At 46.0% G+C, this 288358-nt stretch overlaps 2 protein-coding genes across 3 annotated transcripts in view; both read left to right on the top strand.

Moving 5' to 3' along the window:
- The window catches only part of PSMG3 (proteasome assembly chaperone 3), an 85564-nt gene extending 63368 nt beyond the window's left edge, over positions 1-22196 (top strand). Inside the window, exons 3-4 of the mRNA XM_078664965.1 lie at positions 10585-10824; positions 20937-22196. Coding sequence (XP_078521091.1) covers positions 10609-10824; positions 20937-21089 — 369 coding nt within the window. The 5' untranslated portion in view covers positions 10585-10608 and the 3' untranslated portion in view covers positions 21090-22196. The remainder of the gene's footprint in view (positions 1-10584; positions 10825-20936) is intronic.
- A 74996-nt stretch (positions 22197-97192) lies between these two features.
- Positions 97193-269759, top strand: TMEM184A (transmembrane protein 184A). Of its 2 annotated transcripts, XM_078664956.1 has the most exons (10): positions 97256-97721; positions 173608-173711; positions 185274-185540; positions 186169-186334; positions 215515-215605; positions 221523-221598; positions 256412-256503; positions 257223-257392; positions 265089-265286; positions 267256-269759. In XM_078664956.1, the coding sequence occupies exons 3-10, from the start codon at positions 185274-185276 to the stop codon at positions 267507-267509; spliced, it is 1314 nt and encodes a 437-aa protein (XP_078521082.1). In that variant the 5' UTR covers positions 97256-97721; positions 173608-173711; the 3' UTR covers positions 267510-269759. The 2 variants fall into 2 exon arrangements, with proteins under 2 accessions (XP_078521081.1, XP_078521082.1); XM_078664955.1 differs by lacking the exon at positions 173608-173711 and having other exon boundaries at positions 97193-97721.
- The last annotated feature ends 18599 nt before the right edge of the window (positions 269760-288358 follow it).

Genomic DNA, 288358 nt, shown 5'->3' with positions numbered 1-288358 from the left:
AGGCCAACATACAGGGCACCACCCCGTATGCAGACATCAAAAGGTGCGTGTTGGAACGACTTGGGATCGACGACGATACCTATAGATTGAAGCTACGCCAGGCCAAAGAGAGGCCCCAAGAGAACCCACGGGCCCTCTCTTTTCGAATCAAAGATCTTGCAAACCGTTGGCTCCGGCCAGAAAACTCAACCAAAGACGAGATACTTGAGAAAGTATATTTGGAACAGTTCCTGAACTCATTGCATCCTGCCACACAGCGGTGGGTGAGACAGCATTCCCGACTCACCCTGGAAACCGCCATTGAGATTGCTTCTGCCTTCAGCCGGGCACAGGAACTCCAGCGGGGCAAGGACGAACATCCGCACCGGTCCTTGAACGCCGGTACCTCACGGCCTCTCCGGCCCCTTCTACAGCGACGACCAGACCCAGCACCTCTGTTGCCCCCCCCGGTTCTGTTCCGTCCCCCTAATCCAGGACCCCAGTGCTTTGCCTGTGGTGGGTACGGTCACATCGCCCGGATGTGCCCGCAAAAGGAAGAGCCTATGGAGGTCGGGCTCGTAAGGAACTATCTATGCAACCCTCCGGGCACCACACCCCCGGCTTTCCATTATCCTGTCTCTATCAATGGCCAAAGAGTTATGGCCCTTGCCGATAGTGGCTGCCGGCAGAGCGTCCTGAGGCCTCAAGATCTGGCTCACCCAGTCATTCCTACGGGGACGGTTGCCATTCAGTGCGTCCACGGGGACACCAAACAATACCCCACGACCCGGGTGCATGTCCAGCACCGGCATGACCCCGGGACCTCCCTCACCATTGGTATGGTTCCCGCTCTCCCCGAACCGGCCATTCTGGGGAGCGACTATCCGGGACTGCCTACGCTTCTCCAGGACACCTCAGCCTCCTTATCCCAGTGGTGGAAGGACGCCCCATATCCAGACCAGAACCACCCCACAACGATTCCGAAAACCCCCAAAACCAGAAGCCAGAAGAGAAAAGAGAAGAAGGAATATGTCAGCGCGTTCCCCGCTTTCTCTGACGACCATCCGTGGCAAACGGATAGGGAATTCCGAGCGGCCCAGCAGGAGGATTCCCTTCTTCAAGAGGCGTGGGGAAGGGCCCTCGATCAAGAAGACCCTTTGCAAGTAGGTCCCTACTTCTTTAAGAAAAACGGGTTACTATATAGAAAAGGAGGGCCCCAACAGAACGCCCAGTTGCTTATCCCAGGTCCCTTCCAGGACAAAGTCCTCTTTCTTGCCCACAGCCACCTTCTGGGAGGTCATTTCGGCGACGAAAAGACCAGTCAGACCATTTTAGAGAAATTCTTTTGGCCCGGGGTGTACCAGAGGATCAAGAACTATTGTCAGGAATGCATTATATGCCAGAAAAACAGCCGATATAGACCACCCAGAGTGCCATTGCAACCCCTCCCTCTCATAGATGTCCCCTTTAGCCGAATAGGGATGGATATCATAGGTCCTCTCTTGCCCTCCCGTAGCGGGTGTCGCTATGCCCTGGTCATAGTGGACTACGCCACCCGCTTTCCTGAAGCCATACCCCTGAGACAACCCACTACCCAAACGATAGCCAAAGCCCTGATCTCCCTGTTTTCCCGGGTAGGGTTTCCCCGGGAAATCCTGACCGATCAGGGCACACCTTTCGTTTCGGCCTTGATGAAGCAAGTGTGCGCCGAATTGGGGATAAAACAAATTCGTACTTCGGCGTATCATCCGCAGACGGACGGATTGGTGGAGCGATACAACGCCACCCTCAAACAGACCCTCAAGAAACTCCTGGGCCTGGAAGCTAAAAGGTGGGAGGACCTACTGCCCTTAGCCCTCTTCGCCATCCGCTGCAAACCACAGAGCAGCACAGGCTACTCACCGTATGAGCTACTGTATGGGCGTCCTCCACGTACCCTGCTAGACATGGCACAAGAGGCCTGGGAGGCCGAACCGGATCGCACTCGTCCGCTCCCGGAATACCTTGAGAACCTGAAGACTCACCTCTCCATGATGCGGGATATAGTGAGACAGAATCTCGAGAAAGCTCAAGATAACCAAAAGAAGCAGTATGATAAAGGTACCAAGCCCCGTGAATTCGCCGTCAACGACTTGGTGCTCCTCATGATGCCCTCATCGGACCAGAAGCTCCTGGGACAGTGGCAAGGGCCTTACACCATCCTCAGAAGGGTGACCCCTGTTACCTATGAGGTTGAGATAGACTCCACCCGTGGAACCTCCCAGATATATCATGTAAACCTGCTAAAAAAGTGGGAAGGACCCCGTCCCGTCCTGCACGGAAACCCCGCTCACCAATGTCTCTCTTTTGACTCATGTATTGATCCGGACCTGACGTCGATACAAACCCAGGAATTACGGGAATGTCTGGCATCCCTGAAGACGGTCTTTTCCTCCTCTCCTGGTCGAACCAACATCACAGAGCATGCCATAGAAACAACGCCAGGAAAAATAGTCCGCTTAAGGCCCTATAGACTTCCCGAGGCACGCCGAGAGGTCATACGACAAGAGATAGCCGACATGCAGAAAATGGGAATCATAGAACCCTCAGTGAGCGACTGGAATTCCCCAATAGTCCTTGTCCCCAAACCAGATGGATCGGTCCGTTTTTGTATAGACTTTCGGGAGGTCAACAAGGTCTCTACCTTTGACAGCTACCCCTTACCCCGGGTCGATGAAATGATCGAACGGATAGGCAAAGCAAAGTACATATCGACCCTGGATCTATGCAAAGGGTATTGGCAAATACCCCTCAGGGAACAAGATAAAAAGAAGACCGCCTTTTCCACCCCTGAGGGGTTATACCAGTTTTTGGTTATGCCCTTTGGTCTACACGGTGCCCCCGCCACCTTTCAGCGCGCTATGAACTGCGTTTTGAGACCCCACGCACAATACGCTGGCGCGTATTTGGATGACATCATCATCTTCAGTGACAGCTGGCCCCAACACTTGACACATCTGTTTGACGTCGTCACCTCCCTGGGGGCCTTTGGGTTTGCCATTAACCCCGCCAAAACAACCCTGGCGGCGAAAACGGTTAAGTACCTGGGGTACCTTCTGGGAGATGGCTTGATCCGACCCCAAGAAAGCAAAACAGCAGCTATCCGATCCCTTCCCTTCCCTCACACCAAAAAGGATCTTCGAGCCTTCCTAGGTCTCCTGGGTTATTATCGACGGTTTGTGCCAAACTTTTCCCAGAGAGCAGCAGCCCTGACGGATCTGCTGACGAAATCAAACCGATCCGAGGAGAAACTACGGAACCCCTCTCCCGAAGCCTGGCAAGCCTTTGCTGATTTGAAAGAAGCCCTGACATCCAGCCCTATCTTAACACCCCCCGACTACTCCCGGCCTTTTATCCTACAAACGGATGCCTCCGATCATGGGTTAGGGGCTGTGTTATCCCAGAAGGATTCCCAAGGTAACGAAAGGCCTATTCTGTATGTCAGCCGCAAGTTGTTTCCCCGTGAAAAGCATTACGCAGTGGTGGAGAAGGAAGCCCTGGCCATCAAGTGGGCGGTTGACCATCTCCGCTATTATCTGGAGGGCAGAGACTTCGTCCTCTACACGGACCACGCCCCTCTGGAGTGGATGGCCCGGAACAAAGGTCAGAACGACAGAGTCCTCAGATGGTTTCTCTCCCTGCAGCCCTTCCGCTTCACTACCAAACATCGGAAGGGATCCGAACAGGGAAATGCTGATTTCCTTTCGCGATACCCTGCGTCTTCCCCCCCTACAGGAAGGACAGCTAGGGAAAGGGGATGTGAGACGGCATCCCGACAAACCCAACCAGTACTCCGCCCTTTTCCGAACTTACCTCCTTCACCGCCCCCGGGCCTGTCTCCCCGGTCTCATTCTACCACCATACGGACTCGACCTGAGACGCCAGCAACCCGCCAGAGAGTCACTCGCTTCTTTTCCCCACAGGGACCAACCAGAACAACGGGCCAGAGCGCCTCAAATATCGCGGACTCCGGAAACCCCGCCCCTTTGGCAGCGACAGCACCAGATAAAAAGGAGAACCCGGAAATGCAAGCCGTCGGAGATTTGTGGCAGAAACCTCGGACTGGTGGACGCGAAGGAGAAGACGAAGGTGACGGAGAGCAGTCGGCTGAAGCAGACGTGTGGACCGAAGAGTGGTGGAGTCCACAGGAGGTGGCTGTAGAGCGGCCGTAACTCACCTGGAGAGTTACGGCGGACCGCGTGAGTGCCCTTAACCTCAGTTATTCTACTCACTAGGAGTCCCCTGTATAGTTCTTGTAAATTCCCCTTCTCTTTAGAAATTCACGTCCCCTGCACTGTAATATAATTGTGTAGCACTGCACTGTATTGAAATCCCCTTTTTTTTCACCTCCCGACCAAGCACCCTTTTCTTCCTCCAGCCCCGTATCCCTTCCTCCCGGGCCCTTCCTTTCCTCACTGACTCCGTTTTCCGATCCTTCCTCACACACCCGGGTGACGGTGGAGATAGCTGTGATCCTACAACTAGGATAGGACTAACGGTCCCTTTTGTTTCTCTTTTGCTCCCTGCCCTCCGTGGATCCTCCCCATCGCCGGACCCTCCGTTGGACCCGCCGAAGACCAAAAGCAGCAACATCGACCCGGAGTGGATCCAGCCCCGGACTTCCTCTTGTTTTCCTTGTGTTCTACCTCTGTGACATTGCCAATAAAACCCCTACTATAGCACACTACATACGGCCTCCTCGCTTGCTTTTCCGGCCCGCTGTACACCCACCCTCACAGGCACCTTTGATAATGGTATACATAAAAGTCGAATAGATTATATCCTTATCAAGATTGAGTATTGGTCAAGACTAGTGGATATGATGATCCTGGATCGCCCAGAGAGCGATCATAATCCACTCCTACTGAGTCTTCAACTCACTGGAGGTCCCAAATGCAACAACCAAACTGAGATAGTCACGGCTGATGCCCTGCTCACTAATGACCTACGCAGAGTTCGCTGAGCTAGGATCATTGATGATCATGGGGCTCTGAAAAAGATAAGGCTGGGGGTAATACGTTCTCTGGGCATTTTGCGCTCACTCCCAACTCAGGAAGATATAAATGGGAAAATAATTTCACTTCATGAAGAATTATTTAAGGGATTAAAATCCCACTTTTCCAAAATGAGTAAACCCCTAAAACACACATGCCAATCCTCTAGCAAATCATGGTATAATAAATTATGCTGTGCATCTTATAGCCTATTGGCGGAAGCTATAAGGTCGAAAAACATGCCAGATATTAGGAAGGCCAGGCTTGATTATCGTAATGTCTTAAATTGTGCTAAAAAAGATTGGGATGAGCAACATTGGCAAGAGCTACTTGATGCTAGTAAGATGAAAAATCTGACAAAGTTCTGGCACAAAGTTAAATGGGGAAATACACCCCAATCCCAAGTTCCTGCCAACCATGTCTCTACCGAGGACTAGGTTGAGTATTTTGAGACCCAGTTTTCAGGATTGGATTTGGAAATTGATTGCTCTTCATATGACTTACGACTCCTGCCCACCCCTCAAGTTTTAACGTTCGACAGTAAAGAAGTCGAGGATGCTCTAAAAAAGGTTCCCTGTGAAAAAGCCCCGGGACTGGACTGTATCCCAGCAGATCTCTTTAAATATGACCCAACTAACTGGGTGCCCTATATTGTATTTCTTGGAAATGCTATTGCAAATGGGGCATGTATCCCGGATTCATGGCGAGGAACTGAGATCCTGCCAATATACAAGAAGGGGGATCGCGCCATTCCGGGGAACTATCGACCAATCAGCTTGATTGACTCCATCCAGAAAATTGTTGCCAGGATGGTTCTGGCAAGAATTCAGAGCTGGATTGAGCTTGAAGACGTACTGTCTCCTCTACAGGCAGCGTTTAGATCATGCATAAGTACCATCGAGCAGGTCTTTAAGTTTTTATTGATTTATTGGAGAGTAGTAAGTTTGGGAGGTGGCACTATCTATGCCGCCTTCGTTGACCTTAAGTCAGCATTTGACTTAGTACCCAGGGCTAAGTTGTGGAGGGCTCTAAGTAATATGGGGATGCCCCAGGAGCTCCTGGATATAGTGATCAAGCTACATGAAGCGAACTTCGCACAAGTTCGCTGGGGAAAGCAAGGGCTGGTCACCAATCGATTTGCAGTGTCCCGGGGTGTAAGACAAGGGTGTGTACTGGCGCCAACCTTGTTTTTGTTGTTCATTAACAGGGTTGTGCAGTACTTTACAGCTTTTCCAACAGATGCCCCTTCTTTGGGTGGCATTAAGATTCCGCTACTTATGTTCACGGACGACACCCTAATACTATCAAAGACCCAGAAAGGGCTGCAAGCGGCCTTGAATCAATTTGAGGAATTTTGCCACGATAATGACTTCCAGGTTAATGTAGCAAAAACCAAATGTATGATTCTTTCAAAAACCAGACCAGTGGTTGGCCATGTTACAATGAATAATATACAGCTAGAGCAGACCAATGTCATGACCTACCTGGGGCTTGTTTTGGAGAGTAAATTAAGCTGGAAGCCCCAGATTGACACTCTATCCCTTAAGTTTGCCCAGTTATCAGGGTGCTTAGTCAAAGAACAGAGATCCTCGCTGACAAAAAGGATAGGTCCCGCTTTAAAGATCTACAATTCCAGGATAAGTTCAGCGATTTTGTACAGCGTGGACCTCTGGGGTTTTGCCGACCTTTCGATAGTTAAGGTTCAGAATAAATTCTTACGAAATTTAACAGGTCTTCCTCGCTCTAGCCCACTGATGCCACTTTTAATGGACTTAGGATGTCACTCAATAGAGGATGTGGCACGCTATAAGCCTGTGGCTTTATGGAAAAGGACCTGGAATACCCCCGAACTGGCACTCTTTGGAAAGGCAATCTTGGATGTTAGATCTGTTGGGGGTTTGGGTAACATCTTATGGTTTATAAAAGTAAGAATGCTCCTAGAGAATATGGGATTGTGCAATTTGTGGATAGATCTTTCCAACAACCCTTTTCCCCCCAAAAAAGCCTTTAAAGATCTATATTGGCTATCAGTCCGTCAAAAATATATTCCACAGTCCAGTGCCTCCTCCTTGTCCGGAATGTTTCTTGAGCATAAACTTGATCCATTAATAGAAGACTATTGGGACATTATCACTAGGTCTAGTGAAAGGAAGTTATACCACCAGTTTAGGGTCGGTTCCCTTCCAATAAAAACGTTTACCAAAAACTGGAATGGTCAGCAGGATGAATTATGCCATTGGTGTACCGACCAAAAGGAAACAATAGCCCCATATTTTTTGTATGTCCCGCCTACACAGCCCCTCGGAAAAAATGGCTCAAACCTATTTGCCAAAATATTGGTACACGGGTAGGGTTAGAGGCATTGAGGATCCTTAGGACTGACACAAAGGAACTACTGGTAATTGCGGTAGCAACATTCTTAGGATGGATGTGGATCATTAGGGCTAAACACTAAGCCATGGGTTGGTCCAGTACAGTCCTGAAATGTTCTTATCTTTTTATGGTACCACATTTCACATATAACTATATGTTGCAATATCTTATGCTGTAGCACCTTTTTTTGGCATAAATTGTTTTTAAGTGCATGTATAGTCTTAACCCAATGCTTTTAAACTTGATGTGTGTTTTATGATGTTCTTACTTCTATGTTTGTGTCTTTTATGATGAAATATTCGAAATAAAGACCTATGAACTGAACTGACTTTCCTCTAGCTGCCATTGCAGGCACGACACGCTCTCCTGCTTACACCCTGCACACAGCCTAATTTTAAGCAGCAAGGTACGCCTTCATCTTTAACAATAGCGGCTGTGCCTTTCTTTTCTTCGGCGCCGCTCAGCAAACTCTGTTTTCAATATGAATTGCTTTCAGTAAACAGCGCGGCATGCTGATGTCTCTTGTCAGCCGCTTAAAGAGCAAGGCGGCGTGCTGTGCTGCTTACGAAAAACAATATTAAAAACATTTGGCGAGCTGCGCCTTTCTTTTCTCCAGCGCCACTCGCCAAACTCTATTTTTTCAGTATTGTAATTTTTATGCAAGCAGCGCAACATGCAGCCTTTAGCAATCGTGGCCACACCTTTCTTTTCTGTGGCCCACCTCGCCCAACATCCTTCTCTCCCTTTCTCGTGAAAGGCAGCGAAGGTAACAAGCACTTGCAATGCGATAAGTCTTGCATTACTGTACTGTAAGTTTGAGCTATTGGTGTTGCAAATAATGGAACACCAATTGCTCAAACTTTCAGTAATGCGAGACCTATTGCATTGCAAATGCTTGTATTGGAATATAGACAGGAATTTCACCAGTTTAATGTTCAAGGCTGTTAGCTGGATTCAGCGCCTCCAAAATGGCCTGCCTGCATGTCCGCACTTTTAGATTAATAAAAAGCTCACACAATAACTGCCTATGTGCTTCAAAAAGAATGGGGCACAATGTGTACAAGGGTTTCTTTTCCCATTTTGCAGAGTCTGCAGGTGAAGTCCATGGGCTGCTTGTGCCACTTCGACAGAAAGTTCAATGTTGGCAGACCCCAAACCAATACATCTTACATTTATGTTTGATGTATTTTGAATCATTTGTGTCCAAATCCGTCTGCTTTCCTTTCAACGTTGTGTGTATTTATCACTATCCAGGCATGGCTACGGTGCGTCATTTAAATTTTGTCCTGCAGTCTGCTCCGATTTTGAACACTGGTGGTGATAGATTTTAAACATGCATGGGTGACCTGCAGGTTCCGTAACTCCCTTACCTAGTAGCGTTTCTAGGGCTTTTTCCAAAAAGAGATGATGTGGCAGGCTACGGAGTCTGCTTGCTAGTTCTTACCAGTTGTTTATCTAGAGTATCTGACTCTTTCTAGTATCTCAATTTATACCACAGTATAAGAAATGCCCACCGTCTGGCTATGAGTTGATTGTGAAAGTCAGATTCTATGGGGACCTGAGCTGGGGATGCTGTCTCTGGAAAGCGAAAAATAGATTTATATATTTTAACCACCTGGGCCTTCTAAGCCTTGAATCTCCCCTCTCCCCCAGCATGATCTCCCTGTCATGGGTCACTGCTCATATTAACTTCGCCTTCATGACCTGAAGGAGGTCTAGGCTGAAACCCCATAAATGCTTCGAAGTGATTAAAAATGTATTGGTTTGATTTTTGCTGAGCTGGATATGTGGAGCTCCTGAAGGATACCAAAATTCTTATGTTACATTTAATTTTTTATATCCAGTGAGATGGTGTTTTTCCTAGTTGTTCTGTCTCTCATCTCCTAGCCAGTATATGCTACTCACGGCCTGTTCTGTCCTTCCTGATCTAAACATATATCTGCTTATACAACAAAGTGCCCCCCGAGCACCAATCCTACCTCCTCTCTCTCGCAGCGCTGCACTCTCTGCCCCCTTTGTTCAGATCCTACTTACCGTAGTGTGCTACTGGTTGACCAATTCTATTGCCACATCCATTTGGAAGGAAATTGAAAACCTTTTCCCAGAGCATTTGTACTTGATGAATAACATCCTGACATACTAAATGCCCAGGATTTTGGTAGGGAAGTTTTATTGTATTGTGTCTTTCCTTTTGCTTAGGTGATTCTCTACAGTTGACGTGCAGTAGTACATTTGTGCTGCTGCTTTCATTTTGACTAAATATTTAAATAAATACTCCCAGTAAATAACAGGACCCAATCTACAGACACTAGCCCAATTCAGGAAAGCTGTCCCTTTCTAACTTGTTAATGTTCCATTTTTCTAAATCATACTGACCTATCTTTGTTTTGGTTTCTCAGGCCTCATTTAATAAAGATCTCCTACAAATTGATCAGAGCCGAAGATGTGGCCAATAATGCAACAACAGCCTCATCCATAAATGTTCCTACTGTGTTTTTAAGTGGTGTTCCCTCATTTGCTCCAAATTAAAAATCCGCTGTGAATGCTGCATGCAATCTCAGTTTTCTACTTTTTTGCCCACCCTTCTGCCTAGTCTTGATTTCAGCGGTGCACCAATCTTGCCTTAAAGAATTGATTCAAATAGAACCCACCTCATGATCTTTTGATTCAGCCCTGTGATTTTTGGTTCCCTAGCACCATTTATATTGTTGCATTTCAAATGCTGTACTATGACGCCATCCATCCCTTTCACGGTGTATGTGTTTAGTTGATCCAGTCTGCTATAGAAAGGTGTGAAGGAAATTATTCCTATTTGAGAACCCTCCTGATTTTTTACTTTTTTTTATTGACCATGTTCCTTCAAAAGATGTAGCCTGGGGACATGAATAAAATGCTGTAAATAGTGTCTTTAGAAGAAGGACTCTGGACTAGATCACACCAACGGTTTATACTGCAGTACCACACATTTCTTTTGCTTCTAGTTACATTTCTTCCTGTTCACGCTAGTTTAGTGTCCCTCATACTGAGGTTGCTGTCATAGTTGATGCACGGACATCTTGAAGTGCTGCAATATGACCATCCAGTTTGGTCAGTACAAGCAAGTGTACACCTTTTGTGTACTTGGCCTTTTTGTGACTTTAATTGGAGAGTTTTAGAAATCATATTTGGTTACTGGTCTGTTTGCATATTATTTTTAAAGGTTGCACAAGGAAAACTATCTGACATGGCTGCCAATCAAATTATAAAGTCGAAGCAAGCAGAGGAAGAGATCGGCGGCATTCGAACGGAGGTGGTGTGCACAGCCTTTGAAGACCGTATCCTGGTGGTGGCGACACAGTTTGGGAAGATGGGGACCCTCGTATCTGTGACCCCCAGTGTCTTAGCTAATGATATAGGAAGGCCCTCGCTAAGCACAAAAGTGCTTCTTGGCAAGGATGAAGTAAGTATTTGATAAATGGAAAGTAAAACTTGTTACTTCTGCCTCCAGAATCATCTTCTGAATCAAAAGCATGAACTGAAGTCTGTCAAGTTTGAAGTATAGTCTCTGGTTACCTAAACATTTAGGGTGAGATTTACCCACAGTATGGATTTTTCTTTTGTAGGTTTTTGATGTCTACTCATGCACTTTTATACTTCCTGCTGTGACTAGTTAACAGATCTGCAGGAATAAATACTGTTGTGGAGATGTGTATTTTCACATATATTCCAAACTTCTACAGAACTAAAATTAAGTGTGAACATAGATTGAGCAAGATAACTGAGAATGTTTTGAATACAAACTGTATTGCGACTTTTCAAACCCTGCCAACTGCCACTTACCTTGGAACAATTATTTTCCTACCTCTTGACTAAACTTCCTGCCAAAAAATCGGGAATCTTGAGAGACTCTTTGCAGCAGTAAGCGTGATTTGTGGTCTGAACTACAAATCCATTCCCGTGAACAGAATCTAAGAGTTCCAAGAACTTTCAACTTTTTTTCTCATTCATAAGTTCCATAATTGACCGCAATAAGTTGTGTGTGTGTGTGTTTGTTGAAAAGGACAAATGTATTACTATCAAAGAATATCAATCATGTTGCCTCTTTTTTGGGTGTCTAGTAGTATTTCCCAGCCCACTTTCACATTCTGGTAGCGTTAAGCACTGGAAACAAAAACTGTTTTAGTCACTCAAAACCGACTGCTGCACTATATTTATTAGTACAAAAGGGGGTGGTGATGGACGGAGCATGTGAACCAATCAAACACTCACACCCAGTCAAAGGATCTGGGTTTGATCCATCACCGTTCTTTAGCCCACTTTGCCACCCCAGTTCGGACATGGCTATATGCAACTCAGTCTGACCCTGTGCCTCATGGGAACAGTCCAGCCCGAACTGCCAAGCCATGCCTTCCCTGGACCGGAAACAAGCTTCCGAGGACCGGTTTCTGGCATTCCAGCCGTCTTCAGCCCGGCTTGCTTGAATCCAGTGGCAAAGTGAGCAAGGGACTCACGTCTGAGCATACCCTGCCACACTTATGGCGGCCAAAAGCGCCAGAAACCGGTCCTGATTGGTTCAGATGCTCTGTCCATCACCACCCCCTTTTGTACCGCACTATATTTATTAACCGCATGCGCGCTAAGCGTTTTCCCGCTGTGCGCGACACTTTTAAAAAACCCGCGATTCATGACGAGCTCAGCTCGTCATGAGCGTACGAGAGGCGTAACTCATGACGAGCTAAGCTCGTCATGAGCGTCGAAAGGGTTAAATACATACCTGTTGTTGGTCCACAAGTTCTTCCTTCCAGAGGACCGTGAGGTATTTACTTAGCATATTTGTCCTCCAGCCACAGAGGTGATATAGGTATTCCATGTTACCTATTGGGAAAAGTTATGAGAAAGTCAACAGCCGTATTTGCCAATGGATTGCTTCAGTACAGTAACTGGTAGACGCCCCTTTGTGCAATGAGTCTTAAGTACACAAAATTAAAAGTATGAGTATCCCCAGGGGAACTTCTCTCCTATGGCAGCCATTGTGTTATGCTTTGCAGTTGGTTATCGCTAAATAAAGTTCAAACGTTGGCTTGCTGCTCAAACAATAACTAGCTGCTCAAAACGTTGACTTGCTTTTGCTGCTCAAACGACTTGCTGTTCCAACGTTGGCTTGTGTTTTCTCCTTTGGCTGAGGAGCTCAGCTGTACAGCTGCCTCATAGTTTTGTAGGCAGAAGTCCACATGGGTCTTCTAGGGCATGAAGAGCTCTCCTGTTTTTCATTTATAACTGTATCGTTCCTTCTGAACTTGAAAAGAAGCATTGACATAATGGCTGTTCAATACGTAAGTCTCTTATGGGGTAACCCAGTATCCCTCAGAACCTGGGCAGTATATTTTAAACATAAACAATGGTTCTGTCGGGTGTGTACATAGTTGCCTTAAATCATATATATATATATCTCTGATCCCTTAGTATCAGTGCATCATCATATTCCACATCAGATAAAATTATTCACATAGATTAATACATATAGAACCAAAACCAAACCAAAGGAAGAGGGTCAAAGAGGTTTTTTAATCACCAAGTCAACTTAATCGTTACTTCTTTCTTATTTTGACCCAATCATGAATGCATAGAAATATCAATCTTCACATATTATTTTACAATAAACGGCGCAGCAAAAACAAGTGAGTGAATTGTGACAATTCGTGCACAAGTGACAACAAGGTGCAATATATACAAGTGATTAAACAATGGGGATGAGGGTAGAAATCAATTCAATAGGCCAGCTATTTTGTAAATTCAAAAAACATGTAGTCCAGTGTGCTAAATTATTTGGCGTTTTTATCCTGGATTCAATTAACTGGCCCTATGGTCTAGTGTCGTCTAGAAATTGGCAGCAAGGAGAAATGTAGCAGTAAATCCGTTCTGCTTCATTGATTGCAAATATGCATTTTAAAATATATTTTGGGGTTAAGGCACCTGTTGCAGAGATCTTAGTCTGCTCAGTAAATTTCAGGGAATAATAATGGTAAGATAACTGTGTAGGTTGACACACTTGCTGGTGTGATCTGTGTTTTGCCTCCCCCAGTTTTGAATCAAAGTATCATAGATGGTTAATATGCAAATGACACATTTTTATTTTATGTAGCTAGGTACGTGGGTTACTGCTTGTAACACAAAGATCCTTTTGTTACTTGCAGTTCAAAAATTGTAGTCAATCTAATATAGCTAAGTGAGCTATGGAGTGCATGTGACTCTTGTACCTTGTAACCCTCGCTGTCTTCTGTGATTTAAACGCATAGGATTTATTGTCAATGTGTAATGTTTACTTATGATGTAATGCGCTCTGACACCCTGCATTGGGATGAGTTTCGCTATAAAAGGAATAAAACAAAATAGTGGTACTTAAATTGTTATTTGCATAAATACTGTGACAGACCAACACATCAGACATTCTTACAGTGCATGCTTATCTCTCATGTACATGGACTGCACAAAGATAAAAGCATGTCTCCTAAGTAACAGTAAAGTGAAAAGCTGTGTGCCTTCATTTCCCTTCCATTGCATCTAGGTGTGAGGGCCGGATAGCTTGCACCCAGGATACTCAAACAAAAGGAGGCCCTGATGACCCCTTAACTTCATCCTTCGCATTGGTCCAGCAGGAATTTAATATAAGAAAGCCCCCTCCCCACCTTCACATTGCTGTTTGGAACTAAAGCAGACAAAGTACAGGTGCTGTTGAAACTGTCTTGGTGTCTGAAACCTACACCGTGGTGAATTCAGTATATTTTAGTAAAGCTCAACTTCTTGGCATGTTGGGCAGCGTTCACCCTGTGAAAATAGTGGGTGGATGCACTCTACCCGCGGGTACCCCCAACTTATGCCCTGGCTGTTGGCTAGTTATTGTAAACTCTTAAGATGTTCAGCTTGGAACATCAGAGCTCTTAAGTTTCTCTGCTGTCATTCGAGATGATCTGCGTCATCCTTTTTGCTCTCTTTTCTTCTTAGGTTGGAGACCAGTAGAAAACGAGTTATTCACCATATGGAGTTGTTCAGATGTCACAGCTTTACAAAATAAAAAAAATTAATGTTCCAGTTCCCTAGTATTGCTTCATTATTTTTACCCTTTAACACTACCTTGGAAAAGGTAACATGTTGTTAGCACCATTTTAACACCGGAATACAGCAATTGGCAGCTGAATGAAGGCCCATTAACATTTGTGAAGGGCCTTCTACAACGCAGCGATACATGACGCTGCATTTTTAGTAACTTTTGTCCTTCTGAGTGAGAAACAGCAGCAGCAGCTGATGGATTATGTGACCAATGTGGCAAATCCATAATTATGCAGAATACATTGCTGCTGCGGAATTGCAGAATTCTGGTGATGCTGTTAATGGCACTACATTGAGCAAAAACAAAAACCTTATAATGGCAAAATGTTTCACTCTTCGTAAGTGAAAAGACTTGTCAAGTTTTACTAATACAACACAGATACACAATGGCAAGGAGCAGTGCAAGTGCCTATTCTGTAAAGAAAAGAAATGGCAACAATTCCGTGGCAGCACTGGCAACATGTGCTGCCGTTGACCTGCCTACTCAATCTCATTTGCTCGCAGATGGCAGAGCTCGCTAATATCGCTAATATAATTAAAAGCACTTAAAACTGACACCTCACTTTGAGGCACCCGTGACTGCACATTTATTCTCTCCCATCAAATTCTTTCTATTTGACATATGAATAGAAAGAAATGGATTACAGTCAAAGCCACTGAAATTATGTGATTCTGACCAGAATTGTATGCTTAGTTATGGAGTTGTCACATCTGCCACATAAATTTGCTGATTTTAACAAAAAGCCATCTTAAACAGATCAAAAGTTACTAAAAACGCAATGACGTGTTGCTGCACAGTGGCAGCACCTTCACAAAGGTTTACTAGTCACCTTTCAGTTGGTTATGCTGTAGTGTAGTTCCTATATCCCTGATAGGCTCTGCGCATTTGAATAATATACACTATAGTTTTGGCATAGGACTGAAGTCAGTATGGCTCTATCGAGTACATTAAAGTTAATTACTTGTGTGTGCCAGCTAACTCAGGGGTCTCTAGAAACTTTCTCGAGTGAACAAGAAGGGCTTAGTTTCTGACAACCGCATAAACATGACAACTTTGTTTCCCTTGGAGTCAGAACAATATCTTCAGAGTCATGGAAACAGCAGATTACAGTTTCATTCAGTCAATCGTCTAGCACGCATTCTTCACTGCAAAGCAGGCAGCGTAGAACAGGTAAGATGCAATCTTGCCAGATTGGTCTGAATGACAGAAACCATGTGGTATTTAATTCTCGTGGACTAGGTAAACCTAGAAATTGGACAATGCGCTCACGACACTTCATCTCCGATAGAGCTCTCTCTATGGTGCTTGGAGTGGCGCTGATGATTTGGCTTGCCATATCGTAGCAGTAGGAGCATAAATAGGATCCTTGCAACAAGTCCAAAAAGTAGTGGCAGTCCGCCAAACAAAGAGTGCACGAAGTTTGGAAGTATTCCGAGGACTGCTTGAAAAGGTGCTAACAATCCTGAATATACGCTCTTAAATAGATGTACAATACGGCTCATATCAGACATGTTTAAGATCCATTCCAACATTTCTGAGAAATGTATAGGGCAGATTGTATTCAAAAGGGCATGTATTGCGGCAGTAGTCCTTGCAACTTGTAGATCATAGGTCTCTTTGGCCGAGGTCAGTGGCACAGTTTTTTTTGCAAAAGACTGGCTTTCATTCTGCTTAAAGTATCAATTCGTATAGAAGAGATGTTCATTGAAGGCCATAAAGGCGACTCCCTGGCTGCCTTGGTTTGTGGAAACAATACTTGCATACAGCAAGTAACCCTGGATGAAACCGTCACTAGATATGGAATACCTGGCACCATGCCACAGCAGCTGTGATCATTCAACATTAGGTAACTCCCATTAGAAAGTAGTCCAAAAATTGGATTAGTCACTGCAGCTGGTAAGCCTTGCAGGTTACAGGATAAGGTGGTAGTGGAACCATCGCAGACCCCGTGTAAATTAATACCTTGATAAAGGAGAGAACCACTTAGTGCGTTTTCACAGTTGGAACCGCTAAGAAACACTTCACGTCGCCCACTCCAACATCTGTGTGTGTATGGTAAATCCCAGTATGTCTTGATGTATTCTTTACCCAACCTTTCATATTTCCCTGCTGGTATGTGTTTTAGGCAATGCTGAAAATGGAAAATTGTAACAGGCAGAGTAATTTTACCATGTATGATCCACTCAATAGCTGGTTTTTCTGCCACTGTGAATGGTACTTTTTCCAGTTTTTCAATGCTCAGCGCTGTATAGTCTGCTTCCCTTTGTGCCAGTTTGATCTGTTTATCAGTGAAATTGAATTCTGAAAACAGTGACGTAGTGTTGATTAAACGTCAAGGCACATAGCCTGCACACAAGTTTGTTAGCATCCAGCCTAATAGCATGATAGAATATACTTGAGACTGACCATGTTGCAACATGACCAAGTCCTGTTCCATGATGTCTATGGCAGAAGACACAATTTTGTCCAATGAATATATCCTGTACGACAGTCGTTAACCCATTGTGTACTACAGAGAGAGATTTCTCTAAATTAATACGATCAATTTCTCGTATTTGTTCTGCAGTCTCTGCTTGGGTAATCTTCCATATTTCATTATAAGCAGCGTATATACTGGCATATATGAAACATTTTTGACGCGGTTTTCTTGGTCCTAGCAAGAATTCCCTAAGGTCTGCGCCATCTTTAAGTAAAGCTAAGTGTTGTTTTACATCCTCAAGTGTAGATTTCTGTAGCCAATCAAGGCATAGTTTCCCTACACTGTGTTGTTACTACCCCAGGATGCTGTCTTTGAACATATCTTGGGTCTGACCTATTGATAGTGAAACCCTGTGTTTTGTTCAGGAATCAATCTTGACAGTTGTTTGTGTCTGTGGGCCAAAGCAACCATATTTCCATTTTTGATCTGATCTGTTGTGATGCAAAGTATTATGTACGTCGACCTCTCACCATGTAGTGCTATTACTTCTAGGTACAGGTATGGTCGGTGTGTTCATGTCTTTGATCTTGGCTAACCCAAGGCAAGCGTTTGTTGGACAGTTTCATTCAAAAACATAATTTGCTCAGGGATGATCCATGCTCTAAACAAAGCTTCTACCCCCTGCACTTGCCAATCTTTTGTACCCCAGACAGTTTTTGTCTCAATGTTGTCTTTCCAAAAGTCGAAACCCTGTCTAGACAGTTGGGCAATAAAGGCTGCAGAATAAATCTGTTTTGTATTGGTCAACATATTTTTCGTTTCTGTCTTATTCACATTTTGAAAGTAAAATTATTCAGCATTTAATAAATTGAACTCTGAAAAATATGGAAATTTCATTGCAAACGTTTTCGAGCTGCCCTTAGGAGGAGTAGGACAATGTTCCCATTGGTTATACATATATACATTTCTAGGCATTGCAGATTTGTGCAAGAAATGATGACCATAATGGTTATAACAATACATTTGTTCACAGTCTGATGAACCCTCTAAATATTCATGATTTGTGAATACTGCAGGCATTTCTAGATCAGACATCATCTTATTAACAGTCTTGAAGTCCCAATCATCAGAAAATGTAACAGAGGTAATAAAGTCACTTAATGAAATCTTGAATAAGTGTGGAATCTTCAACAGCTCCGACGGGCCAAAAATGTCATACTCAGTTCTGTCCCAAACTATACCATCTGGTATAGGAACGGCTGTGATGTTCACTGCTGATAAGTCTCTTTGTTCACGAAGGGATGATTTGTGTGGCTGGAGAAGTAAGTTCACTTTTTTACTTGCTGTCTCCATTTGAATATATCTTCCATTTATCAGCATACCCAGAGTTATTACCAGAGCTAACCAAAGTCGAAAGAAGAATATTCCCAAAACAAGCCATAGTTCAATCTATGGTGAAACCAGATAAGCCTTTTTCAGGAGATGAAAAAAGTCTGTTGCTTGTTCTTTGAAAGTTCTTTGTTCTGGCGTTGTTTCAGGTTTGCTGGGATCCTCAGAAAGCGTATCCGAGTTAAATGAAATAGCCAGAGGCAGTTCTGTCAATGGTTGGAATTGCATCAGGATTCGTTGAAATCGTTGGAACCACTTGATCACTTGTTACTTCGTTGTAGACACTCAAATCAGGACGAACTGTTATTTGGGTCTCGAGAGGAACGAGTTCCATAGCATTGTTGCATAGTCCTTCTTTTCTCACTGTAGAATCTTCAAAGGTGATGAGTCTTTCAGTTTGAACCTCTTGGATTGTAGTTAGCGGAGTGTCTGCTACATTGTCAGAGTCCACTTGGCCTACTGCTTAGCATCTTCCACATAGTGTGGTTTGATCAGGTCGATGGATACAAATCGTTTCTCCTTTTTTACCAGCAAGGGGCGGCAGTATTACTGTTCTTGATCCGTGAATTGCTAGTACAGGTACTGGTTGTTTGTAAGAAGGCCCAAATTTCTTCTTGTCCACGATCTTTTCTCTGACTAGATCACCAAGCTTTAGGATACAGACAGGCCTTGCTGGGACGATTGGTTTTTCCCCAGTGGTGGTTGGCTACAGGAACACGTTGCTTTGTTTCGATCTTAGTTCATTTAAGTCCTGTAAAACAGCCAAACGATCTTTGATATCAAATTTCTTATTTTCCACCACTGTTCCATGACAATCAAGGTCCGGAACCAACATTCTTGTCCCAAATAGGACCTCATATGGAGTGACACCCCCTAGAGAACTTCTTGGCAAATTGTTAAGACTACGTTGGACCCCATATAGCTGTTTGACCCACCCATCACCCGAACCTAATACCCTAGCTGTTATAGACTGCTTTATGTCCCGTTTTTTTCTTTCCACAACAGAATTTTCTTCAGGATGGAATGGAGAAGAGTACCGCAATTCAAAGCCCAAACTGGCCATGGCTTCTTTGTAAGCTCGAGAGCTAAATGCAGGGCCCTGGTCAGAGTATAGTGTGCCTATTACGAATGCAAAGTATAATACGTACAGCGTTAGCAGTACTATAAAATAATACTGCAATAGCATGGTCTGTAGCTATGACACATATATAACAATACATATATAAATAACAAAGGCTAAAATACTCAACTGGTGCTTCTAAAATAATCCTACCCCAGTGTACTAACCTAAGTGTAGTACAAGGGAAGAAGTAGGTGCTGTTTTAGCTATAGTTTAGTCTAGTTGTGCCAAGAGTTGCCAAAAGTTTCTCTAGGTTCTAGTCTGCTCCATACCTTAGAATGAGAGAGGTTGGTATCTCTTTCCTGGGACTCGATCTCTAACACCCCGCAAGGGGAGTCAGAAACACTGGAGCTGGATTCTCGGCGAGGAGGATGACAGCGTCTGGTCAGTGCGTCAGTTGGGGACTTGACTTCCTTCGGGACTTGCTGTGGCAGGCCACGTCGTGCAAGTAGGTGGCCGAACCGCATCGTGCCTTGCCAAAGCAAGTGAAAGTATTTATACATTGAAGGTGTATAGGAATGCCAGTATTGACGTACAAATCAGGCATAAGAACATCATGAATGAACCCCTAAGGAATATCATGCATAATAAAAGAGTTCTTGGAGAAATCAATATCCATGCAAGGGGAAGTCCTAAAGACTTAAGAGTCTGGTCTTCCAAGAACTCGATGTGACGAAGAGGATCGGATGTAGTTGACCATGCCTGTATTTGGTTAGCATGAGTAATGCCTAAATAAGGGCTGGATTTCTATGCCTAAATAAGGGCAATGTGAATTGTACCTATATAAGGGCATGAATCGGGAAATCTATATACGGTATCTAAATCAACACACAACACTGCTGTAGTTGGGTTTTAAACTGGTACTACTGAGATTCAGCTTTTTTCAGACAGTGTTAACGTGCAAAAAATTACAAAATAATAAAGTATTACAATCCAGCACTGTGCTGCTTAATTTAGTCAACCCTGCTGAATAATTGTTCCTACCCTGTTGCATAATTCAAATGCCCTGTTTATAGTGCTACTGTTACTCCTTGGCACATAAACTGAGGAGATAAGGTACTAATACTGGGCTAATGCACTTGCTGCAGAGATATTACTACAATCAATGGCTTCACAGGTTCAAAGCTTGTTACCCAGCCTTCCATTTCTGAAAAAGAGTGAGCCAGTGTAGGAAATATACCTTTTCTGCATGGTCACCCCAGATTTTTATGCCTTTTTCTAGAAAGTATTTTGCTGGTTTTGAATACTATACTCATACTAAGCATGAGTAAAGCGCCTGTACTCCCCCTTTAAACATGGTTAAATTGGCTTATTCCTAATTGGCACATTTTACTTACCTTTTTAGAACTTGTGCCCTGACAGTGGCCATATAAAAAGTACACATTGATGTTCCCCTCCGCTAGCATTACATACTGCGGACTGGAGTGATAAAAGACTTCTTTTTGATCCTAATTTGTATGCAAACAATACAGAATTGTGATGTATATTGTTGCCCTGTTGTTTCTAATTGAGCCTTATTGTGTTTTGTTTTGATAGCCTCTCACACACGTCTGCGCCAAGAATCTGGTGACGTTTGTTTCGCAGGAGTCTGGGAATAAACCCGTTTTACTAGCCTTATCCTTGAAGGAGCAGAGCGCGGACGTGGTGATGGCCGTGAAGGCGGTCATAGAGCGGTGCAGGGTCTGGTGAGGACGTCTCTGGCGCACCGGGAGCTTCAGAACTGGACCAGCGAGTTCATGCTTTGAGAAGGCTGCCTAGTCCTGAATTACCATTAACAAGTGCAGTGGGAGGCTAGCGTGCCACCTAGTGGCAGCCCTGGACACTGCACTGGGGCTGCAGAAGTCATCTCTAGATTACTGACAGTTTTTGCACTGAAATTACAATTTAACATAGCTTTGCTATATTGATTACCACTGTAATCAATATATCATTTACCACTGTAGGCAGGGATGGCATACTGTACTATTCTAATTAACTCCTCTTTCGATTTCTGATGGTCATGGGCATTCAAGTATGGTTCGAGTCTTGAAGGGTAACAATTGGGGGGGGGGGGATGGTTCCGGTGAATGACTATAATTCCATTTTGGTACCACCCCTTGCAGCCGTCATTTTGCTGCTGGTTAAAAAAGATATTAGGAATAAAGCCATCACTAGTTATTTGCCTTAAACATCTTCATCCAGAAGGCAGAGTGTGGCCATCCACTTTACGTCATCACGTTGAAAGAGACTTTTAAAGTGTGTTAGTATATTATGGGTTTGTCGGAGCGGCAGCGTCCTTGTGATGGTAAGCACTTAGCCATGAGCTCCGGCCCTCCGTTCCACAAGGACTCGCCTGTGTTCCTGGGCAAGCCTGCTTCCCTGTGTGTAGGGAATGCAACCATCTTAAAAGACAAAATTCTAAAATGGAAATACAATGACGCAGAGAAAGTAATGCAACCACTTGATTCACTACCAAAATGCATTGTTTACATGTGTGCTTGGCTGGCTTTTTATTTAGTTTCTGTAGCCAGTGCCAGTTTGGGCTGCTGACATTTAGTTGCTCTGTTTGTTGACATTTGTATACGTCCTGCCTAGCACCTTCACGTCTTCAGGAGTGTCTTTGCCCGCTCCACAACAGATTAGAGAGGTCGCCAGAGAGACTTAACCTACGGAAAAGAATTGAAAAGCTGCAGCAAAATATTTGACTATCGCATTTAACCTGATGAACTGACACTTTTATCAACTATTTTTATATAATACATACAAAATCATCCATTGAGTTTGGGATTAACAGAATAAAATATTGATTTTCCAGTTTCTTCGTATCACATGAGATTTTAGGTAAAAATTGTATGCAAATTCTAAGGTGCTATGATGCATCAATGTATGGAGGTCAAAAGGGTGGTGTGAGAAGGAAGAGGAGTGGCCTTGGAAGGATCGGGGCCTTTAGAGGGACTAATACAGCATGGTTAAAGGAGCATGGGAGTGTATTGAGGATTCACATGCTGCAATGTGGCAGATTGAGTGGATTTAACGCCCTTCTACAGATAACATGCCTTCGGCACAAAAGTCTAAATACTGGCAACACATTGTGTGATTGGAAAACACCATGAACAGCATTGCCAGTTACTGCAAAGCTATCGTTATGTTTGAGTTTAAGAAAACATCAAAAATATAAGCTGAAACAACATGTTCAGAATTTAACATATTACAATCCTTTTGTTTTAGTTGACATAGAGCCAGTGGCTCCTTGTAATTACACCTTGATCTGTTCCTGTTCTTTTTAGCCAATATCAAGTTGCATTGACTTGTACTTTCAGGTTTACCATTTCAATGGACTTAGATACTTCACCAGGCAGGGGTGGTGGCTAAAAATGGGGTCACAGTGCAGCTATCCGTCTGTTTCATCAGAGGATTACGTTTTTTGGTTGAAAAAAATTACTAGTTTTATCATGCAGAACATATTCCGTCTTACACCACGTTGTTTTCAAACACGTCTATTCTTCTCACCTGTAATAATTGTATTGTATTGTAATTGCATTTATATAGCGCTTACTACCCCTGACTAGGTGTCAAAGCTCTTTTTTTGGCGAGTAGCACGCTACTCCTGAACCCAAGAAGGATTAGTGTTGAATTACTATAGTGAAATATGAAAGTAATTTCAGTGGTGGATAGGTTAGTCAGTTATTTGGATACAGACGGATAGCGGAGGGATATAAGAGGGGAAAGGTTTACATTTCTGTAGCGCTGGTTACTCGTGATGGGGTGTTGAATCCAGTGGTAGAAGTGGGCGGGAACGGAAGGGCACGGCGTGCCCCTACTTCTAAAAATTATTTCAGTCCGTTCCCCTACTTCTTACTTTCCACAAAGCATCCCGGGACGGCAAGAACAGTCCTACTTAAAAACGAGAACTTTTTTTTTCATTCCGATTCCAGGGGCTGCTCGCACTTCTCTGTTAAACTCCAGAGGCTGCAGCAGCCCCTCCCTGAGCTCACACAGACAGAGGGCAGGCCCATTGTCATTCAGATTGAGGCCGATTATCCCCTTTCGAATGACAATGCGCCCCCCCCTCTGCCTTTACAGGGGTTCCCAATCTGTGCAACGCGCCGCACCCTGGTGCGCCTTTGAAACTAAACAGGGGCGCCGCGAACAGATGCTATAATTATTAATGATGTACGTCCTCTAAGTCAAAGTCTCGAGTAAACCTTTAGCTCAAATTTCAGTTCTCATCAGCCCGGGCGTGCTGAGATGCCAACGAATGCATCAGTGTGAAAGGCTGTTTGAACTCTGAGGCAAAAGCTGCAACACATTCGTTCTCTTCTGAGAGTGCCAAGTTTTGCCACTTTTGCTTTTGTGCACTTCACACAGACCACCGAGTAAAAAGTAAAGTAAAGTCCACATTTGTAAAGCGCACAATCACCCGTAAGGGTCTCTAGGCGCTGGGGGGCCGTCGGGAAGATTAAGCGAGCTATTGCCCAGAGTCACATGGTGCTGGGCTGACCTGCCGCCGTAGCCGGGGATCGAACCGTGGTCCCCAGATTCCAGCGTCAGTCGCCCTGGCCACGGCGCCACACCTCTTCCACAAACTGTACCACATCTGACTGATTTAGATGACTAGTGACCTGTGTCCAAATTATGGAGTGTGATCTTTTTCTTACAACATAACATTTCATCATTACTAACATAATGCTATTTTGGGATCTTTAGTGCCCTTAAAGGCATTGCACAAAGGTGTCATGTTGTGTCTTGGCTCTGCCCAGTGGAGTGTTCATCCATTGGCTTTTTGGGTAGATTTGTTCATGTTCACATGAGTGCTTGCATTGAACTGGATGACAAATAATTTGCTAACTATACTACTCTACATTCACCCTACTGCTGCTGGCATGCATTGGCACATTAAAGCAATCTTGTAAAGGTGGGAATGAGAAATTTTTAAGTCGTCCCCCATCCATCACCTGTTCCACTTGGCTCCCTGGAATGAGCTCCTCTAAAGGCAATTATTTAAAACAAAAGATAGTTAAAAAAAATTCCATATGCAGACCTCAGATTATTGTTTCTGGCTTACTTACGGGGCAGGAGAGGTGACGGGGTAGAAGCAGTGATTAGGCAGGAGCAGTGACTGGGCAGGAGCGGGGAACGGACAGGAGCGGGGAACGGACAGGAGCAGTGAACAGGGCAGGAGCAGTGAACCGGGCAGGAGAAGTGAACCGGGCAGGAGAAGTGAACCGGGCAGGAGAAGTGAACCGGGCAGGAGCAGTGAACAGGGCAGGAGCAGTGAACAGGGCAGGAGCAGTGAACAGGGCAGGAGCAGTGAACATGGCAGGAGAAGTGAGGGGGCAGGGGAATTGACGATGCCGCAGTGTTGATCAAGCAGGAGTACTGACTGGACAGGAGCAGGCGTTTCCTAGGGCGACTGGAAGGGTAGGGGGCCAGTTTAGTTTGGAGGGACCGGTTTTGTACAAGTGCAGTTTTTTTTAAAACACTGAATTTTTTTGTATATTCAGCAGGTTTTGGTCAACAATACAAGTGCCAAGATAACTTTGGTGATCAATGTACCTGCTGGAGAGAGATGGGAGCATGTTTGTCTAGTGGCTGTTTTACTCATCTAAGGTAGCACAGAGGGGTAATATGCCTGCTGCAAAGAACATGTACCATGCATATCAAAGAGCAATATGTTATGTGCATAGTTCAGTGGGTACTGCTTTGTGTTCACTTCCCGAATGAAAGGACACTTGAATACATATGGCCTGGCAGTTCGGGCTGGACTGTTCACATTGGGCGCAGGATCAAGACTGATTTGCATATGGCTGGGTCCAAACTGGAATCGCATGGTGAGCAAAAAATGATGGATTTAAGCCCAGATCTCTTAACTGGGGTGAATGTATGATATTGTTCTGCATTCTGTCCATCAATTGTTCTTTTTGCATTTGTCACCCCGAGTGGGACAGGTATGGTCAGACATGAGTCCCGTGCTCTCCCTGCCACTGGAATCAAGCTATCCTGGCTGATGAGGGCTGAAAGCCCGAAACCGGTCCTTGGATGCTTGTTTCCAGTCCAGGAAGGACCTGGCCTGGCAGTTCGGGCTGGACTGTTCCCATTGGGTGCAGGATCAAGACTGATTTGCATATGGCTGGGTCCAAACTGGAATGGCATGGTGAGCAAAGAAAGAATGGATTTATTCCCAGATCTCTGTACTGGGGTGAATGTATGATATTGTTCTGCATTCTCTCCACCAATTGTTCTTTTTGCTATATTATGATTGAGCAGCTAGCTGGCTGCCATGAATATGAAGGAGCCTTTGTGGGTTTCCGTGAGTCTAGATTCTCCTGAAGAGTCCCTTTCTCTTCTGAGCCCTGCTTAACACAGGTGTACAATGTTTGAGACCAAAAATAATCATGGATTTCTGAACAATGAGAGTAAAAGCATTAAGGTAACATGTTGTTCCGGCTTATATTTCACACGCTTTACATAAACTTGTATTCCTTATGAGTGTTTGCTTTTTCCTGAATTAAACGTCAAAGAAACATGTTTATCCATTGTTTTAATTAAATAACATTATAAGCTGTAACTGGTCAGTGAAATGCTAAACGTACTAAAAATGTGTATGTTTTGCTATTTCTAGCCACACCCCTGACTCCGCCCACTGATTCAATCTTCGGTTATTCCCGCCCCCTGATTCTCCACCCACAGTACCCCTACTTTTTTTTTCCCACTTCGACCACTGGTTGAATCGCTTTTTTGGCGAGTTCATAAAGAAGAATTTCTTCTGGTAGTCTACTAAATGAGTAAGTTACTAATATGTGAATAAAAATTATATTGACAGTATTAATGATAGAGGTGGGAGGTGTGATCTTAAATAAGTACGGATATACACAGTTCATATTTAAAAAAAAAAAGGTCTCTTTTAAATGAGGCTGTGAACTGTAATTATGTTAGAAAGTAATTCCTGCCTCTCAAGGTAAGTTTACACGTGCTTTGTATATCCCTGTTTGAGTGTTTTATACAAATACAGCTGGTATGTAAAACATGTACTTGTGAGAGTCAACAAATAGGCCTTCGGGGAAGTGTACAGAAGAACCCGCCTGCCTAGACTGAGGTTTGCAGCCAAACACATTGCTGCTGTTTTCAAAACACATTTAATGGCATATTTTATAAGTGCGAGATTTTTATACCTTACATCAAGATAAATGTATTGGTAATCTCTTATTGAGTTGCAAACCCTTCTACAGGAAGTGCCTAATATAGATCCATAGTGATACAAGAGAAGATAAGAGAGGTGAGACTTAGACATTTAGAACATATTTACACGCACTCCTGGATCCGAACAGAAAAGTAACTCTAAAGGGAGACCTTGCTCGTTGGTGCACTAATACCAAATCATACATTGATATGTTAATTTACCGTCTGCAAAAATCTGATCTGGTGCCCATTCACATTACTTGCACTGCTGCCGTACAGTTTTGCACCTGTGATAGGCAATTTTACTGTGACATTCAAAGTGAAACTGGTGCGAATGACGCACACAGTGGTCAATGCAAAATCACTGTATTATTCAGTGTAAATGTTGATTCAAGTTGGTACACACTTATCCCACACCAGTGTACATGTCCTGCTACCGCGAAGTTATCTTGTGGTAGCACTTTAACCACACACCAACATGATGTGCCAATACAGTGGGTGTCTCATACATTGCTTCACCAGTTGTGTGCATCATTGGACTACGTGGGAAAATTGATTTTTTTCCCATGTAGTTCCACATTTATCAGTGCTGTAACCCTGTCTTAACTTACCAGGACTGCATAAAATTGGTGAAACCTTTCTATTGTTAACGAAGACTCCTAGACACTTGATTGAAGTAAGTCAAATTGTTTGTGTTGTGATCTACATTAAGGCAGGGGGATCTTGTGCCACACCCGTGCTTCTTAGGCAGCTCTCTGCTTTCCTGAATTGTAATGAAGCTTGCTCCATGCTAGACTTAAAATTGAAACTGGTGTAAGATTTATGCATTCTCAGTGAGGTCCACATCGTTCAGATTAAGTATTTACAACCGTTAATTCTAGGATTTTTTCATAGTCGCGAACTCCTTCCATTGCTTCCTTAGCTTGCGCTTTTGCTGAATGTCCGTGGTTTCAAACAATTTAGGTCCAGGTGAGCAAATCTTGTTGAGAGGACCTGCACTTGCTATGTTTCGGGAGCTGGTGTGATCACGCCAATAAATACAAATTGTTTTCTATGAGTATGTTAACAGTGGCGTACTCTGTTCACTCATGCACAGGAACACAGAAGTGGACTCCATCCATGATTTTTTTCCCCACAACAGATGTTTCAGAGCTCAAATCTGGTGGTCTGCGCGGAAGCGGAGTCACAACTCTATAAGTGTGGTTCAATGCTAACTGGACATCGAGAATACTTGGGAACTATATTCAGAGATTAAATATTGCCAGAACAGTTTTGATGCCACTTCAGGGATCTTCTGAAAGTTATTTCATATTAGAATTACTCCAACCAGGGAAGGGTTATCAAAAACGCTTTCAATTCTGACCTCAATGCAATATTAAGTTGCCACTCTCTGATTGCCATTGGATCAAATTATGCCTTTCTCAAGATGATGAATCAAACTGATCGGCGTGCCAGCAGTGTGAGTGCAAAAACACAGTCCTTCATGATTATAAGTGGGCTCCCTACGCCAACATGGACATGAAAATGCCCAAGGAATGAGGTGACTGAAATCAGTGCTGAGCCAAGCTACTAACATAGCTCTAAAGGGACATTTGACCCAGAGGAGGAGGATCGAGCCCAGTCAAATTTACAATATTAGACATCCCGACATAGAGTACATTGAAGACCTCATTCAAAACAGCAGGGGTACCGAGGCTCTGTCTCCAACTACATATACGGACTGCTCCTCGGAAGAGGAAACCAAGACATGAAGGGTGAGAACTAAAGGAGGACCGGCTACAAAAGGAGCATCAGCTGCATGGCACTAAGCAACTTCCCAAGGGTCTACACCACGTGCAGGAAAGGTTCATAATCAAACCTTTAGGTATGCAAGTGAGTGGTAGTGAAAACAATCATTGATGCTCTAAGAGCATCTAGTTCAAAGCCAGGCTCGAACGTGTCAAAATAGCCCTTGAGTCAATCAGTGCTCGAACTCCAAATGAAGGCCTGGTGTCTTTTCAGACTCTAAAAAACCACTATGACTCCAGCAAGCCCCCAAAAGTCAAGGAGAAACAGGAGAACGTTGAGGGAGAAAAAAGACAGGATTTTAAACCAGTGTGAATCTATATTGAAGCAGACGTATGTCCCACCTAACCAATAGGAAGATTAACAGTCATAACAGCATAGATAGAACATCAGAGGCTACCAAAAGGTGAATCTCTTTTGAGGCTGCAATTATTATTCTATTGTAATTGCATTTATATAGTGCTTACTACCCCTGACGAGGCGTCAAAGCGTTTTTCGGCGAGTATTCCGCTACACCGGGACCCATAGAGGATTAGTGTTGAATTAGTATAGTGAAACATGCAAGCAAATTTTAAGTGGTGGATAGGTTAGTCAGTTATTTGGATTCGGAAGGATAGAAGAGGAAAAAAAGGTTTGTATTTATATAGCGCTTGTTACCCCTGATGGGGTGTTGAAGCACGCTACTCTGGAAGCCCATAAAGGATTAGTGCTGAATTAGTATGGTGAAATATGAAGGTAATTTGAGTGGTGGATATTAGTCAGTTATTTGGAGTGAGAAGGATAGCGAAGGGATAAAAGGGAAGAAAGGTTTGCATTCAAGTAGCACCTGTTACCCCTGATGGGTGTTGAAGCGCTTTTCTGGTGAGTAGGACACTACTCCTAAACCCATAGTGTTGAAAATTAGTATAGTGTAGTATGAAGTAATTTGAATGGTGGATATGTTATTCATTTATTTGGATAGAGAAGGGTAGGTTGCGGGATAGAAGAGGGAAAGAGGTTTGTATTTATATAGCGCTTGCTACCCCTTGATGGGGTTTTGAAGCGCTTTATTGGTGAGTAGCACGCTACTCTGGAACCCATAATGATTACTGATGAATTAGTATGGCAAACATGAAAGTAATTTGAGTGGTGGATAAGTTAGTCAGTTATTTGGATTGAGAAGGGTTGGGGAGGGGTAGAAAAGGGAAAAAGGTTTGCATTTATATAGCGCTGGTAACCCTGATGGGATGTTGAAATGCTTTATTGGCGAGTAGCACGCTACTCTGGAACCCATAAAGGGTTAGTGGTGAATTAGTATAGGGGAATATGGAATTTGAGAAGTGAACATTTTAGTTTGTTACTTTGATTAAAAAGGATAGTGGCGGGACAGAAAAGTGAGATTTTTTTTTGAGGTCATAGTAGTAGGAGTAGGTTTTTGTATGAGTAACAAGCATTGGCATAGCCAAGAGGTCTCGCCTTTGGGACCTTATAAGTGTTTAGTTATCCAGCACAATATCCTTGGTGCAACAACATCAAGTGTTGCATGGCTAAAGATTTATAAGGTCCCAAAGGCGTGACCTATTGCCTATTCCATTGCTTGTTTTGAGTTAGTGGCTCGTGCAGGTATGCCACTGTGAGGTAGAGATGCTTTTACAGGAGCCCCTGTGGCTCTTCAAAATGTATCTTGGGTCTGGTGTCATACTTCTAGCCCCTATTCCCGTCTTCTCGCACCCAATGCATCCTTAAATGTCCCATGTACAGCCGGAATTGATACTCCCATTACCCCTGACCTCCAGTGACACTTTACCTGTCACGGTGGTGGTGGATGTGGTGGTGGTGGTGGTAGATGTGGTGGTGGTGGTGGTAGATGTGGTGTTGGTGGTGGTGTTGGTGGTGGATGTGGTGCTGGTGGTGGTGGTGGTGGTGGATGTGGTGCTGGTGGTGGATGTGGTGCTGGTGGTGGATGTGGTGCTGGTGGTGGATGTGGTGCTGGTGGTGGATGTGGCGCTGGTGGATGTGGCGCTGGTGGATGTGGCGCTGGTGGATGTGGCGCTGATGGACGTGGCGCTGATGGACTTGGTGGTGATGGACATGGTGGTGGAGTACATGGTGGTGGTGGTGGAGGACATGGTGGTGGAGGATGTGGTGGTGGTAGACGTGGTGGTGGTGGGCATGGTGGTGGACGTGGTGGTGGTGGAAGCCATACGTGCTGCAGATTTTTAAAAAAGCAGTCTGCATGGTAAAAGGGACCAGACCCACACACCGTTTCCCTTGCGGGTGCGAGCAGGAGCACCATCTGTTTGCAAGATAATTACAAACAGATGTCGCCAAAGCTCGCTCCTGCAAGGGAAACTCCATAGGTGCACGCGTTGATATAGAAAGCAATGCAAAACGTGCACATTTTTGGCCAAAATGCTGATCGATTCCAAAAGGTCCCCTCCTAAGCAGCGCATGCACGCTGCGTTGGCAAGACCTAAAAAGGGGTTTTTGAGGGGAAGAGTCAGAGGGAAGAGTTTAGAAAGGTTTGTTTTGGTCGGTATAGTAAAAGAGGTGTCAGATGATGCAAGGGGGGTAGAGTAGTATAGGAGAGAGTCTAGAAAGGGGTATTTTGGGGATCATAGTAGTGGTATGGGGTTTGGGATAAAATAGCGTGGATGGAGAGGATATATTGATAGATGTCTAGGGTGAGAGATAGGGTAGTGTATTGGAAAGAGTAGTAGAAAGAAGTTTGAGATGAGTCGGAAGGTTGGGCAGAGGATATATTGAGAGAAGTATAGGCCGACAAATAGGGTAGTGCATTTGAAATGCTAAATAAGAAGAACGTGATACATTTATAAAGGCATAAGTACATTGAAAGTATATAGGTGCATAAAGGAGGTAAGTATATATAGATTAAAGATTGATAGAGGTACAGGATGAGAAATAGGGTAGTGCATTGGATATGCTTTTTCAGGAGAAAAGTATCAGACACACAGATCCAAATACATGGATGGTACATAGATGCACAATGGAAGTTCGTACATATAGACCAAAGATGATTTTTATTTATTTATTTATTTTCAACAAAATTATTATTCTACATGTTTATACAAAGCAATACACAGATCGGTACATATCTATAGTGAAAATAAATGCTTATATACAGAGGAATATGCTGTAAATTTCTGTTTGCATATGGTGCTTATGTGGGGAAGAGCCAATTCTTGAGTAGTTTTCTGAAGATAAGGTTGTTGTCGGTGAATCTTATGTTGGCGTTAAAGAGTTCCATAGTTTGGCTGCTTGAACAGAGAAGGATGTGCCACCCATGGTTTTTACTTGTATCGTGGGATTTTGAGGCGAGATGCCCCTTTAGAGCGTAGGTTCCTTTGTTGAATGTGTTTGGTGATTTTATTCCTTAAGAAGTGCGGTCCCATTCCATGTATTGCTTTGTGGGTGATACAAAGTAGCTTGAATGTGGATCTTCTGGCAACCGGTAACCAACGCAGGGCTTTCAAGGCAGGTGAGATGTGGTCTCCCGGTTTGATATGCAAGAGTAGTCTGGCAGCCGAGTTCTGAATCTGTTGTAGTCTTTTCATGGTCGTTAAAGGTGATCCGTGGCAGAGGCTATTGGCATAATCGAGTTTGGACAGAACAAGGGAGATGGTAGCTTGGACCGTGTGTGGAAATCCCAAATGACGGAAAATTAGTTGCAGCGTTTTTAAAGTGACAAAGCTTGATCTTGCTATTTTGTCCACTTGGGCATTCATCGACAGCTTGGAGTCCATGGTCATTCTGAGGTTTCTTACTTCCTTCGATACTTTAGGTGGTGATCCCAGTTCATCAGGCCTGGCCCTAAGCGGGTCCTAATGTTTCCAATCGCCACATGTGATTATTTCCGTTTTTGAAGCAGTCAATTTGAGATGTCGCCAAGTCATTCACTGATCCACGGCTCTGAGACACCTGAAATTTGGGGATTTTCCAATGTCTTTGGGGCATTCCAGTTGGAGTATTTGCGTGTCATCGGCATAGTTATAGAGTACGTGAGGTGAAATTGATTGATCAGTACTGATAATGACTTCATGTAGATGTTGAAAAGCATGCTCCCCTCAAGGCACAAACACATTTCTAACTATTTACACCACCAAGTCTCACAGGGGAACTGCACACTGCACCATCTTCACCAGATCTAATACAACATCTAGATTCAGAAGAGGCTTCTCCCACACAAGATGAGCAATGGAGGGTTAAATACAAGGCTGATGCTGGGGATTCTGATCTAATGGAAAAAAGATGAAGAGGAACCTTTAAAACAAGGCCTCTCATTGACAAAATGTCTGCCTACGATTCGGTCATGGAAAGAGTGGGCCTATCAAACTGAAGTAATATTTGTAGTAGAGCAAGATGAGAATTACTTTTTCAATGTGATTCTGCCATATAGAAATAATATAATTCGGTATTTACGAATGCCAAAGATGGTGTTAAAGACTGCAGTAGAAAGATTTTTCAACAACTTTACAAACCCGCTCAATGCTCCCTTGGTGGAGAACACAAATTGTCCCAGTATGACTCACTTTACATTAAAAGCATTAGGGCGCTTGGGCGTTGCCTCACTAATTAATTTGAGGCATGAGTGGAAGAGTTGACTGAGAAACGAGCGTGCGTGCCATTACTGTCACTCTCTCTCACATTTGCACATTCAGTCTGCCGCAGCCAGTTGGCACAGAAGGGGGTGGGGCAGCAGGAGTTCAGTGAAAGTGTATGTGGGCATCGAGCCATCCACAATAATATCGTTCAGGTGGTCGGCGGTGCACACAGCAAGAGTGCGCATGTTCTGTTTAGGGCTTAAACATTTTGCGACCAGCCCCTGAACATGCGCCCACTAGGCTGCTCATTAGAAGAGTGAGGGTTGTTCCATGCCGCTCTTTAAATGAGCAGCCTAGTGCGCATGTTCGGGCTGGTTGCAACATTTATTAAGCCCTAAACAGAACATGCGCACTACTGGTCAAACCAATCCTGGCGCTGCTGCTGGAGCAGTGTCTGGATTGGCTGAGACGTAGGCGACACAGTAGCGAGCGTGATGTCAGAGCCTTCTCGTCGAGGCAGACAGACACATCTCGTGTTCACCACTACTACCACGTTTGAGGGGAACCAGCTGAGCCTGCAGCAGCGGCCGGGTGGGCACCAGCGGACCACGGTCTGATTGGTAACATTTATTTGTTTAATGTTATTCCCCCCCCCCCGCCTCCCACGCATGCCGCTGGCCGCGGCTGCTTGTGATATATATCCAAATTAGTGACATGTGGAAATAATTATGTACCTTGAGGAGCTGCTCTACTATTGCTTCTAACATCGCCTGCTGTCCCATCGTAAGGCTTTAATATATCCTGCTTGAATAGAAGAAAAAAGCTTTTTAGGTAATCCGCACCGTCACACAAATAAATATACGCAACCCTGCTCAGATGCCCCTGTGCTTAGATTGCGCCAGTGGTTGCAGGTGGCATCAGTTGAGGATCGGCACATACCCGTTCCTCTTCAGACTTTTAACACAAAAGAGAGAGAGACAAACAGAAAAGTTGGAGAAAGAGAAATAGTGACAAGGTGCAATTCTTTTGCAGGAATGAAAAATTAACATCAGGGTGAAATAAGGTGGCAGAAGGCATGAGGTGGAATCAATAATAGTAGCCTTGGCATCGGCAATCCTGACACTCAACGGCACCGACTGCAGGCTTTTGAGATAAACTTTGGGCCCAGGACACTTTTTATTTTACAAATTAAGCAGTGGGTGCCTCCAGTGCTGGACACAGACAAACCTTTCTGGATTTTTAAGGTGTCTGCTTTCGAAATGGGGCACGGAAAATAGTTTTCTTTTTTGTAAGACTTTTTTTTTTTTTTTTATACGCGTCATGATAGTTTCCAAACTGCGCATTTTGTTGTGGGTACATTTCTATAGGTGGCAACCCGCGCCAGGGAAGTCGAGGAACAAGCCCCATTCGTTCAGAGTTAGTAACGGAACACTGCTTGAGGTGTTGCAGTGGTGGCGCATGGAAGGCCATGCCTTGTACCCAGTGTCACTGAAGACCCACCTGCAGGCCGGGCACGGAAAGGCGCTTTTGAGCTCCATTACTTCCAAGTTCGTCACCCCGTGCTGCTCCTAACTTGGTGAGATTCCCTCATCGAGTACAGAATTCAGGGAAAAAGACTGACTTTGGCGGGGAATGCCTGAACCTGGACCCCGTTGTCTCTCTTGATCCAGTTGTGTAATGCTTTGCTGTTTGATCCTTCCCCAAGTTCTTTTGGAAGATAAGGGAACAGAGAGCAATTGGGCTGGATGTGCAGTTGAGTGGCATGGGCAGGGACTTCTAGTTGGTGGGCTTGAGGCGGGTCAGAGCAGAGCTGCTTGCCAGTGAGGCACAGACAGCGCCAATGTGCCCAGAGGTGAAACCGTGCTTTGTCCCCAACAGGGACGGTGGTGCTGTTAGGTGTTTGCTTTGTGGTAGAGTGTGTTTTACTTACGGTGCTGGTGGTGGGCTGCTCCGGGTGGCACGCTCCTGCGCCTTACTGGAGCAGGATTGAGCGCTAGTGCGGTTGACCCTGCTTCTCGTAAGCAAGGACTATACGTACAAAGTGCGTGTTTATGCACCGCTCCAGTTCCCAGCATTGCAGGTGGGTGAGGAACTACAACCACATTATGCAGCTGCTGCTACTCACTAAAGACATCTCACACAAGTCTGTGGCTATTTTAGCTCCCTTCACGTAAACCCACAAAATAAACTAGTAGACATGAACACTGCCAAGAATGCCATTCACCTCAAAATAAAAAAAATTCCACATTAAGCAAGTCACACAGCTAAATCATCGTGTAATATACAAATGGCATTTAAATGTGTACGCATGAGACATACAATCATTTTGGTTACTTTGGCTGAGAGACAACTAGATATATTGTGCAAGAGCATCACCAAAAACAAAGACACAAACATGTTTAGTGGGATGCGCGACACGTTCATTGGAGCACCCCATCACAGTGATCAGAAGTACATGTACTTGACGTCTTTCCATACCAATGTAGAAGAGTTATACAAAAGCAGGGTTTTTTTTAAATATATGTACGGTTCAGTTTCCAGGGCTTTAACACCTTGACTGCTACAGCAATTCCCGCTGGGTGCTGACAAGTCAGATTTACCATTGTTCATGACAAGGTCAGCTCGTCATCAGCACAGGAGCAGTGTACTGCATGACGAGCTGAGCTCGTCATGAGCATGGAAGGTGTTAAACATGTGCCACTCACTGACAAGTCCCAACACCATTATGAAAATACAAGGATACAAAAATTAACTTCGACTAGAAAAATAGTGTGCAAGAACATCACCCAAAAAAATGAAAACATATTTCACAGTAGGGACGCCACATGAGAACCTCAAGCGCTCAATACCAAGCGGTTAAGGTGCTTTGAGTGTACTGGAACCGGACATCTGTATTGTGACTCAAATCTGCCTGTGCTTAAGAACAGAAGCCCTAACATGTTATGAGCCTTTAAGGTTTAGCAAAGGGAAGAAGATGTCTGTTTTATGTTTTGACATGACACAATCACAGTCTACAAATGTACAATGTGTCCTATATTTGTATATAAGTGCATCTTCATGATGTGGCTGCAATGATTCTTTCAGGACATAAAACACAGTTTTGGACACCTCCCCGCCAGCCATCGTGCAACGCTGGCCAAGTCGCCTTTCAAAAACCTTTGTAAAAAGGGAGAACTCAGTAAAATTATGCAAGAGGTTTTGAATGTAAGGTTTCTGTGTGCTGTTTAATTGTTTGTGTCTCTGTTTACAGAATATGCGATGGTGCGTGACAGAATCCAGAGCAGGCGGTCAGGCTTTACCACTGATTTACACAACCCAATGTAATAAATACAGAGCATTAAAAACAATGCAGGGAGAGAGACGGTTGACGGGGGGGACAAAATGAGAGGGGAAGGAGACAGAGAAGGAGAGGAGGACATGCAGACATTGGCGTATAGAGAAAGAGGCAATGAAAGAATGGAAGGCAAGGAAGAAGAAAGGCTAGACAGCCAGAGTAAAAGGGTAGCAAGAGAGAGAGAAACGGGGTACGAGAGAGGGGAAGTGGCAGGAGGAAAGCGACAGAAGAGAGAGGGTGCAAAGCAGAAGTAAGTGAAAGGAATAAGAGAGCGAATGAAAGAAAATAATTGAAAAGGAGAGAGAAAAGAGGGTAGGAGAAGGATAGAAGCGGGGAAAAGACAGAAAATAGCGGATGCAAATGGAAATTATTAAACAGATAATGAGAGGGAGGGACACTGAAAGGAGGGAAAAGTGAGAGGCTAGGGGCAGCATGAGCCGCAGGGCACACAACCTACGGCCGGGAAGCTGAGAGGCAGCATTGAGGAAGCAAGTATGGACGACGAGACCATGGAGGACCCGAACCACAACTGGGAGCGGCAGGGGCAGCCTTGCGAAGCAGACAGCACCGACCAAGGGGGCAACGTTGGTTTCTATAGACTCATAAACCCATCAACAAGTCTTCGCGGCTCGATGCTGTTTGGGAGGTGGGAGGGGAAGTAGGAGAGGGGGGAGTGATAGGGATGAAAGCGCTAGCGGGCAAATGGTGACCTGCAGAGCGCGTGAATGGGAAGAGCGGCCGTGGGAGGTGGGGGGGAAGTAGGAGAGTGATGGTGTGCGGGTTGCACGCAGGAGGCGGGGGAGCGGCAGCCTTTGAAGTGTGATGGGGGGAGCGGCAGCCTTTGCAGTCTGATGCGAGGCACAGACAAATGGTGGTGTGACGTGGCTGGCCTCGTGCATGCGCCTGTCTCACATGAACTGTGTCTAATCCGCCGTTTTGGTAGACTGTTCTTTTGCCCGCTCTATAATCTCGCCAGCAATGCGCAAGTGCATTGGCTAGGCGAGACCTAAAAAAGAGAGGTAAGAGGGGAGTAAAATACTAATTGGGGGAAGGATAGGGGAGCAAGAATTAATCATGAAGGGAAGCAGAAAGAGTACCAGAGAGGAAGAGGACAGTACAAAGAGACGTGTTAGAGGGACGTGGGAGAAAGAGAAGGAAAAGGAACAGTGGAAGAGAAGAGAAGAGTAGATCACAGAGAGACGAGTGTGTGTGAGAAAGAGAGATGAGGGACGGAGGAGAAAGGAGGGGGCTGGACTGGCTGACATCCTTGCTTTGAGTTTCTTTTGGGGGTGGAGGTTGATGCACATTTTCTTATTCACAGCCAGCACGGAACAATGGAAAACAATAGCATACATTTTAAAGGGATAAAGTTATCATGCAGAACAGTTAACATATTACAGTAACTGTTGAACAAATTAATGCAAGAAGATACGGGGCGGTTTTTAATGCGTTTAATATTTCAAGACTATATGTTCCCACTGCTTAATAAGCCTTGCTTTATTGCTGCATTCATTTGCTTTAAAATGTACCATTTGAAAATCTTTTTTACTTTTCCTTCTCAGGAGAGGGACTCTCCCTAGACCCCAGGTTTGTCCATTGAACTTGTTCACATCACTAACTAGTGTTCTCTATTGGAAAGGTTAGAGCCAAAGCAGTCTTGCTTAGTACCCTAGCCCTCTACAGAAGTCAGACTTGCTTGGCAACCCAGAAATTCTCTGAAATAATGTATGAGTTTTCTTTTATAAATGTCTAGAAGAACTGAATTTTTTGTCCATTTATCACAGAAATAGTGCTGAAATTCGCACAAAAAATGTCAATTTTTTGTAAATATCTTCACGGGGGAGAACCTCCCTAATTGCCGTCGGGCTCGCTCTCTGCGCTCGCTCGCATGCGTTGATCCGTTCTCCATACGCCACACCAGTTTCAAATTCCACTAGCCGCCCCACACACCACCGACTCTATGGTGGTTCAGTCTGCGCAGGGGAAAACGTCTATCCACATAACACTGAAGAAGCCCCCCCCTACTCCCCACTCCGATAAAGAACATCCTGTCATTTAGGACATTCTCCTGGATCAAATAAAGGCTGCGATAGAAGGACCCAAGGCAGAGTGTCCGATGCGCCCAAACAATGGTCCTGTCATTATTCCCTGATTGGAAAAACACCACTCTAGAGAGAGGGCAGTGGAAGGTTTGGGGCATGGCTGATGGACTTCCCTCAGTTATGGAACATTACTACTGGCGCCTGAATAATGTCAACAGGGACGATGGATATTGCATAGAATTTGAACACCTTCTGCTACACATTCCTCCTCACAAATGCAAATCCAACAAAGACTCTTTGCCTCTGCAGCTAAAACGCATTACAGCACCCCAATCTAAAGTGGCAATGAAAAGTGGCTTTGCGATCAACAGAACATGGAAGTCTATTAATCTATTTACTAATCCCGAACACCTCACCCTGAGGTCCTTTCTGAACATGAAAGAACTCATTACCTATGTGAAGGGCATTCACCTTCGCATGAGGTCATTCCATTGCTGATGTCAGGTGATTTCATAACTACACTTAACCTCACAAATATATACTCTTCCCCCTATCAATGCACCCGAAACATCAGCAGTATCTTCTGTTTGTGGTTGGTGGAAAACATTACAAATTTAAAGTGTTACCACTTGGGATACAATCCACTTCTCAAATATTAACTGTGTCTTCAGTACATAAATGTTCATCCTTATCTAGATGACTGGCTGTTAAAGGGGTAGGCAGACCACGAACGCCCAGCACACACACAACAAACTAGTTTTTCTGTCCAGTCTGGCTTTTACCTTCATTATGAAGAAATTACATCTCCAACTAAAGCAATTTCAGAGTTTTCTAAGCTCACTACTCAATACCAGCGAAGTGCACCCTTTCTAGGAAGGAGAGAGTGCGGGCATTTGAAAGGATGATTCTTCTCTTCGACAATACAGTCTCTGACAATTAGGACACTTTTGAAAGTACTGAAAATTATGGCATAATGCACACACATTTGTTATGCACCCCAGCAGATGTGAATATCTATTACACCAATGGGCTGAGGCAACTGGGTACTCGCAAGATCTCTGTTTTCGCCCAAGGTAAAAAAGAAATAGCTCTGGTGGTACTGGGGACATCTCTAAGTGGGCAGAGCCTCTGCAGCATCTAAGATTCACCATGCATGTCTCACCCAGGTTGGAGGGAACATCTGTCTAGACTTCCATTTCAGGGCAAATGGAACCTCCTGGCGAAGTAGCAGACCATCAATGTCTTGAGTTAACTGCAGTGTTTCTGCCTCTGAAAACATTTGAACCACTTCTCTAGCATACGTAAGTCCTCATCCCCACAGTAGACTCTAGCAGAGGGCCTATTTAAAAAAATGTATTTAACCCCTCCACACTGGGCACCACTGTATATTTTGCGAAAGTGTGGGGGGTGTGCGGCTGCTGGCAGACAGACACTGGTGCTTAGGGCCCAGGAGGTGAGAAACTGCAGGGGAATTAGGGCGAGACAAAATGTACCAGATTTTGGGTTGTGTTCCAATCTAAGCAGTCATAGCTCTTCTCTGTGTCTCCCCTCTACATCTAGATCTGTCCATAGAAGCTGCAGGAAGCAAGCAGCAACAGAGTAGGTCCAGGCAGGGAGGTGGTTCCAGGATAATGTGTAGGGAGCCATAAACAAACCCCTCCCTCGCTTGCTGTTTTTCCTTTTATCCAGTTCAACAGTCAGTGCTGGCCCAATAAAGGGAGGGGGTCGCATGCTTTGAATTTTGCAGACACTTTTGCAAAACTGCCAGTTTAGCAATTATTTTGCAAATCACAAAATCAGGAAGGGCCTGGTAAATAAACCATACATTCAAATACATAGGGTATATGGGGGTCCCATGTATACATCCATGCTTCTTGCTCTAATTTATTTTTTCCTTTTTATGTCAAACCATCAGATGTACCCAAATTCTTCCTAAATCTGCATGATAAACTGAAAGGGCCCTACACTCACTAGATGTTAAAAGAGCACTGATTTGTTACGTTGGCAGAACACACATTCTTAGAAAGATGAAACATTAGTTTCTATCCCTTACTTTCCCACAACCACTTCAAAGAGTGTGATTGTATTCTCGATTTTGTGTTGTATACAAATATTTGGTGCACAGACCATAATTAAGAAGACATCTCGGGCACCTCCCATACACACAAAAAAGAACCATTATGACTTGAATCTGGAAACTTTCCTTAGCAGACATTTGCGAAGCTGCTACTTGGTCATTGGTACCCACATTCACAAAACATTATAGTATTGAGACCTATGAAAGGTAGGTAGCGCAGATGGTTCGGATTGTATTATAGTCTTTGTTAGTGATGTAATATGTGAGAGAGTGCATCTTATTGACTTAGAAAAGGGATAGTGCATGGTGATTTGGTGTTAAGTGCTGGCGCTGTACCTGATGTACATGCTGGGAAGGTGAAAGCATTGAGGAACCATCCGGTGTATGGTTTTATCAGTCGTACTATCTAACGGTGTAGTAGAGGTTGTTGATGTCAAGGGCACGCATGGTGTTGAATTATTATATTATAATTACATTTATTGAGCGCGCAGCTACCCGGAGGTTTCCCGGCGCTAGAGCAAACGGAAGATGAGCCAGTGTAAAAACCAAGGGCATGGCAGTTACATGTTAAAAAGCCAGGTCTTGATGCCTTTACGGAATGTCATATAGCAGACTTCCGAGCGCAAAAATTGGGGCATAGAGTTCCATAAGGAAGGAGCCTGTAAGGCGAACGAGCGTCCACCCATTTTGGCTCGCTTGACCCGTGGAATTTGAAACTTGTTTTGAGTAGAAGATCTTAAGGTGCGAGAGGGAACATACTGCTGGACCAAGGAAGATAGATATTTCGGGGCTTTATCCATTTTAATACGGTGCATCATGCAAAGGGCTTTGAATTTGATACGGCTCTCAATTCGTAGCCAATGCAGTTTGCGCAGATGGGTAGAGGCCGAAGACCTAGCAGGTAAGTTACATATCAGGCGCACAGCCATGTTCTGGACCACCTGAAATTTCTTTAATACCTCCTTACAGGCGCCCAGAAGTAGTATGTTCCCGTAGTCCATCCGTGAGATGACAAGGGCTTGGACCACGGTTCTCAGGGTATCCACTCGAAGCATCCATGTGATTTTTCTAAGCCACCTGATGATGGTGGTACAGGTGGCAGAGACCTTTACAACATGTTGCTTCAGTGACAACTGGTTGTCAAGCAGAACCCCTAGATTACGGGCTGAATCTGAAGGGGTAGGTAACGGGCCCATCTGTGGTGGCCAATGTTGTGGGCCCCACAAAGATGTATTAAGACCGAATAGGAGCAGCTCCGTTTTGTCCCCATTGAGTTTTAGTTTATGTCTCTGCATCCAGTTGGAGATCTGTTCCAAGCCAGACTGCAAGGAAGATGTAGGCGATTGATTTTTGGTAGAAAGTGAGTAGACGATTTGAGTGTCGTCAGCATAGGAATATATTGTGAGACCCGCTTGCTCTGCCAAGAAAGCAAGCGGTCTCACATAAAGATTGAAGAAGAGGGGACTAAGAATCGACCCTTGGGGAACACCGTGAGGGGAAGAATAGATAGAAGAAACAGAAGTAGAGGAAAAGACTTGAAAAGTGCGATTAGAGAGAAAACTAGCAATCCAGGCCAGAGCTGTGCCATCAATTCCCACGGATTGCAAGGTAGACAATAGGATGGAGTGGGAGACGGTGTCAAATGCGGCACTCAAATCAAGTAAGATGAGTGCCACAGTCTCCCCATTGTCCACCTGTTTCCTGATGGTCTCAGACACACCAAGAAGCGTAGTCTCCGTGGAGAAGCCAGCCCTGAACCCAGACTGAGAGCAGTGAAGGAGGTGAGAAGATTCTACATAAGAGGTGATAAGAGAGTTCACATGTTTTTCAAGAATTTTAGAATAACAGGGAAGGAGAGAAATAGGACGAAAATTAGAAGGGTTATTAGAATCTGCATTGGCCTTCTTTAGCAATGGAACCACCATCGCGTGTTTCCATTCATTGGGGACTGTAGCCTCCTCCAGTGAGGCATTCAGCATGTCTAAAATGATCTGAAGCAGGTCTGGGTCCAAGGTGCCCATTATTTGAGGGGGCAGAGGGTCAAGAGGTGAGCCCGATTTTATTTCATGTAAATATTTACGGAGGAGCGGGAGAGATATCGACTCCCAAGAATGAATTGGGGAGGTAGTATGAATACCATCATCAGCAACAGTGCAGCAGAGGGTAGGAAGTATGGGCTCAGGGATAGTAGGGACATTGGGAGTGGCGTCCAGGATAGCATAGATTTTGTCGATTTTATCCAAAAAGAATTCAGCCAGAACATTGCATTGGGAAGTATCCAAAGAAGGGCCTTTTGGAGCAGAGGACATGCCAGAAAGATCTTTTACTAATTTAAACAGAGCCTTAGGTCTATTTTGGGCCTTAAGTATGGTGCTGTTAGCATGATTAGCTCTGGCAATGTCACAGGCCGAGTGGTAAGCCTGGAGGGCAGCCTTATAGTTTGATTTCTTAAGTGTGCAATAGTCAGAACGCCATATGCGCTCCAATTTCTTGCAACGGGATTTTTCCTGACGCAAAGAGTCATTAAACCATGGAGCTGTGACTTATTCCTCTGGGTGGGAAGACACGAATCTAAGGCTGTATTTAGCCAGGAATTGACCACAGATAACTCCTTGGTAGAGATAGTAGGAAACGTTGGTTTGGAGTTGTCGAGGCAAAAATTTAGTTTGTTTATATCCAAACGTTTCCAGTTCCTACTAGCTTTATGAGGGTGAGAGCTAGAGGAATTATTGTGAGCTGGTAACCTAATAGAAAAGTTGACAATAAAGTGGTCAGACCAAATGACAGGAGAAGAGGATTGGTGAGTGATGCAGTCAAGGTTTGAGATTATGGGATCCAATAAATTACCGGCTTTATGGGTGGGGCCGGAGTTGTGTAGGTGAAGGTCCAGGGCAGCTAAGTCCTGGAGTAAACGCATACTAATGGGACAGGATGTGAGATTAAAATGAATATTTAGGTCACCTACTACTAAAAAGTTAGTGGCTTGTAGAATAAGAGGGGCAATGAGCTCGGGAAAGGACGAAGCCCATGTATTGGCCGACCCCGGGGGGCGGTAAATCAGGGTTCCAGTCAAAGTATAATGCGGGGTGAGAGAAAGTTTAAAAAGGCCAGCCTCGCAATTTGGGAAATCTAAGTCCTCCCATTTACAAGAAAACTCTCTTTTAAAAATTATCGCTATACCGCCACCCTCCTTGAGCACACGATTTCTTCCCAGATAGGTGTAGTTATTAGGAAGAGCCATAGCAATGTCAGGACCAGAGCTATTGCTAAGACATGTTTCTGTCACAAACATGGCGGCAGGATTTGCCGAATCGAGAAGATCAAAAATATCTCTTTTATGTTTTGCCAGAGATCGGCAATTTATGCTGATAAAATCCATAGAAGAAATTGATGTAGGAATCAAAAACACAACAAAATGCCCAGGTCTGAAAAGCTGAAGGAATTGTATGAAACCTAAGATGTACAGGTATAGTACTTGATTATGACAAAAACCCTTACCGGCAATGGTGGCATGCTTCATCATAGGGTTCTCCTTACGCTGCAACAATAAGTCGCAGTGTAGGCTACTACTCCCAAACAAATTATGAGGAGCAGTTCGGATGTTTTACTACAATATTATTTGAGTCAGTAGTCTGGGTGGGTGATGTAGAGTGAAAAAGTGCTAAGGTGTAATGGAGTGAACAAAAATGTGAATTAAAACTAAATCCACAACAGGAGTTAGTTTTTATCAATGTCTGTCCGGGATAGGATTAAAACTATGCAAAAAGCAAATGTTCAGGGAGGGGTTTGTCCGATGCTCTCTTTAGTCAACATGTTTTTGCCCTCAAATTACCATTATCTAAGGTGTGGGGGCATTCATCAGGATCTATATTCTTTCACTTCTGCTTATCATTGTTGTGAATGAAGGTGCTCAAGAATAATAACAAAAATATAAAGCGGTCATCAAACCTCATGGGGAATCCACTTCTGCAAGGCCTGCAATAGTAGGGTCTAACGTCTGCTCGAAGCGTCCCTGGCGAGGGGCTCAGGATGCACGCCATATTGTGGCCCAGAGTAGTCCGTGGCACGCTAGGAGTGAGGACAATGCATGATGTCAGCCACTGGAGTCATGTAGATTTTGAAGTGTGTGGGTCTAAGCGAGGAGCCTTGTGATACTCAACAAATGAGTGGCTGGTTATCAGATGAGTAAGGCGACAAGTTGTCCATTTGGGTTCATCATGTTGAGAATGTGCAGAGCCATTAAAGGTCAGGTCCCTGAATGCTACCCCATGCAAGGTGTCATATCAGTATAGGATGGGAGACTGTTTTGAATTCTTGTGAGAGGTCCAGTAGGATGAGGGCCACAGTCTCACCTCTGTCAAAGATCATCAGGATGTCATCTTTTGCTGCAATGAGCGCTGTCTCTGTGCTATGGTTGGGTGTGGTGTAGTGGAGCTGATGGTTGATTATGTGTTGAGTCAGGGCGCTGTTTATTACGTTCCCCAGGACTTTTGCTGTGTAGGGAAGGAGTGAGAGTATTCGGTAGTTGGTGGGCTTTGATGGGTCTGCAGCATTGGATAGCTCCATCCTTCCTGTTTTCCGGAAATATGTCTTTGTGAATTGAGGTGTTGAGAATGCTGCTGAGAGCTTTGCTGATGGAGGGGAGTACTTTGATGCAGGGGTAGTGGGGAAAAGTGTCGGATGGGGCTCTGGAGTAGATAGACTTCATGATTGTGGTGGCTTTGTCTAGGGGGATAGGTGTTCCTTGCGTTCATGGTGTGTTCTTTGTCTGTGATTGGCAGACTGACAAGCCAAGCCTTTAGTCGTAGGTATTCTGTGTTGTGGGATGCTGATTTTGAAGCTGATATGGGTGAGATCGGTCCAGCGGATGGGCCTTAAATCCTAGGTATTCTGTGGTACGGGTTGTTGATTCTGAAGCTAACAAGGGCATGGTTGCTCCAGTGATGGGTTTTGTTAGTTCATTGGGATGTTAGTGAATGAGAATAAAATAGGGTTCAGGATGGGTCCGGCAGCGTGGGTGGGGTTGGAAGCAGGCTGAGTCAGTCTGAGATTTCCAAGGCTTTTGGGGAGGGTGACTGAATGGGGGTAGGTGAGGTCCTCTAAGTGAACGTTTTAGGATTCTGTTGGTGATGTTTCCACAGGAACCTAGGGGTTGGTAAGCCAGGGTGCCGCGTATGGAGAAATGATTGGCAATTTGGTGCTTCATGTAGTTGGTTTTGGTGTCCATTGAATCAGTGCAGCTGATAGTGTCCTTGAAGGTGATGGTGAGTCCTCACCGCGGCCTGTGATGGTGGTCTTGTCTGATGATTTTATATCCAGTGGGTTTGGCCATGGCAATGTCTGGTGTTGATGGTGGGGTTAGCCATGTTTTCGTGCGGTAAAGGAGGTCTGGGGAGGAGTCGTCCAGCCGGTCCTAGAACTGCGTGGCATGTTTGCTGAGCAAGTGGGTGTAGAGCATGCATGAGAGTGGTGTGCATATGGAGGCTGGTTTGAGTGTTTTGGCGAGCGGGATGCCGGTTGCTGTTGGTGCAGTCACGGTGGTTGTCAGAGTGCTGGGTGTGGGGTAGAGCTGTGGGGGCAGAAGGAGCAGGTGGAGGCTCCTTCCGTATTATGTGGTGTAGCGCAGTAGTAGCGCCGCGGGGGTACTTGGGGTTGCAAATGTAGAGAAGGTGCACAAACTAGCAACGAGTCAGGCAAGGACCAGGGTTCCTGGTGCTGGGCACGGTCAAGGAGTGGTCGGGAGCAGACAAACTTACATTCTTCACGGCTTTCGCACACCAGCAGCACAGCCGTTCCACAAGTCCGTTCTGCAGCTGCCATTAGGTAGGTCCTGGGAGGGTCGAAGAACACAGAGGGCAGTGCATGGGCCTAAGAGTGGGAAAGAGGGAGTGGCAGGCATGTAAAACAGGTAAGGAGTAGCAAGGAGGGGGATCAGAAAAGGGCAGGAAAAAGTGAATAGAGCATACAGTAACAAAGACAAAGGCCACAAGAAAGAGCTAAACAGTGGCAAAACCAGGGAAACTAAAAGGGGAAGATAGGGGCACAGAAAAGAAAGAAACTGGCAAAACAGCAGTCACAAAAGAGAGAAGCAGTGCAAAAACAAGGGCACAAAAGAGAAAGGCAGTGGCAGAACAACAAGAACAAGGTGAAAATATTGGCCAAACAGTAGGAACGAAAGATGGAAAAAGTGGCAGAAACAAATGCTCGAAAGATACTGGCAATGCAGAGCAACGAGCACAAAAGAGAGAAACAGTTGCAAGAAATAAAGGGCACATGAGAAAGCAGAGTGACAATGGGAGAGCAAGTAAAAAGGAGCAAAGGGGGTGGCTGAACACTACGGAAGAGGGTCCTGAGTGTCCTAGTCTAGTGGAAGGACTAGACCCAGGTTATCTGCTAAGGAGCTAGGGCCATACATCTGCTCTCGATGTGTGGACCATATGTACTTTTAGACGCAATTATGGCACACCACCAAGTGTGCTATGGCAGGAGCCACATTTGGCCGGATAGTGTGTGCCAGGTTGTGGTATTGCGGAAGAGCCCGTTTGCATGTTTTGCTTTGTAGCTGATGAGGTATGGTTTGCAGCAATATGTTTAATGTCAGTGGTTCAGTTGAAGATGTGTGTCCCGTGTTTGGTTCAGAAGAATTATTATTTCCTCATATCCAGTGGTATGTGCGGGATACCGCTACAAATAAAACATACATGGTGTGGGTCTGGTCCGTAGCAGTGCTGCTAAATGATGAAACACCCCAAATTATTCTGGGTGGTGATCATGTCTAAACCACTGCTTTGCAGCATTCCATACATATTGATTTATCCAAGTACTGTTCAATGCATTATACCATTTAAACCAAGCATTAGCAAAGCCCGTAGGTATAGCCTTGGAAGGAGGTGCCAAGAAATACCACAAACAGAAAGAAACGAATGCTGCCTAAACATGGCAGCAAATGCTTGTGATAAAATTAACCATTGCGTATCATCTTAATAGAACAGTAGGCTGCTTTCTGGCTATTGGATGAGCTTAGAAGAGGTGTTAACCCTCTTTTTTAGTTTTAAACAGGGTCACTGGAATTATGTGGGTTTGAAACTGGCATTTGCTTCATAATTGAATATTTGCAGCGTTTGCCACATAATTCATCACCTGCTACATAATTTCCACATTTTAACAAAAAAAACCTGAAACTAACCAAAAGTTACTAAAAACACAGCGATCCTAGTTACCATGGAGTAGAATGTCCATAACAATGGTTGGCTGGTCACCTTTCAGTTGTGAATAGCTATGTTTGGGAGTTAAACAAGTACTAACAGTGTAGAACCTTTGTAGAGACAGTGTAAACCTATAAAAAGTACAACATATATAGAAATATAGGTTGGTACATGAATGTTTTTCACAGATGGGTTCTTAATTACATCAAATAGACAAAGAGTGTGAAGCTCAAATTGTCTAAGATGTCACCCAGGACCCCTAGATGGAAAAACATCCCCTAATTCACTTTTTACCCCTCTATAATGTTATTTCTTATATGGCCCCCATAATCATCTGCCCCTGCTTTCACTGCTATTCAGTGGCAGAGGGGTAATGGGGAGCCATGCATACGTGCTCACCAGATACATGCCACAATCACGCATTCAGTTTTGTCGCTGATCCTGCTTCAATTAAGGTTTTTTTTTGTTTGCCCCTTCATTGTTGCTGCATCCCACCCTCTCCCGTCGTTGCTTGCCCATCTGCCCATCCCCTCCTGTTCCCCTGCGTTTTTTTGTGTGTACAATCCAATGGTATTGTACCGCTTTAACCTCCGTCTTGCCAGCCTCCCTTGTACACATACACACATATCACTAAAATGCATCCACGTGTAAATAAACGAATGCATTTTTTAAAAAGTTGTTAAAACATGAACAACACTTGTTTGTTTATTTTTTTCCACCATCCAATGGTATTGGAGTGCTCGCTCCATCTCGCACGCAACCTGGGCTTCATCCTGGACTCCTCCCTCTCCATGACCAGACAAGTCAACGCGTCTCCTCGTCTTGCTTCAACATCCTGCGCATGCTACGCAAGATTTTCCGGTGGATCCCCACCGAGACCAGGAAGACGGTCACCCAGGCCCTCGTCACCAGCCGTCTGGACTACGGCAACGCCCTCTATGCCGGAACAACCGCCAAGCTCCAGAAGAGACTCCAGCGAATCCAGAACGCCTCAGCGAGACTCATCCTCGACATCCCCTGACACAGCCGCATCTCCGGACACCTGAGAGACCTGCACTGGCTCCAGGTCAACAAGAGAATCACCTTCCGGCTCCTCACCCACGCACACAAAGCCCTACACAACCAAGGCCCGAGCTACCTCAACAGCCGCCTCAACTTCTACGCTCCCACACGCCAGCTCCGTTCGACCAGCCACGCCCTCGCCGCCGTCCCCCGCATCCGAAGAGCCACTTCAGGAGGAAGATCCTTCTCCTGCCTGGCCGCCAAGACCTGGAACTCCCTCCCGACTCACCTCCGCCTGACCCAGGACCACTTTGCCTTCAGCAAGCAGCTCAAGACCTGGCTGTTCGAGCAGTAGCGGACCCCCCCCTCCCAAAGCGCCTTGAGACCCTCCGGGTGAGTAGTGCGCTATATAAATGCGATGATTGATTGATTGATTGATCATGCTTAAATGAAGGTCATTTTTCCCCCCTCATCGTTGCTTCTTCTCACCCTCTCTTATCCTTGCTTGCTCATTTCCCTATCACTTCCTGTTTCCCTTCGTGAGCCTTTCCCCCACTACCTTCCTTGTCGCTGCTGCTTTTATTTTTTTTTGCACGATGCAAAGGTATTGGAGTGCTTGTTCTGTTCTGCATCTTGCCATAGTGCTAACACCAGCTGATGGTTTTGGAGCACTCCAAGTTACACTACACAATGACACATTCATTGTTGTAGGCAGCGGGATGCATAAGTGATGTGCCCAGATACACAAACTGTTCAACCGACCCTGAGATTCGAACCTGGTTCCCCAGTTACCCTGTCAGCAGCTCTTGCCATTATGCTACATCCTCACTTCACTTCAAAGCTCCTCAACTGTTTCTCACTAACACTTCCACATTTGTTCAGCAAAACCCCATCAACACCGAACAAGCATTGGCAAAGCCCATAGACCGAGGCAATGTCAGAGCTATTGGCCATGTCAATCAGAATGTGTTTTAGCAGCACAGCTGCTGTTCAGCATTGCCGAAAGTCACTGAAAAAAGTGATATGATGCGGCCAGCGCAGGCTACATCATAGTGCTTTTTTGTGTTAGGAGGGGCAGGACAATAAACTTAACATGAGGGCGAAGAGACATCCTGTGGTTCTAGGCTTTCATTGACTTGCAGTCATGCTGAACAGCAGATGAGCTGCTAGAACATCAGGGCTAAAAGACATTCACTTTATAAAATAGACGGGGTAGTGGTGGCACAGACAGTCATACAGAAGAACAAAGAAGTGTAAAGGTGGGCAGCGTGTTGGCAAATTCCAAGTATGAAAAATAATTAGGTTAGGTACCAATCAGGGTAACCGAAACACCCCACTACCTTGGGTGTTGATGCAAGGTTCTCCCAAAAGATTGCTGTGCTAAACTTTAGACAGACAGATGTACCCCAGCACTCAACAATATTACTACAACATTGATGTTTTTAAATTGAAAAATAGATTTTTTAAAAACACCTCATGTTTATACAGTAATTTTTTCATGTTCCAGTTCTTGTTGCTGAAAGAAAAGAATAGCGCCATTGGTGGGTTCTCTATGAACATTTGAGAATCTGCCCCCTTACGTAGCTAAGCCTTGAAGAAGTTATGAATGTAACGAAACACGGGTCGGCTGTCATGTCTCTATTTCACTGTGCTATTCTGTTCTTCCAGCAACAAGAACTGGACCTTGAAAAAATAACTGTATAAACAGGAAATGTTTTTGAAAAAATCTTTTTCTTATATGAATGTATGTACAGTATGTATTGACTAAATGTCACACTGATTATTACATTTGAGAGAACCCCAGTACAAATCCAAATATTGTCATATCCTGTGATTTGAGCGACCAATAGAATACATAGATCTTTAAAAACATCAATGTTGTAGTAATATTGTTGAGAGCTTGGGTGCATCTGTCTTTCTAAAAGACATTCACATTGACAAGGCCAATAGCTTGGGCATTACTGAGACCTGTTAGCTTTGCCAATGCTTGTGTTATCAACTGCTGCTATCCCATAGCAGTAGGTTATGAGACTCGGAAACTAAAATAATGATAGAGTCTTATCCAACAAGAGAAAACGGGGTTTCCAAAAGCAGATGTGTGACTCTCGTAACTGGTCTATTCTCTGGTCACCCCGAATCTACAATCTGCATGGACAAACAGGGGGCTGCTGACCAGCATTTAGGGGGCCAACAGGAGCTAACTTCACCAGCCCACATTTTAAAACTCATTAAGCAGATGAAATACGACAGGGCGCCAGGCCCTAATTATCTTCCAGTGGACATCTTCAAATGTGTGCCGGAGGGCTGGGCAACTGTCTTATCCCTGCTATTTAACTCTGCCTTTAGTTCGGGTCAAATTCCAGAGACCTGGAGAGGTTCCACTCTATGCCCAATATTCAAGAAAGGTGAATCAACAAAGTCGCCCAACTACCGCGTAATAGCTTTGCTCGACCTGGAGGCTAAAGCAAATGCCCAAGTGCTGCTAAAGACACTGGAGTCCTGTGTAACAGACAATGGGCTGCTTCCATTCTTTCAAACAAGTTTCTACAGAGGAGCAGCCACCACCGACAACATCATTGCACTGGCCCTCCTAAGTCATCAAGCGGCTCGATGCAAACAGTTCCCACTCTTCTGCTGCTTTACAGATTATAAAACAAACAAGAGGAGATGATGGACGGAGCACTGAAACTTTTCAGACATTCACCCCCCAGTCACAGATCTGGGTTGAATACATCATCGTTCTTTAGCTCACTTCGCCACCCCAGTTCAGATCCAGCTATATGCAAATTAATCTTGGCCCTGTGCCTCATGGGAACAGTCCGGCTCAAACTACCAAGCCAGGTCTCCCCTGGACTGGAAACAAGCATCCTGGGACCGGTTCTGGGGTAACACTCCTCATCAGACAGGCTAGTTTGAATGCAGTGGCAAAGTGAGCAAGGGACCTATGTCTGAGCATACCCTGCCAACTTAGGGCGAACAAAGCAAACACAAGGAGATGATGGATGGAGTGCTGAAACTTTTCAGACTCTTTACCCCAGTAACAGATCTGGGTTGAATCCTTCATCGTTCTTTAGCTCACTTCGCTACCTCAGTTGTGTTTGCTTTCTAGATTATAGGGCGGCTTTTGATAAAGTTGAAAAACCGACGCTATGGAGGAGGTTATCACACTGGGGTATCCCACTCAACCTCCTATGGGCGATAATGTCCCCTTACTTCACAACATGGATCCATGTTAGAACCGGTCCACATACATTCACCCCCAAAATCCCTCTTGCAGGGGGTCTGAAGCAAGGCTGCGGGTTTACTTTTCAACTTATACACAGAAAACCTGGGGAAAGCTCTAGCAAACAGTAGCCTCGCTCTCCCCTGACTAGGCCACAGGCCGCTTCATATGCTACAGTACGTGGACGACATAGTTATGGACCACACAAAAGCATTGACCAGCCTCCATGTATATATTGAGAAGAACTTACTCACTATTAACCCAGCAAAGACCAAAATCATAATTTTGGGCTGCTACAAGAATAAGAACTCCCTCTTATGTACCATAGGGCCCAAGAATTTAACTTTGGCAGCAAAATATAACTATCTGGAGGGGTGGTTATCTGAACCTGCTCAACCCTTCACCCAAATCAACTACTATCATTTACAGACTAGTCAGCATCAACAAGAAACTAAACAACCCTTCTGCTGCAGCAATAATTAAAGTTATTCAGGCCTACCTTCTCCCAGCACTACAATATGTCCACTAGGCTTTCTCCGGTGCTTATTTGGGACGCCTTGAACATGATCAGTGTGCCTGGTACAAGAAGATGTTCCAACTGCCTAAATATATCTGTAGATCAAGACTTAGACTGGAGCTTGGCCTGGTAAAACAAACTTTAACCAGTGAGGGAGACTTTCTGGAATTCTAAAAAACTTACACTGAAAGCGCCAGAGAACTCCCTCAATGTCTGCCTCAGACTCATCTTTGAGAAACCAGGAACTCCATGGAATAGACAACTACAGAGAGCAGTTGCATCCTCTTGAATAGATCCAGCAGCACTTGCTCTTGATTGAATTACCTTCATGACATTTAAAAAGACAATCAACAGGCAGGTACAAGTAGTTTCATTTCAGGAAGACCTAGTCTCTCTAATGTCCTCGGAGATCTTACGCTCCTTAAACTCCTCATACTTGGAGTGAAGATTCCAGCCTTACTTATCAGTCGCCATCTACTGCGGAGTGCGGAGAGAGATTACGTACATGCGCCTCCTTGCCGACCAATAGCAGATTTTGACCCAGTATGGGCCAACCAAGACAACGGAGGAGCCTGCAGGTTATGTAAGTTCAAACGAGAATCATGGCTGCAACTTCTGTGCTGTTGCCCCGTGATTGATGATGCAAGGAGGGCCCTACTCAAACCAATATTAGTGAATGAGGGGGTCCGCACTTGTGCAGAGGCGTCTTCCGTATGTTTTTCCCAAGCCGACACTACCACTGTTTCTTGGTGCGGGAAATTAGTTAAAATACTCATAGATATTTTACAACCTCATCCTAGATCGTCTCAACACATGCACAAAGTTCAAAAATGGATAACTGATTATTACCCTAAGAAACTTGGAATCACTCAGCCCTGCGCTCTAGGCCCTTTCCCCTAGTAAATTTATCAAGCATGTTTGTTGCATTTTAAGTGAATTACTGTAAGTCATACCAATTCTAAGATCCTAAAAGTGCTTTAAATCGATTCATGACATTATGCACCGGCACCTTATAATGTGAACAAACAATAATCAGGCATCTCTGAGAAGCAATCTTAGGCACTCAACGCATATCTTTACATCTAAATGGAATCAACGGTTGCGTAGATTAGTATATGTTTTAAATATGTAGAACAGGTATATTTATTGCATTGTATCAATTTTATAAATGCTTTCATTTCTTTTTAACCAAATACATACTTGTCGTTTTACATTATGCAATGGTTTTACTTAACTGAATCATGATTAATAAACATTTGAAAGAGGCTCTTATAAAAGCCATACATACCAATGAATTAATGTCTGTTGCCATGCCGCAAAGTTGTTATTGCAACGAGATGCACTTTACAGTGCTTACAGATGGATGGATAATTTTCCACTACGTGATGCTTCTTGTACTATGCTGAGCACACCGATGTTATTTGTAATGACTTGTAACACAATGCCTATATATATCCGCTTCTACCGCATTGCTATATGGAAATGTTTCCATATTTGTATGTCATGATTAGGACTGTCATTGAAACAGCCCGGTGAAGAAGCCACATTTTGGACTCAGACTTTGAATCTCGTCTGGAACTTGGGTGTATACATTTGGATGGATATAGGCTTTTTGAAGCTTGAAGCTCGAGCTGCCCTGAAGAAGTCCAATTATTAAGTGGATGAAACGCGTTGGCTGACAATCCTTTTAAGAATTGAAAATAATATAATAAAGGAAGAAAAGACTAACCTATGGATTGTACAGATATTGCTATTTTTAAAGAATTGTCGCATGAGATTGTCTACTGTTGACATCATTGTAGTTGCAAAAACATTTCTTTGATCTACATGTGATGCTGCTCCAATCATGTATTGTTTACATATCAATGAAGTAATGCTCTTGCAAAATGTTCTGCATTACTCCATGTACAGTGAGTGTCTTTTCATCCGCCATAACTGGGCTTCCATTCGCGCCCCATGTGCATAAATCTTAATGCACTGCAACCCTGCAGGTGTGCCAATCTGATATGTGCAAGATCAGCAGTGAAAGGAAGTTGAACATAAGCGCCGTGCAGGCCTCATCAGTCACAATCAGATTGAGCGTGCATTCTTCCATCAGGAAAACTATTTAAATGAAGCTATCGCTCTGCAACCTGAACGACCCTGCTGGCTGCCGCCGGTTTATTAGAAGAAGAAGAACTCCAGAGCTAAATGGAAATGACAAGGCAGAGGGGGCGCCAAATAAATCACGGACACTTGGAGCGAACGAGTGGGCTATCAATACGGTCTGAGCTAAAATGGGGCACGCAAGGACGTGCAGAGATGGGATCTGACATTGAAAGCGAGGAAGGGCAATTGCTGGTTTGAAGGATGACGTCTGCGAAGAGGCAGATGCACGGATTTAATGTCCTTGCACCGAGAAGAAGCCTAGCTGCCAAATAGTCCCTCGTCGTGTGTGACACAGTCAACCAATCCTTGCTTGCTAATCAATTGCACTTCATTTGTATGTTTTGTAATGCTTTCATTTGTAGATGTAAAAAAAAACGTACATTTTTTGCGAAAAGTCTGTGAAATAATGGGTAATTGTGCGAAGTACAAAACCAGCATCTGCCGCTAAATTTAAGTGCAAATTAGGATATATTTAGCAAAAAAATTATAATAATTCAATGACACAAAGAACAGTCAAATGCAGTAACTTGATGAGTTAGCATTTGCGCTGGAAATGGCATGTTTCTCTGCAGGTGACTCCTAACCTTTACCAGGGTGCTAAAAAATACCAGCAACTGCAGACTGTAACCGACAACCCTTTGTTTAGACCAGTGATACTCAAAGTCCTGACCTTTATATGCGGCCCCCTGAGCAGCAGCAGCACTTGGCTCAGCAATAACATTAAAAACATATATATAAAAAAAAATATATATATATATATACAGCAAGCACTTAAAGGTCGATTGCAGTTAAACAAAAGGCAGTAACTAGGCCCTTAACTTTAGGAACACCTTCATTTTTAAAGACAGCAAACATGTAAAATTACGATAGTCTTTTCAAAATTCAAAAAGTGTATTTCATTGACCTGTAGAACCATTTCACCTTAGTAAATCAAATTATAGCAGTGCATTCAAAAGTATTTTTTTTAAGTGATGGTTTTCAAAAATGAAGTTAGAAACGTTCCTGCTTCCCACCCTGACAACAATGCCATTAGTGATTACATCCAAGCACAAGAGATGACTTTGTACAGCACACATCCTGAAGTCATGTATTTCGAGGTCCTTTTATATGTAATGATAAAGAAAAAGGAAAGAAATTGAAATAAAACAATTGCCCAGAGTCACACATTTGGTCAAGTGGAGAAGCCGGAATACATCCCAGGTTTGCTGGTTTCAGCTATCCCTACACCCACTTTACACGCACACCTCCCCGTTGGCATCAGTGCGGCCCTCAGTCACAGCACAGACCAAACTTTGTGGCCCCTGGGAAGAGGTTTGTGAGTACACATGGTTTAGACAATTCCTGTAATATGCCCCATGTGCCCTCATTAAGCATTAAATATCAAAAATGCACTCTTAAAGAGATGTGTCCTGTCTTAACCATAAATTTTACGTCAGTAGCACTGCTACTTTGTCTAATTTAATACTAATTAAAGTAAGGGTAAGAAAATTAACATGCTGATTTTTGTGGTTATTTTGCAGCATTTCTGAAAATCTATCGGGCATTTGAAAATGACAACTCTTGCAATTCTTTTCATAGTCGTAAAATCACTATTTGCATGTGGATTTGATTAAAGGACTTGAAAGCACTGCTAGTAAAAAGAAAGCCCGAGACTGGACAGCTGGGCTAGTGGTAACATAGCCAATATATGTCTGGCATTGGGTGCCAACCTTTTGATTTCTAACACCTTTTTTACAACCTTGCGGTTGGGGGAGCTGCCGGGCCATCACCAATATAAAATAAATAGCTAAAAGCAAAGATATTTTTTTGTACTCAAAAAGCACACATTGCATAATAGTCCCTGGAACTAAAGGGAACTACTATGTGTGTGAATGTGCTCCTTCTGAAAAAGCAGAACACTGTAACTCACAGTGACATTAGCCACTGGCTGCAGTGGGCTGGCCCATGGCCCCACGCTGTATCGCTGCAGTGGGCAGAAGAAAAATGTCAATGACACCATCGATGAAAAGGGCTGGCTGAAAACTCCTGTAAGCAAGTGTATTGTGTATATGATTTTAGAAAAATTAAAAGGTTTTGACTAATGTAAGGCCTAAAAAATGAGAGCTAAGTTTGTGATTTGGGATCAATTGGGTGGATAATGTTGGGCTGCTTTGATTAGGGATGATTGTTGCTTTTAATATTATGGTTGTATTCATGAAGAGATGAAGTGTGATTTCACTCAGACTCAGAAATGTAGATCAAAAAGGTACAAACATATCATCATTACTATTTGTCCCTTGTAGGTGCACATCTAGTGGTGAATACAGCATCACAGCATTAAGAGGGAATGCATTGTTGAATACAGTATTTCTTTATTTTGAATCCCTTCTATCAGATGCATTATTGACGGTGGCAGATAGTTGCAGAAGATATGGAGACTCCTGATTGGAATTGAATGTATAGGAAGCCAGAGTTGGGAGGGAGAAGTAGGAGAGGTGGTCATAGTGTGACATCTAACTCCAGATCATTACAGACTCCATCTTCAGTCCTGAACTTTTCACTTACAAATCATTGTTTTCAGATCTGTTAATCTAGCATATTTAATCAAAGCAAAACAAGAATAGAAGACACAGAATTTATTAAGCTGTCACACAAAAGTCTAAGACTGGAAACTGTGTCATGTAGGGAGGTGATTACCATCGGAGGTCAGCTAACTGAGTTGTGAAAACCTGAGGGGGACATTTTGAGGATGTGTTTGCACTCTGGATGGAGTAGGGTGGCTTGGATATTAAGGACAGTCCATGAATATAGTTTGGTCAATTCAAAGGTCAACAAGCTAGAAGTTGCTCAAAGTTGCCAGTGTGCAATGGATTGTGGTTGCAGACAGCACCATACGAGACTGGTGCTGGTGTCACCGGTGGGTGGGATAGTGTAGCGGGCAATCCACCATATAAAGTTTTGAAGATTAATGTGAGAAGTTTTCCTTAGTCCTATGCTTGTGGAAAAGTAACTCAGGAGGACCCGTCACCCCCACACATCTCTATGGAAATGTACCCTGTTCTTTGTTTGGAAAAACGAAAGAAGAGAGAATAGTTCACTCTTAACGTACAACTATTCCATATGATGCTTGTTCTGAGCACCAGCAAAGATTGGGGAGAGAAGTTGGCCTCATGTAATGCAACTGGTGCTATGTAAAGTGCTCTGATACCCAAAACCTTTGGATCAAGTTAGCGCTATATAAAACTCTGTAAAAAAAAAATACGATTTGTGATGGTGGTTTTAGAGCTTAGATTGCTTACCTGATGAAGCTTGCATTGAAGCCGCGAGGACCCGCAGCTTAGTGCTGGAACAGGGAGCTGATTTCAGATACATCTAATTGAGATCAGGTCAGATCAAAGGGACAGTGATGGAACGAGCTGTCTTTAGTTTTAAGTGATTTCTTTGATACAACTTGACACAGATATCACAAAGAAAATTAAGCAAGTGAGTCTGGGAGTCATTCTGAGAAAGAACTATCACAAGTAAACATCTTAGCTGCATGTGCTCTCTTTAGTATATTCACTCATGCACAACTAGTCTGCAGCCTCAGAGAGCTTTGGGGATACAGGACGCGAGACTGTAGAAGGAAGGATGAATCGTCTTTGTGATGATCACTTGTCTTTGAGACGGCCCTCAGATTCAAAGTAGACAAGCGTGAGGTTCTGCATTCGGGGCATGGAGAAGTGAGGAAATGTGCAGCTTTTGACGCTGATAGTCAAATAAGTCAAGTCAAATAACTTTATTCGGTTATTTAAATAACAACCATGAAAGCATTACACACAAAAACGTACATTGACTCATATTTACATAAAGAAGTTAAAAACGACTTGATTAAATTGGCTATAAATGATTACAAAAAAGTTACAGGCAAGATGTGCACTCAAATATTTAAAAAAAGGATTACTCTACAGACATAAGAGAATTAATATTTTTCTAAAAATATGTCTGTTACAAGCACAGTTAGCCTTCCATACTTTTCCTAAATTTGAGTGCTAATTTTAAAAAACTACACACAAATAAGGTACGATCCCATCCTAACATCTGAAGATAACAAAGTGCTGGTCTAAATTGAGAGAAATTCAGTTTTTTAAGACAGGGTTTTAAATATAACCTCCGTGGTATAATATAAAATGGACAAAAGAATAAAAAGTGTGCCAGGTCTTGCGGAGACTTTTCGTCGCAGCCGCAAGCCGGCAACACTTGTCCACGGTGGGCTCCCTTTGGCACGGCCAGCAATAAATGAAATAAATCCAGCCTAAACCTTGTCAGCAGGAAGCGGTCATAACTTGTCATTGGCCATGACAGGTACGGTTCCATGAGCAAGGTTGTTTTTAATAGCACATGTTTGCGTACACTTCCTTTCATTATTTCACCGGACTCCCTGTCTAAGTACCTGGAAGATATAAAAGCCTTCTTCACAAAAATAACATCCAATTTCGTAATGGAATTTGGGTTTGAGAAGAGTTCGGGGCGCCCAATTTCCCTGAAACAGTTGCTTAGATACTTTATCTAAGGAACCTTAAGCCTGTTTTCCCATGTTAACGCTTCCCTCAGTATTAGCTGGGTAAGAGGGATATCAGTATTTATCCAACAGTTTAGCCAGCATACTAGGGGTTTTACTGCTATTTTGTCACATAGAAATGGTACACCTAACTCTTCATGTACGGAGAAGTTTGCTGTTCCGCCAGGGACCCTTAGTATCTGTTTGAGAAAGTTATTTTCTACTATCTCCAGGGCTCCTACTGGGACATATCCCCATATCTCACTGCCACATGCTATAGCAACACTCTTGGCCTGGTAAAGTTGGAGTAATGCAGCCACTGGGCTATTGCCCATTTTTCTTGCAAAGTTGAGTATTGCGGCATTTGCCCTAATTACCTCTCCCTTTTTTTTCTGTACTACGGGTCCCCAGTTTAGTTGGTGATCGAACAGGACTCCTAGATAGGAGAATGTTTTTGTTGTAGGGATTGTAACCCCATTAACGTTTAGGCAATTTGGCTTTTTGTTACCTTGGCCAACCTTCATTACGAAAGATTTGGAGTTGTTTATACTCAAGTCTCGAGATTTCAAGAATGTAAAAAAGGAGTTTAATAATGTTTGAAGACCGTTGGCAGTTCTGGACAAAAGGACTGCGTCATCCGCATAAAGCAGAACTGGCAGTCCTTTACGTCCAATGTAAGGGTAATCAGCTCCTGTACTTAAAAGATGCTCTTCCAGATCATTTATGTATAAGTTAAAAAGGAACGGGGCTAAAATGCACCCTTGTCGAACGCCCCGGTGCACACCAAAATCTTTTGTCACGTTTAAATCCTGTGTGTACCGGACGTTTGCCCTTGTGTCAGAATGCATATCTGCTAGTAGATTAATTAAATTCTGCTCTACGCCCATTTTCATCATGGCGTTCCAGAGCTCTCTACGGCTCACACAGTCGAAAGCCGAAGATAGATCCATGAACGCCATGTGAATTGTACCTTGTCGGGCCTTAGTGTACTTCCCTATAATAAGGTACAAGTTCAAACACTGGGTAATTGTAGAGTGACCGGGCCTGAATCCGTATTGGATTGGGGATATTACTTTATTTTCATCTGCCCATGCGACCAGTCTGTTTAAAATTACACCCCCCACTACTTTGACTTTGTTTCTCAGTATTTCGGGATCTAAAAGAGACTCCCATACATTTTTCTTTACTTCTCTCTTACGATTAGCAAGGGACTTTTTATACTTAACACGCATAACCTTAATATGCGCCGGATCTCTAGGTTTGGTTTTCAGTGCTAACTTGAGCTCGCGGCTGGCCTTAGAGCAAGCATTATCAAACCATTTTGGGTTACTACTTACATTCCCTTTAACTGTCACCGTTAACATCGATCCTACTATTTGTGCGACACCCTCAAAGGATGCCAAGATTGGTTGCGATGTTGATTCGGGTGATATACATAGTAAAAGTTCAGAACTGCATGAGTTATTAATGAAGTTATACAGATTTTCATGGTTCACCATTGACCATTTTAAGCTACGCTTCCCGTTTATACACTTTGTGGACCCACGATCCACTCGTGGCTTTCGCTGTTCAACAATTCCCCCACCATTTTAATACATATAGGATTGTGATCACTATAAATACTCATTTGGATGTAGAAGTCCAGAACAGAATTGGCAAGGTCAGCAGACAATAAAATATGGTCTATGTATGATCCGGTAATGTGGCCTTTAAACGTGGGAATGGGAAAAAGAGTTTGATCCGCCACCGTAGACATTGCTGTAATTAAATTATTTTCATTCATTAGTGTATTTAAGTCTGTTCCACGCCGCGAGTGATCAAAGTGGAAACCTTCCAGGCTGTTACATCCTAGTTGGTTAATGACAGTCACTCCGGGGTTTCCGCATGGATGTGTGTTAAAATCACCTGCGAGCAGCAATTGACGGGGCAATCTCTCAACGTTTTCTCTCAGAAAGTCACATAAAGGCTGTATATTACAGTCACCTGTCTGATTAATTGCATTATAAAAGTTGATCAGGGTGAAAGTAGTTTTACCCCTCTTTAGCTCTAAAACCTGAATATTTCGATTACCGGAATGGTGCTCGGCTTTAGAGCACGTAAGAGCCAGGTTAACATAAATTACCAGGCCCCCTTTTGCTCTACCGCTAAGTGAGGGTTCTGCTGGAATGATAAAGCTCTGAAAACAATCGATGTGTACATTTTTTCCCACCAGCCATGTTTCCTGGAGACATATTACCGCATATTGTTTAACTAGAGACAGCCAACCAATATCATTAACTTTATCACAAATCCCTGCTATGTTCCATGATATTAAGCTTTCATTACAGGGTGATGGTAAGCACAGAGTTTTGATATCTGTGTCTGTGTCGGCCTTTTCAGCTAAGGTAACATGCGTTTGGCTTATTCGTCTGTCTGCCTGTTCTGCCACAGAATTATGTATTGTGTCTACATGTATAGAGGCTGGATTGTACATGTCTGATAATTTGGTAAGTTGATTTATCTGGGCTGGTAAAGCAGTCAACTCAGAAGTAGGTCCATGCGTCACAGTTATATTATCCTCACACCCTAATTCTACACCTTGTTGTGTACAATTAGTATGAGCGGGAGAATGGAATGTATCAGATAGTCATTCAACCCCTTCCATCCCGCCTTGTCCATAAAGGGCGTCAAACCTGTTTAAAATAGGGATGTTATACTGGTTGCTAAAATGGGTAGGGTATTGAAGTTCATGTTGGTATGTCTGTTGTGGCCCTTCCCACCTGTCTAAACTGCGCCCCCAGTTATTAGCAGGTGCACCTATGCCCCATCCATTTGATGTTTCATTCCAGGCTGACCTTATGGAAGCATGGGTTATCTTAGGATAAGTCATGCTGCGCTGTTTCTTGCCAAAGAATTCTAGAGTAAGTGGGACGATAGTGCCTCTGCTGCGTTGGGGGGGAAGAATGTTTGATAGGATGTTAGGTAGTGTTGATAAGTTTGTAAAGTTTAAAACTATACAGTCGCCAGTAAACTTTTTTGGGTTTTGTCCTAGCCAAGGTACCCTTCTGGCTGACCTAACCTCTCCTGCTAACTGATGTTTACCTCGGGGGGCCATCTGCATATTACCAGACAGCCAATAGAGGGCCTTACTTGTCAATGATGTAGGGGATTCTGTTTGGCCGGTAACCAAAGGTGGGACATTTGCAAGTACCAATACTAGGGGTGAGGCGTCTTCTATAAAGTGTAATGAATCGTTTTCTGAGTTTAGAGGGGTCAGTTCAGATGGTTTTGGAGGTGGGTCTTCTATTAACGGTAAAAGGTTATTGTGTGTTACTGGTATGTGTCCAGATAAATTGGTCTGTGCTACATTTGCACCTCCCTCTATCCCACTCGTGTTAAGCTCTTTGGTTGTGTTGGCTAGATTAGTGACTATAGTCGATAGGTTTATCACCTCATCCGTTATCGTTTTCTGAGCCGTGCCTAGTTTCTTTACTTCGGCAAAGAGCTTATCTAGTTTAGCCACCACCGGTTTAATAAAAGCCTTAAGCTTACTATCAAACATATCCGCTATCCTGCTTAATAATTCATCATCCATGTTTTGTTCATCGCTATCGACCCCTTGCCCCTTACTTTTGTCCCTAATTTTTGGTGGTGTTGCAACCCTTTTTCTCCCTCCACGATTTGTCTGTGCCTTTCTACATTTTCTAATCGCCCGTGTAGCAGGCACAAGAACTGGGGGATCTTCAACTACATTATCCGCCTGTGTGTCCACGCGTATAGGGGAATCCTGTAAAGTATCGTCAGGCTGGGACTCAATATCGGTAACACGATCTAAATCTTGATCGGGCTCTAGAAGTACACTGTGATTATGAGTCTCGCTATCATGTATCTCAGTGTCTGGGATTTTGTTTCCTACATCCTGAGATGATATATCTACCCACGGGGAGTTTGGTGGTGGGCTCATAGGGTGAAGAATGGGGGATTGACTTAGTCCCAGCGACTGTCTTCTTTCACTATTGATCTTAGTTACTACATGTACCATGTAATTATCCATAGTGTTTGCCACAACAGCAGGAATCCTTTTTGGCATCCTTAATAGAATTAGTTGGAACACAAGTTTTTAAACCGAACAATTACAAATGGGTTGTGCGCTGGAAGAAGAGGGGGAGCAGTGGTGGGATACTATATAGTTATAACAAGGCGCAGGTATTCTTACTTTAGCCAGGTATCTTATTGCCAGTACGGGCAGTATGGCGTGCCCAGTCCAGTCTCTGCCTGTCTCGGACTGTCTTAGACTGTCCGCCCTTTGTCCGGGCTTCGTCCGGGTGTCGTCCCGCGCGCGTCCCGCTGCGCGTGGAGCTCAGACTGCTCTTATGACCCTTAGCAGATAAGGGGGCGTGGCCGCTGCGGGAAGAGGCTTCAGCTGGTTCCTAAGCCTCGCAGTCCCGCAGTGGTAAGTCAAGAGTCAGCGGCACCCTGGGAGAGCGAGTGCAGCGCTTGTGTAGTCCCTTCAATGCCCCAGATACAACAAAGCCAGCAGGGCTCCTGGTCCTTCGTATATCCTCGCAGCAGGCTCCAAAGGTCAGAAGTGTTGGTGAGTGGCACCCGCAAAGCGGGTGCCGCGAAAAGTTATTTGCTCGGCAATTAAGGGGGCGTGGCCGCTGCGGGAAGAGGCTTCAGCTGGTTCCTAAGCCTCGCAGTCCCGCAGCGGTAAGTCAAGAGTCAGCGGCACCCTGGGAGAGCGAGTGCAGCGCTTGTGTAGTCCCTTCAATGCCCCAGATACAACAAAGCCAGCAGGGCTCCTGGCCCTTTGTATATCCTAGCAGCAGGCTCCAAAGGTCAGAAGTGTTGGTGAGTGGCACCCGCAAAGCGGGTGCCGCGAAAAGTTATTTGCTCGGCAATTAATTTAATTAATTAATTAATTAATTAATTTAATTAATTAATTAATTAAGGGGGCGTGGCCGCTGCGGGAAGAGGCTTCAGCTGGTTCCTAAGCCTCGCAGTCCCGCAGCGGTAAGTCAAGAGTCAGCGGCACCCTGGGAGAGCGAGTGCAGCGCTTGTGTAGTCCCTTCACTGCCCCAGATACAACAAAGCCAGCAGGGCTCCTGGTCCTTCGTATATCCTCGCAGCAGGCTCCAAAGGTCAGAAGTGTTGGTGAGTGGCACCCGCAAAGCGGGTGCCGCGAAAAGTTATTTGCTCGGCAATTAAGGGGGCGTGGCCGCTGCGGGAAGAGGCTTCAGCTGGTTCCTAAGCCTCGCAGTCCCGCAGCGGTAAGTCAAGAGTCAGCGGCACCCTGGGAGAGCGAGTGCAGCGCTTGTGTAGTCCCTTCAATGCCCCAGATACAACAAAGCCAGCAGGGCTCCTGGTCCTTCGTATATCCTCGCAGCAGGCTCCAAAGGTCAGAAGTGTTGGTGAGTGGCACCCACGAAGCGGGTGCCGCGAAAAGTTATTTGCTCGGCAATTAAGGGGGCGTGGCCGCTGCGGGAAGAGGCTTCAGCTGGTTCCTAAGCCTCGCAGTCCCGCAGCAGTAAGTCAAGAGTCAGCGGCACCCTGGGAGAGCGAGTGCAGCGCTTGTGTAGTCCCTTCAATGCCCCAGATACAACAAAGCCAGCAGGGCTCCTGGTCCTTCGTATATCCTCGCAGCAGGCTCCAAAGGTCAGAAGTGTTGGTGAGTGACGCTGATAGGGTTTAGGTTCTTACCGTACCCATTGACGATGACTTGCTATGCTAAATGTGTAGACATTTTCTAGAGTATTCTCAGTCGGGAAATGCCACCTGTTGCTCAGATCTCCCCTGCTCTCCACAAAGCCTTGGGCCATGCACGTTCCACTAATTACATGTATACAGATTCACTGGCCTCAGTTTGTCTTTCACAGCCCTAAAATGTTGGTAGCCACATGGAACGTACAACGTTTACTAATCAGTTACTTCTTTTCACTCATTTACATTTTTGCCATCTGTAGAGGAAATGTGGATCTCTTTGCTGCCATTGCTAATTGGTTCTCGTCCTATAATCTGTAGGTCTAGCATGAAAACTCTGCTATCTGCAAGACCTATTGATGCAAAGTCTTTTAAAAATACATAAAGTTGGCTTAGGCTTCACCCACAGGGGCCTGTCTCACCTCATGCTATTACCTTTTTGGTGTTTCATTCTGCCTGCCAGGAAGCACTTCCATTGCAATGAATGAGAAAATATTTCACATCTGAACAGTACATTCAATCATCATACTTTTTGTCACATTCCATTCTTTATCTCTTATGTGCATTCTATAAAGAAAAAATGTTTTGGCTACTTTTTCCCAGCAAAGACAAAGCCAGTGTGACTGGCCATAATGGAATATATAGTATTTGTTAATGCAATGCATGGAAGGATCATTTGTAAATGCATGTGTTTACTTTTGTTGAGACATTAAAACCAGACCTATTGACTTTGCTAGTGCTTGTTCTATTGATTTTCAATGGCACAAACTTTCACCAACTATAAAGTGTGATTTGTACTAGAAAGAAACAAAGCCCCAGTGTGATTATATGGGTCAGGACTAAACTAAAAACAACACTGCAACATTTTAACCTATCAGCCTCTCTACTGCATCAAAGAAGTACACCCGGAGTGTTTTGAGGGTAGTGATATATCCACAAGAAGCTTTAAAAGAATAGACCAATACAATGCATTTTTACTTGGGGGTGTATCTGCGTATCCGCCCGCAACAGCAAAGCCATATTCATGTAAGATCCTGAGAGAAGTCTCCTCTCTTCCTATTCCATGCTTGTGCCCTGGGGAAGTGGAGTGGCCCAGCTCAAGTGTGTATACAATTTATAGGCAATGTGGTGCTGTACAAGAGTAGGGTTCACATACGTGAATTCGGGTCCACCAATGGTGGTAGATGGGAGGAGGGGATGGTTAGTTTGGTGGGGCAGCAAGGTGAACCTATAATAGCTGAGAGGAGTGGAGTGCATGTGTGGGGGTTTTTAGAAGTGGGGTTTCTGGTTGGCTAGGGTATGCACCTAAACCAGGCAAAACCCACCACTCTAGTCAGGGCAAGTAAGTTAAACACCAAAGATAACCTATGTTCACCCCCTTGTTAGCTTGGCAATACAGCAGTTAGGCTTATCCCCAGAGGCAATGTGTAAAACGTTTGCGTAACACACGCACACACCAGCAACACAAAGAAACTCCACACAGGATTGTATCAAAATATCTCATATATTGTACAGAAAACATAGACCAAAATGAAATAAACCAATAATTACTTATTATCAAACATCACAACAAGTGGAAATAAGTGAAATGCTTCTATGTTGCACATGTAATAAAAACACCTTTATTATGCATATTACGCAAATCATGTAGAGGTACTTGTTATCTTGACAAAGCAAGGATCTATACAGCATACATTAGACATCAGGGCATGAAATGCAACAGTTTAGGCTAGGGAAACTACATAAATCACATAGCCCTTATGCCAAGAAGGCAGTAGGAGTAAACATCCATATGTATAGCAGTAATTTCCCCTACACAGTTATCGGTATTACAGTAATCATACATAACTTGCAGTGAGGACCTAGGGCATGGAGCATCTGCGCTTCTAATACAGTGTATACAGTAGAATAAATGTGGACACAGCACTTACACATTTGTTAGGGGCTTCACGGTATCCCTGTACTTATACTCAAAATGTCTTTATTCTAGAGGTGACTTCAAAAGAACTCTTAGGAGTGCACAACACCCACTTTCAACTCCGTCCCAGCTCCAGATGTACAGTAGGGGATAAACCAGCCCTTTGTGTGAAGGCAGGGCACAGCGTATACAAATGTAAGTGTGCCCTGCCTCCCTCTCTCCCAGCCCAGGAAGACCATCAGTAGGCAGATATACCATAGTCACACCCAACCTTTTCTGTGTAATGGCAGTCTGGAAAGTATGCATAAAGTGTAGCTGTCAAGCAGATCCCGATGTGGATTGGAGTCATGCTGCAAAGCACATAGAGTTATAAGCACAGAGAAATGCTCACTTTCTAACAGCAGACATTCAAAAGTTTCTAGCTGGCTATTTCGAGCGCTGCCACCTATTTAAGCAGACTCAGACCAAACTATTTAATAAGATGGTCATCACTATTTATTCATGATTATTCAAAAAAATCATTTTTTTCATAAATATTTGAAAGATAGAAAGCAAAACACTTCAAATAATAATGTGATATCAAACCAAATCATAAGGCAATAATCAATTTGCAATCAGTTATACATATTATACCAGTCAATAGCAACAAACAACAATAGAAAAGGTAATCCGTTCCTACAGTTTCTCAAAGACATCTGCAGATTACTGCCCACAGGGAATAAACCTTCAATATAACATAGGATATACATTTTTTGAGTACATTATTTTCCTGTTGTGAGCACTTTTTGCAAAGCTATAGTTTAGCCCCTTATGGTGCTATGAGCCATTCTAACAGTGGCATTTCTAAAATAGTAGTAAAACATACACCTACAACAGGAAGCATGATTTATCACTACCATTATAAACAAAGCAAATATGGTGGCACCACTCCTTTCAGATCAGGAATTACCACTTAAACATATATAACGGAATTCCCAATGCTAGACTATGAGAGGAGTAGGCCTCACAGTAGTGAGAAACAAAATAGTTTGTATGTCATTACCAGGACATGCCACACAATAAAGGCACATGTCCTACCTTTTACCTACAACAGCACCTTTCAAGTGATGTGATACAGTTTGTCTCAGAGGCTGCAACGGGCAGTTGCCTTTGTCAAGATGGAACAGGACAAATGCAAGGAGAGGATTTCTTAAATTAAAATTGTAGCAGAAAGAGCTTTTCTTTTTTTATCAAAGATAGTTTCAGGTGAACTTTGTCTTGACTGTCATTTGAGTGCTGAATCTGAAGTTGATTTCTCAGGTAGAAACCCATGAATTTAGCGTGGTTGTGGAATCCAGGGCTTAATTTGTAAAAGAATGTGTGCCGGGCCCAAGTTTTTCTCAAACTTGCAGGTGCAGCTGTTGAACGTTGGAATTGCCTAATACCAAGTAAATATTTCACCTCTTGTCTCTTTCTTCTACCAACATACTATCCCTGTCCCTTTATGGCACTCTTGCAGGTTCTTTTTCATCCCTGCTTTCTCCCTTCACCACAGTTTTTCTCTCTTTCCATTCATCATCCCCTTTTACCCTTTTTTGGTCTTTCTCTTTCTTGTTCCGTTTTAAAGTGTTAAGCTTAAAAAAAAAGTCCCGGTCCCAAAAAAGAGTGCTGATTAACCCCTCCTGCAGCCACAGGCTCAAAGTAAGCACTGGTTGAATCTGACAACAAAGTTGTCAACATTAATCACTAATAAATATTTTTGCACTGCTTACTGCTCCCTGTCACTGTCAATAAAAATAAATTCTGTCTTTCTAGGGTTTGTAAGATTCGTCAGTGAACTGGAACAATACCAAGAGTGTGTATCACTCCATTACCAGGCTATTCCTTAGCTTTACTTCCATACATAAAACAAAACAAAACAAAAGTTTCTACGCCATAGATTTTTAAACATTGTATTAAATTGTTTGGGAAACATTCGATTGCCAAAATGTTTTCATTGCTATTGTTGTAGGTTAGGTGGCTACCCAAGAGGAGTTGCCTTATGTTATAAACCTTTGTCCAAAACAGGGTGAGGAGTATCAACAACTTCTCCCAGAGATTTAGCTTGAGAAGAATTTGATCAACAGTGAAATACATTGCGTACAGTTTTCAAAAAGAAATTTGTAACAATTTCCGACATTTTTATATAAGGCAACATTATTTTTGGATAAAATCCAAATAATTTTGTAAAACGTATATGTTGAGCAGACCAAATTTTATATTTGTCTATGTTGACGGACAAGTCCTTTAGGTTTTCATTGGTTTTTATGTTCATTTTATTGTAAGCATTGTTACTGATTGAACAACAGAAATGATTTCACCTTACTGAACATTCTAGTTCATCTTGTTCCACAGGTAAGACCTGCCACAGTGCTACTGTTTCCACTCCACCAGGAAATGTTTTATGCTGAATAAGTAAGTGTTTGTTTTCATTATAATAACTTATCTTGCTTTATAAACAGCCACAGGTGCTCACGCTCCACCCACCAGGCAGGCCCAATAAGACAGAATCGTGCCTGCTGTCATGAAAAGCTTTTTTATTAAAGGGCACCCCGGTCAGAGGCACACTTCCTGCCCAAATCAACAGGCATATGAGTGCAGATCTAGCGAGAGGAAAGATTAATGGTGTGTCTGTATTTCTCAAGCAACAGCATTTAGCAGACCCCCCAGGATATAGTGGCATGGATTAGCAAATTTAGCGGCACAAATATTAAAATTTAGCGGCACAAATATGGAAATTTAGCGGCAATTTAGCTGCATTTTATTTGGCAGTTTTTGCTACGACAAACACAGATATCTTCGTTTTTGAGTTATTTAACAACATGAAGCTATGTATATTTGGTTTATTTACAATGTACAAGGACCCCTCCTTCTATTGGCTCCATGTCGAGAGCCACCGGGCCAATAGAAGGGGGCGGATTCCTCAGATTTCGCGGGCACTTTTGTAAAAATCGCGGCATTTTTACAAAAGTGCCGATTTCGCGGCAAACCGCGAAATTGCGAAATCCTGGAGGGTCTGACTTAGGTGTTGTCATCATAGAGTGGCATCTCCGCCCTAGGACAGGTTCAGTACAGTTTGGACGTCCAAGCACTCCCCGTTCCACAAAAGCAATGTATCCAACCAGCAACCAGATGCTCAAGGCAGCTGCAAAGATAGCAGGCTAGACCTACAAAGGGTTCTGGTATCTAGGACCAGCCCACTTACCTCGGATGGAGGTGGGAATGATGAGATGTGTCGGACACAGCATTACATGAGTGGGTGGTACACACAATGTAAGTGCTGGTCTATCGCCAAAGTGTTGCAGGACCTCCCCAGCTGCTGTTAAAATATAGTGGGTCCCTTGGTCCCTCAAGATCCCGTTTGGAATTCTGAACCGGGGACTAAAACCCCTAAGTAGGCGCTTTACAACTGTGAGGGCATCTGCTCTGGTACACGGATAAGCTTCCGACAACCCCAAAAACATACAAACTATAAATAGGAATAAATTGCACTCCTTGGCATCTGGTTACAATACAATTGAAGGTGTATGAAGATGCCCCATGGGGTACTGTGAGCAGCAGGGGTGGTCTTGATCCTTTTCCCAGAATTATGGGACCAACAAGTGGCACAGGAGTGGCATTGATTTTGTGGTACAGAAGAAAATGAGGGAGCATACTAGTGGGTTGCTGCATCACTTATCATGCCATCACCACTGACATGGGCGGCAGCATGATACAACCGTGTAAAGTTGTGGAGCAGAATTTTCAGGGCAACCACACATCCAATGCTGTCTTCTCACACCCTGTCAAGGTCCCATTTACCCCATTTTCGATCCAATACTGCGTTTCACTTTCTGAAGCATAATTCTTCAAAATTCTCTAATGGGTGTACAATAATTTTTCTAATATTTGTTTGCCTGCCTTCCATTCAATAATAATGCATATCTAACTGTTGCACAATGCATTAACAATATAGGGCTTATTATAACTTCCATATTCTGGGAGGTAATTTTGCCCATGCAGTATTTACCGGCTGTGGTATTACCCCACTGTTTTGAGATTCTGCTGTTCCTATGGTTACTTCATGATGGTCCGAAAAGCCAGCCGACATGAGCCAGATCCCCTCATGCAGAAGGATCAGGGGCCATATCATGAACATCTTCAGTACCCATGCACAGGTGCAAAGCGGGTTCATATGCCTGTTTTGCTGAAACAATGCTGCTTTTGGCACATACATTTTCTATTCTACTTATAGGTTTTATATAGCACTAGTTAGACCCTGAAGGTATCAGACCGCTTTACATAATCGTAAACAAGAACAAGAGCAATGATCAAGTCTCTGAGCAAATGACGCGAGACATAATAGATTCAAATCCACACAAAATATATACAAGGAGAACATTAACTCAGGAGCTGCGCCAAGAATTTGGAATGCGTTGCCTCCGAATATCAGCGAAATTGCCTTGGTCTTGAGATTCAAAAAAGAGGCTGAGTCCTTTCTCATGAGTAAATTCCTCCCATAACTAACTAGGGTCCTCTCTCGGCTCCTTTGAAACCTTTAGACCCAGGGTCTCCAACCAGTCGATCGCGAGCTACTGGTAGCTCGCCGAGACCCTGCAAGTAGCTCGCACTGCATTGTGCTGAATGTGCCTTATAGGCCAGCCAAAGCCATTGTAAATGCCCACAGAAATGTATTGTACTATTGTTCATGAGCGGATATGAAGCCGACATTCCCACGTCTGAATGTGTACTGTAGGGGATTTTAATAATTGTACTTATTATAATTATATTTGCGGCGCTCTGCTATATTTACGGAGGTCTGAGCAATGCAAACCCCCCCACCCCCTCGAACAGTCTCTGCAGACAACAGCACCCGCCCTCACCCAAACCAGCAGCTATCATTGGCCAAGAAGAGCTTAGCTGGGGCGGGGTGAAGAGGATCACATTCGTCTCCTCCATGATCTGGGTCTCGTGACCCTGTGTAAGTGCCCCCTGCCTCTCCCTTACACGAGTTGAAAGTGCGGAGCTGCAGCGGGCGTGGCAGGGCAAAGGAATATATGACGTTACAACGAATTCCGTTGCAACGCATGCCTTTACCACGCATGCGTTACAACGGAATTCGTTTACCACGCATTACATTTACCACAATTACTAGAGTTGTTGAGTATTTTAAAGGGTTTTATTTTCTAGTCAAAAGTTAATTTTTCTCTGACCCTTTATTCATTAGTAAAATATCAATCAGGTTACATAATTTGGAAAACAGGAAAAATATAAATAATACAGAACACATTACAGTCTGCATATAAGCATTACATGTAGTTATGAAAATGTGGCGCACAATTCTTAAAGAGTTTGTAAGAAAAATAGTCTTGCAAAGCTAATCAATGATTAAATAGTTGGCAAAAATCTCCCATTAAGAGAAATAAATGCATAAGTCAAATAAATCTTTTCAGACCTAATTAATTAGTCAAAGCATAAACTTAAAGTTTAGCATCTAATTCTATCCTGATCCACTGCACTCTCTGTCTGTCTGTGTCTAAAGAGGAAAGCAGCCCCTCCTTCACAGGCCTCAAAGGAATGTGGCCTGAAGTGCCAAGATATGACGTGGAAGCAAAAAACCTCCCCCTGAACCTCCTCGGACGCACCTCCCCTTCAGCAATCTCCCGGGACGTTTCTCGTACCTAACCCATAGAAGCCAGCTGAGCTGAGAAAAAGCCAGCCCCCATCCAGAGAGGACATTATTTTATACCCCAATTATTGGCAGACTACACAAAGATGTAGCATCTTTCAGGAAAACCTGTACGTGATTGGTCAGTCATGATGGCATGGGTTGTCACTCCCCTGACTCATTCTAAAAACCTGACTTCACCAGTTTTAACAAAAGAAGCATACATCACACCAGGAGCTTTGCAAAACTTACCGCGACGCCATCGGGCAGTGCCGTGAGGGCAACGGCGGCTTCAGCCAGGCACACAGAGACGCCGGGAGGCAATACCGGACTACACCCCCCAACAGCCTTTGGGGCAGCGCGCCCGTGACGCGCCTGGAGCGCCCGGAGGCGCTTGAAAAAGGCTGACCCCCGTGAGCCCAGGGGGAACACCAGGAGCTTTGCAAAACTTACCGCGACGCCATCGGGCAGTGCCGTGAGGGCAACGGCGGCTTCAGCCAGGCACACAGAGACGCCGGGAGGCAATACCGGACTACACCCCCCAGCAGCCTTTGGGGCAGCGCGCCCGTGACGCGCCTGGAGCGCCCGGAGGCGCTTGAAAAAGGCTGACCCCCGTGAGCCCAGGGGGAACACCAGGAGCTTTGCAAAACTTACCGCAACGCCATCGGGCAGTGCCGTGAGGGCAACGGCGGCTTCAGCCAGGCACACAGAGACGCCGGGAGGCAATACCGGACTACACCCCCCAGCAGCCTTTGGGGCAGCGCGCCCGTGACACGCCTGGAGCGCCCGGAGGCGCTTGAAAAAGGCTGACCCCCGTGAGCCCAGGGGGAACACCAGGAGCTTTGCAAAACTTACCGCAACGCCATCGGGCAGTGCCGTGAGGGCAACGGCGGCTTCAGCCAGGCACACAGAGACGCCGGGAGGCAATACCGGACTACACCCCCCAGCAGCCTTTGGGGCAGCGCGCCCGTGACACGCCTGGAGCGCCCGGAGGCGCTTGAAAAAGGCTGACCCCCGTGAGCCCAGGGGGAACACCAGGAGCTTTGCAAAACTTACCGCGACGCCATCGGGCAGTGCCGTGAGGGCAACGGCGGCTTCAGCCAGGCACACAGAGACGCCGGAAGGCAATACCGGACTACACCCCCCAGCAGCCTTTGGGGCAGCGCGCCCGTGACGCGCCTGGAGCGCCCGGAGGCGCTTGAAAAAGGCTGAACCCCCTCTCGCCCCGCGAGTCGCGCGCGGGAGAAGCCCGGGACAAGGGCGCCAGGGGCCAGAAGAGGCCGGGCTGGGCCACGGACTTTGGTCTCCAGTCATTGTCATTGGATCTGGACTAACTGTAAGACTTATTATTTTATGGTCCATACTTGTTTTTACATGGCCTTACATATTTAGATTGATTAAGCATCATTTCCGTTAATAGAGTTACTGTCATTAATCCGTACCAGTGCCCCAAACCTCTGATTAGAGTATCACAGCATGTCTAAGCCCAAGATAGCGAAGTCGGTTGCCGATAATGACACTAGGACCCTAGATAATTACCTGGTCAAAGTTGTCAGTAAAATAAATAAAGATAGGCGGTTATCACTAAATAAGACCAATCTGGAAGAGTTAGGGCTGCCCGCACATATTTGCTCTTTACCTGAACCAGATATTAGTGTTAGTGGAGATAATTCTAACGTGAGAGCCATTTGTGATGTTTCCACCATAACGATAACAGAAGATCAGGAGACTCTAACTATCCCCACCCTCATACAGAGCCCAACATCATCCTTAGCACAATCTCCAGCACCTTCGCCGACCCACTCGCCGGTTCGGAGAATGGTGCGGGCATGCAGGAAGGTTACTGTTAAAAAGACGGTGGGGCGGAAACCCAACAAGACAGGTATTCCTCCTAGCACTCCACATAATGGATCAAGTAGTTTAAAACCTACTAATGGCGATGTGGCCAATATTTTACATCCTGACCATTTAGAGCTATTGGCTTCTAATCTTGAGACAAAATTAGAAGTCTTGGTTAGACCATTAGTGGCTAAACTGGAGCTTGTCTCAAAAGAGGTAGCCAGGCTAGGGGGACTTCTGGAATCTCACATGGCAAGCTCTATTCCTGGCCCATTTATTTTTACTGGAAACACGGCAGCTGGGGCAACTGCGACTGGACTAGAGGCTAGGCCTGGGGATTCCACCGACACCAGGGTCTTGGGGTCAGTAGACACAGCACAGAATCCCACTGTGAATCTTCTGGGGAGCCCTCCAGCCACTTGTTTAAATAAAACCATACCCAGCTCTACAATCTCGGGGAGAACCCCAATAGTCCAACCACTGGTTCAAGTGCCACTACAGCCTGCTAGATCACAAACCACTAGTCGGAAGTATGTAGACAGAGGAGAAAAGGGTGGAGTTAGTAGGCCAAGAAGGAACTATACAGTAAATTTACCACCAGAGTGTGTTCCTTACACAGTGGTACTAACAAATGTCCCAGAGGTAGACTCCTGTTTGTCTGATCCTAGGCTTGAAACACACACAGCCCTAAAAAATAAATCACTTGCTTGGCTAAATAGGAATTGTGGGTTCCCTCTCGCTTTTTCTAACGACATAATATCTACTCGTAGAGCGAGCTGGATTGGTAACAGAAGAAAGGGCTCAAAGGGAGACTGTATTATTATAAATTTTAAGTATCCACAACATGTGGCCACAGTTCTCCTTAGAGCAGCCTCATTACCAACGGAGGAAAATTCTGTCTGTGCTAGACCCCTGGGCTTCTTTTATAACCATCTGGACAGCGCGAAAGGCCCAATACCGCCCCAACTTAGACATCCTGTAAATGGTTATAGAGGGGAAGGGGCAGGTTGTTGCCCAAATGTCCCAAATGTGTCATATACTTTTGACTTCCCTAATGCCCAACATAGTCATAACAAACATCTGTACCGCCTTTAAGAATTGCCACATGGAATGTCGCCGGGATCAAAAATAAAATGGGGAATGCTGACTGGATAAAAATCATGAAATCTTTTGACATTATTGCCCTACAAGAAACATGGGACCAACAAAATAGTTTCTCCCTTGATGGTTACAGACATTTTTGTACCCCTGCAACTGCCAGTACTGCAGGAAGAGCAAAGGGAGGATTGTTAACTCTTTTTAAACTGGATGTTAAAGGCAAATTAACGGAATGTCCTTCGGGTAATGAAAATTGCCTAATTGTTGAACTTACAACCCAGGATAAGGCCAAGATTCTTTTTGTGAACTTTTATAACGCTAACCCAAATGAATGTACTAGTTACAATTTGGATGTATTAGATAAATCTTTGTCAGTCTATAGTGCAAATGGAAATACTTTTGAACTGATGTTATTAGGGGACTTCAATATTCACCCTTGTGCCGAGCCATGTATGATTCAGGAGGATGAAGGTCCGTCCCTCTCCATACCAACACATATGGAACACACTAGGCGTGGAGAGCTCCTTGAAATCTTCCTTGCTAGATGGAACCTTTATGAGTCAAGCTGTGGGAAGGGTACAAAAAGGTCCCCTACTTTTAAGAGTAATGATGATGGCACTATCATAGATTTTATTTTTGTGTCTTCTTTTTTGTTGTATAGTGTGCTAATGTATTGTACAGAGGTATCAGTATTTAGTGATCATAATCCTGTTTTACTTGCAGTGAAGCATACTAACCTTATTTCCCTGAAAACGGTGACACATAGGGGGGAACAAATATCGCTACCAGAGATCAAAAGCGCAGGTTGAAATGGACTAGAATAATCCCTGAGACATTTCTTCCAGATGTCTTGTCTAGAGTGGAAGATGAAGTAGCCATCTGTTTAGCTAATCGAAACCAGAACAAAGAGCTTATTGTGGCATTTGATAATATCTGCTCAGAAATAAACCATAGTCTAGAGAGCAAATCTGGGCAGAGGTTATCCAAGGGTAAAAGATGGTTTAATAATAGCTGTACAAAGGCGCATGGGAATTTGCTAAAAGCGTTGAAGGCTATACCCAAAAATCGTGTCAACATAATTAACGCTAGGACCTTATATAAAAAGGCTATCCACGAAAGAAAAAGGGACTTGAAAAATACAGCCTGGGACCAACTCCTCGATCCTGGTACACTTAAAAATAGTGGCATGTTTTGGGAAATTATAAACCAGCCACTATTTTCGGAGGACGAGAATACTCCCCTTGAGGCTAATATCTCGGATGAGGGCTGGATTAATCACTTTGAACAGATCTACGCTGAAAGTAGTAGTTCTGTTGCCCCCATGGGTATCCCGGAAATAGACGATAGGGAACTACAAACCGAAGAGGCTCTTGTTATTAATTTTGATGCGGCCGAGGTGGAGAGGGCAATAGAAATGACCATAAAAAACAAGGCTCCGGGCCCCGATGGGGTTCCTGGAGATGTCTTTAAATACGCCCCGAAATTCTGGTCTAGAGTCTTGTGTAATGTTTTTAATGCTCTGAAACAGGATAGCTGCCCGGCCACATGGAAGAGGTCTAATATTATACCGGTCTTTAAAAAAGGTAACAGGCAAGACCCCTCCTGTTACAGACTGATTTCCCTGATCGATTCCTCAGTGAAGATATTGGGCCGGGTGATCCTATCCAAACTGAATGACTGGTTAGACGAAAAGGGGGTTTTATCTAACGTTCAGTATGGTTTTAGACCAAAAAGAAGTACGATAGATCAAGGACTGAATTTACACCTATTGATAGACAAGTATACTAGGGCTAAGGAGGGTTCCATGTACCTGGGGTTCATGGACCTCTCGTCTGCCTTTGATTTGGTAAACCACAGTAAATTGTGGCAAATCCTAATCAAGATGGGTCTAGATAGAGCAGTTGTTAATCTTCTAGCGGATCTGCATACTGACCTCATAGCATCAGTTAGAGTCACCTCAGAGGGACGATGCACGAGTCACTTTAAGTCAGAAAGGGGGGTGAGGCAGGGGTGCATTTTGGCACCCCTCCTTTTTACCATCTACATAAATGGACTAGAACCAGCCCTATTGGAGGCAACACTTGACGTCCCTCGTGTGGGAGGACTGGGAATCCCAGTCCTTCTGTACGCGGATGACGCCGTGTTGCTTTCACGGACTGGTGTGGGACTTCAACGCCTCCTGGACTCCTTTGAAGATTTTATGGGACTATTAGACTTAAAAATAAATGTAAGGAAGTCCCAAGTTATGATAATGGGAAAGGCAAGCAAACACAAGATTTCAAAAAAATTCACCTGTGGTGAGCAAGAACTATGTAGGGTAGCCACCTTTCCGTATCTAGGGATAACATTTGACGAAAGAGGAACCTGGGGCCCCCAATTAAAAAACAGAAACATATCTCTCGCTAGATCAGCCTCTGCTCTACATGGTTTTGCGAGAAAATTGGGAGCTAGGCCAATAGCAGCTTTGATAAAAATTTGCAAAGCTAAATGTCTTGCTGTGGCCACCTATGGGAGCGCAATCTGGGGATATTGTTCCCCTGACAACATCCAGATTACGGAGAACAATTTTTTAAGAGCTGTTCTCTCAGTTCCCCAGTCCACTCCGACATATACAGTCCATAATGAATTAGGAGTGGGATATATTACGGATCAGATTAAAGTGGCACCCGTCCTGATTTGGCTAAAAACCTGGCTGAATCAAGAAATTACTCTAAACCACAGTATTCTAACAGATTGCCTGCAGCTAGACAGAGTTAACAAAATTCCCTGGTTAACCTATATAAAAGACAGTTTCGCAAAGTTAGGGCGTCCAGAGCTCTTTTCTTCCCCGGCCTCTATAACAACTAGGGATATTTGGCCGTTTAAGGATATGATGGGTGACCAGCTAAGACTGGAGAGGGAACAAATGGAACTTGTGAAACCTATGGTGAGGGCAAGCATTATTTTGAGTATACAGGCCGGCCCAGAGTTGTATCTAACAACGGTAAATAAACCCTATCACCGTTTCCTTTTAACGCGTTTTCACCTTAATTTAATCCATTTGACCCTTGGTCACTTTCCAACCTGGAGTACCCCAGATAATGCAGCGCCGTGTAGTTGTGATAACTTCTCGACCCAAATCACATTACACTTCTTAATGTTTTGTGAACATTACACGGCCGCAAGAGCAAAATATTTGATCCCCATTTTAAAGGAGGCAGGGTTTATTCAGGTTAAACCAGCACTTATGTTCCTACAGCTATTGCAGACCCCAAGGACTATGTTCCATGTTGCTAATTTTTTAGTGGGCGCTGTAAGGATAAAGAAGAGGATCCTGATAAATAACTCTACTGTCATAGCATTGCAATGAATGATCAATGGTACCAATCATTTTATAGAAAAACTCCACTTAATGACTCGTCTGATGCTTTTTTGTAATCATGATGAGATTGTGATGACTGATTTAAATAACCTCTTTTATGATATTTTATCTTAACTTTTTAACCATTTTTAACATAGAAAATATTTTTGTACTTATTGTGTAAATATATTGGACTGTCAATGATATATGATTTTATCTTGTATATAATAACCATGTTAGTAAGCACACTTTTCTTTTTGTATGTGATGTTTTTTGTGGTGAACTATGTATCGTGCAATTGTCTTTACATGATATTAATTTATCGAAATAAAGTATTTTGACTGACTGGCATACATGAATAACTACATTTATAAACATTTGCAACATTTACTAGGAAAAATGTTTTAATCTAATTCATCCTTCCTTCCTTCCACAGCGTAGTCAGATGGACACTTTTAACTAACACTGGTACATTGGCAGAATCACAAGAATGTACAGTTTAAGATGTCCTTCACTTCTTGTCATGAGGAAGTCTGCCACAGTCTGCGCATGCTCCCTTCTCATTAAATTGCAAGCCATAGCCTTGATGGATTCACAGGCAGCCATGTTTTGTGTAGGCCCCAAAAATAAAACAAACACAAAGATAATATTAATTTCATGTAAATCAGACCATTATGTTACCCTCCCTCATACTAATACCCCTTATAAATGTTTACCTAGCCAAGCTATTAGTGAAAAGCAGCTTTTCTATTATTTATGACAACATGCAAAATAAATGTGTAACATAGCATTTTCATGCATTTAGTGTAAAATTTAAAAGCACACACAATTAATATAGTGCACACAGCAACATGCATTAGTGTTTTAGATAGCTTTTCATGCAAAAAGCATTTAGTCCCCTGTGTAGTGTTTGCCGCATTTGTTAATTCACACACATTATAAAAAGAGGTGTTATTTAACTGAAAATATTTATCAAAATATGCAACAAGTCAAAGTCTTTTAAGACAGAAATATTGAATTTTAGATTGCATGGGATGGGCTGGGAAGAGAAAAACACATTCTATTAATCTTCAAAGCTAAAAAGGCCACTTTTTTCTACACTGTAAAAACACATGTTAATGCAGCACAAGCATTTCAGACTGAATAGGTCTCACTTTCATTGTTTTTCATGTGCCATGTTTTTAACTAGCACCAAAATGTGTGTGGCAATTTAAATGTAGTCTGATGCACAAAAAATAAAACAATGCCTGACTGCAGATGAAATCTGCTCCATCAATACGTCGCTAAGAGAAAGCGGAAGTTTATTTTCCGTTTTCTCTTAAACGACGCTGATACCCGACGTGACTTCAGGTGAGTTTCTTTTTTGGGGGGGAGACCCCCCAAACCCCCCTTTTTTTCTTTTTACCTTTACCACATATACCTTTACTACAAACCTTGTAGTAAAGGTATGCGTGGTAAAGGCTTTCGTGTTAACCACGCATGCGTTGTACTGCATGCGTGGTTAACGATTTCGTTGTAAAGGTTTCGTTGTAATGGCCGTTTCCCCACGGCAAAGCAGCAGGTCGCGCAAGCAGTAGAATTGAACTGGGCCATCTGCCTTGAGTACAGCCTGCTGCCTTCTATCAACCGAGCAGCTCAGCAGCAGGTAAGGCAGGCAAACCGTGTGAGAGGCCTCTCGGCGGTGTTAACAGGGATGTGTTAACAATCCTTGGTAGCGGGTCCGCCGCCCTTGTCTTCTGACTTAGTAGTTTTTCCCTGGCCTGGAAGCTTATGTTGAATCCGTTAACTTTAAAAAGAACCTGGTTGCCCTGAAAATGTTCTGCATTGCAAGGAGGATAAAGGGGCTGTGACATTACTGTACCTCGAAAAGAGGTGATAGCAGCGTAAATGGAGAGCACTGAAAGTAATATGAAAGTACTTTACATATTTAACTTACTACGACGTACATTTGAAAAAAAATAACTTTGGCATGGAGCCCTACCCCACTTGCAAAAGACGGGAAAGGTCACTTCTGCTTCGTGATAGGTCAGGCCCAGTCCATCATTTGGTTCCCTAGCCGTTGGTTTTCCTATTGTCGATCATCGAGTCCTTGTGACCATGCCTCGGAGCAAACCTTGCTTCATTTTATTTTCTTTCCTAAATTGCATTTGTTTTTTGCTGCGCATATCTTGTAACCGTTTCTTTGAATCGCTGTTTTGCTCAGTGTAGTGTTGCCCTTTTAGAGATAAATTCAAACGTTATTATGTGTACTGTACAGACTTAGGAGGCTGTTTTGTTGTATTTTGTGCTGCTTATGCATATTTCCGGTATGCAAATAAAATAGTATTTCTGCACTGAACTCTCAGGCCTGCTCTGTCCCTCATAGAACCACAGTCAGCACTTCGAGGCCCTACGCCAGCCACAAGAGATACTAAGAACGTTGACAACGTTAAATACAGATCCTCATAAGGCCCACTGACGACCCCCACACAGGCACAGACAATCAACCAACCCACATCCTTTGTAGGCGGCCCACACATGCTCCTCCTCTACCTCGGTATCACTAACCACGAGTCTGTCTGTGGGACTCTCTGCACAGGGCCTCCTCACATATACACTGGTGTGCACAAGTGACTGGTACCTGTTATAAAGCTTGAAGTTGTACTGATGCTGCTGCCTGAGCGTTATGTGCTGTACACGCCTTTTGAGCAGGGCTTTAAGTGGGATGAAAAAACTGGGGGATCTCTCAGGGGCGGCCTATGTAATTAAGAAGGGCGAGCGTTAAAAACACCTAATAAAAGCTCAACACCTGTGCTTAGCATAGTGTGCCAACCGACTGGTATTTACCTGCTTCCGTCATTGCATCCAGAGTAGTAACATTACATATCCCTGCTTTATAGCACAGGAGAGTTGCTGGCCCCACTCCTTTGCCACAGATGTCGACCTGGGACTCGTAGTCCCCATCAATGCAGAGTCCTTGTGCCATAGTCATTTCCCCATTCTGCACTTCCCTCACCCCGAGGGGATTGTGGGTGAACTTTACTATCCCAATATTGTTCATTAATCAATATCGTTCAGATTAGCATAGACATAAATCACTTCAGTTTGCAGAAAAGAGGCTGGCGTTCACAGAGGTCTAACCCAGGCATACCTGCCAAAAGTACTGTCTTTTTTCAGCAACACAACCAACTACCGTTTTGTGAGTCATTCAGCTTGATTTGCAGTATTTGTATGTCGTTGTGGATTTGGTGATCTCAATGTCAAAATATGCCTTGCATTGTGCATCACACGTATTATTTTATTATTGCTTCATGTGTGCTGCTCAAACGCTGAACCCACCTGCTGTTTTGACAACCTCAATTACACACAGTCGGTGTATTGGAGAGAGGGCGTCAGGTGAATAAGAGTAAGGCAGTTAAGAATTCTGCTTTAAAATGCTGCTTTAGTAAATGTCTGGAACTACAACGCAGGAGCACCCGTCCTGTCGTCTTCTCTCCCGTGATTCGGGACACCCGCTGTCGAGCTAGAACATACTCTACAGCCGCGTGATTTTCTGTCTCATTTACCTAGTAAACTTTACTAAAGAAATCAACCGAAATATCTACTTCCATCTGATTGGCATATCAGACGTGAATAAGACTTTATTGAACTATACAACAGTACGATTGAAGATTTCTTCACCTGGTCTCGAGCGGGGCCGGGTTGGAATTATCACCGGCTAAGCGACCTGTGGCATTTCACCTCTCTACTACAGCCCTGAGGAGTCGTTAAAGTATTGTACCACTTTACGACGAAACACGTGTCGGCTGGCGATCCACAACAATAAAGAGGAATCATACTACTCTTCGTTTTCTTTCTTCTACAGAAAGGGATTACTGAACTTTTACATGCCCGTTGAGGCATCTGATTGTACTGTACTCATTGGTGTGCTTCATTTACGGTGTGAACTGTACAGGCAAATGGCCAAAGGCATCCTGCAGGTTATAAAGTTTCTTTACAAAACTCAGTAGCTTCTTCATACAGCCACACAATTCGCTATCCCCAAAGTCCCTAACAGTATGACCTTTAATCCTTTAGCAGGCTTCTCCCCTATGACCAGGGAAAGCAGAAATAGGGCAAGACCAGACGGTAATAATGCTTTTATTACTGCAGTTTTTTCTTGGTATCTCAAGAAACAGAACAGGGCTATGAGATACTAATCTGAAATAACAGCACACCAAGCACCAACACAACTTATTTCTTATGCTGTGAGTAGAAAATAATAATGCAGCTGATTTTTACCTATTTTTTAAAGAACGGAGCAACAGGAAATTATTAAATGCCCACCAGTAATCTTTGATCTACTTCAAGCAAATCTTAATGAGGTGCCAACATATCCGAATCCCTGCACATGCTTGACATGGGGTAGGACTGGGTTACTTGAAAAGAGGCAGGAGTCTGAGAAATCAGACAGGCAGTGCGGTAAAAAAAGGAAAAATTACTTGGAAGAGCAAATTCAAGGAAAGGGTGCAAAGAAGGAATGGTAACAGCAATAAAAAAGGGAGAGCTAATTGGCAATATGAATGATGATGGGAGGATGGAAATAAAAAGAAATTTCTTTATAAGCATTGGAAAAACACCATGTCTGTGATTTTGTATGGAGCAAAAGAGAGTAAAGACCTATAATCACTGATTTTTACACCTATCGAAAACATTGAAAAAACCCCACCAGATTTCACAAGTAATAGAAACTGAAAACAGGAAAGCCTAGACATAGTATGTGGAATCAGTGTTTTATGCATAACCTTCTACACTTTACCTCTGTACAGACAGCTTTTCCCTTTCATATTTCACTAAGTACCTCCTGACGGAATGTGAATGGAGAAAAGGACTGGCTGTGCAGTTTGTGCCACACAACCTGTAATCACCGTTTGGCTGCAAACTGACATTTGCACTCTAATCAGTATTACACTAGGACTCCAAATGAGTCAGTAAGCTCTTAAGTGCAATCTCTCACCAGGTCTCTTTCTGTCCTCCTTTCTCTCGCTCTCTCTCTATATCAACCTCTCTCCATCTCACTCTCTGTTGTCGTCACCTTTCTTTTTAGCTCTCTTTCTGCTTAACCTTCTGTTACTCTAATCCGGTGCTTAATTTGTTAAAAAAAAAAAATGTGTTGGGTCCTCGTCAGGAGGCTACCGCAGTTTGCATCACATATTCCCACGGTACTTACACACCTACTAACCATCACACTGCTACAAGTGCGACAATTCAATTTGTTTGAGGCCACCAAAGCTTTAAGAACAGATTGGGTGGCAGGTATTCGTTGTTTTCAATGTATATTGAATTATCAATCAACTGTTTTTCTGCACATCTTTAAATTGCACAAACAGCGCCACCATGAGGCAGCTGTCATAAGTGCTGGTGCAGGCAATTAAGTTCCGGTGCCAAACACCGAAAACCACTGGCTCAAATTAAGCACTGCTCTAATCCCAGAACTATCCTGTAAAATGGATCTAGGACATTTCAACATGCAACTTTAACCTTCGCACTCTGTGTGCAAGTGACCGCTCTTCAGTGAAATCTCCTATAGACAAGGGTTCCCTTCCCCTTTGTTCTTCGACTGCTCTCTCTCCAACTCACCATATATTGTACTGCAGCTGCTGTCCCTTTCTATTTGGTCAATCAAAAGTTGTCAGAAGAGCAGAATCCTGGCAATCTGTGTAGGAGTGACCATGACCCAAGTCTGACCTCTTTTTGGGCGTGCCTCTACTCATTTGTTTTTTGTTTTTTTTTATTACTGGGTGCAACCGCAACCCTGCTATTTCAATTTACGGTGGTGCTCAAGTACTAATGCCTTTTAAAATTATTTTTCTGCCTGCACCTATTCTCTGTCTGTGCAATGCCAGCAGTTGAGCCTGTAAAACTCGTCTATTTATGCAGCTGGAAGTCCCTACTGGATGCGCCCCTGCTTTTGAGGAGGCCAAAGTCTGATCTTTACTATGCAAAGGGTAACTTTGTCATGGCTTCCCCAACACTCCCCAGTACTGGCCATTACATTTCATGCCCTTAAAGGCTAACTTGCACCCTTGTGCTGGAGTCACCCTTGGTAGTCCAAACCCATAGAATTATCCTTGGATTTACATATGGTTGAGGTCTTTATAAGTCAGGATGAGCGCACCCACGCCTGCATGACTTATTATTACTATAAAATTCTTAAAATATACAAAGAGTGGGCATTGGCTCCAACGAGACGAGTATCACTCTCTCACTCCATGCTATTGGCTGTTTAGTGTATTATTTTATCATCCAAGGAGTGCTTCATTGGGAATGTAGGTGGTACTATTTTACATTGTTTAAGTACACTCAGTCACAGTCACATTCAGTTCTTTATCTCCCATACAGTGCTTAAATTGAGCCGGTGGTTGCAGGGTGGCCCATCGGCACTCATTTTTGGGACCAGTGCTTATTTTTCCTCAGACTTTGCCCCAAACAAGGCAGACATAATTATTTTACAAACTAATCACTCATAGGCGTTATATACAGAATGGATCCTTTTTTTGCTGCTGCTGTCTTAATAAGACAGCCTTTAATGTAATAAACAGTATTTTGTTCAGGTAAACGCCACTTGGGGAACACCTGTGTTTACATGGGTTCAGACATTAAAGCCAGACCTGTTCGTTTTGACCATGCTTGTTCTCGTTGTATTGACAGGCTTAAACTGATGGAATGGAATGCTTCCCAGGGGAATCCCCATTGGACAAGATTGATATAAGCCTTTGCGGTGCATTTATCCCGTTTTCCTTTAGAAGCAACTGCCATCTGGCTCGGGGCTCAGCTGAAATTATAACATACACTTCGTCTGAACCAGGTTATTTCCTTTTCATTTTACAATGAGTCGAAAACAGCATTTATTGCTCTGTCAGTCCAAGAAAACAATCGATTTGCTTCGGATGGTGATGACAAAGTAATAACTATACACAAAGTGCGTCTCTTTCACAAACAGGAGCGACGGGTGTGCGGCCGCACCTGTCAGGATGTGAGCGAGGCTACTTTAAGTCGTATATTTGAATAAATGCTGCCCGTGACTGCCGACGTGGGAGATACCTTGTTACCAGTCGCGTGGGGGGAAGGGAGGTGGGCTGTTCTGTGTGACTGTTCCCAAACAACCCATTTTCTCTGAAACTTGAAATGCGACCCCTACAGGAGGCTTCTAAAAAGTGCCACATTCGTTTTAATTTGGTTGAAATTAGTGGCCCAAATTAGGCAGCACTGTTGATTAAATTATGCGGAGGCAAAGTATTTAGCATTATGCAACACATTGCGTGGCAAAATTATCGTCCTGTTTTGACACTTTAACACATTGATATAGAAGAAATCAAAACCTAACAGAAAATGCAAAGGTTTAGTAAAAGAGCACATCCAGCACCCGCCATTCAAAATGCTGCTCACCAACAAATAATGCCTTGGTCTTTGAGAGGAGAACAGACATACGGTTTATTGACACACTATCCTGACCTCGGTCTTCCCTGCATTCCATTTCAGGCAGTTGGAGGCCATCCAGCCAGCAATGTCTTTCAGACAGTCATGGCACCTCGCGGCCATACCCACTTGGGACCCTCGCTGTATGGATAACACAATGTGTGTGTCAGCTGTGTAGGATGTGAGTTGCAGACTAAAAGATCTTATCAAGGCCGCCAATGGGCTGACATAAATATTAAAAAGTTTAGGGCTCTTGGGAGGACCCCTGCGGCACCCCGCAAGGGAGGGCAAAAGGTTTTGATTTGTCCAGGCCCAAGTCGACTGTTTGGATTCTGTCGGCCAAAAAGGTTTCAGGAAGCTCCACGCCGTGCCTTCCACCCTCGCCTTCGACAACCGTTCCATCAGCACCCTGTGGTGGACTGTGTCGAAGGCTGCAGACAGATCCAGCAAAATCAGGACAGCCACCCCTCCCTGATTGACCGCAACTCTAAACTCCTCCGTGGCCTTGATCAGGGCCAGCTCCGTGCTATGTCCTGTACGAAACACAAACTGCGTGGGGTCGAGTGCCTTAATCCTCTCAAAGAAAGAGCTAAGTTGCCTATTTATGGCCTTCTCCAGCAACTTAGCCGGCAGCGGGAGTCGGGATATGGGTCTGTAGCTGTTAGGATTGTTTTTATCCAAATTGTTTTTTTTTTATTATGGGAAGTATCGAGGCAGATTTCCACCTCCTAGGATAATCGCCCGAGTCTATGATGGTGTTAAACACGGGGGTAAATTTGGTTGCAATGACCTCGGGACAGTTTTTAAGTACCACAACCAGGCAGGGATCATTAGAGGATCCCGACCAAAGTTTGTCTCTGACCGCCATCTCGGTGGTCGGAGAAAAGTTGTGGGAGTCGGCAGTCTTTCAGTGGTTGGTCAGAGTACGCAATGCATGCATTGTAATCTGCCGATTGGACCGGCTGCGTCTGAAGAGGCCTTTGACACAGTCATGACCGGCATTACTCGCGGGTGGGCGCCCGGGGGTCGCACAGGGAGGGGGTCATGCAAGGGGTAGGAGATTTAGGGCCATATGTAGGTAATTGCCAAATACCGAATTCTTAATACCGAATTTTACCGATTCGGTATTAAGAATTATGTATTTGTGATGTAGGTAAATATTCAGTAAAAAATACTGAATCGTTAATATTCCTTATTACCGATTCGGTAATACCGATTCTGTAATAAGGAATACCTACCCATTCATTCCTATGGGCTTGGAGGCCCATAGGAATGAATGCGAAGACATTCGGTATTACCGATAAGGTATTGCCGAATTGGTAATACCGGGAGGTATTTCAATGGTGCCAGGGTGTCCAAAGGGCATGGATGTGTGCCACTTGGCACTTTTAAAAAAGCAAACATTTGCTTTTTTCAAGGAATTCGGTAATTACCACCAACTTGAAGTTGGTGGTAATTAACAAATTCCTCAGGACCAATGTCACTCTTAAAAGTGCTTCCTACATTGCATTTAAGGAATCGGTATTACCAATTCCTTAAATGCAAGGCCAATGAGGAATCGGTATTAAGGAATCGGTATTTACCGATTCCTTAATACCAAATCCTTCCCTACATCAGGAATGCCTAAATACCAGTCGGTAACAGTGAAACTTACCAAATTTCACCCTTACCGACCGGTATTTGGGCCACCTACATCGGGCCCCAGATTTTAATTATAAAAAAAGAAATAACTTACCTTAGCTGGCCCAATCAGGTCCCGCGTCATCTCTGCTCCTTGCAGGCATCCTCCCTCCTCTCCCCTAAGCCAATCACAACGCTGCAATGGCAGCGCCCAGCCAGGCATCTGTGGGGAGGCCATTTTCTCCATGTGGGCTGCATGCAGCCTACTTGAAGAATATGGCAGAGTGCGCAAGACAGTTTTGATTGGGCCCAGAGGGCCTACCAAACAGTCAGGGCCCCCAACATTGGGCTAGGCACGCCTCCCCTGCCCTGTTGCAGGACCGCCCATCAGCTCGCCCCCAACCAAACACTTCTGCTTTCTCGCTGTGCGAGAAGCAGTAACTTAAAATGGTATGTATACCATTTTATGTTACTGCTTCTTGCATTACGAGAAAGCAGTGGGCCGATGCTCCTCCGCCCACATGGAGGAGCCACCCCTGCTTTGACGGTCTGTCCGCTTCCGAAAGGACTGTGGAAGACAGTCCGAGCAACAACGTAACCAGGCCCTTTGTGACGTTTTTTCCATCTTTTTCTTTCTCCTGCTTTCCCCTTTGTTTTTCCATTTCTTGCTGTCGGAAAATGTCTGATGAGGAAAATTAAGTGCGATCCTCAAACAGTTTGTGCTGTGGTCCCCACCAACAACCACCTGCTCAAATTAAGTACTGCATTTATTCAGAAAAATCCACAGTCTGACCAAGTGTTTTCAAGTAACCACATTATGTTTTAACCAGGGCCTGACAACAGGAGGGCAATATAGAAGAAATCAAAACCTAACAGAAAATGCAAAGGTTTAGTAAAAGAGCACATCCAGCACCCGCCATTCAAAATGTTGCTCACCAACAAATAATGCCTTGGTCTTTGAGAGGAGAACAGACATACGGTTTATTGACACACTATCCACTCTAACTCCCAGGGTAAACAGTATGTCCAAAACACAATGCTCTATTCAGCACAGAACAAACCCACATGTTCACACTTCGTGTAATAAACGGTGTGTTTCTTCGCACGTGATTAGTTCCAGCATGCTGATTGTTGTTAGCTGAAAACCAAACTTAATGAAAGATTTCACCCTCTTGACATGGGGCCAGTGGGGAGCTTTACCACCTGTTTGTTGATAGTTGTACTTGCCTTATACAAGTGGCTGGACTTTGGCATGGTTTTAAAAGCAAGTTTAATTGTGAGCGCCAGGGCTCAATTTTCATATTTTAAAAACTATTTACATATTTAGTCGAATGTGGCAGTCGCAGATCACACACATGACAGGCCACAACAGAGTCCTAGTTGTTCTACAGGCAGGTCGATGCTTTCATGTCCTTTGCTTCAGAGGCTACAAATAAGCAGCAAGGGTCTGGATTGAGTGTGTTGCCCCAGAGAAGGAGGTGGCTTGATGGCTACCACTGTGTTCTAGTGCTTACTTTAGGCCGGTGCTCGGCACCGGCACTTGTCAGCACCGGCCCTTATGACAGTCCACCACATGGTGGCGCTGTCTGTCTAATTTAGAAATGAGCTCAAGTCATTTATTATTTTAATATACATTAAACCTGACTAATACCTGACACCCAAGCCATTCTTATAGTGTTGGGCCCCTGGAAAAATCTGAATCATTACACAGGTAGAAGTGTGATGGTTAGTAGTTGTGTTGGTGCTGTCATTGGCAGCGCTAGCAGTGCAATGGGTGGTGAAAGTGGCAGTGGCCTCTTGGCTAAGGCTCTGGCACTTATTATTTTACAAAGTAAGCACTGATTATTACCATCTCCTCCCATCTTTGGTCAAGGACCCATGCTTAAATCCATATACCTTGGTGCTTTAAATTCAGACCTTGATTTGTAAAAGAATGTCAGTGCCCAAAGCTCTGCTCAGAAGCCCACAGCAAGTGCTATTAAATGTTGGTGTACTGCACACCAAGGCTGAGTCCTACTCATGCTGCTTTAAGCCACTACCAGATACTTCTTGCCCCTTTCTCTCCCTCTTGCATGTTTATGCTTTCTCTCTTTGGGCTTCAATACGATGCCAGTCAGACCGACCCGCCGATCGCCGTCTTCATGAGCCCTTTCCACCCGCCGAGGCCCGGAAGATTCCCCGCTATATTACGATGCTACTTTGGCAGTCACAGCTATGTTGTCCCAAATATGTCCAAAACTCACAAACAACATTGCTATGTACACACATGCCTGACATATGTGGAGAATGCCTTGTATACCATATACCCACTGCTGGAGTGTGGCAGAATGTGTACAGTCCAGTCAATGGGGATATATACTGCAGAAGGACTTACCTGGATTCCAGCACCCACAGGACTGCTGTCATCGGGGTTCAGATGCTGATGTGTAAGGGGCCCTAGAGGAAAGGATCCAAGGCGGAGACTGCAGGAAAGAAGCAAATTGGGGCGAGTATGCATCCCAAAACCCTCATTTCCAATGACTCGAGGTAGCCTGTCGGACCGCTACGGTCGGGTCGTTGCAAAAACCACATTGTAATCCGGACAGCGGTCGGAGATCCCTTTATTATTATTATTATTATTATTAGGAGCTTATAAAGCGCACTTATACCCAAAGGCGGCCTGGCGCTACACACTGACTCCCAAGAGAACACACGGGGGCCTAATCCCTAAATAACCAGGTCTTCAGCCCCTTTCTAAAAGAGAGGAGCTCCAAGGTGTTCCTGAGATGCGCCGGCAGGCTATTCCAGGTTTTTGCTGCACAGTAGGAAAAGCTGTTTCCTCCCCAACTGGCCTTTTTTATTCGGGGCACCGAAACTAGTCTGCCTTCAGATGAGCGCAATGCTCTCCCCGGCCCGTACCATTCGAAACACCTACTCAAAAACTATGGGCCACTGCCCTTCAATGCTTTGAAGACAGTGCACAGAGCTTTAAATTGTGCTTGTCTTATTACTGGCAGCCAGTGCAGCTGCTGGAGTCCCTCACGTACGGAGGCAAACCTTGAGATCCCTGTCAGCAGTCTCGCCGCTGCGTTTTGTACCAACTGTAATCTGTAGATATGTTTTTTTCCAGATTCAGGTACAAACTATTACAGTAGTCCAAGCGCGACAGAATGAGGGCTGAGACTGCTGTCCTGAAACCATCAGCTGGAAGAAAGAATTTAATTTTTCTCAATATCCTAAGGATATAGAAGCAGGTCGAAACCACTCCACTAACCTGATCCCCGAAATCAAGTTTCTGGTCCATGATCACACCCAAGTTTTTTGCCTTACCGGTGGGGCCTGGTAGCTTTCCCATGGCTTCAGGTCACATATCAGGTGTCCAGATGTTAGGGTTGTTCCCAAATATAATGACCTCGGTCTTCCCTGCATTCCATTTCAGGCAGTTGGAGGCCATCCAGCCAGCAATGTCTTTCAGACAGTCATGGCACCTCGCGGCAAAATCCACTTGGGACCCTCGCTGTATGGATAACACAATGTGTGTGTCAGCTGCGTAGGATGTGAGTTGCAGACTAAAAGATCTTATCAAGGCCGTCAATGGGCTGACATAAATATTAAAAAGTTTAGGGCTCTTGGGAGGACCCCTGCGGCACCCCGCAAGGGAGGGCAAAAGGTTTTGATTTGTCCAGGCCCAAGTCGACTGTTTGGATTCTGTCGGCCAAAAAGGTTTCAGGAAGCTCCACGCCGTGCCTTCCACCCTCGCCTTCGACAACCGTTCCATCAGCACCCTGTGGTGGACTGTGTCGAAGGCTGCAGACAGATCCAGCAAAATCAGGACAGCCACCCCTCCCTGATTGACCGCAACTCTAAACTCCTCCGTGGCCTTGATCAGGGCCAGCTCCGTGCTATGTCCTGTACGAAACACAAACTGTGTGGGGTCGAGTGCCTTAATCCTATCAAAGAAAGAGCTAAGTTGCCTATACATGGCCTTCTCCAGCAATTTAGCCGGCAGCGGGAGTCGGGATATGGGTCTGTAGCTGTTAGGATTGTTTTTATCCAAATTGTTTTTTTTTATTATGGGAAGTATCGAGGCAGATTTCCACCTCTTAGGATAATCGCCGAGTCTATGATGGTGTTAAACACGGGGGTAAATTTGGTTGCAATGACCTCGGGACAGTTTTTAAGTACCACAACCAGGCAGGGATCATTAGAGGATCCCGACCAAAGTTTGTCTCTGACCGCCATCTCGGTGGTCGGAGAAAAGTTGTGGGAGTCGGCAGTCTTTCAGTGGTTGGTCAGAGTACGCAATGCATGCATTGTAATCTGCCGATTGGACCGGCTGCGTCTGAAGAGGCCTTTGACACAGTCATGGCCGGCATTACTCGCGGGTGGGCGCCCGGGGGTCGCACAGGGAGGGGGTCATGCAGGGGGTAGGAGATTTAGGGCCATATGTAGGTAATTGCCAAATACCGAATTCTTAATACCGAATTTTACCGATTCGGTATTAAGAATTATGTATTTGTGATGTAGGTAAATATTCAGTAAAATACTGAATCGTTAATATTCCTTATTACCGATTCGGTAATACCGATTCTGTAATAAGGAATACCTACCCATTCATTCCTATGGGCTTGGAGGCCCATAGGAATGAATGTGAAGACATTCGGTATTACCGATTCGGTATTGCCGAATTGGTAATACCGGGAGGTATTTCAAGGGTGCCAGGGTGTCCAAAGGGCATGGATGTGTGCCACTTGGCACTTTTAAAAAAGCAAACATTTGCTTTTTTTCAAGGAATTCGGTAATTACCACCAACTTGAAGTTGGTGGTAATTAACAAATTCCTCAGGACCAATGGCACTCTTAAAAGTGCTTCCTACATTGCATTTAAGGAATCGGTATTACCAATTCCTTAAATGCAAGGCCAATGAGGAATCGGTATTAAGGAATCGGTATTTACCGATTCCTTAATACCAAATCCTTCCCTACATCAGGAATGCCTAAATACCAGTCGGTAACAGTGAAACTTACCAAATTTCACCCTTACCGACCGGTATTTGGGCCACCTACATCGGGCCCCAGATTTTAATTATAAAAAAAGAAATAACTTACCTTAGCTGGCCCAATCAGGTCCCGCGTCATCTCTGCTCCTTGCAGGCAGCCTCCCTCCTCTCCCCTAAGCCAATCACAACGCTGCAATGGCAGCGCCCAGCCAGGCATCTGTGGGGAGGCCATTTTCTCCATGTGGGCTGCATGCAGCCTACTTGAAGAATATGGCAGAGTGCGCAAGACAGTTTTGATTGGGCCCAGAGGGCCTACCAAACAGTCAGGGCCCCCAACATTGGGCTAGCCACGCCTCCCCTGCCCTGTTGCAGGACCGCCCACCAGCTCGCCCCCAACCAAACACTTCTGCTTTCTCGCTGTGCGAGAAGCAGTAACTTAAAATGGTATGTATACCATTTTATGTTACTGCTTCTCGCATTACGAGAAAGCAGTGGGCCGATGCTCCTCCGCCCACATGGAGTAGCCACCCCTGCTTTGACGGTCTGTCCGCTTCCGAAAGGACTGTGGAAGACAGTCCGAGCAACAACGTAACCAGGCCCTTTGTGACGTTTTTTCCATCTTTTTCTTTCTCCTGCTTTCCCCTTTGTTTTTCCATTTCTTGCTGTCTCGAAAATGTCTGATGAGGAAAATTAAGTGCGATCCTCAAACAGTTTGTGCTGTGGTCCCCACCAACAACCACCTGCTCAAATTAAGTACTGCATTTATCCTGACAATACCCAGTCTGACCAAGTGTTTTCAAGTAACCACATTATGTTTTAACCAGGGCCTGACAACAGGAGGGCAATCAGGGTTCATTGGAGCAGGAACCAGTCTTTTGGGGCCTTGCCTTCCAGCTACAACGCGCATTTAAGTAAAAGATAGCAGACCTCACCTGTTCCTTTGTGATACAGAATCCGTAGAAGGCAACAAATAGCATGTTTTGTCTTTACTCCATTGTACACCTTGCCTTAAATGCAAGTTGCTCCTTGGATCAGAAAACAAATAGGGGCCCGCAAAGGTTTTTCACAAGTTTCTGGTAGACCTGGTTGCAGCTGAAATATCTAACAAGCATTTGCAATGCAATAGGTCTCGCATTAGCAAGAGTTTAAGCTATTGCCATTGTAAATCACAATGCCTTTTATTTATGTTTTTAAAACCAAAACATAAATAAAAGGCATTGTCATTTACAATGCCGATAGCTCAAACTTGCATTAATGCAAGACCTATTGCATTGCAGATGCTTGTTATTTCGTGTGATAGAGTCACTCAAAGAGCCGCAGTCAAAGCACTAAAAAGTCGTCACTTTTAAATGCACTTAAAATGCTGAAATGTCACACATAAGCAAACTAAAAACATGGATATATGATGGGGTGACAGCACAGGTGCGACGCTGTTGGGTGCCCCAAATGCCAAGCACCAAAAGGTGGTCTCCCTGCTATCTGTGAAGCTGCAGGTTTGGTGTGCAACACTCGGTCAAAAAGACATCTCCACCTCCCTGAGCAGGTTGGGTGTTTGCTTGTAAGTAGAGATGAGCAGCGATCCTGGGGCTAAAACAAAGCCCCTTAGTTAGTTATGCATGATGATGCTGAGTGTAGAAATCATGGCCCCCTCAACCATTTTAAGCATGGGCGGTTGCAGGGATTAAGGTGATGGCTCCTTTTGTAATGCGAAATAAATGCGGCGCCTTCAAGTAGGCGCGAAGATGGCGTTTTTTTAATGCATTCAGACATTGGCAGTTTCTGAAAAGTTTCGTAAGCAGGCGTTTTAGCGCCTAATTTAACCTTCTGTATATCTTCCCTGTTCCACTGACGGCCATTATCACACTGTCCCACAATGGTCATGTCCCTGCAGCTATGGGTGGGGGGGTGGTTCGGGGACGGGGATTGAAGGAGGGGTTTGGTCTTGTACATACTTAACTAGGATTTGCACGCTTAAAACTGGGCAGATATTCAGAAATTAGACCTGCAACAATAGCCCTCAGCTGTTTGGTGTGCTACTGTAACACGACAGATATACTTACGGAAATGCATTGGCAAAGGAAATCGGTCTCGTGAGCAGCTATTGGCTTTGCCAATCAGATGGGGTAGGTGGAATGAAGAAGGGAGAGGAGTGGTTGGAGGGCGGCTGTTAGACAACCGGATAGGTAAAAATAGTACATGGCGCCAAAAAAATGAACGAGAACAGAAACGCATGCACGAACATTCAGTTTGCTACATATGTAAGCGTTTATATTTATTTTGTGGAAGCTGGGAGGTAACCATAGAAGGGGGTAGCTCTGGGTTTCGGGGGAGTTACACAGTGGCGGGAGCAGTAAAAACAAGGAAGAGGGAAAGAAAGGATGGAGGCTGACGGGCCAAAAGAAGGAAAGGAAAGAACGAAGAAAGGGAGCAGGGTGAACAGGGCACGCTGAAGGGCGAGGGAGGCGAGGGAGGGAGGAGAAATGCGAGAAACGTGTGAAGCAGGGGGCGGGGGTAGCGGATACCTTTGAAGTGAAGCTAAGCTTCACTTCAAAGGCTTGTTGGCACAGCGCACGCTGGGGGATGACTGTGGGAGGGAGGCTGGTGTCTGTGCACGCGCTTTTTATGGCAATGCACATGCGCATTGAGCAAGCTTTTCACGGGCACTGCATGGATCGCCCGATCTCGGTAGGCTCTGTTTAAGCCCCTTTATATCTCGCTCCGCTCAATGCGCATGCGCATTGATAGGTCGCGAGACCTAAAAAGGATGATAGACTTTATTTCTCACCACCACTGGTGAACCATCACATTGAGTGCTGAAATTGGGTTTACAGGAATGGCCAAACGCAGGATACCTCAAGAAGGAAGGAGCCCAACTTGGTCCGTGGCTTAGCAAATTGAATCGTGCCTCAGGAACTGGAAGGCATATAAGGCCCTTGTAAATACTAACATTTGGCTTAGCAGCTTCTATTTCTTTTCCAGATGTCTCCTCTATGGTTGCGCCCTAAGGCGCCTTTAAAATATTTTTGCTTCTCGCCCTAGATAATTGCTCTGGTTAGCAAGTCATACTTTTCTCAGTCACCCCCCCCCATTTCCCCCCTTCCCCTTCGACTCACTTCCACGGGGGTCTGTTGGCTGACAGATTGGAGGCGTGATTCCTGATTTGGAATCTCAAATATTTTCTTTTCCAGCTCCGAGGGGTCCTGTCGAACGCTATTGCCTTGAAACATATATAAATGTGCACTCTAAATAATCATAGTTGATGTGTCCAGCCCTGGATTTTTATTCACCACAGTTGTGCATTCTGGTACTTGTAGTATTGGTTTTGTTCAATTGGACTACTGCAGTTGCCAACAATCGTTTGTAAACAGGAAGTTCAGAACTGCTGGAGTTGGTTCTTCCTGACATGGAGTTGTAGGTCTAGTTATCTTACTGGGTATTTGTGTAGTGTGCAGACAGAGAGGTCTGAGTTTGTGACACCCCCGAGGAGCGTCCACGCTGGGAATTTTCCCCAGTGGGTGATTTAAATGGACACCTCTCACTGAAATGAGAAGTCGCTAGTGAATATTCAAATGTAATGTTGAGAGGTTTCAGTTTTGGTTAGTAAACAAAACAGGACCTGTTTTGCAGCCTGGAATCGGTGTAATGACAGGTGTATGACAATAGATGGATAGACATGTCAGATGTTTGTGACTGTGTGAAAGTTTGTATTTTTTTTATTGTAGTGTGCTGTGCTCCCAGCTGAGGTGTGACTTTCTCCTTAACTCAGGGAAGTACATCACGCTCACAGTAAAAAAAAAAAAACGTTGTGAATTGGTGGTGATTTCCTGCTCTGGCCGTGCGGTGAAGGTGGTGCCGGAGAGAGGGGAAGGTGCAGCTCAGGGCGGAGTGACAAGGTGCAGGGGAGGGAGACGAGCCCTTCAGTGGGAGGGGAATATTGTAGGGTGAGAAAGGTGGACGAGACAGTAGGTGTGGGAGATTAAACCCCCACGGAGAAGAGTGGGCGGCGTCAGGAAAGGTGCAGGAGAGACCTGACATGGGAGTGAGAAGGACCCCGTAGACAGCGGGACTGGGAAGCGAACCCTCCACAGGGAGGAGAGCGTAGGAGTGAAGAAGGTGCAGGACTCAGGAGAGGGAGAAGTGAGGAAGGTGTAGGAGAGGGATTAGTGGGAAAGGTGCAAGGGAGGGAGCGCTTTGAGTTGGGACGGGAATATTCCACGCGAGAAGGACGCAGGACACAGCGGGAGTGGGAGATGAATCCTCCACAGGGGAGGAGAGTGCAAGAGAGAAGAAGGTGCAGGAGGCTTGGGAGAAGTGAGGAAGGTACAGGAGAAGGGAGGAGTGTGAAAGGTGCAGGGGAGGGAGGAGTAAGGGACATGAAGGAGAGGGACAGGTGCAGGGGAGGGAGCGCATGGAGCTGGGACGGGAATATTCCACGGTGAGAAGGACGCAGGAGACAGTAGGAGATTAATCCTCTACAGGGGAGGAGGGCGCAGGAGTTGACGGAGTGAGAAAGGTGCAGGAGAGGGAGACGTGAGGAAGGTGAGGAGAAGTGAGGGAGGGGTGGGAAAGATGCAGGGGAGGGAGGAGTGGGAAAGGTGCAAGGGAGTGTAAACAGAGAGGGAGGGAGCGCTCGGAGCTGGGACGGGAATATTCCACGTGTGAAGGGCGCAGGCGGCAGTGGGAGGTGAATCCTCCACCGGGGCGGGGAGCGCAGGAGTGGACGGTCAGGGGGAGGAGCCAGCGCCTGGGTGGCAGGGCAGGTACCGGCGCAGCCCGTAGTACAGGTGGAGCAGGCAGCTGCAGCAGGAAGGTTTCGAGGACAGTAGTATCCAGGGTGTCAGGTGCGGGGGTGGAGCCGGGCAGAAGAGCCGCAGCTGACCGAGAACCTCTGAACTCAAACCCTGCTCAGCCAGGGCTCTGCAGGGGTGCCAGCCAGGACTGGGGTCCGAACACGTCACCCTGCGCACGAGCCGCGGGCGGAAACGCACGGATTTGCCTGCTAAGCAGAGGATCAAGGTCTGTTTACAGCACCTGCGCGCACGGAGCGCGCCTGGGTGTAGTAGCCGCGCGCTGCCTCCCTGTCTGGGTGAAGCTGTCTGGACTCGTCCTGCGCACGTGTGCCGCCGGCGCATGGATCTCCCCGCGGCTCTGGCTCTGGCTCGTGCCGGGGAGCCGCAGCGCCAGGTCTGAACAGAGGTAAGTCACTGTCTCCCCAACGCACTTCTTTTTAGGACTGCGACTGCCTCTTCGTCCTGTCTGCTTCCGCCTTGCTCCTGTCCGCGCGCCTTAGAGTTCTGACAGGATTCCACTTTCGAATGCGTGTCACCCTGCACAAACTTTGGACTGAGCCATGTCATGGAAAACCATCGAAAAAAAGGTTTAAACGCCAAGTTGGCGACCCAGCTACCTGCGGAAACTGCGAGCAAACGTCTGTTTGATATGGGACAGTTCTGCGGGTTAATGTTTATGGTGTAGAAAAATCCTGTGTAATTTTCAAGTCTCAAATTATAATCCTGGTAAAGTAGTTTATTTATGTATGCACATGCAGCAGCAGGCACGTCATCCGTATGGCGTACATTTTGAATGCCTGCTGGGTTTAGGTCCACCTTTCAGTAGTTTAAAATGGAAAACAAGTGCATAGTTAGGTATTAATGAAAACTGTTAAGTGCTAAAACAGTCAGTTTGTACTGCACGAGGTGTACATAGTTATCAGTTTAATTACCCACAAAGAAAAACAAACATGCCATTTCTACAGAGCACCCTTGTGCGACTTACCTTACACAGACCCTTCACCTGAGAAAGTCAAAATACTTTAAAGGTATCATATCCTTTCGCAGATTGTGAAATGACACTGTTGTGCTGCTTAGTCAGGTTGACACGGTGTCGCACGAATGCCTGTTAAACATCCTCCAGAGCAAAGGAGTACAAGACACAGCATTAAAATGGATTGAATCCTTCCTGAGCAATCGCTCTCAAGCAGTACACATGGGTCAATTCCACTCCAAACCCCGTCACATTGGCTGCGGAGTCCCACAAGGGGCCTCTCTAAGCCCCACTCTCTTTAATGTCTACGTTTCATCTCTGGCTGACATTGGAAGAAAGTGGGGCATCGGCGTATGCTCATACGCCGACGACACACAGCTAATGGTGACCATGGATGAAAGATTGGAAAGATCGGAAACAACTAAAGAAAAACTACATAGTTGCCTCTCCGAAATGGCAGAGTGGATGCGCAACCACTGCCTTAAACTCAATGCCGGAAAATCTGAAATATTACTGTTCGGAGGAGCAAAACTATCATGGAATGATACGTGGTGGCCACCGACACTGGGAACAGCCCCCACCCCGAAACAGTATGCCAGAAACCTTGGCATCATGATGGACGACGCACTTTCCATGAAAGACCACGTACGCATACTCTGGGGTAAAGGATTTGCAATCTTGAAACTCCTAGCCAAAATTTTTCCCTGGATCCCACTGGACTGTCGGCGTACAGTTACCCAGGCCCTCCTGGTCAGCCGCCTGGATTATGGCAATGCCCTGTTCGAGGGGATGAACGAACAACTGTTCTCCCGCTTACAGGTCCTTCAAAATCAGGCAGCTAAACTGGTATGTAAAAAGGGCAAACGAGATTCAGCATCAGCATGCCTGAAACAACTCCACTGGCTGCCAATGCGCCAGCGAGCCACCTTTAAACTACTCTGTCACGCGCACAAAGCCCTCCACAAAATAGGCCCTACAATCCTGCAAGGAAAAATCGAGTTTTACATTCCAAACAGGAACCTAAGATCCAATAACTCAGCCCTTGCAAAACCCAAGCGCATTTACAAGACAAGAACGGGTGGACGAGCCTTCTCACACCTGGCGGCCAAACGCTGGAATGAATTACCCATGGATCTTAGACACACTACCAACCTTCTTCAATTCCGGCAAAAACTCAAAACTCACCTTTTCCCTAAAAACTAACTCCCCCTGCGCAACTCAGCAGTCCCCTTTTTCTTTTTAGCGCCGTGATATCCCTTGGGATGAGTGTTGCGCTCTACAAATACCAGAAATGAAATGAAAGCTGCGAGATTCCGCGTGTTCTCTGTTCTTCTACCTGCTACCAGCCACTACCCGGCCTGGAAAGGAATTCACTGGGACTGGCCTTGACCCGGCTCTGTCTCAAGAACAGCTCACAGGACAAGATTCTGACTGGTTACACCAAATGCTAGAACTGCCCAGAAAAATGAAAATAGTTATTGTCTTAATGGAGTGCTTCTTACTCCAGATTTTTAGTTGTTTATGGCTGGAAAGTGCTAAAATAAAATAAAAGAACACCGATGCAAGTATATGGCGTACCGGCCAGAGCTGCCGACTTTGGAACTGGGGAACCAGGATTGAATGTCGGCGTCAGCTCAACATCCTGTAATTATGGGCACATCACTTAACCTCCCGCGCCTATAAAAATGAATGCGTCCTTGTGTGATGTAACTGGTGCTCATGTAAAGCGCTCCAATGTACCTACGGTCGAGTTCGCACTATATAAAACTGCAAAAAAATAAAACTGTGATCCCCAAATCAATTTGACAGCAGAGTGATAAAAGTATGTGTCCCTTGACAGGTTTCAAACTTGTGACCTGCAGGTTACACACTGAGCTCAGCACCTTAGGCTTAGCCCATTGTTCAACTCTTTATTCTGTCAAGTTGTAATTGCAGTGTTTCTGTCATGGAAACGCTCAACCAAATTAAACTTTCCTCTGAAATAGATTACTAGAATTATTAAGAGTAGCATAGCAGAAAATTGGCACCTCCCATTACAAATTAAGTTAAAAATGGATGAGTCGCACAATGGAAATGAGTGTCTTGAGAGTTGTGGGTGTGTATCCCTGCTTTGAACTCCTTCATGACCGCAGAAAGATTGTTAAAGCCTTCATCTCACCTTTAATTGCAGTAACAAAGCAGGTCTCAGAATCTTTTGATGTTTACATAAAATTGTTACTTCTGTATGAACTTCTCATCATAGAGTGGTGAGAAAGACAAAAGTTTTGTGCATCCAGAGAGCCCCTTCACCTGTAAATATAAGTTGGGGCCAGTGGTGCAGCAAGGCCTCTGTATTCAGCTTCCTTTCAGGGCAACCACAGATGGCCACAAGAGGGTGGGTGTCAGATTGCAACAAATGGCTTTGATGTTCAGTGAAAGGGAACATCCATATGCTAAAACCTCTTTTTCCCCAGGGGCTTTGAAAAATACTTGCAGTTATCTAAGCGTTAGGTACATGTTCGAATGATTCTCTTAGGTATATGTTTGAATGATTCTCTCCCAGCAATCTTCATTAACAAAGGTAATATCAGGAGCTGGGACGAGAAGGGTGGTGGCCGAGTGGAGTCATTAATCCTTTTAGCAACCTCACCTGCTTCCAATTCTGACTTTTGTTGCTATGGAAAGTATGTGCACACCATCTGCCCTTTGCAAACAACACATGCTCATTGGGAGGTGTGATCAGAAGAACGGAGTGGGAGAAAAAGCCACTGTTTCACTTATTACAGCACCCATTTCACAATCATAGAAGGTCTGAGAGAAGCTTTAGAGGCACACAGCGGAAGGAAAGAAATGCATAATCGTAAGTTTACAAATTTGAGGAAGACCACAAATACACACACAAAAGTTGATTATAAAGCACAAAGACGAACGAGTGTCCATGGAGGCCAGTGTGAGACCAATCTCAACGAGCCGGAAGAGAAAGCGAGAGCTGCGAGCCAAGAAATCAGAAGTTTGAGACAGGGTTCAATGAATAAGGTAGAAGAAATACAGATATAAGACTTTACATTGATAGAGTTGGGCAGATTCATTGGTGGAGCGGTGGCAGGGGTCAATCAATCAATCAATCATAGACATTTATAGAGCGCTCTACTTACCCGGAGGGTCTCAAGGCGCTAGGGGGAGGGGGGTGCTGCTACTGCCCGAACAGCCAGGTCTTGAGCTTCTTCCTGAAGGCGAGGTGGTCTTGGGTCAGGCGCAGGTCGGTCGGGAGGGAGTTCCAGGTCTTGGCGGCCAGGTAGGAGAAGGACCTTCCTCCTGTTGTCGCTCTTCGGATGCGGGGGACGGCGGCGAGGGCGTGACTGGCTGATCGGAGGTGTCGTTTGGGATCGTAGAAGTTGATGCGGGTGTTGAGGTAGCTCGGGCCTTGATCCTGGAGGGCTTTGTGTGCGTGGGTGAGGAGACGGAAGGTGATTCTCTTGTTGACCGGGAGCCAGTGCAGGTCTCTTAGGTGTCCGGAGATGTGGCTGTGTCGTGGGACGTCGAGGATGAGTCTGGCTGAGGCGTTCTGGATCCGTTGGAGTCTCTTCTGGAGCTTGGCGGTGGTTCCGGCGTAGAGGGTCGGGCGAAAATAGTTAGAGTGGGCGAACCCATCAAAAGATGTGTACATACACTGAATTACTTCAAGGTGCTCACAGATAAGGCACAGTGTAGAAGAGTAACTTGTGCCATGGATCATTCAATTTGGTTTCATGGGGAAGCTGGGATTAGAGCCCATGTTTCCTGGTGAAACATTGTACAATGCCGCCATTTGCATGGCTACCTCCCTCCTCTCCCCTCCCATCTAGCAACAAATTCAAGAACTAAATTAGTACTGTGTGCTCAATAAACACGTCACATTCAGACTGACACTTTGTACATTTGTATAAATTATGTGTTTCTAGAAAAAAGTGGAAGGAAAGGCAGGAGGCTCTGGCAACATTCCCCTGACATCCCAATCATCAGCTCTGCGGTAGCAAGAGAAATCAAACATCCCACAGAGGTAGGTCTCGCGGTACAGACCTTCAATAACATGTGAAGTTCATACACACACTTATAAGCAGGAAAAATGTAAGGGATAGCAAAGGTAGGCAGTGGAGGCACAGAGGTGAGGAAGGCAAATCTTATAGATGTCGAGAATTTGAGTGAAAAATTAGATACAGATTGAGAGAGATCAGACAGTGAGAGGGGTAATCCTCATAACACGTGGTGGAGAAATTTCTCACTTGCACTGAGGGAAGAAAGCGGCATTGGAGATGTAGGTGGGAAAGCGGGATCTTGGGTACCTATGTTAAAGAGAGCAGAACACTAGGAAGACGTTTGAGACATGCTGGAGGGAGAGCTAGATTTCAGGCAAGGATGGAAGGGAAAAAAATAAAAAGATCATAAGAAGAGAGAACTGAGATCCGGGGGTTAGAGGTGATCGCAAAGAATGTACACACTGAAAAATGAAGATACTGGAGGGAAAGACAGAAATTTGATAGGCCGAGAGAGCATAGGAAGACTTTTAGTGCATAAAAGGTAGAAAGAAATCAGTGGGAATGGGAAAGTTTCAAAATAGAGTGAGACAGATTAGAGAGGCGGAGACATCATTCACAAGTGGAAGAGGAAGACCTCATTGACAAGGAAGGTAAAGAGTAGGAGGCCACGGGGACACAGGAGAGAGGGGAATCTTATAGATGCAGAAGAGAGAGTAAAACCTTAAAGACGGAGACAAGCAGCCTGGAGACTCAGGAGAGAAACTGAGACCTCATGCACAGCGGTGGGGGGGGATAACTCATTGACCTAGAAGTTGCAAGACAGGAATCAATGGATGCACCGTTGAGAGAGGGTGGTCTGAGACACAGCGGTTAGAGAGGACCCTCATATGGGAGTGATCAGATACACCAGAGAGAGACATCAGTGACCCATGGATTGGAGGGAGAAATATACGGTAGACACGAGTGGAAGTGGGTGGAGCTTCCTACGGTGTGAGGAACATCAAAGGAACAGAGGAGAGAGGTTCAGATAGCAAAAAGAGAGCATGTGAGACACGAGTCACAGGTGAGGACGTTTTCAGTCACTATGTTGAGGGAGGGAGGTTTACAGGCATGAAGTTAGCAGAGTGTAAGGTTTGTTTAGGCTTTTATTGAACTGGAAACTTAGTCTCGGTTCTATGCTAAGTCAGGGTTCCCATAAAATAGGACGTTGCAGTATTGTACAAAGGTGGACAAATGGCTATAACAGATATCTTCCACCTCTGGTAGGCAGTAGGCCTTTATGTATTGATGTAGTAGTGGTATTTGTATATCACAAACCTAGCTTAGAAGCAAAGAGCACTGAACAGCGAGGAATGTCCTTGAGATACAACTCAGGATCGTTTCCAAGAAGCAAGTAACAGAAACTTCATATGTAAAAAGATTGTGGTGGTCTTAGAAGAGATGTCTTCACCATCTTGACACATAAGTGTCGGAGCATTTCTCATGACTTTGGGGATGTTGTTCCAGATCTTGGAAGTGTAACGGAGAGGGCATTTCTTCCTCTCCAGTATGCAATTACCTACTCTTGGTGTGGCACCATCTACCTGAGGTGGCTGGGTTTCTTATCTCAGTATTCAGAGGGTGTCATTCCTCATCACTTTGTAGGTGTTACCACTAATTTTGAAGAGTGATATTGGCATAAGGAAGAGTCTGTTTAGTTGCCTCAATGTTGCGGGTGATGTGATCAAGTTCCCCAAGCCCTTGGTGTAATGTGCCAGTGCATGTCAAAAGCCTTTTGGGAGTGCGAGTGCGCTGTTGAAGAGGCCTTTAAGGTGGCTTTGCCTGTGTCAAGGTGCAGGAGGGCCAAAGTTTGATTTGTCCTTCTGAAATTGTAGTTGGGCAGGAAGAGTTTCACATTTTCAGGAGAAAGAGTAGGTGCTGTGCTGTCTTGCTTTTCGTTGTGATGTTCTTTGAAGGACAAGTCAATGTCAAGCGAGAAATCAATACAAAAATTCCCTACTGAAGGTTTATTGGAGACTCTATTAAAACGAGGACAGTTGATCAATGCAACTAGGCAAAAGGAAAGGACTAGACATTCTGTTAAAAAAGAAAAAAAGATGTAAATAATGTCTAGAATCCGATAGTTGAGTCAAATTATACATTCTTTCAGATATGTACCAAAATACACTGCTTGTTACAGTTGCTCACAACTGATCCCATGAAAAGTTGTGCTTCAGGACTTCAGCGCTCTGGAGTAGCTGAAGGGAGACCTGCACAGCTCCATAAAACCCTCAAATCACATAAAACAACATAACATGCAATGCTTAAACTACACATGTGCCCTATGCACAATGTTCTGCGGAAAAACTCAGAAAAGAGTTTAGGTCTTAACATTGTGGATGTGACTTGAAACAACCTTGAGACTTTTCTTGGTATTTGTATAATGTAGAAACTCACATACAGTGTTATCGGTAGAGAAGTTTGTCTACATGGTCTTATTCTTTTATTTGGGTTTCCACCAGGGACCATGGCTGTCTGTGTCAGTGGTGATGGGGCGGTTATTGTATGCACCAGTCACAAGGTGATGTGCTTACAAGGTGGTCCAGAAGTGTCATTGTGTGGTACCTCAATATAGAGTGGCAGGGAGGGAGTGGGCTTTGCTTCCAGCTACTCTGACCTCTTCTCCTCTGGTCCAGGGAGGAGATCTGCCAGCAGTAGCCAGGATCATCTATAGACAGCTAGCATGGCCAGTATGACCCTAGCTCACAAAATGTTCCTAGCCTTACTCAGCAAGTGCATGGAAGTTGCAAGGGTGAGGGCCCCAAGGCATGGACACAGCAACTGCACTTTGAGAGTTTTGGGGTATGCCAATTCAAATCAATCAGACCTAGAAGAAACCTAGAGCCTCATGTTGGCCATGTCCCAAAAATGTGGTCATTAATAAATGGAGCACTTGGAGAGAATGTCTACAAGAGCTGGGTCGGACTGGTCATTAGGGCAATCTGGCAGTGCATGAAGAACAGGGGGGAATCCAGCCATTTCACTGCACTTTGGAAAAACTTATGTGGAGAACAAAGCTTCCTGCAGACAGGGACCAGATCAAAGGAGGAATGGCATGGATTCACCCTCCTTGTGGTTTTCGTACCACAAGCTTCTTGAAAATACAAGAAATCCTTCAAATCAGGTTGATAAATTCACTGTGGCATCGATCTGTAACCGTGTAGTGTGACCAACTCGCATACTCATTACCACTGTTCTGTGGACTCGTCCTTCCCACACCCCATGGAACTTCAAGTTAACAATTCTGGCCTGGCACGCTGATTTGACACACACTGATCGTTCCTGGATTCCCATCAGGCAGCAATCATTTTCTCATGTGTATTAATTGTCCTGATGATGACTTTAAATTAATGAAAGTTGAAACGCTGTCGAAAAATGTCTGTGGATTTATGGATCTTGATTTATGATATGATTTTGTTGAAACAATATTGGATCGATTGATAGTCATGCTTAACATCCAACAACGAACTTCCATCTGCTGCCTTTTCGTTTATATCCACGTGTTTAACTTAATATAATAATCCACATTTGTAAAGCGCACCATCACTCGTAAGGGTCTTTAGGCGCTGGGGACCGTCGGGAAGATTAAGCAAGCTATTGCCCAGAGTCACATGGTGCTGGGCTAATCTGCCGTCGGTGCTGGGGATCGAACCGTGATCCCCAGATTCCGGAATCAGTCGCCCTAGCCGCGGCGCCACACCTCTTCCTTGCGCCGTCACTGTTCCATCACGAGCACTGTGTTCACTTTGCACATAATTAACAGTATTTAAGAAACATTGATGCTGCTTCCAAGTTCATGAGGAGCAATTTTTTAAAATATATTCGCATAAAACAATCTATAGAGCCATTTGTTCTCCTTTTTTTTCATAATTAAGTTATCCTATATGAACTCATTGTGTTATTGTTACCTGGTGAGCCATTGTTGTTTTGATATCATATATCATCCAGGTCTTAGCTGGGTATACAGGTTTCTCCTGTCGTTTGTCACTTCAGAGAGCTGTGGTTTTGACAAAGTACTTTTGGAGGCGTGTACTTGGAACCCATTTGGCTCCATGCAATACATTTCAGGCTGATATTTTCACTCATAACCCTTTCTTTGAGGTGAGTTCAGCTAAAGGCTAATATGAACATTTCACTTTCAGGCAGTTCTTGATGCACATGTAGTTAGACTCTAACCATTAAAATTGGCTCTAGCTGGACTATACATTCCCTTATATGGACTCAACTTTCGTCTGGTCAAAAATGGTTTAGTGCTACAGACTTTGTGATGTGCATGTAGATGAAACTTCAGTAGTTTGTTTTTTCTGTAAGGCAGGAAGTAGCCCAGTCCCATTCACCCTACTCAATGATATCACACGGAGCATGGCAGAATTCTAACTGGTCATCTTAAGTCACGCCTAGGATGACTGATGGCTATATTTCCCTTGCCTCCATATTGATTACTTATATTTAGTGCTGGGACACCTTGTGGATGTCACTGTTTTACTCTATAGCAAGTAATCTTTAATTCATTCATTCTAGAACAATCAACTGGATCATTCCCATTCTGATATCCCTCAATTGGCTTGTACTTGAAGCGCGATCTGACGCGACAGCTCGCCTCACGTAAAAGGAGTTGCACATAAATTCTACCAAATACTTCGCACAGAAATAAAAACTTTTGTAAAAACAACAACTTTGTGAAGTAAACTTAATCAGCAACTTGCTTAAAAAATCTCCATTGGTAGGCTTGTTCTTTCAATTTAAATTATTAAGTACAAACAGATAGAGAGTCTAGTAAAGTTGACCCTCTTCCACAATTTATCTACACATCTGCCTATGCACACCTGTAGCGCTTCAGTCATTGTATAGTGCTACATTTCTTCTGGATCCTAGCAGAAGCATATCAAACAAGTACTGGCAAAGCTAATAGGTCTAGTTTTCATCTTTATACTTGACTAAAATAGGTTTTTAAAGCCTGGTAACAAAGCAGAAAAGATTGCTTTCTTTAGACAGACCAGGTAAGAGAGAGAGAAATGTATGTGTCATGGTTCAGCGTGCTTTGAGTTATAAAATAGTCTCTGTTGTTTTGAAAAGCAAACTTTTCATAGGAGGTGAAATAATACAGAGGTTTTTGTTCCTTGAGTTTTTGTCTTAGTATTATGGCAGCGCTTTGTCAATCCATGTATTGTGATTGCAACAGTTTTATATACTTGTACTGTTATGAGTTGTGATTTGTATCCATCATGATTTTAAGTATTCTTAATGTTTTTGCACTGTGTACTTTTATGGCTCATTGAACCGAAATAAAGTTGAGTGAATGAATGAAATAATACAATAAATAGCCAATCGTAGGAGGTGAGAGAAACATACTCCTCTGAGCAGAGCTAAAGCCCACCCTATTTGTTTTTTTAAAAGCATAGTGTTGGGATCTATCTTCCGATCTATGGAATGCTCCTGTAGTATGGGTCCCTGCGTGGAACAGAGAATGTTCTGACTACGGCAGTTGCTGCTGGGGAGCTGCCATGACTGGACTGATCAGATCAGAATACGCTTTATTCGATTTAAAAAGATATTAAACCATAAAAGCACAGTACATAATAAAAAAATAAGAAAACGTACATCTCATATAAATATACATATTTAAACAAAAATTCAAACAATATTTTAAGAAAGAGGGGCACCATCCATTGTCATCCGTTGTCTAACTACCCCTTTCAAATATTTGGCAATATGTTCAATCACAGGTCTGTCAGTCTGTGGTAAATAAATAAATAATACCCTATTTTTGGATGAATGAATGAATAACAGATAGCTCAATAAATAAGAGTCAAGATTCGAGGTAGTAGGAGTTTCTGCAGGTTTATTACAGCATAAGGACAGGATCAGGACAACCTGCATAGGATGACCCAGCAGCTGCTGGGGCCGGGTCTGGGATGAGCGCGCTAACATTCAATAACAAAACATTGACATTTATACATAGCGCAAACACATAGCATTACATTGCAGTAGGCGTAACAGTGGGTGGAGCAGAAGGCGTGACGTGTAACAGTCGCGAAAGATAAGGGTGAAAGTAGGTGTAACTGGGAGTTTACTTAGACATGTGATGCAAAACGTAACAGAATATGTCATGGATGGGCGGAAACATAGGAGGGGGCTACCTAAGGAGCCGGGACCTCTAACCTAATGGTGCGCGGAAACTAGCAATGACGTGTTACTAGGAGAAGCTGGGGCTACGAACTCTGTGCTAGGAGCAGAGACTAGAGTCTGGAGGGTCGGAGCGACATGTACCTAAACCCTATCTGGTATCTAATGTTTAGGGAACATGTTGATGTAAACTAGAAGTCATGAGGGGTGAGGCTAACCTGATTCTAAGACTGGACCATGCATTATTCTACATGTAGTGCGTGAAGAATATTAAATGACCATTAAATACAATATTTCTCTAACGTGGAGACGAGAAGGCTAGACAATGACGGAAACTATTGATGCAGTTCAGTAGCTTAGGAATGCAGAAGAGGAGGACTGAACTGATAGCAGGAACTATAACATACTTTTGGCAGACTCAGAGGCAGAGCCGGGGTGCACCGGGCACTGCGAGGCAGGAAGTAAGTGAAGGGTCGAGGATACAGGTGGGGGCTATATCGCTCCTCAGCGAGGCTTTCAGGAGACAGGAGCTGAATCTGTGGTCCGGGCCCTTTTGAGGCCTAGAAACGGGGACTTTATAATTGAATAACGTGCACACTGAGAAACGTGGCAACATTACTTACATGGGCCTGATATTCGTAGTATTCACGAGGACTGGAAACTAACATACTAGAGGTGGACACAACTGTAATTGCGTCTTTAATCAGAAATGGGGAATAACATATGCATATTGATCATGCACACATAACATATGATGGATGAGGCGTAGGGACACAGAACATGGCAAAATTTACTTTTCCACATTCCCTCCTTGTCACTACGTTTCCATCAGGAAACATCAATATTCATGATACCATCTATCATTTCATACAGTACCATTTGCTCGTCTCGAATTGTCTTGGAACGGGATTTAAAACGGGGCTTGGGACTGGGAATACAAGAGGTAGCACACATGCTGCAAATCGCAGGGCCACATTGTATACAGAGGCAGCAGCTAAATATGATCGCTACTGCAATACCTAGAAAGGACAGGACTTTCCATCCCCATGCGGAAATTACATTCCAGAACCAACCGGACCATGTCCAGGTGCCTGGATCTTGGTGTAACAGATGGGCAATTTTATGGAGTCTGGTTATAGCTGAATAAACAGACGGCGCGTTATTTGGAATGAAAATGCAACAACTGGATCCGAGAATTCTACAGGCCCCGCCCCTATCGGCCAGTATGACGTCAAGGACGAGACGATTCTGTAAAACGACAATTCTCATAAAGGATTGCTCTTCAGTTAAGTTACCTAGAGCGGAGGCAGTCTCATCTACTACTGCTTCAAGGGTTCTGGTTAACCTACGAATTAGCTTACTATTTATAACTGTACCTAAATAAGGGAAAACACCTTTATCTATATCAATGAATTGCTCTGCGGCGGTTTCAGTATAATCGACAATCGGGAGATTTCTCTTGTGTCTAGTGTGTACTAAGAAAGAATTCCTATGATAGTCAGGTGGAGCTAGAAAAACAGGTGGCAGTAGGAAAGCAATGTAACAGGTTCCCTCCCAATCGAGGGGCAGACGGACATATGCAGTTTGGCCACAAACAAAATAAGAATGACGTGAAGCTATAAAAATAAATTTCCTACTGTCACTATACTGGATAACAGTAGTACATTCACTATGACCTATATGTACAGAACCATAACTACGGACACATAATTCGCCTTTGACTGGTAGTACTGAAATAGCGGGTGAGTCTGGAGTAGTATCAGACTGAACATTCAGTACCATGAAATTCGACGAATAATTTCCTATATTATATACTTCGTTTTCTAGATCTAAACCTGTTCTGTGGGGGAAACCTTGCTTGTCTGGGAAACATATACTGTTAAGAAAAGACATATCTGTTGAGGATGACGTTAACGTGGACCATGCTCCACACGAACCATTGTGTGAGAATGGATAAGGAAACAGTGGCAGAACTCCCTTCGGTGTCTGGAAAGGGGGGAGTCGACCACACACCCAACAATTTGTGGCATTGCTGGTCTGGTGTGAATAATGTAACATACGGATGAATGTGTTATTACGCATGGCGAGGCGGTATGAATATTCGTGAGGAGGCAGATCACTAAACGTGTGCTCTACTGTAGCATGAGCAGACATATTTACATGAGGAACTGGAAAACACAGATAGAAAGCATAGCTGGTGCAGGAAATCATTATGCTGAGAAATAATATGAAACTCAGAAAAACGATACATTGTAGTGAACTTCGACTGACTCTCTCACTATGGGGGTCTATTTTATACATGTCAGAAACAATTTAACCGTTTCACCTAGGGGAGGACTTATACAATCAAACTGGCTGACTTATTAGACCTGAGCTTTAACTTATACTCCTGTTGCGGAGTTTTCTCTAACAAGGGAGGGGTTGTAATAAAGTCTGGTGCGGGACAGTCCTTTAAAACAATGTTCTGGCAATCCTTGGAATCCTGGGAAATGTTCTTGGCAATGTCTTTGAAGACTGGCTTTGGTCCTTTGAAAAGTTTTACGTGAGAAAGGTGGACCCACCCCTTCCTGCCTTCTAACTTGACGGCAGTTCGGGTGGTCAAGAGGACCTGACGTGGCTCCTTCCAACGTGGTTCCAGCGGACTTGATCTGTCAAAATTTCGGATCATCACCAAGGATCCTGGAACGATCTCGTGCGGTGCCACCTCGGTATTGTCTGGAAATGCGGCGGCAACCTGTGAACGACATGAGTTGAGGGCAGACATCAAGGAAGCTAGGTAATCTGTCAGCATATTACATGAAACATCGGTAATACTTCGGGGTCTAGGAGTACCCCACATATTAGGGGGGCGGCCGAATACGACCTCATACGGGGACAGACCTGATCTGGAATGTGCGACCATACGCATGTAAAACAGAGCGACTGGCAAAGCTACTAACCAGTCCACACCCTTGTCTTTACAGATTTTTGCAATACGGATTTTCAGAGTCTGATTATGTCTCTCGACTAATCCAGCTGCTTCTGGATGGCGTACACAATGGAACTTCCACTGGTACCCTAACAACAGGGAAACATGTTTCATGAGTTCGGATGAGAATGGCTGGCCGTTATCAGAATATACGACTCTAGGGAGTCCATATCTAGGGAAGAATTCACGAACCAACTGTTTGGCAGTGGTCGCGGCTGTGTAATCTGGGACTGGATATGCTTCTGTCCATCTGGACAAAGCGCATACTACTACAAGGACATACTTGAAACCTCGACATCGCTCCATTTGAATATAATCCATCTGGAGGACCTCAAAAGGGTGGTCAGGGGGCTGGAAACCACCTTGTTCCACCGGGACACTTTTACCTGGATTAAACTGACAACATATCATACAGGTACGGACTTTCTGCTTGGCTGCAGCTCGTAAATGCTTGTTGAACCAAATGTTCTGGATACTGTCTAACATAGCTTTTTCTCCTAAATGTGCTGGACTATGTGCGGTATTGATAATAACTTGAACCATAGAATCGGGGAGAAACCATGTGGCTCTACCCTTCGTTAACCATCCTTGATCTGTCTGGACCCCTCCTTGTACAGACCATTTCTTGATTTCATCAGGAGTAGCATGTGACTGAATATCTATGACATCTTGAGTAGGGTCCTTAACTGTCATGCATGTAATCAGATCTGGAATATGTGTCATGTTTACTGGAATGTCTGGAGTCTGTGCTGTAAGCTTGGCTGTGCGGTCTGCTAAATCATTACCTTGGGAAATAATGTCAGTAACTTTCGTATGTGCTTTGCACTTCATGATAGCAATAGATGTCGGTAAATGTATGGCATCTAACAGGGCTTGAATAAGGAGACCATGCTGAATCTTGGTTCCATGAGAAGTCATAAAACCTCTCTCCTGCCAGAGCACTCCGAAGTCGTGTACAACTCCGAATGCGTAACGTGAATCTGTGTAAACATTAACTTTCAGGTTCTTGGCGTGTATACAGGCTTGTGTCAGAGCAACTAGCTCTGCTGCTTGAGCGGACAGGGTATCAATACGGTGTGTTTCAATAACTTCAGTGTCAGTAGTCACTGCATACGCGGCGACTAGTTCTCCTGTACTAGTTCTCATACATGAACCATCCACATAAAGTGTCAGGTCAGGATCTGGTAACGGAATATCTGTCAGGTCTTGTCTTGGCTTTGTCGTAATGTTAACTACTTCCACACAATCATGTGGGTCTGGATTTGAACTAACTGATGGTAACAGTGTAGCAGGATTCAGGACGTTGCAGCGTCTAATTTCTATGTGTGGCTGGAACAGTGTCAATTCATAACCTGTTAAACGTGCAATTGTCAAGTGCTGAGTTTGTGTTCGGTTTAAAAGAACTTCTACTGAATGGGGTACTTGTACTGTCAGGGAATGTCCTAAAACTATGGAATCACTTTGTCTGATAGCTAGTGCTGTGGCTGCAACTGACTTGAGGCACGCAGGCAACGCCTGGGCGACTGGATCTAATGTGCTCGAAAAATAAGCACAGGGCTTGTATTGACCTGCTTGATCTTGTGTGAGGACAGATAATGCTGTACCTTCGCGTTCTGTAACGAAAAGTGTAAAAGGCTTACTGTAGTTCGGTGTAGCTAGAACTGGAGCTTGACATAGGGCTTTCTTTAACTCGTTGAAACTAAGTGTATGGTCAGATGTCCAAGGGAGGACAGTCGATACGGCTGCCTCCTGTGTCGTTAACTGTATCAGTGACTTGGCTAGGAATGCATACTGGGGAATCCATTGTCTACAATAAGAAGTAAGGCCGATAAAAGCACGTACCTCCTTCTGGGTTCTGGGCTGGGGAAGATTCGCTATTAACTGGATACGGTCGGGTGTCAACTGCCTACCCCTCTTGGACAGCAAGTGTCCTAAGTATACCACTTGCTGGACACAGAATTGAAGCTTCGAAGGTGACACTTTGTGCCCCATCTCGGCTAGAAAATACAGAACTGTAAGTGATGCTCGCTCGCAGTCACGTTCAGAACGGGCTGTGATCAGTAGATCATCGACATACTGGAGCAGGGCAGTGTCAGTTGGCATGTGAATGTTGTCTAGTTGTCTCTTGAGTGCTTGACTGTAAATACTAGGGCTTTCTGTGAAACCTTGAGGAGCGCGTGTAAACATATAGCTCCTTCCATTTAAACAAAATCCGAAAAGAAACTGGCTGTCTGGATGAATTGGAACACTAAAAAATGCATTCTTGAGGTCAATAACAGTGAAAAACATGGCTTCGGAATCAATGGCTGTTAACAGGGAAGAAATATCTGGGACAACTGGATACTGAGGAATAATACATTTATTAAGCTCTCGTAAATCAATCACTAATCGATATACTGGGGGTGCATTTGGATCAGTACGTTTCATGACTGGAATGATCGGAGAATTACATACATTGGAGTCAGTTTCTACAACTACTCCTTGAGCCATGAGCTCGTCAATAATTTTGGATAAGGCTGCTACAGCCTCAGGTGGCAATCTGTACTGTCTGATTCGGGGTAACACTACACCTGGCTTGAGAGTCACACGATAGGGTGTGATTTGCATGTAACCTACATCAGTTGGACCTTGCGCCCATAGATGCTGCGGAACATTAGACAATCTTGAATCAAAATCTCGTAATACATAGTGACCCTTAAAGTCACGTAGGAACAGACGTATTCCCTCTGGGGAACAGCAAATAACTGCACCTAATTCTTTCAGTGTCTTAATGCCTAATAGATTTTCTGGACATGACTTAGTAAGTAACAGATCAGTAGTACGGGACAATGGACCTACTTCTAGAGTAACTGGCTGAGATATTTCATTAACTATGGGTTTTCCTGAAAATCCAAGGGAAACATTTCTTGAGCCTGAGAGCGGAGCCCCTGGAACTTCGGCGTGACTAATTGTGGTCCTACTTGCCCCTGTATCGATCAGAAACTTTCTGTCTTTCCCTAATACTTGACTGTGTACATAGGGACCTTCTTGGTCTACAGGTATCTCGATGAGAGGCAAGCCTACCTCCCTCTCTAGGCTGTTTCATGAATATGACTGATACTCTGGATACTCAGACTGTGCATACTGGTACATCTGCGATGTAACGTGCTGTGTTGCAGCAATAGGCTGCGGTACTGTAACTGTCTGTTGTGCATTCTGTGACTGAGGAATCTGTGAAACTTGTTCTTGTCTCGGCGGACGTGGTCTTTCTTTAGTCTTACCAGTAGCTATGTTGTGTTTCAGAACTGCACACTCGTTTATAAAATGACCTGGCTGTTTACAATAATTGCAGTTCCCTCTAACGGGAGCCGCAGGATGACTGGCTTGAATCGGACCCCTCTTCTGACTGTCTTGAGGAATAGATTGTGCAACTAGCACTTTCATTTTCGTGTCTTTCATACGTTTTCTTTCGTGTTCTTGCTCTTCTCTAATTCTATTCTGGTGATACTGGAGCATCTGGAGCATCTGGGACGGAGTATTTGCTTGCCAGGTGCTTTCGACTTTCAAAACTCGGTTTTTAATTTGTGGACTTGAATTCTCGACTAATTTGGTAACGAAAAGATGAGGGTATGACTCACTACTTGTCTTGAGACCGCTGTTAATACTGAAACATTTCTCGAATCTAGAATAAAAATCACTAATGTCTTCATCTTGTTTCTGTTTACAGGCTGAGATTGCATCCCAGTCTTCTTTCCTAGTTGTCAATAATCTGGGTAAAACTTGAATCAATAATTCTGGTAATTCTTTACATTTATCTCCAAGACCGGTACCTGGTACTCGTGCCTTGTCTTCAGCTTCTAGAGCTGTCCAATCGATCTTTTTCTCTCCCACCTCCCATTCTTTCTCTTTTAACTTTTCGTACACCCCTGCGGGTAACAGGACCTTTAACATTTTAATGACATCTGGGTAAGTGTATTCTCCCATACGGAGCATGTCTTTTAATTCTCTATGGAACCCTGCTGGATCTTTGTCATGACAGGGAATTAACTTTTTCATCTCGAGGAGTTCCATCTTTGAAATCGGAGTGTATACAAACACTCGTTGCATTACGCCACCCGCCCCTTGGACTGGGTGGACTTCTCGTAACTGATTCTGTCTGTCTATATAGAATGGTTTACTTTCTGGGGGTGAGACATGAACAAAATGCGGGTTCAAAAACGTTCTATACTTGTGGCGCTGTTCTAGAATGACACTAATTAAATCGGTACCTAGACCCCTCCATCTGTACTGGAGTAACTCGTTCAGGATATCATGCAACGGACCTGGATCAGAATGTTGACCCTCATACAAAGTAATGAGGTGCTGGATCATATACATACCCACCAGTCGTTGCTCGGCTGGGGGCAGTTTCAGAAACATTTGTGCCACTATTTCGTCTGGAAAAGTGGTAGAATCAGTAATCCATCGGACTGCTGATCGGGCTAGTTCTTGTTCATGCATGGTACTTAATTCACTATAACCGACTCGTGATTTCAGAATGCGATCGGTAGCTTGAAATGCTTGTTCTAGAGAACAAGGCTCTCGTTCTGGTGCTGGATGATGAAAAATAGACTTGGGTTCTAGACGTAAATGGCGATCTGGAAATCTGGATTTTCCTACAAACGCTATTCTGGCGGGATTCTCGTCTTCCTCTTCAGGATCAGAGATACTTTCTTTCTCACTTACTTGTGCTGCTTTACGCTGTTCGTGTAACCTTACTATTTCTTTACGAATTTTCTTGTACATACTTTCCATGGCACTAATGGTCTTGTGCTTACCCTCGGCTATATTATCACTCCACCTTGTCAGGATTCTCATTTCGGCGGGGTCTTTAGACGGGTAATCTTGTTCTCTTATCAGACAATTGATCAGGAACTTTAATATCATGAGCTGAATCTCGGCTTTCCTTTGAGACATAATCTCGCCAATACTTTCTGGATCATCCCCTGTACGGATGAAACGATATATTCTGTCTAGATCTTCTTTCATATTCGGTAAGGTGACTAGATACTCGGTCACCCTTCTTACGCGTACGGAATATAAAACCATATTGTATTCGCCTGGAACTGGATCATAAACACATTCGGCAAGGGCTTGCCTGATTTCTGTAACAGACTTATTACTTTTAGGAGTACGCTGTGATGCTTGAGCATGTAATTCGAGTGCTGATAAACGCTTGTGTGGCGGCGGGGTTTGAGGAGGACCTCCTCCTGCGGCCCCTAGACTAGAATCGTCGACTGACCTTCTTCGTGCTTGCAGGGTCGGTAATTGTAACGTGGGCTGAACTTGTATGACAGGCTGACCCGGGGGTACCGTAACAGGTACTCCGGTGTCTGGAGAAACGGGAAGTGCCTGATTTACAGGGACTGGTGGAGCGCGAACTGGATTTGCATATTCTGGAACTGTGTCATCCAAATAGGATGAAATAAAAATATCAGCTGCGGTCGGTTTGTGACGTAGCTTGGTCGGAACTAATGGTGGCGGGAAATTACTGGATGCCTCTGGGGTCGCTTTTGGCAAACCCTCGGCAAGGAGAGGATACATACCCTTCATAAGGGCATGCCTCTGTCTGTCTGACTGTTCGGTTTTGACTTGTTCACCTATCTCGATTAATTCTCTTTCTTGGGCTCGTTCTTGGGATTCTCTACTTAACTCTGACTTTCTGACTTCCTTTTCCGTTCTTCTATGCGCCTCCTTACGCCATAACTCGATGGCATCTTTCTGTGACTGTCTGGCTTTCTTTTTCCATAATGCTTCTTCTACTCGCATGATACATTCGGCATCCCACGTACCCGATACGGGCCATCTATACTTTTCTTCTAACTGTTTGGTATACTCTACCCATAAATCTAGATACAATATGGCGCTTATGCCATGTTTCTGATACATAAAGTGACCTGGACTGTCCCTAGGCGGAACAGGAACTGCTGCTTCCAGCAGACCCTTTCTAGTTTTTAACTGACGTAACTTGGAAAAGAGCGGCATTCTAAACTTGAATCGGAACACAATACAATACACGAAAAACAATAACAATTGGGAAAACAATTCAGGCATACCACGACATTAGAAATACATTGAACAACATTATAAATAACAGTTCGAACAGAATACTACCTGAAAATACTGAAAACAGAAACAGAACAGAATTCTCGAGAACGGAACAGACTAGAGTTACTGGATGCACTGCTGTAACAGTACGGAACATACCGGTCCCATAAAGGAACACATCAAGACCCGTATCCACCTAGGTGAACACTTCGTTTGTGAGCTTGGGTACCACCAACCCACGGACCAGGAGTCAATTTAGACTGACCCTGTCTAGACACTACCCCAGCAATGGTACTCACCGGGCAGCACGGAACGGAAGGCCTCGGACGGGACTGGACTACGACGACGAACTTCGGACTTCGGACTTCAATTACGGGTGGACCTCCGGATACCTCGGACCTTGGACTCTCGGCTTGGGCTCTGGTCGGGACTCGCCGCGTTCCTCCACCGTCTCGTTCGGATGCTGGACCGCCTCCTCCGTCTCCTCCGTGGGCCTGAGGGATACTTGAGCAGAAATATCTGCCACTGCGCAGAAGAGTTCCGTCACGACTGCAGAGGGTCAGGGGGTCGGCGTGGCTTCACCGACGCGTGGGGAAAGGGCAAGTCCCTATTCGGGCGCCATTATGTGGTAAATAAATAAATAATACCCTATTTTTGGATGAATGAATGAATAACAGATAGCTCAATAAATAAGAGTCAAGATTCGAGGTAGTAGGAGTTTCTGCAGGTTTATTACAGCATAAGGACAGGATCAGGACAACCTGCATAGGATGACCCAGCAGCTGCTGGGGCCGGGTCTGGGATGAGCGCGCTAACATTCAATAACAAAACATTGACATTTATACATAGCGCAAACACATAGCATTACATTGCAGTAGGCGTAACAGTGGGTGGAGCAGAAGGCGTGACGTGTAACAGTCGCGAAAGATAAGGGTGAAAGTAGGTGTAACTGGGAGTTTACTTAGACATGTGATGCAAAACGTAACAGAATATGTCATGGATGGGCGGAAACATAGGAGGGGGCTACCTAAGGAGCCGGGACCTCTAACCTAATGGTGCGCGGAAACTAGCAATGACGTGTTACTAGGAGAAGCTGGGGCTACGAACTCTGTGCTAGGAGCAGAGACTAGAGTCTGGAGGGTCGGAGCGACATGTACCTAAACCCTATCTGGTATCTAATGTTTAGGGAACATGTTGATGTAAACTAGAAGTCATGAGGGGTGAGGCTAACCTGATTCTAAGACTGGACCATGCATTATTCTACATGTAGTGCGTGAAGAATATTAAATGACCATTAAATACAATATTTCTCTAACGTGGAGACGAGAAGGCTAGACAATGACGGAAACTATTGATGCAGTTCAGTAGCTTAGGAATGCAGAAGAGGAGGACTGAACTGATAGCAGGAACTATAACATACTTTTGGCAGACTCAGAGGCAGAGCCGGGGTGCACCGGGCACTGCGAGGCAGGAAGTAAGTGAAGGGTCGAGGATACAGGTGGGGGCTATATCGCTCCTCAGCGAGGCTTTCAGGAGACAGGAGCTGAATCTGTGGTCCGGGCCCTTTTGAGGCCTAGAAACGGGGACTTTATAATTGAATAACGTGCACACTGAGAAACGTGGCAACATTACTTACATGGGCCTGATATTCGTAGTATTCACGAGGACTGGAAACTAACATACTAGAGGTGGACACAACTGTAATTGCGTCTTTAATCAGAAATGGGGAATAACATATGCATATTGATCATGCACACATAACATATGATGGATGAGGCGTAGGGACACAGAACATGGCAAAATTTACTTTTCCACAAGTCAAATATTGCAGCTTTAGAAGGGCGGGACAACATTGTCTTAAACCATATCTCATTAAAATTGGTAAAATCAATTTTTTCCTGGGCATAGAATAAAATTTACAAAACAAATGACATGAATTGTCGACTGTACAGAGATGTTGTCACTCAGACATAAACATAAAGTACGGGACCAGTTGTTGAGATTTGGAAAGGTGTCCCTAATGTGAAAAATGCCAAGGCGTAAACGGGTCAATAACAATCTGTCATAAGCTCCTACAGTATTTAATAAGTATGGTTGTATTCCTGGTTGAGTCAAGAGTAGTGTATGAGCTCTCACTGACAGTTTTACAATATTACTGGCTAAATTGATGGACTCCAAGTAGTCTAAACATAATGATTTTAAATTATTTCTGGTAACATTATTCATGCTGTTAGGGTTAGAGAAGTATTCGGGGTGTCCTAAACTCTCTAACAAAATTTAACGTAAGTCAACCAGGGGATGCGATCAGCCCCATCAAGGGACAAGCAATCGTTGATCAGGCTCCTATTCAAACCAGTAGAAGTGCCAGTCCAGCCCTTATGCCACAGCAGGATAATATAATAATAATATAACAATATCCACATTTGTAAAGCGCACAATCACCCGTTAGGGTCTCTAGGCTCTGGGGGCAGTTGGGAAGATTAAGCAAGCTATTGCCCAGAGTCACATGGTGCTGGGCTAATCTGCCGCCGGTGCCGGGGATCGAACCGTGATCCCCAGATTCCGGAGTCAGTCGCCCTGGCCGCGGCGCCACACCTCTTCCCTAAGGATAGGCTGTAATTTAATCAAATCTGTAAGGTAAGGCAACCCTAGATCAGCATGGCATTTAAATACGGATGTGCTACTCGGTACAGCTAAAAGATATCTTAAGAACCTGTTTTCAACTAACTGCAGGCACTCGATGTTAGTATGACCCCAGATGCCTGCTCCGTACATGGCAACAGGAATGCATTTAGCTTTATAAATTGTTATTAGATCTACAACTGGGCGCCTCCCCAACTTCCTGGCAAAGTTAATTATAGCGCCAGTAGCTTTACAAAATAATTATTTCCTAGATTCAATAGCTTTAGCCCATAGACCCCTTTTTTCAAATACAATGCCCAGGTAAGAAAAGTGAGCTGTAAATTCGAGTTTCCTGTTTTCAATAGCGAATTCTCGGCACTTAGTACTGGGCTTGCAGCATTTCATTGTAAATGTTTTGTTTATATTTACACGGAGGTCGAGATCTAACATATAGGCAGAACAGCTAGAGATAACATTTTGTAGGCCAATGGGAGTGCGGGCCATTAGGACAGCATTGTCCGAATATAGTAATGCTCCTATTGGTCGTCGGTTTATGCATGGCAAATCTTGACAGTCATTACTTAATTTTGTTCCCAGGCTATTAATATAAAGAGAGAACACGAGGAGACTGGACTGAATAAATGAACCTACTCACATGACAACCTTTTTGACTTCTTTTCATTGGCGACGAGTGGTTCAGTCTTCGGCTTCCCATCCTTTGGTGATCCAGTTTTCAACTGACCAGCCCAGCGCTACCCTGCCCTTGCTGTCTCCTCGCTTTTACTGCCCGCCTGGACTTAATAAATGAACCCACTCGCATGACAACCTTTTTTACTTCTTTTCACATAGGTATCGGTACGTCTTGTAGACAGCAGTGATGTCAAGCCACAATTATAAATAAGGAGTATAATACATAATTGAATGTAGAATTTTTGTATAGTACATCATTTTATGTATATTGCACGCGCCTAACTATGAAGGAATGGAGGACTAGACACAGATTGGCGTGAAGAAGCGCAAAGGAAGGGGTTGAGGGGCAACATGCTCGCTGGATAAGCGGGTTACCAGCTGAAGTCCATCATACAAAAGGTTACATGCCGACAAGGTGTGGCATGAAAAGGAAGGGCTTCAGTACCTTACCTGAAGAACAATAGGGTTGGAGCTTGTCGGCCATGGGTGGAAAGGTATGTTAGATCCTTTGTAAATGTTCTGCTTAGCCCTGTGCCATGCCTTCTGTTCCATATCCTTTGGTATTGGTGGCGCGGATGGTGAGTATTTCTTTTTCTAGGGACTCTGCCAGTGAGAATCTCCACTAACGTGTACCAGGGGTACTTTGTGAATGTGTACGAGACGATACAAGTGGTAGGCGTTCACTATACAAAACCTGATCACATGCAGTAATTGTGACATTTTTACCTTGAGTAGGTGCTATTCATGACTACATGCTCCTTTATGTCAGAAATCAAAAGATAGAAATGTGTAATAGTTAGATAATCACACATTAATACCTTTTCCACTTATTTTCAATATTACTGCATGGCATCACTGACATTGCCGAGAGTAAAATGGGGCTAATCAAGGGCAAAAAAGTTCAAATAAATTGACTCTGCCAGAGTATATGCAACTGCTGTAGCCCACATATAGAGACTTTTGTTTAGTGCTTGGACTTTAAATTCTGGAGTAATATTGCACTTTTTCGTTTTGTGAACATAGTACCCCATTCTGGTGATAAACCAGGATTTAGCACCTCGTTTTTAATAAGCACTATCAATAATGTCTATAAAGCAAAGGATGCTGATCGGGGTCCTCAAGTCTTCTGACATTTGGTTATTTGGATACCGAATCCCTGTTGAGTAATTTGATTATCTGGAACCTGCCTCAGTACCGCTTGCAGAGAACCATCAATATTGGCTATACAATTACTGAATAATAAAAAAAGTCAATTTTATGGATCGTAAAGTGACCTCTAGTTACATCTCACTTCCTAACGGTATGCCTGCATTACTGTTGTATCGCATATGTATGAGAATTGCTGTCATGTACTGCCACCATATATAATAATTTATCTTCTTGGTGGCTGAATACATATTACATCTGCGGTTCACTCTGAAAACATGATTCCCTTAATGAAAGCTGTAAACACAGTCAATGCCTCACTACCACACAGCGCCCCCCACCGACACTCCCCAATACCCACTCAGCTGCGGTCCCCTCACACCCACCCTTACCTTCACCATCCCCTTTCCACAGATACTTGGTACGTAGTAGACAGAGTTCCCTTAATTTTGGTGCTAAATAGTGGTTGAACTCTTGTTACAATTCACTACTAGGTCAATCCTCCTAATATTCCAACTGCTCCCCAAAGTTTTTGTGCCTTCATGGCCAATCACCATAGACGCCCCATTCTTGCTTACTGATCAACAGGCACCCACACAGTCCTCTGCCTTTCTCCCCACATTTCACAGGCTAAGCAAATCCTTCAGCACTCATCTCTTGTACTTACATTGAACACTAAGCAGATATGCACATATAAAAACACAACCCAGCGTCCTGCCATAGTTTTCAATCTGTCACAGGAACGCCCTGCAACAAAACTACCCACATTGCTGACCACTCCGATCCTCATTCCCCACGCACTACACTTTATACCCATCACAGAGACTTGGATCAATCCAACAGACGCCAGAAAACCAAGAGCCCTTTATACAGAACTTTCCACCTTTTTGCACATGCCACACAATAATATTAGAGGTGGTGGAGTCTGACTCCTCCTTAGCAGGAGCAGTGGATGAAACTGCTGCACATCCCGGTTCATACAGTAGGCTGATTATGACCACATCACTAACTCATAGTGGAGGTATCGGAGTCCACGTATGGTGCTCCAACAATAGCTTGTACCCCGCTGCCAACAGGTGTGGTTGTCTCAACCAACCATGGATTTTGCTACCAAACACAAATCTAAGAATATATCAAAGCATACAAATTCAATTGTATAAATTAGCTAAAAGATTCAACACGGGATTCCGCAGTGGCGTGTATTCTTTGGTTATGTACTTATTCCAGGTGCAGGATAACAGCCAACACGTTTCATCCATGGGACTTTATCAATGCTTTGGAGACACTTGTGGTTGGACCATGAAAGCAACACTTTCATGTGGTAAGATAAGAGGTAGCATGATCACTTGTTAATGTTCATCCGTGGGTATTGAGGAGTTAGTGATCCGCATCACTTATAAAGTAGGATATAAAGAAACGGTATTAAGAGTGGACATGCATGCTGTTGTGCCCTGTAGTAAGTAATATAAACTGTGATAGGCCAAAAAAGTGTCCGCCAATCGGCTGCTGAGCATTGTTCAGTCCATTGCGCAACTTATTGCAGGCCCAATCTTCAGTTTCCAAGCTAAAGTTACATTATACAGAAAGTCTGCGGGAAATAGCGTTTACATCGCATGCTTTAGATCGCATGCCATTACAACGCGGTCGTTACAACGACTGCGTTGTTACGCCAGCCATTACATCGCAAGTCGTTACAACGACTTGCTGTAGGGGGCAGAAGATGTTGGATGTACAGTCCAACACCTTCCCTGCTGTTGCACAAACTGGAGTAGAAATAGTAAATTATACTGTTCCTAAGTCCAGCGTGCCCCCTACAGCGAGTCGTTGTAACAACTTGTGATGTCATGGTGTGCATTGTAACAATACAGTCGTTGTAATGACCGCATTGTAATGGCATGCAATCTAAAGCATGCGTTGTAAAGAGATGTATTCAAAGTCTGCACCTGCAGCGCGTAGGACCCTGTTACAAATGACTTCCACAAACCCGGTACTTGAGGTGGTCCTAAGTGGGATTGTAACGCAGGGCAGCATGTGGGTCAGGAGAGGCACCCAACATTAGGCTGCCTGACAGACTTTACTTCAAGGAGTCACGATACAGATGTATGCCACTCCAGGCAAGCTCCACGACCTTTCTTGATCACACTCCAGGACTTATCTCTTGATGTAGGGCTTCAAGAGCTAAAAGAAGCAAAATACTTCACGGTGTGACATCACATACAATAGAGCATTGACCTTTGCTACACCTTTTGCCATGACTCACAATAGTCATAAAGACATACAGGAGAGTTACATTTTATTGGAATTCCCTTCTGGTTCACATATGTCTGACCCTTGACCATCGCAAATTCCGGAATTTACTTAAAACGGAATTAATTGTTTTAGGGAATATTCTGTGACTGCTTCCTGTTGCCGTTAGGCTCCTGCGCTGAGATACCCCTTCCGGGGTGAGTTGTGCAAAATATAAATAACATTTGAATACTCTTGTTTTTTGTAGTTTCCATTTTAACGCGTTGATCTCCTCCTCGCGCCCTCCGGCCCTAAACAGCAAATGTGAGATTGTTGAGTAGCACAAAGAGGGACAAGTGGTCTGGCTTGTGATGTCATCGCAGCCAATGCATGCATGATGTCACTACCGCCACTTGTGACCTTCCGGTGGTCTGGTGTCCATTTATTGTGGCCAGGGGCGTAACACAGGCCCCCGCAATCCCCGCGGTCCGGGGGGGGCTGAGCTGCAGGGGGCCCCCTCAGCACAGTACTCAGGCTTGAGAGCTCCGGATTAAAACCGAAGTGGGGGCCCCTCCATGTACCTTGCAGGGGGGCCCCCCTCAACTTTTCTTACGCCACTGATTGTGGACTAGGCTGCCTAGCTATTTTCTTGGTAGCATTATTTAGTGGAGATTTGGAATTGACAATGTCTGTGTACTGAAATTGCATCGTGAAGGTGGCGTTGACACCTGGAGGTGTTGCCCCGTTCCTAAATTCCTTCGGGGGGTGCGGATTAGTAGTTCCCGTGGTTGGCTATGTTTTCTAACCAGCGTGGCACGTCAGTTGTGATTAGTACAAAACTGCGGTGGAAAAGAAGAAATTCTACACTGCTTAAGTTCTGAAAATGATCTTAAAGTCCTTTTTTTGTTCATCAATTTATGCCAGGCGTCTCTTCCCCAAATCCTCTGGGTTTTGTTACTCTTAATACAGAATAGTACACTGAGGCATAGCTATCAATGGGGCAACAGTTGCAGTGGTACCCGACCTAGGGTAGTGAGGGGCTCTCTGAACTACAATTAAGATTGTGTTTTTTTCTACTTCTGTCTCCTCATGTAAGTCCATGCCAGATGGGGATAAATTATATTGTGAAACTGAAAACGGTAATCTTGAACATATTTTATATATAATCAAAGACATTAAATTTAACATAAGCCGGTCATTTACAGTATCGATACGAAAAATTAGTCTATTCGAACTTGTTCACAACTTTGGTTTTAAAGGTGATCACCCTGTCTAAAAATGTTCGCCTATGACCAACATTGTTTCTTTCAAAATAGCTGCTAAAAAACGAATACATCTTACAAAAGGCACGCGAATCCTCCAGCACATTTTTTCCTTTTGGGTTTGTTTTTACTATTATGGTGTTAATGATTTAGAAATGAAGTGATCACACATTTTAAGGAGTTACTCAGGCCTCGAAATTGAATCTGCCTGCCATTCAGATCCCTTATAAAATGAACTGTAATGAGCAGCAAAGGTCTTTGTCATCAATGACGTAAGAGAGTCAGAAAAGCAGTGTTGGTCCTACCACCCCGTAAACATGCCATTCATTTGTCAGCTTCCGTCTTTAATTACATGTTGATAAATGGCAGTCTCGCGAGCACAGCTCGCTTTCTTATTGCTTCCTAGTTTAGGGAATTCTAACTCCGCAGAGCCTTGAGGCTTTGTTTTTAATTGCTGCTAATTTGATTTTAGTAGAGTGACAATTCCCTCTGAGTCATCTGTTATGGTTGTTACAGGCCATGGGGTTGATGAGTCACTCTCTGCTTCACCCTTGGGAAATTAGGCTCATAAAACGGAGAAGGAAAATTGTTCCTGCCTTTCACTGACCTGATGTGTTGCGGGTTCAATGAGGCATAGTGCAATAAACAAAGTGACACCCAGGCCGCGAAAAGATAGTAATAGACAGCCATAAGCAGGGTGCACTGCGTCCTTCATATCCCTGCGACCCAGTGCCATTTCCACCTGTTGCACCATTAATAGCTGCGACCCTGTTGTCTTTCTCATGTGCCTGACTTTATGGCGACCAAGAGGATCTGCCAAAAAAGTAAACGGACCATTGAAGCCAACCTGAATCTGGGGAAAACATGCTGAGTCAGGGAAACAAGTGCAAGGGACACAAGTGCGCCACATGATTTAGTTTAAGTTACCATCCGTAGAAACATTTGCCTCTATTGACCTTGCTTGTTTCACCAGTGTCTGCTTTTTTGTTGTCAACATCTACTAACACCCTTACTCACCTCGGTGAATGTTAGCAGGTAAGGGCAGTACTAGGGAGGAAGGCTTCAGGGTACTGCTGAGGAGGTGAGTTGATGAAATAGAAAGTGTAAACCCACAAGTAGCGCAGTACATTCTTTATCGATTTTCAATCGCTTTCAAAGCTAGTGTTGCTTGTGTTGGTTCAGGTATGGTGTAGAGGCGAGAGTAAGACCAGTAGGCCATGAAGGTCAGTTGTGGTAGCTTGAGCTGGAGTACTGTGCATTTGTTTGGAGGGGTGAGTGGGTGAAACTTGATTTTAGAAGTTGTTCTTTAGGACACTTCCTAAAGGTCACTATGTATTGTGTAGCTTGAAGGGTGGGGAATGGAAGCACTTTCTGCTAGTGAAGGTTGGAAACTCTAAAAGATCTTCCACAGGATACTTTTGATTTGGGAATCACTAGTAGCACTGCTGTAGCTTTCCTTGCATTGTTCGCCAGATAAGCAGTGGACACTTGTGTCTCTTCTTTAGTGCTATGGAGAAGTTGGCAGCTTGATTGGCAGCTGAACTGGAGGTTGATTGGCAGCCAATATTGTTGAATTTGCAGGCTTACTTCATTTCTCATGTCTTGGCAAAGAAGGTTGGCTTGCTACTGGGTGAGCATTGCTGAAAAGTAGTAGGACAGGTACATGTTTTTATCCAGAGGTTATTGAGGCGTGTTTAAGGGATGAGGAGGGTACCTCGAGGATGTATTTATGATTTATCACATTTGTGGGGTGGGGGCTTAAGGCACTTACAGGACATTTTCCTACTGATATTTGACATGTCTACGTGAAGTAGGGATCTAAGTGACAGGAAAATTGTAATTACAGCTTGGATTTTGTTGCGTTGCATGACGCAGGTGTTGGGTGGTAATGGAGATCTTCCACATAAACTCAGGAAACCAATTCTCCCTAACATTAGCTTATTCCTCATGGAAACCATGTTCTGTTTCTCAGCAATCTTCTGAAGGGCTTACTGACATTGACAATGGAGGTAAATAGCTGCTACTCACTGCAATTCCTTTGTTTCGCTGTGCTACTACTGACAGAGTTAGCTGTATGACAGGTCTTTGTGTCATCAATTGTTCTAAAGGAAAGTACAACAAAAAGAAGTACAGAGAGAGTGAGTGTTGGGTTGTCTCTCTTCAGCTATTGGTTTTTATGTGTTTTTGATGGTTTGCCTTTGTTCAACTTGGCTGTCCAACAAGGTGATGGCAATTCTTGGATCATTAGTCTGTCCTGTTTATGTTCCCATTAGGTTTTGGTGACAGGGCATCAAGAAGTCCTTTTGTTAGACTGCAGATGCAACACGAGAGCCGTTGTGTGTTCCTTGGTGCATATACTGTGCTGATAAGATGAAGCTTTAATAGCTAATTTTTCACTTTTTTGTTTAGGTAGTGTTGCTTCTTGGGTGCCTTAGACTGTTATAAATGCTCAGTGATATTCATATATGTCTGTTCTTGTTTGCCATCTATATATTATGTGGTTGCTTTTACAACTATTTTTGGTTACAAAGTGAAAGTGCAAATATTGACTTCCTTATTATGCAACAAAAGTATGGTCCCTTTATCGAAAGTATTTGCTATGCAATAGTTTGCTTTGTATGAATTTTAAGTTCTCCAGTTACTGCTCAAACCCCATTTCCTAAACTCTTTTTATAGCACTCTTCTTTGAGGGCACAGCTTACCTCTGGTAATGCAGCCTGTTCAGCAAAGAAGGTCTATTCACAGCTTCCATATATTGTAGCCCAATATGTTGCTTTATTATAAGATTTTTCATTCTAGTACACAGTCGCATAACTATTACCAAACACTTCCCATAACGAAGAACCAGGCTTTTTGGCCATGCCACACCTCAAAATTGTGAATTGTTAAGGCTTCTTCTAAATTCGATCTGCCCTCTGGGAAAATCAGCAACTCTGAAAACATTATTGTATACGCATGATTTCCAAATTCTTTTTAAAGGGCATGTGAAATATAGTTTACAGATACAAAGTCTGTGATACATGTACACTAGGTAGAGTTTATTCCATGCAACCAGAGCTGAATCCAGCTCCTATTCATTCATCTGCTTCTTGTGTGATTAGGTTGGGGAGTTGCACAAAAGGCTAGGTACTCAGTCATCTCGCTCAACTCTGCTTCTCACTGCCCTCCTACCTACTCCCTCGATACCCAGCCTAGAGGAAGTCTCTATGATCCTTTTCTTGTGGTTGAAGGTGACCTCACTGAAGATGCCAAAGACCCATGTGCTTATGTGGTTTGCTCTCCCCCTCGGGCTTCTTCCAATGGTGTGATGCGTTCCCCATTGCTTCTCTGTTACTTCCCAACACAAACATCCAAAGTCCTTTTTTGTTTTTAATTGGCACTTTGACACTTTTTTTTTTAATTAATGTATTGGTCCAAGTAGCACCTGCCATCTTGGATCAGTAAATAAAAAATGTAAGCAAATGGTGCCAGTGCCAATCTACTGTTATTAGCATGTGAACCCTTTCCATTTGACTGTTGCGCTGACACCGGAGTGCTGAGGAATCACCGCCCTAAAGGTTACCCAGCGGCTACTAAGACCAATCTCGCCGGACCCGCTTCGCGGGTCCCGCAGCGCCTCGTGTCCCTGAGGAGGCTGTCTGTGTGGGAGCTTGGAAGAGGAGGCGCGGGCAGGTGAGAGTGCCGGCGGGGCTGCGAGCACGCAGGCAGGGACTCCATTGTCCAGGAGCCCCTGCGCGCCCATCCAAAAACCCTGGGCTGCTCTCCCCGCTGGCCACGCCCCCCGCCTGACCGCCACAAAAGCCGTTACTTTCCACATACCTTTGGGAACCCTTTCCATTTGACTGTTGCGCTGACACCGGAAGTGCTGAGGAATCACCGCCCTAAAGGTTACCCAGCGGCTACTAAGACCAATCTCGCCGGACCCGCTTCGCGGGTCCCGCAGCGCCTCGTGTCCCTGAGGAGGCTGTCTGTGTGGGAGCTTGGAAGAGGAGGCGCGGGCAGGTGAGAGTGCCGGCGGGGCTGCGAGCACGCAGGCAGGGACTCCATTGTCCAGGAGCCCCTGCGCGCCCATCCAAAACACCTGGGCTGCTCTCCCCGCTGGCCACACCCCCCTGTCCACTAACCAATTAGCTACCGGGAACAGAGTTCATAGCTGCCCACTACCCCCGCCTCGCGGGAGCGAGCGGGAGCGCGCCGGGAGAAGCCCGGGAGAAGCCAGGGATAAGGGCGGGACCGTCTGTGGCCGTCCGGGGCCGAAGGAGGCCGGGCTGGGCCAGCCCCTTAACATCTGCTGTCCAGTGGCCCGAGTCCTGCCATACGTTGGATATGGCGACAGAAGAGGAAACCCCGGGGAAAAAAGGTAGATTACGTAATGGGTCTTTGGAGAATTATTTTCCCAAGAAGAGTGAGGGTGAGAAGGATTCTATCCTAGCAGAGCGTAGGGCAGAGCGGCGTCGCTCAGTTGAGAGCATGAAACTTAGACCCCTCACTGATAGTTCCCTGCTTGAATTGACCCGGGAGGGAGGTTCTGTAGACTTGAGTGAGGACAACGCTAGTCAAGAAGATGTTCCCCTATTGTTCCGTGATTTTGTTTCCACTCCTTGTTTGCCTTTGGATAACATTATAATCGTCTCTCCTACCCTTAGTCCAAGTCGCGTCATTGTCACATCGAAACCCAGGAAACAGAAACCTAAGCTTTTACTTGCGGCCCAGATCCACCGCCCACCACCTAGTAAAAAAAGGAGGAAACATAGGGTGGCACCAGGGAAAGCCAAAACCCCGCATACTGAGTTCGGTAAAGGGGCAAAAAAACCCATTTTAACTGAGATTACCCCAGCAGGGGAACATGATTTTACACTAGCTGCAGTACCACTATTGGTTCAGAGTCCCTTTGAAGTAGCCATACAGGCAGTGGTTCCTGACAGCAACACTAGAGCTACAGCAGCTGTTACTTCACCTCCCCCCACATTGATAGGGAACTTGGAGTTTTTGTTGAGATCTCTCCTTTTACCTATCAATGAGTCCATTAAAAAGGTGGAAATCAGACTGACCATATTGGAAGCCGCTATAACTAGCATGACCACTCTGACTAAAACCAAGGGGAGCGGGGTGGCGCATCTTACACCCTCGATAAGGCCCCCTCCTACTACAGTTCAAAAAAACACACCCGCCCCAGCCCAGCCGGCCAAGCAAACCTTACAGCCCCAGGGTAGAGCTGACCTTTCCTCTCAAAACCGACCGCTTCCAAAACAATTAAAGACACCAGAAATTGCCCTGGGTGAAGCCCCAAATAAACCAATTTTAAAGGCCCCGACAAGTAACAATCAGAATGTCCATGGGGAAGGTAGAAAAAACAGAATACCACACAAAAAGGTCCCACAAGTGGAGATTCCCCCAGAAGCAGTACCCTTTGTGGTGGTCTTGACTGGGGTCCCTCAGTTAGCAGAAAATAAGAAGGAGGGATATGTTGACCTCAAGAATAAAATCATTCATTGGTTGAGAACGTACAGGTCGATAGCGCCCAATATTGATGGGGATATAGTCCATGTTAGACGGATCAATTGGCTGGGGAGTAGAACTAAAAATATAGAGGGGGATCTAGTGGTGATCAATTTTAGAGATCCTCGGGCTGTTGATTATATTTTAAACTGGCCACCAGGAAACGGGGAAACTTGCATTGTCCCTCGGGCTTTAACACATTTTTATCCCAGGCCAGAGGCTACCCCTTTTAAATATCCAAATAAATTTCAATCTTATAGGCCTGCTCTTACCTTGCCCTACAATAATAATTATACCCAGTATGGGCATCATTTTGCCTTGGTGCCTGACCAGCATCTTGCCTGGTCTAAGGTCCCTTATAGACATATGACGAACCATGACACCAGGATGAATCATCTGAGACCTTTCACCCCGCTGGACACTTACAATCGGTATTCTCAGCTCACTGGGCTGGAAGACTGCGATTGAAGTTCAGTGCCCGGGGGGGGGGAGATAAGTGAACTCACCGGGGAGGAGGCCTCACGACGACTCTGTGATAGTATAGATACAGGGGAAGTTAGTCCACTTTTAGCTCAAACTGTAATTACCAACAACACTACTGAGGCTCCTATGACAGTCAGGCCTTTGACTAGTGTGGTTGGTTGTCCTGCAACCCCTATTCCCTTGGCACAGGAGGGGGGGAGCTGCATGACCATGGTGGATAATGAGGGTGTGAATGGGGAGGGATACACCATAGTGTCCAATGGACGTCGGGTAATAAACCTCCTTTCTTGGAACATCGTGGGGTTAAAAAGGAAGCTAGAAATTCCAGAGTGGCATACGTTCATTGCGAGGTTTGATGTTTGCCTGTTTCAGGAAACTTGGAGCCTATCACCGCTACACAAATCGGGGTATACCACCCACTTTTTGCCAGCAGTAAGCAAGGGAAAGGGTAGACCAGCGGGGGGCCTCATGGTCTGGTTTAAAATAGAACTGGATTGGGTGGTCACACGCCACATCTTGGAGTGTAATGATATTCTCCACCTCTCCTGTAGAGGGAAGGAGGAGGGTAGTAGGCTTGACCTTTTCAATGTTTACGCTAGAGGGGCCCCTGGGGACTCTGCCTCTCTGACTTTAACAACGCTGGACTCCGCCTTAGCTAATTGCCCGTCATCAGCAAAAATCATCGTGGGGGGCGATTTTAATTGTACGTTTGAACCCCTCCTCGGAGATGACCCCTTGGGTATTGAAGGGGAGGATTCAAAATAGTCCATCCCAACCTTATCCCTGCCCCCCCATTAGGAAATGGTCAGCTAGGGCAATCCAAATCAATGCACTGACTAGGGACCACAAGTTAAGAGCCCTCAACGGCAGGACCATATCCGATCAGGCAGGGGCTCTGACCTTCAATAGACTCACTGGGCCGTCCCGAATTGACTACATCCTAATGGATGTCAGTTTTTGGGCAGACCTTATTGACATGGAGGTCCTCCCAAGTCAGGATAGCGACCACAATCCCCTGTGTTGCAAGTTTAATTGGGGTACCCATAAAGACAAGAGGGTGAATGTCTCCCTAAAAACATCTAAAGAGGTTATCCCATATAATAACAATCGCAGACTTAAATGGGATAAGGCTAAACTTAAGGAGGATGATCTAGGGGCTATTAAATCTCTGGTAGAGGGCTTGTCTTTTGATTTGGAGGTCTGGGTCGGTGGAAACCAGATTAGCAGGCTTCCATACCCCTCCCTCGACTTAGCTTATAAAGCCACAATAGAACATGTTGGTCAATTTTTTACCTCGAAAGGGAAAAGCAATAGGGTTACTGCTACACCCCCCACTTTTAATAAACCTTGGTATACAGATCAGTGTAAGGGCAAAAGGAAAAACCTGACAAAAGCCCTGATTTCTGGGGATCCTTTGCTGGTTAGAGCGGCCAGGAAGGATTACCTAAAAGCATTATCACTGGCCAAACGCAAATGGAAGGAACAGCATTGGCGGGACCTATCCAATGCTGTGAGTAGTAGGAACCCGAACCTTTTTTGGGATCTGATCAATAGAACCAGGCAGAGGAAATCGCAACCATTGGCTGCACACATAACTAGTCAGCAATGGTTTGATCATTTCTCATCCCTATACGGAGGCATTGAGGAAACAGCCAGCCCTGGGGTAGATAGTTTGGGGGACGGGGATTCCCTAGGGGTGGACGACCCTCCATTTACGACCACAGAGGTAGTGATGGCGATCAGACATCTTACCCCCAAGAAAGCAGCCGGGCAGGATGGGATTCCTGGAGACCTGTTGGTAGTGGAGCCACAGGCTTGGGCCAAATTAATAGCCACAATAATGAATTTGATTACCAGGGGTCACCAGGTGCCAGATTCTTGGAAGGGGGCAGAGGTAGTAACCGTGTTCAAGAAGGGGGCTAGAGATGACCCTGCGAACTACAGACCTATCAGTCTGATAGATATAATTCAGAAAGCGGTTGGCAGGGTCATCATTTCAAGAGTAGGAGATTGGATGGAGGAGGCCAGCATTCTTTCCCACCTACAAGCGGGTTTTAGAAGAAAGGTAGGCACAATGGACCAGGTCTTTCGCTTTTTTGTTATCTATTGGAAGGCAGTTACCATCAAGAAAGGCAGTTTATATATGGCCTTCATAGATCTCAAAACGGCTTTCGACCTGGTCCCCCGTGCCAAATTATGGGAAATCCTAGGAGAGATGGGCTTTCCCAGTGGTCTCCTGAACCTAATCGTAAAGCTCCATGAGGGGAATTATGCGAGGGTCAGATGGGGATCCCAGGGACAGTTAACAGACAGAATCCCTGTGAGGAGAGGAGTACGCCAGGGCTGTGTTATGGCTCCGACCCTTTTCTCCCTATTCGTGAATGGAGTGGTGGACCATCTGAAGGGGGAGGAGGCGGATGCCCCAGCCCTGGCGGGGGAAAGAATCCCCACTTTACTCTTCGCCGACGACACCATATTAATCTCCAAATCCCCAGTGGGTCTGCAAAAACTCTTGAACCGGTTTAGCTCCTTCTGTACCATCCGAGGCTTAACTATCAATACCTCGAAAACTAAACTGATGGCACTCTCCCCCTCTAAAAGATTCAAAAATAACTTCTTGCTCAATGGTGTTCCCTTGGAGTTGGTCGAGTCTTTTGACTATCTTGGTGTCCGGATAAACAGCCGCATGACCTGGAAGGACCATTTGGCCAAAATGTTACTCAGTCACCAAAGAGTATCTGGGGTGACTTTGAGGGAGCTCCGTGAATCATGTAGTAAACCTGTCTCCCCGGTCATGGCCCTCTATGAGGGTCAGATTCTTCCTGCGGCATTATATGGCTCCAAACTTTGGGGGTTTGAAAATGTTACAGAGCTATCGACAGCGGAAAACAATTTTCTAAGGAAGGTGGTGGCTCTTCCTACTTCCACCCCACTGATCCCCCTGAGACTAGATCTGGGCAGAAGAGCTCTAAAGGACTTGGTAAGGCTACGCCCGTTGCTCTTTTGGACGCGTTTAAGAAGAACGGAGGAGCTTGCAAAATATGCTGAAGGGTTGGACGATCTTCTTCTACTGGATACGGGTAAAAAAATAGGATGGTTGAACAAATTGAAAGACTTGGCTCTTAACTTGGGGCTAAGGGATGCATGGGAGTCACAACTGCCGCCACCCAAGGAAGTGATCAAAAAGCTATATTGGGACTGGGTACAGAGTAATGCGCTGAGGGTTACGGATGGGGGCTCACTCACGGACCAATTCTTGTTATTTAAATGTGTGAGAAAATTGGAGCCCTTCCTCGACTTGATAACCAAACCTTTAGATCGCGCACTATATCTAAAACTGCGATACGGGACGCTTCCGGTGCATGATTTCACGGCGAGGTGGTCAAACTCTGGTGCCCCCCTGCGTTCTTGCCCTGGCTGTGTAGCACCAAAGGAGTCGGTGGCCCATCTATTTTTCGCTTGCCCAGCTTACAAAGGGGCGCGGAAATTTTGGTTGAAACCTGTTTGCAGGGAACTGGGGCTGAGGTGCCATAGCCAGGCACTACGTGTACTTTCTACGGACTCTTCATCCTCCTTCATGATTTGCGGGGTGGCAAAATTCTTGGGTAGTGCGTGGATGACGCGCTCCCGTTTACTCAAATTGCAGTCGGGGGGGATCTTCGGTCTGATGCTGTATCCGCTGGTAGCAAACAAGTGACTGTGGTGAACTTCATCTTTTATTTGTATTTTAATAATTTTTCTGGAGAAATTGGAAATGTATATTGCATATGTATTCTTTTATGGTGATTAATTTGCCGAATAAAGATATTGAACTGAACTGTTATTAGCATGTGTTATAATGTGCCTTTTAAAAAAAATATATATATATATTTTCATTATGCTGCACAAAGCCAATAGGTCAGAAAGGCAAGACCTCCTAGCTTTCCCAATGCTTGTTGTCCTGTGTCACCACCAGCCACGTAGCAACAGTCAACATCTGTGGAGGTGGTTCCCAAGAGAAATGGAGCTGGGACATGTATCCCATCTGACCCTCCTCTAAAGACACCAATGCTTTTAGACCTGATCATAACCACACACCCAGCCCTTAAATCTCCGTTGGAGGTGCGATGTATAAATGACCGATTGATTGATTGATTGATTAAAGCAGTCCACTAATGATACGCCAGCGCGCCTAGAAGGTCATTCCATAACTGCCAATGGATCAACCAACTTTTGCCATCAATGAAAATCACACTTAAGACAATTTAACAAACATAGAAAAAAAAATCCTGTATATTTGGTAAATAGTCTCTGCCTCGTCATATTTAATCCAATGCATTTTTTTTTTTAACAAGAATGTGTTTTTATGACACGTTTCTCCTTAATTCATGCGCGTCATTGACCGTAAGTCAGTTGGCGAAGGAAACAGAAGTCGGGGGCACATTGATTTGGAAATTGAAAAAGAAAAGGGAGAGCATTGTAAAACCTTTCCATTGTTTTGTGTGCCACCTTCTCCTCTTCATTTCCAAATTAATATGAGGGGTTTACTTTATTACCAGCCCTGAAACAAATAAAATATGGCAAATGTATATAGTCTCTTTTCGCCCACAGAAAAATTGTTTGTGCAAATGCCAATTGAAGCTTTCATTTCCCTCCCCACTAAACAGAGTTCACATAGTTGAGTTGAGAGATGGTTAAGGAGTCAAGAGCAATACCAGAGATTATGTTTGACCTCATAAATAATTAACCTCAAAAGAGAGGTAACGCCGTCCCTCCATGATTCTTTGAGGGGATTCCATTGCCTTTGGGTGACTGCGCAGAGAAGATGGAGCGATGACCCCTGTGATGAATCCACCACCTTATGCCCCTTCACTATGTCTATTAGCCTGTGTTCATAATCATAATATGCTGTCAAACATATGAGGGCATCTGGGATTGTTTCCCCATGCCCATACTTTTTAGGGTCCATCTACCAATGCAAAATATATTTATGCATATATGGTTATGAGGCTTGATAACTGCCGGGTTTCGGTGGCGCCTCGATATGTACATTGTTTCTATTATATACCTTGGGTTCACGCTGCCAGGAAAATCAGAGAAGGGTCCTGCTGGACGTTTGTGACCAAGGCTCCAGGAAAGCTTCGGAAAGTCCTGCAGGCTCAACCATATATGCAACCTTGACTTTGTACCACAGTAGGGCCTAGGCGGTGGATTCTGCAAGGCCTGCGCTCAACCACACTTGCAACCATGACTTTGTACCTCAGTAGGGCCTATGCGGTGGATTCTGCCAAGCCTGCGCTCAACCACACTTTCAACCTTGACTTTGTACCACAGGAGGGCCTAGGCGGTGGATTCTGTAAGGCCTGCGCTCAACCACACTTGCAACCTTGACTTTGTACCACAGGAGGGCCTAGGCGGTGGATTCTGTAAGGCCTGCGCTCAACCACACTTGCAACCTTGACTTTGTACCACAGGAGGGCCTAGGCGGTGGATTCTGTAAGGCCTGCGCTCAACCACACTTGCAACCTTGACTTTGTACCACAGGAGGGCCTAGGCGGTGGATTCTGTAAGGCCTGAGCTCAACCACACTTGCAACCTTGACTTTGTACCACAGGAGGGCCTAGGCGGTGGATTCTGTAAGGCCTGCGCTCAACCACACTTGCAACCTTGACTTTGTACCACAGGAGGGCCTAGGCGGTGGATTCTGTAAGGCCTGCGCTCAATCACACTTGCAACCTTGACTTTGTACCACAGGAGGGCCTATGCGGTGGATTCTGTAAGGCCTGCGCTCAACCACAATTGCAACCTTGACTTTGTACCACAGGAGGACCTATGTGTTGGATTCTGCAAGTCTTGCGCTCAACCACACTTGCAACCTTGACTTTGTACCACAGGACTGCCTAGGCGGTGGATTCTACAAGGCCTGCGCTCAACCACACTTGCAACCTTGACTTTGTACCACAGGAGGGTCTAGGCGGTGGATTCTGCAAAGCCTGCGCTCAACCACACTTGCAACCTTGACTTTGTTCCACAAGAGGGCCTAGGCGGTGGATTCTGTAAGGTCTGCGCTCAACCACACTTGCAACCTTGACTTTGTACTACTGGAGGGCCTAGGCGGTGGATTCTGCAAGGCCTGCGCTCAACCACACTTGCAACCCTGACTTTGTACCACAGGAGGGCCTAGGTGGTGGAATCTGCAAGTCTTGCGCTCAACCACACTTGCAACCTTGACTTTGTACCACAGGAGGGCCTAGGCGGTGGATTCTGCAAGGCCTGCGCTCAACCACACTTACAACCTTGACTTTGTACCACAGGAGGGCCTAGGCGGTGGATTCTGCAAGGCCTGCGCTCAACCACACTTGCAACCTTGACTTTGTACCACAGGAGGGCCTAGGTGGTGGATTCTGCAAGTCTTGCGCTCAACCACACTTGCAACCTTGACTTTGTACCACAGGAGGGCCTAGGCGGTGGATTCTGCAAGGCCTGCACTCAACTACACTTGCAACCTTGACTTTGTACCACAGGAGGGCCTAGGCGGTGGATTCTGTAAGGTCTGCGCTCAACCACACTTGCAACCTTGACTTTGTACCACAGGAGGGCCTAGGCGGTGGATTCTGCAAGACCTGCACTCAACTACACTTGCAACCTTGACTTTGTACCACAGGAGATCCTAGGCGGTGGATGCTCTGATTTCTTTGAAGAGTGAACCGCCACCCACAATTTACCCTGTGCGGTTGTATTCAAGCCTCAAACCGGTATCAGACTGGGTGACGGATGTGCACGTGATCTTTACTGAGCCCCGTGTCTGCAGGAGAAAACGCATTCCATGTGCATGCCATAGCGAATAACTGTGTTCTTAGACACTGCATCTATTAATAATCGTGTGTACCGTTTTCAATGCATTAATTCTTGCACAATCTAACCAGGTTGTCATTTGATACATATTCAACTAAGCTTTATCCAAGCATGCATTGTTTTCAGTGCTGAAAAGTGAACATGTAAATGGTATGTACGAAAACAAGGAATTCTATGTAATATTATATTTTTATTATACCGAAGGCTGCACAGAAGTTGTACTTCAAAATAGATCCACCTCTTTTCCACATTTTGATAGGGCGGTGATTCCACTTTCAGTGATGTCACTTCCTGGGGAACCAGGGCACAATGAGAGTGCAAATTAGTATCCACCCCTTCAAAATTTAGTTTTTTAGGAAATTTGCCCTTTTGTAAATGCACAGTGGCAAATAATGGACAGATATTGTCATGGTCTGAGTACCTGTGCTTACAGTGCTTGGTGTAGAGAGTACTGGCATGTCTGGTGGGGATGTATTACTACCAAGGCGAGAGTACCAGCACTGTTCAGTACAAGGAGATGCTGTGTGATAGTGAGTACCGACACGAGGGAAGTGAAAATAAATCTGCTTCTTGAGAAAAACACAAAGGAATAAGCTTTTGGGCCTTAAAGGTTTTCAGCATCAATGTAATTCAGACAATAGAGAGCAACTGCAATACCGCCAAGTGGTTGCCAAGCAGTCGTCACAGGAGATGAAGAGGAAATGTAAGACACGATGCAATGGGGACACAGCAGGTGGAAGGAAACGGCGGCAGGGGGTGGTTTTCAAGCATCCAACCTGAAGAGCAGCAGGGGGTAGGTGTTTAATTACCCTTGAAGGTGTCTTGCGTCAAAAGTTGCCATAGAACCATTTGTTATTGTTGTTATCCGCATACAACTGGGGTTCTCATGCTTGGTCTAACCTTGCTTGGCACAGTTTGCTCATTAACCCTTTCAAGCCAGTGAGACTGCTACACTAGCTAAGGAGCCCAGAGCAGCATAGCCTGCGTAAACCTTATGTCTGTGTCGTCCTTCCATAACCGTTGGTTTTGCCTTTCTGTGGTATAAAAAAGCATTGGTAAAGCCAACCGGTCCAGCCTTGGTATGGTGGTGGGATATTTTTTTTTATTTTTTATTTTTATTGAATGCATAGACCACAAAGTAAAAAAAAAAAAAAAAAAATCTGCCACCTGAACACAACAGCCATATGCTTGCAATATTAAAAAAACGAAATTAAAAGAAATAACGAATGCACAGAACTTTAATCGAACAGTAGAAGTGTTTTCTAGCTGGCAAGTGCGTTTATACTATTTCTAGTAAATCTTTGTAGTTAACATGCATATGGAACGAAAGTATGATTCTTATGGGTGCAAAAAGTTACTATGTACATGGAAGTAAGGTAATATGAAGATATAGTATAGATAAGTGTTCCCTAAACTTTGGGTCACGATCCACTGCGGGGTCGTGAGCCGATTTATGGTAGGGCACTAAAGTCCAAGCAATAAAGAAAGATACTTTTAAAATTCTGCATTTATTTTGTCACATTTGCTGTGCTTCAAAGACGGCGGTCAATTTTCAGACCATGCCTTCTGACAAATTGCTGCTTATGTTTTTTACATGGGGATTGGTGTTTATAAACTCCTCCATCAGTATAATTGTGTGTCCAAAACGAGTGCCCATTTCAATGAAAAATGTGCTGTCTGTCAATGACCACACAATAGTTCAGTTATATTTTAAAAAATCGCCCACTTCATGTTCATTAAAGGTAGGCGGGTCACTGAAGTTTGTTGTTCTGAAAAGTGGGTTGAGGTGCTAAAGAGTTTGTCTATATCAGTGCTTCCGAAATGAGGAAGACTAAAAAAAGATTGGGAAGAAAAATAATTGGCAAAATAAAATATTGGCCTACTACCCCAGACATTATCTTCAGGCAAAATATCTTCACTTGCAGTTCAAGAGATCCAAAGGCTAACTTGGGTTGACCCATTGCCCATGCTGAGGCAAACAGAAGCACAATTTGAATGACAGTTAAATAGACCAATTAGAAGAATATAGCTGATCCACAACCATTTTATGTATGTATATATGTATTTTATTAGGTTTTATTTGGATTACATGAAGTTTGCGAGGCTATTTAGATCGCAACACCAGATCTAAAATAAGATTCATGGTATTTGACTGTTTTTTTTGTTTTAATAATTGTAAGGCACTAACAAAAGTAGTACAAACATATATTTTCTTTTTTATAGAAAGTCTACAACCACTTTCAAAATGTTGACTTTACTTTTCCCAATTTCCTTTCAAAATGTTGACTTTACTTTTCCCAATTGCCTAGACAGAGGCTCAGTTAATTTGTTTAATGCAAGTGCACATCCTATACCACAACTTCAGTTAAAACAATATTGTGAAATGATATTTTTTTAGGAGATTCAAAATATTACACACAACACTTTGGTTGTATAACTGTTCACTTGCTCTTAATAGAAATACCAAATACCACTGTAATCAGTTGCCTTCAAAATAACACATCAAATGAACTGGCCTCCATCTGTGTTAAATCGAAATGACTAGTATGATTTTGAGTCCCATTCAGCATAAACCTAGCTCTAGTGAATTCACAAAGCCCAGCTGTCGCCCTGACCCAGACGTGTATTTTAGGGATGTGCAGAGACAGAGAGTAGCTAAAGTAATAAAATGCCAACTTTCTAAAAGTGCCATACTTCAATTTAAAAACCAACTTAGCTAAAAGAGGTGTTTTTTAAATTGCGAGTCCATAAACATCAAACTCCAATTTTTTATCTGCTTCCAATTGGAAGTTACATTTGGAAAGTGTTACAAGGCAGCTCCAATGCTAACCTATGGGAGATATAGGCCTTGTTGTAGTGAAAAACGAATATAGCAGTTTTTTCACTACCAGGACATGTACAAAAATCTAATTTACATGTTCTACCTTTAACTACACTGCTCCCTGTCCATGGGGCTACCTAGAGCCTACCTAGAGGAGCCTCACATGCAACAAAAGGGAAGGTGTGGACCTGGCAAGTAGGTGAACTTGCCAGGTCGACATGGCGGTTTAAAACCGCTCAAACAGGCTCTCTAGTGGCAGGCCTGAGACAGGTTTGAAAGGCTTCTCATGTGGGTGGCATAAGCGCACTGCTTATGCCACCCACATGAGAAGCCTTGTAGCATTTGATAAACCGGCCTGGGCACACGTAGTGCACTGTACTAGAGGCTTACCAGTAAAACAGATATGCCTATCATGGAGAAACCAAACGTACCATCTTTTAGATGAGAGAGCATATGCACGTTAGCACTGATTAGCAGTGGTAGAGTGCCCAGAGTCCTAAAGCCAACAACAAGAAGCTCAGAATCTCCTATGTTAAGTAGAACTTGTCATGCTGTGACGCTACTTTCTAATAACTCAAGGCTGCTTACAATACTTAATATGCATAACGTAAGTTTCTGCTGAGCATGCTGAACACAAGTCATCAACTGTCACCTGCACACATGGTTCCCCTTCAATACAAAGAATTATAATATGTTTTATACCTCTACACACCTAAGGTGCATTAGGAGCATGTGCGTTTTGTAAAACACTTATACCGATTAGCTGGACATGAGCTGTACAAAATTAGTTAGAAAAGTAATATAGCAGTTACCTACCACTATGTAAACTATCAAACAAACTAACACACTCATTGGATGATGTGATCAGTGGTGTCATAAATGATGTTATAGAACATGTCATGAGTGATGTCATATGTGAAGTCATGAGCAGTGCATGGCGAAGGCACAGGCTATAGTTAGTGCTGCTAACTATATTTGGTGAATTTGTGGTTGTTTGTTTTTTAAGTTCAAAACAATAATGTTGTCACTGACAAATGCACCTAACTGTATAACATTACTTTAACCTTTTTGTTTTTTTCAGTGAATATTGTATATACACACCCATACACTAATGGGCCTTTTCCCAGTCTCTTAATCCTGGTTTGTTCAGCTACCATTCACACTTTGCTTCTGCCCACACCAGCATGGAGCAATGGGTCATCCCACTTCAGCCACTGGTTTACTTTTCCTGAGAATGAGCACATGCACATCCTCTGAACAAGCACAGGTAAAGCCAAAAGGTCGTGACTATGCAAGAGCGATTGGCTTTGCCAATCTGTTTTAGCCATATTGTACAGCCGTGTGGCTGCTGTTCAGAATGGCTAGAAGTTAGTGGTGGTGAGGAGAGTAGGCTGGATTGTTATAGAGTGTAATGACGAAGAGTAGAGTAGAATGGAGTGGCATAGAGTGTTGCGTATTGGAGTGGCATAGAGTGGTGTAACACATAGTTGAATGCTGTAGAGTGCAATAGCGAAGAGTGTTGCAGAGTGCAGTGGCATAGAGTGCAGTGGCATAGAGTGCAGTGGCATAGAGTGCAGTGGCATAGAGTGCAGGGCATAGAGTGCAGGGCATAGATTTCAGCAGAATACAATTCAGATCGTAGAATGCAGTGTCATATATAGGAGTGTGGCATACTAGAGTGCAGTGTGGAGTGGTGCAGAGTAGAGTATAGTGGCGTATAGTGCAGTGGTGCAGAGTAGAGCAGGTAGCATGGAGTGCTATGGTATAGAGTAGTGCGGAAAAGAGTGCAGTGGCATAGAATGCAGTGGTGTAGAGTGAAGTGCTGCTGCAGAGTTCAGTGCAGTGGAGTGATGCAGAGTAAAGTGGCATAGAGCACAGTGGCTACAGTGCTGAGAAGAGTATTGAAGAGTGCATTGGTGAAGAGCGCAGTGGCATTAAGTACTGTGGTGCAGAGTACAGTGCAGTGGCATACAGTGTTGCAAAGTAGCATGCAGTGGCTTAGAGTGGACTGATTCAGAGTGCGTTGGTGTAGAGTGTTGTAGAGTGCAGCAGAGTGCAGCGGCATACAATTCAGCAGCGTACAAAGCAGTGGTGCATAGTGGATTGACATGGAGTGGCATAGAGTGGATTGGTGCAGTAGAGTGGTGTAGACAGATGCAGAGTTGAGTGGTATAGAGTGGATTGATGTTGAGTGCAGTGATGCAGAATGGCATATGGTGCATTGGCATATAGTGTAGTACTGCAGAGTAGAGTGGTGTTGAGTGCAGTGTCTCTAAGTAGATTGTTCAGTGTAGAGTGAAGTCATGTAGAGTGGAGTGGTGCAGGGTAGAGTGTAATGGTGTAGAGTAAAGTGATGTAGAGTGCAGTGGCATAAAGTGCAGTTCTGCAGAGTAAATTAGAGTGCTGCACAGTAGATTGGCATAGAGGTCCGGGATGTAGAGTTGAGGGTACAGAGTAGAGTGCATTGGCATAGAGTGAAGTGTTGCAGAGTTGCATGGAGTGGAGTTGTGGGGAGTAGAGTGGAGGGGCCTAGATTAGAGTGGTGTAGATTGCTGTGGCGAAGAGCGCAGTGGTGTATAATAGAGTGGTGTGAGTGCATTAGCGTAGAGTATAGTGGTGTAGATTAGAGAGAAGTAGAGTGCAGTGGAGTAGAGTGGGGCACAAAGGAGTGGCATGGAGTGATGCAGAGTAGAGTAGAGTGCAGTGGCGTAGAGTGGTGCAGAGTAGAGTGCAGTGGCGTAGAGTGGTGCAGAGTAGAGTGCAGTGGCATCAAGTGGTGCAGAGTGGAGTGGCGCAGAGCGGAGTATGAATGGTATGGTAGCGCACTGCCATTACAAACAACATATTTTCAATTTAAATCACCATTACATTTGCACAGACGTACAGTTTTACTAATAAAACTATACAGCGCACAAACAATGATGGAAATGGCATCTACCAGTGTTTTCATTTGCTTTGACAATATTGAAGTCTTTATTTGTTTCAAACACATTTCAGTATAAACAGAAAATGTACTTCAATTGTGCTTTCCTAATTCTGATATATATTTAAGTATTTAAAACGTTCATTTAAATGTTGTGGGCTACAACCCCCCCCCCCCCAGCCTGCAAAATTGTAACATAAATCCTCTCACTTTGAAGTCAGAGAAAAAAAAGTAAACACTGACCTATGTCTTTGAATGCACAGCAGATCTGACTAGATAAGAACACGATTTTTTTTAAAAACATTTTATTGAGGCAGATGTTGCAAACCACAGTTTCATATGTAGAAAAACAATGCCATGTTACAGAGTCTGTACGTAAGATTGACATGCAGCCTAATCCGCAAAGTGATGAGTACGTAAGACAGACATCTGGGTTGCACCATGCAGCATGAAAACTGTTACAGTAGAAAAAACATTTTCTAATAAAGCAACCTAAACAAAAATTACACAATACCAATAGGTCAGGAAACAAATAAAAAATAAAACAAAGGACAACAAAATGATAAGTAGAGTGCAAGACTAGTACAGTAAGGCTATCAGTATCACATTAAGTGGTATCCTAGCCAATGACCACATCACAATAAACGTATACCCGGAACCTTTCCACCCAGGAAGGAGTTGGACCAGCAGCATGAGTTCGTATAGTGCCGAGTCGTCGGAAAGAGCTGAATGGTAGGCTGCGTGTGTGTGGATGGGACATACCCATGTACAGGCCCGAAGACCCACAGTATCAGGAACAGCATTGGGTCACCGCCCAGCAGGCCCCATCTCCACACCAAAAAGGTAGTGGCCAACAGTCGCAGATGCACAACCAGTGTTGAAGTGTGGAATGCGGGACCCAAGGTCTAACCTACTCCGGTCGGATTGTTGGGATGCAGGGACTGGGAGGGAGCCTCTAGCGTTTTCCGTGAAATGTATTGGTGGTACGGACCCCAGATGTCTGTAGGGCGGGAGGAGGCCGGGAGTTGGTCAGAATACTCCACACTATTTACATTGCAGAATGCCACGCTCCTAAGCCAAGTGGCAACTGAGGGAGCGCGTTTCGAGCACCATAGCAGCGCGACCTCTCTCTTGGCCAGAAGGAAGCAGATAGACGCCAATCTGCGGAGCGTGTGGGGGAATTTGGACATATATCCCATCAGTGCAATTTCTGGAAGGACCGATAGGGACAGCCCCAAGATCGCACCCAGTGTGTCGTGTATGTCAACCCAATAAGAGTGCAGCTTCGGGCAAGTCCAGGCAAGATGAGCGAAGTCGGCCTGGGGGGCATTACATTTAGGACAAGTATGGGGACGACTCGGGTCGATTCTGTGAGCCAGCGCGGGTGTGTGATACAGCCTACGAAGGAATTTAAAATGTATAAGTCTGTGTCTGCTGTTCATAGAAACTTCCCTGGTCATGGCACAGCATGCGCCCCACTGGTCGTCAGTTATCTGGATGCCCAGGTCCAGTTCCCATGCGGCCCGCACCGCCTCGTCTGACACTGGAAGGGAGGACAGGCAGAGTTTGTATAGCTTGGACACAACGTGGGCCCCTGAAGAGGTCTGGATGATGTATGTAAGAGCCAGAGTGTCTGTGGGCGGCAACGGGAAAGTGGGGAATGTAGCCCGCAACAGTGCCCTCAGTCTTGCAAACACAAACGTGTCCATAAAAGTGCGGTCGGTGAAGCGGGGGTCTTCGGAAATAGAAAGAGCGTGGCCGTCCGGGAATAAGTCACCCATAGTGTGCAGTTGGTACTTAGCAAGTGTTCGACTAATCAATATCTCGCCCGTAATGGGGAGCCAATGTGGGCTGGGAAGTGGGAGGGCTGGGGAGTGCAGTACGTCTACGCGCAGCAAGCGTCTGAGTTTGTCCCAAGCCCAAGTCGTAGTAGTGAGAGGGAGTATGTCGTGAGGGTCGCGGGGGAAGCCTTTGGGAAGCACGGCATCCAGCGACACAGGGAGCGCTGCGTCTGCTTCAGGTTTTAAATGTTGAATCCTGGCATCTGGGTGGTACCAGGGGTGGGAGTAAGAGCATTGGGCCACCAGGTAGTATATGTGGAAGTCCGGCACCCCAAATCCGCCCCTCTCGTAAGGCAGTGTCAGCGTGCTCCAGGCGAGGGCGTTTCCCCTCCCAAACCAGTCTGAGTAGGGCTGTGCGCAATTGGGTGAAAAAAACCTGCTTTAAAGGGATGGGGATGTTATTGAACAGATATAAAAACCGGGGCAGAACCACCATTTTTACTATTGCTATGCGCCCAGCCATCGATAACGGAAGGCGGAGCCAGCGATCAGTGGTGTCTTCTAAAAAATCAAGGGCACGGCCATAGTTCAGGCGGATAATGGACGTAGTATCCAAGTGGATATGTATCCCTAAGTATTTGACTGAGTCCTCGCACCACTCCAGCGGGTGGGAGCAAGGCCATCTCGCCGTGGCGTTGGTGAGAGGGAACAGCTGCGATTTGTGCCAATTAACCTTTAGACCAGAATAATCCCCAAATCGCTCAATTTCCGAAAGCAAAGGTTGCAGGTTGGACTCAGGGGTACGGACATAGAGAACCATGTCATCTGCGTAGAGTGACACCAGAAGAGGCCCAGTGAGGAACTGGAGCCCCCTGTGCAGATGCTGCTCTTGAAAGTGACGGACCAGGGGGTCCATGGCCAGTAAAAAAAGTAAGGGGGACAGGGGGCATCCCTGTCGCGTACCTCTGGATAGAGTAAACCTATCGGTGACGGTGCCATTAAGGCGAATGCGAGCCGCGGGAGCTGTGTACAGCAATTCAACAGTCGCCACGAACATTGCAGGCATGCCCATCCTACGCATAACATCTAAAAAAAAAAGGCCACTCCAGAGTGTCAAAAGCCTTCTCGGTGTCCAGAAAGACCGCAGCAGCCGGGACGTCAGGGTCAATTCTATGCAGAACCGAGAAGAGAGTGCGAAGGTTAAGGGAAGTGGATCTCTGAGGGACGAAGCCAGACTGTACCGGCGAAATAATAGAGTTAACCAGCAGCGCAAGACGCAGCGCGAGCACCTTGGCCAGGATTTTATAATCCAAGTTCAGGAGGGACAGCGGGCGATAAGAGCTGCAAACCGTTGGGTCGCGGCCCGGTTTGGGTAACAGTACTATAACCGCCTCACGGAGCGTGGGAGGGAGAATACCGGACTCCAAAGATTCGGCATAAACCTCAACCAGAATGGGCACCAATTCCTCTTTGTACGTCTGATAGAAATCGGCCGTAAAGCCATCCAGGCCCGGCGCTGAAGACCCCTTCAGTGAGTCTATCGCTTCCTCTATCAACTCGGGCGTGATGGGATGTGCCAAGAAATCCTGCATATACCTCTCCAAGAAAACCATAGCTATTTCATCAATATAGGGACCCGGGTCACGGTGTTCGTCGGAAAGGGCAGACTTGTAAAGGCGTTTGTAGTAGGTCAGGAATGTATTGCATATGGCAGGAGTAGTGTAGTGCAGCATGCCATCGTCATCAGTTATTTGTGTAATGTACGCAGCTTGTCGGGGTGGGCGCAGCAATTGGGCCAATAGCTTGCCAGGTCTGTCTCCCTCGCCGTATTGGCGCGCTGTGTGATACTTGCCCAGATACTTCAGCTCTCTGTCCGCCTCGTCCCTGAACTGCAGGAGGAGCTCAATGCGTTTCGCCTCGTTAACAGGGGAGGGATCAGCAAGAATTTGGGATTCGATGGCCAACAGGCCAGTCTCTAAGCGGGCCAGGGAAGTTCGGATTTCACGCAGCGCACCGACATGTTTGGTAATGCAGACTCCCCTTATAGTAGCCTTGAACCCCTCCCACAGAGTGGCCCATGTGGCCACCGAGCCAGTGTTGAGGTCGAAGTAGTCCTCGATCGCAGAGCGGATCCCCTCAGTGAAAACTGGATCCGCAAGTGCACGCCCAAGGAATCGCCACTGCCGTTCGTACCCACCCAACCTTGGGATCGCAAGCGCCAGTACCACAGGAGAGTGGTCAGAGAGTGTGCGCGGTAGGGTGCGTAGATCAGTGACCCAGCCCGCCAGGCCCGGAGAAAGGAGCCAGTAGTCTATCCTGGTGCTCGTGTTGTGGAAGCCGGAGTGGTGCGTGAAGGAAGGGGAGGCAGTGTGACGCGTCGCCTCTATGTCCTGAAGTGAAAAGTAGGAGCAAATATCAGCCATCACAGCGCGGGATAGCGGTTTGCGGTCAGGGGAGATGGATGTGCTATCTCTGCCTGGGTTCATCAGCAAATTAAAATCTCCCCCCATCACCAGCAGGTCAATGTCAGCGTGTAGCAGAGATAGGTGCAACTCCGCAAGATGGGCCGGAGAGTCTACATTAGGACCATATACCCCCACAATTGCAATCTTATACCCAAAGAGCACCCCCTGGAGAATCGCATATCGCCCCTCCCCATCCACCTTGCTACCCGTCAAGACAAAAGGTATACGTTTGTGTACCAAGACCGCCACACCCCGTGCATATCGACTAAAGCACGAAAACACTCTATGGGCACCCCAACCCCGCGCAAAGGAAAGTGTGTCAGACTTAGCCATCTGCGTCTCCTGCAAAACAAGCACATCAACATTATGTCTCGTTGCATACTGTAAAACCAGTTTCCGCTTCCGGGTGGAATTCAAGCCTCGGACATTCCATGTCATTAACGTTAAACTAGAAGGGCCAGTCTGTAATCCTATCCGGGCCATAGCGTCAAATCAAGAATCGTGGGCGTGAAGAAGTCATTTAGCAAACCTTTGTCTTGCGTCTCACACTCAGATACCAAAAACAGGAAAAAACAAGGAAAAAACACAACCCCCCCCCTCCCAACCCAGCCTCCCAGCACCCCACGAGAGGCAGAACCCCATTAGTTGCAAATCAGTAATGCAGAACAATAAATGCAAAATGGGGAGAACATGCGAAATCAGCTGCATATTGCGATCTAGCAAAACCAAGAAAAGGAAAGAAAACAGTACGGCACGCGCCATGGGGGGAGGCAACGCAAACCCCCGAGCGGGCAATCCAACGGAACGGTGGGAAAGTCAAGGACAAATGTTAATAGAAGAGCTGGAAGTCATCCCTGCAAAGAAGAAGAATGTAACCGAACTAGAGCGATAGGGGCATTCAGCCCTGGCCAGCATCAGTAAATAAATCATCGCTCGCCTGTGTGTCATGAATTACAGGAGAAGTGGATCCGGAGCCTGCGGCCGATCCAGGCCCCTGTTTGTACGAGTGGCAGAAGTCCTGAGCCTCAGCTGGAGAGTCAAAGATACGGAACCGGCCAAGGGCCTCCACTTTCAGCCGGGCCGGGTAGAGCATACTGTACTTGAGGCCCAGGTTTCGGAGCGCTGCCTTGACGCTGGTGAATTTCCTACGAGCCTCCTGCACCATAACAGTATAGTCAGGAAAAAAGGACAGTTTGCTCCCTTACCACCTCACCTCACCCATCTCACGTACCGCCCGAAGCGCGGCGTCGCGGTCACGAAAGTTCATTATTCTGGCAATGATGGGTCGGGGCAGCTGACCAGAACGTGGTTTGGGACCCAGGGACCTGTGTGCTCGTTCCACCACAAAACCAGCCGTAAAGGTGTCTTTGCCAAACAGTTCAAGAAGTAGGTTCTCCACGAAGGTGTCAAATCGGCCAGTGGCTGTAGTCTCCGCCACGCCAAGGATCCTGATGTTCTTACTCCGGCTGCGCGCCTCCAAATCCTCGTTCTTGATGGCGACATCCTTCAAAATCTTTTCCACCCTCTCCAGGCGCTTCAAGGCTTTGGAAGACCCATCCTCCAGGTCGGAAATTCTAGACTCCGCAAGATCCAGGCGTCGATCGTGGGCTTGCACCGTAGAGTTGATGGCAGAGAGTTTCTGCTCCAGACTGTCGAACCTAGTAACCAGCGCCTTGAAGCCTGCACGCATCTCCCCCATCATGGCGGCCATCATTGTTGCGGCGTCACCTGTATCCAGCGCCACAGAGGCTCTCGATGTAGCACCCGGAGGGAGGTCAGCAGCCGGGGGAGGAGGCTTGTCGAACTGTAGAGTTCTCTGAGCAGGGTCTTTCTTCCCCATTGTGGAGGATGGCTGCCGAGGTCGCAGACGCTGCGACAATGGCGGGGAGCAGGGATCAATTGTAGAGTAGGCCAAGCAACAGACCACCAAGGCCAGGAATCGCTGGGCAGCACGACTGGCAAGTGGACAGCCCGCAGCCAGAGGAGCAGAAGCAGGCAGTGGCAGGCAGCGCTATAGGAAGCTCCAGTGTGTAGGCGGGAGCCACCCCCGACGTAGTGCAGCAGGTAAGGCCTTAAGACCGCAAGGCAGGGCGGCACCTCGCCCAGACTCTCGGCGGGGCTGTAACGTGGGCTCGGGAGCGCCCCCAAACCGCCCAACAGGCACACAGCTCACCCCACCCCCGCCCCCCCTCGCGCCCGCAGCAAGTCCCCCAGCTCCGCCCGAGCCCAAAATCTAGTCCCCGGCTCCCGGGCCCCAACAGGTCCACGGCCGCAGCCGCACCCAAGAGCCCGGAAAAAACGGGGAAAGAGCGGGAGCAGCGAGGCAATGCGCGAGGCGGTGAAGGGCAGGAGAAGAGGGACTAAGCCGCGGCCGTGATCGGCCGAGCGGCACTCACCCGGAGCACCAGCGTCGCAGGTAAAATGGCGCCGAGGTCCGGCGCACTCAGCTCCTCTCCGCCGCGTCTGAAGCGATCAGCCGCCCCCACAGCTCAACCATCGCTCGCGGGCCGCCAGTGATCATCCGGAGGCTGGACACGGCCGGCAGTAGCAGCGGGGATGCATTTTACAGTCCTTTTCCGTCCATTTCGGGCGCCCGCCCGGAGGAGCCTCACAGTGATGCGGCCATTACCAGATAAGAACACGATTTACAGGCCTGTTTATAGAAAGGTGCCCTGTGGAAGAATACAAGGGGAGTAGGTGTGAAAAGGCTTTGCTTATTGGGAGAAACCAACTCGCCCTGGACAGCCTAAAACAAATAAAGCCAGCAAATAAAAAGACAGAAAATGTGAGTTACACACCACAAAGCCAATGGTAAGTACAGACAGAATGCATTCCCAGGGAAATGTCTCCAAGATGTCTTTAGCAACTGCACTGTCTGGGAGGTTCCGAGCTAAAACACCCTCCACTAGTTCAGTGTCAATACCTGATGGGCCAAACTCTTCTTTCCATCCATGTTTTTTTTGGTATTTATTCCTGCAGTGGGTAAGCTTTTCTTGTTGCACAAATATGCATGTAAATTGTAGGGGGTGCATTTTTGCTTTTAAACTTATATATGCCTATTATATATTTGCAAAATGTATTAAATTACAGGCTTGCCACAGCTGCCAATGTTTGTTACATCCTGCAGTTTCTACAGGCAATGCAAGCCTCTTTCAAGTGGGTGAAGTTACTTCCACTACCACTTTGGTGATGCTACCCACTCTTCCTTAAGGTGGGTGAGTCACTAAATTCTCGAGCCAGGGTCGAACTTGACGCCTTGCACTGGCTCAGCTTCAAGTCCTGTTGGAGCTTCAAGCTGAGCTTTCACATGGGTTCTACCTGCCACCCTCACTCTACCCGTATGTTCCATGGGGTGAAACGGAAGGTTACCATTAGAAATGAAAGTAAGAGACATTTAGTAACTGATTTATACAAAATGAATTAAAAAAAACATAGATTAATCACAGCTTCCTCGCTTAACCAACATGTGTGATCTGACTCAAAAGATTTATTTTACAAGTCCTCCTTTTTCTTCCCTATAGCATATCAAAGCACCTTCAAATACATGAGTTCAGAATACCAGCTGAACAAAAAAAACTGTTGTGGTTGATTTAATAGAATACTATGTGGCTCTTTCTATAGCAATCTGGGCCACATACAGGCTTAACATGACAACTGTCTTGCCTCTTAGTACACTAATGGCACTGTCACCAGAGTGGTTGCGGGGACATTAAGGGCCAGATGTAGGTAATTCTAATTTACCGACTCATAAATACCGAATTTTACCGATTCGGTATTTATGAATCGGTAAATTAGAAGGAGGGAGATGTAGGTGAATTTATTTTTTGAAATACCGAATCTGTAAAAATCGGTATTTACCGAATCGGTAAATACCGATTCGGTATTGCCCATTGATTCCTATGGGCCTTGAAGCCCATAGGATTCAATGGGCAATACTGATTCGGTATTTACCGATTCGGTAAATACCGAATCCTGTAAGGGTGCAGGGGGTGTCACTTTGACACCCTCTAGCACCCCGAATACAGGCACGTGTAACATGTGGCACACATGCATGCCCTAAGGGCATGTCTGTGTGTCACATTGCACAGGTGTGCATGCACAGATGTGCATGCACACCTGTATTCGGTATTTTACCACCCAACGACTCTTAAGGGCCTGTGGCACTCTTTGAAGTGCCACCTACATCTCATTTACAGAATCTGTAAATTTACCGAATCGGTATTTTACCGATTCTGTATATTTACCGAATCTGTAAATTTACCGATTCTGTAAATGACATGCCCCCTACATGCAAATCCTAAATACCGGTCGGTAACGGCCGAAATCGGCCGTTACCGACCGGTATTTGGGCTCCTACATCTGGCCCTAAGTGTTCTAATTTCATGTTTTAAAACTATCACTTTCAGTAAGTATTTCTCAATGTAGTGCTATAATGTGAGTTATTAATGTCAAAGCATGCACATGTCAAAGAAAGACCTTTTTTAATTTTAAAGAGACTTCATTCATATTTTACGTGATGTTTGTTGTATGATTTGCATGGCAAACGTGTTCAGGGCTCGGCTCGTTCATGGGCTCTTACAGCCAAGCCAGTCCCTTGGTTTGCCTCTGTTCGCCCTATTAATTTGTTGGCTCGCCCACCTTTACTTCTCCTCTTTTAACTAAGTTGTTCTCTTGTTTTCCCAAACTCTCCCTCCTTTAGGTAAGACCGGGCTACGGTAGACTCTGTTCTCTATACTGATATTTTTCATGTAGCTCTTCGAACTGTATCCCGCCGTTTCCAGGCGCTGTAAATAAAAGATGCTCGTATGCCTCGCATGGGTGTGTCCTCTGTGCACGCTCTATTGTTTTGGGCCCTGTAGCTGGCAGTTATCTACTTCCACTCACGGCCTCTGCCGCTCCCTCAATTGTTCTCTGGTCCAGACATGACTCACCGTGAGTCAGCTGACCCCTTTCTTGCCAGCCGACACCTCCGCGTCTGATGTCATCTGTCCTCAGCTCTTGCATGTCAATCACCCATTCTTTCTTTTATCTGTGGGAAAAGCCTACTGCGCCAGTTAGCTTTATTTGGAAAGAAACGTGTCTTACCAGCTGCGAAATCTTGCTGTTGACTCTCAAAACGTTCTATGTAAGAGAAAATATTGTAAATAAATTAGGTTTTGATGGGCGCGGAAGCAGTACGGCAGAAAGTACTACGTTTGCCTATCTCTTTCTTAGAAATTAATGTTTGCACCTTAAATCGAGGCAAGGTGCAGAGTAAGTCAACCCCAGTCGCCTTGGGTTCTGCTTGCAAGAACGGTGCCAGGTTTATCCTGCAAGATGTATACCTGATCAAAATTTATAGAACAAGCATTGTCAATACCAATAGGGCTGGTGTTAACAACTAAACGTTTGACTTTGTTAGTGCCTCTTTTGTTTGGGTATGGTTTTTGCAAAAGTTTTTTTTTGTGTCTGGCCCTTGCCAAACCTATTTGCTAAAATTGTTGTTTGGTCTCAAAAAGTACTCTTTGCCTATAGTATTGCATTGTACTGAAAGGATCTTCTAGGGGTGTGGATGTGTCCTTGTGAAATGGCAGAATGCTCTCCATCACAATGGAGTTTGTCAGTGTCTGAAATGGGCTGACCAACTGCCCCATTCCGCAGTAGACAGTAAGAAAAAGGTAAATGCTGCAATAACAGACCAATGAATGAAGTTGGCTGGCTGAAAAGGTGATGACAGAGGAACAGACCACTGGATGAAGAGGGGTGGCGGAAAATTCCTATAGATTAATATAATGTGTGCATATAATTTTAGTAAAATCAAAATATCTTGATTAAAGCATGATAAAATTGCGAATTGACTATGTTGCACAAATCCTTACATCAAGCTTGATTCAAATCATAACTTAAACTCCATATGAAGCGGGAGATTTAACACTACTTCCATCATTATAGTGAGGCGTAGGGATGTGCAGGCTTCAAATTCCACCATTGAAGTTGTGCAAATCTGACACATCTTTGCATGTGGGGATCTTGTGATGTTAGTGTAAGTGGCATAACTTCGCATGCAGATGAAGTTTTCCACAAAAATGTGTTAAGTAGATTTACTGGGCTTTTTTTCGACAAATGGAATGTTGATTATTATCCGTGAGAAACGCACATTGTAAAACAGCTGTGTCTGAAATGAAACCTAGCTTACCAGCGGTGCCACTGTACTTATTTGGCATATTAAGACTAAATTATCTGGCAGGGTTGACTAAATTATGCAGCAGGAAAAAGCATATTATGTGGCATAATGCACAACATTTTGTGAATGACCACTACTTTGGCCATATAGATATGTTTTCACTGTCTGGGCAGAGGTTTCATCTCCTTTGTGCCAGTTTAATACCAAAGTACAGCAATCAGCAACTGAAATGTAACTACACAGCCTTTGCCAACAGCCTTCCACTCGGTGACATGGGGCAGACTTTTTAGTAACTTTTGATTAGTTAGAGCAACAACTTTTTTTTTTGTCAAAATCGGAAAATTATGCTTCACATGATGGATTATGTAGCAAGTACGGCAAATACTTAATTATATGAGCAAGGAAGCAGAATCACAATATTTCAGTTGTCCTGTTTATTACCTATGAAATTAATCAATGCTGTTGTTCATTGCTTGAAATTGAAAAATAGAAGTGCAGGCACTCTGTACCAGAGAAACTGCTTGTTTCTGAGACGTGCTGGTACTCTCCAATAAAAAGTATTATGTTTTTCTTGAGAAGTGCAGGTACTCTCCCTCTCAAAATAAAAAAAGTCCTGGTACTTCGTACCGGATAGTACCAGCCCATATAGAGCACTGGTGTTGTTTAGTCCTAGTGCCCCGGAACTTAAAAAGTTTGTATAAGTCAAAGCACTGAGAATGTATTTTACATGTGTTAATGTTTTTTCACCCCCTGTTTGTTTTTCTAAACTCCACAAAATGTGTGGATGCCCAGAACTGTATTTCGGCATCGCTCCCCATCTCAATAAAAAGCCCAGTTCCCATGATGAAAATATTGCCTTTGTATTGAAGCCTGAGTAATGCACACCTCCTTAAGACCAGTGAGCTGTTCTAGAACTAAAACAACTACCAGTTAAAGGGATATGATGTGAGCCTGGACAAGAAACAAACGCGTTGACCTCCGTTTCAATGGGATAGGAGCCAAATGACAAATCATGTTTTCATACCTGTCAACTCACACGGTGCCACAGTGTGACACACGATATCGGCTTCCATCACACGGTCACCAGGTAAGGAGGCGATATCACACTGTGGCAGGGAAAACAAGCTGAAAACCACTGTAAATGGGGGTTTTCCAGTTCGTTTTGGAGAGGCTTTGAACTGTCGATGTCCATTAAGGGGGTGAAACACCCCAGGACATCGGCACCAGCCTCAGCAAGCTTTTCTTTTCTTTTTTGGTAGGAGGGGGCTTGGGGTTGGGATGGGGTTCAAAAGTGCCTTCTTAGCACTTCTCGTGTGAGGCCCCGCCTCCTCCTCACACTGTGAGATTGTTCTACAAGTTGGCAGGTATGTGTTTTTCTACTTTTCCAGCCATATTGTGATTTATTAAACGAAAGCTTGTCTGCTTTGATGTCCGCTGCCTGGGCTAGGCAGAGTGTTTAGAAAAATATTTTAACACAATATATATTGCTCAAAAATCAAGTTGGCAGTGCAGTTTTCTGTTGCAGTTGCCAGTCCTGGTAGGTTCAATCTAATAGTTGAAATAGCTGCATCTTTCTGCTGGTGAATCTGTGCTTAATTTGTGCTGGTGGTGGCGGCAAGGGTTTAGGGCACCTGCACTCGTTCCTGGCGACTGGCACTCCGTTTCAACATCAGACTTTAGCCCGGAGTAAAATACCTAAGGAAGAAAAAGTAGAGAGAAAGAGGAGGAGAAAGTGAAAAAAACAGTGACCGGTGAAGAAAGCAGGGAATACATTATAACCTGCAAAAGTGAGATAAAATAAAGAGACCAGAGGTGTCTGATGGTGGAAGAGCGACTCATGAAGTGGAATCAAGACTAGGCAGCCTTGGTATTTGGCGACCATGGAATTCAGCATTAATGAATGAAATGAACATTATATTTTAAAGCTCCGCGTTCTCCTAAAAACAGATACCTTGGTGCTAAATGGTGAGCTTAAAAGTAACAAGAAAGCTAGTAAAAATTCAGAGAATTTAACAGATGGGTTTTAAGTGTTTTTAGTAAGATGTCAGTAACTCAGCAACTCCCCCAGTGGTCTCCTAAGGATAGCTGCGTGCCCCTCCACTTACTTGTTTATAAATTAAAAAGGGTAGAAAAGGGCTTGGATTCTCAAGATCTGCGCCAGAGGCTGTGTGGATTTGCTAACGCGTGATGCTAAGCCGACCTATTTTATTTTATCCTACTTTTCAGCAATATTAAGAGACGTAAAAAAAATTCTGGTGTGGCTCAGAGTAGAGTGACAACCCATACTGGTTTGTGTCACCGTTAACACATTGTAGGGTTCAGGGTTGTAATTCAAAGTGTCTTGTTGAAGATCTTGTTCCCTTTTGTACATCAATGTTAATTAGAATAACCGATGGTAAGTTGGGATACCATGTTTGTTATATATTTACAGTTGTGAAAGGCGTTCCTTGAAGTTTCCATCCCCACCCAAAACCATTTAAAATCCGTCACAGAATATCCAATTTATGGAAGTGGTTTTGCTAATGTGATGTCTGACATCAAAGCATCTTTCTACTGTGATAGCTAACTATTTCAGAGCAATAGTACATTTTGTGTGCTTAAAATGATTTGAAATATATTTATAGACTAAATTACACTGAATTGGTCATTATATTTAATAGTGACCAAGATGTTCCACAGCCCTATTTTGATTTGAAATAAACCCATTATTCTTAAAGCATTCTATGGGAACTCCAGTGGAATCTTAAAGATGTTCTGTGATATCTTAGACCGATATTTCATAGAATAAATTGCGTTGCTTAACTATGGACATTTCATTGTGTTTTGTGCTTCAAATAAATTGCAAAAGTACTTGGAAATTCTGACTAATGTTCTGGGATTTGGAAACCCTAGTGCTTTTCTTTACAAGGAAGTGACCAAAACTGTTTCTGTAAAGATTCTGCCAACACTGCCATTTGTTAGAAATTTCCGCTCAACTGAATCTTTCTATTTTCAGAACCTTTGGTAGGCCTTTTTGGAGCATATTGTATTATAGCATTTTTCTATTCCGCCAAATACTTTCATTGGGGCCCATCGGGAGAGGAGGGGGAGACAGACCAACCACAGACCCAGTATAAGGTGTGACAAAGGCCGCTTTATTGGAAGCAGGTGCACCTCACAAATACAAAACCCTTGGCCTGTGCTGTACAAAACTAGGCCTAACTAAATAAGAACTACCTAACAACCCCCTCCCCACCCCTAAAAGGGTTCCCCCGAAGAACAACATAAACATAAATGCCAACTGCACAATGCCTGACTAACTGATTAAATAACTTGCCATATGTACACTCCCCCCCGCACCCCCTCCTCTGTCCAGAAACGCCCCAGTCCTCCTACCCTGACCCCCCTAGACTAGGAAAAGCGCCCCTGAAGGAATCATCACACCAGCACCTGTTCCAGCGACACAAAAAAAAAACCTACAAACCAACCCCCTGATGCACCTGCTCCCAAGAAAACTCCTGACAAACCCTTCCCCCCGGAACCAACCCCCCTGGCTGCCCCATGAAAAAAAAAAACCCGGAAAAACAAAGGACCCCCCCCAACCGCTTTTTCGGGAGGGTGGGAGGGACAAAAACGCTCCTGCCTTCAACCCTCCGGCTGCCGTGTCACTGTTCCCAAAATGGTGGACAGTGACCTGACATGGCCGCTTATATTTTCCCCAGCCCGAGCAAGCCCAAGGGGAGCCCAAGAACAGCCCAAACCACCCACCCAGCCTAAAACAGCCCGCGGACTGCGTCGGCTCGGCCGCTACCCCCCTCCTGGGGCCCCAAAACACCCCGGGGGCCGCAGGCCTCCCTCCGGTCAGCCGCTCCCCCGCAAAGCCCCATTGGGGCACATCGGGAAAGGGGGGAGACAGACCAACCGCAGACACAGTATAAGGTGTGACAAAGGCCGCTTTATTGGAAGCAGGTGCACCTCACAAATACAAAACCCTTGGCCTGTGCCGTACAAAACTAGGCCCAACTAAATAAGAACTACCTAACAACCCCCCACCCCACCCCTAAAATGGTTCCCCCAAAGAAGAACATAAACATAAATGCCAACTGCACAATGCATGACTAACTGATTAAATAACTTGTCTTATGTACACTCCCCCCCCCCCCCCCCCCCCCCTCTGTCCTGAAACGCCCCAGTCCTCCTACCCTGACCGGCCTAGACTAGGAAAAGCGCCACTCGAAAGCCCCACTAATGGCTTTCGAACCCCCCCCCCCCAGGACACCTGCACCCTCTGGTACCTACACACCCCAATAGCCCGGTCCAGTGCCTCCTTCAGCTGAACAATATACAGCTCCATCTCATACCTTGACAAATGTACACCATCCTCCCTAAAGAAGTACACCGCGCCATACCTTAACTCCGGGTGCTCCATCATACCCAACCCCTCCTTGTCACAACACCCCTGAATCTCCCTGTTAATCTTCCTCCTTGTCCTATCAATGGCTGCCGGCCTCTCTGCCCCCCTCCAGCAACACCTAGGCACAAACTCCGACCAAATCACTTGACACCACGCCCATTGACTCCGTATCTCCAACAAGTCCCTTTTCATTTGCTTTACCAGCGCTAAGCCCTTACACTGCACCAAATAATTTCCCCCTAAGTGGTTGACTACCACATCCGGGCAGACTACCCCCCCCCGCACTATATTGTTCAATGCCGGCACCAACTCGTGCCAGCGCATACCCCCTTTACCCCGCCAATGACAACGAAACAACTGTTCATCCAATTCCAAATTAAGGTTCCTGTGCTTGTCCCATTCCGCCCTTTCCGCTCTCTTAACAAAAGAATGGCCCACAATGTAAATGTCCAACGCCGCCACAGCTGGCCCCGCCAAAGCACCTGCAAAGACACACATGTAAGAAGCGGGCAAAACAGTTTCGTCCTCACTCCCCGCCTACCCCCGCATCCTGACATAAGTCCTGTAGCAGTCCGACTTCCAGCGCCCCAACCGTTTGATCTCCTCCTTACCCCAACCCTGCCGCGCCGCCTCCGTTGCCGCCCGATGTGAAACGAATGCGCTCCAAACACCTTCGGGTCCTCACCCATAGGCCGTAGGGTGTGCCGCAGGACCCACAACACCTGAGCCGCAGTCACCCTGCCGGCTCCCCCCCCCCCCCCATCCAAAAACCTCCTCGGCCCCCTGTGTCCTCCCCTCCGCCAAGCGCCTCCCCCACGCTGCCGGGCACACCGCCGCCGATCCCCCAGGCCCCAACACCACCCAAGTACCTTCTCTGCGCTGATCAGTCTTCGAGCATCGCAAGCGCACCGCCACTTCCTGGTCCCGGACGTCCACTTCCTCCCACAGCACCCACGTCCCCCCTTTCAGCCCCACCAGCTCCGAAACCCTAAACGCTTCAAAAAACATCCACGACATCAGCGTGGAGAACAGCGCCGTCTCCCCCCAATCCCGGCAAATCGACGGCAACGTTCGCACCAACGCATCCAGCATCCCTTCCGTAAACGGTCGTCGCTGACGCACCTGCGCCCCCTTGTCCCTCGCCCATCCTTCCAGGAGACGAGCCCCTAACTCCCCCGCCGACAGCGAATAACCCCACCACAGCTTACCCATGAACGCCACCGCCGACAGCTTCCCCGCAAAATCGTCACCCTCTACAATCCCCTGTCCATCAAACCGAGCATGAACTGCACCACCTGTTCCTCCCGCCGCCTCCTGTCCCCTTGCCTTACCGCTCCAAATCGCTGAAATTCCTGCCAGGCCTGCTCGTACGCCTTCCAAGTGGACACCGCCACCGACGCCTTCACCAGTTGAATGACCCGCCGTCAACCACCGACCAAAGAGCCGCCGGCACCGGAGTCCTGACCTCGCCCGCCTCCATGACTAGCCCATGGAACCTCTGCCACTGTGAACGAGACAAAGCATCTGCAATGTCATTGTCCACCCCCGGCACGTGCCTGGCTTGAAATAAAATATCATGTTCCAAGCATCGCAACACGAAAACGTGCATCAGCTTCAACACCTGCGGGTCCCTGGCGGACTGCCTGTTGACCACCTGCACCACCGACATATTATCCACCCGAAATAAAACCCGCTTGTGCGCCAAGTCCTGCGCCCAAACCGTAGCAGCCACCACCAACGGGAACGACTCCAGAAAGGCAATACTCCGCCCGCCAGCCTTAAAAGGCGCCGGCCACTGCTCCGCGCACCATCTCCCTGCCCAGCAAAGACCGAAGCCGCCGACTCCCGCCGCACCCGATGACATCGTGACGTCCCATTCCCAGTCCTCAGGAGGCTCCATGGGCACCCCATTGAAGTGCCCCAAAAAAACCAGCCACATGTGCAAGTCTTCCTTCGACCCTGCCGCCAGACGCAAGTGATGGTGCGGCAGCGTCAAACCGGATAATGCCAGATCCAACCGACGGCAAAACATACGCCCCGCTCGCACCACGCGGCACGCAAAATTCAAGTGCCCCAACAAGACCTGCACCTCACGCACCGTCACGTTCCTCTTTGCCAGCATGGCTCCAACCAATGCCACCATTGCAGCCCGCTTGTCTTCCGGTAGGCGCGCTTCCATGGCCGCTGAGTCAAGCTCTATAAAGAGAAAGGACAGCACCGTGCTGGGACCATGCGTCTTCTCTGGCACCAAGGGAATTCCCAGATAGCCCATAAGGTCCGTAAAACCTTCCAGCTGTCGCTGGCAGTCCGTCGAATCAGGCTGACCTACCAGGAAGAAGTCATCCAGGTAATGCGTCACCGTCCCTGAGCCTGTGCGCCAGGAAAAAGCCCACTGCAGGAAGGAACTGAACCTCGCAAACAATGCACAGAAGACCAAGCACCCCATGGGAAGCGCTTTATCCACAAAGATGAGACCGTCGAACTGGATCCCCAACAACTGGAGATCCACCGGATGTACCGGCAGCAACCGAAACGCCGATTTGATGTCACATTTTGCCATGAGAGCGCCCTGTCTCACCGCCGTCACCATCCTCCACGCCACGTCCACTGACGAGTACGATACCGACGCCAGCTCTGCCGAGATATAGTCATTCACCGACGCGCCCTCCGGCAACGACAAATGCTGAATCAACCGAAAATGTCCCGGTTCCAATCTTGGGGACCTCCCTTGATCGGGCAAAAGATCAAATTGGTCAGGGGAGGCTCCGTAAAGTAGCCCACCATCCGGCCCTCCTTGACCTCCTTAAACCGCTTTTCCCGTACGACCCCTTTGTGCACGTTCATGGACTTCAGGTTGTCAGCCCACCAAGCGATCCGCGGACCCTCGTAACCCAAACGAAAACCCTCCCTGAAACCCCGGCACAACACGGCCGCATCCTCCAATCGCGGATAGGTCACCAACAGAGGCTCGATCCGATCCGGCCTAACCGGTGTATGAGCCTTTGCCCATGTTTCCTGCCCCCCTCTTCCACCCCCCTCCACCCAGCGGGCGCCGCCGCCTGTTGTTGCCCCTGTGCGGATCCCCCCAACCCCCCAGCAGCGCACCACTGGGTGTCTCCTTCCACACTTGGATATTCATGCCTGAAACGGCATACCTGCCTGCTGCACGCACCCTTGTTAAAGTCCCAGCAGGCCCGACGGTGTTCTGTGCAGCGGTATGCCCCGACCCCACCCCCCCCACGGGTGGGACGGGCCAAAAAGGGGGTCGCGCAAGTGGAAGCCCGCTGGCCGTATAGATGGTGCGTCCAAACTTCGCTCCACTCATCGTCTGCTGGTACAGATCCACGTCCAGCTCCCCCCACTTTGCCTCTGGATCCGATGCCATGCGAGCCCAGAACTCCTCATCATAATGAGACCAAGCATACCCCCCGTAGGTGACCTGTGCCCGCCACACGACATCCATATATTTGAATAAGGCGACTGACCGATCCGAATACTTCTCACAGTATACGCTGGTGTATATCAGGAAAGCCTCCGACCAGTTCTCAATGGTCAGGGGCACCTTGGGCCGCCTGGCCAGCTCCTGCTCCTCCTCTTTCGATCCCTCCTTAGCCATCTGCTCCCTGTGGAGCAGCTTCAGGATCTCCACATACTCCCCCTTCCAAATCTTCTCCCTGGTCACCAACGACAAATGGGCCACCAGCGGCTTTGCCACCCCCATGTACGGGAGCTTCCGCACCGGCACGTCGCAACTCTCCTTCGCTCCCGCGCCACCAGCCGCAACCCCCCCAGGCTTCGCCTTGTCTGCCGCTGCATCTCCAACCTCCACCGTCCAGGCACTCACCGACACCGCGTCACCCGTCTCCCCCTCCTTGTCCGTACCCACCCCTGCATCCATCACATACCTACCCTTCACTAGCCTCACCAAGTCCTCCCTCCCCCTGCTTCCGTACCAACCGACACCTGTCTTCCATGAGGCGTGCCCAAGCCACTCCTCACTCTGCCACCATCCTTACCTGGCGTCAAGGCTGGCGTCCGCAATGGATCCTGCCGCCTAACCAGTTGCGCCGGGGGGGGCGTCACTCTCGGCACTGTCTGCCGGGGGCGTACCTGTAAGACACTTCCAACATCATTACTCCTCTCCCCCTCCCGAATCTCCCCCTCCTCCTCCGACTCTGGGTCCCTGATCTCCAGACCAGCCCCCAACCGCCTGTCCTGGCCGCCCTCCATGGGTGTCATCCTGCTCAGCTCAGCCTTCTCCCTAGACGCCCTCATCAGTACCCCCAGATCCACACTCTCTCTCCGCCCGCCCTCATCCTGCGACTCTGCTTGTTCCGCTGCATCAACACTCCATCCCTGACCCCCGGCGGCCGTCTCGACCCTTCGGGGGTGGGGCTGGCGGGGACCTACACCCCCGCCATCCTGCACGCTCACGTGATGTGTCCCTCGGTGGAGCGCGACCGCCTGTACAAGGCTGAGCCGGCCCATCCCCTCGGTGGATTGGAGCCGCATGCTGCTCACCCGAGCACCTAACCAACTACTCCTGCCAAGAGAAAAGGGCGGCAGTCCAGCATGCCGGGGGAAAATCGCCCCCCCCATGGGGACCCTCCCCCATGCCGTGGAATGCCCCCCTGCCTTGCTGGACGCTCTCCCCCATCCCCCCCCGCCCCGCCCGGCCCACCACATCACCTCCCCACCCTCCCCCTTTGCCTGCCCCCCCTGCACACACCACACCCCCTTGCCCCCTGCCCCAGCCCCTGACAACCCCCCTCCCCTGACCAACCACCCCCAACCCACTCCCTGTCCCCCCTTGCCCCCACGCCCCCCCGCCTCCCCCCAGCCTCCACCCCCCCTCTGCACGCGCCCCCCGCGGTGACGCGGTCTGCTCGGCCCCACCACGCCCCCCCCCCGACGCCGACCCCCAGTCCAACTCGCTCTCCCCTCCACATCCCCCCCTCCAAGTCCGATTTGTCAATCAGCAATGGCGACCCTGCCCACCCATCTGCCCCCTGCCCTCGTCCCCTCCCTCCCCCTCCTAGTCCAAAGCCTGCCCCCCCCCCGGCCCCCCTCTCCTCCCCCAGCTCATCGACCCTGCCACTCGCGCCCACCGGCCCCCTCAACCCTTCACCCCCATCCCCGCGTTGCCACCCAGCGGCGCCACCGGTGCCCGCCCCCCAGCTCCCCCTGCAGCCCCACACTACTCTCCACCTCCTCTCCCCCCTCCACCTCCCCCACAAACGCCGCACCGCCTGGCGCACGTGTCACCCCCCTGTCCCCCCGCCCCTCCCACAAACTCCAACGCAGGCCTCCTCTTGCCCCCCCGCTTTTTCTCAGCCTTCGCCTTTCCCCCCCGGCACTACCGCCGCTCTTCCCCGCTGTCCGCTGCCTCCCGCCTTCCCACCCCGCCTCCCCGCTCCCGCCTCCTTCCTCGGACGAGACCGCTGCGGTTCGCAGCACGCCAACACTGCCGCCGCAGCGCCACTGGCAGCGCGCCGCGGCGGCCTTACCTGGACATCTTGCCGCACCAGGTCCATGCGTCCCGCTTCCCCCAGAAGGCGCAAGGTCTCCCGCACAAGTGGATCCTCCAGCGTCGCTACTCCCGCCATGCCCCTGCTCCTCAGATGCTCCAACCGGCCTCATCAAGGTAGGCTCGCCTCCCTCGCACTCCGCCCGCCGGCCTCAGGCAGTCGATTACGCCCACGCCTTCCGATCCCCAGCAGCACCAAACGCACCCTGCCCACACCGCAACCGCTCCGCCAACGCTCCTGCCCCAAACAAAAACTCCTGCCTCACAAAAACGCTCCGACAACAACACAAAAACGCTCCTGCCTTCAACCCTCCGGCTGCCGTGTCACTGTCGCCAAAATGGTGGACAGTGACCTGACATGGCGCTTATATTTTCCCCAGCCCCAGCAAGCCCAAGGGGAGCCCAAGAACAGCCCAAACCGCCCACCCAGCCCAAAACAGCCCGCGAACTGTGTCGGCTCGGCCGCTACCCCCCCCCTTCCCCTCCCAGGGCCCAAAAACACCCCGGGGGCCGCAGGCCTCCCTCCGGTCGGCCGCTCCCCAGCAAAGCCCCATTGCTAAGTGTTCTGTTTTGAAAAATCCTGCATAAATGTCTGTGGATAAAGGTTTAGAAGTAGCCCATGTATGAAGTTTAAAAAAAAAAAAGAAGGGTCCACCAGTGGAACTTTAAGTATTAAATTATATTGACACACAATTTATTGTAGTCCGATGTTTCGAGATGAAATAGGGTACAACCAAATGTTCGACATGTTTTTAAGGATAATTGGGAAGGTTGATCTATGTCGATACTCAACATGTGCTACTCACAGATTACTATGATCTGATCATTATTGTGGCTGTTTAGATGTACTATTCTCCAATTAGACCCCAATCTCATGCCCAGGTTATATAGTCTGGTTGAAGTTGTAGCTGTGCTGAAGGGGAGGTCTTGTTGTTTTTAGGGACAGGTTGAAGTAATGGTATTGGAAATTGTGGTCATTGATGAAATGCACCTACGCACAGTCGAGGGATAAAATTGACAAAATGGTTCTCCCCAAAATTCCTTTTTTTTCTTTGTCTCCCCTGTATCATTTCTAATTCATTTTCTAATTCACTACTGAAATGAACACTGTTATGATGAAATGTGCTTCAAAGACCATGAGTAGAAAGGTCAAAACAGACAAGATATTTAGGCAATCAATCAATCAGGGGATTTGTAAAGCGCACTACTTACCCGCTAGGGTCTCTAGGCGCTGGGTGGGGGCTGCAGCTAGTGGTCGAAGAGCCAGGTGCACGTGACTTGCTGATCTTTATTGATCTTACATACAGAGTCAAAGTTGGTTACATTTTAAAGTAGGTTTTTTTCTGTTACTGCTACAATTTTTTAATCTACATATGGAAATGTTTGGTACTCTGAGCTTTTGGCTAAAGACCATCATGAAGGATGACCGCAAATGTGTACACACTATTAGGTGGTTGTCGGCAGCCGCTCATCCATTGATGATAGTAGGTCACTTTCTTAAAGTCAAGTTACTTTATCATTAAAATCACTTACCAAAATACTCTTACATAGTGTGGTCTCATTGATGTGAGACGGCTAGAAAAATGTGGTAATTTTGGTTCAAATAGTCAAGCTGCGATGTTGAAAGAATCTGGATTTTGTTAATGCGTAGTATTAATTAATTCATTTTATAAAGAGATTTTTCTTAACTACATAAATTGTTTAGCTCAAGTGTTCTGCTTATGGCAATTTTCTAACTACTTTGCCAAAATACAGCAATAATATTTTCTGGATACTAAGGCTGATCCTTGTGGTTGCACCAAATGGCACCACACTACAATGTACGAGCTGCTATATTTGAGAGCGTCTAGCAACATCACACAAGTCCCATACAACACTCTTACTACATTTACACTAAGTAGGAGGTCTATTTGTGACTGATGAGTGTACTGACTCTGAAACCTTTTACCACATTATGCGACTGTACAATGTTTGAATTACTGGTGTAAAATGGCTATGCTAGTTTAATGTAGTCCAGTGGATAAATACGCAGTTAGAGGAATTTAGAACAATTGAGGTTATTAAGCAGTCCTCTCCCTGCAAATCTATTCCAGAATTATTAAATCACAAGACTAGTTTCCACAGGACCATGTAGCCACCTCTGGATTTGGACTGCCTAGATCACAAAGACACATTGAAAAGGAACTTATTGCTGCCCTTAATCCTCAAATCATTATTCACCTAGGATTGTTATAGATTCTTTACTTTTAGTGGATTCCTCCAAACCCCTAAAAATACACAGCAAAATCCACAAAAACATTAGATTTTCATTTGTACTCCTTTCTTCCATACTTACTGGCAATGATTGTATACAGGGAAGTTTGGAGATATGCATTAGCACATGTGAATTGTTTATACTCCAACTGCTCCATATTGGTCCCAGTGTGAAAACCCCCTTCATACTAAATGTATTTTCATTTCCCACCCTGGAAGCACACTTCATCATACCGTTTAGCTTTAAGTGCGTTTCTAGGGTTTATTGCGCATGTAAAATATTTGAAATGTTTTCAAAGATCTGACTATTTGGGTGTTTGGGGCGTTTTACACAGCTGTCTGACACTCTCCTACCCTTACCCTTTACTTTCTATACCAATATGCATACTTAGGAGAAAATGCTTATACTAACATTTTTCCCAGATGAAACCGAACATTGGGATTTAAAGGGTGTTCATATTTTGAATGTGTGAACCAAAATTTGCAATTCCTCATGACAAATCTAATGTTTTGTGCACCTAACATAATCTTAGAAGGCAGAAGCCCAAAATGCGTTGTAAATTAGGTCCAGAAGTTCGGCTCAGGTGTGCTACAGAAAGCTGAGACAAAAAAATTGAGGACCTTTTTTGGCTAATACTATTTGAACGGTAATGCGGATACTCATAATGGCTTTTTTCCCTGCATGTCTTTAAAATTAATATTAAATTTTTTTTAGATTATGGTACCGAATGAAGGCTTGAATTTTTATTCAAGCATCTCTACCTACAAGCCATACCCTGTTTCAATTCTGAAAAGATAGCTTTTAGGCACATTTCACATTTTGTTAGGTACTGGATTCTTGAAACTGTTCCTCAGAGAATTATTTTGGGACCATTAGGTCTATACAATTAAACACTGTTTTCCTGTAGCTAGAGAAACCACAGTTTTACACTGTCTAGATGTTCTAGAGTCACAGTGTTCGTTTTTGTAGACCCCTGGAAGTAATGACTCCGTTAATGTGCCGGCCCGAATCAGAAAACTGAGTTGCACTACAACCTGTCTACAACCCTCTGAGCAATGTTTGAGCAAGATGTGTTTCAGGTAATGATCAATCCTATGTAAAACTAAAGGATAATTAGTGGAATACTCAAACCCTCTTTTGTTATGGTATAACACTACTAGAACATGCAGGATATATCTTAAAGATCTATTTTAATCAAGATTTAGTGCATGAAATATGAATTGTAACCTCAAAATAAGTGGAACCATTCTAACACGACTGCTGCTATAAATTTACAGCAATCCTACCCTTGATCTGCTACTTCTTAGCGGCCAACCTAATTTTAGCAGGACAGAAATTAAAAGCTATTTTGAATTTCAGACATCGTACACATACCAGTTTGAACAATGGCGCGTATGTTCAGTGAAATAGCAAGGCCTGCTATCCTCATGTCACGAGGTGAGCTGTACTGATAAAGCAGCGAGCAAAGTCTGAGTGCCTCCCAGCCTGGGAGCCTTCAGTTGGGACTGGAGATATGGCTCTGTACAGCCTGTCCTGTCCTGGCGTGCCGGGGCGTCAAGATTCCCTTTCCTGTTCACTCCCTGCGCCCGACATCCATCACATAATCTCTTGTTAGAAACTCTGATCAAAAGCAGTTATTAGAAAGTGGCCTAATGACATTTCAATTATTTTCATTCTACAAGAGTGTTCTGTCGAATAACCACAATAAACGAGACTCACAGTTGTCAACCTTCTAGAAACTCTCAGAAATCAGTAACAAGTTAGTATAAAATGAAGCAGTCTGCATTCAGATTAAACACACCATATAGTAACGTAAGCTTGATTATCACATTGCAGAACATTCAATCTCATCTATGATCTGTAGACTATGCGAGATTCTGTACAAATGTATAGCTAATGCATAAGCAACTCCTTGCTGCCTTGGTGAAGAACTACGAGTTCTTATACGTGGGTCCCCTATTGTTTATTTTAGTAGGTTTTTATTGTGTAGTATACTGTTTTATGGTGAAACCGTTGGGATAAATCATGTTTTAATTGTTTGTAAAGTGCTATTTTTTAAGGTTAAATATAACAAATAAAAATATCCAAATGGATGAACATTGCAGAACATAATAATATAAACTAAATGTCTGTCATATTGAATGTTAAGAATCCTTTCTGATTCTGTAAAGCCCATTAAACAGATTGAATTGTCCCTGGAATCTGATATCAGATGTTATTACCTGTATCAGTGGTACTCCTGAAACCAACCTAAGGAGGATGACAGGCCAAATGGTGCTGCAATATCCGACCATAGGAGCTTCAATTTACATGCATAGTTTTACACTGAATGTATTGGTCTACTGGGCTATTTAACCTGTGTAATAAAGCTAGAGGAGATGTTTGATCAGGTTGTATGGAACAGAAAAGGCAATTCAATAAGTAAACAACAAAGTGAGAAAGGGTCTATATGCAGGTTTAATGGTTATTTTGTATTCTAAATAGCAGAGTTGGCGGTCTTCGACATGCTTGCCAAATTGAAAAAGTAGATTTTCATTAAATGTGTTTTTGAAGCTATGGGTGAGTTAAGCAGTGGGTTAAGCATAATGCGTTTTTAATTTTAATTTTATTTTTTAACCGAGATTAATAAATGATTAATTCTTTACTGTTCTTCCCTCGTGTTTCATTTTGTAACCGATGGGATACCTCTAATACAAAATATGAAAAAGAAAATCCCTCAGAAATTAAGAACCAGTTAACAGAATTTCATGGGGCATGTTATAGAAAAGGGGGTTATCTTCCTGCTCCGTTAACTGAAATTCAGCAGAATTTTCTTTAACCACGGCAAAAACAGCCAATTCGGGCTGTTACCCTGTAATGCTAAAGCACATTTACCTGTCTGTAAAATGTAATAAAATACGTTGAAATCAAAAAAGAAATGTTACTTGGAAAAGGACATAAATGTCCCCTGAGAAGGGTCCATGGAACTTCTGAAGAATGTAATATTTCCACTTGTAGACATTCCACATTCTCTGGAATTTTAGCAGAATGCTTTATTTCTTAGACAGATTGAGGAGAAATCCATTACAAATTCACTGGCATTTATACATCTACAAGGTATGTAATGAAAATATATATAAACAAAAAGAATCCACTGTTAGGTAAGCGTGGTCCCTACAGTGGTGGGGAGCACGAGGTGTTCTTAAAATACCCCTCACACACCAACAGGCCCCTTGGTGTCATGCTTCATCATCTGGGTCTTCGCACCCCTCTACGGGATGCGGCGTGCTACGACCTACGTCTGCGCGGGAGCACTTTTTACTCAGACTATGTGAGGTGTGTAAATTAATTTCAAGAAGGTATCTGTGATTTCGAAAACATATTGTTCTAGTCCTGTTATGCCTCATGAGTCTCAGAACAGGGGGCAGGCCCGGACTGGCCGTGGCGGGCACCGGGCAATCCCCCGGTGCGCCGCAAGGGTTGGGGCCGGTTTTGGGCGCTGGGGGCAGTTTTTGTTACAGGGCCGTTTCTGCAGCATAGCTGCAGACGTAGGTCGTAGCACGCCGCATCCCGTAGAGGGGTGCGAAGACCCCGATGATGAAGCATGACACCAAGGGGCCTTTTGGTGTGTGAGGGGTATTTTAAGAACACCTCGTGCTCCTCACCACTGTAGGGACCACGCTTACCCAACAGTGGATTATTTTTGTTTATATATACTTGCCTAGGGAGAACGAATCCACAGTTTTTCTCTCTCTCCCCTCTTTGTTGTTTTTCTATGTAATGAAAATAAACTTTTGATTAGGTAACTGGCAGTTTCTTGGAACTGCCAAACGACTAGCTATCTGCTGAGTACAGCTTGTTATGGGTTCTTTACACCATGTGTTGCTGACCAGCGGTGTTTCCTCACAAAGGTGTTAATATCTATTTTTCAGCCTAGCCTGTCTTCCACCTTTAATGTATTTGTCCTTTTATGGTTCCACATTTGTCTGTTACATGTTGACTTCAATTCGGAATAGAGTATGGACTTTTTTGATGCCCAAATATTAGCCAAAACCTGTAGTACTCTGTCGTTTGTGTAGAAAGGGGGTGTGTTATTTGTTTTTTAATCCTACCCTTTACCTAATGTGCCCTTGGGAAGTGAGTGAAATGTCATTTATTTTACAAATGTTTTTCCTTTTATTTCGCTTGAAGCTCTGGTTTAAAACTAGATATTCCATAGCAACAGTCCATTTATTTGAGGGATTCCACTTCACTTTGGTGTTTGCAGACTTCTGTAAATCAATGCAACAATTCTTAGCTTTTTATTGAGTCCCAAGACCAGTCATTGATTCTGCTTCCCATTGTATCTTACCGCTCCCTACTCCGGCTCGTGCCTTTTTTTCTCTACTCAAGTTTTACAGAAACTTTTCATTAGGCTGACATTCATCCCCATCAGATATTCACAGTTTAATCCACTCGGATATTATAAGGACTATATTAATTATCACTTTTTTTGTTGATGTTTTAATTTTTTATATATTTTGTGGTGACGTGGGATTTTACAGTGCTTGTGTACAGCTCCACCTGACACTTAATTTGTTAGACACTTAATTTGTTAATATATGGCTGATTCTCTCAATAGCCATGTGCCCATGTATTCTATCGGGTGCATTAATCTCTCCAAGAATAATCTCTGTGTGATTAATATAGATTTTCTGTATTCATAAATCTATTATTGTTTTAATCCAAAAGTAATCATTTTATATTTATGTAATGCTGCTTTTCTGTGTGTGCGAGGATTGCATTACCCCCTGCCCAAACCCTTTTTTTGAATCTTTAAAATGTCCTTATTTTTTCCGTTTTTTAGGTCTCGTGGCGTTAACTGCACGAAGCGCGGTCTCGCCAGAGACCTTTTGTTAGCGACTCTGCTTTCCAGAAGACAAGACTGGCCACGCGCATGTGAAAGAGTAGGAATTGAGCGGGCCACACGCACGCGAACGCGCGTTCCATTGAGCATCTTATGGTTCCCTTCCAATGCGTGCTTCGAGAGACAGTGTTTTCACTTTGTTTAATTTTCGTTTTTACTGCTGTCCAGAGGGCTCTGGGAGTGCGCGTTTGGAGCAACAGTGTTGCCAGCTTTCATTTTCTTTGCACACACGCAGAGACATACACGTACGTACACACACTAGCGCACATACACGCACACACACACACCAGCACACAGAGACACCCCACTCCCCTGCCGCCACCCCCCACTTCAACTAAGCCCCACTCACCGCACTCCGAACTTCAGCCGCCACCGTGGGACTCTTCCTCGGGCATGGGAGCCCCGCGTCACCACTGCTCCTCTGGCCGGGCCCTTTGCGGGATTCCAGCAGAAACGGAAGTCCCGCCCCACGGCAGGTTTCGGCAGTGCACGCGCACGTCTATTCCTGCTTCCGCTCATTCCGCTCTCTCGCCCTGGGGTCGCATATCTGGTATGGGTATTACCTTTTTTTTTTACAATAGCGATAATTTTTTTGTTATTGTTATTTATGTAATGTGAATTTGTATAGCGCGAACTTTACCCGAAGGTGTAGCTCGTTATTACTGGTTTGGCCCCAGAACAGCCTGATAGGGGGACATCTTTTTCCAACACTTTGTACGTTGTGGGCTGAACACTCCTCACGACCTGTGTGATGCTTCCCGAGTGCTCCTGCTGCGGGGCAACAGGTGGAAGAGAGCCCGTGAGAGTGAAGCGGCGTCCGGCCTGTACTCCATGGATCCTCTCCCGAGCTTAGTCCCGAGCTTAGACTTAAACATGCAGCTGAGGCAGCAAAGTCTTTACATTGAGAAACTTCACTGCATTTATCCAGCCAGGTTGCCCCCAGTAAAAAGAAGGAAGCACCGTAACAGCTGTGAGCCCGTGCCTAAGGTGCATCATCAGAGCTGTGTGAATAACAGCTGTGAGCCCGTGCCTAAGGTGCATCAGAGCTGTGTAAATAATAACTGCGTCCGCCCCGTGCGTGAGTTGCATCATCAGAGCTGTGTGAATAACAACAGCTGTGAGCCTGTGCCGAAGGTGCATCAGAGCTGTGTAAATAATAACTGTGTCAGCCCCGTGCGTGAGGTGCATCATCAGAGCTGTGTGAATAATAACAGCTGTGAGCCCGTGCCTAAGGTCCATCATCAGAGCTGTGTGAATAATAACAGCTGTGAGCCCGTGCCAGAGGTGCATCATCAGAGCTGTGTGAATATTAGTTGTGAGCCCGTGCCTAATGTGCATCATCAGAGCTGTGTGAAGAATAACCGCTGTGAGCCCGTGCCAGAGGTGCGCCATCAGAGCTGTGTGAATAATAACTGCGGCAGCCCCATGCGTGAGGTGCATCATCCACATTGCTCAGGTCATCCAAATTCCTGCACTCCCTACCACACTGCTTTCAAAAACAGCATACTGTTGCACACACTCTCACTGCTCACCAATTCAAAGTTTGCTAAAAATGTTATGCACCGCATTGTCATACACAATGCCAATAACTCAAACTTTAATGCTGCGAGATCTATTGCATTGTAAATGCTTGTTAATGGCAGTTGAGATCCCTCATACCTGTTCACCTTAAGAGCACCCTTGGGTTGTATGTTCTCTGCAGTCTTTCTTTACGTTATTGTATTCCTTTACAGTAATTCTTACATTGCATACATACCCTTACATTTTTTCCTTAATAGATTTTGGGCTTCAATTGTTTTTTCCACATTTCATTTTTTTTGCACCTAACGTTTAATTTCTGATACAATCATGTGTCCTCATTTCTTACACCTTCTGGGCACACCACTCTGTTTTTTGTCCCTTTCTTGCCTTGTTGCCTTGCTCTAGCAATACCAAGGAAACTCAAAGCACCTCAAAGAAACTTCACACAAAAAGTTACAATCAAACAATCTGAATGAACGGATCATAAATATGTTTTATGGTTTATGCTCAAGGCGACATTTCAGAATGGCTCTTCAAACATTAGCTGCTCTTAATTATGTGGAATGCAAACAGCATGGTAATGCATGCCAACATTTCAGACGACTGATGTCTTTGTTTTCTTTTAGACAGTGTCACGTGCTGTATTTTACTTTAAGGCTGCCCTTTGTGTGTGACTGCTCTTGGAAGTTGAGTAAAGGAGGAACAGGAGGTGAAGTAGGAATGCTGTTCTTCAGGTATCTGCATTTCCAGCACAAGAAAAAAGTCGGGTTTGCTGCGATTTCTGCATGACCATCCCTGGATGCTCTGCTTGCTTTTGAATGTGACGTATAAAGAAATCGGTGAGAGACCATAAACTTCCATGACAGCTCTGGTACAGCCGCTCACTCTGGTAGCGCCAGGGATCACTTTGGGGTAATGGTCAGGATTTCCACACCCTTTTTTACCAACAAAGGCAGTAGACTTTTCGCTTGGCTTCCTTCTCCCCACTGGCATTACCGGTCAACTCACTTAGTAGGAAGTCGAACATAATTTAAATTTTTCTGTAGCAGTAAGTTGAATTTTTGATTGGACTGGAAAGATGTGTGCATATTGAATATGTGAATCGAAATTTCCACTTTCTATTGGTCAATTCTACTTTTTATGTACTGTCATAAACCTGGATGCCCAAAATGCTTTCAAAATTCAGCCCATCTGTGGGGCCAAAGACATTGAGAACTTTCTGCCTAATTCTGTTTGTAGGGGAACAGATAGTCTTCGTATGTGGTAACTTCCTGAATATCATATTAGGACTTCGTAGTTTGTTTTCAATTACGCAAAACCCACATGAGCTCCTGAATATTTCCTCGGGCATCCCTACCTACATGTCCTTGTCGTGCTTGGGCGCCGGATGCCTTCTGTAGGCATCTCTTCCCCCCCCCCCCCTACTCCCACCCCCCCTCTTGTCTCCTCTACAGTGATTCTGGCAGAGTCGTCGCTGCTGCAGATTCTTCTACGGGTCTACAGACAGAGGGCCAGGGCTATATACTCACCGGTGATCTAAGGCTGTAGGTCCCCCTGTATCCAGCAGTCCAGAGACCAACCACACTTGAGATGACACTGGAACTTTGAGGCCTAGTTCAATGAAAGGGATTACTTGTCGCCTTTTGAAATCCTAAGAGGATCCTCGATCATCTTCTTGAAGGTCTAGTTGGGTGCGACTGTCATCTTCTTGCAGAGTCAGTGGAAACCCAACGGAGCTTACTGGGACAAAGGTACCCAACAGGTTGACCAACTGGCTTCCCAGCTGTTGTATAATTATTTTTAATAAGCAGTTGTTGTTTCCTTGACCTATTCCCTACTGTGAATTGACTTTGCTCCAGGTTTGCAGATGGATACCACCTTCAACTCTTTGTCTGCAATGGCTCTTACATTTCAGGCTTCTGAGGTTGTGTGTTTGGAGGACGTTTCCTGAAGGCACAGGCTGGGTACCTTTGGTGCCTTAGTGTGGAGGCACCAACTGGCCCTTAGTGTTTGGTATTTATAGCACCTATGGTTAAAGTTGCCTAACCGCAGATCACTTTTGGTGTGCGGCATGTACATTTTGATTGTATTGGAATTGTATTTATATAGTGCTTACTACCCCCTGATCAGGTGTGGAAGCACTTTATGGCAGGTAGCACACTACTTCAGAACCCACCGTTAGTTGTTAATTGAGTGGTTACTAGCTATTGTTGTATACCTATCAACTTGAAAAACAATTTCACCGTGCTAGGTGGGGGCAGGGCACCGGAGGAGGCGGGGCCTCATGCCAAGAAGTACCTATGAGCCACTTTCGAACGCCAACACGCCACCAAGCCCCCTCATCCTAAAATATAAAATCCTTGCTGAGGCTGGTGCCAACGTCCTGGGTTGTTTTCAAACCCCTTAATGGATGTTGGCAGTTCAAAGCCTCGGAAAACGAGCTGGAAAACCCCTATTTACCGTGGTTTTCAGCTAATTTTCACTGCCTCCGAGTGATATTGGCTTCTCATTGGGAGACCGTGTGATAGGAGCTGATATCGTGTGTCACACGGTGCCACCGTGTGAGTTGGCACGTGTGTTGGTTATTGACCATAGTCTTGCCCTCTCAGAAAACTGTTACATGCATTTCCTCCAATTGCTTTGTGGTAGATTAGGTTAATACAAGGTTGGTGTCCTTTCATGTAAATGGAAGGTGTCACGAGTTAGTAAAATAATTTCTTCATATTTAATTTCAGAAGTTTTTTAGACAATATATTGCAAACAACAAAAGAGTAATAGACCTAACACTATTACGGTCACGTGATAACTGATAAGCAATGTGTTTCTTGCAGTGAATGGATTTTTAAAATTGTAGCATTGCTCCATGTCAGAAGCAATCCTTGTATCTAGTTCTTGGTATTTCTTTTACAAATCATAGCCATCAGGTACATACGTTTGCTTCATTGCCTAACACTGATACTGCAAGTCCCATAATGCACCAATTTGTAGTTGGAACACACAGGCTAAGGCCTGCCATGAAGCAGTATGGCAATCCTATTTCTTTCACTCCTGAGGAGAGGCTTCAATCTTGCTGCAAATTCACCATTTGAGATGTCTGTGTTTTATCCAAAATCTTTATAATCTTCTCCCTTCCCCTCTTCCGCGTTCAGCCCCCGAGATGAGGTGGCAAAGGTTTCAAAATGGAGGTTGCCCTTGGTGCAAAGCTGTGTGTCTTTGGTGTTTGCTTTTGTTCACACCCAATATTCCTTTTCACATTAACCACGCAGACCTGCTATACCACGGGTGGACCCGAGTTAATAATTGCTTTTCAATAAACCTCGGTGCAATAAAGTGCCTTGCTCTGTTTACAGTAGCTCCTCCTTTTAACGTGATACCTCCTCTTGGTACATTCATCATCATGGAAACCTCCATGTGCCTCCTGCTTTCTGGCACTGCAAGTTTATGTTGTACTGTGTAAAGGTAAAGTCTGTTTGTGATCTGTTACATGTGGTTTCACGCGTGCTGTCAGTGTGGGCATTTCATCTTTCGTTGGCAGGACCAAGCCTCACACTACTGTTTTGATCGACATCACTTTAGTGGTGTGTTAAATGACACCTTGAAAGCCGGTATGGTCTCTGCTCACTTCCTGAGGGTCGGTTTCACTGTTGAGTCATGGACTTTTTCTTCCGGTGCACCAGGTGGGCCTTTGTGTCACTCCAGGACTAGGGTGAACAGGCGTCCGGATTTGCCCCGACGGTCCCGGATTTGCCCGGACGGTCCCTGTTTTTCATCAGCGGTCCCAGCAGATTTCAGGAAATTTAGCTCTTCTTCCGGTTTTTACAGAGGGGCGGCTGAAAACGTCAGGAGGTGCTTTTTAATGTTTTTACAAAGCAGGGATAGTTATCAGTTGTTTCAAGAAAACAATTTAATTAACTGGCAAGCTACTGGGTTTAAAAAATTGCTTTCTATGTATGTTCTAACTGAATGTTCTGTAATTCTCTGCTGAGGAGCGCTGTCATTCTGTCCTCCGCTTGAAGTAAAATTGTAGTTCTTCTATTTCCTTGAAATGTCCCGTTTTTTTGGCTTTAACATTCTGGTCACCCTATCCAGGATAGCATCATCATTTCTAATTAGTCACAAAATGAGACCTTACTTGTAGTGAAATGGGAAAGGCTACGTTTTGTCAAACAATTAACTCGAAACAATAATAAACTTGATGTTCGGAAATGTTGAAGCAGTTAACCGTACTTGACCAGGGTAAAAATTGAGCTGGTGTTTCAGTGGGCGGCCTTCGGTACCAGCGAGCTGGGCCCAGGCCCAGCGCGCCACATATTCCGAGGGGGATCTTGCTTCAAGTGTCTCAATGTGTGCAATGTGGTATAGGGTGTACCACATTAATCATGTTTGAAAACCTATATAATATAGAATGTGTTGCCGATGTAATCCTGCTTGGTCGCTTTGTGTGTGTACATATAGATTAGGGTGTCCATGTAATCATGCCTAAAGTGTTTGCAATATTTGATATAGGGGACCACACCAAAATCCTGCTAGAAGTGTGTTTGTGATGTAGGGCAGTGGTTCTGAAACGTTTGACTCCTGAGGACTTCCACTGAGTCACTTCTAGAATCCGGGGACCCCCAAGCAATTTGTACTATTTATATTTCAAATAATAAGACAGTAATTTACAAAAAGTGCACACTAAATAAATACTTGAATTACCAAAGATTGTATTATTTTATATTGAAAATTTGCAAAAATCAAAATTTTTAATGGTAATGTCAGTGCTGCATGGGGGCCTGGCTAGGCGTCTGGCAAGATGGCCGCACATTAGTGTAGCTCTGCCGGCCGCGGAACTTATCCTACATCTATCCTCCACCTGCGCCAACCATCGATAAATCTGGCGTGAATGCCCTGCTGACATCGGAGGCCACCCAGCGCTGTGCTCCTTTTTGTTGGGAGGTGCCTGGCTAAATGGGGGGGTCACCCGGCAGAGCTGCCTGCGCTGTAATGGCTGTTGCGCGCCTCCGGGCTCGTGGAACCGGCGCTGCTAGAGGTCGTGATTCCCTATCCTGTGCAGCGGTACGCTGGGAGACGACTTGGCGGCGGATGCCCCCCAAGGCGCTGTGGTGCCCGCTGACCTGCCAGGAGAATTGCTGGTGAGCGCTGCGGCTGGAGCGAGCGGCTCTCCCCCTCAGATCCATCTGGGGTAAGATCTACGCGAGGCCCCTGCTCCAGAGGTTGCGGTAGGCTGCGGGCCTGATCTGCGTGGCGCGGGGTCCCCCCGGAGGCTCTTCATCTCCGCCGTAGCCGCACTGCCCAGCTGACTGTGAGCGGGACGAACATCCGGACCCCCCACTGGAAACTGCGGCAAGGCGTGTGCGCCCCAGCCCTGCCATCGGCCTATGACAGCGCCTTCAAAGCGGGCCGGGCCTGGAAATCCCCTCGCAAGGTGGACTCTAGTGCGCGAAGATAACTGGGGCACACATTGCGATACACTGCCCCCTACCCCCTGCTGCATGCTGGACAATTGACACGAAGGCTCCTGATCCGAGAAATCATTACAGGTGCATACTGTGCGCCCAACACGTTACCGATGCTTTTTCAAAGAGACACGTGGCGACTCAACACTAGTGTGTGCAATAGCATACAGAGCCTCCTGTAGTGATGTCCTTTGCCACACACCTGTTTAGACACGCGGGAGGCTGCCGCTGGGTGCCCCCGTAAAACATGGACAGGATTTAGCTTTGGAGGCCCCTGGAGCGCGACGGGTGGAGGGCCCCCGGAGCGCCTCACCGACCGCTTACACCTTTCCCTGCGACAATCAGCCAACATGGGGAAGCCCGATAAATCTCAACCTCGGTTGACGATTGACCAGCGCAGAGGAGCTAAATCCGCGCAAAAGCGCAGCCTCTGACTCTGAGCTCGATGCTACTGCGCCGCCACCCACAACACTGGAGAAATCCCTAGCGGCCATACAGACCAGCCTACAGGCCATTGACGGCAAAATAGAAGTGCTGAATGGGAGGATGGACCACTTCTCTTCAAAACTTGATAAACAGGCCGCGCGTCTGGGTGAAGCAGAACAGCGTATCTCAGACACAGAAGATGGGCTACAGCAAGTCACCACTAAAACGTCTGACATCGCCAAACTCCTGGCCGTCATACAAGCCAAAAACGAGGGTATCGAAGCTCGCTCACGGCATAATAATGTGTGCATTCTAGGCCTTCCGGAGACCACAAATGTAGGAAGACTGGAGGACTATGTGGAATCGCTTTTGCGGGAGATCTGCGGAGCGGATAGCTTGTCGGCCATGTTTGTTGTGGAGCGCGCACATAGGTCGCTCGCAGCACGTCCTCCGCCTGGCGCCCTAGCGAGAACGATCATGGCTAGACTCCTAAATTTCAGAGATCGCGATACGGTCTTACGCGTCACTCAACAAAAACGGACCATTAACTATCAGGGAAACGTGCTCACGTTTTTTCCAGACTTTACAGCTACTTTTCTGGCGGCCAGGAAAGAATTTCAGGGGGTTAAAAAGCTGCTGATACAAGATCATGTACCATACGCCATGCTTTACCCGGCGCGGCTGCGCATTGGCGAGGCGGATACAGCGAAGATCTTCACGAACCCCAAGATGGCTATGGATTATGTAAAATCGCTACGTCGACGCAAGAGTCACCCATCAGATATGTCAGACGTAGACGATTAAGGTAATCTCTCTTCACCTCTGATGTGACTGAACTCCTGTTCCTCCTTCCCCGCATTGCTCTGGCTTCACAATACAAACTCCAAAATGTTCTAATGGGCGGACTGTGCTGCCCAGCGTCTGGTTTACATGTGGTTGCTGTGTTCTGGGAGGGTGATGGGTAGTCCTTATTCCTCTGCTCAGATTTGGCCTGGGATGGTGCCTGCTCCGTACACTGCTCACAGGGCAGCGTCTGTCTCCAAATAATTACAACACCTACTTCTCACTGTACTTAGAGAATAGTCGGGGCAGACCTCTAATGTAGTGATAATGCACTCTGATGTCGACATTATGCTCCAGCCCTCTCTTTGCTACATCGATGGGTTTGGCTGCGGGAGGGTGGACACTTCATCGATTCTGCGTCCCCTCCCCACAAGATTGTGCGCCGCTGCTATCCCTCATGGGTATTCCCCAATTGTTGTGTTCTTTGCTTTTACTTTGGTTCAACATCACCCAGTGGATCTATGGTCGATTGCAGGCTACTGGGTTGAAGTCCTTGAGAGTTGGGGCATATGGGGTTGGAACCTTTGGCATATTGGGGCAGCTGAAGTTGGTGGTGGGAGGGGGGGACAGTTTGTATGTTTTATGCCGCAACTGTAGTGATTGGCATGTTGCTGATCTTTGTGCTGTTTATGTCTTTTACCACACATATACTAGCTGTAATGATTTTCATCGCTTAAAACTCCGAAACTTCCAATGAAGGGTAATACGATTAAATGTATGACTTTGAATGTCTGAGGTTTGAACACACCAAAGAAAACAAGGCAGGGACTAGCGTACTTAGACAGGCATGATGTGAAAGTTGCTTTGTTAAAGGAGACTCATCTTAATATGCACAATGAAGGTAAAATAGCGGGCAGATGGGCCGCTTATAGATTAGCTGCGTCATTCTCCACTTACGCTAGGGGGTACTCATTCTTATTAAGAAAGGGGTACCATTTCAGCCTCTCCGCACAAGTGTCGATAATGAGGGCCGGTGGGCTGTCGTTCAGGGGACACTAGGGCTACGGGTGGTCACCATTGTAAACACGTATGGCCCTGTAGTAGATGATGCTACACCCTTCCTCCACATGCTCGATGTATTGCGATCCTGGCCGGAATCTGCTATATTATGGGGAGGTGACCTCAACACTCAATTGAACCCCTCCATCGACAAATCTGACCCGACTGGTGCTCGCATGGTTAGAGTGGCCCATTGCATCAGAGGGGCCATGGCGGAAATTGGACTAATGGACTCCTGGCGGCTGCGACATGCGGATACTCTTGCCAGCACACACATAGCGCCTGCATTTAACAGCTGGTCTCGCCTAGACTACTGGCTCCTTAGCGACGACGCAGATGCATGGGTGACAAGGGTCGATATTCTCCCCCGGACCTTGTCTGACCACAGTCCAGTCACACTTGGCATGACTCTGCCAGATGTTCCACATCGACCCTTCAAGTGGCGATTTAGAGCGTCGTCGCTGCTAGATCCAATATTTGCGGACACCATACGGTCTAACATAGTGCAGTTCTTTGATTTAAACACAGGGTCAGTGGATAGCCATGCTACACTCTGGGAGGCCTTCAAAGCGACGATTTGGGGGGTATGCATTGGGATGACGGCAGGGATACTTAGAGACCTCAGGGGCCAACTCTCGAAGTTGGAAGCACGCTTGACAGAATTAGAGACACAATACGCACATGATCCCACTCTGACAGCACTAGCCAAGATTCGAGAGCTGACAGAGGAGTACACCACACTGGCGGAAACCGAAATGAAGTACTTGTCAAAATGACATGTTGCTTGTGCATTCGGGGAGGGCGGCAGACCCTGCAAAAACCTAGCAGACAAGCTTCAGCGAAGGTCAGCAAAACCCCCTACTGACCACGATAGCACCGGTACCTCACATCACACGCATGATGCAATTGTGGAGCAGTTTAAACAGTATTACACAGCATTGTACTCCACTAAGGGAGGTATGACAGAGGACAACATGACCGAGTACCTTGAGGACACGGCTATTGCATGGCTCTCCGACGTCCACAGAAAATACCTAGCAATGCCCATAGATGAAAAGGACGTTAGGGAGGCCATTCTAGCTCTACCCAACAATAAAGCCCCCAGACTGGACGTCCTTACTTCCGGAATTTTATAAACATTATGCAGACCTTCTCATTCCGCATCTACTGGAGATGTACGCTGAAGCCCACGACACTGGCCATCTTCCCCCTTCCCTCCGACAGGCCCTTATTGTTAAAGAAAGACAAGCCCCAAACGAGCTGCGATTCCTACCGCCCTCTTTCGCTTATAAATCTGGATGCAAAAATCCTTGCGAAAGTGCTGGCCACTAGACTACAACCCCTCATGCCCCTCTTAGTACTCCCTGACCAGTCCGGTTTTATCCATGAGCGCTCAACCTCCCTGAACCTTCGCACCATCTTTGCTCTGCTTCATGTGCTAAATCCTGACTTGCCCGCAGTTGCTGTATTACTAGATGCAGCAAAAGCATTTGATTCTATACAATGGCGATGCCTTTTCTTCATGTTGCACCGGATGGGCTTCCCCCCGGTTTTCATCAGATGGGTGCAAGTCCTGTATAAGGACATCACAGCTAGGGTGTGAGTGGGCGGGGTTACTTCAGAACCCTTTGCTCTGGAGAGAGGTACTAGACCGGGCTGCCCCCTATCCCCTCTCCTTTTTGCCCTCATCCTAGAACCTTTAGCATGTAGAATCAGACCGGGGCATAGGGCAGCCGCTCTAAATTTTCACTATCGACCTGTGGGACTTTCTCTCTATGCAGACGACATGGTTGTTTATGTCCATGATCCCACATATACCTATCCCCAGTGATCCGTGAATACATAAAATTCGGTCTCTTCTCGGGACTTCAAATTAACTGGGAAAAATACATCATTATTCCCCTGACGCAAATTACCACCTCACCACAAATAGAATATCCGCTCTTATGGTCGGCTGACCCAGTGAAATACCTCGGGTGTGGGTTCACCGGGACCCAGATGTGGTCATTAAAGAAAACTATGGCCGGGCCTACACCACACTGACCGAACAAATTGATAGGTGGGTGGGGATGCCTTTCTCTTTGTCAGATCGCATAGCCCTAATTAAGATGATAGTCCTTCAGAGATTTTTATATTTATTTTGTAATGTTCCGGTTAGACTAACACAACATTTTTTCAAACAGCTTCGATCTCCGCTACTGCGATTGGTATGGGGAAATAAACAGCCTAGCCTTAGCTGGCACACTCTTACACAGACATTTGACAAGGGGGGGTTTCAAGCTCCGGACTTCTACGTGTATTATCTCTGCAGCCAGACACAATACGCTCACTTCTGGTTCAAACCACATGCCTTTCTGCCCCATGTAGCAGTAGAAGAGGGAGATGCTTACCCAGTGCCACTAACCGGTATTCTCACTCACGTCAGACGTCACACGCCCAAACAGGAGATAAATACTATAGACGTCTCGGTGAGGGCATGGCCAGAGATAGGGCGGAGAACCGACAGGCTTTCACTATATGCACCTGCTTTGCCACTGCAAGGGAACGCCGCCTTTTCGGTAGCACAGGAATGGGGCCCCCATGACGACGCTACGCGAGGTAGGCATAACACTAGTGGGAGACCTCTACATGGACGGGAAGTATGTGATCGCTCACGACTTTGATTACGTACAGCATCCCACACCACTTTTTCACTTTACATGCTTCTGATTGCGTCAAGCGATAAAGGCCCACTACACCACATTTCCTGACGAACCACCAGTGTCAAATGCGCTGCAGACCGTGATATTCGCATCTAATTGGGTAAAGTTGATAGCGAAACTATACAAAACGATATAAGGGGACACGCCTATAGCACCTGATAGAAGCTTGGCTCGCTGGAACACCTTACTGATGCCTCCCATCAGAGGCAGTATGGGAAGAAATCTGAACACTGACGGGCAGGTTAACATCCAATAATAATCTTCGCATTATACACGTAAAATTTATACATCAGGTTTATTACTCCCCCCAAAAACTGTACAAGTTAGGGCTACGCGACTCGGCCTGTTGTACGAGGTGTGGCCGAGATGCAGCTGACTTTTTGTCCCCAGCATGGCAGTGTGGAGCGGTATTTGAATACTGGGAGCGGATAATTTGAACTGCTGCACAAGATGATGGGCCAGGCACTGCCTTGCAGGCTTTTAGAATGTATACTAAACTACACCCCACAATGCAAATCGTTAGTGGGTCGGTTTGTACGAGTAACTTTGTTACTGGCCAAAAGAGGTATACTGTTCATGTGGGATAGCAGATTGACACCAAGTGTAAAATTGTGGCTTAAAGATATGCCATACTGTCAGGAACAGCTAGAGCTTTACTCAGAAGAATTACCGAGGCCATCCAGGCGCAAGGACATCTGGGCCCCCCTCAGAGAATACCTCTGGTCCCAAAATACTTGACATAAGAATTTAATTGGGATCATTGCGATTCCAACACCACATTGACTTCCTGTGCAAGTAGGGGAGCACAAATATCTCCTCTGTACCCACTCCAGGCACCCCAAATTTTCGCCCATTTCCTGGGCCTCCCCTGGCAACATTTACCGATCTTTCTCTGATCATACACCAATCTAATTCCTCCATCCATTTTCCTATCTCAATGCCTTTTATTTATGTGTTAATTATCAAAATATAAATAAAAGGCAGCTCGTCTTGAGTCACAGTGGAGCTGTGCCCATGACGAGCTGGTCTCGTCACGACCCCGCCCACTGATTAATTCGCCCGCACAGGCGAGGAATTCCGCGTGGGCGGAGCGGCGCCTTTATGATGAGACCAGCTCGTCATGAGCACAGCTCCACCGGGACTCATGACGAGCTGGTCTCGTCACGAGCACCGAAAGGGATAAAAGAACCAAGCTAACATGAGCCGGCTTGTTATGGAAAGTCTTTTGCGTTTAGTAAATGGTGAGGATATTAGTTTGCAAAAGAAAAAATGCTTTTGTGATGTAAAGTGATAATATTGCTGCATTAATACCATAATCTCTATATGTGTGTGTGTGTGTGTGTGTGTGTGTGTGTGTGTGTGTGTGTGTGTGTAAAAAAATATATATACACATAAATATATATTTGTGATTGTATGTATTGTTTTTTTGCATATATAGATAGTTGACTGTAACATTTTAATGGCTTTTATTATGTACAATATGCTTGATATTTTTGTACTTTTATGGATATGTTTTCTCTATCCGAATAAAGTTTTAAAAGAAAGACTGTTGTCATGTTTTCCTCCTTCGCCGAAAATGAACGTTGAAATAAAAATCCATGTAACTTTGTTATTTTGTGGTGGTAATTATAGAGTTCCACCTGTTTCTGTCCCTTTTTCTTGTTATCTTCTGCCTTACCCTTGTTATCTTCTGCCTTACCCTTGTTATCTTCTGCTTTATTTACCTTGGCCAGCTTCACCCTTTCCTCATCCTGTCCACTAACTCACTCTCTCTCTCCTCTCTCCTCCTCCTTGTCCCGCTCCTCTTTCCACAAGTGCCTCACTGTCTTTTGCGTTTACCTTTGCTCTCCATTGGTTCTCTTCTCAGATGAACACCACGGCTTCCACAGTGTCTGCCACTGCCGCCCCCACTGAAGGAAGACCATTCCTTTCCAGTCTGGCGGTGGCAGCGCTTCAGAGCACCCTCTCCCCACTTACTACCAGTTCGCTGCCACCTCAAGTTGTCGCCATGCCCCTACCACTGACAGACGCCCAGAACGTCACCGATGGACAGCAAATCTTCCTGACGACCCCCGCCGCACAAGGGATCTCTGGAGTCTTTGTATGGTCAGCATTGATCCTGACTTGCCACCAGGTAAGTCACCCCAATGATGATAGAGGATGCACCAAAAATCTAATTGTTGTGTGGTGCCCAGGGTAGTACAAGGAGGATTTTGAGCTTCTAAGTGACACCGATGACAGAGGAGGGGCTGGGATAGTGTATTTTAAGCCAAATACATTTGTTCAAATAACAGCTCGAATTATAATTTCTTGCCTTTTATTTGATGATTTGATCAGCTATATTTGTTGCTTGAAGTTTCCACACCTGTAAGTTCTGTAATGTTTTAGAGGCCAGTGTTCTCAGATGGAAAGAAGAAGTAGAGAGTAATATTACAGATCCGCCTATTGTAAATTTCGCTCCTGTTACCCACCCACCTGACATCATGGTACAGGGACGATATCTCTGACTGTTACCAGCCAGGTTGAACTTTGTTCCCTGGCCTGCTGATAAGTTGGTCCTTCCTATTCCCCTCCTCTTCTCCTGTGACTTAGTTTATCTAACGCATGAGTCACTGTGAGTTTGTTTGCCATTAATAGATACATCATGTGTTGATTTAGTCCGAAAGGCGCCAAAGCCGGAGGGCGTGTTTATCAGCATGCTGCAGTGAGGTAGAAGTATTTAACCTTTTTTTTAAAAATTTATTTAACTTTTTACTTCATAGATCTACCTACACCTTAAAAACTATACCGTCCCCAATGAACAGCGGTACATTATCCGGATACTCTTCATCGTTCCCATTTACTCCTTTGACTCCTGGCTCAGCCTCTTGTTCCTCGGCAACAACCAGTATTATGTCTACTTCAATTCAGTGCGAGACTGCTACGAAGGTGAGTACCATCAGCGTTACATATACACAAAGTGTAACCGTGATTGGTTCCACAGAAAGAAGTGCCCTCCTATCCAGTACTAATGATATTCTGTCAGATGATGTGGAGACCACAAATCCGTACTGAGTCTAACCACCCTATGGACAAGCAAAAACCTAATCAACAGGTCACCTAGGAATTTTGTACTGCTTGGCTTCCAGTCCTCCAGTTTTGTTACTGTTCTAGGCGGTGATTCTGCTTTCCTATAGTAACGCTGACTCCCAAAAATGATCCTAAACAAATTCTAGCGCAGACTTCCAAGTGGTCACAGAAAGATTTCACAGTTCTTTCGTAAGAAACCCAGAATAATCCAGTTGGAAACATTTAACACTCCCAAAGAAATGCAGGGCTACTCTGCATCGGCATTTGAACTATTTGTGTTTATTTTATTTTTTACTTGAGCGCAAGAGCGCAAAGTGACATTGAAGACAGCCGGGGGTAGGGGGATGTGACATGTGGCTGATGGAATCTTCAGGTCAAAAAGAGAATTCAGAATTTCTCTGAAAAAGTTCCTCTGAGTGTATCCACTCAATAGTGTTTGACCATGTCAACAGCGGCAATTGTAAGGTATTGAGAGTGTTAGCCTTTTAATAAAAGGTATGTGGGCAACAACTAAAAGTTGAGTCCAACCATGAGCCTATCATGGAAGTAGACTGCATTGTGGGAAGTTATATGTAAAAGAATGAAAAAGCTTTGGTTCCCATCCAAACAGAAAATAGTTGAGTAGTGTGTGATGCATAACATTTATTTTGAACTGAGCTATTCACCCGTTCAATGAATGTCTTAATGCAGCAAAAACTGAGGCGAAACGTGTAGATATACTGGGCCCATCTAGTCTGCCAGCCTTTGACCTCCTGAATTACCACTGACCCAATGTGCTGCCCAGCTTTTCTGTGGCTTGCCTAGCATTAAGAGTCTGATTCAATCAATCAATCAATCAGGGAATCGTACGCGCGCTACTCACCCATGATGGTCTCAAGGCACTTAGGGGGTGGGGGAGGCAGATCTGTTTAGCCGAAGGGCCAGCTCTTGTTTCTGCTCAAGTCCATTTAGGACATGATTACCACTTAACCCTAACCCCCTGTGCCAGCAGACTGTGCTATGCTGCTTCTTCCTATGGTATGTTTTTGGGTTTTATAAAGCGCAAACAGCTGCCCAAATGGGCTTCCCAGCGCTAACAGAAAGAGGCTGACAGCATGACTGGGAATGGCCACAGTAGTTTGTCTCAATAGGAGTGTCTTTAGCTGCTTCCTGAAGCTCAACAAATTGTTGTTGGACCTAATGAATACTTTTGTGAATCCTTGAGACACTCTGCTCCCTGTTTCTTCCATAAATTAATGTCCCTGCCATTTTGTCTGACTTCAGTGAGGTCCTTGGCTCCCGCTAAACCTTAAGTGTGCTTCCGCGGCAGGTACGGACTCCAATATAATAAATTTCATATAATTGTGTCTCCAGATATTTATGTGCCAACATAGAATATGTTAACATTGCCATCTAATTGGTTTACTCTGGGGTGTGCTCCCTTGCTAGAGCAGTCATTCAGTATTTACATATTTGAGATGTCGGCTCATACAGGCTAGTTTATTAGGCGCTATACAGATGTAATTTGTTGTGGTGTGCAGAATTGTGGTTCATCTCCTCTGAAAACCTTTAATGGAAGTGAAACATCAGGGTGTCAGGAGATTACCTCAGTACAAGTGGAAGTGTACTAATCGTTAAAATGAAAGGGGATTGATTACCTTACTGAGAATTGATCAAGTTGCAAGGACTTAAATTACTACAAAGCAATTGGATGTGGGAAGGCACAACTCCGTGACAAATCTGACATCTTTCTTTGGGTGTAGCCACAATCTGCATTAGTACTTTCGAAACTGTCAGAACTATCTTACTATCTATGTTCTGACAGTAGAAATTGGTAAACTTTTCAAATCCATTACTTGAAGGCTACTAAGAAAGAGGCCAAGGCCAGATGTAGGTAATTCTATTTTACCGACTCATAAATACCGAATTTTACCGATTCGGTATTTATGAATCGGTAAAATAGAAGTACTGAGATGTAGGTAAATCCAGATGTGCATTTACCGAATCGGTAAAAATCGGTATTTACCGATTCGGTAAATACCGACCGGTAATGCCCATTCATTCCTATGGGCTTTGAAGCCCATAGGAATGAATGGGCATTACCGATTCGGTATTTACCGAATCGGTAAATACCGAATTTCACAAGGGTGCAGGGGGTGTCACTTTAGCACCCCCAAAACAGATTTGGGTGTCATGTGGCAGGCATACATGCCCTAAGGGCAGGTCTGCCTGTCATATGGCACACATGTGCATGCACACCGGAATCGGTATTTTACCATCAAATTGAATTTGATGGTAAAATACCGATTCGGTAAGGCCTGTGGGACTCAGGAGAGTCCCACCTACATATCAAATTTACCGATTCGGTATTTTACAGAATTGGTAAATTTACCGATCGGTAAATTTACAGAATCTGTAAAATGAAGGCCCCTACATTCCATTTCTCAAATACCGGTCGGTAACGACCGAAAATACCGATTTTCGGCCGTTACCGACCGACCTACATCTGGCCCTAAGTTCCTCCACTCACGGCTTGGTTTATTGGCAGCTGCTAACCAATGCCCTGAGTTAGAGTTCACTATGAATTACAAATCTTTACATTTCTGGAGGAAAGTTTAAGAACTTAGTAGCACCCACGACCTGAATTTCCTCCACACTACTATCTGTAATGTGGAGGAATTTCCGCTGTTAAAATCTACTCATTATTTAGAGATTCATACAGAAATTTGAGGATTTTCGGTTACTACCAAACTCTGAATCCGGTACGGTGTATTGTATTCAAATCGCACCTTCTTCCATTTGTGAGTTGAAATCCTTTCCACGTAGTTGGTGACTATTTAATCGGCTGCCGAGTAAATAGTGAATGTTCTCTGCTGTGTACCCAGCCGCTGGTTAAATATTAAAGATTAAGCACTGTTTGGCCGGCGGCCTTGTAAATAGCACAGAAGCTTCTCAATGTACCCGGCCACTGGCTAACGAGTGGGAGTTCGGCCCTGTTTGGCAAACTACCAAGCAAATAGCAAGGAAAAGTTACTATTTATTCAGCTGCTGGCTGCATAGTAGAGATTATGTAATTTTTGGCCGGAAGCCATGGAAACTGCAAAGAAACTTTTACTATTTACCTGGCTGTGGCTAAATAACAGTGATTATGGATTGTTTGCCCAGAGATCAAGTAAATAACAAAGAAACGTCTAGATTTACCCAGCCCTAGGCTAAATCTAAAACATTATGCATTATTTGTACAGTGGTGAGGCAAATTGCTAAGAAACATCACTCGTTACCCTCTGCCGGCAAATAGCAGACATTATGTACAATTTGAACAGTGGCTACACAAATAGCAAATACGCTTCATAATTTACATGGCTGCAGGCTGAATAGCATGAAATTAATAATTATTTGGCTGGTGGCCTTGCACATAGCAAAGAAATGTCAATATTTACCTGGTTGTTCGGTTGGCTAAATACAAGACATTAGGAAAGACTCAGCCAGCGACCTTTTAAATATCAAACAAACCATTATTTTCCTGGCCACCACTGACTATATAAAGGAGACTATGTGCTGTTTGGTAAATATGACATGGCTACTGGCTAAATAGCAGTGCATGCACAATTTGGCCAGTAGAAGTGCATATATCACAGAAACTTCACTCTTTACCTAGCTGCAGTCTTAAGAGTGAAAACATGTATTATTATACCTAGCACAGATTTAAATAGGCAGTTATTAGCAAGAAGTAGTGCAAACAAGGAGTGAACACAATTGGCACCATCTCCCTAAGCAAGTTAGTGCTAAAACGGAGTTCAGTGCAGTTAACATCCAAACAGCACTACCTCATAGTTCAAAGGTCCCAAAAGCCACCAAAGAGAATGTGTTACAATTGAAACATACTCTCTTGTAGGAAGGAATCAGGTAGCCAGTTCACATAGGACAATAAGGTAGCTTTATTGCAGAAGTTATAGCTGTGCTTACAGGTTACTAGTTATAGATGCATATCCCCACCAGGAGCAGCATCCTTACTGCTCATCCCACTCTCTCCAGTTGACACTCTTACAGGTACAGGCACTCATCATCATGCCATGACATCATTACACTAGCTGAGCAGCAGGAAATCCAGAATCTCTGGAGAGGATGCATTGCAACTAAACAGCAGCTTATAACACATCTCCTCCCCTTAGACAAAAATAAAACAAATACAACCGGGCGTAGGACGGAAAATAAAATAATCAATAAGTCCTATCAATTTTCCACACTCTATAAATTATTCCTACACACATGGCAGGACCAGGAAAATATTCACGCCCTCTGCTGCACTAAACCCTTGAACAAAATAATGAAAATACAACAGGACATACGATGGAAAATAGAACAATGCATAAGTCCTATTCATTTTTTCCACACTTTATAAATTATTCAGACCTATCCCAATCTATAATTTATTCATACATACATGGCAGGACCAGGGAAATACTTGCACCTTGTACTACTCATACTTTTGGGAAACCTACAACACGTTCCGTCAACTGCGTACTCTTGCAGAACACCCACACTCTACTGCATACCCTACAGGACCAGGGAACTCAACACTCACCCACGAATGCATACTTCGCAGGACCAAGAAACTCACCACTCACCCTCTACTGCATACCATGCAGGACCATGGAACTTAATAACTGTTACTCCCAACTGCATACCTTGCAGGGTTAGGGTTAACCCCCCTACTGCATACATCCATAGGACCAGGGGGGTGTACAGCAAAACGCTGACTCAATCATGGCCATGTGTACTCACCACAGAAGTAAAGCAAAACACGGACTCGATAATGGCCACGTCTTCTCACCAAAACTCCTGCACACTCCAATTGGAGCAGGAACACAAAATTTGCACTCTACCACAAACAAGATATAATATGGTAACTAACATTTAACTAGCAATGCATAAATCAGAACATTATGAAATGACTTCATACATAAACTTAAGTATAGTGTTCAATACACTACAACTCATCTGTGTATAATTAAGTAGACCACCCTCTCAGCCTGCCGGTTGTCTTACGGAGAAGACACTGGTGAGGTTCCGGTCGTCTGCTTCTTCTCTTCTTTGTCTTCTTCCTTCTCTTGCATTTGTAATGGTTCTTTACTTAGTTTCCTGAGTTCCTTACGCGTAGGTTTGTTTCTAGATTGTCACCAGTGTTACAATTGGAAGATACCCTCTTGTAGGCAGGAGCTGGGTAGCCAGTTCCACGTAAGATAATAAGGTAGATTTATTGCAGAAGTTATAGCTCCGGATACAAGTTAGAGAAACATATCTCCACCAGGAGCAGCATCCTTACTGCTCAGGCCACTCTCTCCAGCTGACACTCTCACAGGCACGGGCACCTGTCAACATTCCATGACGTCATCACACTGGCTGAGCAGCAGGACATTGAGAATCTATGGAGAGAATGCATTGCAACCAAACTGCAGGTTATAACATAATGTTTAAATGTTTCCAAATTAATTTGGAAGCAATGTCACAGAATGACATTCCATAATGGCAATTCCTAGACACAGCAACTTGTGGCTCCATAATGGAGCTGCCACTTAATACACACATGCTCATTTAAGTTTGCCTGATGCAGTGGCTAATAATAAAGATGAGACTAGCAGCCAGATTCATCAATGGTAAATCGGCTCGCAAAGGGCCAGATTCTGAGAATCTGGCCCTTTGCGAGCGCAATTTTTGCATTTGGGATTCATCATCCCAAATGCAAAAATCGCAAAATGCGAAATCGCTATATTGCGAGGAATTGTATTTAAGGAATCTCTATTTGAGATTCCTTAAATGTAATTCATGAACCATTTTTGAATTGCGAATTCGCAATTTTTGGCCGCTATTTACCGCGAAGTCTGACTTCGTGGTAAATAGAGAAAACTTAGAAAAATGCACTTTAGTTGTATGTCCTTTGGACATGTGTGTGCGCAACATCAGACTACATTTTCATTTCAGGGGTGCTACTGGGTGTCCTTTGGACACCCTTGGCACCCTTGAAATCGCATCCTTATTTGCGATTAGAAATAAGGAAGCTGTAGAATTTTGTTTTGCGATTTCTACATGAATCCCGTTTTGCGAGTCTTCAATAGCGATTCCTTAATAATCGCTATTAAGGACTCGCAAAAGAGGACAATGATGAATCTGGGGGTAGGTGCAGTAATTTGCGCTTCTGCAGCTATATATTCACTCTTACAAATTCATGGGAATGTACCAGGGCCAGATATAAAATTCCCAAAAGGCAAACATGTTATCAAAATACCTCGTTTTCTGCCCTGCATTTTTATGCAGCTAATAAGAACATTCAGGTATTAGTAATTTTGATTCAGGTCAATTAAACAAATCAGACTAAAACGCTAGAAAAAATTGCTCGAAAAACAAAGGCGGGAACTGGAAAAGTTGTATCCCAGTGTATGGTGCAATTTGATATTTAGGTTAACAACTGCATAGGACCCCCTCAATTGAGAGGCTTCGTTTCAATGTCATGAAAGAGAGAAGTAAAACTATACAGCTTGAAAAACTAGAAGCGATGTAACTAGTCTGTCAGGCAAATGTTCTGTCAAATGCTCCTGTAGCTACGTTTGACAAGTAAAATAATTATTATTAAGTGACTGCGTTGTTGGTCAGGATATCATCATTTGAGCCTAATTCCTTAAAGTAGTAACTGGGAGAGTGGTTTAATGATATATCCTGCATAATCCGATTTCCAAATTTGTGAATCTTCAATCCGCCTCTGGGCATTGCCTTTCTTGACACAGTTGATGTTAGAAACTCATGGGTATCGATTATCTTCAAGCTACATATTTTATGGATTTTGAACTAATTGTGTCAGTACATGGACTACAGAGTCAATAAGTATAGGCACGAAGGTGCACTGCAGTTGAGCCTCTATGCCTTTTATATTTTCTGAATGTGAATAAGGTGCAAGCAGTCTTTCAACAGGCCACTTCCTGGTGCCATAGATTGACAATGAAATGGTTCTTCCTTCTCTGTGCAGATGGTACCTTGATTGTGGTACTAACAAAGAAAGTATTGGAAAAAGTATAGAAACATTTGGTATGTTTTCAGAATAATCCTCACAAGAGTTTGAGAAATTAAAGGAGTGGGATTATATCATTTCACTCTCAAGATCAGAAACGTTTACATTTGTAGCATGGCTTTGGAAATGCTGTACCACCTTGCCCTGTCATTTATTCTGGCGGTCCCTATGTTCTGCCCTGGTGAACTGAACAAACAATGCCTGTCCTTTTCAAGTACTCCATCCTTTTTCTTTTCTGATTGGCGTAGCACTGATGAGCTGATGGACACCCAAATTGTACCCATTATCACTGCTAGCTGATCATCCCAGGCTATACAGTTACAGCTTATTGTAGCAGTAGATTAATATTGCATAGGCCCAAGATTTTGTTTTTTGCATTCTCTTGCCTTCGTCATGTATGGAATTCAGTAGGTGTTGTTTTCAGATATTGGCTAACTCGTGGGATTCAGTTGAGCCCTGGGATGTGCTGCACAAGTTGGTGGTCCGGCTGCAGTAGGAATATTTAGGCCATGGTGGACATGCTACAATGCGCATATTGCTTTCTAAAGCCCACCTTCGTGAAACCAATTGTAGTTGGTGGATGAGCAGAAAGCTACAAACGTATGACCCTTGTCCCATCCGCTTTCGCCTTGCTCCAGTAAAACCAGATGATCCTCCATTTTCCATGTTGCTATCAGTCACTGAGGCAATGAGACCCGATGGAGAGGTCTCAATGGGCTGGCATCAATACAAGAACTTTGGACAATCCATACTGGTCTGATCAGTTATTCTTGGCTTCAGAAACCTAGAAATGTTTGGCAACAAAAGGAAGAAGCACATATTTGTGATTGTGCTTAAGTATGAAGTGATGCAAAAAGAACAATTGATGGACAGAATGCAGAACAATGTTATACATTCATCCCAGTACAGAGACCTGGGCCTAAATCCATAGTTTTTTTGCTCCCCATGCCATTCCGGTTTTGGGTCATATACAAATCTGTCTTGACCCTGCGCCCAATGGAAACAGTCCAGCCCGAACTGCCAGGCCAGGTCTTCCCTGGACCGAAAATAAGCATCCTAGGACCGGTTTCGGGCTTTCAGCCCTCATCAGCCAGGATAGCTTGATTCCAGTGGCATGGAGACCACGGGACCCACGTCTGGGCAGAATGCAGAACAAGGTCATACATTCACCCTAGTACAGAGATCTGGGCCTAAATCCATTGTTTTTTGCTCACCATAAGTATAAAGTGAAGTAGATAGTTTAAAGAAAGATAGAGCTAATTTCCAGACATACACCATCTTTTTGGTGTGCGTGCATGGTTAGTAGGTTGTGGGTTTGTAGTCTGGCCCACATACAACTACCTTGAAGGTGTGTCTAAGCATGGAATCTAACAAATGGGTGACTGGTAGGACCTTTGCGCTCACTAGACCATAACACAATATCTAATCAGATCAAGTCACAGGCTGGGGTGCTTTTAAAGGGGAGGGAGATTCACCCAAGTTCCTCATTTCAATCCAAGGGTTGAGACAATGTCACAGCCTTAAGCACACACAAAAATGTAAATGACAGTTCAATATACAATCTTTAAACATTAGATTTTCTGTAGTAGCTTTATTTAAAACTACTAAAGAAAGTCTGAAGTTTAATGACTGTATATTGAACTGTCATTTAAATGTTTGTGTGTGCTTAAGGCTGTGATATTAGTGTTTAAGTATGGAGTTGGCAGAATAGTGGATGATGGATGGAGTCAAAAGGGTGGATACATACCAACATTCTCTAATGTGACCTATGTATGATCATCTGTGTGGGAACAGCAAGGCTAATCCCTCCATAATAACCAGTTACGCAATGGAACAGTCCAGGATCCTTTTACAGTAGATCCAAAACGGAGAGCGTTTGATAACAGAAAATTGTACTTCTGGCCAACAATACTCTCCTCTTGCCATTCTCTGCATGGGTTAGGCACTATATAGACCTACAACAAATTTATTGGGATGAAAAGTTACTGGTCCTATAACAATTACATTGGATGCATATTGCAAAGTGACAGATTCAGCTGCTCCCCAAGTGCCCAGTTACTTTTCCCCAGTTATGGCTGTAAGAAAGTGGTTTTTATTTGTGTTTGGGTGTTTTGCCAAACCTTTGACGCGAGGTCCCCCTGAGTCTCTGGAGGATTTAGAAGTGCAAAAAATTTCATAGCCCCTTTTTCTGGGATTCTGAAGCACCTCCTCTGGGTCACTTCTAAAGCTCCCAGGAAGTGATGGACAGCAGTTGGTGGCCTGGACTCACTCCACCAGAAGCCGCCAGCAAGGTTAAGTCCAGGTCCCGTTGGTAATGGTCCCTTCGGGAAAAGTAAAGATGGGTGGTAGGTGCACAGCACTAATTAATTTGAGGTTGATTAAGAGGTTCTGCTGGAGAGGGTGCACTCGAGGGTAGTGTGACCGTCACACACTTTGAAATATCAATGAAAATGGTGTAAGCAAAAGGAAAAGGCCTCTTGCAGCTCTTTGTGTCCTTGTAGCAACACAGGAGGTCAGCCTGAAGATCATTGGAGTCCACTTTTTTTGTCATAAGTGCAAGATGGAGCAGAACAGTCTTTCAAGGTTCCTCTGAGGTCACAGACAGCAGAGCCAGTCTTCTTCTGATCTTCCACAAGTCAAGAAAGAATATTCAACAGGGTTTCTTGGGGTGCCTCATATATGACTGTCATTAGCTAGTAGGTAAGCATGACTCCTGGCTCCTCCCTAACTAACGTTGTAAACGTTCTCAGGAGAACCCTATTTACTTTTCAGCAGTTCTTTGCCTACCGCAAACAATCCACAGTGCCCCTCACTCCTAAAATACAGAAAGGGGAACCTGATAGCCCTCGTCCTTCATGACTGTGGTCTTCCTGGTCCTGGTCTTTCTGCTTCTAGCCCCTTGGTCCTCCTTGATTTGATGTCTGTTTTGTGGCACTGATCCTCCTGTCTATGGCACTCCTTTCCATTGGTCTCCAGATAATGGTCCTCATGGATCTTCCAACCTGGATCTTATTCACCCTGTTCTGGTCCTTGTCATCCCTCTGGTTCTGGTTGGAGATTTTGGACAATCTAGACCTTCTTGTCTTGCTTGTTCAGGGTCTTCTGCTCATCTTACCCCAGGTCCTTCTATTCCTTCAGGGCCCTGGTCCACTAGGTTCTGAGCCTCGTACCACAACCCCCTAGTCCTCTTCATCCTTCTCACCATGCTCCTGGGACCCCTAGTCCCGTTTCTTTTTGTAATGGTCCTGGTCATTAGTTTTTTCCTAGTCCTCTCTGGCCTGGGTTTATTTATTTATTTATTTATTTATTTATTTATTTATTTTTGAGATTTATACAGCGCATACAATTGCCCGTAGGTGTCTCGGCGCTAGAAACTTTGAATGTATTCCCGAGGTTAGGCCGGTAACTATTCTTGATCAAACAGCCAGGTCTTTATCTTTCTGCGGAAATGCATCAGGGATGGGCTGTCTTTGATGGAAGCTGGCAGGGAATTCCATAATCTGGGAGCTGCCACAAGGAAGCGTCTATCGCCCCAGTTAACTGTTTTTGTTGTTCGTGGTATTTGTAGGATTTTAAGGTTGTTAGATCGGAGCGATCTTATGGAGGACTGGTATCTGAGTTGGGATTTCAGGAAACGTGGGCCACAGTTGTGCAATGCTTTATAGAGCATGCACAGCGCTTTAAACTTGATCCTGTTTCGAATCTTGAGCCAATGCAGGTCCCTTATAGTCTCAGAGATTGGTGAGAACTTTGGGATTCCCGACAGGAGACGGGCTGCAGCATTCTGGATGGTCTGCATTTTGTTGGTCACTCTTGCTTGGGCATTGATGAATAAGCCGTTACAGTAGTCAAGAGATGACAACACGAGGGCGCTTATTCCCCCTGATCTTTGTTCTGCTTGTCCTGGTCCTCATGGTCTGGTCATCCTAGCCCTCCTGGTGGTCCATCCCGTGGTCCTTGGCTTACATTCAATCATCATCTGCCTACTGGTCATCCTCCTTCCTTCCCCAGGTGCCCCCCAAAAAGACTTTAGCTGGGTGCATCTCACAAACCTGTCACTCAAACTTTTTATTTACTTCCATATTCCTTTTGCTGAGACAACACTGTTAAGGACTGGAATAAGAAGCCAATAGAGACAGCACCCTTCTCAATTGAAACACTGCTTATCATGATAAAAGCAAAACTACCATTCCTAAAACCTACTGGATGAGCGACTAAAATGTTAGTGTGGCTGAAGGGGCCACTCCTGGCATGGGCCCGATAAGAATTTATGCTTGAAACTCACTCTGCTGAGTGAATAGTGTGAAATGTGTGTTTATTCAGCTGGGCCAAGAGACACTTCCCTCCTAAATGATCCATATGATTTGCTTACCTGCCCCCAGCTCTCACGTCCCCTGTTCAACATAAGCCCCATTACTGTGCCACCCCCAATTTACCTCCTGCAAGTGCCCCCAAAGTATTGTGCCCCCTTTCACCAATTACCTTATGCAGATGCCCTTCCCTCTGTAGCCCAGATACCACCTATCTCTCTGTATTTGTTGTTTGCTGCTGCTTGTCAGCTGTTGTTGTGTTGCCAGGTTGAAGTGTGGCTCAATGGTTAGAGCGAGAGACCCTGATGCAGAGGTCTAGCCCGGGACCAGGGTTCAATTCCCCGCCTCGGCGGGTCTTGGGCTCAAAATTCCACGGACTTGATAATTCTTGCCTCGGTGCCTATTCCAATCATGGAGTCCCACTCTGCAACTCTGGGCAATAGCTTGCTTAATCTCCACAACGCTAAGGATGCCTGGCCTCCACCTTGGGGGTGCCCAGGAGTGGACACCTCACAGGGAAAGCCAGGATGGGTTCCACAGCGGTATTCGTACAAGCGCCTTGAGACCCTTGCGCGTGAGTAGCTATACGCTATATGAGCGCTATACGAGTATCAATTTACATTTTACATTTACAGGTCTGAAATATTAACCCCTTCGACGCGGATGACAAAGCCAGCTCGTCATGGGCGTTACCTGCGCTACGCGCATGACGAGCTGGCTTTGTCACGTAACCCGCGATTTTCGAATCTTCAGCGCACAGCGGGAAAACCCGGTAGCGGTTAAGCAAGCATAATCTCTCTTAAAGCTAAGCTCCAACCTAGCACAACGCCTTCCATAAGAAGCCAACAATGAGCCGAGCACTGAAAAAGCATCAAAAGTAGGACCATGAACAATACGAAAACCATGTGTTCTCATAAGTGAAGAAAGCATTCAGGTAACCTGCATTACAACCATACCCCTTATTCCTTGCAGACAGCCAAATATTCCTTAACCAAAGAAAAAATGTGTGCCATATCCTTAAACACCACAAACAGAAGTTTGAATCTTGCATGCCTCATTTTAATATTCTATTAACGTAAATGCCTTTTTATTCAAAAATGATTTCAGTTTTTTTTAATACTTACATTTATACGTACATTTATACAGTTGCATATGCACTTACTTTCAAATACCACACACACTCTTTGCAGGTCAAAATCAACAGGGGTATACCCAAATGACCCATATATACCTGGGCATAGAACGTAATTATAAACAAGACAGATGGCATAAAGGAATAAATTCAAAACAGTTACTGGGTAGAGTACATTTAATTTACCCTCTCCACAGTTATTATTCTTGATGAATACCAAAGTTATATCCTACATGGACAATAGCACCTAATCAATGAGATAAACACAAAAAATGACATATATCACACCATACATGAACAAGAACAACATACAGATATAACAAAATAACCCTAACAAATAATTCTTACTAGTGTCTTCCATACAATTCTGGACAGATCACTAAGAGGAAGTCCAGGTGACACACTTCAAGGTTAGTCAACTAATCCAATTTTTTCTAGTGTGACACCCTACAATTTTAAAGCATCACTATAATTCTATTGACTCCTCCTTATTAGTGTCGTCGACATGACCACGAAATGCACTGCTTCTGTTGGTTTTTAATAATGATCTACAACATCACAGCGTGCTGCACGATTTTAGTAATGTATTTATTTTAATTACAGCGTAGTCCGCTTTAACTGTAGCGGCCGCGCTAATTCACAATGAAGACGCTCCAACCACAGAAAAGGAACAAACAAGTCAGCAGAAGAGGCGAGCAACACAAAAAATTAATTAAGTTGCGGGAGACGTGTCCCCTGTGATTTCATGTAAAAAAAAAAAAAAAAACAGGACGGGATGTGTTTTTTAACATTTTATTTACATGAAATCACAGCAGACACGCGTCTCCCGCAACTTAATGCATTTTTGGTGATGCACGCCTCTTCTACTGACTTGTTTGTCCCTTTTCTGTGTTTACCACCACACAGCAAGGATGGAGCTGTGAGCCAAGAAGGTGTAGGCACAACACATGATGTATGTTTGAGGCGGATAGTCACTTCTATCTTCGCCTTCAGTCTGGCCAGGTCCAGCTCCCACGGAATTTGTTTTGTGCTGTGGTAATTAATGTATTGTTGAAATACTTTGCTGTTGATGATGCCTAAGGGGTGGCCCAATGCCATAGTGAGTAATTATAATTTTCGTTTCAAACTATCAGCCTCTTCTGCTTTTAGTTTAGAATAAATTGGGGGTTTGGTTTGAAAAAGAAAGGCAGCTTTGAGAACACAAGCATTTGTAATGCAATAGACCTCACATTTGTGAGAGTTTAAGCTATTAGCATTGTAAATGACAATGCCTTTTATTTATGTTTTAAAAACCAAAACATAAATAAAAGGCTAATAGCTCAAATTCCTTAAATGGGAGACCTATTGCATTGCAAATGCTTGTTTCTTCTAGTGCGGCTGAATGATGACCTTTTTCACAATCTGGGCATCGGTCAAACACTACATCATCTCTACTATTTAGCCTGCAGCCAGATAAACAGTGAAGTTTCAGATAATTAGCCGGCCTCTGGCTAAAAATGAGAAATTAAGTACTATTTAACCGGCCGCCAGTTAAATGGCAGAAATGATGTCTTATTTGGCTGGTGATACATAGCCACTTCCAATATAACCTGGTTAGTCAGTCCCTTTCAGATGTCCTTCCCCGCACATAAAGAGCACTTGAAACCTACTTTGGAGCATATTTTGAGATCCCAGTGTTGGACCCCAAGCCTGTAGAGGATGGTCTGCACATTTAAAGTTCCCTGTCGCGCCAACATTGAATTATATCAGAAGTGCTCCAGCAGACCCAGTGGAATCGCTTTTGGATGCTAAATACAACGCCAGCCATGTTATGAAGATCCAGTCACCGTTTTTACTCTACAGAAAGCTGGAGTTTGTTTCTACAAAACAAAAAGGCAATTATTCTTCTGCACTGTGAATTTTCTCGAAGTGTGTGGAGATCAGTTTTTTTTTTTTGGTGTGCAACCAACATTTATTTCATAAGGGTAGCACACAAGAAAAAATAAGGTTCAGACAGTGGAGGGCCTTTCTTCTGCCGAGGTTAAGGTTGCAGTCCTGTGGCAAGAAGGTCACGGGCAACTTTTTGAAAGCAGAGAAAGTTGAGACCTTCAGAACCCAAGCACTCCTCACCTCAAAATGAGGAGGGTGAACACTGAGCTGGGCAGGGGAGGCAGATTCCACTTCTGTGTCACTCTAAATAGCCCCCTTGTCTTTAACCGCAAACCTACATATCTGGTGGCTACCAGGCAACTTCTCTTCTAGCCGGTTTTCAGCTATATCTCTTTGAAGCTTGAGTTGCTGATTACTAGTGCTTTGTGAAATCGACCCAGAATCGGATTTCTTATTAATGGCTCACCCTGGACAGGAGAGCAAAGAGTGCGAGTGCCAATGCTTAATTTGAGCCTGTGGCTTCTGGTGCTCGGCACCGAAACCTAATTGTCCACAACAACACTTATGACAGGCTGCCACACGGAGGCATTGTTTGCCTTATTTAGAGATTAGCACAATAACAGTTGCTTATTAGTTCAGTATACATTAAAAATGACTAATACCTGTTGCCCAAGTCATTCCTATAGCTTTGGGGGCCTGGACTAGTCTAAAATGTCACACTTGAAGATATATGATGGTTAATAGTTGTGCTGTCACTGGCAGCGCTGATGAGCAATGGGTGGTGCAAGCAACAGTCGCCACGTGACAAGGGCTCTGGCACTTCTTTATTTACAAATTAAGCACTGCGACTCATTCTTTTCATCTGTGATCAAACCAAATGCCTATTACGGAATTGAAGGCATCTTGCCAGGTAGCTCAGTTTAACATGTGTTGTTTTGTACGGTGCTGCAAAATTTAAATACCTCTAGAAAGAATGTGTTGCAAATGCTACAGCGGGATTTGTTTAGGGAGAAGGTGTGACCAGGTCTCAGAATGTGAACTGTGTCCTGGAAGCTGTTTCCTCATTCGCAGGCGGTGAAGCAGGTATGACTGCATGTCATTGGATGCCTCATTGCACCCACTCTCGGTGCTCTTTACTTTATAAAAGCCCTGGCCTTTTCTGTTTGCTTTTTCAAAGGTATTCGCCTCGGTTTCTTATTTGCACAAAGATAATGTTCCCATGCTCAGCTGGCTTGGCTGTGTGGGAGGCTAGGATCCAGTCTGCTGCACTCCTCGGTGGCCAAACGGCTAGAGCCATCGACCTCGAAGCTAGGGAACCGGGTTCGAGTCTCGGCAGGGACGCTCACTATCTTGTGATTCTGGGCAAATCACTTAATCTCCCGTGCCTAACAAAATGAAGGTGTCCCTGTGTAACGCAACTGGTGCTCATGTAAAGCGCTCTGATACCTTCAGGTTGAGTTTGTGCTATATAAAACAAAAAAAAAATAAAAAAATTATCTGCAGTGCAATAGGTCTTGCATATGCAAAATTTAGAGGTATTGGCGTTGTAAATGTGACTGTTTTTTACTTGTGTGTTTTGGAGTGGAGTTGATGTATGTGGCTTGTAGTAAATTATGTGTAAATTATGTGGTATGATGTTCAGTGGAATTATGTGGATGGAAATTATGTGGTATTTAGTCTATAGGAATTATGTGGAGCGGGATTGTGTGTTATGGAGAGTAATTATGTGGTATGGTGGGGCGGTGGAGTGCTATGTAGTGGAGTTTAAATTGGTGGTGTGCTGTTTAATTTGTTGGTGTGATGCTGAATTGTGTGGTGTGGATTGTATGTATGTGATGTGTTATGTAATTGTGTTTTTGATTTGTATTATGTGGTTTCTCGTTGAATTATGTGGTGTGCAATGGAAAAGTGTTGGGGTGATTAATGTGGGGTGGAACTGTGGTGCGCTGAGTGAAATTATGCTGATTGTAGATGTGTGGCATACTGTGGAGTGTATTTATTATGAAAGTTGTTGCTATGTAGCATAGTTTGGTTTTATGTGGTATTGTGGTTCCTAAAGAGCACTGAAGGAAGTCAAACTGTACACAGCAGTATAAGGGCAGAGTCCGACTGAATGTAAGGTTAAGCACCGCTATTCTGTTTTAGTCTAAGACTTCTATTGTATATGCCAGACAACATAGGAATGGCTACCTAAAGAAGTCAGTCTAAATGAGTTTTCTGAAAAGGGGGATGGGGAGGTTCTGCTCTTAAATTGGGATTTTAAGCATTCTAGGTCTTGAATGTGCAGGAGTCAAATTTTTGTTTTTGTAGGATAAAGTGTACATTTGCTAATAATAGGACCTTGCAACCTTTCTGATAACAGCATAAAGCAAATAATGAGGTAATATAAAGAAGAAAAAAAACAGAGGATGATTAACCCCTTCCATGCTGGTTGCGGAACCACTCCGTCACCAGCCACGGGTGGGCTGTGCTAATGACGGAGTTGTTCCGTCACGGCCCGGCTGCCGCGCCTGCGCGGCGTTAATTTCACGCCTGCGCTCAGCGTTCTATTAGGCGGGCGGGGCCATGACGGAACCACTCCGTCATTAGCACACCCAACCCGTGGCTGGTGACGGAGTGGTTCCGTCACTAGCATGGCGGCGCCGCGCGCCCCCTCCTCCCAGCGCCGCAACGGAATTACCGCCGCGGCCAAGGGGTTAAACAAATGTACAGCGAAAGTGCAGCAACAAAAATAGATACTACCAAGTGTAAAAGGTTACAGCAACAGAATGGCGGCTCATTAACTGAGTTCTGCAGCCCTGACTCCATTAACTACAACTCCAGCATGTTTCCCTCGTCCCCTCTACCACCCCTTTAAAGGGATGCTGCCATATGCCGCCTCTGCGGGACATAGGAGGAGGGCGGGCACTTTATAACTAATCTTATTAAAGCTCCATTGAACGCGCTTTCTGAACATAAACTGACAGGAAGGATTTCTGTTTTGCTTTTTAAGTACAAATGAAAATGTTTCCTAACAATGTATTCCATGTCGCAAAAAAAAAAAGCACACCAGCGATCCTTCCTATTAGTTTATTTTAAAGGAGGAGATAGCCTTTTTTTTAGCAATTGCTTGGGTTGTGCGGCATTGCATTTTGTACTTCTGCCATTTCTAAGCAGTGTAAATAACGAAAGTCTAAATTGACTTGCTCTCATTCATACTGATCACCCACATCATTCAGACTGATCACCCACATCATTCAGACTGATCACCGACATATCACACAGACGTCAGCAGAGGGCATTGAAATTTAGTGAGCTTTGTTTTGGCATTCTGATCTGAATTAAGGAAGGAACTTGGACACTCTAGGTACTGCGAAGGTGAGGTGCTGAGTCACAGTAGTCGCGTCTTAAGGTCGAATTCTGCTGACTCAGTACACCTGTACACAATGGTTCACTGGCATCTTCCCAGCCAAGCTTTGTGAAAGGCAAAGCTGGTCCATGTGCACTGTGCTGTGTGCAGGGGTAGTGGAAGCAATTACTGCAAACATGGCCTCAGGTGTACCTTCCGTGCCCCTGGCATTCCTGCGGCTACTTAAAGCCTCTGGGGGGAGGAAGTCCGGGGGTACTTAGTCACATCAGGGCCACAGGAAGTCCCCCGCCCCCACATTCCCCAAACGCGCAAAATAATACACAGACATCGTATTAGTTTGGGAAAAAATTTGCTGCAGGTTTATTACATACAACATATGTAACGAAGGTGGGTAAACATTACGGGCGATCCCGGGCCGGCTGCATTCTCGCCACCTGCCCGCCTGTTGAGCCAAACAGCACAGTGGCGAACCACCCAACTGCTGTACAATTATAATATAAATACTGACGCGCCCCTTGGCGTGACTAGGCAAACCTCCGGTTGCACAGGCCCACAACCGCCCGAAGGACTACTGGGGCGCCGACACGAATTCCTGCACCTCCCATGAGGTTACAGGTTAGGCTCTGGCACCCTTATGTGCCCGCTGAAGTACATCGTTTGCACCACTCTTCTTCCGGATCGCCCAGTAACTCCGCTTAACTCCAACCTGCAACGATAAATGGACACATTAAAAACCTCCACAAATCCCCCATACCGACACTCTGGGTTAGAGGCAAGGGAGGGAAAAGAGTGTCCCGATGAGCACACAACGGCGTCCGGGGCGGCAAAGAGGCCCTCCAACGTGGTGCAGAAGCGTAAGAACCCACGGAGGCCCCTCCCCGCCGCCCTGGACGAGAATCACGACCAGCCGCCTCCTCCAACCAGTGAGGAGGAGAAGCTGAACATCCTGTTGGGGGCGGGACAGCCCTCCGAGACTAGTGGCCCGCCCTCTCTATGGCCACTGCGTGGCCTCGGGCAGGCGCATAGTCACATCAGGGCCACAGGAAGTCCCCCGCCCCCACATTCCCCAAACGCGCAAAATAATACACAGACATCGTATTAGTTTGGGAAAAAATTTGCTGCAGGTTTATTACATACAACATATGTAACGAAGGTGGGTAAACATTACTGGCGATCCCGGGCCGGCTGCATTCTCGCCACCTGCCCGCCTGTTGAGCCAAACAGCACAGTGGCGAACCACCCAACTGCTGTACAATTATAATATAAATACTGACACGCCCCTTGGCGTGACTAGGCAAACCCCCGGTTGCACAGGCCCACAACCGCCCGAAGGACTACTGGGGCGCCGACACGAATTCCTGCACCTCCCATGAGGTTACAGGTTAGGCTCTGGCACCCTTATGTGCCCGCTGAAGTACATCGTTTGCACCTCTCTTCTTCCGGATCGCCCAGTAACTCCGCCACAGCCTGTGCAGTGGTACCCGCTGCCGCACAGGCCTCCCCACCATTGCTACCTTTACTACCTGCAACCTTTGCTCATGAGTGCTTCTTTCAAGTCGAGCAGGAGGAGGTCTAAGCCTGCAGGCGTGAGGTGAACACCATCCTCCTCCAAATAACCCTTCGCTTTGTCCTGACACATGTCATTGTTTGAACACGCCTTGACCCCTACGCTGGGTGACCCTTTTCATGGCACCACCATCATGCTTTCGGGGAAATAACCTGCAATCTTTGCTCCGCAGAGCATCTGGTCAGTCAAACTGAACAAGACCAGGATGACAGTAGAGCGGTGGATCCTTACCACCTCGCAGAGGCCTGATGCTGGCATGAACATTACATGCCTAACGAGACACCCAGGCCTCCTGCCACTAATCTGTGGATGCCCCTGGGTCTTTTTAGTCCTTACAACTATAGTGTAACCATCCCCGGATCGGGAGGACATACGAACAGGAAATGACAAGAGAAGAGCGGGAGCCCCTCAACGCTGAAGGTGCTACGTATCGCACCCTAAGCGCAACAGCACATGCCCTGAAACTCAACACAACCATTCACCACGGCGCAGCAGGCAAACCCTGCTAGGTTACCACTACAGGTGAAACGCCATCCTCCGCCAAGCATAGAGAAAGAGTGCTTGCGAAGACACCTGTGCTGCAACGCTCAAGTGCACAGGGACAAGGAAGGGATCAGTGCATCATATCCTATATTACTCGGGTGAAGTCGTACATATGCCAATACAGGATTGGCGTAACAGCAGGCAACACATGCCCACTCGGGTTGAAGACTGAAGGCAACTTGGCTATAAGCAATAGGCATCACAGCACATGCCCTGAAACTCAACCCCATCCTTCACCACAGGCGCCCCCGGCACACCCCCTAGGTTACCACTACTGGTGAAACGCCGTTCACCACATAACATGGTGAAAGTGTGTTTTCGAAGAACGCTTGTGCTGCTAAGCGCGAGAGAGCGCAGGGACAAGGAAGGGAACAGTACATATTATACTATAACATGGGTGATGCATACATATGTCAATACAGGATTGACGGGTCTTAGCGGCGGGCCACACCTGCCCTCTCGGGATGAAGACTGGAGGCAGCTTGTCAGATAGAAAAACTTAGGACCACCAACAGTGGATTGCTGAGACTGAAACCAAGAGCCCCCTTTAAGATCCCGCCCTGCATCATAACGCTTAGGCCATGCTACCACTAAGATAGTTTATCTGAAGGAGGACACGCCCGCTTAAACTAAAGCCCCTTAGCACTAATCAGCATATACCCCGAGAACAAATCCCACTACAGCAATAGTGTAGACCCTTCTAGGTACGCAGGACATACCCCTGTAACGAGACCGTGTGAAGCGGCGGCTTCCCCTGCTGCTATCGCTCCCTACTCCATGAATTGCTTGGAGGCCTTACATTTGAAATACAGGATTGCAATGGTAAAACAGCTGGAATCACCTACCCCCCAGTTTAGCCTGGAGGCTGCTTAAGTCCATGCTACCTATAGGAAAGCTTGTCTGAAGGAAGACTTACAACCCCCGCCAAAAGTGATTGTTTAGACTGATCCGAGGTGCTCCCAGAATTGGAGACATCAGTACCTCAGGCCAACTTCTCACATTGTGAGGGGCTCCAAAGGAATCCCCAAGTTACTCGTTTATTCACGAGGTTGTTCCAGCGCAAGCCAGGGGAGCCTAACCACACGAAACGTGTTCGTGAAGCCGTGTGTCCAATTCCTGATGGGACCCCCCGGGCCAAGCCACCACCCTTCTGAGTGAAAACGTGCAGAAGGGGTGTTAAGATACCAGAAAGATCATGTAAACCCCCACATTAAAGAGTTTCATAATAGCTGATAAGAGCGATCCCATAGCTTATGTACCCAAACTACTCGCCACACGGGATGCTGTGCAGCTTCCTACTGGCCCTATCTGGAGGAAGTAAAGCGTCGCCTGCTGGGACATGTGTCTGTGGTAAATAGCCGCTTGTCACATAACTACCCAAGTACATGTCAGAGGAGGATGCCCCAAAGACTGTCGTGCGATCAGCTCGGATCCCGCCAACGCTGAGTGGCTCCCCGGTACCTCCGGCCCAAAGCCATGGAACATATGCTATCGCGGAGGCAGAATAAACAGCATGTTTCAAGACCAACACGTGTAATTATGGGTCTAGAAAGGCCGGAGAACCAAGGGATGGGTCTCCGCCCCCATGAACTTTAAATAGGAAAACAAGGACCCATGTGGTGCTACCTGACCCATGTGGGGTCCTGTATCGACAATGAACCAAGTCGAGAAATACAGAGGCAGGCGCAGCAGACCCAGTTGGGTGACCCCAAGAGTCCCCTCACACTAAAGCTGAAGTCATATCCCGGGTAGCCCTACCTGCTGTCCAAGGTGCCCTCGGGTGAAAAGGCACCTGCCCCAGTTCGCTTGTTCGCCCCCCCGGGGGTGCTAGCCCTCCCCTGACATTAGAGAAATGAGCATGCTTGAACTAATGGGTGCTGGAGAGCATATGAAAAGGGCGGTTCGAGGGGTAGATCAAGCCCTGACTGTGCATGCCGATATCTGCGCGCTGAATGAAGCAGGAGCCTGCCCAAGGAACTGCCCCTTTAAGAGAAATGGGCATGCTTGAAAATAGTGGCTGCTAGTGAACGTATGAATGGTGAGTAATGAGATGTACCAAGCCCTGAATATGCATGCCAGTCTCTGCGCACTGCAGGAAGCAGGAGCCAGCCCCAGGAACTGCCCCTTGTATAGCGACTTGAGGGGGGGGGACATGCAACACCCATACAGTTAACTTCGCACCGCCCAGCTGCGCGCACAGCCCCCACCAATAACAGTTTGCTATGGTGCCTATCCTGATGGCACCACAGGAGGCCCACCAAGAGGGTAGGGAGGTACTCCAGATGGTCCCTGCAAATGGAACAGAACCTCCCTAGAAAAGCCCAGTCCCCTCAAGTAACACTATGAATTCACTGTAAAGGGGAAAAGCCCTCACTGCCGCACACACCAAGGGCCAGCCTAAAAACTGTAATGAGAAGCAGGTCGACCCCATACAATCACGGAGGTAGGAACTATAATACTTATCCCAATGGAAGTCAGAATAACTGCACTTGTTACTTCACCTCCCATGACCACCTCCGCCTGCATAGTCATGCCCTTGCTATAGTCTGGGGGGAGCCTCGAAATATAGAAAAGAATATTCTCCTTGGTTCTGATGGGTCCTCCCGGGTGTTCTAGTGGATAGAGAGTCTGCCCAAACACATGTAGACCCTCTCGCGGTACTTGATCCTCTACTGAAACTGCGCACTTAACTTCCTTCTCAAAGCACCCCACTACTTGCACTTAGTCGCTCTCGAAGCATGCACGCCTGACCCTTTCTACCTGTAAAGCCCCGTATGCTAACTCTTGACTGTATGCTCAGGGGAACTGGTCTGCATCTAGCTAGAAACGTGTTCGCAATGCTCTCACGTATCGGTTCTGTATAAGTTGTTGCGCGCGCTGACATAATCTGTAACAGTCTGCGCTGTAAGGAGGCAAGAAAGAAATGAACATGAATGCCCGCTGCTGCGGGATGAGTAGAGGCAAAGCAAGCTCGCACCTGCTTCCCCTGCAACAAAGTCAACCGCTTTGAAGTGAAGCCCCAGCCCCTCCATTAAAGGCGAGTGCCTAAACGCTGCCGTGCCCTCACCAAGTAGCCTCCCGGAAACTGGCTTGCTGCATGAAGTACCTATGCAGACTTGCCACCCCGGCAGCCATGCGCTACTGAGGCCACTGAGTTACCTGTATTCTAGAAAGACGAAAAGGGGTCCTCTTACCGAATTCGTCACCAGACTAATGTATCTACCGCACTGTGCTCTTGGAAGGCATGTCCCCCGGGTGCCTACCTGCCCTGCGAAGGGACCACATACGCATCCCGCCGGGCAGTGCGCAGGAGGCCCATAAGCCACAGCCTAGGCAGTAGTGGCGCGGCGGTCGCAAGAAAAGCGCGGGCACCCGCCCACGGGCACGCCAACGAGGGATCGCGAAAGGGTTCAGTCACAACACTGACTGTGGCGTTCGGGGGGGGGGGGCACAGATGCAGTAGCCCCCCCCCTGCACGCTCGCATATCTACTGACGTGCCGAAACCACGTGGGCTTGTCTATGATTGAAACGGCTGCCCCACAAGCCAATCCCACTGGCCAGGAATGGCTGGTCCAACTGTCCCTAGGCCTTCGCCGTGCGTTCCCGACAATATTAATGGAATGTGACAGCCACTCGCGAGCATGTTTGAAGTCTAAAAACCACAAGAAGCAACCTAACTGCAAGGGGCAGGAATGGCAAAGTCGCGCCTGCTAGGGGAAGAAGGTAATAAACTACAAGGCACCGTCTGACAATGCTTAGGAATCGGTCAACAATCATCGTCCTCAGCTGAAAGGGGAAGAAAGCACTCCCAAATAGCCCTAGATGAGAACAAGCGAGCAACGGATGTGGTCAAATGTGGGCATGGGGCGACCAAATTGTAATGCCCAGAGGCACAGCACAGTAAGCGTTGAACCGAGGCCCGAACCCTGCTCCCCAGGACTGGTGCCCTAACCGGTCGGTCAACTGGCCGTACATATGGTGTGCTGAAAAGCCTGTCCGCGTGCCTGAGAACTGACTGTAGCTGGCCCTACCTGAGAACAACATACCCGGCCGCGAGTATAACCAAGCATGCTCCTACACCTAGAAAACCAGAAGCGGTATACTCTCAAGTTCACAAAATGGCCAAATATACATCAACACCTCTATACCCCCTCCCGGGGCACGGGACGCAGAGCGTAAAATTGAGCTTGCTGCAACCTGCCCACTGGGTTGCGGTCTCAAAGCTAGACCACAAACTTGCAGTGGCACTCCTGTGCACGCACCCCAGTGCATGGCACATCCTGCACTCCTGCGACTGCCGGGGAGGATGGGCACCGGTAGGGAGAAGCAGCCACTCCGTCAGCACTAAAAGCCATATCGAAGGCAGCACCAATCGCATGCATAGCCCCCTCGTTCTACTGAACAGGGCTCTCTGAAACCAGAAAAAGCACCTACAAGGCCCGGCTTGTCAGGCAGAAAGCGGACAGAGTCGAGCCTAGACACTCGAAGAAAACAAATGTCCTCAAAAGTTGCATGCTCGATGCAGGAAAGTTCCACGTACCCCGGCGTACACGAGGTACCCCTAGTAAAGCACCACATCCCCTACGCACCACGCGCGACCCCGAGTGAGCCGGACTCTTCCGAATGGTGTCCCCTGGCTAAGGCACATAAAAGCTGCCTAAAGTATGCACTAGAATCAAAGCCTCGAAATAATGCACGAGAAACGATCACATCATAGAGCAGGAGAGACCACTGTGCACGAGCATACACCATCGGGAAGAGTCCACTCCAAAGTAACCACCAGCGTAAAATTAAATAAAGGCCCCCGTCCAGCAAAATAGTCGAAAACATGATCCCATGAGACAAGATGGCCACATTTGCTACAGAGCATGGCCGCCGCGCTAAGTGGCATTAAAACCCCGCCGAAAACTGGGAAGATGGCCGCTGAGCAGGGGGGCCATTACCCTACAAGCCAGGCCCCCACGCATGCCCAAGCCACTGGGCCATGAAGAATAAGGCCACTCCAAGCCCAAGTACCTGCCACTGAGTGCGTGGGGCAGGGCGTGATAGTACATAACATGCTTAGAGGGGGGTAGCTGGCATAGCACTCCGATACAAGCCGAGCCCCCCACGGGACCCGCAGGAGTGACCACCGTAGACGGAGCAAAATGATAAAGATGCGGCAGACCCTCGGGGATGAAGGTGCCAAGAATTAGTGTTGCCCCAAGAGGAAAACCGGCCCGGTGGGCACGCCGCCAGATAGGGGGAAACGATCATAGACCCCCAAGGCGTGGAAACCTGACCAACACCACGGGCCGAGGGACGGTGCATGGAGGCTTGCGCCGTAGGAAACACAATAACACGTTCGTTTTCGTAGGAAGAGGGATATTAAGCGATTTACCCCATATCACAGCATGTTGTGCAAACGCTGAAAGAACACTTTACGTGAATGATGACAGTTACTTTACACAATCACACATTTGTTTTTGTAGAAACCGTGAGATTAAGTGATTCGCTCAAGATCACAAGATGTTGTGTCGACGCCGAAACTTCAACCCAGTTTCCTAGCTCCACAGGCGGTAGCTCCGGCAGTAAAGCCACATCCTCTCCTCCTGTCCTAGACCTCCGACTGCAAGGGCTCTTCGCGCTTTGGACAAGTCCATATCAGTGCCTTGCCATAATGTGCCGTATTACTATCAAAGTTAAACATGTTAAAGAAATACACTCCTCGAGTTTTTTATAAACCTTATAATAAGGAAAGGGGCCCTCTCACCCCCGCTGAAAGCACGAACATGAAGGAGGCTAGCCCGAGCACAAGGCACAGGTGAGCCTCCCGCTTCACCGGCACTCGGCAGAATGCAGCCCGACCAACTAACAACTAGAAAGTGCTACAACCGAGAAAATCACTATAAGAGGTCAGGGGAAGTGCAGCACAGAGCAGAAGTGCAAACTCCTGCAAAAGCAGGTCGGCAGGACTCCCCCAGCCAAAACTGGCCGACCGCGTAATCAGGCTCTAAACAAAGCCCGAGCCTGCACAAGTGACCCCACATGCCCCCGGACAATGAAACTAGCCAACAAATGCTTCTCCGTGGGAACGCGACCCACAACCAAATCACCCAGACTCACCGCAGGAGAAACAAACAGTCGAACGTCGGAAAACCCATCACATCGACGCAAGACCGGGCCTCTGGACGGCAACCAGAGGTGAGGGAAAAAGAGTGTCCTGATGAGCACACGACGGCGTCCGGGGCGGCAAAGAGGCCCTCCAACGTGGTGCAGAAGCGTAAGAACCCACGGAGGCCCCTCCCCGCCGCCCTGGACGAGAATCACGACCAGCCGCCTCCTCCAACCAGTGAGGAGGAGAAGCTGAACATCCTGTTGGGGGCGGGACAGCCCTCCGAGACTAGTGGCCCGCCCTCTCTATGGCCACTGCGTGGCCTCGGGCAGGCGCATTCCTGGGGTTACATAGGTGAACACAGCACTTGCGCCTTTTAAGAAATGCAGCGTGGCCCTGTTGTGAATAGGGGGACAGATGGTCGGAGAGAAGTGCTTTTCTTTAGCACCCAGTGGTTGAGGCTCCAAGAGCTGAGCATAGGCGTGAATGGCTGATATCAGCAAGTAGGGTTGGCATCGGTGCAATGCACCAGTGCTAGGGGGCGGCGCGGCCCTAGGAGACAGAGTGGTCGCATAACTAGAGTAGAAAGACTCACAGAGAACAGTCGGCATCTGAGGGAAAGCCCATCCAGGGCACAGACTGTGAAAGTGGGGCTGTTAGTGCCGGGACGCCTCTCTGCTGGGGCAGCTGTCGCGCTCTATAAAAAAGATCCAGACATACATAATAATAATCCACATTTGTAAAGCGCAAACAATCACCCGTAAGGGTCTCTAGGCGCTGGGGGCCGTCAGGAAGATTAAGCAAGCTATTGCCCAGAGTCACATGGTGCTGGGCTAATCTTCTGCCGGCAGCGGGGATCGAACCGTGATCCCCAGATTCCGGAGTCAGTCGCCCTGGCCGCGGCGCAACACCTCTTCATAGAGGGGGCTCCAATGCTGGGGGCGTTAAATGACCCAGGTACACAGCAGCAAGGCATGTGAATTCCCACACAAGGCATTGCCCGTGGAAGCGTCACTGCACAGTAATCCTCAGCCAGTTTGGATGTGAATGGGCATTTAACCGTTCAGACACACTCTTGCGGTCTCTGTCCTCGGCCCACCTGGACCTAAAGCTCATCTGTGAAAAGCAAGTCGGGCATGAATGCATGCGCTGCCTCTGATATGCAGAGTCTGAGGGCAACGGTGCACCTAAAGCAGCACTCGCACCCTGCATAATCTGGTTCGAAAGAGGCACTACATCCCCACACAGGCTAGCGACCTATTTGTATGTGCCTGTTACCAGAGACCCACATGGCTGAATCCAGGTTGCTGCAGCTTTTGGCTTTGTTAACAGAAAACCAGGCGCTGTGCTCAAATATAAAGCGCAGCGCCTATGTTGCAAAGATTAAAGCGGGTGCCATGCTGAAACAAAGCACAGGGCCCATGCATATATGTGTTCCTGCACGACGCTATTTGCTGCTGCCAGCGGAAAGTAATAATTAAAAAACAGACTGGGTGCATGTACTTATAGAAGTCTGCAATGGGCGTAAAGCAATCATTAAAAACAAAAAAGAATAAGATCTCCCAAAGGACAGATAAGCAATGCATGTGTAAGGAACATGTACTTGTCGGTGCTCCTCCGCCTTAAACGGAAGTGACATATCGGCCCAGCCAACAAGTTAGAAGGCAGCCAAGAAGAGCAACATTAGAGTGAACCTATAGCAAACAGGAGGTGGGGAAAAAAGTTGTTTGGATGAATACAGCAGGTCTTGCAGACAGTGCATGCGCGCTGCCTAAGTTCGACCTAAAAAAAGAGAGATCCGTGCCTACTCACAAAAAACAGTCACAATGACTTCCAAGTTTTTGGATCAGAGACTTGTCTGCCTGGCAGCCTGCCCTGGCTCTGAGAATGCCAGTCAGTGGTGAAGATGGCACCTCTGCTGCCAGTGCTCCCCACAGGGTCAGGAGATTGTGTATATGGCTGCCAAGTACCCTTTTCTACGCCTGATGCCATAGGCTAGTTGTGGTTTCCTGCCAAGGGCGCTTTGCAATCTGCTACTTGTAGTTTTGCATGCCGGTATCTGCAGAGCTGCTTGCTGGCATTGGTAGCTTTCCTTTTCCCATTGGCATGTATGGTCCTTATTCCAGAATGGACAAACGATAACAAAGTCAGGTCTGGCTGGAGGTTTCTCATGTGACAAGGACCACGTGTCAGCTACCTTTTTCAGGCTCTGGGTAATGGTGGGGAATGCTGTGATTTTGAGGAGGAATTGAAAAATGGCCTTAGAGTGTCCTCGAGTGACAAGCAACAAAGCGGCCCAACAAAAAAACGTACAAAAAAAATTACATCTACAGATGGTTGCTTCACTATACTTGAGGATACTCTGGGCTTGTGAAATGGAATATTAATTTGCCAGTGTGTACCACTAAATTGGGTACTAACAGCAATTGTTATTTACAATGACTAGATACTGTGCTTTCCTGCTTATGCTTACCTTTTAATCTTCGAAATTGTGAATGGGAAATCATTTCTATCGCTACGTAATGTGCTTTTGTTTTGCTTTTTTTTATGTTACAACATCGGCTCCTTTTCTTTTTAAAACAGATATGGTTGGTGGGTAGGTAGATCAAAACTCTGCTTTCATATGAAAATTAAGTAGAGGTGGGGAGTGGACTTGAATGAAACTAGAAGCAATGATGGAGAGTCCATCATAAAAGGAATCTTGGGCAAAAAGAAGAGCTAAATCTGGGAAGGTGTTGAGTCAAACTGTGATTTTAGTCTGAAGGGAGGAGATGTGACCTAGCAGCTAGGGTTTCCAACTGCGGAACCAGGTTCCAATGCCAAACTCACCTCAACATCCTGTGATTCTAGGCAAAATCACCTCATCTCCCTGTGCCTAAAAAAACAATTTGTAATGTAATAGGTTTCTCTTGTACAGCACACGAAGGCCATTGCACCAAAATTGTGTTATAAAAAACTGCAAAAACACCCTGAAAAATTGACTAATTTCTGGTGTCCATAGCTTTCGGCGATGAATGCCAGCCTGAAGTAATAAGGTTATGTTGTAGTTTCTGTAGTACTTTTGTCTGGTTTATCTTAAAATTGAATGACTCTTGCATCTAATACTTTTCTATTTCTCCCATTCCTCCACAGCATTTGTAATTTATAGTTTCCTCAGCCTCTGCTTCGAATACCTGGGAGGAGAAAGCGCCATCATGTCTGAGATCAGAGGCAAGCCAATCAGGTAAGAGTGTTCTGACCACCCGCTTGCTTTGGCTCATATTAGTGGTGATGTTGTAGGGTTGAGTAAAAATGGAAGAAATAGCACTGGAAGTGTCCATTATGCACAAGCACAGAGGAAACATTTAATCATTCAGGTTTTTGTAGAGCGTGACTACTGTAATGATGTCCATACCAGTAAGGCACTAGGACATGCCCGAGGTGGGATGAGGGCGGGCGGAAAGGGAGGAGCTGGGGCTAGGGACGGCAGTTAACCGTTAGCCCAGGAAGAAGAAGGACGCAAATAAAGGAGCTGATACCCTGTAACCCTGTGTCCGTGTGTGCTTATATCCTTAAGGACACTACATCTGGCGACGAGGCCTCGAGCTCACAGGTGTGTGTGTGCATCGGACGGCTAACTCAGTAATCCGTCTGCCATGTGGCCCGCCCGGAGCTCGCCCCGCGTGTGTGGAGGGCTGGAGTGTCGGCGAAAGAACCGGAGCTCGCCCCGCGTGTGGGGGCTGGAGCGTGTCTGAGGGCCTGCCTACCGGGTGCCCACCCTGGCGGCAACTAACACGGAGCTCGCCCAGCGTGTGGGGGCTGGAGCGTATATTTCGAAGCGCCTACCGGAAGCCCACCCCGGCGGCAAAGACAAGAGAAGAAAAAGAAAAAAGAAATAAACCATCTCACCTGGCGGGGCATCCGTGTCTGCAAGCGTGGAAGCGGTGAGTGAAAGCAAGCGCGAAGGAACGCTGTGTCTCCGGTGAAGAGAAAGGCCAAATCTCGTTGCATACGAGATTCTCGCGGCGGCCATTTTTGAGGTCAGGCAAGATTGTCCAATCCCCTGTTAAGGATCATTGGTGGCCATTTTAAAGTCAGGCGGAGAACCTGAACTGCAAATAAACACTGGCGAGTGCAATGAATATAGTAAACAAGCACTGGTGAGTGCAACGAAGATAGCAAACAAGCACTGGCGAGTGCAACGAAGATAGCAAACAAGCACTGGCGAGTGCAACGGAGATAACAAACAAGCACTGGTGAGTGCAACGAAGATAGCAAACGCACTGGCGAGTGCAACGAACATAACAAACAAGCACTGGTGAGTGCAACGAAGATAGCAAACGCACTGGCGAGTGCAACGAACATAGCAAACAAGCACTGGTGAGTGCAACGAAGATAGCAAACAAGCACTGGCGAGTGCAACGTACATAGCAAACAAGCACTGGCGAGTGCAACAAAGATAACAAACAAGCACTGGCGAGCGCAACGAATAGCAAGAAAGGGTCAGTAAGAGCATTCAAGAACAGAAGAATAGTACAATGACTGACCCAGCTCCCATAGGTATGTTGGGGGCCTCATTCCTTCGCCGCCCCGAGCCCCTCGCTCTTGAATTTGGCAGGGTATGGGCCTGCGATGGCAAGAATGGATAGAAGATTTCACAGACTTCATGAAAGGGTCGAAAGTATCAGATGCCGAAGAAAAGTTGCTTGCACTCAAGAACCTGGTCGGCAAAAAAGTTGGACAGATCATAAAAGAACTGCCTACTGAGTCTGCTGGGTCCTATGAGAAAGTTTGTGAAGCACTAAACCGCAAATTCCTGCACAAAAAGAACGTTGACTATGAGCGGTACACCTTCAACCTGGCCGCACAAGAGAAAGGTGAACAAATGGGTGTATTCGTCACACGCCTGAGACGTTTGGCGAAATACTGTGACTTTGACAAGTTCTCCACTGACGACGCCCTTTGACTGAGGATTATAGACGGTTGTCTCTCAGAACCGCTGAGACGCAAACTGCTCAAGAAAAGCTACTCGCTGGTCGAGATAGAAGAAATGACGAGAGTAGATGAGCAAGCAGATGAACATGCGAAGAAAATGGAAGCTGGGAGAAGTGAGAAACGGGAACAAGTATTCAGGATGCAGTCTCGACAAGCGCATGGAAGGTCCCCACCTCAAGTGCACTACTCCAGATCCAAGAAACAATACCACCAGTCAAGTAATGGACACAAAAGCACAAGCCACACCAAGAGACGATCAGACAGACAAATTAAATGCTACCGATGCGGCTAGGACTTCCCGCATGCAGACGCATGCCCAGCACTAGGACAACAATGCCGGAAGTGTGGTAGAGACAATCACTTCGAAAGCATGTGCGTGACATTGCACAAGAGTGATCAACGGGGACAGCCCCGGCAACATCATCCCTCAGGCAGTCGTCACCATGTCAGAGCAGTCCAGGATAGACGAGACTCATCCACTGGGTCGTCACAATCCAGCTGTCACTCTTGCCGGACATATCAATCTCGACGGTCATCATCAAGAGAATCCAGATCCCTCTCACCCATCTCACAAGACCAAAACGAATATATCTACTTTGTGGTTGATCCGGATCGGATGAAAGAATATCCACGGCTAGACATCAGAATTGGTTCTCATCATACCAAGTTCGTGCTAGACAGCGGGGCGTCGCTAAACTACCTACCTGTAGCGGAATATCAAAGAATGAGGCCGCCTCCCAAACTAGTCAACGCCCACGTGCAAGTATATACATGGATGTCTAAGAAACCACTACTGTGTCTTGGGAAGTTTGCAACCGATCTGTCATACCAAGATCACACGATACAAGCCTACAGTCATGTCATCGAGGGACCTGAGGCAGACTGCCTCCTAAGCCTGCCCACTGCAGAACGACTAAAATTGATCAACCTATTGTACAAAGTGGATGACGAACCAGACATCATCCAAAAGTTCCCCAAGCTTTTCCAAGGCCTTGGAAAAATGAAAAACTGCCAAATAAGACTGCATATCAATGAACAAATCACACCAGTGGCGCAACACCACCGGAAAATCCCATTTCACCTGCAAGAAGCTGTGGAGAAGGAGCTCCAAGAACTACTAGATGCCGATATCAGAGAGAACGGACGGACCTACGCCATGGGTCTCCCCGGTTGTGGTAGTCCCAAAGAAAGGAGAAGCCAGCCGAGTCCGTCTATGTGTGGACATGAGAGCGCCTAACCCGACAATATAGAGAGAGAGACATCCAGGCCCCCACATCAGTGACATGATCACGTCACTCAACGGAGCCAAAACATTTTCAAAACTAGACCTCAACAAAGCATATCACCAACTAGAACTGCATGAGCGGTCAAGATATATCACGACATTCTCGACGCATCTAGGGCTGTTCAGATATAAAAGATTAAGTTTTGGGGTGTCCTCGGCAGCAGAAATATTCCAAGAAACAATCAGGAGAACAATCATCATATCCCACATGTACTAAATTATAGTGATGACATCCTAGTATATGGAGCATCCACCCAAGACCATGACAGGGCGCTAGATCGTCTCTGTCATGCACTAATGGAAGCCAACCTCACACTCAACAGGGACAAGTGTGAATTCCACAAGCCAACGCTGAAATTGTTTGGCCACATATTCTCGGGAAATGGTATGAAACCAGACCCTGTAAAGGTAGGAGCGCTAAATGACACACCGAGCCCAGATGACGTTGGTGACGTACGATCGTTCCTAGGCATGGCCAGCTACTGCTCCAGATATATACCAGACTATGCCACAATAAGTCACCCCCTGAGAATGCTCACCAAACAAGGACAGCCATTTCAGTGGTCCACCCAATGTGAAGGGGCGTTCAGAGAAATCAAGAAAGCTGTGGAGTCGGCCAAAAACTTGGCTTACATCAATCCAAAAAAGAAAACTGAAATAACAGTAGATGCCAGCCCCGTAGGACTAGGAGCCATCCTAGCACAATACGACAGAGAAGAAGACCAGCGACACATAGTAGCATACGCCAGCAGGAGAGAGCATACTCCCAGCCAGAAAAGGAAAGCCTGGCTGTAGTATGGGCATGTGAACATTTCCACATATTCATCTTTGGAAAACACTTCACCCTAGTCACGGACCATCAGGCTCTGACCACAATTTTTGGAAACCCTCGAGCAAAAATGCCACCACGGATAGAGCGATGGGGCCTCAGGCTACAAGAATACACATACACCATCATACACAAGCCCGGAAAAGCTGCAAACCCCGCAGAGTACGTGTCCAGACACCCCACCAGATCCAGCAAATCAGAACAATCAATTGCGAATACATTCACTTCGTAGTAGACCAAGCTAGACCTCCGGCTGCTTGCTGGAAGCTAACTGTGAAGCGACACAAGCTGACGTCACCCTACAAGAAGTGAAACGTCGGATCCAAACCAACAGCTGGCGGCACTCACAAACCAGTGAACAAAATGACCAAAAGATGGCAGCATTCAAACATGTCCATTACGAACTGTCAATAGCGACAAATGGTCTCATCCTAAGAGACACCCGAATTGTGGTCCCACGACAGCTCAGACAAGGGGTCATAAATCTAGCGCACGAAGGACACAGGGGCATAGTAGCCACGAAAAGAGCACTCCGTGAGAGTCTGGTTTCCAACACTGGACCTGATGGTGGAAACAACACTGAAAGACTGCCCACAATGTCAACTGGTGAGCCATCCAGATCCCCCTGCACCGCTACAAATGTCTCCACTACGGGAGGGTGTCTGGCAACACATTGCCATTAACTTCTTTGGGCCAATCAAGTCGGGCCAATATGTCCTGGTCATCATGGACGAATACTCCCGATTCCCCATTGCACAACTGTGCACATCCACGAAAGCATCTGGCACCATACCGATCTTAGAAGAGGTCCTTGCCGCGTGGTAAAGTCTGACAATGGGCCTCCATTTAACAGCCATGACTTCACTGATTTTGCTCAACATCTCAATTTCAAACACCGGAAGATCTCACCGCTATGGCCTCAGGCGAACGGAATGATCGAACGCTTCATGACCACGATCAAGAAAGCCATTCAGCAAGCGGAACACACCCGGAAGAGCATTCAGACAGCACTAAACGAGGTACTACAAGCTTACCGAAACACGCCACACTCCACCACAGGCAAGTGTCCTGCCACCATCATATTGGGACGACCAGTGCATACAAGGCTACCAATGATGAGTCCCGCAGCGAGTGAACAATATCCCGACTCTGACCATGAGGAGATGGTGGCCATGGATAAGATAACGAAAGAAAAGATGAAGGACTATGCGGATGAACGGCGACATGCCGCTCCCACTGAAATCCACGAAGGAGACTGGGTGCTGGCGCGGCAAGACCAACACCGAAAGACTGACTGCCAATATCATGAGGTTCCTCTGAAAGTGATACAACAAAAAGGAACTATGATCACTGCGGAGACCGATGGAAGACGAATTACCCGGAACGTGACGTACTTTAAGAAGTGCAGCCCCAATGTCAAGGAACTACTGACTGAACCAAGAGTGGAGAGAAGAGAACCAGAGACACTACCCAGTCGCAGTCCGGCACTGATAGAAATCACTGACAAGCGTGACCGTGACAGTCCTGACCTCCAGTCGCGCTCCAGACGGGTCATCACAAAACCGTCTCGCCTGATTGAAGAACTATAAGCAGAGACAGTTGGCGACGGGAAATAAGGGGTGCAACAGTTGCTGTGTTTTGTTTTATTTTTGCTTTGTTTACAGAGGGGGGAGATGTAATGATGTCCGTACCAGTAAGGCACTAGGACATGCCCGAGGTGGGACGAGGGTGGGCGGAAAGGGAGGAGCTGGGGCTAGGGACGGCAGTTAGCCCAGGAAGAAGAAGAACGCAAATAAAGGAGCCGATACCCTGTAACCCTGTGTCCGTGTGTGCTTATATCCTTAAGGACACTACAACTACTCACCCTTTAGTGTCTCAAGACACGTTGAGGTGGGAGTAGGGGATAATGGGGGATCTGCAGTTCAGTTGAGAGCCAGGTCTTGAGGTCCTTCCTGAATTGAGGCTTCCTGAACATTTGGGACACACCAATGTTTTAGCTCCTCTTTATGTCTAGCCAAAGACTGACCTGGTACAATTGTTATTGGTTTCTAGGTCCAGTTGCTTTTATGGGACATGCTGCCTACAGGGGATGTCCTACTCCATTGGGTTCCTCCGGTTCTGTAAGCAGGTAAGCGAGTAGCATGGGTTTCTCTTTCGATAGTTTCTTGATGTTAGAATTGATCATCTTGACTGGTATGTGTTGGGCTTGTCTGTATGACACTACACTTAGGTAGCGCAGTCGCCAGAGTGGTGGCCAGCCCCCAGGACAAGCAATATGTCATCAATGGGTCTTCAAACTATAAATGGCATCACTTTTTGTTACTCAGTAAATCAAGTTCCAAAAAGACAAACCGTATAGAGACCAGAAACCAGTATAGTGCCAATCAGCTAACGCTTTGCGGATTGTACCAAAGTCCACTGCCTGATTTTAAGCATAAACATTGATTAATTTCTCCACAAAGCAACTAATAATGGAACCACTCCATCAACTGCTTTGTAGCAGAAGCATAATGTTGGGACTCTCCAGTCCATACATTAAATATCTCGGGTAACAACATAAAATGGAGCCACGAAGGTGGGAAAAATATTAGGTGATGGGATCTGACAAAAACAGACCCCCCAGCAGCAGACATTGAAACCTTGGTAATTCTCGTGGGCAGTAGACCTTTGAGATGGTACAGCAGATCGAGTGGTTGTTGCCATGATGACCCGGAAGTATTTCCTTATTTAGCACTATTACTGGAAATATCCTCAAATTAGGTTGGATCTCTTCCGGTTGCCTCCCTACATAATGCTACCTGGACTGCTCTGCTTTCCAAACCAGGAGCCTGGTTCTCAGTCACTTTCTTTTAATTTAAGCTCAATTTGAATCTGTAGATAAGATAACCAAATCTTCCTAAATTTTTAAAACCTCTTTATTTCTTATGCAGCTTTTCAATATCTACTACATTGCCACTGACCCTTTATCCCGTTCTCTTAAAGTTATGCCTTCAAATTGCATCCAGTCTGGTCACATGGAAAAAGGAGAAAGTTATTTCCTATTGGTTGCAGGATGTGGGGACATGCAAAGGGAAGATATCATGGTGTGAAGATTTGGATAATATTATGTTTTTTTTACTTAAGTCTTTGTATTTATTTTGATATTCTGTGCACTTTTTGGTGATCTTGTTCTTTTGAGTTAAGTTTGTTTTCCCCCCAAAATATAATAGAAATTTGTGTCCAATGGACATCCCCAGCAGTAGATCTCAAACACATGTTGTGGAACTACCACAACCTCTGGTTATAATGGTCGGAGGTAATGCAGAAGAACTGAGATATCACTAGATAACCACGGTTGGACATGTGGGAAGCGGGAGCTTTGAGTGTCTATACAAGGTCAAGGAGACATAAGATGGCCATTCACTTTATGGACCTGGCCCTAGCTTTAAAAAGCTAGCGATCCCACTGAAATGCAAATGTGCGGCTCCCCCCAGCAGTGCAGCTTGAAAACGTAGAGTGGAGCTGTGGGCAGGGGTTGAGGCAACTGCGTTACACAGAGAGGAGGCCAGCAGTGCTTAATTTGTAAAACAATATGTGTCAGGGCCCTGGGCAGGAGGTTACTGTATCTTGCACCACCCATTGCCCCTGCAAGTGCCGCCAACGACCGTACCCACACAACTACTAACCATTACACTCTTGCAAGTGTGATATTTCAGATTATTCCAGGTCCTCAAAGCTACAAGAATGGCTTGGGTGGCAAGTATTAGTTCTTTTTAATGTATTTTGAATTAATAAACAACTGTTGTTGTGCTCATTTCTAAATCAGAAGAACAGTGCCACCATGTGACAGACGCCTAAAGGCCTGGTGCTGACAGTTAAGTGCCGGTGCCGAGCACTGGAAACCACTGGCACAAATTAAACACTGAAGACCAGGGACCTTCTTTGTTGCCAGATAGCTCTGACGTGGGACCATTTATTGTCTCAGTTCACAGACTTGCGGGAAGAAGGGCTCCTCCTCCTCTTTAGTTCCCTCCCGCGGCGTGTCTCCCAACATCTGTCAGTAGAGATGAGTTAAAATGTAAGCAAACACCCAGTCCCATGTAGCGTTACCAGATGAGTTGCAAACGAGCCTGCTTCATCCCCACCTCGTGGGCGACCATTCAACCACCTACCGACTCATGCACATGCTCTCTCTCTCTCTCTCTCTCTCTCTCTCTCTCTCTCTCTCTCTCTCTCTCTCTCTCTCTCTCTCTCTCTCTCTCTCTCTCTCTCTCTCTCTCTCTCTCTCTCTCTCTCTCTCTCTCACACACTTCTCTCTCTTCTCTCTCTCTCTCTCTCTCTCTCTCTCTCTCTCTCTCTCTCTCTCTCTCTCTCACACACTTCTCTCTCTTCTCTCTCTTCTCTCTCTTCTCTCTCTCTCACACACACTTCTCTCTTTTCTCTCTCTTCTCTCTCTCTCACACACACTTCTCTCTTTTCTCTCTTTTCTCTCTCTTTTCTCTCTCTTTTCTCTCTTTTCTCTCTTTTCTCTCTTTTCTCTCTTTTCTCTCTTTTCTCTCTTTTCTCTCCCTCCCTCCCTCCCTCCATTCAGGCAGCGGTCACACTGTGGGTTACCCGAATGGACCCATTCTGTATTTACCACCCTGTCACTAGTTTTTCATGGGGTCCCCGGGTGCCGCCTAGCCCCTCCCATTCCCTTAATACCCAGCTTGCCATTAATTTGCCTACTGTTTGATGGGTATACACGCACACACTTACCAAATGCCTTATCCTCTCTCGGGACGTTCCCTCTTTATTTAAATTGAGGGGATGACTCCTGTATTTTGTGTACGGCCTCGCTGGTACTACTGTAATGTGCCCAGAAGACTAATCCTAGGCTACTTGCGTACGCAATGGATGTTTTGATGTTTAATGCAAATTCGATAAAATCAGATACAAAAAGCTGCAATAGAATACGTTTTACAAGAATATGTTTGTAACACCCTGTCGCCTGTTCTAAAGACAACAAGCAGAAGGAAGGAATGCTTGAGTGGCAGTCGCTCTGGGCTGCATTCCAGAGCATCGCTTTTCACACTGGGCCATTCTAGACAGAGACTCGCCCTATGCTAATCAGGTTAGTTCTTGCTCCAATAGGAACAGTCCAGCCCTGTCGTCTATGGCACAAAGTGTTTGTTTTGTGAGATTCTAAAATGTGAACTGTGTTACAGTCGGGACTTCTCTAGTTATTTTTTAACTGTTGGGTTCTTGGAGGTTAAACATTGCAGGCCCGTCATCCAGCCACATTGTTGTCTGGTCCTTCAGAAGAATGGCAGCAGCACAATCGATTACATTAACAAACATGTTTTTTCCTTTATCACCTTTCATCCTTTGTACTCGGCTCTGAGCCCCAAGGTTAATCAGCACTAAAAACAATACCTCACCTGCAAATGCACTTACCACTCTGAAGCTTCATCCTATCGTCAAAAGTCAGGCTGACCAGAGGAGAACCGATATCACAGTATTGTGAAATGACAAGCTGGGTGTGTATTAAATGCACGTTGAATGGGTCTAACTCTTCTCTTTAGCCTTCAGATTCCATATTTCAAGTCCTTTGTTTATCCAGTATTGGGGTATCTTTCATAGATTCACATGCCTGAATCATTCCCCGTCGTCGAGGCGGGAGTCCCACGGTAAAAATATACACAATAGCAGTGCCAAAAAATTTCTTGTAGTAGGCTGGAGAAGCCTAAAGGCCTAACTAGGCCCAAAACTTAGCAGCCTATCTACCTCATTATGTAAAAAGACCTGAAATAGTAGACTCCGCCAATCAGCAGTCCTCACCCTCTAGAACCTTCCTAGCTCAGGCAGTTCTCCTCAGATTTTCACCGCACTTCGTGTGTAAGGGAGTCTCCCTGAGTGCCTACTCAGTTTTTGTCTCGTTTTCTTCAAAATGTCTGAAAAGAAAGCTCTTTTCAAGGCTTGTGGAACCTGCAATAAGGACCAGCACTCTGACTGCATCTACCGTCTGCACCCCTCGCATGTGGTGAAGGATTTTAGAATTTGCCGTACCTTCCCTTCAAAAACTATCAGGGATAGAGAGGCAAGGGTTCTTTTGTGGTTAAAATCATCTTCCACAGATGATGAGGACAAGGCCTCTACCTCCAGCAAGAGAGCCAGGTCCAGAGAGAGCTCTTCTCCTGAGAGGAAGAAAAAACCTAAACCCTCTCTGAGTCTCAGAACCCTCAAAGAGTGCATCGTCTCCTTCAAGACCGTCCACTGCGAGTACAGCCCAGACTAAGACTGTTTCTCTGGTGTCTATTCATACTGCTTCTCGGACTTCAACCTCTTCAACTTCTTCTGCTACGGTCACCACTTCGGTTATTACTTCTCCTCTGGTATCTGCTAAAATATTGCCGTCGAAATCATCGTCGACTGTCCCGTCGACGACGGCTCCATCGACGAAGATCCCTTCTGCCATGACGACAAAGACCCTGTCGACGAAAACAGGCCCGTCGGCGACAGTCCCGTTGACGAAGACACCATTGACGGCCTCGTCGACGAAGGACTCGTCGACTAAGACACAATCGACGGCCTCGTCGATGAAGGACTCGTCGACGAAGACACCATCGACGGCCTCGTCGACGAAGGACTCGTCGACGAAGACACCATCGGCGGCCTTGTCGATGAAGACACTATCGACGAAGGTTTCGTCGACGAAGACAACATCGACGGTCTCGTCGACGAGGATACCATCGACGGTCTCGTCGACAGCACAATCAATACCGTCGACGACAGCTCCGTCGACGGATATGCCATCGACAGTCCCGTCAACGACAATTCCAATGACAACAGTTTCGTCGTCATTGACTTCTACGAAAGCAATGGCCAGCACACCTCCGATGAGGGTGCAATATACCCGTTTTCAAATGAAAACTTATCAAAGGCAAGACTACTCTCACATTTCTCCACTCTTACCATCACACCTTTTGGAGACATATGTGGAGGATGATTCGGATGACGGCGAAGAGGATGAGAGACCTTTTGGGGTTGCCCGTCACCCTTCCCAATTAAACATCAAGTATCAGGACAAAGATGAGGACGATGACCAAGAACATTATGCGAATGAAGACTTCTCAACGCCATATCATTCGCCCCATACCAGACCTCCTCGTTCAGAGGACACAAGTCATCTGCCATCTACTTTAATTCAAGACTTACAAGCTATGTTGGCAGACTATCGCCAGAGATTTCCTCCAACTCCAGTTACACCTGTTGTGCCGCCTGTCCCAGTTGACATGCCAAGGCCTCCTTTGCCGCGAGCTTCATTGTCACTAACTTCATTGTCACTAATGCAGGATACTGGCCCTACACCCCAAGGTGACACAGATACCTCTTCTCATGATGAGGATGATGGCAGGGAAGAGGGCGAGTTGCCAGATCAAACACCTACGGATCCGTGGGATGATTATGTAATTCCCATGCCTTCACCGCCTGCGCCACGCCCGTCAGATTCTGCGCCTGAGGATATTGGCGGTTTTCATAATATTATGCAACGTGCGGCTAATAGATTTGACTTGTCTGTCACCGTTGAGCAGTCTGACTGCTTTTTGCATGACTTTAAGGAGGGGTATCGCAGAATTACCAGAGCTATCCCTATTATCGATTACATATGGAAAGAGGGCCTCAACATCATGAAAACGGCAGCTTCCATTCCGGCAGTCCTTCCAAGAATTGAGAAAAAGTATTGAGCGCCACCTGATACTCCATCTTGCTTAATAGGACACCCTAGACTGGACTCGGTCATATCTCAGGCCGCACAACAGAGGTCCAAGAACCCTTCTGCTCCTATTTCAACGCCACCTGACCAGGAAGGCAGGAGACTAGATGCAATAGGGAAGAAGTTCTCTGCTAATGCAGCAGCCTCCATTAAGGCAGCTAATTTGTTAGCAATTTTGGCCCGTTATGATAGTCGGATGTGGTCAGATCTGTCTTAGTTCCTTGATCTGATCCCTGAGGATCGTCAACAGGAGGTACGCAGGATCGTGCTTGAGGGAGAAAGGGCGGCATTGGAAATCATTGATTGCGCCCTTGATATTTCGAACACCAACTTTAGGCAATTGGCGGGAGCAGCAGTCCTCAGGCGTCAAGGTTGGCTCAGGGCTACCACCTTCAGACCTGAGGTCCAAACGAAGGTCTTGGACATGGCGTACGATGGGGATTCGCTTTTTGGAAAGCACATCGATGACGCTTTGCTGGCAATCAAAACGGATACGGACACTGCAAAATCACTAGGTACCCTACAATACAAGAGAGGGGCATTTAGAGGAGCAAGAGGCCGTGGTTACTCCTCCAGAGGAAATTATTCCAACCAGCAAAATCGACAGTACCAGTCTCAGTACAAACAACCGTACTATCAATCATGATACAGACAGCCTGCCTCTGGTAGTTTCTCTCGTCAGGGAGGGAAACGGCGCTCAAACAATCAAGGGCGTGATTCCAACAAGCGCCAATGAGCTTTGCCGGACGTCAGCCATTCATCCTCCTCTTCCCGTGGGCGCCAAAATTTCCGCCTTTTACCAACTGTGGCGGACAATAACTTTGGATCAGTGGGTCCTGGATCTTGTCAGGAATGGACACGCTCTGGAGTTTTTGCAGAAACCACCAACAGTGCCGCCCAGGGGTCCCCACCCCCTCGTCTTCACTTACTATTCAAAGAGGCCTTAAAGATGCTACACAAGAATGCGTTAGAACGAGTTCCTGCCTATCAGAAAGGGAAAGGATTTTATTCTCGCTTCTTCCTCGTAGAGAAAAATTCAGGAGAGTGGCGTCCAATATTAGATCTGCGCAAGCTCAACAAATATCTGAAGAAACAGAGTTTTCGCATGGTAACGCTAACAGACATTCTGACTTGTCTCAACAAAGGGGACTTTATGGCTTCTCTGGATCAGGAAGACGCCTACTTCCACATCCCTATTCACCCAAAACACCGCAAATACCTAGGATTTGCAGTGGCTGGCGTCCACTTTCAATTCAAAGTGCTTCCATTCGGCCGGAAATCGGCGCCACGAATATTTACCAAATGTTTATCCCCGGTGGCGGCCATGCTGAGGTCACAGGGAATTCAAGTTTTCCCATACCTCGACGACTGGCTATTAAAAAGACCATCAAGAAACTCCACGATGGAAGCGGTCAAGAGTTCCCTCTCCCTATTCTCAAATCTGGGACTGACCCTCAATTCAAACAAATCTCAGCTTCAACCTCGCCAGGAGTTGACCTTTCTGGGAGCAGTGTTGGACACATGCCAGTGCAAAGCGTTCTTGACTCCAGAACGGCAACACAAACTGCTAAAGCTGGCAAAACAAATATTTGCAAGAAGGTCACTTTCGGTTCGAACATTTGCTTCCCTATTAGGGATGTGCTCGTCTGCAATCAGCCTCGTCCCTCTGGCGAGACTCAGAATGAGGCCACTGCAGGAGGAATCACTTCGACAGTGGAGGCAAGTCGACGGATCGTTCGACCGCATCAAAGTAACATCCAAGATGAAGCAAGCCCTTCTTTGATGGACGAAGGCACACAATTTGTCACCGGGCCTCACATTCCTCCACGACATACCAGAGTTCACCCTGACGACGGACGCTTCCATGGAGGGTTGGGGAGGTCACCTCCAGGACCTTCAGATTCAAGGGCGGTGGTCTCATCAGTACCGGCAGAAGCACATCAACAGCCTGGAGCTGAGAGCCATTTTTCTGTCCCTGCATGCCTTCCTTCCAAGGATTGCGAATTAGTCAGTGCTGGTGCGCATGGACAATACCACCAGCATGTATTATATAAACAAACAGGGAGGAACGAAATCTCTCACCCTGTCGCTGGAAGCTCAAGAAATGTGGGAATGGGCCATACACCACGGCATATCCCTCAGAGCAGAACATGTCCACGGTGTCCAGAACTCTCTTGCCGACAACCTCCGCAGGACTTTCTCAAGCTGTCACGAATGGGAACTCTAGCAACTTCAAGTGGAGAGGATCTTTCAAACATGGGGAACACCAACACTGGATCTGGTTGCCACGCAGCAGAACAGCAAATGCCTATTTTATGCCAGCAGGTTTCCTCAACAGGGGTCAAGGGGAAATGCCCTTTTGATGAGATGGTCCGGAATATTTGCATACGCTTATCCTCCGATCCCGCTCATTCCGAAAGTACTGCAAAAGATGAAGAGGGAACATTGCACTCTCATCCTCATTGCTCCCCGTTGGCCAAGACAGTATTGGTTTCAGGAACTCCTTCCACTCTCTCAGCAGCCTCCACTTCGTCTCAAACCAACAGTGTCAATGTTAACGAGAGAGGGGGCCAGATCCGACACCAGGATCCTTAATCACTGCACTTGCACACCTAGCTCCTGACATCTTAGAGTTCAAGGATCTTAATATCTCCACAGACTGCAGGGCGATTTTATCGCAGGCACGTGCGCAAAGGACCATCAAGACATATCGTTTTAAGTGGAAGCGATTCTGTTCCTGGTGTGCAGAAAATAATGTTCATCCAATTCAAGCTCCACCTGAAGACATCCTTCCTTATCTACTGTCCTTAGCTAGGGCAGGACTGGTTTTCTCATCCATTAAGGTACATCTGGCGGCAATATCCAGATTCAGAAAGAGTTCCAACAAACCATCATTATGTTCATCATCTTTGATCAAACACTTCCTTAAAGTGCTCTTCCGAGCTTTTCCTCCAGTTCGGCCTCCTCCTCCTGAGTGGGATCTTAATATTGTTCTGTCCCAACTTCTAAAAAGGCCTTTTGAACCTATTCACAAAGCGGAGCTAAAGTTTCTAACTTGGAAAGTGGCTATCTTACTGGATCTCACTTCAGCCCGCAGAGTCAGTGAGATACAGGCCTTCACGACTGCACAGCCTTTCTTATAATTCTCTAGAGACTTTGTGACGCTTAGAACCAACCCAAGATTCATCCCGAAGGTGCCGACCCAATTCCACATCAATCAACCTGTCAAGCTCAAGACTTTTTTCCCAGATCCTAAAACTCCGCAGAGCAGGTTTTACATTCCCTAGATGTGAAACGGTGCCTTAAGTTTTATCTTTAAAAAACAAAGGACATACGCAAATCTAATCAGCTTTTTGTTGCTTATGGTCAAGCCACCTTGGGTCAGGCTGTAACAAAGGCAACTATAGCTAGATGGTTGTCATCTACGATTCTCTTCTGTCATGACAAAGCTAACAAACCTTTAACAAGAAAGGTTAAAGCGCATTCCACCAGAACAATGTCCGCGTCGACGGCCCTTTTCGCTGGAGTGACGTTGGAGAACATTTGCTGAGCTGCTACGTGGAAAAGTGTGCATACTTTTACGAAGCACTACTGTCTGCAGTCGGCAACTCATGATGATACAGCAGTTGGGGAAGCGGTGCAGCAGCATCTTCTTCATTAAGGTTAGACTCTTTATAGTCTTTTATCCTTCATTTGACTGTTTTCAGCATATGTATTTCATTATTATGTTTTAATCTTTTCAAACGCTGTTCTAATCTGTAATGTACTTTATGAAGGTTTTTTGATGCATATGTTTTGTAAACTAGTTTGTGCTCTATAACCTTCCAGGTTGTTTGGGGGTGTATGTGATTTATTTTCTCTCCCACCTTCCTCTAACGACAGACATGATGTCACTGCTTGCTACTCTGATTCAGGCATGTGAATCTATGAAAGATACCCCAATACTGGATAAGAAAACAAGTTACTTACCTGTAACTACGGTTATCCAGTATTGGTATCTTTCATAGATTCACATGCACCCACCCTCCTCCCCGGCAGGGCAGTTCTGTTTTATGGATACTTATTCTCACTTGTGCTGGGAAAATCTGAGGAGAACTGCCTGAGCTAGGAAGGTTCTAGAGGGTGAGGACAGCTGATTGGTTGAGGCTACTATTTCAGGTCTTTTTACATAATGAGGTAGATAGGCTGCTAAGTTTTGGGCCTAGTTAGGCCTTTAGGCTTTTCCAGCCTACTACAAGAAATTTTTAGGCACTGCTATTGTATATATTTTTACTGTGGGACTCCCGCCTCGACGACGGGGAATGATTCAGGAATGTGAATCTATGAAAGATACCAATACTGGATAACCGTAGTTACAGGTAAGAAACTTGTTTTCTTCTCTCTGCTCTTTCTGCTTTTGGTTAGGTTTCAGTTAAGGCCAAGAAGCTCTGCAAACAAAAGGCAATGCACATAAATAAAACATTAGATAACATAGGGTTGCCATGTTCCTTGGATGGATGGAGCTGGCCCACTCTCTTAAACTCAATATAATCCATTAGCAAGACCACATAGTCACCGGAGAAATTGACCTGGACATGAAAGACCAATTGGCCGCCCCACATAAAAAGATAATATTGAATTCAGGGCTGGACCAATGGAGCATAGAATTTCGACGCTAAGGCTGTAAATGAATCCTCATCTTAAGAGCTGACTCTACCAGTTCATATTCTCTAACAGAATGCAGTCTGTGGTTGCTATTATCCTTCACAAAGCGATACCAAAGGGGATGATGGATGGAGTGTTTGAGCAAATCAAGCACTCACCCCCAGTCAACTGATCTGGGTTTAATCCATCCTCATTCTTTATCTCACTCCACCACCCCAGTTCAGATACGGCCAAATGCAAATCAGCCTGACCCTGTGCCTCATGGGAACAGTCCAGCCTGAACTGCCAAGCCATGTCTTCCCTGGACCAGAAACAAGCATCCTGGGAACGGTTTCGGGTTCATAACCCTCTTCAGCCAGGCTATCTTGAATCCAGTGGCAAAGTGAGCAAGGGACCCACGTCTTGGCATACCCTGCCAACTTAGGGCGACCAAAGCGATACGAAATGTGGACGGAGCGTAAGGGCAGAGTAAGCACAAGTGGTGCACTACTGCGCTCGATCAGGTTCCCCCCCCCCCTTCCAGGCAGCCTGACGAAGTTTAGAATAAACTCCGACAAGGTACTCATAGACCTTGATATAGGTCAGGACAATATACCTAGACCAACCCTCACAAAAAAAAAAAAAATTTTTTGTTTTTTCATTTCCACTAGTTTCTAGCTCCTGAAGAAAGCCTACTTGACCCCCCTGGGCAGACCAAGGCTGAAACATGTCTACCTTTTCATGGACTCTAAACAGTGCGGAAGCCCCATAAAGTTCTTTCCTACGCACGAAAATATATTTTTTAAGCCTGATACCAGACCTAATAAAATTGCATTCTTTTTGGTTACCCAGGCTTTTTTAGCAAGAACCTTTCCCTCATGCACTAATCCTTTTTCATCACTAAATCACTACTGTACTAACCAGCGGTTCACCTCCGGGTGGAGGAAGCGCACATATTAACCCAATGATGATGCTGTCACGTAGCTAGAAACCAAAGAAAGGCGGATAGTCAAAATATAACGCCATTCGAGCCTCAGTACGTGAATGAGTGTTTTTTATCGGTACCGGAACAAAACCCTGGTTACTCAGGACAAGTGATCCTTCCCCACTTTGATTTTTTTGATTATGAACAAGGAAGCTGAAAGGATTACGAATTCTTCCTTCTCCCTCTTTTGATTCAACTCAAAAAAATTAAATCAGATATTGCGTTGGTGTCATACTTTGTTCCTTCTAGTTTTATAATTATACACTTTTCCTTCACCCGGATTGTAGCCTGATTAATTAGAGTTGTGTAATGGGCCCTGTTTGTCCTCTCTACCCCATCAGATGAGATTTTCACATTCCCACTTTCAGATATTCTTAGATTTTTCGTCATCTGTATAAACTTTCAACTCGCCTTTTCTTGTTCGCGTGGTCTGCCCAGAACCATTCCTTGAAGGCCCTGTCAACTGATAGACTTGTCAGTGGACTTTGGTGTTTTGGTGTTCGTAAGCCGAAGTGAGGCGACTGCTCCCACAGCTCTTCTCCTGCAGGTGGGATTCTTCGTAAGCCCAGGGCCTTCTCTGCTAAAGAAGAGTGGAGTGTGGTGAATGCTTCTTGCCAGGGCCGGACTGGCCATAGCGGACACCGGGCAATCCCCCGGTGCGCCGCACGGGTGGGGGCCGGTTTTTGTTACAGGGACGATTTTGCAGCTCTGTGCTGCAAAATCGGCCCTGTACCAAAATCAGCCGAAAACCGGTCCGGCATAGAGCTCGACTGCACCTCCCCCCCCCCCCCCCCCTAAGCCCCCACCCCCGAGTGGGAGGGGGGGCCAACCGAACACTTTGCCAGGGCCGGTTGTGGTTCCCAGTCCGGCCCTGCTTCTTGCAAGAACTTTATTTAGTATTTATAATTGATTAAAGCTTCTGCTATGGCACAGCTAACGGTTATTTACCAAGGGGTCCAAACACCACATTAAAGATTTATGCTGAATGAAGTGCCACTCTGCTGCCTTATCTTCAGGTTCTGATTTTGTGGTTTTGTGGCAGTAGCTTATTAGGGTGGTGGCATCATGAGATGAACACGTCTCATGTCACCCCTTGTAAGAAACAATACTTCTCAATTGTAATATTTATCTATAGTGGGCATTTATCAGTCCAATGTTGAGGGTGTCAGATCCAACACTAGTGATCTTTTAGTTATGTGTCATTAGCGTCAGGCAATGTGTTACACAGGTTATCCTATTAAATAGCCTGTGTTCTGTTCTCCCCTTCCCCCTGTATGTGCATTACAATATATAGACCCAGTAAAAGGCATCAGCTGAAACACCTTGATCTTTACTTGGTTTGGATTTGTGCCACATAAATATGTGGCGTTCACTAAAGAAAAGGGAATAATAAAAAGAAATACTGAATAACAAATCTTCGAGGCCGATTGTTCGTTGTGCCACTGCGTGGGTGTCCCATGGAGACGAACCGCTGGGAAGTAGCGGTACGATGAGGTCCGGTTGGCCACGTAGACAACAAAATGGGGACCCGAGCTGGTCTGGACCTCTCCCTGTGATGTATTCCTATAGGTTCTGTATCGATCCCCCTATTCCTGACCCTGTTCTGGTTAACAAGTTAACTAGCAGCCATCCCATGATGCAGAAACCGTTATCTGATGAAGCCACACCACGGCACAGGAACGTGTTATCTGATTAGGTCATAACGCTTGCCATCTAATTAGACAAGCGATATTCCTCCAGCCCCTGATAAGGCATACGGAGTTCTCAAAACAAATCAAACCTATGACAACCTGGGAAAAACCCTGCGGCCATTGTTTTGATTTCACCGAGAACTTCAGCAAAAGAATGTGCTAACGACCAAGTCGTATGACATCCTTATTGACGTATCTATGTCCATCCTTACGTCAATCTCGGCACCTTACAGGTATAAATATTACCGGTATTGCCTTAAGCAAACACACGCGGTGGTGACGAGATCGGAGCAGCCAGACTTGCCGAAGCCCAGAGCAGAGCAGACCCCGCTGGCGCAGCCCCGCCTTCCTGACGCGCTGAGAACGAGACGCTGCCTTTCTCCTGCCGAGAAATCCAGCTCCGGCGCTTCCGAGCAGCCCTCGCAGGCAGCTTGGAATATCGAGACCAGAGACGAGAGATACCATCCCTCATTCATCCTAAATTCCAGGTACAGAACTGAATAACCCCTTGCAGAGAATTCTTGAGTCAGTCACTTGGCAAAACAAACTTAACTTAAACTGCTACTTTCTATTCCCGCCCACGTATTAGGCTTAGGTCAGGTACACTGGGGTAGGCGTAGTTAGAAACACCAGTTGAGTACGATTAGTCAAATGTATATATGTATGTATCTATTTTATCAATTTTAAACCACCTTATGGCTTAGAAACCATATAAATGTTTTTACAGTATTATTTTATACTTCTGCTTTTATTGTATGCACTTTACTTAACCATAAGTATTGCGATAATATCGATCCATTTCTCTTGTATGAGAAAAGAAACTGATCAATAAACACCATCTTTTATTGAACACGCCCGTCTCTTCCTTTTCTCTACAATCTGGTGAGACTAAGAATGCACGTACTGACTGAGTAAAATAAGTTGTCTTTTGTTTTCACACAACTCTAGAGATACACTCTTGATTAGGGAAGAGCAAAGTTGTCATGTTCTATGGTTGTCAGAAACTAAATCCCTTCTTGTCTATCCAGGGAGGTTCAACTCCTCCTTGCCTATTCGAGAAAGTTTCTGGTGAACTCTGAGCTAGCTGGCAAACCCAAAACTTTAAGTCTAATATCGACAATAGAAGACCTAGTTAACGTCTGGTCTAGGCCTATACTATTGAAGGTATTATTCCAATGCGCAGAGCCTATTGGGATAATAGGAACTACACTACATGGCGCCCAACGTGGCGCAAGGCGATAAAACTAACGCAAGACATTAGAGTAACTCAGTCGTGCTTTTTAACTCAGACCCCTTTTTTCCCATAATACTCCAAAGACGTCTGGAGTGGGTGAAAGGTCATATCCGCCAAACCTCGCAGGAGGAAACTCCTATGTATGGTTCTTGGTTTAGTCAACGTTGAAGGATACACTGTTCCAAAATATTGTGCATCTAATCTTTGTTTCCATAAGAAACCTGATCTGCAAACAAACGGAATAACCTTCTGGACAGTACAATGTCTGACAATGAAGGAGAAAGGGAGGCAGCTAGAATAGCAGCTGAACTCTTAGCAGCTGATAATGCTATGCAAGAAACAGACCCGAATATAATACTCATCGCGGTCAACATAAGAAAATCTATAACTTTAAAACTTATAGAAAATGGACTGACACCTAGAGGTGGCACAGTCATATTCGTAATAGAGGCACACGAATATCGGCAGGCAGAGGTGTTCTATTCATGGATACACTTTCCAGCAGCAAACGCTGTAACAAAGGTCTTCCACTATTACAAAACAGAGGAACCTCCTAATGAGTACACTCCTTTCGAGGAGGTGGAAGTACCACTTAAATTTCAAGAGCACCTGCTCTTGTTTAATGGCGCCCTAAAATATAATAATCACATCACCAGGCTCGGTCCATTAGGTAGACCAGGAGCAACGTGGCCGGTCCTAGCCGGATACACACCACATCCAGACATCGATGGGATGTCTGCAGCAAACCTTTTAATACAACTAAAACAATTAATAAAAGTACATAGACAATTAGTCCAATATGTAATGCGGACTTCAACAATCCAACCAGCAATTAAAATTCCACAGCTGACCCCTCATCAGGGGAACACAAATAAAATTACACCACAGAACATACAATCCTGCCTGGGTAAAGTACCAGCTAAACGGGAACAAATACCATTCTGGTTAGCACAAAAAATCACCCAAATAGAGGCGGTGTTTCCAGACACCACCCCGTTAGAAAAACACAGGATTCAGACTATCTGTCTTCCAATGGGAATCGCACCACACGTGGAGGACTGTGACACTTGGGGTACAGTCTTTGCTTCCATTTACACAAAAACGCATGGTGTTCCATCCATCTCGGTAATACCAGATGTGCTAAAACAAATTCAAGATGAATACGGTCCAGAACCCGCTTTAACTCTTGGTATGAAATTACTAAAAGACTTCAAGCAGGTCTCGGCAATACTATTAGCCAACATAAAGGGAGAAGCAGCAAACGTGGCGATCCGCCAGAGGTTAAAAGAAACAGATATAGCAGACCAACCAGCTGAAATTGCCAGAATTATAGAAAAATCCTATGAGGAACTAGGTAGAGATAGTTTAGGTGGAATACCAGTAAAACCCCGACTGATTGAAAGTCCTGAAAAAGTATTTTTTAATAATAATTTAACATCACAAAAAAAGAGCTGGGATGGAAACAAACAATCCAATCCTAAAGAAAAGAAATTCCAGTCCAGAGGAAGGTCTCCTCGGTGGAGAGAAAAATCTCCGAACCAAGGACACAGGTCTCCCCAAAGTGAGCCCTCTGGGAAAAGATACAACCTTAGAAATATGGATAATATTAAGAAGCCTGATAGATATCAAGAAATTGATACACGCCCCTCTCAATCTTTTCAGACTTCCTCGCAGAAATCGGAAAGAAGAGGACGATCAGAACAAAGAGAAGAGCACGTCAAGTCCAAAGACAAGGAACCTGCTCATCTAAAAAAGAAATTACAATTTCCAAAAAAGAAGGTAGCCAGTATTAAAGTAGTTAACAATGCCGAGAATACTGAGGACACAACTGAAAAATGGAGAATGGGCTCAGACAATGCTAGACAGCGCAGCAGAAGTGAGCATAGCTCGCAAAGTCCTTATGAATCATCTGGAGACAGTGGACACGAATGAATATCTTCAAGTGGAAACTGCAGACACCAGAGTTAGCAAACCTCACAAAATATATGAAATAACTTTACGTATAGAAGGGGATAAGACTAGAAAAATAAGGGGACTATTTTGGGATAATCTCTCCAAGGGCTATGACATCCTTCTAGCTGAAAAAGACTGGCCACCAGAGTTTGTCAGGGACTGCCCTCATGGCGAAGAAATAATTATGCCTGCCTTCTCAAATCATATCCCAATTCATAAAAAATACACACTTGCCAGAAAGTGGGCAGTAGCTCAAGCTCCTGCTTTATATAAAAATCACGTAGGATGGGATGAGGACTCTCCTCCTCACAAAATCCAGTTAAAAACACAACCTACTGCACAAAGACAGTACCCAATTAAGCAAGAAGCTAAAAAACAGGTAAAAGAAATCCTAGACCAATTAGAATACCAGGGGGTGATTGAAACATGCACCTCACAAATGAACAACCCTTTGTTTCCTGTCTCCAAACCAGACAATTCATATCGTCTAGTTTTGGATTACAGACACCTTAACTCATGTTGCAAAACTTTTGCAGTGCAAAACTCGCATAGTGCTGCACTAATGAATAACATAGTGCGCAAAAAATGCAAAACAACATTAGACCTCTCTAATGGATTCTTTTGTCAAAATATAGCACCAGAGAGCAGATACTTATCCGCGTTCTCAATAAATGGCGCTCAAAAACAATTCTGTCGGTTACCCCAGGGGTTCAAGAACAGCCCTGGATTATTCTCAGCGAGAGTAACAGAGTTACTACAAACATATGATGACGAAGCATTATCTTATGTCGACGACATATACCTAACAGATGATGACTTGGATACTCACTTGAAGAGAGTGAACACCATAATACTTGGGTTCGCAGCAGAGGGTTACAAATTCAACTTTAAAAAATCTAGAATTGCCCATCTAACAGTCCTGTTCTTAGGATATGAATTATCAAGTGAAGGCAAAAGCCTGGCTGACAATTTCCTAGAGAAATGTGCCGTACTCCAAGCACCTAGAACACTAAAAAACCTACAGTCAATTCTAGGCTTCCTAAATTTCGGAAGAACATACATTGCAATTTACACAGAAAGGGTCAAACCCCTTTATGATCTAATAAAACCAGATTTTAAAAGAACCAATTGGACTCAAATACACACAGAAATTTTGCGATCCTTACAAACAGACATGTTAATTAAAACAAAATTAGAAACACGTGATAACACACGCAATCTTGTGATTCGAGTCATCCCAGGAAGATGCGGATTCACATACCTGACCTCTAATGAGGGAGAAAAGGTACCAATTGCATTCAAATCACACTTGTACACAGAAGCTGAAAAGAAGTTCAGCATTAAAGAAAACATTGTTCATGCAGTTCAAACCGCAATAGCTAGAGAAAAAAATAAAGCTGACGGTAGACGTATCACAGACAGAACAGCAGAATCAGCCTTTGAGGCATTAACAACACCGTGTAATTTACCAACAACAGCATTGAATCCGGAATGGATACAATGGGTGAATTCCATTACAATGGACAAAGTAAACTACTACTTTGATCCATAACTAGAGGAACTAAAAAATCTAGAATATGAAAGAACATTCCCTCTGCCAATCGACATTCTGCCCTTACGACAATACGCTTGTGTAATCTATACAGACTGACATGCTCAACCCTCCGTTTGGGGAGAACAAGCATACAACCCCACATGTGAGATTACAAAAGAAGTGTGGCGCGGAGGTAAACTAAGACCTCTATTAACAAAAACACACTCAGTAGAAACTAATTCAGAACAACAGACTGAAATACTAGGATTGAAAATGGCGCTAGATAATGCGGATCGCGAATTCCCGACACTTATAGTGTCCGATTCATATTACTGCGTCAAATCATATAACAACGATTTGCAGACATGGATTCAAAACGGTTACAAAGATGACACAGGTGCAACAATAAAGCAAAAACTGATTGGGAACAAATAGTTCTGTTACAAAAAGAACTACCAAAGACTCATGTGATACACTCACTGAGTCATCAGCGTGATGGCGTTCACGTTGCAGGGAATTCATTGGCTGAGACAGCCACAGCGGTAGCAACTAAATCAGCTTCCGTAGCTCGAAAAAAGCGTACAGTGAAATACATTGACGGTGAAACAGTGCTGGCAGTGAAAACGTCATCATAAGGCGACTGCTCAGCGCTACCGATCAACTATCCACTCAATTATACATACATAATCGATGCAAACTCCGTCCCTTTTGCTCGAATCCCTAGAGTGGGGGATAGAGTAATTCCAAACATGGACAGGAGAACCTTGTTAATTGCAGACGCACATATGGGTGAGGGTCTCGGACACCTCAAACTAAAAGATTCTCTGGAAGAATTACAATCAATGTACTGGTGGCCAGGCATGAGCCTGCAGCATCACATTTTTGTAAAAAAATGCCCGGACTGCAACAGAGATCGCAGTGGCGAGAGAAACGGTATACTACCGTGGCGTTTCACTCCAGAAAAGATCAACAGTAAAAAGCAAAGCGTCCGATTAACATATACAGGCTAGTTTCCACTTATAATGTAGATCCCCAGCACTTGGCTGACGTCTGGACTGTTATACAAAGATTTGGTAGTCTAAATGGCATATACGCTAGAAGCATGCTACGTTTGACCAATGTTTTCACTTTAGCCCTCAAGCTTGTGGGGAAGCACGGCCAAATGAGCATAGCGATGCGGGATTCTTCTCACTTCCTTCCTGAGGGATACGGGATGGTGTAAAGAAAAAACCAAGGCATAAAGCTATCTATAACAGAAAGGATATTAGGTTCGGGAGCTGGGTGGGTCAAACATCTAATAAGTGTCCAACGTAGTCTAAATAACCTGCCAAGAAATTCTCTGAAGGGATTCAGTCCGTACGAATTATTGTTTGGTACTAGGATGTTAGTCTTAGATCTTGACAGTCAGACTTCAGTGGTAAAGGAAAAAAGCTTTGATATCAAAGATCGTTTGGCTATTTTGCAGGACTTAAACAAAACAAGAAAAGACCTGAGCAACATAAAGTTGAAACAGCAGCCAACAACCACTGAAGAACCACCACCTGTCCCAGCAAGACCTGTCTGGATTCCAAAAGTCGGGGATCTAGTCAGAGAAAAGAACGCGGTAAAGAAGGAATTTGGGCCTTCTTACAGAAAAGCAGTTCCTGTCTTGTCTATCAACGGGACAAGATCAGTTGTAATACCGCCGCTTGCTGGTAAAAAGGAGAACCGAGTTGTATCCATCGACCTGGTAAAACCACAATCATGTGGCCGATAACAAACAGTAGGCCAAGTGGACTCCCGATAAGTAGTAGAACACCAAGGTTTGCTACAAATACAGAGGTTCAATCTAAGAGGCTAATCACATTCGAAACGCCTACAGAAGAACAACAAGGACTGTGCAACAATGCAATGGAACTTAAACCTCTGAAAACCCAAATAAAAACATTTAGTAGAGACACACCAACCTACAATGAAGTAACAAACGAATATGCAAGAAACAGTAATCCTGAAGCAATTGGAACAATTGACAGAACTGCATCCGGCTACTTCATAAACTTCGATGATTCCTCTGAAGACCTAAGTGAATCAAAAACACAGCCATCAACAAAAACCTTTAAAGATAAAGCTAAAGAACTTTTGAAACAACTGAAAGAAACATATCTGATTTCTCCATGGATTGAATTTTGGGTGGGTTTTGGTGCACTTATCCTCATACTTTGGCTCATCATGGTACTAACTTTGGGACGCTTCATTGAGGGAAAATATGCTAAAATGGACACAGCAAGTCAGAAAATCAACTTGATCCTCAAACCACACACATCTTCACACGTCGAGAAAAGAGAACTTTCTTCAGTCAACTTCACAGCCAATCCTATACCGGGTGGGGTAGCATGGGACAATACTGACTATGAAATTTATGGTCCGGTCGAAATCCTGAAATATCCACACCAAATCAAGATCTCATTGAGTGACTTTGTAAAACCAAGCTCATTTGCTGATGATTGGGACTTTGAAAGTATAAATAATATGATGTCTGACTTAGTGATGTCTGCTAAATTTACCAAACATGATTATTTGCAGGGTTCGACTAATTATGATAGTATGTACTGTTACAACCACTATGGTAACCATTTTTTACATAAATCGGCACAACCTAGAAATGTTTTAAATTATAATCAATGGGAACATTGTGCAACCCCTCCAAAAGGAAGCTCAAGAACCTTTTATGAAAATATTCATACTTTTCAGGATTCAACACAAGTAATGCTGAAACATTTTATTTCAAATTGTCAAATAAGACCGGGACAAAGACCATGCTAACAAACACGAAATTGATATATTCAGACTCATTTTTGAACAGATGAATACTTTTGGTTTTGATTATTGGGACAAAAATGTTGAAGTTAAAAGTGTTTGGGGTACAAAAGAATGGCAAGTACAAGGTATAGAATCATTGTTTAGAGCCTGCATGATCCCAGAACAAATTATATTTTTGAATGACACTGTTCAACAAACTACCTGTCTTGGCCTAGCCAAAATCAAAGACTTAAATAAACCGTCTATTCCAAAGCCAACAATGAACAGCAATAGCTCTACAGATGAAGAGATAGACGTAAACTATGTATTAAACCAAAACAGAACACATCCAGATTGGAAACAGTGGTTGATCTGGCCCACAGATACTAATAACTGTCAAGATAGATTCCTGAACAAAACACAGGGGTTCACATTGACCAGGCCAGACCCTAGATATTCCCAAAGACAACACCCAGGGATAATCACCACCTACAGTGTGGGCAAACTCTGCCTTCAATGGCTACAAACTTCCACACTGACAGAAATTAAGCAACACCTAACTTTACTTACTGATGGTGCTGACTTGCGTGATTTCATTATGGGACCACGCAAACAGCGTCAAAATCGCTTCATAGCAGCCTCTGTATATGCAGCTTACAACGAGGCCTGGAAGGTTACTCAAATTGAGACAGCAGAAAGTATACGGGAAATTGACCGTATTAATTTGGAAAAAATCACTTTCTGTAGTGGACAATGGGTTAATGACTCTGTCCTCCAGAATTTTTTCTTTGGACAGCATTGTCTTCAGCAATCGACATTTTATCGCAAGACTTACTGTTGTTACAACACGGTCAGTCTCAATTGCGTTCTATTGTACAGCTTGGCTGGACGTTACAAAATCTGCGTTCAGGCTATGTGCCTTGGCGTTTAATCAACACAACGTCACTATTCAATATCTTTAACCTTACTGATAAACAAATCAGTATGGCACAGAAGGGTGCTGCTTATACAATCCTGAGCATTGAGAAACTCGAGAGATTACCAGTGACAATGTCAGAACGACCTGTCAGTGAATGGATAATACATGGGATAATTAATATTCCAATATCAACCTTCAGGTTTCAATACTGCCACAAATATATACAGGCTGGCATGTACGAAAAATTGGGAAAAGGGTACATTAAGACAACATGGAACTTGCCCTATTCACATGCATGTGTCAGTAATAAAGGACAGAAAGTGTTTCTTAGTGGCAATAATTGTGCGATGTCACTAAGCGGTACACTTCTGTGTAACGGAATTAGTTTGCATGGAGCCTGTGAAGGGAACTCAAATAACCTTTCATGTCACCAGCTAGGCGCACCTGCAACAGTGATAGAACCATTCTTTAAAAGACTCTATAATGGGAGTTACATTCTAATTGTGGATCGCAGATGTTGTAGTCTTATGCCCGGGACTCCTTATCTCGTAACTACGACTGCGAAGGTCATGTGCTGTGGACATTCATTGTTCCCCAGCTCCTTTCCAGACAGGGAGGCAAGGGCATGGCCTAACTTGAAAATTACTTCTATACGAATAGATACTTTAAGCAGAATGAAAACAGTGCTTCTTCAGACGCCGACCATGCTCACGTCATCAAAAGAAACGTATGATCTCCTAGTCGCAAGGACGACTGCAGAGATTCACTCATTGTTATCAACTAATTCCCCCATACATTTTGCAGAAATCCTGAATGAAATCTTAAATATTTCTGATACCAGTGGAGTCTCAAAAGTATTTAAGACAGTATTTTCGATGGCATTAACACCATTCAAAGCCATACTGGGTATTTTTCCAGATTTCGTCCATTCGATTTTTGGCGGACTTCCCCTCATTTTGGGACTAATTGCAGGAATCCTATTCTTAGTCCTTATATTTCGTTATGGCAAACCGTGTCACAGACAAAACACCTGCGACAAGGGAAGAAACAATCCGAGCCATTGGATACCGGGACCGGATATCAAAAATCCTGGGACTATCCCGGCTTAGAGACCTGAACATGACTTGGTTTCTTTCATTTCGACCAATGTGGCATCGATGTGTTTTACCTGTATTAAGGTGCCTGCTGTGCGGAGAAGAATGCGTGTTGGACACCTGTCTGACGCTACAATCAGATGCGCCAATGGATGCAGAAACATTGTTGAGTCCAATAAAGGCTCATGCTTTGTGCTGCCCTCAATGGCTACCAATCCTGATGACGGCATTCGTGGAAACTTCACCACTACGATTAAGGGGTAGTGAAGTTCAAGATGAAAGCAGCATCGATCAGGTACGACCTTCTGTCAGCAATACTAATCAAAACGTCAATGGAGACAATCATGCACACGAATGCATGGTTACACCTTTTTCCGAGTTAGTTGAACTCTCACAGGAAGCTGTTGACAACTTTTTCGAAAGTCTCAATGATATGATGTTCTCACCAGAGCAGAAATAACGACTTTTGAGCAAGCTAGCACACGGCGTTCCCAACACCCTGAATTTGGCCTTCAACTTTAATAATAAAGTAGCTTGAACAATTTTCCCTCCAGTTCACGGACAGCAATTTTTTTTGAGCAGCCCCAAAATATTTTTACGATTTTTCCGGACACTTATCTTCTGCTTAAAGTAAGAACTATTCTTAGAGAACTAAAATGTCTATTTTTAGATACTTTATAGACATTAGCTGCCCGCTGGTATGTTCATAATTATTTTATTCTGTGATGAAATGGTCTCGAACTTTTTTCTTCTGTATTAAGAGCCATTTTCATGTGTAATTCTCATATTCGATTAATAATAATGTATACATATGCGTGATTAATTTAGCATTATTCTACAGCTTGAGTGCATATAGTACATGTGACTATTTTTTCGTATATTAGATAAATTCAAAATGCATTATATGTATTTTGGGGTGGTAAGGTATACACGATACTCTACAGTATGTTTTACTGTGCCTAGATTCGTAAACATGGCCATAGTTAGCGTGGAGTGGGTGTGATGTATTCCTATAGGTTCTGTATCGATCCCCCTATTCCTGACCCTGTTCTGGTTAACAAGTTAACTAACAGCCATCCCATGATGCAGAAACTGTTATCTGATGAAGCCACACCACGGCACAGGAACGTGTTATCTGATTAGGTCATAACGCTTGCCATCTAATTAGACAAGCGATATTCCTCCAGCCCCTGATAAGGCATACGAAGTTCTCAAAACAAATCAAACCTATGACAACCTGGGAAAAACCCTGCGGCCATTGTTTTGATTTCACCGAGAACTTCAGCAAAAGAATGTGCTAACGACCAAGTCGTATGACATCCTTATTGACGTATCTATGTCCATCCTTACGTCAATCTCGGCACCTTGCAGGTATAAATATTACCGGTATTGCCTTAAGCAAACACACGCGGTGGTGACGAGATCGGAGCAGCCAGACTTGCCGAAGCCCACAGCAGAGCAGACCCCGCTGGCGCAGCCTCGCCTTCCTGACGCGCTGAGAACGAGACGCTGCCTTTCTCCTGCCGAGAAATCCAGCTCCGGCGCTTCCGAGCAGCCCTCGCAGGCAGCTTGGAATATCGAGACCAGAGACGAGAGATACCATCCCTCATTCATCCTAAATTCCAGGTACAGAACTGAATAACCCCTTGCAGAGAATTCTTGAGTCAGTCACTTGGCAAAACAAACTTAACTTAAACTGCTACTTTCTATTCCCGCCCACGTATTAGGCTTAGGTCAGGTACACTGGGGTAGGCGTAGTTAGAAACACCAGTTGAGTACGATTAGTCAAATGTATATATGTATGTATCTATTTTATCAATTTTAAACCACCTTATGGCTTAGAAACCATATAAATGTTTTTACAGTATTATTTTATCCATTTCTCTTGTATGAGAAAAGAGACTGATCAATAAATACCATCTTTTATTGAACACGCCCGTCTCTTCCTTTTCTCTACAATCTGGTGAGACTAAGAATGCACGTACTGACTGAGTAAAATAAGTTGTCTTTTGTTTTCACACGACTCTAGAGATACACTCTTGATTAGGGGAGAGCAAAGTTGTCATGTTCTATGGTTGTCAGAAACTAAATCCCTTCTTGTCTATCCAGGGAGGTTCAACTCCTCCTTGCCTATTCGAGAAAGTTTCTAGTGAACTCTGAGCTAGCTGGCAAACCCAAAACTTTAAGTCTAATATCGACAATAGAAGACCTAGTTAACGTCTGGTCTAGGCCTATACTATTGAAGGTATTATTCCAATGCGCAGAGCCTATTGGGATAATAGGAACTACACTACATCCCATCCACGCAGCAGGCACACTGACTAGTCACATCTCCCACGCCCGCGGTGATGCTGGTGGACCCGGCCCCCCACTTTCTGTCCAGGCCCTCCATAAACAAAGACTCTTCGGACCGCTGCGTGGTTGACACCTTTTGCCTTCTGTCCTGGTCGGACTCCTGCCACATTTTACCAGTGCAGACACCTGCAGCTGCTCTCTGGCATCCAGTCTGGCACCCAAATTCCAGTTTTGGAAACCAGCCCATAAAATGGCATCATTTAGTGGAGGATGGAAAATGGTCATACTGGAACATGTCGACTCCCTCTCATTTTCTAATGGTGTTATGAAAGAAGGGTATGGTCTATCGTGCTTCTCTGACATTTATATTACACGCTGTTAGACGGGGACCTGGAGGGTCGGCCGAGCACAAGGGGAGAGGCCTCCGGTGAGGGCCGTCTCCAGCGATCGTACAGACAAGTAACTTCCCCCCCACAGATGGACACCACACGAAGATCAGATTAACACCTTTTATAGGCAGTTCTTGAAGTAAGGTAGTACGATACAAGGAGATCAGGACACGATGATCCTCTCAATTCTAGTCTCTAGTAGGGAAAGGGGGTAGCGGGACAGTCTTGGTACCTACGGGTACTGAGGTGAAACGGCGGTAGCTCACAATCCTCGAGCTCGGTGGTCGGACGGGTCGGACCACGGCAGCGCCAGCAGGTCCCGAAGAGGTCGTAGGTGGCAACGGGCCGCGGCAGCGCCAGCAGGTCCCAACGAGGATGACGGTTACACCGGGCCGCGGCAGCGCCAGCAGGTCCCACGAGGATGGAAGTTACAACGGGCCGCGGCAGCGCCAGCAGGTCCCACGAGGATGAAGGTTGCAGAAGGCCGCGGCAGCGCCAGCAGGCAGGACGATGGTTCACAAGGCAGGGCTGCGGCAGCGCCAGCAGTCCGTCAAGGATGAGTTCTTCTCGGTGTCTCTCGACTCCAGGATACAACTGCCTTCCTGCTCTGGGGCTGCCTCGGTTATAGGTCTGGCGCCCTTTGATGTCCGGACCCTCGCACTGGGAGGTCGGGAGGTCCGGGATGAGGGAGTCCAGACACCCAGCAGGGGGGTGGAGCCAGCACCCGGGGAGGCTGGGGGCGATCGGCACCTGGCGGGGGAGAGCCATCGACACTTCTTTCTCCCATTAGCCTGCCAAGTGGTCCGTTCACCTCCTGGATGGATGGTGGTGCCGGGATGGCGGGGCCTGGCCGGGCCCAGGGTTGGGGTCGAGCTGAGGCCACGCGGCCGCGTGATGCAGTGTCCAAGATGGCGGCTGGGCCGGGCAATGGGGCTGACGGGGGCCCGGGCCCGTGACACAGAGATATCCGGGAGCAGGCGTCCCGGAGGGGACGGGTTGCTTCTGCGGGTAGCCCCCGGAGAGCCGGTGTCTGGGCCCTGTCATGCGGGGAGGGAGCGAGCCCTTCGTGGGGCCTGTCCAACATGCGTCCCCCCCCAGCTGAAGGCGGGGAGAGTCACCGATCCTCTTGGGGACTCTCCTCGTCGAGGCGGAAAAAGCGGGACAGGCCATCCGCGTTGGCGTGGTCTTGGCCAGGGCGATGCTCCACAGTGAAGTCCATCCCCTGCAGGGAGATGGACCATCGCAATAGTTTGGGGTTCTCCCCCCGCATTTGCATTAGCCATTGCAGGGGCCGATGATCTGTTTGTACCCGGAAGTGTGTTCCGAAGAGGTAAGGCCGGAGCTTCTTGAGGGCCCATACTACTGCGAAGGCCTCTCGCTCAATGGTGCTCCAGCGCTGTTCTCGGGCCAGGAGGCGTCTGCTGATGAAGGCCACTGGTTGGTCGACTCCCTCGGGGTTCAGCTGGGAGAGGACGGCCCCGATGCCATGGTCTGAGGCATCAGTCTGGACGATGAACTCACGGCTGTAGTCGGGGGCCTGGAGCACCGGAGCGGTGCACATGGCGGCCTTCAGCTTCTCGAAGGCCGCTTGACAGTCGGGAGTCCAGTTGACTGTTTTTGGGTTGGTCTTGGATGTGAGTTCCGTGAGGGGCCCCACAATGCTGCCATAGTCCTTTACGAACCGCCGATAGTATCCGGTGAGCCCCAAGAAGGCTCGGACCTCGGTTTGGGTTACGGGGGGGCGCCAGGACTGGATGGCAGCGATCTTGAGCTGGAGGGGGGCCACCAGACCGCTCCCCACTTGGTGTCCAAGGTAGGTCACGGACCCCTGGCCGATTTGGCACTTGCTGGCCTTGATTGTGAGGCCGGCCCGTTGGAGGGCCTGCAGGACCCCTCGGAGGTGGCGGAGGTGGTCTGACCAGTGGCGGCTATACACCGCGATGTCGTCCAGGTATGCGGCGCTGAACTCTTCGAGGCCCGCCAATACCTGGTTCACAAGTCGTTGAAACGTGGCTGGAGCGTTTTTCATGCCGAATGGCATCACTCTGAAATGGTAGTGTCCATCCGGGGTGGAGAAAGCGGATCGTTCTTGTGCCCTGGGGGTGAGGCCGATCTGCCAGTAGCCCGCCGTTAGGTCGAAGATGCTTAGGTAGCGGGCCGCCCCCATGCGGTCAACTAGTTCGTCGGCTCGGGGGATGGGGTGAGCGTCGGTTCGGGTGACAGCGTTCAGACCCCGATAGTCAACGCAGAACCGGAGCTCGGGTGTGGTGCCCGGGGCCACAGCTTTGGGGACCAGTACAACCGGGCTGGCCCAGGGGCTATCCGAGGGTTCGATGACTCCGAGTGCGAGCATCTTGGAGACTTCTTCTTGGATGCAGGTGCGTACCCGATCTGGTACTCGGTACGGCCGGTGTCGGATAGGAGGACTGTCGCCAGTGTCCACGTCGTGCAGACACCAGGGGGTGACCCCGGGTGTGAGGGAGAATAGGTTTGCAAATTGCAGCAGGAGGGCCCGACAGTCTTGGCGCTGCTCCGGGGTCAGAGCCTCGGAGAGTTGGACCCCGTCCACTGAACCATCTTTTTCCCCGGCCCCCAGTAGGTCAGGGAGGGGCTCGGAGTCCTCTTCCGACCCACTGTCTGTAGCCATCAGCAGGCTGAGCTCCGAGCGCACGAAGTGGGGTTTGAGTCTGTTGGCGTGGAGGACCCGGAGGGGGTTCCGGGGGGGATTCCATGTCGATGAGGTAGGTGACGGGGCTCTTACGCTCGATCACCTTGAAGGGCCCCGTCCATTTGTCCTGTAAGGCACAAGGTTCGATGGGGGACATCACCCATACCTGCTGGCCAGGCTCGAATTCGATGGAGGAGGCATGTTGATCGTACCACTTCTTCATGTCCTCCTGACTGGCTTCAAGATTGGCTTTGGCGAGCTCTCTGAATCGCCGGGTCTGATTACGGAGGGTCAGGAGGTACTTGTAGACGTCTGGAGGGGTCTTCAGGGGGGCCATTTCCCACTCTTCTTTAACTAGGCTGAGAGGCCCACGAACAGGGTGTCCGTACAGGAGTTCGAAAGGGCTGAAGCCGAGGGACTTCTGGGGGACTTCTCGGTAGGCGAAGAGGAGGCACGGTAGTAGCACGTCCCACTGGCGGCGTAGGGGTTCTTCCAGCCCCATGATCATCCCCTTGAGAGTGCGGTTGAATCGCTCGACCAGTCCGTTTCCTTGCGGGTGATAGGGGGTTGTGAATTGGTAGGTGACTCCGCACTGTTGCCATAGGGATTTCATATATTTTGAAATAAAGTTCGTGCCCCTGTCGCTGACGACTTCCCTGGGGAAGCCCACTCGAGAGAAGATCCCCATTAAGGCTCGACCTACCACTGGTGCTGTTACAGTTCGAAGGGGAACCGCCTCAGGATAGCGGGTGGCGTGGTCCACCAGGACCAGGATGAATCGATGTCCTTGTGCTGTTCGGGGGTCCAGGGGCCCCACAATGTCTATTCCCACCCTTTCGAACAGGGTGGTCACAACGGGGAAGGGTTGCAGAGGTGCCTTGAGTTTGCGGCCGCTCTTCCCGCTGGCCTGGCAGGTCGGGCAGGACCGGCAGTGGGTGGAGACGTCATTTCTCATTTTCGGCCAGTAAAAGTGAGTCACCAGGCGGTTGTATGTTTTGTCTTGCCCCAAGAGTCCAGCCAGAGGGACATCATGGGCCAAGTTCAGAAGGAAGTCTCTGAAACGGAGGGGCACCACCAGCACTCGACTGGCCCCCAGCTCCGCTATTCTTTGTTCGCTGTACAGTAGGTCATTGTCCCAATAGATCCAGTGGGGCCCTGCGGTGTCTCCTGCGCCCTGGGCGAGCGCTTGCTGTCGCAGTCCCTCGAGGGAGGGACATGTCTTTTGCTCTTGCCGGAATTGTTCTTGGGTGGGCCCCCCTTCCTGACGCCACTGAGCCAGGTCCGGAAGGTCTTGGGGCTGAGCGGGCTCTTCGTGGGTTTGTTCCGGGTTGTCGGTAGGGATGGAGTCTCCCTCTGGAGCGATCGGGGGAGGAGGTGCTGGCCATTCGGGTCCTTCAGATCTAGGGATGGTGTCGGTGGCCATGGACCGGGTTGTTACGCACGCCCAGCCCGGGAGGCCTAACATCCCCAGGTGCTCTCTTCTTTCAACGGCTGCCCACGGGGAACTCTCGAGATCGTTCCCCAGGAGGCAGTCCATGGGGGCATCGTCGCGGACAGTCACTTTTAACATACCGGAGACTCCTCCCCATTCGAAGGGGACGCAGGCCATCCGACACAGGCTCTCCGAATTGTCGGCCGATCGGACGGGGCAAAGAACGTTTGGCAGAATTTGTTCGGGGGTCACCAGGTGACAACGGACGGCAGTCACACTGGCCCCTGTGTCACGCAGGGCTTCAGCCTTACGCCCATTTATGTTCACCCACTGGCTGTATTTCCTGGTGTTGGCTGGTAGGGGAGCCCGCGGGATCAGGTCTCTTTCCCCTAGGCAGGCCAGGGTCATGGCGGCAGGTTCCCACTCGGGCTGCTCCTGCTCATACTCTTCAGGCTCTTCGGAGACTTGCTCTTCTCCTAGGGCGGCGGCAGCCACCTGGCGGGGTCCGGGGGTCTGGTTCTTTGGGCAGGTCGGGTCACTGGCATAGTGGCCGACTCGCTGGCATCGATGACACGTAACGTTGGCTCGGAACCCCGGGCGCATCGGGGGGTTGCCCCGGCCGGCCGGGGGCGGGGTGTTGTTGGCAGGAGCGGCCGGGACGGCGTCTCTGCCCCGGCCCTGTCCTCCTCCTCCTCGGGGACGATGATGACCTTGGTTGGTTCTGTTCTGCTCGTTTGGCCCACTCCGGGTCACTCGGGTGCTCTCCCATCGGTCAGCCTCGCCGGCGAGCTGCCGTGGGTCAGTCAATTTACTGTCGAGGAGGTGCTGCCTGAGCTCGACGAAGCAGTTGTTGGAGAGGTGCTCCCACACAATGAGGTTGAAGAGCTGTTCGTAGGTTGTTACGTTGCTACCCTTGATCCATCCCTCGAAGGCTCGGCTGAAATAGTTCACATATTCTATCCAGGTTGTACCCGGGATCCGGGTGCAGTTGCGGAACCTCTGGCGGTACATCTCGGGCGTCAGCCCATATCGACTGAGGAGGGCGGCCTTCATGTGGTCATAGGACGTCATTTGATGGTCCGGAAGCTGCAGCAGGGCATCCCGGCCTTCATTGACGAATCTCCCCCATAGACCGGCTCCCCAGTCACTTCGAGCGATCCGGTGGGCAGTCATGGCGATCTCGTAGGCCTTGAACCACTGCTGTATGTCGTCGTTCCGATAGTATTCACGGACCACATCCTTGGGGATGTGGACCTTCTGTTCGGTAGTACCTGGGGGGCGTGGTTGCTCGGGCACCCCTAGGTCTTTGTTCTGTTTGTGCATTTCTATCTCCGCTAGCTTGCACTCGTGTTCGTATGCCAGTCTTTTTTCTTCGAGTTCTCTCTGTCTCTGCTTTTCCTCTCGCTCTTCTTGGAGCCGTAAGTGTTCTAAGTTCATCTTTTGTTCTGCCAGTTTCAATTCTCCGTCTAATTTGAGCCGTGCCAACTCTAACTCGTGTAGTCTATTTTTCTCTCGTTCTCGGATCTCTTCCTGGGAGAGATCCGTTCTCCTTTCTTCCGTCAGAGTGGTGTTTGTCTCCGGGGCTTCGGGGTCCCGGGGTCCGGCGATATTTGTCTCTGCCCAGGATTCTAGGGCGTGTTTGAAGTCCTCTTTCGTGCTCAGACCGGTGGTGGCAATGCCTAGTTCTATGCAAAATTGTTTTAGCTCTCGGTGGTTGTACTCTTCCAGTTTTTCCATCTGGAATTTCTCTGCAGATCCGCTCTCTCTGGTCGTCATTGTGGATTAGTCGTAGGGTGAGTTACTCTCTGTACGGTTACGCGTTGGTTCGGATCGCGCCGCTGGCCACCAATGTTAGACGGGGACCTGGAGGGTCGGCCGAGCACAAGGGGAGAGGCCTCCGGTGAGGGCCGTCTCCAGCGATCGTACAGACAAGTAACTCCCCCCCCACAGATGGACACCACACGAAGATCAGATTAACACCTTTTATAGGCAGTTCTTGAAGTAAGGTAGTACGATACAAGGAGATCAGGACACGATGATCCTCTCAATTCTAGTCTCTAGTAGGGAAAGGGGGTAGCGGGACAGTCTTGGTACCTACGGGTACTGAGGTGAAACGGCGGTAGCTCACAATCCTCGAGCTCGGTGGTCGGACGGGTCGGACCGTGGCAGCGCCAGCAGGTCCCGAAGAGGTCGCAGGTGGCAACGGGCCGCGGCAGCGCCAGCAGGTCCCAACGAGGATGACGGTTACACCGGGCCGCAGCAGCGCCAGCAGGTCACACGAGGATGGAAGTTACAACGGGCCGCGGCAGCGCCAGCAGGTCCCACGAGGATGAAGGTTGCAGAAGGCCGCGGCAGCGCCAGCAGGCAGGACGATGGTTCACAAGGCAGGGCTGCGGCAGCTCCAGCAGTCCGTCAAGGATGAGTTCTTCTCGGTGTCTCTCGACTCCAGGATACAACTGCCTTCCTGCTCTGGGGCTGCCTCGGTTATAGGTCTGGCGCCCTTTGATGTCCGGACCCTCGCACTGGGAGGTCGGGAGGTCCGGGATGAGGGAGTCCAGACACCCAGCAGGGGGTGGAGCCAGCACTCGGGGAGGCTGGGGGCGATCGGCACCTGGCGGGGGAGAGCCATCGACACTTCTTTCTCCCATTAGCCTGCTAAGTGGTCCGTTCACCTCCTGGATGGATGGTGGTGCCGGGATGGCGGGGCCTGGCCGGGCCCAGGGTTGGGGTCGAGCTGAGGCCACGCGGCCGCGTGGTGCAGTGTCCAAGATGGCGGCTGGGCCGGGCAATGGGGCTGACGGGGGCCCGTGACACAGAGATATCCGGGAGCAGGCGTCCCGGAGGGGACGGGTTGCGGGTTGCTTCTGCGGGTAGCCCCCGGAGAGCCGGTGTCTGGGCCCTGTCATGCGGGGAGGGAGCGAGCCCTTCGTGGGGCCTGTCCAACACACGCGGTTTGCTATGGCCCCTCAACCTCTAAGCAATTATCTTTGGGGAGTCAGTGTGTTGCTTTGCTCAGTCTCATCTCTCATACATTCTCTCACTGGCTTCTGCCTCCCAGCAACACAGTCCCAGAGTGAACTTTGCAATACAATAGACCAGGTAAATGAGTTTTAATTGCGCTGGGGTATGACAATAGTTAAAATTCTTAGTCTAGCAGGAGCTCAAAGGATAAGGTTGCGGTCACCCACCATCAACCCAAATGGGTATTGTTCACACAAAACCACATATAGAAGATAAACAAAATATATCCTGAGCTAGACACAAGTACATCAATACAAGTAAACAAATTCCAAAAGGTGAGTGATCTTCATGTCTTCCTTTATTAATGCTGTTTTTCTTCATAAAACACACTAGCAGCCAACACGTGTTTCGTCTTGGTGAAGTTAACCATAGACTTCTTCAGGGCTATAGCTAGGATTAAATAGAACTCTCCATAGTTTGTGAGAGCACTTAAAAGATAATTAGTTATTCGGAGGCTCCTGATTCAACGTGATTGACGAATTTCCAATTGTGTATTCCTCTATAATCAGCTCCCAGTATCCTTAAATTTCGAGAAAAAGACGTGCAGAGTGAGTGAGCCGTGGCTCACTCATTCTGCTTCTGCTTCTGCTTCTCACTTCTATGGAGAGTTCTATTTGATTTCGAATCTTTAGATAAAACAGACATGACAAAAGGTGTGTATCAGTGAGGTTTGTGAGATACACTGCAATGATTGATGCTCAAGCGTGAATCACGGCACACAAGTGAGAGAGTGTTCGCCCACCCGATGCACTTTAACCCCTTGGCTGCGGGGCATATTCCCCTGCCATGCTGGGGTAGGGGGTTGCGCACAGCGCCCCAGTGCTCATGATGAGCTCAGCTCGTCATGAGCCACGATGCTCGTCATGACCACACCCGTTTCTTTAGAACTTTCGTACAGCAGGGGAATTTGCCGAGCGTGCGAGCGTTCTAATGATCATGACGAGCTCAGCTCATCATGAGCGCGGGAGGGGTTAATGTACTACAAGTTAGTGTAGTCTGACCCTAAATGTTGTATATTAGCACTATATACAGGTTGGTGGAGGCGTCTCCCTTTTGGCACACTCTAACCATAGAAAAAAGTGAGCAGAAGTTTCTTGAGTAAAAAGGGACTAGAATCCTGCAGCTGTCACCATGTTCTTAAAATACTCAGTGGCTCAGTCTCTTACCACGCAATGGGTACCACGCCACTGTACTACCTATGAGGCCACGGAATCATCTGTGCCTATAGCCAGATGGCAGATAAAATGGTGCTTTTGTTCGTGTCTGTCAGCGCTGTGTCTTCCAGGTGTGGAGCATGGTGACCCCTAGAAATTGGTCATTACCCCTGTAGACTACCCATCCCTGAACAATAAATACTCTTTATTACCCCTATGCACTACCCACTCCTACATTGTAAATACGCCTAACTACTCTATAAACTACCAATCACATAAAAAATGTGGCGAATATCTGTCCGCCTTATTTAAAGTGCAATATATCCTGTGGCACTTGTAATAAAGGAGACTGGGTATCCATTACGTTTATGGTGAAGTACCCATCTGCAAAACTCTAAAATAGGCCCTGCGGCTGAAGGTAGAGAGTTTGACTGTGCGAAGGCTCGAAAAATGTACTACCAACGAGAAGATTTCAGTACGTGCAAAATGTACATTTTCCAAATCTGTACTCTTGCATCAAAGCCAATGGCTTCAGCCGACCTTCTTCCAATGGCTATTGGACTTAGAGAAGACGTACCTGAATACAGCCTCCAACCTTGCTCTACTGGAGGATTTTTATTTCCATTTCAGAAACCAAGTCGAAAGGTAAAAACTTCGACAGGGAGGACTTGCTGCGTGCATCTAGCCTCAGCAACATTGCGGTCAGCCTAAAATCCTTGATGCCAGTTAACCGCAAGCAGTTACTTCTGATTAGGGCTTTACTTTTTCATAGCACCTTTTGCCATAGAACTTGAAAAACTCATATCAAAGTTTTTCCTTTTTGTAATTTAGTTGATTTGGTGTTGTTTTTCTTATTAAATTTGTCTCCATTTTTAGAAATTAGTTGTGGAATTTGTATTGTGTACTTTGATTTTCGATTGTTTTGACACAGCTAAAAAAAATGTTTAAAGTATTTTGCAAAGTCTGTTTGCTTTGTGCCCCAGCTGCCAGGTGTTGAGGGTACTAGGTTTATTGACAAGATTTTGGACTTATTGCTTGGGAAGGAGTCACATCCTCCCCAAATAACAACCCCTTTTCTCACCTTCTCTGTTAACTTTTAAATAAATGATTTCATGTTGTTTTCATTTCCAGCGTTAGCTCAAGCTTCACACCTGTTTGATAGTGTATTTGTCTTTGTCTTAGAGTTCAGCACGACAAGTACAATCGCATTTTTATCGATTAACCGCATGCGCGCTAGCGGTTTTCCCGCTGCGCGCTGCGATTCGCAAAATCCCTTGTTACGTGACAAGGTCAGCTCGTCATCCGCGTAGCGCAGGTTACGCCCATGACGAGCTGACCTTGTCATGAGCGCCGAAGGGGTTACGTTTAATCCAATGTATGTATTTTATTTTTGTTAATCAGTTTTTGACCTCGTTTATGTCCACCTTTTCCCACAGGCGACGCTGCAGTTCTGCATTGTGAAACCAATCATGGCTGTTGTTACCATTGTCCTCCAGGCATTTAATAAGTACCATGATGGCGACTTCAAGTAAGAACTTGACTACAGCGGCTTGTATGTGAAGAGAGATGATGGAATCTATTTGAATAGTGCTTGCCATATTCTAAAATCTGAGATTGTACCACCTTGAACAACTGAGTTTCTGTACTAAAATCTGGTGCCCTTTAAATTAGTAGGAAAAGCAGACCAAAATCCACATTCAGAGTGTTTCAAGACACTGCATTGAAGTGTGTAAGGAGAAAATGTAAAGGATGCCAATACATAATTATAGATGATACTGGGAAATAGTTCATCATTGATCCAGGGCTGTATTTTATTCATTATCCAGGGCAATTGTTTATTGATCATTAAGGGCAGTATTGTATTGATGATAATGGTAGCGTAGCCTAGAAGCCCTGGCCCTGGTGCACACAAGAAAAATGCCCCCCTTGACTACTTCGGTGGCGGGGGGTAGTAAAACACAACAATTATCAGGGTTCAGTGGACTCCGGTTCCACTGCACCTGCTCCACCAATGGTAGCAAGGCCCCTGCCAGAGCTGTATCTTATTAATGATCCTGGTCAATAGTTTGTTGATGATCCAGAGCAGTATGTTATCTGTGATCTATGACTGTATATTACTGATGATTCAGATGCTAGTTTAACAATGGCCCTGGGTAGTGTTTTGTAAATGATCCAGGCTGTGTTTTACTAAGTGGGGGACTGGAGTGTGTCTGCCACTGGAACTGATGAATATTTTTCTTTCCTCAGCGTCCAAAGTGGATATCTCTACATCACAATCATCTACAACTTCTCGGTCAGCCTGTCATTATATGCTCTCTTCCTGTTCTACTTTGCAACCAAAGAACTTCTACGGCCCTTTGAACCTGTCCTCAAGTTCCTCACTATCAAAGCCGTCATCTTCCTCTCCTTCTGGCAAGGTAGGTTTCATGGTTTGACTTTGCTTTAGAAAGGTAACACGCTTGCCACGACCCTCACACACGCCCTGCAAACAACTGTGTAACCAGCGAGATCCAACCTTGCGGAAAGACTGAGGTGGTGTACCGTTCCTCTGGCAGAATGTCCAGACAATTTCCATCTGACATCAGACTTACATCAGAGGAGGAACCTCTAACTCCGGTCAGGAACGTTCGTAATCTGGGGGTGATGTTTGATGACGACCTCCAGATGGAATCACAGGCAAATAAGACCGCCAGGGTATGCTTTGTCTTACTACGCATGTTACGAAAAATACTCCCTTTACTACCTAAAGAGGCACGCTCATTGGTGGTAAGTAGTATAGTGGGAAGCAGGCTGGATTATTGCAACTCCCTATATCTGGGGGCCCCCTTGTACATATTTCAGGGGTTGCAAAGAATCCAGCAGCTAAACTGGCCCTTGGTATGCAACAGAGCTCTTCCACAACCCTGGCTCTGAGAGAGCTACACTGGTTGCCTATTAGGGAAAGGGTCCACTTTAAATCCCTGTGTTTGGTTTTTAGAGTGGTGCATGAGCTAGGTCCTGTTCCCCTACAGGAAAGGTTTACATAGTATCGTCCCATAAGGCAGCTCCGCTCCGCTAGTGCTGGCCTACTGGCGATTCCCAGATTTAAACGGTCTAGGGTAGGAGGAAGGGCTTTCAGAGTGGTTGGTGCCCGTTTGTGGAATGAACTCCCTCGGAGACTTAGACAAGTCAACTCCCTGCTAGAGTTTCGCAGGAACCTAAAAACCTGGCTCTATCCCAAGGCTTAAGCCCCTGTTCCTCTTTTCTTTCTCTGCTGTGACCTGCTTCCACTCTGGTCATTCCATACTAGTCTGAAGCGCCAGGATACCCGTAGGGTGACAGTCTGCGCTATACAAGCTCAAAAATCAATCAATCAATCAGTCAAAAAAAGCAATATGATGCATTCAACACTAGCCGTGTCCAAGCACTTTTTTTTTTAGGTCGAGCCTGGACAGCGCATGCACTGCTCTGCAAGGCATGCTGTATTCAGGTGGGGACTTGAAGCTCTGCCCACTCTCCACCCATATTTTTCATTGGCTTGTGCCAGTGTCCACTGTAAACTGTGGGTTTTCATTGGTCAATAGGCTTAGAAGTCCCTCCATAGTACCGCCGTGTCTCATTTTGTAACCTCCCTTAGCAACACCCCGTTACGTGTGTTGTTAATCAGTAGGCTTTAATTAAGGCTCCGAGCACTATTTTCTAAAAAAGCTTTGTCCTGCCTCTGTTGCTCTTTTTTTATTTTTATAGCACAAAAGCATTTGCAATGCAATAGGTCTCGCATTTGCGAGAGTTTAAGCTGTTGGCAGTGTAAATGACAATGCCTTTCATTTATCTGTTTTAAAAACACATAGATAAAAAGGCATTGCATTTACAATGCCAATAGATCAAACTCGCTTAAATGCTAGACCTATTGCATTGCAAATGCTTGTTTTTTTCTTTTTTTAGCTTTAAGCCATGTCCAAAATAAATTAACAAAACCAAAAGATTGACTTCGCCAATGCTTGTTTATTTTTCTGCTATTAAAAGAAACATTGCCCGCAGCAAGCTCAAATCCATACAGTCTTCCATAGCTTAGAGAACACTTTTACAAGTTCAAAACTTCCTCCATTTGCAAATGTGCCAATTTTTTTGTTTACTAATTCCATAATGGGGACCACTTTTCTTTTTGGTGCCCGGGTCTATTTTCTGTCCCAGTCCGACCCTGGCACCTTTTTATATACCTGTAATAATCCAGAGGCTTACCTATCAAAGATGCAGAAAGTGCAGTGGCACCAGGGCTGGGAGAGGTCCGCGAGACCCCCATTTTAGGCCTCTATTATTTCCTAACCGGGTCTAATAGCCCATTTTCCCAGCTTGCATTGGGGCCTATCACATCCTTGCTGCACCAGTGTGCGGATATCATGTAAATGGAAACATTGTACTGCTGATGACGAGGCACTAATTCAGAGTCCAGAGTCTGAAGCACTAGACGTGACCCATCTGCCGTTTACCGCAACTAAACACAGAACAACCCATCATGCTCGCCGGCCTACACACAATACCTACAGCAAAACAGGAATTTGACTCCATCTGCTGGCCACATTAGTTTACTGCAGTGTAATAAACTTAAACTAGGTACAAAACAAACAAGCATCCTTTCGTACAAATCTACTCAATGCAAAGAGGTACTCCGCTTCAGTAGAGGCTAGAGATGCGGGGTCTGAGCGCTGTTTTTCAATGCTTTCAATTGCTATAATATGTTGTAGGTATTTCCCGCCCGCTGTGCATCTTGGCGCTGCAGGAGGTAAAAACGAAAACAAGAAATACAAATGTTAAAACAGCAACCTGGACGCACAATAATCCACACAAAAGGAAAAAAGTTAACGATTAGTTAGCTCACGACCATACTAAAGTTAAGCTCTGATCTCAAAGAGAAGGGAAGAACTCCAGGATTTTTTTTAACAAGAATAACGACAACTGATTAAAGTGTTTTGTCAGACATCACGATCCATTAAACTTAAATAATATACAATATAAAACTGCATGGTTTTTAAAATACAGAAAATGCAAAACCAATATATCAATTTTGTGTCTATTGACATGCATCATGAAATCATCTCTAAATAGGCATATAGTCCTAGTGACTCCAACCCATTTATGTATTAAAACTTCACTGGCCCGCCTGCAATTACCTACTGGTTCAAAAGAGAACATTTAAGATAGTTTTGTGAAGGATTTTTTTTTTTAAATCCGAGACTAAAAACTAAGGTGGTATCCTCAAATTGATTTGTGGGAGAAGTGCAAATGCATCAAACAGAACATAATATGGATGAAGAGTGATCTTAATTGAATTTATAAAAGCTCCAACCTTCCCATTAAAATTTAGATTTAAATTTGTTTTTTAATATTTATTTGTCGATTACAATATTTCATCATTTGTGTGACGAATGCTTGCTTCTGTATTGGTTTGCGGTTCAATTAATCAAAAATGCTTAACCGGGGTCCCCTACCTACAATAATGGCTCAGTGGGGGTCCCTGGATTCCAAGGCAGAAGGAAACAAAAAAGATGGAAAAAAAGACAAAAATACTGATTTGAGAAAAGGAAGAAAGTAAAGATGGGGGAAAAGGACATTTCAGAAATTCCTTGGGGAGAGCAGTCTCCCTACATGACTGAAGTACCAACTCGCTTCAAGTGCTCACTCATTGCCGTTTGAGATATGGTTGCTGGCTTGTCCCTTGAGCTCCACAGGTAGCTAATGTAAGAAGATTAAATAAGACAAAAGCATTAAAAAAGGTAAGTGGTTCAAAAGTTATTGGCACAGAAAATCAACACAAATAAACATGCACTCCCTTTAGAAACAAAACACAACTTTTTCACACATTATTTAATCATGCAGTGCCTCCAATTCCGAATGAGCTGATAGTGAGTGTGCACTTTATTTTTCGAAAACTCTTCTGTTGCCAAAGATGTGGCTTTCTGGCATGTGAGGCGAATGTACCTGAATGCGACCTGCACTGAATGAACAATGCATGTTGCATGCATGCCTCTGCTTGACAGCTGAATGTGCAGAAGAAGGAAATCTGGCCCTTTTTGCTAGGCTGATTGTATCATTGGGTCTGGCATTAGCCAAGACCTTTTGTTTTTAGTAAAACTTAGATATGTAATATGCTTACGTATAGGGGATTTCAGCCAGACCACTTCACCCATTGATCTGTTGTTGTGCCAGTCACATTTTTCTCCCACTCACTGCAGCATGGGGCAATGGAACAGGCCACTTCAGCCATTGGGCAACTGCACTTTGCGTGACTGCATTTTGCCCATGAACTCATCCAAGTTCGCAGACAAAAAAAGTCTCCTTTATTCTTCCATTCCCTAACCAGCATGGCTACCTGCCTCCAAAGCAGTACATGTATGACAGCCCTCACAACCTTTACTAGCCCTTATTGCTGGGTAAGCTTTAGGGATTCACAAGACTATGCCCGGGGCTTTAAGTGGGCTGGGCCCTGCCGGTTCTCAGCACTGGCAGTTCTAAAAAGCAGGTGCTGAGACGGGTCTCTATTGGGCTCTCAATTTTTGCTCTTTCTCTCAGGGTAAAAAACAATCTTAACTCGTCAGCGGTCAGTAGCGGCCCGTGGAGGGAGTTCTGTGGGGCGGTGAGGCGGGGCGGGGGTGGCAGGGTGGGGGTAGTAAACACCGGAATATGGATGAACGGAGGTAAGTAAACATTTAAATAAATAAAACGAATTTCGTTGCGCGCACCTCATCGCTTTAATGTGCTTACAGATGAGACCAGCTATATTGTGAAGTGCAACTGTATAGTAATTTCTTACCCCTTTAACAGTGGCGGCTTTTAATTCTCGAAAATGGGGAGGCATAGGGTACTTGCTGCTGGCACCGTAACGTTGTTTCATTGTTTTTGCAGTTTTTACAAGCGTGAACTCGCCCAACAGTATTGGAGCGCTTTGCCATAACATTACACAAGACCAGATGTAATATAATAAACAAAACAAATAAACAATCAACTTACCTCCACAGTCGATCTTTTTTGTTCATGCACACTCGCGGCCCGACTCATTGAAATAAATCCACACCTCGTGCTGAATTGAAGAGCTGAGCAATGCATGCAAGACTGGCAACGTGAAACTAAAGCACCATACATCTCAGCCAATGAAAGCACTGCTCTCAATCTGTTTATAATAGTAAACAGCATAAGAAAAGTGCAATGATTGCCTGGGACAGCCAAGTTATCCTGGCTGATGAGCGCTAAAAGCCTGAAACCGGTCCTAGGATGCTTGTTTCCAGTCCAGGGAGCACCTGGCCTGGCAGTTCGGGCTGGACTGTTCCCATTGGGCGCATGGTCAAGACTGATTTGCATATGGCTTGGTCCAAACTGGGATGGCATGGTGAGCAAAAAAACAATGATTTAGGCCCAGATCTCTGTACTGGGGTGAATGTATGACTTTGTTCTGCATTCTGTCCATCAATTGTTCTTTTTGCATTTGTCACCCCGAGTGGGACGGGTATGCCCAGACGTGGGTCACGTGCTCTCCATGCCACTGGAGTCTAGCTATCCTGGCTGATGATAGCTGAAAGCCCGAACCCAGTCCTAGGATGCTTGTTTCCAGTCAAGGGAGGACCTGGCCTGGCAGTTCAGGCTGGACTGTCCCATTGGGAGCAGGGTCAAGACTGATTTGCATATGGCAGGGGCGAAACTGGGTTGGCATGGTGAGCAAAAAAACGATGGATTTAGGCCCAGATCTCTGCACTGGGGTGAATGTATGACTTTGGTCTACATTCTGTCCATCAATTGTTCTTTTTTTCATTTGGCCTGATAGTTCAGGCTGAACTGTTTCTGTTGGAGCAGGAACAAGGCTGATTTGTATATGGCTGGTCTCTGTCTAGAGCAGGGGTGTAGCTTCCTGAGGGGTAAACAAGCATCCCAGGACCGGTTCTGGGCTTTCAGCCCTCATCAGCCAGGATAGCTTGACTCCAGTGGCATGGAGAGCACGGGACCCAGTTCTGGGCATACCCGTCCCACTCGGGGGGACAAATGCAAAAAGAATAATTGATGGACAGAATGCAGAACAATGTCATACATTCCCCCAAATACAGAGATCTGGGCCTAAATCCATTGTTTTTTTGCTCGCCATTCCAGTTTGGACCCAGCCATATGCAAATCAGTCTTGACCCTGCTGAGGGAAGTTGATTGTTTGTTTTGTTTATTATATTACTCTGGTCTTGTGTAATGATATGGCAAAGTGCTCCAATACTGTTGGTCGAGTTCACGCTTACGCTGTGTAAAAACTGCAAAAACAATTAAACGCTAAGGTAGCAGCAGCAAGTACCCTACGCCTCCCCATTTTGGGGTGTTATACCTCCTAATAAATGTATTTTGTGATAAATAGTTGGGTACAGGTGCTTTTAGTTGGGTATGCTGAGATGTCTTTTGGTTTCACCAGGAATTATGTACACACAGAGACAAAAAGGCACCCACTCTCCCTCTCTCTGTTTGGAAACAATTAAAACATTTTGGTTATTTAACAAAATAATGTTCTTTTTCTCGCTTTGTACTCCTATCAATCCGCATTCTACTCCCTTTCTACTGCTGCTCCTTAAGCCCCTCTCTTGCACCCTGCTCGTCATATAATGTATTTTAACATTTGTGACTATGTAAATGTTGGGACATCTGAAGCTCACACCTAACCAATCTTACTGACAAAGCTTTGTCCTTGGTCAAGACACAGAAAAACAACTAACTTTAATGCAGCCTGAGTAATTACCAGTGGCTGAGGTGAATTCAAACATTTCACCCATCACCTTTTTCTTTTCCTCTGTATGACAGGTATGCACAGACATGGGCCCTACGCTCACTGTGTCATAGGAATCAATCTATACCTCACGAACTGAGCCACGCGGTAGAGGTCCAAGATCTGAGGCACGCGGTAGAGGTCCAAGAGCTGGGCCACGCAGTAGAGGTCCAAGAACTGAGCCACGCGGTAGAGGTCCAAACGGAGAGATCCAAATAGAGATTTTTATTGCATAGTATTTGGAATTTCTCATAAATGTAATTAAACGTGGTTGTCTTTTAAAAATGTGCTATCATATTTACCACGAGTGGTCACTTGTTGCTAGATGGGAAGTATGACATATGTGCTGGATGAACAATGGCTAAGGTGAAATAAAGCAGACCTTCAGGCCCCTGCGAAAACCGCAAGAGGTTGTCTGCCTTGCATATGTAAATTGATAATGTTCCAGAGGTTGGCATTCTGAACTGAACTGGTTATCCCTTTCCCATTGGACCTATTTAATGGTGGAACAACCAAGAAACTCTGTGTAGCTCTGTAGGAATGACAGTGGAATTCTGAGGATGATCTTAGAGCAAGCAATGGTCGTAAGGAGACGCATGTGAAGGCGGGAGGGGGGCAAGGGGGGGATTGTGTTGTTGTCGAGTAGATCTATCTTTCCAAATCGTACTTCATTTCCAAAGAATAAATTATGCATATATTTCCATATTAAGTATTTAAGAAGAAAATGTAAATTCTTTAAAAAATGCTGATCTTGGTGCCACAGAGAGGAAACTTCTACTACCAAACACAAATGTCATCGAATTTAGTTTGAAATGATCTAAAGACTACACAGTCATATTTTCAACAAAGAGCAAACAATCATTGTTCCCTACACCTACATGGACTTCTCCATAACCATGCATGGCTTTTACATTTCGACTATTTGAATGAAGCTCATGGCTAGTGTAAGTGATACATTAGTTACCAGAAATCTCCTGAATGTGGACCAAACGTTGAATGCAAACCAGACCAGCCATTCATAAATAATGCTTAAAATGTTTTACTGTGTGATCATGTGACATCTTTTGACCAATACGCTTATATCTTTTTAGTCGCCTTTACAGGTGTTGAAGAACTTGCCTTCCTCTATCAGTACACTGTTCACACATCTCTGTTCCACTGTGTTACTGTTCCCTGTCTCTTGTTCATTTTGCATTGGAAAGATCATGGTGGTGACCTCCTAGAATATGGTGTTGGCAATGGATCTCTTTGTAAGGCCTTATGTTGCTTTGTTATGGTTCCTTCGGGTGGTTGATTCCCTTCACCCAAACATTTGCACTGACCTTTACTTGTGTTTTTGCATGTAGGGATGCTTCTAGCCATCCTCGAGCGATGTGGCGTGATCCCGGAGGTCCAGATTCTCAATGGGAATCTGGTGGGTGCTGGGACAGTGGCAGCTGGATATCAGAATTTCATTATATGTATCGAGATGTTATTTGCAGCCATCGCTTTGCGATATGCCTTCACCTGCCAGGTGTACCGGGAGAAAAAAGAGAATGCAACAAGTAAGTTCAAAGTCCAATTTGTTGTGAGCCGTTGTGTTGGTTTTCCTGTAGTCAAATTAAATAAATGACAGACTTTGAAGCATATAATTTGACCTCTTATAATGAATGCTAGATCTAGGTAGTCTGGCTATTTCCTATGTCAGTAAAGGCGAATGGCATTATTAGGTCTTCAGCCTTCAATTAATCAAAATGTATATAGCGTAACTCTATCACCCTCCGAGGTATCTGGGCCCTGAGGTTTCTGCATCGAAAAGCCAGGTCTTGGGTCTCTTTCCAGAGTCTGCCAAGGAGGGTACCATTCAGAGGTAGAGGTAATTGCAGGTCTTTACGACAATGTAGGAGAAGGAGTGGCCCGTTGGGTGGCTGCGATGAACGTGGGGGAGTTGTACGAGAACAAGTGAAGCGGAACACGATGTTTCGGGGTAGATGGAAGTTCAGCCGGTGGTTGATGTAGGATGGTCCTTGGTCATGGAGAGCTTTCTTGGTGTGTGTGAGCATCTTGAACTGGCCTCTCTTCTGGATGGGGAGCCAGTGGAAGTTTCTGAGATGGGGAGAGATGTGTGTCCATTTGGGGAGGTACAGAATGTTGTCTGGCTGCAGTATTCTGTATGGTCTAGAGTCTCTGAAGAGCTGGGAGGGGATTCCGGTGTAGAGAGTTTGCTGTAGTCGAGGCAGCTGATGACAAGGGCTTGTGTGAAGGACTTTCTGGGGCTTGCTGGGATCCATCTGAAGATTCTGCAAAGCATGCATAGGGTGTGAAAGCATGAGGAGGCGACTGCATGGTCAGTTGGCTGTCGAGAAATATGCCAAGGTTGCGTGTGTGGCCAGTTGGTCTGGGTGTCATCGGCATAGGAGATAATGTTGAGTCCATGGGCTCTGACGATGTCTGCAAGGGGGGGTCATGTAGATGTTGAACAGGGTGGCGCTGAGGGATGAACCTTGGGGCACACCGCATATGATGTCCTTGACAGCGGAGGTGAAGGGAGGTAGATGGATGCCCTGTGTGTGTCCTGGGAGGAATGAGATGACCCACTTGAGAGCGTGTTGCTGAACGCCGATTTTGTGGAGTCTGTTGATGAGGATTTGGTTGGCCCAGAATATAGATTGGGAGGTGTCGAGTAGGTGGTTCCGTTAAAGGTAGTCGGTGAGTTGCAAGTTGATGGCTTTCTCAAGTACTTTGACTGGGAATGGGAGCAGGGAGATAGGCTGATAGTTTTTGAGGTTGCTGGAGTAGGTGGAAGGCTTCTTTAGGAGGGGTCTGACATCTGCGTGTTTCCATCCATCTCGGAAGTTTGCTGTGGTGATGGAGACATTGAGGATGGTGGTCAGTTCAGTGCTGAATATGTTGAATCCAAGGTTGAAGAGATGGTGGGGGCAGGGGTTGGTGGGTGCCCCGGAGTGGATGGAAGACTTGATGGTCATGGTGGTCTGAATGTCGAGCAAAGACCAGGTTATGGCTGCACAGGTGTGCGTTGGTTGAATGAGGATGTTGCAGCTGCACTTGGTAAGTTGGGGGTCGAAGTTGTTGTAGATGTCCTCAATCTTGCTATGGAAGTAGTCCAATAGGGTATCGTAGAGTTGTGGGTAAGGGTGGACCATGTTCTCTGTGGCTGCTGGGTTGGAGAACTTCACAATCATTTTGAAGAGTTCCTTCGGGTGGTTGGCCGCGGTGTCTATGCGGTCAATGATAGTTGCTCTTTTGCTTTCTTGATGTGCCGGTGGTAGTCTGTTTTGTGCATGGCTCTGCCAGAGGGGTCATTGGTGATGCGCCTTCACTTCTCGAGTAGGAGACAGTTGTGCCTGGTGGGTCTGAGCTCTGGATTGTATCAGCCTGCTTGTCTTTAAATTCTGTTGGTTTCCTTCCTGCTCTTAGCCAGAACCTCATCTTAGAAGTCAAGTGTTGGCTCTGTAACTTATCTGTTTCTTGGTGGTCGTAAAATTGATATGGACTTTCCTCTTCTTTCTCCAGCCACAGTGGCTCCGATGCAGAGCATCTCCAGTGGGCTGAAGGAGACCATGAATCCTAACGATATCGTCCAGGATGCCATACACAACTTTTCACCTACGTACCAACAATACACACAACAGTCTATGCAAGACTCAGAAACCAAGGCACAAGGGCAGAATGGGCATGTATCTTCTAACTCCAGTGGTGGACACTCTAGCAAGCGAAAGAAACAGAATGAGAAAATGATGCTCATCATCTCAGATGACGAACTGTAGAATCGGAAGACCAACAAGTACGCAGTGACCGTGAAAGTACTGCACTAAAAAGTGACCAATCATTCCCACTCAGGCCTCTCCCTCCGGCCAACCAGCAAAAGATGGACTAGTATTTAGAGACCATGGCAATCTGTGGAGAATGGATGGAACGCTTGTGCTCCAAAAGTTGTCTGGACAACAGTGGGTACAAATGCAAGCACATTCCGATGCAGGTGGAATGTAAGGTGATGCCCATGAGTTCAGATATGTGGGTGGCTAATACTGGGATACGAACATGTAAAAAGACAGGACTATCGACCTCAAAGGAACTATGAGCCTACTCAAAGTGGTGCATTGTGCTCTCAAAGTAGGACTATCCAGCAACTGGAAAAGCTTAAGACCATGCCCATTTTCCCACTTTGTCTGTGTTTTACAGCCCTTCTGTGTGCCATTGCAACTTTATTGGGTCCGTTACTCTAACATAGTTCATTTTCTCTCTAGGATGTTCATTTTTCCACGCAGGTGTGCCAGAAGACTCACGCGATTAGCATAATTCAATGAATTTTATTTGGGGCAAACCCGCTGAACTTATCGAAACATTGAGGAGAACGATCAGTGTAATCACCTCTCCTTCAGTTGACCTAGATGCCTTTCTGAGAGTTTGGCAAAGAGAGGGCAACTTAATGAGCCACAGTTTTGGCAACTTAAATACATTGGAGATTTTGGCTGGAGGTCATCTAGGCATTTTAATTTAATTTAATTTTAATGTAGCGTAATACATCACAAAGTAGAAAAAAAAGAAAATATCATAAGGACATGCCAGGCAGCTGTTAGTATTGTATAGGATGCTGCCTGGTTCTGCAACCCCAAATAATAGCAAGGAAATGGCAGGTGAAGTGGCGATTGTTATCTTTGTATTTGTTGTTCGTCAGTGGGACGATATTCAATGACTTAACAACCAGAGGTAGGGGGCGAGAGATTGGATATTGTATCTGTGGAAAGCTGTGATGGCAAGACTACTATTAGAATCTGGCATCCTTAAAACCAGTGCCAGTCCAAAATCTGTGGCTTCCTACCGGAATTATGTGCAGTAGACTGGAAAATGCTACTGCATTTTTGCATTGAAAACGAAGCATTACAAATGTAAACATAAATAGTAGCACAATAATAGATCGAGGTGTAAATTTGTTTTACAGGAAAAACATACACTGTAGAATGAATAATCTAAAATAACTGTATTCCATAAAGGCAGAGAAGTTTTTTTTAGCTTGTATTTTAAACATAGTAATTCTGGCTGTCCACAAGAAGTTCTACGTTTCTTTATTGTTTGAATGTAAACAACTTTTTGCCTTTGCCGAGTTGCACCTTTGCTGAAAAGGTCAAGACTACATTTATTTTCACAACCAACCGATTTCTATTATTTTCCAGTACTCTGTTGGGGTTCGTTTTTACTCCAGCCTGTCCAAACTGGCTAATATAGCATCCCTGTATCACTTCTTCTGTGTTATTCTTTAGAATGGATCATCACACCTGTGAATAAGTGTTCTGTGGTGTTTCCAAAAAGAAGTCTCTGTTTTTCATTCAGACATGATCTGCCAAATTATTTATTAATCTTTTAACTGTATTAATCAAATCAAAGAACCTATCTTTCTGCCAGCAGAGGATATTGTGACAGACTGTGGTTTCTTTGGCTGTTGTGTATTCTTCGACATTGTGAAGGCCCCTGTGACTAAAATCAAATGCACTTGTTTGGTGCACCTGGAAAATGATGGAAATGTAAGTCACTGCTTAAGTGTCATCCTATCAGAATTTGTTTCTCAACAGGCTGTCACTTTTTAATTTATTTTGTCAGGATCTATTCCACACTGCACCTGTTAATGTTTTCCTTTTCGGCATACCACTGGGACTTTACCAACCTGCAGTTCCAACTGACTTATTACCATGATGTGATGTCATTTGCTCACTAATTGAACCTGGTTGACTATCATATGTAGACACCTTCCTTTCAGTAATTTACTACAGACGGTTTGTATATGCCAAAAAAACCTTGTATCATCACCAAAAAACAAGGCATGGTTATGTAAAGTAATGCATGAAGGTTTTCAGAGGGTGCTGCAAAGGTAAAGATATACTCTGCATGTGGCTGTGAGTTACTTTTTAGAGTTGTACTGTTCAAGAATTAATAACACCGTGTAATTATGGATCCCTGTAAAATCTGCTATTTCAATTTCTGATTTTATTTTATAAATATTAAATGTTTTTCTACTATTATTGAGTTTTTCCAATTCTCATTCAGTTTTATTAATTTACTTGCAAGCGATCATTACAAGTGATCATACAAATTTTGTGCTGTAATTATTAATCTACGATTTGTCAAGAAAGGTGTTTAGAAAGCGACACAATGACCCTGTAATAAGAGTGCTTGTTTTGGCTCTTTAAAAAGTATCCCTTATTCAACCTTTGATTTTTACTGGATTACACAGTTTATGTACCTATGATTTTTTAATCCTGGTAACAACATATGTAGATTTAAATTGTACATAATCTAAGCAGAAATTCTTTTGAACCCACTTAGAGAGAGCTAAAAATAACTGACAATACTAGTATCATTTAAATAACAAAAATTAATTAATTGACCTACAAATGTAATCAAGTGAGTTGTGTGACAAACTTAAAGTACAATGAACAAATGCTATGTCAACACCAAATCTTGGTAGAAAAGTTAAAATTCACCAATAGTGAATCAACTGGGAACAAAGTATTTGATCAAATATATGGTAAACTTTAGACATTGTCTAATGAGGAAAAGTTCAGATATTTATTTTAAATACATTAGGTGGCATCCTCTGAGCTCTTTGTGGTGATATTTTGCTAGTGATTAGCAGCATTTCTACGAACAACGAGAGATTCAGTCAGCATGTGAAATAGAAGGAGCCGTCATAACTTCTATATCCACAGAATGGGCTTGATTCCTGAGGGTGGCATGACACCCTGATGTCAAAATTAAAATATAATATATAGTCTGTCCCAGTAAGTGGAATAATATTTAAATGAAAAAACTCATTTTGAAAATAGATTATGATTAGAGCTCCCGGTTTTCCGTTTAAACAGATTTTTACATATAAATACAGACGGAAAACAATTTTTCTTTTGTCTGTATTTATATGTAAAAACTGCAAAATACTCAAATTGCTGCGCTGTTGTGCTCAAATTCAGTGCTATCTCGCCACACCCCCTTCCTGCTGCTGGAAATTCCTTCTAATTCTTCCTGCAATGGTCTTTTAGTGACCTACTGCTGTGCTCTTGTACGAATCCTGGTCAGATTCAGATTCAAGTGTCGCTGAGTGGGCTCTGAGCTCCACGGAGTCCCTGCTCGAGGCTTGCACCCCCATATTAAACAACCCTACGTGTCTGAACCAGCCCCCCCCCCCCCGTCGTGTGTGGCAGCCCAGGATGAGACCGCTTCCTGGGCACACACAGCCGCACTCGAGCACTTCACCGGTCTTTAAAAGACCATTTGCATGTTATTGAGGCTTTGTTGTTGTTTCACCCCTTCTAAGAGCCCCTGCAGCTCCACTGATTATTGCTTAAAGATTCAGCCCCGCCCCCCCCCGAATTTTTTTCTTAGGACATTGGAACAATAAAAGGAAGTTAAAACGGCAAACTACAGTTTTTTGTGTAGTGCTTGCTGCCAGATTCTTACGGATTCATAGCACTGCAAATGGGATAATGTGCTGAGCTTTGGAAGGGTTCAAAACCGAGACTTCACAGAGATTGAACGTGGGACCTGTATCTTGCACAATGGTTAATACCATGCGCGCAAAACCTATTGGGCTCAAAGGGCTTCAGCTGCTTAGAAGCCAGTACTGTCTTGTTCTATCCTCTATATGAAGAGAACAATATTTGGGCTCTGGAACGCATAGGAAAAAATACAGCGATTCTTCACAACATTTAAATGTACACTCCCATATTTCTATGCACACTCCAGAATCTTTACATACACACCGCATGGCTAATTCCAGTCTTTGCCAACTGATAGCACAAGGCTGGTGACTGAGAAGCAGATGAGAATGCTAAAATGAGGAATAAAATTAATTAGCAGAAACATTGTTACCGTAAATAGCTCCCCATGTTAACTGCCGCAAAGCTATGTTCATACCTTTGGCACGCCTGCATAAAGTACCTGTATCATACTGTACATATGTACACACAGGGCCTTCTCATACAATCTTGGCTAACGCTCCTGTTTTTTAACCCTGAAGAATTGCCTAACGTGTACACATTGATTGGAAAATAAAGTCATCCCATTCCATTTAGGAGAACCATATTTCCAGTAAGTACAACGTTATTGAACAAAGACCGCTTCAGTTCTCCACATATTCTGAAACACATTTGGAATCTGTGTACAGGTAGGAGCGTTTGTTGCTGCCCCGGCCCTTCGGAGAATTCACCATCTCCAAGGCTCTGCCTCTCAAGTGACCTCTGCGCCAGCCCTCCGCCATTTCAACTCGAAAGGTACGTGTATTTCCCCTATGTAAAAAGTAAATGTCCGAGACTCCAAAAGAACCAGGGCACACCACCACCCACTCATCGGGATCCGGCAGATCGCTACTTCCTCTCCAGTACTACCCTATTACGGTAACTAGTCCCCAAAATTCGCACTCCCACATCGGTGCTGTCCGGGCTCTCACCTGCCCGTTCTCTACCTAGGGGCGCCAACATCATGATGTATCCTCCCCCCCCCCAACGCCCCTGACTCCTCTTGTCCCAGGCCCCATACAGTTGCCCAGCTCTACCCACTGATGCCTTTAGCCCACCCACCCCCAAACAGATGTGCTGTCTCTGCTTCGAGTGTCCATCACTATCGCCCACTCCCACCCGACGCCCTTGGTTACTCACCCACCCCCCTTTCTGTGTTACCACTCCGCATGTTCATGACATAATGACATGTAATTCCACAGCCTGCAGATCCCAGCATGCGCCCTGGATTCCACGCATCTCAATCAACCTCCACTCCAGGGCTTTAGATGGAAATACAGAAGCGCTGGCACATGTTTGCTCCTGATAAGTGCTTGTACTCTATCCTAAAGTGTTTTATAACAGAACTGAGAAGCACAGGTCCTCTCCTTTCAAATTACTCAGTACCGGACCATTTAAAGCACTGCTAAAGCCACAACAAATCGCTAGTTTAAGTGAGTGGATGTGTGTATTGTCAATTTAAATAAATTTGGAAAAATACTAGCTGTAGCTTCGTCTTTTGCTTGTGGCAAAAATAAATGTGGATAAATACAAAAAATGCCCATAAAATAAATATGGATAAATACAGACGGAAATGGCAAAAAATTCAATACCATTAAACCGGGAGCCCTAATTATGATGAATGTCTCCTGGCAATGGCTATCCTTATCTCCCCTTCACTGATTAAATTGGTAATTTAAAAAAACAAAGAAACAAAATTGAATACACTGAAAGATAAAAAAATAAAAAGTTCAGATGCATTGTTTGGATAGCAATGTCCCCCTGCATTGCGTGTAATTCTGCCCTGAGTGCCCAAGTGCATGTGAAACTGGTGTTCTGACTTTTATTGTTTGGTTCCGAAATCATGGTATTCTAGCATTTGCGACAAGACCGCGGTCTTAGCTTGGTAAAGCAAGGGCCAGATCCTGTTCAGTGTCTATAGATCGGTGCACCAAAGTTTGCCCTCATAGAGGGCTTAGGACAACTATCTATGCCTTCGATAAATCACATAAAGTAGTAATGACAATGTTCTGAATGGTTGTGAATCTTGCCTCGATGCCTCCGGGCATTTGCTGCGCTCTATAAATCCCCACTCAATCTTTAGTATGACCATAGCTTTTTCTCTGTTTAGGAGAGACCAAATGAGATGACCCTTTGTGCATAAAGTTCTATTTTAATATGAACCCAAGACCTTGTGCAGACATTCCTCTGGCCTGTTGAGTGCCTGTATTTGCAGTAGATGTGTTGCACATGTTTGATAACAGGACTGTGCGTGTGGTGAGTCTGAGTACTGGAAACAGTGGAACCCCTTTTGATGGTGCCTGGCTTGAGCATGGCACATGAGTGAGAGTTGTTCAGCTTTCCTGCAATCCTGTGTCTGAGGAGTGGAGACACATACACTAAAGTAAGGGGAGGACAGAAACAGGGTTACCTATAGAAATTCAAAGGCATATTTACAAGCCCCTATCGCCACCACAACGTCCCTTTCAGTTGGGAAATGAGTATATAAATGGGAAGCAAATAACCGTACTTTGTTCCAGTTCCAAGTTCATCTTGACCAAGGAAGAGGGGGCCCGCTGTGTATTAAATGGGCTGCACTGTGACCAGGGTTGGTGTCTACAGTTTACAGTGTCATAGTAGGAAGGATCCTAGGGCACCAGTGACAAACTACTTCCTCCATCACGGTTGTGGCCCAGTAGCCACTGTCTGCTCTGTTGCCACCAGAATAGGTCTGACAAGCACTAACTTTTTCAAATTAGAAAAGGGCAGTTCTTTTTTTAATTTAATTTGCTGAAAAATCAACAGAGTTCCAACTTAGATAACCAAGAGGAGTAAAATGTTACCAAACTAGTTACAAAAAATAATTATACTCAAAAAAAGAAAACCAAGGATTAATCTGTTTAAATGACCAAAGTGAAATGCAGAATACAGATAGGGTGATTCACAACATTTACACTGATTTCCACAGTGTTTGGCAATACCACATATTACAATTGTTTGCATCAGAATTTGGGCAGGTTAGACCAGTGGGCCCAGACATCAGGTATCAGAGGTATATGGAAGTAGAGTAAAATAACCAGATTTGGTGGAAGTCCTACTAGGATGAGAGTGTGTGTTGTTTTGGTAAAGCCAGTCAGAACCAATGTTAGCTCAGCAGCAGGTGATCTTTAGGCATGGGGAGACAGTGAAAAATTGAGAGTGGATGGGTGATTTCCACCTGTCCAGAAAGGGCACACTTTCTTGAAGGGGCCATCCAGTATGGAGGGAAATGAATGATGTTTGTCTAGTTCTGATTCACTAACAACAACATGCTAAAATGTGTGTTTTGTGTCAGCTGGTGTTTTCAGATCTACTGTGACATCATTTACTGTCTGACTCCTTTAATTGGAATACAACGCTCTAGCATTTCACTTGACTTTTTAAACTTCGTGATTTCAAGTCGAACAGCAATTTAATGCAGTTTCATAGGTCGATGTAATTACAGCCAGCATTCTTAATTCTAAATTGGAATTTCACTCTGAAAGAAACTCAACTTCCAGTTGGAAACCTGGCATAATTCTATTACTTTTCAGATTTTGCACTGAATTTAAATGTAAATAGGGTGGGATTCTGGGGAGATAAATAAAATGCATGTCTGGAAAATGTATGTAAGGACTTTTAAAAGGAATGCTGAAGACTTGGTTGCGGTGTGCAGATTCCATCAAGGCTCTGGTCCAGTTGCCGGCACGTGTTGGTGAGTCAGTTGGGTGAAAGCAAGACTTTCTAGGCTTTTTGAGAAGGAAATGCAGAGGGGAGACCAGCAGTAGTTTTAGCAGTGGCGCCGGAACTAAGGCGCAGGAGCGTCGCCGAACTGCTTTTCAGCAGTATAAGGAACAAGCATTTGCAATGCAATAGGTCTCGCATTAGGAAAGTTTGAGCTATTGGTATTGTAAATGACATTTTTTTTATTTATGTGTTGGTTTTGAAAATAGCTAAATTAATAGCTGTGTCATTTACAATGCCAATAGTTTTAGCTTTCACAAATGTGACACCTATAGTTTTTGTAATGCAATATGTGTTGTATTTTCACGAAAATCCAAGAACAGAAGTGCAATATTAAAAAAAATTTGTGACATTTATAAGACAGACATCATTGTTGTTCGAGTACTTTACGCTGGTGTTTGGATTCCTGTAAATCCCCAGTGTTGCAGGGTGCTGGTAGAATGCATGCGCTTAATGTCCCGTGACAAAATATGTGTACGTAGTGTCTGTGCTGGTAGGGGCTAAGCGAGTTGTTAGTTATCTTCCCTAGTACCGCCTAAACTTTCCTTTTAGAACAGCCAAAAAAGCTGCATTTCAGATATTCTAAAATAATTGTTGCAAAATAAGCATAGTGTTTGGAACTAGCTCCGTGTAGGAAGACCGTTACAAGATGAGAAACAAACTCATTGGGGAATCGATCGTGGCAAACCGTAGTCCGTCACATAGCGCTTACGCAACCGGAGGGTGGCATGTTAGTAGGCGTGACCTTAAGCTGCGCACGCGCACTGCTTCGCAACGTTCTCGTCTGTCGTCCTTTGTCCCGGGCGCTATCTTGCGCAGGGTGATCGGCCTCTGATTGGGTTCTGGAGTCCGGTTGTGGAGCCAGAGCGGGAAGGAAACCGGGAGCGGTGAGAGCGAGGGGGGGGTGGGCTTGTATGGCGGTGGCGGACGCAACCGGAGGGCGGCATGTTAGTAGGCGTGACCTTTAGCTGCGCACGCGCACTGCTTCGCAACGTTCTCGTCTGTCGTCCTTTGTCCTGGCCGCTATCTTGCGCAGGGTGATCGGCCTCTGATTGGGTTCTGGAGTCCGGTTGTGGAGCCAATCAGAGCGGGAAGGAAACCGGGAGCGGTGAGAGCGAGCGGGGGGGCGGGGGGCTTGTATGGCGGTGGTCTCTGTATGTGTGTGTTCGTGCGTGCGTGTAGGTGCGCTCCTGTGTGTGTGTGCGGCGGGGGGGTGTTCCGGTGAGTCGGGGGAAGTAGGGGAGGGTGCGCGCGTGTGTGTGTGTGTGTGCCTTCCTGCCTGCGTGTGCATGTGTGTATGTCTGTGTTCAGGGAATCTGTGGCAGGGGACGTGCACGGCGCCGGGCTGGGCGTGCGCGTTAGCGCACCCAAATCCAAGCTCGTAACACTCTTTTGTCTCTCATTCCCCGAGTTAGGTAACTAAAAGGCTCCCAGCTGGACGCATCCTTCGGAAGAAGTACCAGCGAGCCCTAAAAAAGCAACCACTCAACCTAGGATGAATGTTGTGCACCAAATGCCATTGACTTGACTAAGTCTGGCTTGTGCGCATGTGCTACCGTAGTCACAACCATAGAGAGATACATGAAATGATGTGAGTAGAGGAGAGACCTGGTCATGATTACAGAAAGAGGCTAAGAAGAGATGGGCATTAGCATTTAAGGGGCAGCGCGACCTTCACTTCAGGATGTAAAAAGGAATTGCAAGGGGGTGGTACGGACAGAGGGGAGACAGGCACACTGTCAAGGCATAGAAGTAGTGTAATGAGTCAATGCTCACATTGCCTGGTCTCTGCTTCCTACTGCGCTTTACAAATGCTGTATGATTGATTATTGATGCCTGCTTGTTGCTCCGACCACCACATAGTAGCTGGCGACGAGGATGGGATTCCATCCTCGTTGCCAAAATGTGGCATACTCTCCACAAAAGAGACGTGGGTGCAGGTAAAATTTATTGGTAAATCGGGAGTCACCGGCTTGGGCTACCACACTATGACCATCACTGGCAGGGCCGGGCACGCACTCACACATTCACACAAAATTCAGCACATGGGCGCCAAAGCTCTCTCTGCCAACTAACAACAAATTTGCTTTTCTTAGTTTTTTTTTTTTTGTTCTGGGGCGACTTACGTTGAAGACAGCACACCCTACCTTACAAATATAGAGTGATTGGTCCCTGTGCTGTTAGTCACAATGTGGTGCAGGGCCTGCAATGTCCTTATAAGTGAACCATCCTTTCATTATGAAAATAAGCCTCTACTGAATGAATTCCCTGTGGCTCAGCGGGGGGGGCATGGGGGGGGCGTACTGGCATTCAGCAGTCAGAGACTAGAGCTGACAGGCTTTGCTCTGACAGCCCCATTGTTAGAATCACTTCCCTTCAACCCTGTTCCAGCCCCTGCTCAGAATCCCTGGTTAGGGGTACCCTCCCGGAGCAAGGAGAAGTGCAGGTCCTAAGCAGGCGGAATTCAACACACACCGGTATAGAGTAATTTTATGCGTTTTTATATAGCGTGGACTTTACCCGAAAGTGTCAAAGCGCTTCACAATAGGAACAGAACTGATACATGAGGAGAACATTACAAGTGAACAAATTACAAAAGCAAACGTTAAGTTACATGAGGCAAAAATGACAATTGTGAGCAAACAAAATACAAGAGGTAGCAAACGGTGCATTACAGGAGGAAAACGTGACATGTGTGCAGGTTACAACAGCGCACAAAGTACAATACAAGTAGAGGTATAATACTGCAATAAATGGCAGACACTCAAGCACAAGAATAGTCGCGCCCTCCTGCGTGCTCGCCCCTCTTGTGGTCACACAAACCCCACAATCCTGTTTCTTTTTGTGTTGCGACCCTCCCCACCCCACCCTCCCAGGTAAATCCACTCGCGCCTTGATTGTCCCGACGACATATCTCGATAGAGCTGGGAAGTTGAAAACAAGACAATCCTGTCAGCTCAACTCCCAGACCCCTAACGTTCACAAAGGGGGTTAAACGGATTACCGATGGAACACAGACCGAGGCAAATATTCTACAGAGACAACACCGCGATAGTATAATGCAGCAAGTTACAAATTAATTCGAAAGCGCCAAATGTAACAAAAAAAAACAACCGTTTCAGAGCACTTCACATTTGACTGGCGAGAAAGTCTCTATAAACATTGCATTCTGAGAAAGGTCCAGAAAGGGACAGCACAGGCGAAGGACAGGGTGTTGTTTGGTGCTCGAATGTCCTGCAGTTGATAGCACGGCCCAGGCACAGTGTCCTTCATTACCTCTAACCTAGTCTCGAGACCTAGTTATCTCTCGCGCCAGCCTCCTCTGGAACCAGCAAATGAGCAGACGAAACGGCGGCTGGCTCGGCCACTGAACCATCAGTGACACTAGTCCATTGAAAGCATCTCCGAAGGCGCAAGCCTGTTTGTACATGGAAAGTAATAAGCGTGTATGCACACACTTACATTGAACTTTAGAACAATAAAAACCTAAGGCATGCTCATCACAACACAATTAAACATTTACTGAGGTGGTGCCATTCCCGACACTGTTAATAATTTATTTTGCTATCACTTACATTATATGTCGTATTGCGCTAAAAACAAGTGTAATAAAAACTCACCGCCGCAGCCCGGCTTGTACAGGAAGCCAGGCAACCTGTGTTGGGACAGGGGCGGGCCGCAAAAAGACAGGAAGCCGATGGGAGCCTACCCCGCGCTCCTGTGCCGAAGCGCTCCTGTGCCCGTCAGCCGGAAGATTGCCGGAAGATTTGCGCGTCAGCTAGCGGGGCTTCCGTGCTCGTGGAGAGCCCCGCCTGCTGCTAAGGATGACCCGCTGCCTGCCGAAGGAGAGAGGGACACAGGAAAAGAACTCGGTGAGTGGGGTGGGAGTGGGGGGGGGGGGGACATGTGCGCGCGCGAGTGTGTCTGTGTGTGTGTTTGTGCCTGTGTGTGCGCGTGAGTCTGTGTGTGTGTTTGTGCCTGTGTGTGCGCGTGTGTCTGTGTGTGTGTGTGTGTGTGTATGTATGCATGCATGCGTGTGTACAAAGATCCGATGACTGGTGGGGGGATGTAAAGTGAAAGGAAGCAGCGCGCGCGCGTGTGGTGGCTGGCTGTGTGCGCACGCGTGGACGGAGGCGACGTGCGCGTTCGCGCACCCGAATCCAGGATGAAAAGCTCGCGCACCCTCTGGTCCGTCATTCCCCCCAAAGTGATCGCTACTGGTCTCCAGCTGGATGCATCCTTACGGATGCATTTCCAGCGAGACCCAAAAAGGAAATGATCATAACAAAGTTATTATCATTTTATTTTTTCCTGTTGCAGGCGCAGCAGCTTTGCCAGGCGGGGCTGTTCTGCTGTCAGAGCGGGAGAGGGGAGCAGTGGTTTCCACAACCCTAAGTGTGCATGAATGTTTTGTTGGCCCGCTCAGGCCGGCTAAACATTCATGCACACTTAGCATGTTCTCTACCCAGGCAACATTACAGCCTGGGTGGAGAACATGCCCAGGCTCCCTGTCTCTGTCTGAGCGCGGAACCATGGCGCTCAGACCAATCACAACGCTGCATTGCAGCGTTGTGATTGTTTCTGGGGAGCCTCAGCCTGGTTCCCGACTGTGTTGTGTTCCGGCCGGAGGAGAGACGAAACGAGGAGGACACGGCGGGGAGGACGCGGCGAGGAGGTAAGCTTAATTTTGTTTTTTATTTATTCCCGATTCCCCCCCCCCACCTCCACACTCCCCCCTGCACCTCCACCACCGATCCGTTCCCGCCACCTGCAGGCAAACAGCTTGTCAGGAGAATTTACAAAGAAACAAGCTATTTATAGTGTCTTTTTCTTCAAGCAAGTGGCATACTTTAAAGGCAGTCACAGGTCAAATTTTATTAAGTTGAGGATGTTTGCTGCAACCTACTGTTAAATTATATCACCATTCAAAGTTATGTTTACCATTGCTTGCAAGCTTTGTTTATTTTCATTTAATTCACACGTATTAATGAAGATATTGGGTATGACAAAACATACATCATATATTACATTTAGATGAATGTGATGACATTATATGATTATTTAAAAACCCAACCTTTAATGATGACCTTGCTAGGGTCAAGGAGAGGGCGAACTGGGGGGTGGGGCATGTCAAAGGACCACTAATCTCACCGGGGTGAAACACATTTACGAGTTTCCTTTCCACAGCTGAGAGATATTTTAAATATAGTACCACTAAAAGAAAAACCAATTAGATTGTGGTGCCTCCTCAATGCTCCCAACGAGATGGGAATTCATTTTCTAAGAAATGTAAAAACAACCTTAGTCACATTAAATAAAGACTAACACTAAAATAATGTATTATTATTTTGCAAATACGCCAGTTTGAGATGCAGCTACAGATCCACTATGAAATGCTCTGTATTACATCATAGATAAATCCAATGTTTTACTGGCATACATTGTACATTATCTTCACACATACATGTAAATGTATTGAGCTGTACACATTGTTTTCAGTGCATACCCTTTGGGGCTTTATTTATTAATTTAGGTTTAAAGTATTTTATTCGGTGTAACATAAATGGACAGACATACAAAATGTATGAAGCATTAAGTCAGTAGGGACAAGGCCGTACCCACAGCGGTGTATCGTCAAAGGACAGTTCAATCTTGGGCAGCAGTGTTAAAGTACCTTTTCTACGCACACCCCCCCCCCCCTCAAACCCCAACTCCCAATTCCCCTGCCCCACCCCCGCCCACCCATCGTCCAGTGCGCAGGTCATTCCCAAGCCGTCAACCTTGGTCGTCCTCAGCGGGAGAGGTGGATCCCTTACCCCCTCAAGAGGTCGGTACTGCAGGGCTCGTGAGCCTCAGTTAGGCGGAGATATTTAGGACAGGTAAGTTCCTTGATTTCAGTGAGTAGCAGAGAGTGAAATGGTTGCCATAGGTCGTTGAATTGCTCTGTATCTCCCGCTACTGTGAGTGATAATTTCTCCATGCCTAGTACATGCCATAATCTATGTAGCCAGCCCGTGAGAGAGGGTATCCTGGTAGTGCGCCAATGTAGTAAAATGTTTTGAACTGCTGAACCCAGTGCGATAGCTATCTGTCTGCCCCTGCGTGATCTGAGGGGATACATCAACCCATTCGGGAGCCCTAACAGGGTGTATGCGGGGAAGCGCGGCAGTTCTATGTCGAAATGGGAGTCAATTTCATCTAACACTTCTTTGCAGTAGGGCTCTAGAAGCGGACAGTCCCATAGAATGTGTGTCAGTGTGCCCCAGTACCCACACCCTCTCCAACAGGTGTCATCCTTGCTACGGTCCATTTCATGGACCCGTTCCGGTGTATAGTACCAGTAGGTAGAGACCTTAGTCAGCGTGTCAGTGAGGCCCATGTGGTATGCCGAGTGCTTTGCCCTATAGGATATCTGCTCCCATTCCTTGTGGCTCAGTGTCCTGCCCAACTCCTGTTCCCAGCGCTCTCTTCCCGGATTGTAAAGGTGTGAGGAGGGTGGTTGCAGTAGCTTATAGAGATCCGTGATCAATTTCGAGTCGGACGTACGGGTCATGAGCCATTTCTCATATGGGAGGAGTCGTCTGTCGGCCGACTCCCGTATCTGTGGGTGTAGTGCCCAGTGGCGAACCTGTAAATAGCGGAGTCTTTCGGATTCAGGGAATGAGAATTCCTGTCGAAAGTGCGGGAAGGGAATGACTCCTTCCGGGCCATACATATGACACAGGGCCCGGCACCCGGCTGCTCGCCAGTGAGCAAAGGCCCCCTTTTCCATCCCTGGTTGAAAATCCGGGTTGTCCACCAACGGCGTAAGAGGCGACGGGAATGTAGTGAGATTGTATACGAGGTTGGTGGCGTCCCAGACCCGCAGCGGTACCCTGGTGACAAAGGAGGCATACAGGCCAGCATGGAGAGAGCCCTGAGCATTCTGGGCTTCTTACCCTGCCAGATAAAGCGTGAGAGGTCTGCTTGTAGCTGTGGGATCCACCCGACCGGCGGCTGGAGCGGCAAGGCTCGGAACAGGTAAAGGACCTGGGGTAGGACCGTCATTTTGACAGCAGCTATTCTGCCTAACCAGGAAAGAGTGCCGCGATTCCACCGCCTAGTTCCTCTTGAATCTTTTTGCCTAATGCTGTGTAGTTGGCTGTCACCATGGCCGGCAAGGTGGGGGCTAGCTGGATCCCCAGGTAAGGCACCAGTTCCGACGACCAGAGCATGGGGAATTGGCCTTGTAGGTGAGTTCTGGTGGCCGGCATAAGGGAGATGTCCAGAGACACAGATTTCCCCATATTCATTTTAAAACCCGCAACAGCACCAAAGGAGTCTAGCTCCTTGACGCAGGCCGGCAGGGCCGTCCAGGATCATCTAGTGATAGTATGAGGTCATCCGCAGAGAGGCTTATGGTGTGTGTAAAGCCCCCGAACCGCACCCCCGTCGCCGCTAGATTGTTACGCACCCGTTGGGCGAAGGGTTCCATATAGAGGGCGAAGAGCAGTGGTGAGAGCGGGCACCCCTGTCTGGTACCCATCTCAATATTAAAGCTCGTCGAATTGTAGCCATTCACTCGCACGACCGCAGTCGGCAGTCTATAGCAATTAAGGATCATGGAGCGGAACTTGTCTCCTATGCCCGCTTTCATCAAGACCCGTTCGAGATAAGGCCAGTGTACCCGGTCAAACGCCTTCTCGGCGTCCACCGCCAGCATCATTCTCTCTCCGGGAATGCGGGAGGCCTTCTCCAATAGGTGAACAATCCTCTTGGTATTGTCCACCGTCTGTCTCACCGGAACAAATCCCGCCTGGTCCGGATCTAGAAGTCCCGGTAGGTGGGGGGCTAATCTGGCTGCAAGGATCCCCGTGTACAGCTTCAAATCCACATTCAAAAGGGATAACGGCCTGTAAGAGCCACAGTGCCTCCGATCCTTCCCAGGCTTGGGGATAACTGTGAGGGAGGCTCGCAAAAGGTCAGGTGGAATGGCCCCCGGAGCAGCGAACGAGTTAAAAAGGCGCGTGAGAATCGGAGCCAATGTTGTGCAGAATATTTTATAAAAAAGTGGGGGATATCCGTCCGGTCCCGGTGCTTTGCCATGCTTGAGTCTGGCAATGGCGGAAATCACTTCCGCTGGTTGCATGTCCCTATCTAGGTGCTCTGCCTGCAAGGGGTCCATAGAGGGCAGGGTGACTGAGTCCAGGTATGTGGACGTCGCCGTGTCATCCGGCGGATCTCCGGCATATAAATCAGCGTAAAATTGGCAGAACGTTTCAGCTATATGGGCATCTTCCGTTACTACCGTCCCCGTGGTGTCAGAGATCTCTTTCACTAGCTGACTCTGATGCGTCACTCGGAGCCTGACCACCAGCAGTCTGCCACAGCGGTCCCCTCCGGTGAAGTATGCATGGCGCAGGCGAAGCGCGGCGTACTCCGCACGGTCCAGATCTAGGGCCGCCAGGAGTTTCCTCGCCTCCTTAAGCTGCCTCCATATTCTGGGGGCTCCTGTCCTGCGGTGTATCTGTTCGAGCTCGCGGGCCCTCTGGGTGAGTTCATCCCTCTTGGCCTGTCTTTCTTTATTTTCAGCAGAGGAGATTGCCAAGAATTCCCCTCTAAGGACTGCCTTCAGGGCTGCCCACTGCGTTGCCAGGGTGGTATCCGGGTTGTCATTGTGGGACAAATACTCTCGGATCGCCCCTCGATGCGGTCAACCACTACCTTTCTGTGTAGCAAGGTGTCGCGGAGGCGCCATATTCTGGGAGGACCAGCCACCGGCGGTAGACACAAAGTGGCGGAGACTGGGGCATGATCCGACAAGGACAGCACTCCCAGGTCCGACGCCGAGACCAAAGCCCGTACCGGAGTCTTGACCAGGAGATGATCTAGCCTCGCGTACGTCTTATGGGCATGGGAGTAATACGAATACCCCCTGTCAGTGGGATGCATGTGACGCCAAAGGTCGTGTAGGTCCACTTCTGCTAGCTGTGCCTTACACCCGGCTGAGAACTCCCCGACCTGCGGGGAGCGTTGCGCCGATCTATCCATGGCCGAATCAAAGACCATGTTAAAGTCATCCCCGATAATGATATGCCTATCTTGCGAAGCAGTAACTTCTACCAGCGCTGATAGTAAAAAGCGTTCTTGCTGTTCATTAGGGCTATACAAAGAACCAACTGTAAAAGTGATACTTCCATTCCTAAACCGGTAAGCTAACAGACGGCCTTTATGTTCTGCCTGTTTGTCAAGGATTTCCCCTTTAAAGTGTCTGGCCACTAGGATTGCAACCCCCGCCGTCTTAGTGGTGCTGGAAGAGAAAAACTGTGTCGGGAATTTATGCGAGCGCAGTCTATGTGTGTCTCGTGATAGTAGGTGCATCTCTTGGAGGAGACAGGCATCGGCTTGAGTGCTCTCCAGAAGAGACAATACTGCCCTCCGCTTGACCGGGTTGTTGAGGCCCCTAACATTAAGGGTCACTACCTTAAAAGTGCCGGAAGGCATAGAAAAAGGTGTAAGTGAAAGCGTAAGTTCCCCGCCCGGACAAGGCAAGGTATATGAGTGCTGTCAAAGCTGCTATAACCTGCATAGTGCACTGGATCCACCCCCACCCTTCCAACTCCCCGTCCCCAACCCAAAACACCCCACCCCCACCCCTCCAACCTTCTCTCCCCAGCCCAACCCCAAAACTGTCCCAACACCCCTCCCCCCCCATCCCATCCCACCAACTGTTCCCAGAATCCCATTGTCCCAGTCCAGGCCTCGACGGACAAGTCTGTGGAAAATTACTGAAGTGGACGTCCAGCCACTACACACCCTCCCGCCGCTCCCCCTCCCCCGGACCCCCAAACCTGCATTGTTGATGAGGCTATGTCGATCTCCCCCCGGAGTTCTCTCAGGCCGTCAGTGCAGTGTCACCAGTCGCCGTGTCCCTGGCCACCTCCCGCACAGCATTGTCCATTTCCGCTTGGATAGTGGGTGAGTCTGGTCGTGCGGAAGAAGTAGAGGACCGTCGACCAGGGAATGTCTGCCAGCCATCTCTGGTGATGCGTCGTCGGCGCGGGGTGGGCGCATCTCCATCCGTCGCGGTGATTCCCAGCACTCCGCAGGTATCCTGGAGGGAGCGAAGCTGGTGCAGAGTCCCGTTCCACCGGAAGATGAGGCGGAAGGGGTGGCCCTCAGGAGTACTGCGTGTCATGCTCTCGCAGGAAGTCAGTTGCTATTTTGAAGGCTCTGCGTTTCTGCAATGTGATTGCCGATAGATCCTGGAAAAGGGCCACCTGGTGCCCCCGGAAACGTAAGGATTTCTTCTTTCGCGCTTCGCGTAGGATCCGCTCTTTCAGGGGGAAGTCCGGCAGGAAGGCTAGGATATCGGGGGGAGGCGCCGAGGTCCGACGTGCCAGGCCCACTCTATGCGCCCTGTCAATCCTGATGGGGAAATCGTCCGGTTCTCCCAGTATCTCCCTGAACAAGTCCCTCAGGTATCCAGACACGTCCTCCCCCTCTTCTCTGGACGGAATTCCCCGGACCCGGATGTTGTTTCTCCGGGACCGGTTCTCAAAGTCCTCATTGTGCGCCTGAAGATCAAGTTGTTGGTCCCTTAATCGTATCACCTCCTGCTGCAGCTGCGCAATCTCCTCGTCCCGAGTGTGCCCTGCTTCCTCCACCATAGTCACCCTCTCGCCGAGGCCATCGACCTCCCTCCGCTCCTCTCGAACTTCTCCGGCCACTTCCTGCTTCAGCGCTTGGAAATCCTCCCTGAGGGAACTGAAAAGAGATTCCAGGAAAGATCTGGTGACCGGGGGTTCCCCTCCGCTCGCCCCCTGGGAGCTGCTCAAGTGGCCCGGGGAGTGCTGTCCCTTATCCTGCTTCGCGGAGCCTTTACCCAGCATTTCTGGCAATGTTCGCTCTCGCCTCTTGTTCCCTTTGTTGCTAGCCATTCTATGAGCGGGAGCTTCCTCTTAGGTGGCTTGTTGCGACGCCGGTCAGCCGCGCTGGTCCACGCAGCCCCGAGGCCACCAACAAACCGTTGAATACGGCCCCCCGGGAAACCCAGCTCCGCCGCCACATGCTCAGGGGACCCAGCGATCCGCTCACCTCCAGTTCCAGGCCTACTATGTCTTCCTGATCCCCAGACGTGGGAACTCGGCCGGCGCCAGGGTGGCCACGATAGGAGACCTCCCTCCGTCTTTTCGATCCGCGCAGATGTCGTCGATTCCTCGGGCACTCGGTGCGCAAAGCGCCCACCAACAGTATGCAGACCGGCCTTCGGCCCTAAAGTGCTCTCCTCTCAGCTTCGGTCACCCCGCGATCTGTCTTGGCCTCAGTAGGCCCACCGGCACCTCAATCCAGGCGTGGTCAGGTCACCACCACCACCACCACCTCCGATGTTTATTTCCCGGAGCTGGGCCGCCAGCAAGGCCGGTCAATCTTCGCCACGCTCCCTGTCCACCACGCCACCTCAGTCGAATATGAAGGAGCCCGGGTCGTCTCCGGGTGGTTCGCTGTGATGATCGGCCGTCTCCAGGCCGGGGAGTGAGGGGCGAGGTCGCTCGGAGGCGCACCGGCACCGGGTCCAAGGCCTGTCCGCCCTCAACAGGCCCGCACGTCGCAGCCGCGGGCCCTCTCAGACACCCCTTGCGGGGTTCGCAGCCTGTCCCGCTCTGGTGCCGAGGCCGCTCCGCTGGTTATGTATGCTGTCCCAGCGCTGAATCGCTCGCCCGGGTTGGCCTCTCCCTGCTCTCCGCCGTATGTGCTCCCTAGCGACTACCGGGCGGGTGGCCGGGGCACGCCCTTGCTGTAGGGTGATCCGCTCCGCCTCAGGCCTCAATCATCATTGCCCACGAGCCCAGCGTCGCCGCTATCCCCAGCTGTTCTCCCGGGGCTTCAGCACTGTGGCCGGGGTCGTCTGCTGCGCTAGGGAAGCCGTCCAGATCCTCCCCACCTCCTCCGGTGAGTCGTGGCAAGTAGAGGGGCACCCGCAGAGCAACGCCGGGGGCTGACGTATAGGCCGCAGCCCCGGCCTCACGTAGTGTCTCACGCCGGGCAGCGGTTGCCCCAAACCTCCGGGCCACGCTGGGAATTCGGGCAGGGTTCAGCCTTCAACGCCAGGCGGGCCGCGCTTCTCCAAGACGCCTCCTGCCCGGCGCCACAGTTCTAAGACTCTCACCGCCTCCGTCTCCGGCCCACGCACTCTGCCGTCGCTTCACTCGGCCACGCTTCCGAGGCCCCGCTGCTGCAGCCACGGGGTCCGTCGATGTTCTGGGTAGTGTCGCTGGGTGCTCCCCACCGCCCGTCGCCGATCTCCAGCGACGTGGGGGAGATCAGCAGATATTAGCGGTCTAGGGGCCCAAGTTTAAAGGAGCTCACGGAGAGTGCGACCGCTCACTCCGTCATCTTGGCCACGCCCCCCCTTATTTATTAATTTAAGGCAATTGATACTGCACACATCAATTTCCCAGGAGAAGTAGAACCATTTACAGTTTACATTTTTCTTGCAGTTCGAGCATCTTAACCTCCATTTGCTCCATAAAATAATGTGGTTTGTACAAATGACCAGTATAGGAAATTTGATTTTTGGTTGAGGGGGATGAAGACCCTTCTCAAACAACTTCCAAAATCCCTGTCAGGGTGAACGACAAAAGTCAGTAAATTACCCTGTGCTTAATCCTCTGGTAGCTTGGTGCAAAAGCAGTCTGACTTAATTTAGAGGCAATGTGCAAATTATTAAATTTAGAAACATTGTTTGTATCTTGAGTAAAATGACACTATGACACTAGGACACCAAATATCCAATAAGTAGAGCAGGTGATATGCAATTTCAACGTTTTAGTTAAGCGTAGCACCTAAAAGCACAAAGCATCACTCGCAGTCATATGGTCATGCTAGAGCTGGGAAAAGTCACGAGTTCAGGATGACCGTTATGGAGCTTGGATTGGATGCAGGGACCAGATTAGTCCTGCTGTAAAAGTTGCCCTCTCAAAGTCTGGCACAAAGAGTCCAGTTCGCTGTGGATGAGTCTACAAGGAGCAGGAACAGCATTGTGTATGGTTGTGGCTGAAGCGCGAACAGATTGCTTGTGGTCGTCGCTGTATCGCAAAGATGCAGTTGGGCATTGTGGACGGTCGTTGCTGGAACTTCGTGTTGGTGGTCACCGCAGGCAGTCATTGCTGTATCATAAACTGTAGATCTCGCGTTGCTGGCGGCTGCTATAGCACGAAGAGTCTGGTTCACCAGAGTTTTGCATTGGTGATCGTCAAGTGTGGCAGTCTCTGTGCTAACGGCCTGGTTTGCAGTCAGGAAAAGGCCAAAACTTCACAATTTCACTCTTCTTTAGAGAAGACTGCACTCTGATGCCAGTCAAGGATCTTGGATCTGGAGAGGCACCTCTT

Source organism: Lissotriton helveticus, chromosome 10 (genome assembly GCF_964261635.1).
Source record: "Lissotriton helveticus chromosome 10, aLisHel1.1, whole genome shotgun sequence".
NCBI lineage: Eukaryota > Metazoa > Chordata > Amphibia > Caudata > Salamandridae > Lissotriton > Lissotriton helveticus.
This window is presented reverse-complemented; position numbering and strand designations above follow the sequence as displayed.

Bases quoted from the DNA above. Each gene is read 5' to 3' on its own strand.
- TMEM184A (XM_078664955.1), top strand. From the start codon at position 185,274: ATGAACACCACGGCTTCCACAGTGTCTGCCACTGCCGCCCCCACTGAA. The intron at 185,541-186,168 runs GTAAGTCACCCC...TTTACTTCATAG, and splicing joins TGATCCTGACTTGCCACCAG to ATCTACCTACACCTTAAAAA. The intron at 186,335-215,514 runs GTGAGTACCATC...ATTCCTCCACAG, and splicing joins AGTGCGAGACTGCTACGAAG to CATTTGTAATTTATAGTTTC.